General features: G+C 35.6%; 6 protein-coding genes and 1 long non-coding RNA gene across 16 annotated transcripts in view; 2 read left to right on the forward strand and 5 right to left on the reverse strand.

Annotated features, from left to right (window-relative positions):
- Positions 1-953, reverse strand: part of LOC127852151 (probable ATP-dependent RNA helicase DDX10) — a 29,934-nt gene extending 28,981 nt beyond the window's left edge. For both annotated transcript variants that reach the window (XM_052385984.1, XM_052385983.1), the window contains exon 1: positions 781-953. In XM_052385984.1, coding sequence (XP_052241944.1) covers positions 781-921 — 141 coding nt within the window. In that variant the 5' untranslated portion in view covers positions 922-953. The remainder of the gene's footprint in view (positions 1-780) is intronic.
- A 4,458-nt stretch (positions 954-5,411) lies between these two features.
- Positions 5,412-9,260, forward strand: LOC127852155 (uncharacterized). Its single transcript, XM_052385995.1, has 2 exons — positions 5,412-5,606; positions 7,176-9,260. Exon 2 carries the CDS (start codon positions 7,301-7,303, stop codon positions 8,462-8,464), a length of 1,164 nt encoding a protein of 387 aa, XP_052241955.1. The 5' UTR covers positions 5,412-5,606; positions 7,176-7,300; the 3' UTR covers positions 8,465-9,260.
- Positions 9,261-14,846: 5,586 nt separating this feature from the next.
- On the reverse strand, positions 14,847-15,695 carry LOC127852529 (putative ankyrin repeat protein RF_0381). The gene has a single exon (XM_052386485.1). The coding sequence runs from the start codon at positions 15,693-15,695 to the stop codon at positions 14,847-14,849; it is 849 nt and encodes a 282-aa protein (XP_052242445.1).
- A 2,177-nt stretch (positions 15,696-17,872) lies between these two features.
- LOC127852530 (uncharacterized) lies at positions 17,873-23,124 on the reverse strand. Its single transcript, XM_052386486.1, has 7 exons — positions 22,842-23,124; positions 20,342-20,482; positions 19,616-19,711; positions 19,293-19,364; positions 19,072-19,119; positions 18,165-18,499; positions 17,873-17,878 (listed from the first exon to the last, which is right to left on the reverse strand). Exons 1-7 carry the CDS (start codon positions 23,122-23,124, stop codon positions 17,873-17,875), a joined length of 981 nt encoding a protein of 326 aa, XP_052242446.1.
- A 956-nt stretch (positions 23,125-24,080) lies between these two features.
- LOC127852154 (protein FAM228B-like) lies at positions 24,081-57,652 on the forward strand. Of its 5 annotated transcripts, none has more exons than XM_052385990.1 (9): positions 24,081-24,325; positions 31,430-31,591; positions 32,235-32,312; positions 37,326-37,403; positions 38,000-38,197; positions 38,906-38,986; positions 43,009-43,152; positions 47,394-47,626; positions 55,588-57,652. In XM_052385990.1, the coding sequence occupies exons 1-9, from the start codon at positions 24,218-24,220 to the stop codon at positions 55,883-55,885; spliced, it is 1,380 nt and encodes a 459-aa protein (XP_052241950.1). In that variant the 5' UTR covers positions 24,081-24,217; the 3' UTR covers positions 55,886-57,652. The 5 variants fall into 5 exon arrangements, with proteins under 5 accessions (XP_052241950.1, XP_052241951.1, XP_052241953.1 ...); XM_052385991.1 differs by lacking the exon at positions 32,235-32,312 and adding an exon at positions 32,753-32,788; XM_052385993.1 differs by lacking the exon at positions 43,009-43,152.
- Positions 57,653-59,032: 1,380 nt separating this feature from the next.
- On the reverse strand, positions 59,033-209,187 carry LOC127852152 (transmembrane protein 135-like). 5 transcript variants are annotated; one of them, XM_052385985.1, is made up of 14 exons: positions 209,021-209,187; positions 202,824-202,951; positions 195,020-195,142; positions 194,388-194,486; positions 193,328-193,361; positions 190,479-190,544; positions 115,218-115,264; positions 77,772-77,813; positions 70,852-71,053; positions 69,387-69,554; positions 65,022-65,162; positions 63,200-63,298; positions 61,720-61,787; positions 59,033-61,340 (listed from the first exon to the last, which is right to left on the reverse strand). In XM_052385985.1, exons 1-14 carry the CDS (start codon positions 209,165-209,167, stop codon positions 61,220-61,222), a joined length of 1,485 nt encoding a protein of 494 aa, XP_052241945.1. In that variant the 5' UTR covers positions 209,168-209,187; the 3' UTR covers positions 59,033-61,219. The 5 variants fall into 5 exon arrangements, with proteins under 5 accessions (XP_052241945.1, XP_052241947.1, XP_052241946.1 ...); XM_052385987.1 differs by lacking the exon at positions 195,020-195,142; XM_052385986.1 differs by lacking the exon at positions 194,388-194,486.
- Positions 153,983-184,009, reverse strand: LOC127852156 (uncharacterized). The gene is made up of 3 exons (XR_008036101.1): positions 183,688-184,009; positions 154,364-154,780; positions 153,983-154,218 (listed from the first exon to the last, which is right to left on the reverse strand). It is a non-coding gene; the product is annotated as an uncharacterized LOC127852156 (long non-coding RNA).
- Positions 209,188-229,524: the final 20,337 nt, after the last annotated feature.

A 229,524-nucleotide genomic window follows, 5' to 3' on the forward strand; every position in this document is an offset into this window, starting at 1 on the left:
ACCGCAGACAGGCGTTTTTGTTTAAGTTACATGGTGCCTGTACTGTATGATAGTTTGCATTTCGATACTCTTGAATTTAAAATCAAAGCTAAGTAATATTCTGCTGTTAATGTGTTAAATTTATATGTTATTTCCACAAAGCAGTAAACAAGTATTTGATCTTCATTTGTATGAAATTATGACCATTTTTGTTATCTTAACCATTTTTACACCAATTTTGTCTCCAGATTTCTAATTTGATGTAAACATTAACAATCGTTTCAATACATATTTGGTTTAGTAATTCCATAGGGCAGTCAACAGCAGTTTTTAATTGCTGATGATAAACTGTCAAACTCTGGTAATCTTTTCTTAGAGATTTAGACCATAACTGAACACTGCAAAGCAATAAATAACTAAATCAATTTTTTAGTTTTGTTGTCCAAATGCCTAGTGCCATTGAGTTCTCCCCCTTTTCAGTGTGACGTATTCATACTAGGTTAAACACACTGTAAATAAATAAGTTTGGCATGGGAAATGATGGATTTAAAGAGAATTAAATATATCTTTGAAGGTAAATTATATATTGTTGATATGTTTTCATAAATTCAGAAATTGTGTTACTCGTTTCCTTAATCGATCGATAGGCTGTAACCGGAGGATACTATAAAACAAAAACATAATTATGTTAATTCTGTGTATTTCATACTTTGAAAATACTATACACTTCAATTCTACGATACACACATCCGGATGCATTTATCCGAAATTTAGTTTAATATGAAAAACACGCCAGCGTACCTCGGATTTTGCTTGATCCAATTTCTTTATTTCTTCATCAATAACTTCATGGTTACTCTTTTTGGATCCATACAACTGTTTCCTTAATATTTTTCCCTTTCGACCCTTAAATTGGTCGCGTTTCTTTAACTTAAAATTCATTCTATCCTCGTGTTTTGATAGTTATCTCCCGTTTTTTAGGCTACATTACAGTATAGTTATCCACGTTTGGAGTATTCTACCAAGCGACAACCACTCAACCGCGTGTTTGAAAACACATAAAGTGAAATGGTATGTGTGGTATATTTTTTGTTCAATCAACAAAAACATTGATTATAATATTGTCGAGGGTTTAAAAAATAGGGCGGATATTGTTATTCTTCATAGATAAGCTACTTACATTGTATGTTTGTGCAAATACATCTAATTCGGAGTGTGTGTATATAAATGTTATACTGCTATGTGTGGGACACATTTTTTAAATGCTATGTGTGGTATACAAGAATTTGCCCGTCAGTTCTGCATTTAATCTGAACACAGTTTTGTAAGAATCTAGAACATAAACTTTAGCCTGTCCTGAAAATATATCAAATTAACCAAATGTTACATTATTGAATACTGAAGTAATCGTGTAATGATTAAACAATTTATGTTTAACTGAACATAATTCTTATAAAAGCATACATGTTATGTTGAAATATAATATTTCTTTGTTTTACTTATTGTCTTTAAATAAATATAATGATTGACATTTCTGCCTGATTATTGAATTTGGTCCATTTTTTTATGAATGACAAAGAAAATAAGAGCACATGTTTAAAAATGGGTTTTACTTCTATTGTTTTTCAGACTTGAAAAGGATTAGTCGAAAGATCTGTAACGCTTTTAAGGTTCGAAGCTGTGTAAGAACTACATGAACACCATCAAACCACACGGAAGGTGATATGTGGCAAGTTAATGATCAAAACCACAGTGACAGAGACAGGGACCTCGCTTCATTCTGTGATGTTTATGGAAAGCTATTTCAACTAACTATGCAAACATATCATTTAACACTGATGTTAACAATATTTGATATCTGATTTAATGACATTTTTTTCAAGTAAATAAAAAACAGTGAAATTTTGTACTAAATGGTTGTTGTATACTGCATTGATCATTCAATAAATACGCCAAATCACTAGAAACTGTAGCAACCATTAAATTTTAATATTAGCCAAAGTACTACTTATTTACAAATACTGTGTGAATTATCGTTTTATCTGGCGGCCTTCCGTTAACCGTTCGATTCCAGATACATGTTTTGATCATTTTGCAGTCAAATAAGTGTGAACCGTGTGCGATCATAAGCAGAGTGTCTTCACATCTAGAGTTTCGGTACATATCATGCTTTGCATAAACCTGTATTATTTTATTGTTCATTATATATGTTTGACTCTATCATGTAAAGGCAAAAACATGTGTCCAGTAGATATTCATATGCGAAACGTTGTAAGATTTTAGACTGAAGCAGAAATGTACATGTACATACCATGTTTTAGTTATAGACATTTGCCCTAACTCTCATGCGTTTACTTCGTCAGATAGTAGTGCTGTGACACACTCAGGGTCCTGATATAATGTAGCCTAAGGCGCGAAGGAAGGACCATATAAACCTCAAAAAGGCAAGCAGAAATGGCCCTGGCTCGACATGAAAGAAACCATATATTCACTTATTAAAAGAGGATGTTCGTTTACCCAGCATCTGTGCTTCTTATTACAGAAGCCTATTAAGTTCATTGCCTATGCATGGGGTTGTTTTAAATGTCGATACTCCACATTACAATGACGATAACCCGAAAACGCAAATGTGATAACACGAAATCACTAGCATATTGATTCATCGTTCTATAGTAGTATTGTGTCATCGTCATCGCACTTCCGAGCAGTAATCGCCTTCGTACCAACATCGTTCTTTCGTGTTGTCGCGTACGTTATTGCCATCGAGCTGTCGTGTTGTCGTGTAGTCATCATAATGTCGCGTTATCGCCAATGTACTGTCAAGTATCATGTTAAAAATCAACCCAAGCATAGGCGATGGTCTTTACGAGCTACCGAATGTTCTGGTCTAGTATATCGACACTTAAGTATAATTGCCTGTTGCAGGGTGAGATTCGCATGATTCGCGGGAAAGTGATCAATCCGACTGATGACGCAAATTAGTTTCTTTACCGAAACCAGGTCTTAAAGAATTGACACTTTGAAAGCTGGATCGAACAATTTTGCCAGTGAAGGACATTTTGGAGTTCATCGTTGTATGATGTTTTCGTTATGACCTCTCTAAGGAGATGTCTTGTACCGGTATATATTACAAGTAATTCCGGTGTAATTGACATGGTATATACGTTAAGAATAAGGTAACGCCAGGTTTCAGAAATTCGCCGAGAGCCTGTGGGTGTATTTAGGGAGCCGGTAAAGATGCGGCCGAAAGATTTAAGACCATTGGTACAGGACAGAAGTATATGTGGTTGGTGGTGGACGCCAGAAGTCACTTGCGATTGGCTGAGTTGAAACCATCTGGAACGACCTCTTGGATTCCGACAAAAGACGCTTTTATTAAGGCATAGATTTTAAAATTGACATTGTAGTGGTCAAATTCACACAATAGACGATAGAGTGGGAATTAAAGAAATCAAGTGGTACGGAATCAAGATAGTGTTTCCCAGGGATGAATTTTTCGAGTTAGTTTATTTGAAAGTGTTAAAGAGTTTGGTACCACAGTAGCGCTTCTAAGCCATAACTTACTTCTAACCGTAAAGACATGGTCTTTATATAGATTGGGCATAATACTGCGGTAGATGATGCTTGCCCTGCAAGTTACAGATTATATACAGATGATCTGTTGCCTTCGTTGGAAACGGTTTAAACAGCGGCTGATGTTCAGGCAAATGTGATTTAACTTGTATTGGAGTTTGAAGCGGGAAGCGGGTTTGGTCGTTTAAGTCCATGCATAAGGTCAAGTTTTAGTTTTTAATTCGGTGTCATTTAATGGATATCGATCTCTATGCGGTTTTATGTTAGTCACGATCTTTTTGACACGCATTAAACTCGTTTGCATCAGACTGATACAAGGGAATCGCTTGGCCGATGTTCAGGTTGGTTGGTTACGTGTTCCTTAATGAAGACTGAGTATAATTTGTCATTGAATACGGCGTCGTTCTTTTAAAGGGGCCTTTTCACGTTTGGGTCAATTGATAAAATTGAAAAAAGTTGTTTCACATTCGCCAATTTTCGTTTTAGTTATGATATTTGTGAGGAAATAGTAATACTGAACATTTACCATGCTCTAAAATAGCCGTTATATGCATCTTTTGACGATTTAAAAACCCGAAAATTATAAAGCGTTGCAACGCGAAACGAATTAATAATTTTGAGAGTTCTGTTATTGTCGTTATATTTTGTGAAACAACGAGGATTGGTTATATGAAGTATAAAATACACCTGGCATTGTATCCGGAAGGATGGCCGAGTGGTCTAAGTGGGAGACTTGTTACTCCAGGACTCCAGGGGTCAGTGGTTCGAGCCCTTTTTTTCTTTTTTTAATTTTATTCTTGATTTTTTTACTGGAGCTTTTTATATCCAATATCAACATTTATCAATATAAAGCATTTAATGACAAACTTCAAAACATGCCAAAATCTGTGAAAAGGCCCCTTTAAGGCCACAATACTGGTATGCTGTACGCCGTCTTTGCCGAAGGGTGTTTGCGGTACATGATGTACTTATAACTAGGCTTAATATTGCGGTGATATTGCGACGATGATCTAAATGAAAAAGAATGTGAGTCGCGAAAATGGTTCGTATGCCACATGCTGCAAGAGTAGCTCAAGCCCAGTCTACGCATCCGTACAGTTTGTCAGGAGCTAACTCTCCGCTAACAAGTCACGAACGATTTCGTGGTCTCATTAGCGGAGAGGGCAGCTCTTTACCAGACTGCGCGGATATGGCAAAGGACATAAGACCCATTTTCGCATGAAGCGGGTCATGTTATGCTATATATTTGTGTTTTTTTAGAAAGTTGCTTCAGAAAGTTACGGTTATTATTCTCTGTTTTATATAACCCTTGAGTAGTTGAATAGTAATTAAATTGAAATGTATTATTTTTTTAACGCTATTTAATTCGAATGTCCATGCGATGAACTAACCAATGTTTAAGGACTAATTACGGGCCAAGAGTGTGAGGTTTGGAGCTGCTTAAAATAGGTTTATATCCCTAGTGCTTTTGCATTGAGAGTTCAACCGCGGTTACCGAAGTTTGTGCATGTTTTTATATGCGTATGCGTTTCTTGATTGGTATATGCGCATGTTTTACTTGTTTAGTGTATTTGTTTTGTGTCTCACTCGTTTTCAGGGGTAGTGTCTTGTCATAAATAAAGGACCGTATAGTATAATATGGGTTTTCTGGTCTGCTGGTCTGAAGCTTCACTTTTTATGTATTTGTGGTTTTGAAAATGCATGAAAGAGTTTATATAAACTTGAAGCTCGCTTTTTCTTATCACCATAACACTTGATACGATTTATAGCGAAATAAAACCTGAATCTTCATACTTGAGTTAGGTTTAAGATAGGCCACTTCAAACGCATTAATACTGTAAACAAAACATTGCTCATGTGACATTGAACAGTAGCAGGTATACGCCAAGTCCGTTACTATGTTAAAACAATTAATTTAACTCTGTGCGAGATGGGTTTAGTTAGAACTTGTATATATATTATGACAGACATTCACTTGCCGATTTACATAAACTGTTTGTGGAAATTACGGTAGCAACTGTTCCTTCGTAACCGATTAATAACGGAATTTCAAGGTAATATTAAAATGCGGTTTCATAGTATGTATACATGTACATATAAAAAGGGATACCATAAAGAACAAGTAAATTGTAAACAAACATTACACAGTTATAAATTATTAACTATTTTTAAATGAAAAAGAAATTATTCACAATTTTATAAACGAGGCCAAATTTTTTCAACATATCTGTAAAACCCATGGCAGTTTTAAGGGGCTATACATATGGGTTTCACGTTGAACAGAACTTTTCATGTAATGTACATTGATTTTGGACATTTATCAAAACTAAGTTTACGTTTTGAACACTTTGTTGTATACATGCTTAAGTTTGACGCGTTTTATTTACGACTCAACGAATGAAAAGTGAAAAAACGGATTAAGTCCGCATGTACCTGTTTTGCAATAAAAAACACACCATAAAAACCGAACGCTCATGCGGTTATATATTTTAATGTAAACACAAGATAAGAAAATCCTTTTATGGGGGAATCTGAATCTGGAGCGTCTTAACACTAATCTTTGTAAAAGAACTTGGTCAAATCATTTTTTTTTCAAAGTTACCAAAATGAAATCAAAATAATGAAATCCGATACCAGATGTGCAAGCGACTATGGTATAAAGTATATTACAGCGACATATGACAGTGTTTCCATAAATGAATAGAAGCTTTGTAATCCAATCGTAGCCGCCAATCAATCGGTCAATAGTTCGCTATTTAGTGAAAAGTGAAAAAAGAAAAATTAATCGAATGACCAGACAATCAAGGTATTAATTACACCAATTGCACCAAATCTGATATTAACCTTAAATATTGTATAGCCATATTGTCGGATTAACAGACGCAGTGTATATGCTGCTAATTTGTACGTGCATTTGTGCATATGTGCATATATAATAAATACACATGTATGCTACGTTACGTATTATGTGAACCGCCGTCATTGTGTAAGAATTAGGATGTATGCTACATGACAATAACATTCTGTTTTCATCTCGGTTAGTAGATGGATGCATATAATAAAGCAATACTAGTGATGCATTATGCTGGTAATGGTAAAATGCATATGTGGATATATAGCAATATTATCACTCGTACAAACACATCTGTGCACATATATGGCGGATTATACTGTACATTTATAAAGATTTCATTCACAAATCAGTGTGCATTAAAAGAGCACTTCATTATTTAAATATACGTATTTATGTATATTATATACATTGGTCTTAATAAATAATGTTGTTGACGTGAGGAAAATCACTCCCATTATTTAAATAATGATGCACAATGATTTATGAATCGCATCTTTATAAATGTGCATTGTCATCCGTCATATATGTGCAAAAATGTGGGGCAAATGTGGGGCAAATGAAAGACATGTACTTGACAAATGCGTGCATGAACGTAAAATGATTTATTCATGATAATCGGGTAACTTCTTATTTGAGGGTTTTGATCGCTAATCGCTTAATCCAGATACTGAATCGAAACGATTTATATTTCATTACATTTGCGGAGTGGCGACCCGTTTGCGCTCTGAGCTCTATTGATTAAAGCACTTTCTCTTAACTTCGCTTTCAGTTTTGGCAAACAGGGGCGTGCTGTATTGATAAACAGCTCTACAGGACGTATTGAACAAACAGGGCTGACATTCGGTGTTTGTGTCACTCGGGGCGTACAAACTAAGATTTTCTTGATTTGTAAATATGCAAACAGACGGGCCTTTCAAAGGCAGACACGTTGTTCCCAAGAGACGGGTACGGAATAACAGTGGCAGCGGTGAACGCGATATCCAGCAGGTCTTTAAAGATGTGATCGGAGACGTACATTGTAACATTGAGAGTGATGGAGCTACGGCGAATTTTCTAAATATTCACACTGTGAGGAACGGAGCGCGTCCGAGGAAGAAACAAAATAAGGACTTAGCTGCAAAGAATTCACTTGCAAATCAAGGTGTGCTTAGGATAAGTCCGATTGCAAAAGTGCAGATTAAGCCGATTAAGGTTGTTGTTACCCTTCACGATACAGAACTGAACACAGTTGACAAGGATCATGACGCAAATGAGTTAGATAAAAGTAAACAAGAACACGATAACTATAAGCAAAACGGTCTTCTCGGTAGACGTATCTTTAGGCACCAGTTTCAACGCAAGTCTAAACGGAAATATCACCGGGTTGAAGGTTTTCACACGGATGATGATGGTGATACTTCTGACAACTGCGGTTCCTCGGTGTTCAGTGATCATGCATATAGCGATGGCGAGGAAATATATGCCGTAGGAGAGGCCAATTCTGTTAAGGAGGTGAAGAAAACCCGGTCATTGTCCATCTGTTCGGAGGATTACGTACCGTCGTGGTTATCGAAAGATATTCATCAAATGAATAAGTCCAAGATTAAGCACGAGTTGACAATTAGTGCAAACGATTTGCTAGGAAACGGTGCAAGTTGGTCATTAAATGAGTCGAGAAGGTTCAAGCAAGTGTCACCACAGAGAGGTTCTCAAGCAAGTAAAACGGACCCAAAACAAAGCCAAAAGGCACACGAGGATATAGAAAAGGAGTATTTAGATTTGAGAAAACATTTAAACACTAATACCAACGAAAACGAAAGGCAGTTTGTGGCTCACCAACACGCTGTTCGCCAAGTTCATAGCGAGAGCCCCACCTTGCCGCGATATATAACGTCACAATCAGAGGATCGCCGAAGTCAGTTTGAATCGGATGCTCTGGGTATAAATCACTTTAAAAAGCATATCTTGAACGTTAAACAGTCCAGCAAGAAATTTAGGCGACGTTTAAGGAATCATGATGATAGTCAAAAGCAGACCAAACGAAAACCGTTGCGTTTTATCACAATTTATGAAGGATGACTGAAAAATCAATTTACAAAAAACACACAATTTAAACAGGTTTCCAGCAACTGCATAATAGAAGAAATGTTATCAAAATGTGTTCGTCCTATGTTAATTTCTTTGTGTATTGTATATACATTCTGCACATATAGTAAATGTATATTATTAGTTACTTATAAAGCGTTGAACTGTTTAGCATACGTTTAGCCGTATTTACAATTATTATTGCTGTTGTTTGCAAATGTGTTTATGTTATGAACATTTGTCGCGCTTTCGTTTATTCTTTTCACAAAACTGATCTGATTTGTCCTGTAGAGACACCAGTATTAATATTTCAGGCGATTATCTTTAAGTTATAAATTGGCAATATGTATACGCTAACATTCTTCGCCGTGTGTATATCTCTGTGGATATATGCATATTATCAGATATCTATATATTATCGTTGAACGTATGGTGATACGCCATTTTTTTAAACATTTGTTTTATATTTTAGTTTGTAATTGCACATCAGTAACATTACACGTTAATGCTGTCTAAACAATTGACAAATATGTGTACCAGAAATGTCATTTTCTGATAGTGTGCCATCTCAGGCTAGTTTGCGTTGTATTTATTGTATTATTTGAAATAAAGTTTTGCCTGTCGAAAATGGATTACTAATAATAACTTACTCTATGCAAACGGAATTTTCAGAGGAACAAATGAAGGTGTGACAATTGAATTGTCATTTGATGGTGGTTCGATGAAAGGCATTTTTAGAATATAAAAGTAAGTTTAAATATTCTGATAAATAAAAGTTTATAATGAAAGAGCTATATACGTTTATGAACGATAGTCTTGGTTTTCCTCCTCTTGATCCTTGCGATTTGGCATAAAAAGTGATCCATTCACTTCAAAAGCCGGGCTTAATGCATGTACATTTCGCACAGACTTACCAAGAACGACACCTTCCACCTTAATGGAATTTTTCGTTATAAGAAAGTTTTTTGGAAACGAAAACGAAAATCCTCTGTAAGTGTAACGTGTTGCTATAGATTAGCCTGTAGGGTCGACACTTCATGCACGGGCATTAAGCCTGGTATTCCCAGAGCGGCTCAAATGTATCTTGGTGCATTCTATACACACGATTCGGAACAGCGTGCCTGTTAGTTGACGACACAAACATTTATGACTTGCCATCACTTCGATATCCACATATCTTTTTCTCAGTTCTTTTAAGAAGTGTATGACGTATATTACAGCTTATGTGCAAATCTATGAACTAAGGTACATTTACGTAGCCGTACAGTCCTTTAATAGATTGCACTTATTCAACCTCCAAAGGTTCATTATATCTCAATAAAATAGCATTCATGTTCGTACATCGTGTTTCTTTCAATGTTTTGAAATATATTTATTGATTTTAATACATGCATTTTTCTATTGCAACATCTTTTACACTAATCTGACGGCACGCCATGCCCATATTGCTCTGGTCATGATCATATACATAAAAAAGAATATACAAATCGACTTTCTTTACAATTTTATTAAATTATACGTATTTATTAATTAACTTAATTACGTGTTTACATTTAAAGCAAATGAATGTGCGTTGATATATCTTCACAAAAACTTTATATGTGAATGATCGGACAATGACTACCGTATTTGATCTTACATACAAACATTTGTCTATAAACAATAAGTAAGTACAAACTTGCGAAGGTAAAGGAAACACATTCACAGAATAATACAAATACATACTACCTATAGAATATTAAAAGAACATGCAGGTAATATATGCGATTTCAAAGTTTTCACTTGATACTTTTTTAACGGCAATTTATGGTAGGTTCATGTATCCAATAAATCCAGTGAATTTCAATAGTTGTTTATCACACGTGAAATACAGTAAACATTATTTTATTGCTAGTGTATATATCATAGACACGATCTTTCTAGTTATATTGAATTATAGCATATTTTCTAAATAAAAAATGTTATATGTCACTAAATTTTCTCTATAGTTTGAGCAATTAGGTGCATGTAAGTTAATTAGGATAAAACAACAATCAAATAAAGTCATTGAATGGAAAGCAAACACAACAAATTATATGTTACAAAACATATGGGCCGCGCTCTGTGAAAAGGGGGTTTAATGCATGTGCATAAAGTGTCGTCCCAGATTAGCATGTGCAGTCCGCACAGGCTAATCAGGGACGACACTTTCTGCCTGAACTGGATTTTTGCTTAGAATATACTCTCTTTAAACGAAAAACATCACAAACGCGAAAAGTGTCGTCATTGATTAGCCTGTGCGGACTGCACTTTACGCAAATGCATTAAAACCCCTTTTCACGGAGCACGGCTCATATTTTAATTGGCCATTTGTCCGTGCGACATAAGTTATATTACGCCTTATTACGCTTTATTTAAAGCACATCGTCATTATCCATTAAAATTAACAATCAATTATATATTTACACATGTTTTCATATTAAAAGTTCAGTAGGTAAAACACATCAGTATTGAACAAGCTGAAATGCCGGTACCGAGATTAAATGGGATAAGCTAATTATGGAGCGATATGCTTTAAGATCAAATAAAACTCCATATTCTGATATATTATAAAATATGAATCAGCCTTCTTCAAATGCCTCGGACAATATTTTTAGAACTCATTTTGTTACGTAGCTATTCTATACCTTTTATACTTGGGTGTAAATAAAGAGTTGTTCTGTTCTGTTCAAATGTGCCCTTAAACAAACATTTATGTCCGTCAAATTAAACAATTACGGTTATATGATTATGACATTGAAAATAAGCGTGAAACATGTTTCGCATCCACTTTACGTTAAGCATCTAATCTCTACGTACATGTACATGTTCATACACCGAGCGTTTGGTTATTGGCGAAGAGTTCAAATAAAACGTGTTGATTTGGAGGTTTCGATTTGTTTAAAAGTCATTTATAAGCGCACAATTAAAGTGCGCGAAAAATAAACATTGCTGACGACAAGCTTTATTGACATACGGCTAAGTAATTCGTGATCAATGCCAAACAATTTGCAAAAGAGAAAATAACTCTTTCATATTTGCAGTCCTAATATTGATCTTTGGGTAATAACTGTCATTTCTTAATGATAATGGCTGACTGGGTCTAATCGGACCGGAATGCTATCGGATTTGGACGATGCAAATTGGAAAATGGATTGTTCACTTAAAATCGAAGCAATAAATGGCACTCAACAATAGTGTGTGACATACAATCTCTGAGCATCAAGTGTTGCATTTCTGGTACCAAACATAACATTTATTAAATGGGGACAAGTTCATGTATACAAACAGTTCTCTTTTAGGTAAATAAAAAACTATGAGTCGCGTTCTGAGAAAACTGGGCTTAATGCATGTTCGTAAAGTGTCATCCCAAAGTAGCATGTGCAGTCCGCACAGGCTAATCAGGGACGACACTTTCCGCTGTAATGGTATTTTTTGTTTTAAGGAAGTCCCTCCTTACCGAAAATCAAGTTTAGGCGGAAAGTGTCGTCCCTGATTAGCCTGTGCGGACTGCTTCCAGTTTTCTTAGAGCAAGGCTTACATATAAATGTACTGTAGGTGCGTATATCATACTAAATATTAGCGTCTGTTTAACGTATATCTGTAAGAAAGGTATACGTATATTTTGTTATAATAAGCTCACAGAAAATTATTATGTAAGAATATACATAAGCATGAATTCTAAACGAATTTTGTGGGTGGAAATATATAGTGCATAATAACATCGAACAAGTCATCATATAACTAGGGATGGCAACGAATACCGATTTCGGTATTCGAATATTCGGTCACCCTTCCGAACGAATATTCGGATATTCGGTCAACATATGTTGGAAAAAAAGTCAACTTTGTTTACCGTTCCATTACTCCATGAATTCTACTTTCGTTTTTACCGGAAGTTCACCGGAAGTGACTAAATATTGACACAGCCTTGCCCTCGCTAATTCGAAGCTGATTTTGTTGATTACTTTTTATTGTTAAAATTGAATGACAAAAACTGTTTTTAAACTATTAATATCGTACATCAACAATAGAACGAGAAACATAATATTACATGACGACAAAATAATAAAATGACAAAACAGTTAGATCTACATAAAATTAAAGCTGAACTTAAACGAATTATGTACATAGCCACAACACACTTTGAACCTGTTTAACATACTAAACAGTCAGTCTTTAAAAATTTCCACGTTTAAAAGACACTTGGATCGGCGACTTCTTATCGGATGATGTCGTGAAATACTTCCAAGCAGCGGAAGGCGTAGGTGGCATTTTGCTTGGACAGATATTAACTTTATGCGTGTAGCAATTATAATATTTTCAATTAAATGAGGGTGCAATACCAAAAACATTTCTTTAAGTATAATACCTGATTGAATATTGAGTAATTAATTAATGTTTGGACCATAGGATACGCAAATACTCATTAGAGGTTGAGTAAATTATTTTCTAAAAGTTTTTTTGATTGGACAACGTGATTATAACCATACGATCTGTTTTGTTTTTCACACCAAGTCGGCTCTTTCTTTACTCATTTAATCTTTGATCATGTTAAATGTAATTCGAGTTATTAGATCAAGGTGGTTTAATTGCCATACGGTCTTATTTGTTTTTTACACAAAGTCGGCTTTTCCTTTACTAATTTAATCTTTGATAATTTTAAATGTAATTCGAGTCATTGGATCAAGTGCAGGTCGGAGTTTTGATTGCCGACGCGATTTGCACCTATCATAATTTTGACACAAAGTGTCTGGCTTTGTTAGCGGGATTTATGACCGGTATACTGTCATCACCATAGCGACGCATTATCGCGTCAACCGGAATAAACATTATGACACGAGGAACAACTTTTTTGACAATATTTGAAGCAAATTTTACGAATACAAAGTCTTTGAAATAACTCGATTTTTTATTTTTTCTTCCGAATATTCGATTCGGAAAACAGTATCCGAATATTCGGTCCGGGACCGAATATTCGGATATTCGGATATTCGTTGACATCCCTACATATAACACATGGTATAAAATGTGTGTACTTTTCATAACAAACATTCAAACACGCATCTTATAAAACAACACTGTCAATACACACGTGATTACCGTAAGCTTTCGGACACTTAAAATATAATTTAGATACGAAAAATATTTATAAAAAAGCGTGTCTGAAAATTTACAGACAAATATGTTATGTTTGTTTGTCATTTATCATATTGTAAAAAAAAAACAATTAGAAATGTGCGATAATTGTTTGGTGTTGTCTTCTTTCTCTACTTAAAAAAATACAACTTCACTTATTTGCAATCTCTTACCTGAAATTGTATATAAAAACCTTATAAATACAACTTCACTTATTTGCAATCTCTTACCTGAAATTGTATATAAAAACCTTATAAATACAACTTCACTTATTTGCAATCTCTTACCTGAAATTGTATATAAAAACCTTATAAATACAACTTCACTTATTTGCAATCTCTTACCTGAAATGGTATATAAAAACCTTATAAATACAACTTCACTTATTTGCAATCTCTTACCTGAAATTTTATATAAACCTTATAAATACAACTTCACTTATTTGCAATCTCTTACCTGAAATGGTATATAAAAACCTTATAAAACAACAACAATACTGCTTCCTGAATACGATATCATTTCAAATGCTGTTGAGTGAAACCATTGTTTATTACCGGATTACATGGTAACCTACCCAATAACGAAATTATTAAGGTCCATTGCCCTTAGGGCATTCATATACCAGGTTGCATGACCTTAATCCGGTTGTAAAGACCATGATAGAAGGGTCCACAGATAAGCGAAAACAAGGAAGAAATCTGGTAAAATAGCACTGTAAAATTGTCCGAAAAATTAGAGTCAGCAATTATGAACGAAAATCGGTAAGTCCAAAAATATAGAGTCACGAAAAATAATTATTTTGGCTAAAAAGGGGGTGTCTGAAAAAATAGTGTCCGAAAACTTAGAGTTATTTCGGATAATATTTATAAACTTGTCACGTTTTACGTTTCGTACATGTATACGTGAGCTATACAAGCTCCATCCGCTTAAGGATGCATAGTATGCAACTGTTACACCAATTTAACATGATAAAATCAGAGATAATGCATTTGTAATGAATCAGTAAGATGTGTTAAAAGATGTTATCTCACTTTAAAACATTAGTAAAAATAAATAGTTTCAATAAGGATCTAAACCGCGCTAAATAGTTATCGGTACTTCAACGAACATCCACGGAAAACACCACCGGACCTCTTTGTAAAGAGCTGACCGTTGAGTCTCCAATTATATTGTTACGATGTGCACAAAACTAAGCATAAGGGTATTCATCTAAACACCATCAATTCCTTCGGCAAAAACAGAGAACAGCGCTGCAACCTTGGGCCAAAGCACCAATCCACGATTGACTTTTACAACAGCCCAGTTCACTCCTATTGACATTGCTTCCACGTCTCAGCGACTTCAGATATCTCACAATTTCTGCATTTTCCGACAACTTAGCGTACTCTCCGGAATACGCCCCGCCATTGTCGGCCATCGATATCAAATCCGGATAAGACTCGCACAGGAATTTGACAATCTTTAGATGCCCATTATACGCCGCCATGTGCAACACCGTGTGGCCGTCATTAGTCTTAGCCATAACATTCATTCCTTGTTTAATCAAGTATTTGAGAGCCTTTATATGGCCGCCACTGGTAGTGTAATGCAATGCCGTGCAACCGAACTCATCCTTTGATGAAACTGTGGACGGAAATGAAGTACAAATGTATTGTATTATGTCCAATTTGCCGCTATACGCGGCTTTGAGAAGAAGAGTGCTTCCGTTTGTGGTCAATGCCAGAGGATCTATTCCCTTAGATAGGAATAGTTTTAGAAGTACGAGATTCCCGCTTCCGGCGCTGTAATGGGCAACATTATGACCAGTGCCGTCCAGAGCGTTTAGAAGACTCGGGTACTTATCGCAAATATAGTTTGCCATCTCAAGATGGCCATCGAATGCTGCCAAATGGAGAATTGTGCTCGCTGCATTTGTTGTCGACATAGGGTCGGATCCACGCGATATCAAGTACTCTAGGGCATCTATATGACCGCCCCTGGCTGCGTAATGAATGCAATGGGCGCCGTTGACGTCCTGATTTGATAACAACTCTGGATATTCCGTGCACAGGTGCCTCACTACGTCCATTTGTCCATTAAACGACGCAATGTGCAAGTATGTTTGATTTTCGGCTGTTTTCGGAAAGCGGTCATCGAACATTTCAGTCAACAATTTTCTCAAAACATCCAATCGTCCTTCTTGAGCAGCGAAGTGGCTAGCAACGTACGAGCGTTCATTTTTGACGTACAATAAACCATGGTCAATTGATAATATGTACTCAACCATTTTTAAATGACCAGCAAAGGCAGCTTCGTGTAAAATTGTGCTTCCATCGTCCGACACAGCCCTTATGTTTGCTCCCGAATTTAGGAGAAACGTCAGGATGTCGTCAAACCCTCCCAACGCTGACGCATGCCATGCGGTGTAACCATTAGCACTAGGCATTGTTAAAAGTTTCTTAAAATTTTGACAAATGTATTTAACCGTATCCAAGTGACCGTAGTAACATGCTTCGTGCAGCAACGTACATCCATCTTTGCTAACAACGTATGGATCGATGTAATTTTCAACGAGAAAGGAAAGAACCTGGACCGAACCACTAGCGGAAGCGTCATGTGCGGGAGTGTTCCCATCACGATCAATCGTCTCGGTTATTTGAGGGTATTTCACGGTAAGGTACTTTACGAGGTCGATTTGTGCATCAAAAGCGGCAAGGTGGAGGAAACCTCTACCGTCTAACGTTCGTTCATTGGGATCTACTTCATTTTTAAGAAAAAATTCCATAGCTTGAACGCGTCCATTCTTGGCTGCAATTTGTTGAGGCGTAAATGATTCATCGTTTGGTAAACCTTTGACTGCTGCAGATTTATTCCAGATGTAACGTAGCACTGAGGTATGACCATTGGCGGCCGCCAGATGGAATACGGTATTTCCGCCATGAACTCGCAGAGATGGGTCCACTCCAAGGCTAACGAGGAGCGCCAGTGTATCGACGTGTCCTTCTCTTGCTGCGTAATGCGCGCTGGTAAAGCCACTGTCATCGGTGGAAGTAATCAAGTTCGAGAACCTAGAACAAATACTTTTCGCTAATGCTGTCCTTCCATACATTCCAGCTATGTGCAATATCGTTAGTCCGTTTTTGAAATTTGGAGTAAGGGAGAATCCAGCTTTTTCCAAGAGATTCAAAATGTCATATTCACCTCCAATGACGGCACTACGGATGAGCTGACTGCCATCGCTGTCTTTAGTGCTCTTCAGTATTGAAATTGAATTCTGATCCATTGATTGCAGTAAAAATTTAACAACAACAATCTTTCCCTTTTTACAAGCGATGCGCAGGGCATCGCCAAGCGACGGTTGCAGTGGAAAATTTGGCGAGCATACTAGTTCTAACGTTCGTATATTGCCACAAGATACTGCTGCTTTTACAACATTCTGGTCATTTGGATTGCACATCCTCAGAAGAGGTTGAAAATCAATGTGCATCCCTGTCTCTATTATTGCGGCAACCGTCTTTCCAATGGACGTGCGAATCTCCGGACTTACTACACTGCGTATGTGTTCGCAGGCTTGTATTAAATGGGACGTAACTAATATCTTATTCGCCTTTACTAGAAAGGAACTCAGCGGTAGGCCATTTTCTCGAAATGTTAAACATAACTGCCAGTCATGTTGGAGGAAGAAAGGTTTCACAAATTCTTCCATGTCCCACAATTCAAGCGAAGCGATATCTCTGAGAGAATTGTTTTCGTTGTCCAGTGCATTGCGAACGATCTGAAGCAAAGTGGTGCATTGCTCCATTGAAATCCGTTTTGTGATCTTCATTCCTTGTTTAGATGCAACTTCGTCCTCAATGTTTTCACCGATTCTAAACGATATAGCTTGTAAAGCTGAAAATGGCAACACACCTATTGCTCCTTGAAAATCACACTGCATAAACACTTCCAGGACGGCTAAGAAGACAATTCTACTTGACAGTGCCAGATATTCGTTCTCATTTTCAACAACTAGATTGCAACTTTTCAGCTTGTTTACACAATTTGTTACATCAACATATGCGCATTTTCTTGGAGTGTAAAGTTCTAATAAATGCATGAAGTGTGTTTTATCTTTGTTACTCAGTCCCGAAACTGGGTATTTCCCATCCATAATTAATAGCAACACTAACAAAATAAGCGAAGCAAAGTCTTCTTCTTTGCATTTGTTGACATAGCCAACAACGTAGGGCAGTGGGTTTTCAAACAATAACGGAATGTCTATTGTTGCTATGACTGAAAGCGAACAAAGCAAAGAAAACCCACACATAGAACTGTTAATATCCAACTGAGAAACATCGCTGATGATCGTACTTGGAATTTTAAGCTTTTTCAATTGTAAAGACAACAAATCATATTTTTCCTGGATAGTCAACTTGTTTTCATTCGATTCCATATCGAATCGGCATGCTTCTTTGCTAAAGAAAGATAGAAGTTCTTGGTGTTCATTCAGCTGTGACATTACATCGTTCTCCGATGTCAAGATCAGTATCAGTCTGTTTTTGCCCAACAAAAACTGTACTGTCTCCGTTAACCGCTGAAACTCGCTTACTTTAGCAGTATCCAACTTACCAGTACCAAAACAATCTGGAATAACTACCACAGCGTTAATCGAATTGTTCAGCAAAAGATTTAAATCACTGGGCACTTTAAAATGCAAGGGCAAAACGTCGTCTTTGACTGTTGTGAGAGCAAGTTGCAGCTCTGTAGCGATTCGCGTTCTTCCACCACCAACTTTGCCAGTAATTAGTAAAATCTTTCGCTGTTTTAAAAAGGCCGCTGCGACCTCACATTGGCGTTGAAGACTTTTGTTCGATGTCTGAGAGCGGTCGTGTTGAACTTTCTGTCTAGTTCGTTCTACAATATAACAAGAATCATGTCTACGCGTTTGTCAGTTTGACTAGGAACAGGCAATGGATTCTAATTTAAGTTAAACGTATATTTTTAAAAGGGGCATATCGACGAATAACGTTATACTTTTTTTTATTTAATACGTTTGTATTTAATATTTGATTGAAACCCTTTTCTCGTTTTTGTTAAACCTTATTGTAATATGTTTTAAATAATTTCCGGGCGTGGAAATCAGTACCTAAATTGTTATGAATAAAATGAACACGAGGCACTGCGATACGGATGCACATTTCCGATAACGGGACCTTAGCGTAGTAAAATTAACATTGAAGAAGAGTATGTTCGTAGGTTTGAGTTTCACACAACTAGAGGTTTGTATTGAAAAAATATAACTATTAAATATCCAATTAAAGGGCATGTTCAATTTTAAAACTTGTATTTTAAGCGCAATATTGTCAATATGCACCTTAAAGTCGAGAAATAAAAATGACAATAACCCATTTATAAATAGCGTTTATGGAAATATGCTGAAACAAATCAGATGTATCTGAAGTAAAAAGCATTTTACGGTTGCTTACCAGAGATGGACAAAACTTTTCTCACACTGTCCTCATCTTGCGTAACACCTACAAACAAGAACATGTATCAACAGTGGAGATTCTGATGTTCTTAATAAGGTTAATACAAATAATTGTTATAGATGTTTCAATCGTGCACGTATCAGAAAATAGTAGTTAATCAAGTTAATTAAATTTTTAAATCGACTTTCATTTAATATTTTGGAAAGTACAAATCTTACTTGCTAGAACGCCTTTCGATTTGTCGTCCTCGACAATATCCATACGCGAACCTTGCTGAATTCTTGAAGAAGCTAAAACATTGAACAAAACTGTAAGATTGGCGTTTTCGAAAATAAAAACACAATCTTCTGAACTGATTCTCTCTACAGTCCAGTTTTGGTCACATTTTCGACGCCATACAAAATAATATACCACACACTTAATAAGTGTACAACTGCCTATCTTGGGGCTTAACAAAAAATATATAATGTTACTGGTTATGGTTGACTCATAAAGTTATGTGTTATTATTGTTTTGTTATTGTTTTGTTAATAGTACATACCTCTAGATACGGAGCGTCTAGTAGCATGGACGTCGCCAACCGGGCTCGCTATCCGAAGCGGGGTACTTGCTGGACGTGTGGTTAGCTTTGCATTGCCTAAACAAGCAGCATATACGTAACACGTGACCAAATGAATTGTGTGGAGAGCAATTGAATTCGATACAATAAAACGTATCTTAAGTTCTGTTTGCTTTATTCAGTATGTTGCTCGTTTGTTGGTTTATCCATTTAATCAAAGCTCCTTCATTTGTCTACATAATAATAATAACCAACTAAACGGTTGTCAGACATTTACATGCAAGCTATCCTCAGAGCCAACCATCTATGACGCGAAGCCGTTGTTGTGATTTTGTTGTACCTAATACCTAGGCCATCCCGGTTCAATCACCGTTACCGGAAGCATGTGAGTTTGGGTGTTGGTCGTCATAACGGACAGGCGGGGTTCTTCCGGTTATTCTGCCCCGAACCCAACACACAATAAAATACTACACGAACATTTAAACTTTTTTAGTAATAACTTAATGTCTAAAAATAACCGCTAAAATTCAAAATTCGTCCCAACTCTCCTGAGTATAGTAGCAAATAAGGTAGGAATGATGTAACACTCTCCGGAGCCTGACATAGCGCAGCCTCAGCCGCGGAAAGACCTCAGAATCTTCGAAATACATATACGTGTCATTTGTTATAATCGGAACGATCGTACGAGTAACGTTAATTAGTACTTACCTCTGCCCACAAGGATGTTGCGCTTGGCCCCTCGGTTGGGTTGAGGAGGTGGCGTCTTACTTTGGGTGAGCCTCTCGGCGATGTCAGCCATAGAGGACGGCGGCGTGTGGACCAAACCATTTAGTTCGGTTACTATGTCGTCTTTGGTAACACAAATCAATTTATTATTTTTGTATCATTTTGCTGAAATATTTGAGAGCACGAAAAGACAGACGCTACGCCGACAAGCCGAATAATTATACACTTAGTCTCGTCGTATCTTTTATCATTTAAAATATAATTCAAAATAAGTATGATATTCAGCGCGTGTGGCTTCGTTATTTTTATGATATCAATTTAATGTTAGCTGGTTGAAACTTTTCATGGAAGTTTTTACTACCATTATCCTTGTCAGTTTTGAAAGTAGCTTTGAATAAAAGGCAATTAGAGAACAATATGTCATCGTTTCTATTTTGGACACACACACAAATAGATACAATAAGCGCCGACAACTTGATAATACGTCCTAACCATTAAACGTTTTCAGTAGCATACACACTTTCGTATCACAAACTATTTTCGAAAATATTAAAGAATACAATTTACAATCCAATGTTATTACATGGGCATATTAGGTATATATCGCAGTACATATTCAAAGACGCATAAAGTGAAACTTCAGCTGCACCAGCAGGAGAGGAACCTCCTTGTACAATGCGGTATTTTGTTGATGGCACAGAACCTATTGGCAAGCATGAGGAATTAAACAAATGTACTAGACAACCCCAACCTTCAGGACCATGAATAAAACTTGCGTCAAAGCCTTAGAAAGGTAAATGCCAAAGTACTGAGGGTCTTAAGCCCGAATTACGAACAAATCATGTTACGTGTGAACATATAAAATCTACTTTGAAATATCTTAATAGCTTTAAATAATACACTGCAAATTAATTGTTAATCGATAAGTTGATAATTTCATATCAAATTATAAAATGGCCAATGATGCCATACCTTCCTCCTCTTCTGTGACCTCTTTCGGCGAAGGGTGTGTCCCGTTTTCTGACATTGCGTTGAATTACAATCCCTTTATCCGTAAATAAATGGTCTCGCCTCTTACGCCGTTATCCATGTACAACTGCTGTATCTACTCTTTTATTTAAATCTACTACTTATAGTTTTTAACACACAAGAATCAACTCATCTCGATTCGTCGACCTGACGTGAAATTTTAGGTGCTTTAGTGACCTAAGATTCGATGTCTCTGTTTTGTTAACCATACTAAATAAGAAGTATTGAGCTTAATTTCGATTGTCTTCTCAGACAAGTGCCTAATATCTGAAACAAAAGAGCTGATCAAAGAACGCATCAGACCGTGCAACCCGAATAAGTTGGAGGTTTGTTTTCATTAATCGAACCATACTCTGGGTGGAAACATATGTATTTAAATGCGTTTATTCTCCTTGTACATGTATTAGGTTTCTTATATAATACTCAGATAAGATCAGCATTGTTTGAATTTGGTTTAAGGGCAGGTCTGCATGTATGTAGGTCAAAAATGTTGATTCCAAATGCACCACATGTTAGTTACCAGTAATATTGAATGAAAGAATAATAATAATAATAAAAAAATAATAATAATAATAATAATTATAATAATAATAATAATAATAATAATAATAATAATTATTATTATTATTATAATATTATTATTATTATTATTATTATTATTATTATCATTAATGATATTGATGCTGCTGCTGATGATGATGATGATTAGTAGTAGTAGTAGTAGTAGTAGTACTAACTAATAATAATTATTATTATTATTATCATAAGTATACATAAAATTACATTATTATTATTATGGTTGTTGTTGCTGTTAGTTATATAAAATTGTCAGAAAACGCACTGATAAATTTTTTAAATTCACGAAATCAGATCGGCAAAAATTATAAGTCTTAACAATATTATATCCAATATTTTCATTATAAATTACTAGTATATCGATACGTACTACATGTCTGGAAACCAAAATCCAAACTATCCTGTTAAAGTATGCTCATGACGCAAGGTAAAACCAAATGCACACAATACGATCCAAAGTAGGTATGGCAATTCATACTTTACTTCGCAAATTGATTTTAAAAAGAAACACATAATAGCGTAAAGCAATCAAACTACGACACTTTGACATTTATCAACATATCCTTAGTGCCCATGATGAAGGAAAATGCCCATAGTGCCCATGGTCAATGAATGCCTAGCAAACACAAAGTTAGTTGTCTATAATACAAGCTCAAAACCAGGGGGGGGGGGGGGGGGGGGGGGACACCCGTTATTTTGTTAACTCAGCTATTTACACGATACCTTTTGAAAACGACAATTCACCATATAGAGTCATAAGATTACAAGAAGATCATACCATTTCAATCGGATCTACACAAATCGGTCGATAAAGTTTAACCTGGCCAATGAAATATTATGTCAACCAATGTTTGATCAATAGAACCAACTTACTTACCGGTACTGCCTTTCACGCCGGGTGGCGTGCCATCTGGGGTCCATCGGAGTGCCACTTTCGGAATGGAATCGTTGTTCATCCTCAGTACATGACCAATCCATCTCCATCTTCTCTTGGTTATGAGCGTTTCCATGTCTTCCATGTTGCATCGCTGGAGAAGTTCGTTGTTGGAGATCTTTCTGGGCCAGAAGATTCGCAAAATCTTTCTGAGGCAGGTGGTGTGGAATGACGACAGTTTTGCAGTATCCGGCTTCGTCATGCGCCAGCATTCCGACCCATACATGAGAGTAGACAGCACACAACTTCTGTATAGTTTCAGCTTTGAGTGGGTGCTGTACTGAGCCGATTTCCAGATGTTGTTCATGTGTGCAAGGCATTTCTGGCTTTGTTCAGTCTGCTTTTGATGTCCTCCTTAGCGCCTCCGTCCTTTCGGATGATGCTGCCCAGGTAGATGAATTGATATGTTTGTGGTAAGTCGGCACCATGGGCCTTCACTGGGGTGGGTCTTTCGGCGTTGAGTAGCATAGTCTCTGTTTTCTTTTGGCTGACACTTTGTCCACTTTGTCCTCCAAACATACATAATCGATCGGTCTTCTCTTGAATGTGTTTATGTGTATGCGATAGCAGTGCCAGGTCGTCTACAAAATCCAGGTCGTCTAGGGAGGTGAAGAGAGTCCAGCGTATGCCTTTCTGAGCATCTTTCGTGGTGTTCTTCATCACCTAGTCGATGGCAATGTTGAACAGAATCGATGACATTACACAACCCTGTGTGACCCCTGACAATAGAACCAACAGACAGGCTAATGATACTGCTTTTGTAATAAAACTAAGACTCAACTTACCGGTACATCGTACTATCGCGTCATCACTACATTGGTACTACAATACAAGAAAATACTAAAATGCAGGAAAATATGTGCATTACATCGACGATTAAAGAATAGCATGCGTATGGACAGGCTCTCGAACCCAGCCCTTTGCCGTCCCAAGGATCATGAGATTCCTTCGCGTCAGAAAATGTAACATAACTTCTTTTAAATTATAAAACATTCGTTAATGTGGGCATGATTGTTTCATTTACTGATAAACAGGTTTTGTTAAACAAACTTTGTATAAACATACAAGCCGTAGTATCGGTCCAAGTTTACAAGACGATAATACCCCATAAAGTCATCCCGACAATTTCGCTGTCGTTACATCGTGTTGTGTAACCTTCGCTACAGGTGCTCGTCTAGTTTCTATGTGACGTCACATTGTTTAAACATGGCTGCTTAACTGTTTTTAATCTGTCAAACATTTAAACTTTGTCGGTAAATAGTTGTATAGCTATAAAATATATGTTTAATCCGCCAACGGGCGGAAATTTCATTTAAAAAATGACGTCCATGTTATGTCGTAAGGAATTCGGTGGCCAGGTTCGCGTCCACGATGGAAGTCTTGTGGAAGAACTCACTGTTGATGATAACGATCAGATAAGAACATTGGTAAGTAGCCTCTTAAAGATTCGTTGTTTTTCAGCTTCCGTTTTATAATAATATTTATGTTCAATAAACACGATTAAAAATGTAGAATAACATAAGGTGAAAGCCAATAACTCCTTATTACACAATTATTTCAGGTATTGAAGCCAACATAGCTATGGGGAAAAAAACAAAGCAATTTGTTATTGTTAACCATTATTTGACAGTTGATCGAAAATCACCATAAAACTCACCAACAGTGCGTTTAAATGCATAACTCTAAACAAATAAACAGTGTAATTTGATAGATTGATAATTTTTACGAACACAAAATCAAAATCATTTGTGCAAGTATACTCTTGTGACATTGTAGGGTCTTGTGAATTTAAACACTATTTTTAGTTACAAAACACTTGCTCTTTCTATTTTAAAAGAAAACAGAATTGATGAACACTCTATACTTTGTATTCATAGAAAATGAACACTAAAAAAAAACATCACAGCAGACAACAGGTGATTAGCGTGTGGCTATGATATTAATTAGTGAAAACATCATTTTGAATGATAAATAATCATATTATAATGAAAAATCAACTTTTCTGGAAAAAAAATCACTATCAAGTATATATATATATATAACAAGGTATTCAACTCAAAATCAGCCAAAAACAGGGTGCATCGCTTTGAATAGCCATTACTTCATCAATTTTGCAGCGATTTTCACGATCTCGGTCTTATTCAAAGCAGAAATAAATTTCCTTTCTGGAAATGTACATGTCTTGCAATATTTTTACAAATACTGGGTCAACTTTTAAGAAATAACACGATACACAACTCGCGTGACCCACTTGATATCGATCAGACAGGATTTCCGACTGAAATCTTCACGGAGTAAAGGGCATTTTCCCTGCAAAGTTCACGGACCTCCATACCATAATTCAATAAAACGTATGAAAAAATATTCTTGCTTGCCACTGCATTATGCATCAAAACTAACTGTCCAGCGCCATTTGAAACCTTTGTTACCATACATTTCAACTAACTGACATTTTAAACACCCCTTGTCAAAAAATAACCCACTTTCATACCAAAACACACTTAAACCAACATAAAACTGTGTTTTTTCTGAGTTTTTCTTAGGGGAAGTTGGTTTTTGCTAATAAAAGTGAGTTTTATGTGCGCTAAACTGTGCTTAACTGAGTTTAAAGTTGGTTATTTTAAGAAGATGTGTGTTTAAGCGAGTTTTTTTCTGTAAGAAGTCGGTTTTTTGTGTGTCAAAAGTGAGCCTTTTTATTTATGAGTTGGTTTATGTGTGTTTAAGTGTGTCTTTTTGTTTTATAAGCGAGTCTTTTACAACAGAAGTTGGTCTTTTTATAAACAGAAGTGGGTTTAAGCGAGTTTAACTTGGTCTTTTTGTAAATAAGTTGAGAGCTGCAACGAGGCTTAAAGACTCACTTTAACACACTTTTCAACAAGTTGGTCTTTTGTTTATTAATATAACTCATCAATGAAACAATAATTCTTCAACTGGGTCTTTGTTTGATGTTTTTAGCCATAAATAAAACAAGTCAATTGTAAAGGGGCTTTTTTTACAGCTTGTTTGCCATTGTCCCTATTGTACATTTGTGTGCTCCCCATAATTTTTAGGGAATATTGGATGAAAATGGCTCTTTCAGAACATCACAGGTTCACAGATGGACAACAAGTTTCACTGACAAAAACTATAACAATGGTCAAGCTTAGTTTTATACATGAAAATGAAAGAGTTTGTGTTTCACTTTGAATTTTTATCTTTATGTTTGTTTTTATTATTAACAATATCTTATGATTGTTTTATGTCTTAATTTTTTATTTAAAAAAAAATCTCATATGATTGTTTATATTTGTTTAAAACAGTATTTACTTGTTAAATCTGCATATTTAAATAATTATGGTATTGGAAACATTATTTTGGAAATAATCTATTTATTTTTGTACATAAGTTATGCAAGATTTTGAAATTTGCATATCATACCATCATATCCATTTTCTTAATTTGCAATAAAATAATAAAATGCCAAACATGACCTGTGTTACATAAACTGTCAACAAAATAACAAGACAATACCTAAAAAAAAAACCTTATTTCACACCACTAACAATAAACAGATAACAATCTGTCAGGCATTCAGAGCTAAACAGGGTACTGATTAAGGGGCAGATAAGGCTACTGATGGGGTTTGCCTAGAGATAAGGCTGTGTGGAATAAGATATAAGGCTTTTGATTGGCTATTGCACTGAGGAAGTTATCTTTTTGAAAAAAACAACTTTTGAAAAACAAGCTGGTGTCAGCAATTGAATATTGAGCTAAATTTAATTCAGCAACATTAATATAAAGAAGTGAAAGACTTATAATGGTAGTGTAAAATGTCTTGAAATTCTGTCAGCATGAAGTATTGTGTGATGAAAACAATGTGTTTTTTACTGCAATGTGGAAATCAATAATAAGTTGGTTGGAAAGGGGGTTGAACTGCCTGTTGTTGTGTTTGGAATACTGAAGAACAGTTTTAACAGGTTTGTATTGTCATTTCTTCACCCCTTTTTTATTTAGTTTATTGAATTAATTATGATCATTATCATATTTATGTATTGTCACTGGGAAATGTAAATGGATAAGTTATTGTATTGCAATTTAAAGGATAAACAACACATTTTGAAGCAAAAATAGATAAACTTACACATGAAATAGCTGTGTGTAAATGTTGTGTACAGTGAATAATTATGGTTGTGTTTCATGGTTATTGTCATCTAAAATTTTATTTATATCTATTTCTGGTTATTACTGAACGGATTTCTTTCCCTCATACTTAATTAGAACTTATATATTTTAATTTTGAAGGTTAAACTCTTGCCACAAGGCAAAATTGACATCGATGGGAAGATCCTTTGGAAAGAATGTGCATCATCGCCTGCCTGATGTATGGACTTTTAAACCTGGTTTTTACCCTGCACAAGCTGGCAAACTTGAGGGGAACAAGAGTGGGAAAACCTCGCCCTGTCCTTGACCAAGAAAGCTTGATTTGTTGAGAGGTAAACTATACAGGTTATTGCATTTACAATGCCACCAGACCACACAGCCAAATGAGACCACGCATCTTGGTACATTTTCAAACTGCATTTTCTACCAAACGCAATTTCTTTTAATAATTGATGAAAAGTGCTAAGTCACATGTGATCACGGGATTAAAATTTCAAAAATAAACAAACAAAAACAACAAGCAAATAACTTAAATTTATTATTATTAAAGCAACAAGATTACCATAACAGCAATATTTCATAGTTAAGTGGAACGAAAACATAACCAATCAACATGTTTGAAGAATGCCTTGCCCTTTTGAAAGTGATATGGTATTAATCCTTTGCAGATCAACTGGCATAAGAGATGCTCAAGAGGAGAAGGACACAAGCAGCATCAATGGTACAACTACATGTCGCTCCAGCGCCCGCTTTCCAGGTCTCTACCAGCTGCTTTCCAGGTCCCTCCACCCGCCAAGATCAGGTCTAGGTCCCTGCACTGGCTGCTTTCCAGGTCCCCTAGCGGTCAAGGTCTCTCCAGTCACTGCTGTGCAGGTCCCAACACAGTATGCCGTCAAGGTCCCTCCATAAGCTGAAATCCAGGTTCCTCATTCCACTGCGGTTCAGGTACCTCCAACAGCTGAGATCCAGGTCTCTGCAGCAGCTGCGGTCTAAATACTCCACCCGCAGTGGTCCATTGCGGTCAACCTTTTGCTTCAAAATCTTCCATAAATGTCTATTATTGTATAATGTATTGTAAAAATAATCTGTTTTTATTAATTTGCGGTGTACTATTTTTGTCATATAAACATAATTTTCGTACACATTGTGTTTTTTTCCCTTTTAACCACATGGGGCTTATAATGAACTGTTGTAATTGCTTCACAAAAACCACTTTTTCTAGAACATATCAGTCCAAAATTATTTTTTTTCACACTGCAAAATCCCACAAAAGGCTCACAAAAAACCTACTTTCTTAAAAAAACTCACTAAAACACTGTTAAAACCCACAAAAATCAACTTACCCAAACCCACAAATTGCTTTTGTTTTTTTCACAGATAAAATACTGTTAATAACTAGGTTTAAAGCGAGTTAAAAGCATGTTTTCACTGTGAAAAAAACTAACAAAGGCGTGCTTTCAGCTCACTTTTCGCTCACTTAAAAACCGTGTTTAGCCTGCTTATAGCTCACATAAAAAACACACTTTTTACCCACTTAAAACCAACTCCACAGACAGATGTTGGTCTAAGCATGTTTAAAAAACCTCAAAAAACCAACTTGTAGAAAATCATACTCAATTTAAACCCACTTAAGATGGTTAAAAAACCCACTATGTTGGTTTAAAGCGAGTTAAACCAAGATTTAACTCAGAAAAAACCAAGTCGGTAAGCTAAAAAACCCAGTCGGTAAGCTAAAAGCGTGTCTGAAAAACCCGCTTTTAGCACAGTGCAAATACCGCAGAGTTAAACACAGATGCCTGAAAAAAACTCACTTTAAACCCACTTAAGACGGTTAAAAAAACCACTATGTTGGCTTTAAGCGAGTTAAACCAAGATTCAACTCAGATAAAACCAAGTCGGTAAGCAAAAAGTGTGTTTAAAAGACTCGCTTTTAGCTCGGTGCCAATACCGCAGGGTTAAACCCAGTTTAAAACTGGGTTATAACCGGATTTTGCTCACTTTTTTGACAAGGGACACAAGTGATTTCATTGGTCCAATGCGAAGGTGTGTCTTTACAACTGGAGATTTCATTCATGAATCCTGTCTGAGCGCCTTCAATTAGGTCACGTGAATTGTGTATCATTTTATTTCTTAAAATTTGACCCAGCATGTGTAGAAATATAACAAGATATATACATTTCCTGAAAGGAAATTCATTTCTGCATTGAATAAGACTGGGTTTGTGAACATCGCTGCAAAATTGATGTAGTAATAGCTGATCAAATCGATGCACCCTGTTTTCGGCTGATTTCGAATTGGATACCTTGATATATATATTTGATAATGAAAATATTTTTTTCCAGAAAAGTTTATTTTTCGTTATAATATGATTATTTATCATTCAAAATGATGTTTTCACTGATTAATATCTTAGCCACACGCTAACCACCTGTGCAGCAGACAATGCTGATCAGGCCTGAGTTATTGAACAAAAAATGCAAAACGGAAGTATTAAGTTGTGTTGACAATTCGAATTATGTGGTTAAGGTCTATTAAACAATATTCAAATGAAAACCTCTTCAAGTGGTCACACAACAATGTTGGCCTAATTTTACATTGTGTGTCTATTAGAGACATTTTAGAGCTAATAATAAGATGCATTTAACTATTTTAATTTTCTAAACATGATGCATGGCAAGAAGCTTTATCGACACCACATTCTTGTTGATACATTGATTTTCTTCTTAAAGTTGAAAACTATTAATATAAAGCATGACCTAAATATATCACAATTCTTGTAGACTTTTAATACTAAGTTGTCTTTAGGTAACAGGTCTAGTCAGGACTATAAAACCTCCTTTCTTAAGTTCCTTTTGCTAAAGGCAACCCATTATTAAGGGTCCCCATTTACCCCCAGTAAATAAATGCTTTCAATGTCATTTGTCAATTTTATATAGACTTATACACAACTTTGTAAGTTGTGAGTCTTATCAATTGTGTGTTCTTTCAGCATTTAGAATAGGTTTTATAGAATAAGACCTTAGTCGTGAAAAAATGGTCAGGAGCTTAGCTGTCCACTATAAAGTCACACATACTTCTGTGGTCTCATTAGCCGACATTGTAGCTCCTGACCAGACTTTTAGGATGGGAGAGATGGTCTGGAGTTCAAATAATGCAGACTGCACACAGGTATTACGTAAGACCTGTTTACGCATGATGTGGCTCACAAGTCTTTGAGCACACCATGACTGTGTAATGGTAAACAAACTTTACAGTTAATAAAACAATAATTTGTAGTGTACAGAACTAGTCGCCCATTTAGACCAGTTGGTAGAGCACCACTCTAGTGTTCTGGCAGTCATGGGTCAAGCCCAGCACATGGAGCGCTTTTTTCCTCCCAGCATAACTGAAGTCTATGTACGGACATTATCCTATGAAAAATAAAATGAAAAGTAAGACACTGTTTATGGGTGACTGGTTCCACATAACATGTATTAAACAACATGTCATAAAATAAGTTAGTTTTTTATGCCCCGGAAGGAGGGCATATAGTGATCGGACTGTCCCTCCGTCCGTCTGTCTCTCAGTCACACTTTGCGTTTAGGTATCGAAAAATGCTCATAACTTCTATGTTGCTTCAGATGTAATCTTCATATTTGGTATGCATGTGTATATGGACAAGGCCTTTCCATACGCACACACATTTTGACCCCTTTATCCTTGACCTTGAACTAAGGATCCGCATAAAGGTTTCGAAATCTGCGTTTAGGTTTCGAAAAATGCTCATAACTTCTATCAAAGCGTTTTTCGGGGGGCATATGTCATCCTATGGAGACAGCTCTTGTTTTTATGCTCCCCCCAAAAATTTTGGGGGGAGCATATAGTTGCCGCTTCGTCTGTCTGTCCGTCGGTGTGTCCGTCCGTGCACAATTTTTGTCCGGGCTATTTCTCAGCAACTAATGACCGGAATTCAATGAAACTTTATGGGAAGCTTCACTACCAAGAGGAGATGTGCATATTATCAGTGAGTTCTGGTCGGATGATTTTTCACATAGTTATGGCCCTTTTAAATTTTCCATTAACTGTTCATATAGTGCAATTCTTGTCCGGGCTATTTCTCAGCAACTAATGACCGGAATTCAATGAAACTGTATGGGAAGCTTTACTACCAAGAGGAGATGTGCATATTATCAGCAGTATCTGGTCGGATGATTTTTCACAGAGTTATGGCCCTTTTAAATTTTATATAAAAAAATTATTGTCCCCCCAACTACTGTGCCCTCAAGACGTTTCCTTTTATCTGAATATATAGTGCAATATTGTGACATAAAAAAACTTTGGGGAGCATCACCAGTCTCCGACGGTTTCTTGTTAATTATATTTTTATTTATAGATCTATTTAATACTTGTAGATGAAATCCAAGAGAAGGTCAGCAAACAGAAGAATAAACCGACCAAATACAACCCCCAGTCCAGCCAGGAGTCTGTCAAGAAACATGGACTCACAGAGCTTGATTGGACAGACCATGAAAGTTCAAGATTGGCTCAATGAGAAAACAGTGAAAACACTACAGGTATGTGCACACATAAACTATAGTTTCTGTTTTAGTGTGACTGAGGAAGTTTGCTGTGTTAATTGGTATTTGTTTTAAAGATATTGCAACATTTTAATTAAAACTTTTTGGTACAAACATGATTTTTAGTTTCAGTGCCCTATAAATTGAAAAATTAAAGTTCTAGCAACAACTTTTATAGCTCTATAGGGCTGGTGAAACACGGGCACAAAACAATTCTGCTTAAACGGAAAACCCATAAAAATATAACCCCAAGAGGAAATTAAAGTTTATAAAAAATTATCAAGAAATCTGTATTAAAGTGTGAAGGTTTCTATTCATGATTGTGCTTTTTATCACATGCTATACCCTGTTTCCCATGTTATACAACCATTACATATTTTTTTATAGTACACATGTGTAATACAACATTTTTAAGCATTTTCATTGGCTTAGTTTTCGTTTATTGACCAATTGCATTTTGTTATTTTGCTGAAATGACGTTGCAACGTCAAATGACATCACGAAATATAAACAACTCGTTTAATAAAATATGATATGATATGAAAACTCGTGCCAGATCCTATATATTAGTATAGTATGATGTAAAATGCTTGCTCAATATTCTTAATATATTATTGACATGAGTATATTCTACTGCCAGTCAGCCGTAGCGTCTGCAAGTGGCACTAGTCAATGTTCTAGTGCTAGTAAGAGGTCTGGCATGCCATTGACCGAACAAGTAAGACGCTTGGAGGCTGTTGTGTTCCCTTGTTCAGTTTTGATTTTAGATGGCTTAGATCATATTGAATTTGTTTTACAGTTTTGCTTATGTTTCAGCATTTTCTATTTTGGGTTGGAGTAATTTTCTTGTTATGCCTAAAACACTTGTAATACAACATGTATACACGCGTGAATTCTTCTTGCATGCTTGGTTGTATTTGTTTTAGCTTTGGTGAATATAATGTGATATTTTCAACACTTTTATTATCTGTTTTTGTTGTAGAAAGCTCGTGTTTGTTGCATATTGGACGTATTGGTTAATGCATGCTGGGTATTAAATTTGAGATAGCTCTATATTAGTTATAAGATGTTTTTTGTTTTCTTGTTAAATCTTATGACTTATTTTGTTATAAGAATTTGCAGCTGGTATGGGTTTAAGTTGAGGTATTTGCATTTCAGATAGTGATTCCATTTACAATATCCAATAGGGCCGAGGTACCGTAACTAAATATAGAATAAACCTAATATTTCTTCAGTACAGATTGATTTAATTTTTCTATAAGAACAACACAACTGCTATTATATAAGCGTTTTTAGAGTCAATTTTGTATTGGAACTAAAGGATTGATTGATATTCAAAATGTTATAATTATTGATGCATTTACCTATATGTAGGTTTACCTAGTTATCTAGTTATAAGCCAAGGATAAATTAATTTATCACTTACTGGAATCAGTAAGTAAGGCCCATTGTAAATACAACCATATATAATTATTTTAAAAAGTCATGAAAAAATTATTCAAAGGCATGTAAAATATTTTTTAAAGTTGCATGAAAACACCTGTGAAGAATTCAATTATTTCTTTGACGTTTGTAAAGCAGTACTTGAAATTATTCACCATACTTTACTAGGTAAACGATGTATTGTGTTGCACACAGATGTGTTGTACTTACTCTTTGAAATCTGAACTAGTGTTTTATTATGAAGCTCTTTTCACTTCTGATATTCTAAAAAAGGGATTGGTGGCACAATTTCATGATAATCAGAAGAGTATTGATTTAGTGTACGCCCCCAGCATCTACTCAGATGCCAGGAGGCTCGCAGTGATTGGCCCTACCTTCTGTTAGTTTGTTCTCAGTCCGTATGAGGTTAACCCTTTACCACTCAGATAGGTATTTTAACGCATTTATAGTCCCTTGTAATATAAAATTTAATTAAAGAACTTTCTTACTAGATTCAAGTTTTAAAGGCTTCATTTCAAACCCTTAGAATACTGATGAGCAGTAAACAGCATAAAACCTGAACAGACTGCGAGTTATAACTCGCAGGTTGTTCTAGTTTTATGCTGTTTGCACATGGCCATTTTCACTTTGCTTCTGAATTCTGAATCTAAAATGACACATTTTGTAAACCATAAATAAAACTTCCTTCAATTTTTTATACTTGCATGGATGTTGTATTATTAACACATCCACACTATCTCATTTTGACCTTGACATTGACCTACATTTGGACTTGGACTTATCAAGCATGTCCAAATGCTTGGTTCACCCAAAATATTGTGTTTCCATAATGCTTCCCACAAAGCTATCTCTTTCAAGATCTGCAAAACACCCACATCATCTTACATTATTTTGACCTTGACATTGACCTACTGTGGACTAAGACAAATTCAGAAGGTCAAATAAATTTATCTACCCGAATTGTCTGTTATGTTAACGTCAGTATTACTTCCTTAAAAGCTTTTATAATTCCATTTAACACTCAGCACACTCATGTCACCTGACCTCATTTTGACCTTGACCTTATTGTGGACTAAGACTTATTCAAATGGGCCAATCAATAGATACTGACAAGGCTTCCACTGTCGAACGCATCATCTCGTCTTGCAATCTGTTGCTTAGCTTTCCCTGCAAGCATCTCATGATTGTTCTGTTTAAAAGTCACATCCACTGCTACAAACAAATACCTATTGAACTGGCAATTAACCTTTCTTCCATTCTATGCTTAAAGGATAATTTCTGCTTTAGATTTGTTGGAGTATTGTACAGCGCAAACCATCTACTTTGATATTTCTTTTTTTTACTTCAAGTTAACAAATAATAAATCATGTTTTGAGTATATCATTATGCTGCCAGTATCTTGTGATGCTAATAGGCATATAGAGATTAGCCTGTGGTTTATTTGCCCATCTGTCCATCCATCCTTCAGTAAAAGATTAAACCCAAAATGACACGTTTTGTTTTTTATTTGTACAGTCTGCAAAATTAACCCATCGCCTGATCGCCAATGCGAAAAAACCTTGGCTCTGGCGATAGAAACATTGAATATAGATCGCCTGAATTGCGATGAAAAAAAATCAGAGAAAATAAACTAATAAATAATCAATTTACGCATTTCAGGTGTAAATTCTTACAGTGACATCGCTTGGTTACTTCCCTTAGTTTTCTATCATAAACAGGGATTTCAGTAGATTTTGAAAACAAGGAGTCAAAATGACCCAAGGTCTCAAAATGATGAGGGGTCAAAATAAAAAATAATAATGGTCAAAATACTGAGGTAACTTGAATGTTCCTTAATGAATGTTAAGTTTTTGTAATAGCTTACTTATCATAATAATGAATAAAACATCTTAACAAAAGCTTTATTATTTCCATAAAAGACCATTTCTCTTCCTTTTTCAAGTTGGATTGTGGAAAACAAATGTGTCAAAATGATGCAAGGTTAATTTTTTGCAGGAGTCAACAATGAGAAAATTGCAACTTTCATGCATCAAAATGCAGGATTCTGCTCCAATTGAAATCACTGGTTAGTGATCTCCCTTAGATGTTATAGAGAGTGTAAAGTCTGGTTCGCGTATTTAAAATGTTGTAATACTTTTGGTAAACTGAACTTGCATTCTACGCCGATAAATGAAATAATAGTGCGAGAGTTTGTATAAATTAAGTAAAAGGATTGAATGTTTGTTATTAACAGCTTTGAAATCACGATATAACCGTAACAGTGTTAATCATTCATATGATTAAGATCGATACCCGTGAGCACCGGCTCCGAATTTCATGAGAAAGAAGCCAAAGGCATCAGCAACCGTTGACGAGGTGTCAACTGATGTGGTCGTACCTCATAATGGAGCTAGATCTATTGACACTGACAGTCTATCCGATGATGAGAGTGACGATGATGAGGATGATGATGTTGGTGATGATGAAAACTTCGAAAATAATGAAAATAACATTGCAAAATATTGTAAAGAACTCTCAGAGTCAGATGTGATCGAATAAAGGTTTGAAACCTGGAATACTGATTTGTTTACAATCTTACCCCCCCCCCCCCCCCCCCCCCCCTCCAAATTGCAATCTCTATATAACGACCGTTGTCGTCCTTTCATGATAATGTCACTGTAAATTAATTCTTTTTTTTCTGGCTTTGAAAATTTTCCTCTGGCTATGACATTTTCAACGTTTCATAGCCACATTGGCTATTAAGACAAAAAAGTTAGTTTTGCAGACTGTTTGTATTATCCCTACAAAGCTTTGATATTTGCATGGTTGATGTTTCTGAACACTACCAAATCCCCCATGACCTCATTGTGACCTTGATATTATTGACATTAGTTTAGACATAAACTTATTCAGAAGTTCCAAAATCTTGATTAACTCAAAATGTTTGGTCTAACATCGATACTGCTTGCTATAAAGCTTTGATACTTGGATGGATGTTAATTATGTACACATTACCATCATCTGACCTCATGTTTAACTTGAATTTGAACTTGTTTTAGACTTAGATTTAGTCAAATTTGCAAATGAAACAACAATCACATGGCTTCCACCAAGGGCATATGCTGTTATTGAATTCGGCATCTTGTTTTTGTTAATAGCATGCAGTGCTCGCTTATGAAAAGAGGTATTTCATTGTGCCAATGTTGTATTGGTGTTACATGTACTAAGAATTTATCTTGAATTCACTTGCACCAAGGAGATATGACTGATGATCCACATAATGTGAGTAAAGGGTGTTAATATTATAAAGAATTAATAAGTAATTCCTAACAGGAAATGTGATATTGCTTCGGTTATTGACAGCCTTCAATTTATGCATGCTCAAGTTTCAAACGTGTGACTGTATTTGTATATCAACACTTTGAGTGTGTCGGTAAAGTCACAAGGTTTTCTTGCAGATTCTTAGAAAGGTAAGATGCGTGGCTATTATAGTATGAAGCGTAGGAATGGTCGAAATGGTCGTACCATGGTCGAAATTAATCAAACATTTTATTAACAGCCTAAATTCAATTAACTGCTTACCAAATATATTATAGATTTATGTTTTAAATAAAGACTGCATTGATATTCACTTTCTAAACACTGCTAATTGCAATTAATGTGTTCAGGCATCTCCTTACTTCAGCTTGAATATATTGAGATATTCCCGGAAATTGTAACCACAAAACAACACATTTTTGATAAAATTTGTTATGTTTTGGACAAAAAAAGAAATTATATAATAACATGTTATAATAAATGTTAGAATGATTATTATTAGGAAAACAAGTGCCAAAGATATTATCATGGTTGATTGCATGTACATTTTGTACTCGTTTTGTTTCGCAATTTCAAGTTGTATGAGCATGCAGATTTGTATATGCAACAATAATGATGATGATGCTTTTGATAATGACTATACAACCTCAACATGTTTCTGCTTCCATTTTTCTATTTATTTTTGGCATTACTTAATGGAATAATTTCAGAGAATTTACACTAACGTTATTGTAGACTATTAACACCTTAATAAACTAAATAATAAAAAGTATGATACTTGCATGTACTTACTTAAGGTACCAACATGCAATACGTATATCTTATTCACATCATTTAAAGACTACATTAAACGCAAAATAAATGTCTTTACCAAAAATTGATCGTGTTTTAAATAATGTGACTTATTGAAAGCGTTCTAAGTCTTATTTAATGAAACATAAATATTTGACAATGAAGTTGTAGTTGTAGTAAAACTAATATTACCTTTCAGGAGAAATCTGACCTTGAATCGAAAGCAGCCCGACAACTGTACAGCCCTCTGCTGCAGACAGAGAACACCTTTGTGAAGGTACTTTAAAATACGGCTCACAATGAATATCAGCTGTGCTGTGGGAAAAAGTGGCTTAATGCATGTGCGTAAAGTGTTGTTTCAGATTAGTCTGTGCAGTCTGGGACAACACTTTCCACCAACACTGGATAGACTTACTTTAATGAAAATTTTGGTAAAAGCGAAAAGAGTCGTCCCTTAAAAACCTGTACAGACTGCATGGGCTTTTTATCGGGGACAACAACTAACACACATGCATTAAGCCCCATTTTCCCAGAGCAAGACAATTATATGCAATTTCTTACTTTTTGCCAAGAATCATGAAAAGTATTAAAAAAATAGCTCATTTTAGAAGTTTGAGTTTTCTAGTTACCACTCAGCTAGTATTGAGAATGTTACAAAGACAGCCCAATCTCAAATCTTAGCTACAAGAATGTACACACTTTCCTCCTTAACTCCAGAATCAAATTAAAAACTAAATAAACTTCTCTGAACACTAAATTGGGCATGATAATCAAACGCATCTTAAAAGGAGACAAAACTCAAAGTTGAGCCAGAATATTTTAAACAACAACAACAAAACATTTTCAACATTTGCCGTTTTATTCCATCACCAGGATGTTGAAGATTTCATCAGTCATAGAGAGCTGACAAATCTCAGAAAGAAAGAAGTTCTCCACAAGAACTGGAACGAGCGGGTATACAAACCCCTGCGGAAGAAAATCATAGAGGCAATGGACAGCAATGATTGGCCGGAAGTTGACCGCCGGAAAAGAGAATTGCATCGGCAGTACCTGGAATTCACTAATGAAAAGGTGTGACAGGTTTTTGTGGCTGTACTTGCCTGTACTTTTGATTATTTATGCTTGTAATAGCCTTTTCTGTTAATGAAATTGAGGGCTAAACAATATCAGGTTTAACACAAGAATTGTCCTTGGCAAAGTAAGACTTCAGTAAATTGGCAACATTTTAGCATGCACAATAAGGTAGGTGGCCTGTCACATTCAGTCTTTTCTGTCTGTCTTTCACTTGCTTTTATTTTGCCACTAATTTTGGGATATATTGAAAAGGCATGCTTATATGTAGACTAAGATTGAAATATCTTAGCATAAAATTATATTTACAAATGGGTATATATTTTTATGATATATGTTTCCATGTGCCTTATCTGGTCTACAGCTTTTGGATTTTTGTATTAACATCACAAGTACACTTGCAAAATTTTTCTCAATATAAGCCTTGCTCCAGGAAAAGGGGGCTTAAAGCATGCGATTAAAGTGTCATCCAAGATTAGCCTGTACAGTCCACATTGGCTTATCAGGGAAGTCACTTTCGGCTCATATTGTATTTTTCGTTTAATAGAAATCTCTTCTTAGGGAAAATCAAGTGTAGGCAGAAAGTGTTGTCTCTGAGTTATATATAGCCTACACAGACTGCACAGGCTAATCTGTGAAAGCACTTTACACACATGCATTAAGCCCTGTGTTCCCAGATTGAGTCTCATGTTGTTTCTATGGTTATAGGGTCATGTGTTCCTGGATACAATGGACCCAGAGGAGTATTACGCCATGGCTCTGAATGGGCACAGACCGGCACCTATCAAGGTAAGGAGCTCCATCAATCTGGGATAAATAAGTTCACCTTTATCCAAGTAGGATAATAAACTTGACCTTTATCTATGTCTTACAATAAAGTTTACGGTTATCTATGTAAGATAATAAAGTGGACCTTTGTGGATGTTGTACAATGAAGTTGAAATTTGTTCATTATAGTTTACTTATGTTTAAGGATAAAGTGTACCTTTACCAATGTGGGATAAAAAAATTGACCTGTATAAATGTGGGTTGATAATGATGCCCTTTATCAATTTGGGATTGTAAAGTTGACCTTTTATCAATTTGGGATAGTATAGTTGAGCTTTAACAATGTCCGATTATAAAGTTGACCTAAATAAATAACATTGACCTTTGTCAAATTTGGATAAGGTAGTTGCCCTTTATTGATATTATAAGATAATTAAGTTCACCTTTATAAATTGTTTGTTTTTGGTAAATATGGAAGTGATCACTTGCAAACATGTCAAGCTAGAACCTCCATCAAAGAGTTGGATAATACAGTTGACCTTTTAACTGATATGATTTGGATTTGCCAAATGTCTCCAGCTTCCTATTTATAATCGTTGGTAATTATATATACAGTTGACCATAATAGACCCTTTTCCCAATAAGCCAAAATTGATATGAGCACGAAGTCACGTGACCCGCACAAGTCCAGAACAAGGCTGAACGCCTTTCCATTTCTTATAATGCCACACAACGCCACATCTGATTTCTGTCCTTCAATCTTTTGAATAATTGGCAACGTAATGATGTTGTCAATACAAGATGACATAGTCAGAATTAACAGTAATATACACTTCCCATTTTAAGTAATATTATATTAAATAAATGATCTTGATTAAAGTACTTGTTGTTGCTTTTTCAATTATTTGCACACTTTTTGACACTCTTCGTTTAAGCATTTTTAGTGCTGTATTTAATCAAAGATCTATCAATTAATAATGTTGCTTTTTGATAGATCTGTGGTTTTATTGCCCTTGTGTTCACCACAAACCTTGTTATGATCAGATACTGTGCAGACAATTACTCAAATTGAATGTTATTTATCCAGAAAGATTGTTTTAAACTTAATACTGTATAGATATTAGCCACTTGAATCATACTAATAAAGTGAATGTTGGACATTGGTTCCCACAAACAATTGTTCCCACCCTAATTTTGACATAGGTGGACATTCATGCCTTCCTTGTTTAAACAAACCGGACATTTGTTCTTAGACCTAGACAATAGTTCCTACATAATTTTGACAGATCGGACATTCGTTCCTACGTTATCTTGACAGCTTGGAGATTGATTCCTATATAAATTATTGACACGCCAGACATTGGTTCCTACATTATTGCGATCCTGGTCATTATTATCACATTTTACCCAAACGAATATAACTCTCAGGGTAATGTTTAACAGGTATAATGTGTCATTATTAAAAGAGTGTGTTTTTTTCATATTTTTATCATATTTTAATTAATTTTTAAAAAGATCATCGATATTCTCCGCCAAAGAAATTTACACGTTCAGCCATGTTCTAAAATTTGATATATCACGTGATATCTCAAATTGTCAACAGTGGTAGTACTGTGTTACGTCTATTGTGTCATGGGAATGAAATTGTTATAGAAAAACTTTTTAATGAAGCATAACAATTTTCTAGTTATAGTGCTTCTTGTTTAATAATATACAATTGTACTATGATAATAAGCTTTGATTGTGATTTGAATGCATTTACTTATTTGTATTCTTGTTTTCATGAAATTGTTCTCACAGGTTCTACCAACGAAAACAGGAACAGCATTGCTGTTGATAATTTTGCTTAAGTTTTTAACGTTTTTATAAAACCCCAGGAAAACTGTTGTTTTAATGTAATTTTGCAAGTCAAGTCAAGTCAAAAATCTTTTATTTCAACTCAATTCATGTTTGACATGAATACACAAGCAAACAAGAGTGCCAAACTGTCATAAGATACACTCGTTCGAAGGTTTTGGACACCATGCTCAATGCTTGAAATGCACTAAGTGACCTCGAGACCTAGTTATTGACCCGGCATGACCCATATTTAAACTTGACCCAAATATCATTTAGACGTAACATCTGACTAAATTCGGTGAAGATCAGATGAAAACTACTTCAATTAGAGAGCGGACACCATGCTAAATGCTTGAAATGCACTCAGTGACATCCTGACCTCGTTTTTGACCCGGCATGACCCATATTTGAACTTGACCTACATATCATCTAGACACAACTTCTGACCAAATTAGGTGAAGATCAGATGAAAACTACTTCAATTAGAGAGCGGACACCATGCTAAATGCTTGAAATGCACTAAGTAATCTCCTGACCTCATTTTTGACCCGGCATGACCCATATTCAAACTTGACCTACATATCATCTAGACACAACTTCTGACCAAATTAGGTGAAGATCGGATGAAAACTACTTCAATTAGAGAGCGGACACCATGCTTAATGCTTGAAATGCACTAAGTGACCTCATGACCTGGTTTTTGACCCTGCATGACCCATAGTTGAACTTGACCTACATATCATCTAGACACAACTTCTGACCAAATTAGGTGAAGATCGTATGAAAACTACTTCAATTAGAGAGCGGACACCATGCTAAATGCTTGAAATGCACTAAGTAACCTTGTGACCTTGTTTTTGACCCGGCATGACCCATATTCGAACTTGACTTACATATCATCTAGACACAACTTCTGACCAATTTAGGTGAAGATCGGATGAAAACTACTTCAATTACAGAGCGGACACCATGCTAAATGCTTGAAATGCACTAAGTGACCTCGTGACCTAGTTTTTGACCTGGCATGACCAATATTTGAACTTGACCTACATATCATCTAGACACAACTTCTGACCAACTTTGGTGAAGATCGGGTGAAAACTACTTCAATTAGAGAGCGGACACCATGCTTAATCCTTGAAATGCACTAAGTGACCCCGTGACCTTGTTTTTGACCCAGCATGACTTATATTCAAACTTGACCTAGATATTGTCTAGACACAACTTCTGACCAAGTTTGGTGAAGATCAGATGAAAATTATTTGAATTAGAGAGCGGACACTGCTGTGGACACCACCCGCCCGCCCGACAAGGGTGAAACTATAACAGTCCCGTTTTTAAAAACGGGCGTATAAAAAGTGCGTACATGTATATAGACGAGGCATGCAATATTATATAAAACTGATGGATTACATTACATATGGAATTGATATGCATAATTTGGGTAATTGTATATAATTACTGGTTCTTCCTAGTATAATACGTAATTAATGACATGCTGCTTATATACCAAAGTATTTCACCATGAAAGTCAATCTGCACTTGTTATCTCCCTGTTTGGACAGCTTTATTATTATGTTCATTCATTAACAACTCAAATGTGATATTGCAAGAGTTGATGTTTTGGATCACACAACGTCATTTGAGTCATGTTCTGAGAAAACTGGGCATAATGCATGTGCGTAAAGTGTCTTCCCAGATTAGCCTGTGCAGTCCGCACAGGCTAATCTGGGACGGCACTTTCCGCTTTTATGACATTTTTCGTTTAAATGAGGTAAGTCTTCTTAGCAAAAAACCAATTTAGGCGGAAAGTGTCGTCCCTGATTAGCCTGTGTGCACATGCATTATGCCCAGTTTTCTCAGAACACAACTCATTTAATGATGACATACATGTATAAATAAAACACAAATTGTTATTGAACAGTAAGTTTGGTTCAAACCTATTTATTTTAATTTATGACTGAAGGAAAGAAAAAGAAGCTTTTTAGGATATTGGGAAGAGCCAGTATTTGGCGTCCCTTTATTAAGGTCACTCAAATTCACACCAGTTAGGGATCAGACTTTACAAATGCAATTCAATAGGACAAGATATTGGTCACATCTCAGTTACCATATAATCATCTCAGTAACCTTATACTATTCCATACACATTTAATGTTTATAAAAAAAACAAATAATGTTATATTGTATCCTTACTTGTGAAGGAAACTAAGGGCATCAAGAAATCCCTGAAAACGAAGGAGTCAACTATTTATAATCCAAGACCTATTGATAAACCCAGCCCCACTCATGAAAGACCAGGTGACTTGTCCGACAGAAAGTGTGGTTCTAAAATAAGTACTGCAAAAGTATGTTTGTTCAACTGGTGTTGCAATTTAGCTGCAGTTTATAGTTGGCCAGAAGAGTTTATGAAGTTTTGGATTTGTTCATTTGTTAAATATATTTAGATTGTTTAGAGCTAAGTTTATTTTTTCAAAGTTGTTGTTGTTTTTATGTTGTAAAAGCTTCCGATTCTCTAGCATTCCTTGAGCTAATTATGGAGCCGTACACTTATATTATTTCATAGTCGGTGGATGTTTTTTTTCTCGCCATAAATGATTATAATGATTATATATTTTATTAATAAATTATGTTGTATTTCATTATGTTGGCTATCAGGTGATGGGTAAATTTTGCAGAATGAGCAAATGGGCAACACTTTAAACTTTCAGGGTGACTCCAGGTGATCGTATATATGTTTGTTTTAAAATTCTTAGATAAATACAAAGCATGTATGATAAGATACAGTATTTCTCTCTCAGCGTTGTGTAAGATGTGCCAAACAGAAGCAAATGGCCAATCGAAGGCTACCAGCTGCCACTGATTTGTATCCAATAGAAATTCCGGGCCTTAATGATAAAAAGGTTCATATTGTACACCTGGTGTGCAGCAAGGGGATTGCTTGGGCTGACTGCTTTTCAGTTGTTTCATTTCATGCACTGTGACAGCAATAAAACATTGATAACATCAGTCCTCTTGCACATATAAATCTGTTGATGCTTTTGTTTTTTGTGAATAAAAGTTATGTTACTTTGCAGTACAAGCTCAAGTTGGTTTTACAAGGTTGCACTTTTTCTTTTACTTTGTCTCAATTCTCAATAACAAAGAACCTGATGTTGCCAATTTTAAGATTTTGTGTATCAAATTTGTGGGAAAGTCTCATTGATATATGCTGAACTAATATAATTCACAAAGCTCACAAGGGAAATCTTTACTTTAGTGGACATTTTAGATAAAATTGTGTATGCAAAACCGAATTGATCTTAAGTGGAGAAAAAGTTATCATTTTGTATGTACATGTAATCACTAGTTTTAAGATATTTATTGTACAGAGATCAATACATGAGACGACCTGATACATACGAAGTTTTAAAATTGTATAATGTTATTTTGTATAGTGAACAATTTCTTGTTTTTGCTCTGATGGAAACTGTTTTTTTTATGGAAGCTTAGTAGTAAATGAATATTCTATATAAATCAATGTTAATGCACATTTTTTTCTGTTTGATTTTGTAGTTGGTAAGTATGGTTGTATGGCTACTAATACTTAGAAATAGAAACATCTTAATTTTGTATTTGTTATTATTGACAAGAAAATAAATATGTTCAGTAATTAGAAACCATTATCTGAACCATGTTTGTAGTTGAAATGAATAAAACTGACATACAATTTATGTCTTTTACTACATTTTGATACATTTTACTTATATATTACTTTTAATGCAGGTAATGATTGGTCGTTGGTTTATTTTTTCCAAAATATTGTATGCAGGGTTCGACACTAAGGCACGTCCGACAGACATTGTCTAGTAAGATCAGTGGTCGGGCTAGTAAAACTGTGGGCTAGCTTGTCCGACTGGTCGTACATACAAAATCTATACTGATTCATATAACTATAACTTACCGAAAACCTTTTTCTCTTAATGTGTAAAATAACTATTGTATCCATTATTTACATCAGAACAAAACTAGCGTACATAAATAAACGCGGAGCATTCACATGATTCATAGCTATTTTTAGACGCGAAGGAGAGCTTTCCGCAGAAATAGCTTGTTTCCATTGGTAAAGTTGTCATGAATATTAACCCTTTGCATGCTGGGAAATTTGTAGTCTGCTAAAATATTGTCTGCTGAATTTCTAAAATTAGCATTTTCTTCAATTTTTTTCAAAGAATGCTATCAGAATATCAAACAGTTTGGATCCAGATGAGACGCCACGTTCTGTGGCGTCTCATCTGGATCCAAACTGTTTGCAAAGACCTTCAAAATTCGGTTCCAGCACTGAATTAGTTAATGATTTTCTGCAGTGTCGTAGAACTTTACATCATGTTTTGACGACTTCTATCGAAAATCGGTATCGTCAATGTAAACATTTTGGCGTAGCAGACGAGAGAATGTAATTTAAAGAGTGACTTTGTTCAAGATTGGATTTTCATCCGACAAAAAAGTTAATAAAGAAGAATCCGACGGTAAAACTGACACAGATTATGATGGAAAAGGGAGCTGTGTTAGCATGGAGCACAGCGGTCAAGGAGGCCAGAATTTGATAACGTTTAATAAATGTCACCTGCGGTACAGACATCATTTGTTTAGCTGGTGATAAACAGTAAAATTACAACAAACAATGTATGTTGTTAAATAGTTTTATTTTATTTTTTACTCTGTGCATCAAAATAACTTTCTTGTGTTCACTAATCATTTTCTGATAAAACCTGATTAAACAGTTACACGACACAATTCTGTTTATTTGCTATGTCATTTATGGTCTAGTAGACATCAGATTCGGGCTAGTACATTTTAAGAGGAGCTGGTCCGATGGTCTGGCTGTAAAAAAGGTAAATGTCGAACCCTGGTATGTAACAAAAGTACAATCATGGTTCACTTGCTTTGGTGGAAACATTTCAGTTTCCTTTTGTGATAGATAGACATGTTTGGCTAACAATATTTTTGGCATTAGAATCTGTTAGTTTAGATTTTATTAAAACATATACAATGTTGATGAATATATAAAATAAGTGAGTAAAAGATTTTTTAAAAAGTGGCAACATAAAATAAGCAAAAAAAAACTCGGTTTTATTAAATTGCAATTTATTTTCTGCTGTACATCATCCATCATGTTTGTATGACATGTACACTGTTGGAAAATACCCATTTGCCTGTTTATATTTGTTCTTCCCATACACAATTTTGCTTCTCCAACAAAAACAAGCAAATGACGGTATTGGCGTAAACTAGTTTGTTATACATGAAGGTACCTTGCAAAGTTTGGTAATCAGTTTTAAATGTCATTCTTTGTTCATATTCATATGTTGGTTAAAGATTGCTTGAATAAAATGAAAAAAAATATGTCACAGAAAAAGAAACCGAGACTTGAAGTAAAATAATCCCCTACCCCACCCCAAATGGTCCGTTACCGGTAGTCATGTACATGCATAAAGTTAAAAGATGATTATGTTGTTACTGAATTGCCACAGTTTTTTTTACTTGTTTTGCAGATTTTCATAAGGTTTGATGGTTCACAACTAGAACCTCAGGTATTTTGTTGCTTTAAGTCTCCGTTATAATGTCCTGTGGCTACTTAATTAAAAAAAAAAACACACATGTGCAAATTTGTGAGTTTGGGATTGGAGTTTTTATTTTAGGTCTTACGTAATGTTGTTTTCTGCAAGTTAACATAGATGTTTAATACTGCTTATTGTTCCTTACCCCATTTATGCTTAGTGGACTCTCCCATCCATCTAAATTGGATCAATTTATTTCCAAAATTAGGGATGTCAAGTATACTTATTTCTATATTAAGAATATTTTTTACAGAAATTCCTTTAAGCAAACAGCGCAGACCCTGATGAGACGCCGCATCATGCAGCGTCTCATCTGGGTCTACGCTGTTTGCCAAGGCCTTTTTTCTAGACGCTAGGCATAAATGGGTTAAGTAAAACAAAAATTAATAAAAAGAAAAAAAACAATTTGTATATTGTTATTATAGTTAGCCAAATACTATTTTATTTATTGCAGAGCATTTTGTGCACATTTGTATAGCTTATGGTTGTTTAGTGAAAATATAATGTATTGTTTAGTATACTACTAATGCTCTAAAAGGTAACTATATGCATATTACAATCAACATTCATTTTGCGGAATTTTATTTTATATGATAATAATGTGTACATATATATTATGTTGTTTGCTTGTAATTCAACTTCAAACAAGTCTTTTCATGTTACATACAAATGTAGAAGTGATGATGACAATTTATACTAAATGATTCTTTCAGATGGTACACAGGACTTTTTTATAGGCTAGCAAATGCTGCCACAGACAAGTATTATTCTTTAAAAAAAAATTGCAATAACATTTATTAAATCAAACAAAAATTCCATTTGTAAAATAAAATTTTGGGGCAAAACTGCTTTTGAACGAAATTTTGTTTTGAAAATAGCCTTATTTCCCCATGATAAATATAATTTAAAAAATTCCTGGAATAATTAATATTTAACACTATTTTACCTAAAAACTGCAAAGAAAAAAACAACAAATGTATAAATTTCAGATTGAAACCCGCCCCCTGCACGATCCCTTGATCTCCCAGAGTCGTCAGCGCAACGAAGAGGATCGCACGATACTCCGCTGCCTGACAGGGTACCGATACTCAGACCAGGACATTGAGCAGGTCAAGATGCCCGCCATGCCATTGGTTCCTCTCGGTCGTCACGGTACCGACAGCATACGCTGGCTGCAGATGCCGCTCTCGAACATAGAAAGTACACCCCGTATGGCAAGCAGGTGAAGTTTGCTTCTTTTAATAGGCGTTACTTAATCTTCAAGCAGAAATTATTGAATACAATAATGTATTGTCAGTTATTCAATGGTTTTTATCTTAAGATTATTTTTTTTTTATTAATGTATTGTAGTCATTTTAATTCTTAAAGCGAGATTATACGATTTTGTCAAATATTTATTAATTTATATAAAATGAGTAAAAAACTTATTAATCAAATATTTCAATATAAATTAAAATAAAAGTTAAGAACATGTGTCAAAAAATGTGAAATAAGCCAGATATTTAATTATGAAATCGAAAATGTCTGTACAGTCAAATTCGCCAGCATGTAAATCATGCATGTACGATGTGAATATAAATTTAGTTTAACGGTTAATTTTAAATTCCTGCAACAATATCTATTCATACAACACACAAACACTAACTAAAAAGACAAATGCTTTTTGTTATTGTAGGAAAATATGTACGAAATATCTTCGTCACAATCGGCTTGGGGCGCTAATTTGTCTTTGCGGCAATTTATGAAATTTGTCTTCAATGTATAATTTTTCTTGCCTATTTTGTGTTATTGTAACATATTTTATCAATTATATTACAATTTAACACATATACAAAATTGTATAATCCCGCTTTAAATGTTAACTCTCTTCCCCAATTTTTGATTGTTTATTAGTAGTTTATTTTTCTCCATGCACTTTTGTTTTAAACAACAGATTTGTGTTCACCATTGTGTTCTGCTTATATAGTATTCATACTATCATTTGTTAAAGTAAATATTTTACATTTTTGTAATATTGAATAATTGTGTTAGCATATAGATTTTGGAGAGGGCTTATACATATTAAGTTAATTTTCATATATATTGCCATTTTTCAAGGCATCTTGAAGTATTTTTTATCCCCGCCGAAAAAAATTCTGAGGGGATATAGTAATTGGTCCCATCTGTCTGTCCGTCCGTCCTAAACTTTGTCCAGAGCATAACTCCAAATCTATTCAATGGATTAACTTTAAACTTAAAATAAAAACAGATTGCAACTTAGAGAAGTGCAGTGACCAAGAACCATAACTCTATCAACCTTAGTTATTGAATTATCTCCCTTTATATAATTTCAAACTTAAATTTTTGTCTGGAGCATAACTCTAAATCTACTGAAGGGATTTACTTGAAACTTGAAATATAAACAGATGGCAACTAGGAGAAGTGCAAGAACCATAACTCTATATACCTTGGTTTTTTAATTATCTCCCCTTTTATATAATTTCAAAGTAAATTTTTGTCCGGAGCATAACTCTTAATCTACAGAAGGGATTTACGTGAAACTTAAAATATAAACAGATGGTAAGTAGGAGAAGTGCAGTGCCTAAGAACCATAACTCTATCTACCTTATTTTATGAATTATCTCCCTTTATTTAATTTCAAAGTAAGTTTTTGTCCGGAGCATAATTCTTAATCTACTGAAGGGATTTACTTGAAACTTGAAATATAAACAGATGGCAACTAGGAGAAGTGCAGTGAGCATGAACCATAACTCTTTTGGGCGTAGTTTTTAGCTCGGCTGTTTTCGGAGAAAACCCGAGGTATTGTCATAGCCAGCTCGTCGTGTCGTGTCGTCCGCCGTCGTGCTAAAACCTTAACATTGTCTCTAAAATCAAAGTGCTTCCACCTACAACTTTGAAACTTCATATGTAGATGCACCTTGATGAGTTCTATACCCCACATCCATTTTCGGATCACTAGGTCAAAGGTAAAGGTCACTGTGACCTCTAAAACAAACTTGAAATATAGACAGATGGCAACTAGGAGAATTGCAGTGACCAAGAACCTTAACTCTATTTACCTTAGTTTTTTAATTATCACCCATTTTATATAATTTCAAAGTAAATTTTTGTCTGGAGCATAACTCTAAATCTACTGAAAGGATTTACTTGAAACTTGAAATATAAACAGATGGCAACAAGGAGAAGAGCAGTGACCAAGAACCATAACTCTATATACCTTAGTTTTTTAATTATCTCCCCTTTTATATAATTTCAAAGTTAATTTTTGTCCTGAGCATAACTCTAAATCTACTTAAGGGATTTACTTGAAACTTGAAATATAAACAGATGGCAAGTAGGAGAAGTGCAGTGACTAAGAACCATAACTCTATCTACCTTAGTTTTTGAATTATCTCTCTTTATTTAATTTCAAAGTAAGTTTTTGTCCAGAGCATAATTCTTAATCTACTGAAGGGATTTACTTGAAACTTGAAATATAAACAGATGGCAAGTAGGAGAAGTGCAGTGACTAAGAACCATAACTCTTTCGGGCGTAGTTTTTAGCTCGGCTGTTTTCGGAGAAAACCCGAGGTATTGTCATAGCCAGCTTGTCGTGTCGTCCGCGTTGTGATCAAACCTTAACTTTGCCTCTAAAATCAAAGTGCTTCCACCTACAACTTTGAAACTTTATATGTAGATGCACCTTGATGAGTTCTACATGCCACACCAATTTTGGGTCACTAGGTCAAAGGTCAAGATCACTGTGACCTATATAAAAAAAACATAAAAAAAATTCTGACAAGCTTTCGCAGCCAAGTGTAGCACCCGTTATGCGGTGCTCTTGTTGAATTATCTCCCTTTATTTATTTATTTTATTTTTTTTATTTTTAATTATATTTAATTTAATTTCATAGTAAATATTTTAGCCTTTCAATTTTTAATATCTCCCTTTTATCTAATTTTACAATAATATTTTAATTTGAACACTGCAGTATTCCCTGTAAAATAAATAGATGAGTTTAAGGAAAAGTACAGTGATCAAGAATAGTAACTGTTTATAGTCTTCTTTTTTAATTACCTTCCTTTTTTTCATTTCCATATACTTAATTCTCTACAGCATAACTCCAACGCTATATAACTAATTGATCCTTGAAATATAAATAGATGACACAGGTGCCATGTTTTATAAATATTATTCTACTCTCTAAAACAAATGTTGTCATACAAGCAAACACATTTCGGCGGGGATTTGGCACTTCTGTGACAAGCTCTTGTTTTATACATATAGCTTTTGACCACTGTTTGAACAAATACTGCAAGTTTGAACATTTGATTTAGGATTTTCATGCAAAATCAATCAAATTGTGTAAGTATTATACTAACTTTGATTCATCTTAGTTAGAAAATTGGGTTTGGAAACAAATTCCTTCCTTAAAAATTAAACTCGGATCTTTTATCTTTTATAATAATGTGTATAAGTATATTTGTTTCATTTATCCCTCTCTCATAACATTATAATTTATTGGTATTTTAATTTGTATAAATATTTTTAGGTCGCAGTTCATATTTTATTGTGCTCCCCCAAAAAATTTGGGGGGGAGCATATAGACGCCACTTCGTCTGTCCGTCCGTGTGTCCTTGTGTCCATCTGTGCACAATTTTTGTCCATGCTATTTCTCAGCAACTAATGACCGGAATTCAATGAAACTTTATGGGAAGCTTCACTACCAAGAAGAGATGTGCATATTAACAGCAGGTTCTGGTCGGATGATTTTCACAGAGTGATGGCCCTTTGAAATTTTCCATTAACTGTACATATAGTGCAATTCTTGTCCGGGCTATTTCTCAGCAACTTATGACCGGAATTCAATGAAACTTTATGGGAAGCTTCACTACCAAGAGGAGATGTGCATATTATCAGCGGGTTCTGGTCGGATGATTTTTCACAGAGTTATGGCCCTTTGAAATTTTCCATTAACTGTACATATAGTGCAATTCTTGTCCGGGCTATTTCTCAGCAACTAATGACCGGAATTCAATGAAACCTTATGGGAAGCTTCACTACCAAGAGGAGATGTGCATATTATCAACGGGTTCTGGTTGGATGATTTTTTACAGAGTTATGGCCCTTTGAAATTTTTTATAAAAAAATTATTGTCCTCCCAACTACTGTGCCCTCAAGACGTTTCCTTTTATCTGAATATATAGTGCAATATTGTGACAAAAAAAAACTTTGGGGAGAATCGCCCGTCTCCGACGGTTTCTTGTTGTTTTGGTTTAATCTTTAAAATTGAATGCTTTATTTTCTATTAATGTTAAAACTGTATTATATGTAACAGATGATAAAATGCTGGGTAACAATTCAACATTAATAGTCTTATAAAGAAAAAGAGAGACAGAACATAACCATAAAGTTGACATTTTTACTTGTAGGTAACTTATGTCATGAAATTTGATATTTTCTTGTGGGAAATAAAACATTCAATTATTCACATTTTGCATATAATAATATTTAGGTCCTTTGTAGAATTTAATTAAGGATGTGCAGAGGTTGAAGTTAGTAAAAATAACAATACAATCACTTTTAAAAATGTAGTTATACCATATTAATAACATTTTCTTCAAAAATTAACCCATTTATGCCTAGCATCTAGAAAAAAGGCCTTGGCAAACAGCGTAGACCCAGATGAGACGCTACATCCCTAATGGAAATAAATTGATCCAATTTAGAAGGATGGGAGAGTTCACTCGGCTTAAAAGTGTTAATAATGCCAAGTTATATGTATTGCATATGCATATATTTACACAAAGTAAAATGCCTGTCTGAATAAGAAGAGACAGCTTGTTACATCCATTCGCTTCTGTCTAACATCACTTTCTGACTTAATTTAGGTCCTTAAAGAATTCTAAGATAGTGTTTAGTGTAAATTAGTGGTAAGTAACCCCCATCTCACCTGCATTCACAGCACTTTTGTATACATGGTAATTTTGTTGTAACTCCCTTCATTTGGGTATTGGGTTTGCTAAAGAAAAAAACTTACTTTAGAAATATATCTGTGTCTGCAGTTTTGGTACGGTTCATTTTTCTACCTCAGCTACGAAGTAGAGGGGGAATCTCTGCCTGTAACAACCGACCGTTTGTCCGTCTTTCTGTGTATATAGACAACACATTGTCCTATAAAGTACTTTAATTATTGTCAATCTATAACATTCAAACTTGCATGTATTCTTCCTTATGTACAATATTGTATTATCCTATGATAAAAATTCCTCAAGTATAAATGTCCCTTTTTCAAGTTATACTTTCTATTTCATAACTATACAAACTTGCTTCATAATTATTCATGCAACATGGGAGGAAATCTTACTCTACTGTGACAAGCTCTAGTCATGTCAGCATTTATAAAAATGGGTTACTTTAAGTTTGTACATGGTCTTCTTATTTTAGCACATATTTACAAAAAGCAAGACAATGTTACTTTTTAATGTAAGCACTGATAATGTCGCATCTGACACATGTTTTTAATTTTATACCATATGCAGTTAGAAAAGTTCAGGAATTTAAGCAGTGAGCTAATGTTTGGTGAGCTAATAGATTTCTGCCTTTGATGATTTTTTCCATAACTTTAAATGACAAAAAAACAAATTTTACGAAAACATGCAGTTCAAAATAAATAACTTAAGTTGTTCACTGATATAATTACATCATTTGATTTTGAAGACATTTTTTCTCCAAAAAGCATTATGATCGGTCAAAGAAATGTAGGCAAATAATTGGCTACAACGTTGTCTTGAATAAAAAATCATATGGAGAACAAGGTATTATTAGTTTCACCGTTAGTATATCCCCATACACTGTCAGTTACTAAAGGTGTAACGATTATATCTCCACCGACTACTCGATTACTCGGTGGGTATGGAAATTACTCAGGGGTGTATGGAAAATACTCCATGGGTACGTGACCACTCTAAGCCAATCGGATTAGGTCATTTTTGTTGGAGGAGAGATATGCGATGATGTTACAAAGTTATTATAAATCTTTTTGAATGCACACTGGGTATTTAGAGATCTTAACTATATAATACTGTGCTCATCAGTGCTTCTGAAACCAATTTCTGTATTGCTGAATACCAGTATTTTTGCAGCACAATTGATTTGGTATTTGGTTTGTTATAATAACATTTACATATTTTGCTATGCAATACATTACTTATATGCTTTCCTTTATAAATAAACATGCATAGTGGCAGGATACTGAATTTTGCTGTTGTGTTTCATCATCATAATCTGTAAATCAATGATTGTCATTGACATTATTATTATCATGATTATCGAAATTGTTTCATCATCATCATCATCATCACCACCACCATTATTATCATCATCATAATCTGTATCATCATCTTACTCAACCTCAATGTCATTTTCAATTTCATGACAATAAATAACATCATCATCACTGTCATCAGAATCATCATCGTCACTAACATCTTCTATTCCTGCCATGTCTTCTATGCAGTCAATATCATGAATATGGTTTCAGTCAGTCATGCCTGTCTGATGAATGTTTGGGTCAGTACAGTAGTAAGTCCACGCATTAACTGTTGTGTTGTCATTTAGCATCAGGAATGTCCCATATGCAACTGTGTGTTTGTGTACAACCATTGTGTTCCCACAGCATGGGCCGGACTTACTTGAGAAAACACTTACTGGAAAATAATTTGTAATATATGCAGAGGAACAATCTCATATTGTTCATGTGCTGCATAAGTTGCTGTGGTCATGAAAACTAGAAAACTGGTCCAAGAGCATATTGTTTTGAGATTTTGCATGATCTATTTTTGAAGCTAACAAACAGCAACTTGTTTTGTTAGTTGGATATTGTACCTTAACCCATTTATGCCTAGCCTCTAGAAAAAAGGCCTTGGCAAACAGTGTAGACTCAGATGAGACACCACATCATGCGGCGTCTCATCAGGGTCTGCACTGTTTGCTTAAAGGAATTTCTGTAAGAAATATTCTAAATATAGAAATAAATATACTAGACATCCCTAATTTTGGAAATAAATTGGTCCAATTTACAAGGATGGGAGAGTCCACTAGGCATAAATGGGTTAAGCATGACTCCTTTGATCCATTAGAAAAATTACATTTTCAGCACGCATGCTTACTAATACCTATGGCAAAATGTTGGTGGTTCTTTCAAAAATTCATGTTGTAAAACAGGATTAATAGCGCAACTAACATTCTGACTTTCTAACATTGATTGGGATCCAAGGTTCACTTTGTTGTGGTTTATTGTCGTATCAGCATAGTAGATCTGTTATAACATTTATGAGTAAATTCTGGTTCACTCCGAGTGCTCATAATATTTATGCTTAATTTAATTTTTATAAATCAATTGCTTTGGCTAACTAGTTATTTACACTGATTAATTGCTGTAGGAACTGGGGACATTTTTGCTTTATGCACATTTTCATGGATTTTATGTATGCATATCGTAAATCATGATTTATGTCAGTCAATTTTTCTGTTGGCCACTTATAAAAGCCACATACATGTAAAAACTCGAAATCAACAAACATTTTGTAATATCTTTTGTAAGTTAACCCATAAACGATCAGTGTTCCTCAAAGCAATAGCCAAAATCTCAACGCTAGATGTGGTCTGGTTTTTATGGGTATACTTTATTTTACAAAATATTTAATGAAATATTTAATAGTTGATTTTAATTTTTTATGTGGCTTAAATGATTGTGAAATCAAACTACTAGTCTTCACATTTTATATTTTCATATTTTATTTTGATCTGGGACAACCCAGGGCTTGATGCATGCGTGTTAACTATCAACCTAGATTTGCGTGTAGCTTTTCTGGGAGTTTACTTTCTGCCTTGACTGGATTTTCGCTAAGAAGAGATTTTCTTTAAATGAAAAATTCCATGACAGCGCAAAGTATCATTCCAGATTAGCCTGCGCAGTCCAGTTATTAAAATATGACCCGTTTGTGAAGCAATACTAGGATAAAGTTGTCAGTTTGAGAAGCATGGCCCTTTGCAAAAACAAGAACTTCTAATAGCATAATTATAATCCATGGAACTGTGTGCTGCTTATACAACATTTTGGTTTTGCTGCTAATAAGTAAAGGTTCCTTGATCATTGTTTAGAAAAGAACCTCTTTCAGATAACCTTATGGATTTTTCAGAAAACGGATGATAGGAAAATTCAACAACACCGACATCAATTTCGAGCAATGGTCCAGAACTCCCTACAATCATGAGGCAGTCGATAAGGAGTTGCAAATACAGAAAAAGAGACAATATTCAGAGGATCAGAAACCCCCGTTCCGATATCCTTTGATACGTCTGCCGCCGAAATTGTACCCGCGTTACCCGCGTTCGGTCTCGTTTCAAGATCCTCTCGTGCAAGAAATACCAATTATGACAATGGAGCCTTTGGACCAGTCTGTTCAACATATGAGCTTGGATGCAGGTGGTGAATAAATGCTTGTGATTATTTTTTATTTATATTTTACAATTAAGAATTATGTATGCTTTATATAGATATATGTAATTATGATTTTTACTGAATATATTTTGTAATTTATTTATACATTTTTCTTTTGGTGCCTTTGAAAAAAAAATAGCAGTATAATGTGATGTCCCTCTAGTATATTTTGACAACCATGAAGTTTAAACAAATAGTTTTTATTTTTTGACTGACAGTTTGGAAAACATAAACTTTTTTTAAAATCAAACAGAAATTATTCTTGTTTTTCTACTGTGTATGGAGAGCATTTTGCATGTAAATTGTGCCTGTTGTTGATACTGTTGCTCATAGAAGTAGTGCATATTATTAAATGCATACACATTTTTATTTTTGATAGACAATTAATGCTTCAAACCAAAGTTTCTACCTGAGTGCCTTAGTAGCTTAGCTTTGTTGACTGATGAAGTATAGTACATGATAGATTTAATTCCAGACTATTTAGATAGTTTGAAAACTGGCATTCGCAAAGCCAAAATCAAATGTAATGATGACATTAAATTATCAATTTATTGTTAATTAATATATTGGAATAATTTTTATTACACCAGCATATTTGTGTATTTCTTTAAAATTTGTATTAGTGTTATTGCCACTAAATTTAAAACAGATTTGATTCGGAACCTCTTCATCGGAATGCATTGATTATATTTGCCTTTTTATAAATTTTACAACTACATGAATTGCTGGGACAAATCAAATAATTCTTATGTTCTTTGCACTTTAATGTGAATTGTTTACTGATTTGTTATTGTTACTTGTTCCATTGTTAAGGTTCTTTCAAAACCAAAAAAGTCCAGTAGTTTTAATATATACAAAATGTCATAGGGCATAATATCACTAGATATTATAACCAATTTGTGATAACTTTGATAGTGAGTTAAGAAATATTTAAAGCAAAACCAATCAATTATCTGTCAAATTGAAACTTCAGCATTTGTATTAAATCAGGTCACATAATTTTAAGTCTCAGAAATTGAAAATGTTACTATAAATGCTATTGATGACTCTAACCTTTTGTGTTGTTTTTATAAAAATGTGATAAGTTAAAGTTAAATGAGCTACTGCGGTGCAACTGCCATCAGCTGTTCTAATAATTTGATTGTTTTTGTTATTATTTCCACTTTTTGTTGTGTTTTGTCAGCACCAGTATTTGCTAGTCATGTTGGAGGAAATATTTGTCTCCCATCTTTATGTGATCATTTAAAACATTCAGCAATCACTCGACCATTTAGCATATACGACAACTGATACAGTTTGACCATATAAAGAAAAGAAACATGAATTTGATAACCTTATTAAGATTGGTCTTTATATATATATGCCGTAGGCAGTACAGCCTGGTTTTTGTGCAGTCTGGGCAGGAGCTATGCTGTAGGATAGTCACTCAAGGTTTTGCCGTCACATAAGTGGACAGTGTAGTTCTTTACCAGATTGCATGAATGCAGCTGGATTGAGCTACATATGGACCCATTTTAGTGACACCGCTCATGTTTTATTGCACATATTACACTTAAGCACTTAACTAAATTAAATGTTAAGTTTTTGTCTGTTTCTTCTAAATCAAAAAGCACATTTCATGCCAACTTCATTTTACTGTGTTTTTTTTAAATGTTGTTTCTCAACGTCCGATTTACTGTGTACTTTTTATTGTGCTGCCTTCAGCCCTTCTCTTGTTGATATATTCCTGAAAAGTGTGCAAAATAAAATTACAGTTAATTATTTATATTAGTATTTTTGTCCAAACACCCAGTTTGAATGTGTAAGACTTGTAGTTCTGAATGAAGTACTTAATATGCCAAAACAAGAAGCTAGTCATAATGGCCTAAAGTGCTCAACCTAGTAGGTCATAGAGGATATGGTGTCCGCCTGGTGGCCAATCATTGGTTCAATTTTCACTGTGAAAGCGTTCTTTAGATCTCCCCAAAGACACCAAGTACTGGTTCTATCCATATTCAATAAGCGTTTCAAAAAGACTTTGGCTTTTGATGCAAGTACAGGCAAAACCCGATGGCTTGAACTTGCTTGGCTCGAATACAGGTTTGCTCAAACTTTTCTTGAGGTACTGATTTTGCCATATATTCCTATCAATTTCTGTCTAATGGCTTGAATTTGCAAGGTCTGATTTATCAGATGGTTGGAACTGTTGTCCCATTCCTGGTCACAATTTTCTCATGTACTTTTGTCCGTTAGGCTCCAACTCACCACGGGTTGCTGTTAAGCAATTGGGATCGCTTGATAAAAGGTAAACCATAAAGAAGTGAATAAATGAGTCACGTTCTGAGAAAACTGGGCTTAATGCATGTGCGTAAAGTGTCGTCCCAGATTAGCCTGTGCAGTCCCCAGGTTTTTTCAGAACGCGGCTCAAATAAATACATGCAGTGCTGTTTAATATTTCAGTATGTGTGTATAGTGCCTATGCATGTTTTGTTTCTACGTGCTGTTTCTTACATGTACCCGTAAATGTGCTAGGTACAAACGTGCTGATATAATATAAATTTATTATTCAAAGATCAACTCCTTGAAAAATAATGTAATAGTGATCTCTTCACAATAGCCACTATAGCACTTTGAGATAATTGCTCTTTTTAGGTTTTATGAAACTTTGTGCAAAATGAAAGAGGTTTTGCACAAAAGAGAGTGTGACAGACGGCTGCATAAACTAACAGAATAATGCCTACAATATCTATATATCTACACCTAATGGCATGAAGGTGTAAAAAGACACAAGCCACTCTGTTCCCTTGCTCAACGATGACATCATTGTGAATTGTAATGATTTATGGATGTCACTGAAACATAGAACATCCAAAAAATCTTTTGACACATTAATCTGATATAGTTCATGGAAAACTTTTTTAAATACACTTATTAATAGAGTAATGATCAATAGATTTTAGAAAAGAATAGATCAATAGTTATTTTGAAGTGTGTTATTTAGTTATAATGCAGATAACTATAATTCCAAACTGCAGTAACCAATGCTTGCACATCAATGTATTGTTAATATTTGTTATAAATTAAAACACAAAAGCGAACACTTACTGAGTGAAAGAAAAGATAACGAGTAAAAGAAATGAAAGTGACTCAAAACAAAGTCAACATACTTTCACTTAAATTTATCCAAATTTATATAAATAATCAAGTACTATAAAAACATGATCATAATTATGAACAAATTTTAAATCAATTTCAATAAAATGACAAACATATACAAAATCATTATTGTTTACAAAATGCATGTAATTTGGGTATAACGCAAAATATCGTACAATCTTTAACCAACTGTATGTTAGGGGGCAGAACCCCAACAGTCCCTTTGGTACTTAAATGTTAATACCCTGTATTATACTTGCAGTTTGAATCAATGTTTTTTTATCAAGTTAATTTGACTACTAAAATGAGATCATATTGAATCAAATATTGAAGAATTGCTGCATGTCGTATGAGAAAAATTAGTTGAGGTAATAGAATATTGACAGATCAATATCAAAATTTCATGTAAAACAATGAAAAAATGCATATTTACTAGGTCTGTCATTTATGCTCTGTGAAAAAAGGGGGTTTAATGCATGTGTATAAAGTGTCGTCCCAGATTAGTCTCATCAGGGACGACACTTTGCGCTTTTAGGATATTTTTAGTTTCAAGAAAGTCTCTTCTTAGCAAACATCAAGTGTAGTAGGCGAACAGTGTTGTCCATGATTATCCTGTGTGGACTGCATGGGCTAATCTAGGACGACACTTTACGCACATGCATCAAACCCCCTTTTGGCTGAGTAAGGCCCCTTTACCTGAAACTCAAGACCTCTTATTGGCATCAATCATTCACAAGTATGGTAACACACTGTTCAAAGATATTAAAACAGCATTTACTGTCATATATTTCTTTTTGTTTTAAATTAGGTCCACTATGGAAATGACATACGTACAATGCAGCATTCATAAATAAAGATCAGTGACAATTTTTGTGATATATGTCAAACATGATATTATTTGCAGAAATTTACTAACTCTTATTTCACAAACCTATCAACTTATAGTGCATACTAAATGTATTGTATTACAATCAAACATCTGCAAACAGTATATATTATGTTAAAGTATAAATAAATTTCAAGCAGATATTTAACATTATAGCACAGGAAGACAATATACAAATATCAATAATGGCTAAAACACTTACAAAATCATGTAGTAAATTTACAAAATTTAATGCAAATGTTTTAAGTCAACAATATCATTTGAACAGCTTTTGTTCTACTGTTTCATGTAATTCTCATGGAGCATATTAATCAATTTTTTATTAAAAAATACATTTCCTTAAAAAATAAAATTACATGACATGTGTCCATGCACAGATGCACCCCAACTGTCTAATTTTGTCACAAAATTCTACTTATGTAAAAAAACAACAAGCCATTTAATGATTAAATGTGACCTCTCCTCTAAGTTTGCCTTGACCTTTAAGGGAAAGGAGATGGGATTTACACATGACACCTGCCTTGGGATGGTGGTCATTTGTGGTAATTTATTTTATATGGAATGTTCAATATGTTTATGGCTAAATTTAACCTTTGACCTTTAAGTGTGGCCTTGACCTTTGAAGTAGTTAAACCAACATATCCTCTTATGATAGTTGACGTTTGTGATAAGTAATTTAAAATGCATCAGATTATGGCAAAATTCTGATTGGTTTAAACATATTATTCCAAAAATAAAGTTCTGGTTGATACAAGAAGCTTTACACAGACGGACAGTGCAACTGCCTTATGCTGCCTTTTTTTCAAAGGATAGCATAAACATAAATACATACCCTATCATAGCAAATGTATGTATGGCAATGCCTTATAAATGATTACATAATTTAAATACTTTAACTTACTAACATCTAACTGATTGTAGCTACACAGCAGTGATGGACTTATGATGTTTATGAAATAAATATAAATTATTTCATGAACATTTTATCAAATATCCAAAACTGTATTATAAAACTGATGTTAGCTAGTCATAATACTGAAATACAATAATGAAGCCTCATTGGTAAAAATGCTGAAAATTACATCGTTCATTAAATGATTCATAAATCAAATCAAACTCATTTTTTTTACCAATTATGCTCATATTATTAAAATCAATCAAATTCATCATGATTGTTGTTTTTATCACAAAATTGAAAGCCATCAGTCAATGTAATTATTTTCATAACAATTTCATAGATGCAGCCCTGCCGTTTAATCAAAATGTAAATATTCCATCACAGATTGCATGAACCCAAGCTGTCACCCTCTCAAGACGTTGGCTTCACGAGTTTTGTGAAGCGCATGTCATAATTTGGCCAGAAGTTTGGATTGATGTGTGAGCAATTGTGGACCCATGGGTCTAAAAGCTTACGATTCATCTCAGCAAACCTGCAACAAAATACAAACCAATCAAATACTTTCTTTAATTTTATTTCAAGAGTTGTTGAATGGGTTGTGCCAATATCAAAGCAAACATACCAACTAGTTTTGTGTCCTACCATATAATCAACCGGCAGTTTCATTAGTCCAGAAGACAAATAAATCAGCCAGCTATTTTGACCGACATTTTATAAAAAACACCTGATCGATTATTGAAGTTTAAGTAAAAATAAACAAATTCCTAAATCAGCCAGCTATTTTGACCAACATTTTTAAAAACACCTGACTGATAATTGAACTTTAAATAAAAATAAACAAATTCCTCTTTTACTTAGGGATATGATACACCTACTTTAAAACTTAATGACTACACTACACTAGGTTGTACCTGTTGCCTGTAACCCTGAGTAGAAAGTTCCAGTAGGCAGGGCGGAGGTTGTGGGGTTCTAGGACGGCCTGGAAAAGGAAACATTATGAACAGAATGTGGAAGCCTTGACAGAACTGTACAGAAATGACAACTAGGGTCCTGTCAAAGGAATTTGAACAGGCCCGATTGACAACATGTTTGAAGACATAGGTGGATAAATAATTTTGAGTATTAGACCAGGGTGTGTTAGTGCCCAGTTGAAATTTGCTTTTTCAAGACAGAATTGATACACCCACCATATATGGAATCTCAAGCCTGGTCTCTTGAGAAGATTATAATTAATACTGTATAAGAAATGTTTTACAAATGCAATAATATTAATAAAACATGGTAATGAAATAGGCTTTTTGGAATTCAACAGAAGACAGGCAAATATATCTGACCTTAGGTAAACAGTTAATTTTTTGTGCAATGAGAACTTGACACTTTAGGGCAAATGTTTTGTATCTTATTTAGAAATGTGACGCAGACACAACAGTTTAACTAGAGAAATAACAAATCATTTTTAATTTGACCTGGGAACAGTTTGCAGACGCATCTAACCCAGATTCAAACTTGGCTTACATATGGTCAAGAGAACAATATTTCCAAGTTTAATCAAGATTGAATTGTAAATATGGCCTGTAGAGTGGTAACACAATTTTTTAAGATTAGACCCGATGAGCTAGTTTTTCGACACACACCTGACCTACTGTAGATTTTAAATTTGAGCTTACAACATGTCCAGATACATATTCTGCTAAAGTTTCATCAAGATGAAGTTATAAATGTATTTTCAACTGTGGAATTATGTTTTTTCTGAGATTTGACCTGTTGACCTAGTTTTTAAACGCACATGATCCAGATTCCAACCTGGCCTAGATATTGTCAAGATAAACATCCTGACTGAGTTTCATCAAGATCGATTAATAAATTACTTTTTAGAGTGGTAGCAAGTTATCTAAGATTTAATGTGGTGAACTAGTTTTTGAACACAAATAAAGAAGAATCGAATGTGGCCTAGTTATTTTCAAGATAAAGATTCTGACCAAATTTAATAAAGAATGAGTCCTAAATGTGGCTTCTACAGTGGAAACAAGTTTTTTTTAAGCATAGAAAAGGTCTATATAAACAAAATGACCAAATATCATCAAGATTAGATGAAAAATGTGGCCTCTAAAGTGTCGACGACCAGAAAGTTGACAACTCACACTGCACATCAGACACCGCATGATGGAGATAAGGTGATCACAGTAGCTCAACTTCAGCATTTCAAGCTAAAAATGGAGTCTTGCACTTCTTAACTTTATGATGAAAATATTTAATTCCTTATGAAATATGGAAGTAGTTCAGCAAAACTTAGGTTGACTGATTGACCAACCAACAAACTGATTGACAGAAAGACTCAACTATACCACCATAAAACTTTGTATGGTTATCAAACGTTGCAAGGAGACTTACTGCATGAAAGACAATGGAGGTAGAGATACTGTAGAGGATGATGTCCGCACAGCGGATGTACGGCAGTCTGCCCAGCTCAATACCCTTGAAATACAGCATCTGAAATACACACCCCACAATAGAGCTGCAGCAAATATGTCAAAATAGTATAGGACCATTGAAACATGGCATCTGAACTATACAACCCACAATAGAGCTGCAGCAAATATGTCAAATAGTATAGGACCGTTGAAACATAGAATCTAAAATATACAACCCACAATAGAGCTGCAGCAAATATGTCAACAATATTGAAACAAGAATCTATAATATAAGATACATATATGCTGCCAATATTTTAGTGTTAGGGCAGCAGAAAATTAATCAAATACATTTTTTGGTCATATGCCACTCTGTAGAGTTGTCTCTACTTGCCTTCATCTCAAGGCCAACACACTCTATTTTGCTATACCTTAGTTTATGGTAATAGTGGAGCTCTTGTAGAAAACAGTGGACAAACAATCAAACAACTACTGTATTAACTCATTTAAGAAATATGGTTCTCAAAAATATGGGCCAATACACTGGATTTCATCATACATCTGCCACTTTGAGTGCAGACTATATGGTTATATGGGAGCTCTTGTGGAAAGTAATTCACTAACAAGCCTAAAACTAAAATACTTACCAAGTAGGGAAATACTAAATAATTTAGGCCCATACACTGGCTTTATTATGTTTACGTTGGGTAGCAGATTTGTTGTCCTCTTAATGACCAGGAGCTTATGAATTTTATCCCTGCTGTCACTTGTGTGAACTTTCTTCAGATCTCCCCTAAAGACACCAATTACCAGTTCAACCAAGGAAAGGGACTATAGCATTTCATAAGCCTTCGGCTTTTGATGCAATCTTTTCTAAACAAGGGCTGTTTGTAAAACATGCATGCCCACCATATGGGCTGTCAGTTGTAGTGGCAGCCATTGTGTGAATACGTTTTTTGTCACTGTGACCTTGACCTTTGACCTAGTGACCTGAAAATCAATAGGGGTCATCTTCCAATCATGATCAATGTACCTATGAAGTTTCATGATCCTAGGCCTAATTATTCTTGAGTTCTCATCAGGAAACCATTTTACTGTTTCGCGTCACTGTGACCTTGACCTTTGACCTAGTGACCTGAAAATTAATAGCGGTCATCTGCCAGTCATGATCAATGTACCTACATTTGTGTATGAATTTTCATGATCCTAGGCGTAAGCATTCCAGAGTTATCATCAGGAAACCATTTTACTATATCGAGTCACTGTGACCTTGACCTTTGACCTAGTGACCTGAAAATCAATAGGGGTCATCTACCAGTCATGATCAATGTACCTATGAAGTTTCATGATCCTAGGCGTAAGCATTCTTGAGTTATCATCCGGAAACCATTTTACTGTTTCGAGTCACTGTGACCTTGACCTTTGACCTAGTGACCTAAAAATCAATAGGGGTCATCTGCCAGTCATGATCAATGTACCTATGAAGTTTCATGATCCTAGGCCTAAGCATTTTTGAGTTATCATCCGGAAACTATTTTACTATTTCGAGTCCCTGTGACCTTGACCTTTGACTTGTACCCTGAAAATCAATAGGATTCATCTGCCAGTCATGACCAATGTACCTATGAAGTTTCATGATCCTAGGCCTAAGCGTTCTCGAGTTATCATCCGGAAACCATCTGGTGGACGGACCGACGGACGGACGGACGGACGGACCGACATGAGCAAAACAATATAGCCCCTCTATTTCAAAGGGGGGCATAATAAATAGGTTTAAATGAATACACTGGATTTCCCTATACCTCAGCCACTCTTAGTGCAGAGTAAATGGCTATGGTGGAGCTCTTGTAGAACATCATGGACCAGCCAGCAACGAAGCCTGCCACCAGACCATGCATGCTGTCATCCTTGTCCCTACACCAGCGCAGCACGCAGTTCAAACCCTGCAGAAGTCATGTTTCAATGAGAGCTAACCCTTTCCCCCATCAGAAGCAAAGTAAAAATGGCCATGTGCAAACTGCATAAAACCAGAACAGCCTGCGAGTAACTCACAGTCTGTTCAAGTTTTATGGCTGCTATTTGCTGCCTATCAGTATTTAAGTGTTGGAAATGAAGCCTTTGAAATTTAAATCCAGTAAGAAAGGTTATTGTACTTTCAAACTAACAACGCGTAAAAATACGTATCTCAGTGGTAAAGGGATGATTGTTTACAACCAAGTCTGTCAAAGTCATACAACTACAAACACAACTGATATTGTATGTACAATTTTAGAAGAGATTTTCAATCCTGTTCTTAAAATTAAGCATTTCAATTAAATCTTATCGTCCATTCACAATGAAGCTTTAGTGGTCAAAAATTATAATATTTTTTTCCTCATCTTGCTCCCTTAAAGGGACTTGTTCACAGATTGTTGAAATTACAATCTTCCAATATTTTATCACAGATTCCAAAACAAAAGAAAACTATTAATCAGGGAGCAAAATTCCAGTAACATGTATTTTGCAGATTCATACAAAAAAAAACTTGTTAATCAATAATCATTTAAAATGGATAAAATTATAAAGCATCAACAAACTCAGAAAACCCTTTTTTCCTATCTAAAATGTTATTCTTTCCATAATAATGAAAATCTACAGTTCCGTGGTTAGAAATAGCAATTTAATGCATTTACTGACACTTGACATTTTCTAGGCTGATTTCAATACAAAACAAGAGGCCCCAAAGGGCCCTGGGTTGCTCACATGAGAGACTTAGATGGAAAGAAACAAAGATTAAAACTCTTCAGCAAATATTTCAAATTATTAGTATGACAAGACTGACTTCAAAATAAGGTGTTCCAAAGTATTCACAATAGGCCTATACAGAAAATTACCCCACCCACCCTGGCGGCCATGTTTTTAATACCCAGATGTTTTTTAAATATATATATATATATATATATATAAGGAAAATGCATCTTACAAACATATAGAGAAAACTGCCCCATCCCTTGGCGGCAATGTTTTTCCACTGATCCGGACCATTTTCGAACTCGTCCGAGATATCAATGAAACCAATGTTTTGATCAAGTTTCATGATGATTGGGCAAAAATTATGACTTCTAGAGTGTTTACAAGGTTTCTCTATAGCCATATAAGGAATACTGCCCCGCCCCCTGCCGGCCATGTTTTTCAATGGACCAAAACCATTTTTTAACTCAACCAACATCATTAAGACAAACATTTTGACAAAGTTACATGAAGATTGGGCATCAAATGTGACTTCTACAGTGTTCACAAGTTTTTTCTTTTTTTTGACCTAGTGACCTAGTTTTTGACCCAGCATGACCCAGTTTCGACCTTGGTCGGGGTACCATTGGGAAAAATGTTCTGACCAAGTTTCATGAAGATCGGACAATAAATGTGGCCTCTAGAGTGTTCACAAGGCAAATGTTGACGACGGGCGCACGACACATGACGGACAAAAGGCGATCACAATAGCTCACCATGAGCACATTGTGCTCAGGTGAGCTAAAAAAGCCCGATCTATAAATAAGTCTCTTTAAAAACAACAACCCTTCTGTATGAAATTTTATAACAAGAGGGCCTAAAAGGCCCAAAGTCGCTCACCTAAGATAACAAGATATTATTGGAATAAATCTTCTAACCAAGTTTCACGAAGATCGGAAAACAAATGTGGCCTCTAGAATGTTAACAAGGTTTAACTATAGCCATATAAGGAAAAATGCCCCGCCCCCTGGCAGCCATGTTATTCAACCAACCGGCATCATTTTTTAACTCTTCCAAGATATTATTTGGATGAATCTTCTGACCGAGTTTCATGAAGATCGGACTATAAATGTGGCCTCTAGAGTGTTAACAAGATTTTACTATAGCCTTATATAGCCATATAAGGAAAAATGCCCTGCCCCTTGGCGGCCATGTTTTTTCAAGCAAACGTAACCATTTTCGAACTCATCCAAGATATCATTAAGACAAATCTTCTGACCAAATTTCATCAAGATTGGCAATAAATGTGGCCTCTAGAGTGTTAACAAGGTTTTACTATAGCCATATAAGGAAAAATGCCCGGCCCCCTGGCGGCCATGTTTTTCAACCAACCGGCATCATTTTCCAACTCGTCCAAGATTTTATTGGGATGAATCTTCTGACCAAGTTTCATGAAGATTGGACAATAAATGTGGCCTCTAGAATGTTAACAAGATTTTACTATACACTGCAACTCCAATATATCGCGGTTGAAGGGGTCCAAAGATCGCGACCGTGATATATCCGGCGCGCGATATAAATTGTAAGGTTATGTACGCATGTATATGTATGCATTAGCATCGTGATGCAATCTCAAAACACGCTATTTACCTACCTTATTCAATTATGTGTTATATCCATATGTTATTCATTGGTATAACACAAAACATTATTCCTTGTGAGTATTTACAAATGCATATAATTAAATTTGTAATCCGAAAAACATTGCCGAGTTGTATTGTTCAAGAAAGCATGCACAAATTAGACCCATGTACAAAATGACGTCATTCATTCTCATGAAAAGCATGGGTTTTAATAGTAGTGCATTGTGACAAACTGAGGGATCTTAACCTCTAAATTAAAAGCAAGTACTTTAAACTGTATCTAACACACACAGATTGTTGAGATAGGTCAGTATTGACTTGCGACATTTACAGTTATAATTGTGTACACCTTCATGTGTGCACTTGTGCATTTCTGCAGTTCAAAGCAAATTCAATACAGAATGGTAACACCCGAAATGACCTGTGATGTTTGACAAGAGGGGCTATTGTTTATGGCAGTACACAGGTGTTAAAGTGATATACAATGTAAGCAAACAATCTGGTCAAAACTGGATTATGAATGTTGGATTAAAGTTGATGAAAAAAGGGAAAAATACTAGCTTGAAACGGATTTTAATTCATCAAATTCTCAGATTAAAACATTTTATTTGGGGATTATGCTCGCCAGATTTTTGGGAGCCATAGCCGATTCGCGATATATTGGACAACACGATATAACGGACCATGATATATTGGAGTTTCAGTGTAGTCATATATAGCCATATAAGGAAAAATGCCCCGCCCCTTGGCAGCCATGTTTTTCAAGCAAAGGTTACCATTTCTGAACTCATCCAAGATATCAGTGGGACAAATTTTCTGAGGGAGTTTCATGAAGATCGTTAAATAAATGTGGCCTCTAGAGTGTAAACAAGGTTTTACTATAGCCATATAAGGAAAAATGTCCAGCCCCCTGGCTGCCATGTTTTTCAACCAACCGACATCATTTTCGAACTCGTCCAAGATATAAATGGGATGAATCTTCTGACCAAGTTTTATGAGGATCGGACAATAAATGTGGCCTCTAGAGTGTTAACAAGATTTTGCTATAGCCATATAAGGAAAAATGCCCCGCCCCTTGGCAGCCATGTTTTTCAAGCAAACGTCACCATTTTCGAACTCATCCAAGATATCATTAAAACCAATCTTCTGACCAAATTTCATGAAGATTGGACAATAAATGTGGCCTCTAGAGAGTGAACAAGGCAAATGTTGACGTCGCACGACGGGCGACGGACAAAAGGCGATCACAAAAGCTCACCATGAGCAAGTTGTGCTCAGGTGAGCTTAAAATGTGATAGTCGAACTTCATAATAACACAAAAACAGTGTGTTTATAAGTAATAAGATTATTTCTTGTTTTCTGATAGCCTAACATAATATTTCATGTACTTGAATTATCAATTTTGATACAAGAATGAATAAAGAATGGCAATACTTAACGTTACAAGTAAGATTAGCCTGTGCAGTTTGCACAGGCTAATTATGGTCATCATTTTTTGCCTTAAGAAGATTTTCGGTAAGAAGAGACTTAATTTCAAAACAAATAGCAATAAAGCAGACAGTGTCCTCCATGCCTATGCAGAATGTACTGGCTAATCTAAGACAACACTTTAGGCACATGAATTAAGCCCAGTTTTCCCAACCCAAATGAGTCTGGTTCTGAGAAAATCTGGCATAATGCATGTGCATAAAGTGTCGTCCCAGATTAGCCTGTGCAGTCTGCACAGGCTAATCAGGGACGACACTTTCCGCCCAGTTTTCTCAGAACAAGGCTCATTGCATGGACAAATTCCTTCAAACCCATGGTCAGTCTTACTCTATATATTCCAACAAAGCCTGCGAGGAAGGCTCCAAGCTGCAGGTTGGTGGTGTTGAACAGAGCAGATATCACAGTCTTAGGTCGTCTGAACACTTTGGTGATGGTACTCAACAGTTTTATCACAGCCTGAATCACATAGCCGATGCCAAACATCTTAAGGCTACCCTGTAAATAGAAAAAAAAAAAAATCATATGAGCTGCTTTCTGAGAAAACTGGGCTTAAGGCATGAGCGTAAAGTGTCGTCCCAGATTAGCCTGTGCAGTCTGCACAGGCTAATCAGGGACGACACTTTCCGCTTTTATGGTATTTTTAGTTTCAAGGAAGTCCCTCCTTACAGAAAATCAAGTTCAGGCGGAAAGTGTCGTCCCTGATTAGCCTGTGCGGATTGCACAGGCTAATCTGGGACGACACTTTACGCACATGCATTAAGCCCAGTTTTCTCAGAACACGGCTCATATTGTTAACACAACAATCTTGTCACATCCAGATATACCATGTAAAACTTGTCACGTAATTTTAAGCTACCATATAAATATAAAGAGACTTGTGCAAACTTTAAGACATCAAAAATTGAATGTTCTATCACAATCCAAACAATTGAATTTTTTTTACTTTATCTTTACAATAAAGCACTTTGGAGGTAGCCATTTCTAAAAAAAAAAGTCGCTTCTATAAATTTGCTAAAAGTAAATGATTTGTTATTATAAAAAAACAAGGGCATGAAGAATAGTCTACTTGATAAACCTACAGTTATGTCCCTTATATCAACAATAAGCCTGTACCACAATCCCAACAAAGTTTATAAACCCTTACGTGGTTCAAAACATTTAGGCAGGAGAGATGGTATGACTTTGTCTTACAATAAATGTGTTTATGTTTAGGTTTGGTTGTGGCAATATCTGTCATGATTGATCTCACATGTATTTGCATTTACAAATTTGATGTAACAGCAAACAAAAATGTTCCTGTAACATGGTATACTCAGGAACTTGGCCAAACATTCGGTGAAAATATTAAACCCATTTATGCCTAGCGTCTAGAAAAAAGGCCTTGGCAAACAGCGTAGACCCAGATGAGACGCCGCAAGATGCTGCGTCTAATCAGGGTCTGCGCTGTTTACTCAAAGGAATTTCTGTAAGAAATATTCTCAATATAGAAATAAGTATACTAGACATCCCTAATTTTGGAAATAAATTGATCCAATTTCGAAGGATGGGAGAGTCCACTAGGCATTAAAGGGTTAACATAAGGGTCAGGAGTGCCCTCAATCACTCACCTGAGTTCACTGACACCAATCACTAAAAATACTTGTCCAGGTGAACTTGTTTTTGACCACACTTGACCCAGAGTCAAACATGGCATTGATAATATAAAGATTAACCCATTTATGCCTAGTAGACTTTCCCATCCTTCTAAATTCAGAAAAAGGCTCAAATACACACTACACATTATGTTCCTTACCTCAAGCACATAATACACACATGCATGCTGGTGCCTGCATAGTCTGTGCCTAGGACAGCTCTGCAACAATCGCAACACATTGGCCCATATGTGCTGCACTGTATTGTGTCTGGAACTTGACCTTGACCTAGAAACATCTTCAGTAACCATGGAAACCACATGTTCCCCTGAAGGTTGTGTCTCACTTGCCCCGAACACTTTTCTGTAAAATACAATTGTTTCATTATTTCATTTTCATCTGGAATGTCATATTAAATCTGACCTCTTAGCATCTTGAATGTAATATTTAATCTGACCTATTTTCATCTGGAATGTGATATTGAATCTGACCTATTTTCATCTTGAAAGTGACCTTGACCCTGACCCTAAACACTTTTATGCGGAAAAAAGAAATATGTGTTTTATTAATTCATTTTATCTGACATGTAACCTTTACCTTCTGTCATAAACATACTCCATTAGTAAAGGTATCATGTCAAACATTAACTTTTTCTATCAAACCAAAACATACTATGTAAACTTATTGGCAAATTTAACATTGTTACTTTTATTTGAGAATATCTAATATTTCTACCTACGGTATATCAAAATTGCCTATCTAACAAATAGAAATCAATTGTGTTAACATAAGTAAATTGATTATTGATCATGTTACATTTGAGACTCGTGTTACTCATTTTTATCACCTTCACAAGATCAAATTGCAAAATTGACAGAAAAGTTAACCATGAATTCCTAATGCAGTACCTATAAGTACCTAAGGCCATAAACAATTTTTATGTAATCTCAGATAACCAATTCATGACAGACCTTATTTTTAGCAATTAATGGCTGAATTTGCTGAGAACATTTCTGACAGATTCATTACTGGCTGACATGTTAATTGCCAAACACTGCAGGAGATTTCTGCAGTGTCAAAAATAATTACGAAGCTTCCAGATGAAGTGGAACCAATTATCAAGCACCTAGCACACATAGACTGGCAATTATCAAGCACCCAGAGGATTGGAGCTGAATAAACAAGCTTCTCCATGACAAGATAAGCAGACTACTGAGCAGGCACCATTGGGTCATTGGTTCCCAGCCAAGCACAACAGAAAAGCCTTGCCATGTGCTGGTACCTGCTGTTAGGGCCTGCACTTGCATCTGCGATGGAAGTTTTCTGGAGCCTAAAGAAGCAAAGCAGACCCACTCTACCCTGACTCCGCCATGAACACCACCAAGTGTTCAGCCAATTGTTTTTCATGCTAGTTTTTTTCTGTGTTTTAGGGTGTATGAAACATGTACTTGAAACATGATTTCGATTAGAGATTATTTTGAAGCATTCTTTTATGAAGACATTAAACATTTAACAAAGACAATTTTAGAAATATTCAATTGAGAAGATATGATTGATCGTTTATAAAGCTTGTGTTTTATATTATGTACTTCTTACATGTTATAATTCCAAGATGTTTTAATAGGACTTATCTTTATGAAGGCAATATAATTACAACAAACTTCATAGCCTAACATATTTTAAAGCAGTCTAGTATATAGTACCAAAACGTGTTCAAAACTGAAATCTGTGTAAATTTCTTTAGCACTTCAATATCATAACCAAAAGTTTCACCCTTAACAGATTCACAAATTGCCATTGAATCTTTCACAACTTCTCAAGCCAAATTTTAAATGTTGAAACCAAAAAACAAACAAACACAATATTACTTGACAATCTTTTAAAATGCTTTTGTTCAGAAATCAAAGTTCACGAGAAAAAAACACTTGCACAGAATAAAAAAATGTTCACCGAAATGCAAGACAAAAACACAGGCAGATACTTCTGCACAGGAACTGATGCATCCAACATATTCCAGACAATTACTGGGTATTGGAATCTGCAAAACATTCTGCAATTACCAATGATTTATTCATTATTTAATTCAGAAGATGGTTACTAATGGAATTTTCCAGCATATTTTCACACCTCATGAACTAATCTTTTAGTTCAAACCTATTTATTTTAGCTCTAAGCCTAAGGCTTATTTGAAACGCTCTCGAGTCTGTTTCCTGGGCCTAGAACCAGTACTTGGTGGCTATGGGGGAGCTCCAAAGAAGGCTCCTGCAGTGGGGATCAAACCAGTGACCTCACAGTCACTAAGCAGACACCATATCCATTATTCCACAGGGACTTTAAATCAATCTTTTGTTGAAAGAAGTAGCAACATATGCATTTTTGAACAATTTCTATAAAAATTGATTGGTCACTCTAATAAATAATAATGATGATATAAAAAGTATTCTTGAAAGCAATCACACATTTATCTGCTCCTTTTATTTTCCCTTTAATGCTTATCTTTGAATTAAACAAGGAAGATTTGCATGTTACATGCAGATGAGTGGAGCCAACATCTACTATTGACGGATGAAACACAAAGAAGTTTAATGGAATTGCAATGTACACAATATTTTTAAATGATTTTATTCATTACATTGGAACACAAGAGACCACGTTATCCATGGAACCCATGTAATTAACAAGATGTGTTTGTGAAACACAATGTCCCCCTATATGATGCTTGACCTTGTAGGATGACCTTGACCTTGACCCTTCACCACTCAAAATGTGCAGCTCCTTGAGATACACACGCATTTCAAATATAAAATTGCTAGCTTCAATATTGCAGAAGTGACATTACATGCGCAATTTTGACCCATATATTTGACCTTGAAGGATGACCTTGACCTTTCACCACTCAAAATGTGCAGCTCCATGAGATACACATGCATGCCAAATATCAAGTTGCTATCTTCAATATTGCAAAAGTATTCATAAAATAAGCGATTTGGGCCACATATATTTGACCTCTGACCTTGAAGGATGACCTTGACCTTGACCTTTCACCACTCAAAATGTGCAGCTCCATGAGATACACATGCATGCCAAATATCATGTTGCTATCTTCAATATTGCAAAAGTATTCATAAAATAAGCGATTTGGGCCACATATATTTGACCTCTGACCTTGAAGGATGACCTTGACCTTGACCTTCCACCACTCAAAATGTGCAGCTCCATGAGATACACATGCATGCCAAATATCAAGTTGCTATCTTCAATATTGCAAAAGTATTCATAAAATGAGCGATTTTGTCCATATATATTTGACCTCTGACCTTGAAGGATGACCTTGACCTTACACCACTCAAAATGTGCAGCTTCATGAGATACACATGCATGCCAAATATGAAGTTGCTATCTTCAATATAGCAAAAGTTATTGCAAAATGTTAAAGTTGGCGCAAACCAACCAACCAATAGACCAACAGACCAACGGACCAACAGACGGCAAAAACAATATGTCCCCCACTACTATAGTGGGGGACATAAAAATTGGCTTTAATGTCACATAGGCTGGGCCTTGGTGTCCTCTTGTGGTTACCTATCACATGGTCTGATCTTTGCTTTTTAAGTGTGACTACTTATAACACAGTCCAGGCTTTGTTTAAACCATGCAATTACATGTAACAAGTCTGGGTTTTGTTTTAACTTAACTCTTTCAGTGCTGGAACCGAATTTTGAAGGCCTTTGCAAACAGTTTGGATCCAGATGAGATGCCACAGAACGTAGCATCTCATCAGGATCCAAACTGTTTGCTATTCTGATAGTATTCTTTAAAAAAATCTAAGAAAATGCTAATTTTAGAAATACAGCAGACAACATTTTAGCAGACAACAAATTTCCCAGCATGCAAAGGGTTAATAATTGATTAGTTATATGGTCCAAGCTGTGGTTTTTCCTTGTGATTACACATAAAATAGTCCAGGCATTGTTTTAACCTTTTGACTATATGGAACAGAGCTTTACTTTGTTTAAACCTTTTGATTAGTCTGGGCTTTGTTTTAACCATGTGGTAACAGTTAACATAGTTTTGACTATGTTTACACCTTGTGGTTTCATGTAGTGTAATATAATTTAAGTTTAATTTTACCTTGTTGGCAAATGTAACATCATTTGGGTTTTGTTTTTATCTTGTGGCCAGATGTAACATAGTCAGAGCTTTGTTTAAATTTTGTGGTTAAATGTAACATAGGCCACACTGGCGTTGTCTTTGGTAATGTCTAATATAGTCTGAGGGTTTTATCATGTGGTAAATGTAAATGTAACATAGTCAGGGCCTTGCTTTTACATTTTTTACATGTAACATACTCTAGGCTATGTTTTAAACTCAAGGTAAAATGTAAAATAGTCTAGGAATTGCAGCAACCATGCGGTTAAATGTTATTTTACATTTTCTGAACTTTGTTTTAACCATGTGGTTACATGTTATGCAACCTGTTGTTGTGCTTTTGTTCAAGCTTTTGGTGTCACACGTATCATATCATTGTCTTGGCTTTCTTTTTACTTTGTGGCAATATGGTAAACATCTTGAGTTGTGGTCAAATGAACCGTAAATCTACGAGTATAATACGCACTTTTTTACCTGTCGATTTTTTCTTCAAGTAGGGGGTGCGTATAATATACGAGTTTCGAGCAGAACAAAATTTTTCCTGTGCAAATTTTCAACTTAATCGCTGTTATTCGCTTCGCGGCAGCCATTTTGAACTACACCATTACATCAAAGGGGTGCAACAGGACTTGCGCTGTCATTCGCCATTTGAGTCATTCGCGAAAATATTGAGAATTTGGCTCAATAAAAATCTTATTTGTGAAAATGCGAAAATCTAGTAAAATTTCATTGAAAACATCCACAATTTATATCGGACATAGTTTTTTATATTTGTCTCTTTGTTTTAATGAAAGAGTTCGTAATTCGAACAGTAAACGAAACCTGGTCTGTACCCGATTATGAGACATCGCTTAACCTTATTGTTATTGAAGTGCGCATGGTAGCTGGCCAATCAACATTGAGCTCGCTTACACATGAAATGACGTTGTCGAATGAAACGTGAGAACGGGAGGAGCTATCGGATAATATTGGGTCATTCATGTGCAGACACTGTATACTTCGAAAACACAGTTAGTCTGCCTACAAAATAGCGACTGGACGCTTAGTCGTATAAAGAGATTAGCAAATGAAAAAAAACAACTGACAATACCCGTAAATAAATACATCTTAGCTGACCACTATTTATCTTTCTACTGCATATTTACCATATCTGAAGTAAAGAGTGGTAATTAAATAATTAGTTTTATGATGCTAATAGAGTCTATTACACCTGTCTGCCGATTGCCGAATTTAATTGAAAAGTGATAATTAATTAATTTGTTTTTTACTCCCAAAATAGCCTTAATGACAGCAGCGTATTTTAAGTTAAGAGATCATGAAAAACACGAGCGGTTTAATTGTATTTTAAGTTATATTAAAGTATCGAGTTTGTAACTCGAAAAATGAAAAAGTAATTCATCTAGACAACTATAAAAACGGAAGTAACCATTTTGTCTTCTTATTACTTTATTATTATTATAATTATTATCGTCCCGAATATTGTCAAATTGAATTAAATGTGAAAACAAAAAACAGCATCTCTGCTTCTTTCTTTTGTAATTATTACTGCTTGACCCGGATGTCAGCAAGGGGCCCGTGTGTTATCGGTAACAATCAATGGTAATATAAACAATAGACAGAGATATTTATTATGCAACTGTCATAACAACAGCACTATAACACATCCCTATCAATAAACCGGGGTAACAGATAGTTGACAACACCAAATTGATTTGCTATTTTCACAACACAAAAATATATTGACACATTTTTTCGGAAATGGCCGATTTCGGACACTGATTTTTTTAGTGCGTATTTTACTCGGATTTTCAATTTATACCGATAAGTTTTGACCAAACTCGGGGGTGCGTTTTATGCACGAGGGTGTATTATATTCGTGGATTTACAGTAAACACATAACTGGGAATAGTTTGAACCATGTAGTCATGAGCACATATGTGTCTTGGCATGTGCTTTGTTAGACTGTTTACAGCCCTGCATTGTCCTTTTTATAAAGACAACTCTCCCCTACTTCTTGTACTGTACTTATACTAAACAGAGTTACGTTTTCTTATCTGCTTAAAATGCATGATAATTCAGCCAAAAGAGAAAAGGAGCTTTGATATTGTATAGCAATACATCTCAATAAGTAATTGTGAGCTTTGATATTGTATTGCAATACATCTCAATAAGTAATTGTGAGCTTTGATATTGTATTGCAATACATCTCAATAAGTAATTGTGAGCTTTGATATTGTATTGCAATACATCTCAATAAGTAATTGTGAGCTTTGATATTGTATTGCTATACATCTCAATAAGTAATTGTGAGCTTTGATATTGTATTGCAATACATCTCAATAAGTAATTGTGAGCTTTGATAGTGTATTGCAATACATCTCAATAAGTAAATGTCAAAATAGAAAAGAAAAGAAAATTATCAGTCTGTTGACAGACTAGTGCTTTGTTTAAACCTTGTGAATTGTGAATTATTTGTAAATCTTGTATCTGTTTCATGGACCCATTGCTGTTACATGCATCATTTTCCCCTTTGTTTTACCCTTGTGGTTACAAGTATCATAGCTTGGGCTTTGTTGAAGCCATGAGGTTATATGTTACATAGTCTGGGATTTGTTTGAGCAACGTATCTTTGCTTTACCTTGGTATTACATTTATATCACATTATATTTTGCTTTAAGCTTTTTGATTACAGGTAATATATTTAAACATTTTGAGTATATGTCTCACGTACTTAATCTAATGTTTAATTTAACCAAGTGGTTGCATACATCATAGTCAGCATAATTGCATAGCTCATTTAGTTAATAATACTTATTTCACATTGCAGCTTAAATTGTGTGGTTGTAGGTCTACTTTAGTCCCTCTTCTGTCATATGTTATGTTTTAAGTATTATAATTTTGGCAAAAGATTGTAGCAAATAATTACACTTACTTGAACATTGACAAAGTTCCTGCTGGCAATCCATTGTCCTTTCTGGAAATATAAAATAAAGAAAGACATCAATACACATTATATTACAAAAGCAATAACGGAAGAACATTTACCACTTTAATGTGTTTGAACGAGGAGTTTGAGCATGTTTAAATGTGATGGGAATGCAAACATGTCATGCATGTGTATAATTGTCATGATGATGCAAACATGTCTTTTATGTGTATAAATGTGATGGGAATGGAAAAATGTCTTACATGTGATAAATAAGATTGAAATGCAAACATGTCATGATGTTGCAAACATGTCTTATACATGTGTATAACAGTAATGGGAATGCAAACATGTCTTGCAGGTACATACATATTATGATGATGCATTTATAATGTGCATGCGTATACATGTATATGTCATGATGGTTCAAACATATCTTACAAGTGTATAAATATCATGATGATGCAAACAGATTTTACATTAAAATTGATGCAAATTTCCTTTCTTTGATTTTTTTTTCGTCTGCAATTGGGAATATTTTAATGTTTCCCTGATTGGAAAAGTGCCTTTAATGGGTACTTTATACAGGATTTAAATTGCTTCCCTAGAAAAGTCTGTTAATGAATGATCAGAAATGTTATTTTCAAATCCATATTTATATCAGTAATTGCTACGTTAAAGTTGGAAAGTACTAATTAGCGATCATTTAATTAGCAATAATTATTTTTAACAAGAGGGCCTGAAAGGCCAATAGTCGCTCACCTGAGATAACAAGATATTATTGGGACAAATCTTCTGACCAAGTTTCACGAAGATCGGAAAATAAATGTGGCCTCTAGAGTGTTAACAAGGTTTTACTATAGCCATATAAGGAAAAATACCCCGCCCCCTGGCAGCCATGTTTTTCAACCAACCGGCATCATTTGTGAACTCTTCCAAGATATTATTGGGATGAATCTTCTGACCAAGTTTCATGAAGATCGGACTATAAATGTGGCCTCTAGAGTGTTAAGATTTTACTATAGCCATATAAGGAAAAATGCCCCGCCCCTTGGAAGCCATTTTTTCAAGCAAACATAATTATTTTAGAACTCATCCAAGATATCATTGAGACCAATCTTCTGACCAAAAAGCAAACATAATTATTTTCGAACTCATCCAAGATATCATTGAGACCAATCTTCTGACCAAATTTCATGAAAATTTGATGATAAATGTGGCCTCTAGAGTGTTAACAAGGTTTTACTATAGCCATATATAGCCATATAAGGAAAAAAATACCCCGCCCCTGGTGGCCATGTTTTTCAAGCAACCAAAACCATTTTCTAACTCATCCAAGATATCATTTGGACAAATCTTCTGACCAAGTTTCATGATGATCGGAAAATAAATGTGACCTCTAGAGTGTTAACAAGGTTTTACTATAGCAATATAAGGAAAATAGCCCCACCCCCCGTGGTGGCCATGTTTTTCAACCAATCAACATCATTTTTGAACTCGTCCAAGATATTATTGGGATGAATCTTCTGACCGAGTTTCATGAAGATCGGACTATAAATGTGGCCTCTAGAGTGTTAACAAGATTTTACTATAGCCTTATTTAGCCATATAAGGAAAAATGCCCCGCCCCTTGGCGGCCATGTTTTTCAAGCAAACGTAACCATTTTCGAACTCATCCAAGATATCATTAAGACAAATCTTCTGACCATATTTCATCAAGATTGGACAATAAAAAATGTGGCCTCTATAGTGTTAACAAGGTTTTACTATAGCCATATAAGAAAAAATGCCCCGCCCCCTGGCTGCCATGTTTTTCATCAAACCTTGACCTTGACCCCAGTGATCTCAAACCTCATCAAAAGGTACAGGTCCATGCAAGGTACCTACATGCCAAATATGTAAGAGATCAGTAAAGTATTGAAGGTGCTATGAGAAACTATAACAAAAGCATGACGGAAAAATCTATTATTAGCCTCAGTGACCTTGACCCCATTGACCTCATACCTCATCAAAAGGTAGTGGTCCATGCAAGGTACCTACATGCCAAATATGAAAGAGATCGGTAAAGTATTGAAGGTGCTACGAGAAACTGTAACAAAAGCATGACGGAAAAATCTATTATTAGCCTCGTTGACCTTGACCCCAGTGACCTCAAACCTCATCAAAAGGTACAGGTCCATGCAAGGTACCTACATGCCAAATATGAAAGAGATCTGTAAAGTATTGAAGGTGATAAGAGAAACTGTAACAAAAGTGTGACGAAAAAATCTATTATTAGCCTCAGTGACCTTGACCCCAGTGACCTCAAACCTCATCAGAAGGTAGAGGTCCATGCAAGGTACCTACATGCCAAAAATGAAAGAGATTGGTAAAGTATTGAAGGTGGTATGAGAAACTGTAACAAAAGTGTGAAGGAAAAATCTATTATTAGCCTCGGTGACCTTGATCCCAGTGACCTCAAACCTCATCAAAAGGTAGAAGTCCATGCAAGGTACCTACATGCCAAATATGAAAGAGAATGGTTAAGTATTGAAGGTGCTATGAGAAACTGTAACAAAAGTGTGACGGAAGGAAGTAAGGAAGGAAGGACTAACTGGCAACTATATGCTCCCCGAAAATTTTCGGGGAACTTAAAAATTAAATAAAAAGACAAAATACTCGCACATGATGAAATATAGCATTAAACAAGATGTGTTTGTGAAACACTATGTCCACCCCCCCTCATATATTTGACCTTTGACCTTGAAGGATGACCTTGACATTGACCTTTCACCACTCAAAATGTGCAGCTCAATGAGATACACATACATGCCAAATAACAAGTTGCTATCTTCAATATTGCAAAAGTTATGGCCAATTTTAAAGTTTGACGCAAACAAAAAACAACAACAAAAACAGACAGGGCAAAAACAATATGTCCCCCAGTATAGACTTGGGGACATATAAAAAGAAGTTGAACTGAAAAACCTGCACACACAAAAACAGTAACAAAACCTGGAATACTGTCTTATCCTTGCAGTGTGACAGCTGACAATGAAAAATGAGGACACTGAAGCGTTGAGGTGGCTTAATTCTGATATGCCACCAAGAAATTAATGGATTTATTTATCACAAGACTAATTACATGTATGCAAGTTTTTTGGACTTGAACAATGCAAGGCTCATGTTTCATTCTGAAATAGTGTTTTCTTACAGTGTGGCAGAAGTTGAAAAATAAATTGTGATTATATGATGTTTCATGACTTAAGATGATAAAACAGATGTCTTATTTGAATGTTAGATGTAAATAGTTAATGCAAAGTTTCACAGTATATTCATGCAGTTAATTGATTTCAGTGTTATGAAACTACACGTAGTATGAAATTTAAGCGTGTTTTTTTGTTCAAATTTGGGTCCGGTAGGGCGACCCTTTCCCAATGGAAAGTATATATTTTTTTCAAATGGGACCTAAAAATTTCCAAACGTCTTAAGTATCAAATGAATCTCGGCATACGTTTGTATTGAAAGATTTGATAAAATAAGCTCCAGATCAGGACAGAGGTATTCCAACATGCATCACCTGACACGCATTGTGTATAGTTCATGCTCTGTTTTTTTAGGCAACAAATACATAGTGAACATAATTAATTCCTTTGTGCTGATAAAAAGCAGGCTAAAATTGGCGTAGGTGTATTTATTTGTAAATAAAAAATTTGTAGTGCGGACATTTTAATCACATTATTTTCTATTAAAAGTTTCGTTGTGAATTTCAATTAAAGTACCAAGGTATCTCGCGAATTATTAGGCACTGACAGATCCTCTGAATAAAATTCAAACACGCTGTATCGTTATCATTACGCTCTTTTAGTGTGTTCATTATTAAAACAATCATTGTACTGTATACTGATTGCACAAAGCGTCCTGTACAGTACATTTCTTTTGCAACGACCAATAAACAACTTAATTTATATTTAGATTTCATGCAACATGTTCAAGTCATTTTCTGGAAATCGGGGAACTAGTCAAAGTCAAGTCTGTGAATAAAAACAAAAAACATAAATGAAACAAAATGCAGACAAATCAAAAGACTCACCGCCTAATGTTTTAGTGCAAAAATTCATATTTCCATTGCATTTCTTATTGCATTCGCATACGATTGTATTAGCTAACATGGGTGTGGGGCATGTCATGTCCGGACTCTCCGACAAGAGGAGGACATTAAAGTACCACACCGGATATCTGAAGCAGCAGCAGGAGACGAAGCATGTGTGTGCTACTTGCAGTGTCCACCTGTGTAGGGATGGATGTTTTTAGAGGTATTACAGCCTGTGATGACTTATGACTCCGTGCTATGACACGTTTTATTTCGTTTTTTGTAAAAGCTTCATGCAATCAAGTAAATGTTAGCATGGACATTTGGTTTTGGAATTTCATTACCACATTGCTATGACTTTAAGTCTCTATAGAGTACCTGATTATTCTGTATTATCATGACTTCCATTTTTAAAAGCAAATTCTGTTCAATATTGCTCAAGAATTTGTTAAGACAAATGTTTGCCATTTTTCCATGATCAAAAAATAAGCGCAATGGCGCAATATTAATTTTGAAGGCAAGGCACTGCAGGGCCACTGTGCTCAATCTGCCTGGGGGAAAGTCTGGTATTATTTTATATGAGGAAGAAAGCAGTATTTCTTTATAAAAATGTCACTTTTACTCAAGCAAATCTATATAATCTGCTTTGGGATAGTAAGATTGTCTTGTAACAAAAGTGCTTTTTTCTTCGTGTGTTTTTTCATTTTTGTCAAGCCTTTTCCACCAAAGCCAAGAAAAACATAAAAAACTCAAAAGTTAAGAATAATCTGTCTCAAATTGACGTCATTTATGTATGGTATATGTCATGTCAAATGTTTTTATATTAATCTTATAAACTATAAAACCCATTCAAAACATTTCCCAATCCTTTTGATTAAGCATTTATGCATCCTTAATTATTTGTAAATAGACACTTCAAATGAATTACATATTCCTTAATTAATTTCAGGTATGACACGACATCAGTCTCCAATGGAGAACATGGCTCATGTTTTTTTTTACCTGGATAACATTTGATATTTATATATATTTATCAAGCTGTGCATAGATAGACATTGATAAAGTTGTGGAAACATACACCCATGACATGGTGTAGATCATATCATTTCAAAATGCCCTTAACAGAAGAAACTAAGTACAAACAAAAGGGCCTAAGGTGCTCACCTGAGACCCCAAGGAAAAAAGTTCTGAGCAGGTAACGTTTGAAAAGTTTCACAATACACTTATAAAGAAAAATAAGTAGTCGCAGAAGTGTAGTGGATATGGTGTCCTCCTAGCCATTGGGAGGTCACGGGTTCGATCCCACTGTGGGAAAGTTCTTTAGATTTCCTCCAAAGACACCAAGTACTGGTTCTAGTCCCAGGAAACGGACTCGAGAGCGTTTCAAATAAGCCTTCATCTTTCTATGCAATCAAGCTAAAATAAATAGGTTTAAACTAAGGAAAAATACCCCAACATCTGGTTACAATGCTTTCAAACAACCAAGAGTTGTCAAACACTTTTATTAATTTTGACCTAATATATGACCCCATGGGACCCGGTTTCTAACTTAGGCAAGGTTTCATTGAGACAAAAGTTGTTATTAAGTTTCATGAAGATTGGACTAAATGTGGCCTTAGTGTTCACATGGTTTTTCTTTAATTTGACTTAGTGACTACATCGCTGATCCCACATGAACTGACCGAGATACCATTGGGACAAAATTAATAATCTGACCAAGTTTCTTGAAAATCAGCCTACAAATGTGGCCAGTAGAACTAAACAAGGCTATTGTCAAGCAGTATGGTCCCTTACCGGTGTAACTCCACCATTGTCAGATTTTTTTAATATTATTCATTTTTATTTTTGTATTTGTTACCATAGCAACCAGAATTTTTGAAGTAGGAACAAAATGATATGACGTGCATAATCTCCATATTGCCATCTATCCATGTTTCAAGTTTCATGAACAAATATGAAGAACTTTTAAAGTTGTGGCAGGATCCAGAAAAGTGTGACAGACTGACTGACTGACTGACGGACACACAGAGCGCAAACCAGTATAAGTCCTCTCCGGTTTCACCCGTAGGGGACAATTATGCCCTTGAAAAATTTTGACATAATATTAACTCGGCAAAATAAAAGGTTCAGATTATTGTATTTACTAATAATTATACATTCAGCACATGCTTTTATGAACTGATGGATAGAAAGTGTCTATTTATCAAGCAGTGCTTTTTTTCGTTTAAATTTTGGTCCGGTAGGGGGACCCATCCCCAATGGAAAAAAGTATATATTTTTCCCAAATGGGACCTTAAAATTCCCAAATTGAAGATTCCCAAAAAAATAATATATCTTTAACAGCTCTAAGCATGTCATTCATCTCTAAAGTTGAACCTTAGAAAATATTATATTGAAATCACTTCCATTATCATTTTTAAAGCATTAATTAGCATAAAACCAACAACATTAATTTCCCAAATATTAGTCAAAATGAAACGATTTTTCCCAATCCAAAGGGACCCTGCCCCAGCCCCAAAATGTTGGATAAAACACTGTCAAGCAAATACAAAGTTCAAATAAAATAATATCTTCAAGAGTTTTCTCCCTTTGACTCTACTTTTTTTGCTGTGATATGCACAATTCAAACAAAGTGCTCTTTTCCCTCATTTTTCAATGTTGAAAGTTCACAGAAGCAACAACAAAAAACTTTTGACACTGATGAATGACTGACACTGACCGTGAAAACCATGAAAATCATTTTTTATGTCAAACTTCCATAAAGAAGGTAGTACTGGAAATATGATTGATATTTCCTATGTAATGGTGGCCATGGGAGGTCTGCTTGTGAACAAACATTAATAAAAATCGCTCATGTCTAAAACAATTACGGATACAAAAATCTTGACATTTCAAAATAACCATTTAGTCTAAGGCGTTTTTCTTTTTCCCATCATGAAGTTACAACATGCACACACAATCCTATTTTTATGTTTAATTAATTTTGAAGTTGATGACAGTTAATGCTTTACCGGATATTCAGACAAGTTGAGGTTTTCCTTTTCAAATGTTTTTTTTTCCCTGTTAAATTAACCCGTTATCACTTAGATACATATTTTCACGCATTTGTAGTCCCTTAGAAAGTTATATTTAATTTAAGGCCTTTCTTACAAGATTCAAGTTGTTAAGACTTCATCTCCAAACCTTAGATACTGATGAGCAGCAAACAGCATTAAACCTGAACAGTCATTTCAGGTCATTTTCTTCGTCTTTAATTATAATAAAAAAATCTATTCAATAAGTTTAATACACTCAATACATACACTGTTATAATTCAAATATTTTTTTTTTGTGAATTTCAATACTAATTTATTCCTGTAAACTAAGTTTAATCTTTTTTGTCGGTGAAACAAAAAGAGTGCCAATGTGTTGTATGACAGTTGCGTAGAATATTGCGGATTTACAAAATTTGTACATGACTGACTCTATTGTCCATGAACAAGTTGTGTTTTTTTTCATTTGATTTACCTCATTTCAAACTGTATTCTCTAACGGACAACGTTAAAATGGCGTTTCAATTCTGAACATGTTGCAAAGGCAGCTCTGTCGTAGTTACAAAGCAAATTATACATAACAAAATACACAATTTTATTAAGTAATGCTTAGTATACTATGTTATATAATAAAATATCAATATTTGCAAATAATATACAACAAGAACATTTGTTGAATTTTTATCAGCCACATAATTCATTTTGTTTATGGATAGGTGCAAATCCCTTAATATACACTAAGTTATAAAAATCATTAAGTGTAGGGTTATTGTTTTTATGCATAAAATTTCTTCTCATTGATATTTACACATCCATGAAGTTATATGTTGAAATTGTGTAGCGTATTTGATAAAAAGCCCTAAAGCCCTGAAAAGTTACAAAAATAAAAAATTGCAATAACTCTTATTAAATAAGTGTAGTGTTAATGTTCTTGTACAAGGCAAATCTATTTATTGATATATATACACCCATGAAGTATCATGTTGAAATCATGATATAGCCCTCAATTGTTTTGCGACAGATGTACTGACAGTTGGACAACACCAATTCTATACCTCCTCGCCTTTGGCAGGGGATAAAAAATGAATTTGACGCCAATCGAGAAACCTTATTGCGTTACATCAGATTAAAATAATGACTTGTAATATGGTATATAACCCATAGTAACATAAAAATATTATGAACATCAGTTCCTTCTGTTTTGATTTATGTATTTTGTTAAAAACACAACTAAGCTATCTTTTAAAATATTGTACTAATAATTTATCAACAAGAGGGCGTGATAGGCCTAAAGTAGCTCACCTGAGATAACAAGATATTATTGGGACAAATCTTCTGACCAAGTTTCACGAAGATCGGAAAATAAATGTGGCCTGTAGAGTGTTAACAAGGTTTTACTATAGCCATATAAGGAAAAATGCCCCGCCCCCTGGCAGCCATGTTTTTCAACCAACCGGAATCATTTTTGAACACGTCCAAGATATTATCAGGATTAATCTTCTGACCAAGTTTCATGAAGATCGGAAGTAAATGTGGCCTCTAGAGTGTTAACAAGATTTTACTATAGCCATATAAGGAAAAATGCCCCGCCCCTTGAAAGCCATTTTTTTTCAAGCAAACATAATTATTTTCGAACTCATCCAAGATATCATTGAGACCAATCTTCTGACCAAATTTCATTAGGATTGGACAATAAATGTTGCCTCTAGAGTGTTAACAAGGTTTTACTATAGCCATATATAGCCATATAAGGAAAAATGCCCCGCCCCAGACGGCCATGTTTTTAAAGCAACCAAAACCATTTTCGAACTCATCCAAGATATCATTGGGACAAATCTTCTGACCAAGTTTCATAATGATCGGAAAATAAATGTTACCTCTAGAGTGTTAACAAGGTTTTACTATAGCCACATAAGGAAAATAGCCCCGCCCCCATGGTGGCCATGTTTTTCAACCAACCGGCATCATTTTTTAACTATTCCAAGATATTATTGGGATGAATCTTCTGACCAAGTTTCATGAAGATCGGACTATAAATGTGGCCTCTAGAGTGTTAACAAGATTTTACTATAGCCTTATACAGCCATGTAAGGAAAAATGCCCCGCCCCTTGGCGGCCATGTTTTTCAAGCAAAAGTAACCATTTTCAAACTCATCCAAGATATCATTAAGACAAATCTTCTGACCATATTTCATCAAGATTGGACAATAAATGTGGCCTCTAGAGTGTTAACAAGGTTTTACTATAAATAGCCATATAAGGAAAAATGCCCCGCCCCCTGGCGGCCATGTTTTTAAACCAACCGGCATCATTTAAGAACTCGTCCAAGATATTATTGGGATGAATCTTCTGACCAAGTTTCATGAAGATTGGACAATAAATGTGGCCTCTAGAGTGTTAACAAGTCAAATGTTGACGGCACACCATGCATAACACACGACGGACAAAAGGCGATCACAAAAGCTCACCATGAGCACGTTGTGCTCAGGTGAGCTAAAAAGTCACAACTATAATCATAACTGGCCATCAGTTTAAGTCATAAATTATAAATATTTGTCTAAAGTGTTAACAAGATTTTACTATAGCCATATATAGCCATAAGGAAAAATACCCCGCCCCTTGGCAGCCATGTTTTCAAGCAAAGGCTACCATTTTTGAACTCATCCAAGATATCAGTGGGACAAATCTTCCGAGTTTTATGAAGATTGGAAAATAAATGTGGCCTCTAGAGTGTTAACAAGGTTTTACTATAGCCATATAAGGAAAAATGCCCCACCCCCTGGCGGCCATGTTTTTCAACCAACCGGCATCATTTTCGAACTCAACCAAGATATTATTGGGATGAATCTTCTGACTAAGTTTTGTGAAGATCAGACAATAAATGTGGCCTCTAGAGTGTTAACAAGATTTTACTATAGCCATATAAAGCCATATAAGGAAAAATGCCCCGCCCCTTGGCAGCCATGTTTTTCAAGCAACCGGAACCATTTTCGAACTCATCCAAGATATCATTGAAACCAATCTTCTGACCAAATTTCATGAAGATTGGACAATAAATGTGGCCTCTAGAGAGTTAACAAGTCAAATGTTGACGGCACACCATGCAATACACACGACGGACAAAAGGTGATCACAAAAGCTCGCCATGAGCACTTTGTGCTCAGGTGAGCTAAAAAGTCACAACTATAATCATAATTGGCCATCAGTTTAAGTCATAAATTATAAATATTTGTCTTAAAAAACAAAAATCCATGGATCATGCCCTCTATCACAAACCAAATCTGACTGGTAGGTATTTTCAGTTCCACCGAATGACAGCCTCTTATCTCATAACTGAAAACCAGTCACACATTGCTGGGATTTCAGTAGATATCCTAGAGATGCAGGGAAAAGATAATTGGCCCAAAAAACTGGCACTGGAAACTGTTAACCAAAGATTCCTTCTGACACTGACAAGGCATGGATGGCTGTATGAAAGATAAGTCATAAGACTTTAGCAGCACTCAGGGTGAGCTCAGATAGTAATGTATGGACAAAAAACTATTCTGGCAATCACCAGGCACACTAATCAGTGTTTTCTGACATGACTCATAAAGATCCTGATTTATGGCCTATGTTGCATCCACAGGCCTTTAGGAAAATACCAGTAAGACATTTTGCTTGTCTTTTTCTGGCTCTTCAGTAAGCATGGAGAGTGATTCTGATTTCATACACAAACACATCCTGTCCATTGGCAAAAATATGTCAGCCTAGGGTTCCTTAAACATTTTAACGATTATTTTGTCCCAATATTCCACAAACCTTCAAACACCCCTTGATTCACTTGGCAAAACATTGACATGGTGAATGTCTTTAAAGAAAAACTGGACCAATTTTGTCCATTCACTGAATGCACATGTAAACTAGAGCTTTTTCACAGACGTGACGAATTGTAACCCCCACATGCTGCATTGACACAGAATATTTTGCATGTTGTCTTCACAAAAAAACAGGGGACACCATGCTCAATGTTTAAAATGCACCACGTGACCTAGTTTTTGACCCGGCATGACCCATATTTGAACTTGACCTAGACATCATCTAGATACAACATCTGACCAAGTTTGGTGAAGATCGGATGAAAACTACTTGAATTAGAGAGCAGACACTTAATACGGACCGACCAACAGACTGACAGACAGACAGACAGACCAACAGACAGACCGACAAGTTCACTCCTATATACCCCCCTAAACTTCGTTTGTGGGGGTATAAAAAGACCATTAACTGTAAAGATGAATGATAAGTTACAAAAAACTGTTTTGAAATAATCTAGAAAGTCCAGAAACTAATGTGCAGTTCCAATTATCACACATTCTATATTACAAATGTCGCTATTGGCCATAAGTTACTAAATGTGCTATTTCTCTGAGAGTTCAAGCTTATTATGTTATGATCCGCTACTTTGAGTCTGGTCGCAAACTTGTCACAATTTTAAATAACATCAAGATTTGAAATTAAATCTGACGTCAATAACAAAATAACAGATTCAAATACCATCCATTGAAAGTATTTCGATGATTACACAATTGGGTCTCAATCCGACATGGTCGTCATAATAGGATTTCCTGAATAAGTATGTTTTTTGAAGAAATTGATATGTTCCATTATGTTTATAACAAATCAATGCCGTCAGTTACAATACGGTATGATTGCGGTTACAATGTTTACACGGTTTGATCGATGGTGTTCACTGTTTCAGCTATGAGGAGATCAAATTTATATAAATAAAGCCTGATAGCCAATCAACTTCATTTATTCTTGAGACAGCAGCACATGTTAACAGAACCAGACAATTTTTTAGGCAATCTGCTGCAATCAACACAAGGTGAAGAACCTTTAGATATGTGTTGAAAAACAATAACATGATTTGGTATGCTCTCTTCTGATTCAAAACGCTGATTTTACAATTTATTCTGATGTTTATTTTATTTATAAACATTTTGTAATTGTTCAAAAAACGGTCCATGAGTAAAAACAAGAGCACCGCATAGTGGGTGCCAAGGCTCTGCTGCGGGTGCAGTTTTGAATAAATGAAAGCTTGTCAGAAGATTTTTTTTTATATTATTATTCTCGGTGACCTTGACCTTTGACCTAGTGACCCAAAAATGGGTGTGGCATGTATTCATCGAGGTGCAGCTACATATGAAGTTTCAAAGTTGTAGGTGGAAGCACGTTGATTTTAGTGCCAATGTTGAGGGTTTAGAACGACACGGACGGCGGACGAGCTGGCTATGAAAATACCTCAGGTTTTCTCAGAAAACAGCTGAGCTAAAAATTACAGAGCTTAACTGCATAAGATCTCGTAGTACCACCACAATAAGTTTAGGAGTATCAGTCCCTATTTCAAGTGTTGGCCATATAAGCATATTGGGAACAAAGCATGAGCTTGCAATTAAATAAGAGCGTTTTATTAAAATGAATGTTTCAGAGCACTAATCAACTAACGAGGAAAGATCTGTAAAGCTGATAGTTGTTTTTGACTTTTATGCAACAAACTGTTCACATTGAAATATAAGTTAAAAATGTTTCTCCCGGGCAATGTGGACAGAGAAATTACCACATAATATTCTCCCTGGGCAATGTGGACAGAGAAATTACCACATAAATATTAATAAAAATCTCCACAATCTAGCTGCCAGTTAACCAGTGGAAACAATTAATGACTGTTCTCATGTAATCTAAGCAATTAATGGCAATTTATATCATTTTTCAGGTAAATGAAGTTATGGCAGCCAAAATGAATGTATGTGTACTTTATTCCAGTGTCATTAATGTGTTCTCCATATAGCCTTGCTGGGCCGCAGACATGTCATTAATTTAAAATGGGTAACATAATCCTTGTGTGTCATGCAGTAATTAATTATCCCAACAAACATGAATAAAATGTCTTTTATTTGATTTATTTACATCGTTTTACACCAGGTATGTTTTCCTGAAGCTCTAAGCTATGTTTACAAGTGTTTTATATTTTTGTCACATTTAAGGTGGAATTTTGGCGCCAATCCCAATCTCAACAAGAATATATTGTCCAAGATATGGCTACCGAAACACAAAAAAAGTATTGTTTCAAGTGAAAAGGGGCCATAACTCCATTATTAACAGATGGTGTGCAATGTCATTTGGCATGCATCATCCTCTTATCCATATTTATATACTCATACCAAGTTTCAATGAAATACGCCAAAGCACTTCCAAGATATGGCTCGGGACAGACGGAAAGACGGAGGGATGGAAAGACGGAAGGACGGACGGACAATGCCAAAACAATATCCCTCCGCCTATGCCACAGGATAAAAAACAATATAAGTCATTTGAATTTTGACTTCAATATTTTTGCTCCCCTGTTAATAGTCGTACCAGGTTTTCTTCTTGAATGAACAGATAAAAGACAGAAGAGGTACAAATTGCTTAATTTTCAGCACACATTATTTCACAGTTTGGTATTTATTAATTGTCAGAAGCTTAACTGGAATTGTTACTAAGTGTCATAACTAGCACTGCTGCTTGTATTACAATCACTCAAAACAAGATAGGTACCACTCAAAGGAATGTTTGTTGAATTACTGGCAAATTGCATTTTCCAATTATCCATCTGGCAAATTGGATGTTATAGTAGGGTTTATAGACACAATGTTATCACAATATTAAGACATTAGAAATCCAACGAAATCCAATGCTGTGGATAAATAACACATTGTTTAAGCGACCATATGTTAATTGAGTGTAAGGGATAGTATAATAGACAAGAGGGCCAGTGGCCCTTAGTCGCTCACCTATGATGTCAGGGTACTGAACTGCTCTCAGCAACTTTTTAGATGTTTCTGAAACCATTTTCAAACTTGGCCAATATAAGGAAATTGCCCAGGCCTTGGCAGCCAAGTTTCATGAAGATTGGACATAAAATGTGACTTATAAAGTGCTAACAAGGTTTTACTATAACAGCCAAATAAGACAAAATGCACCGCCCCCTTGTGGCAATGTTTTTCAACAGACAGGAACCATTTTAGAAGTCATCCAAGCTATCATAAGAACAAATGTTCCAACCAAGATTTATGAAGATTGGACTAAGAATGTGACTTTTAGAGTGTAAACAAGATTTTACTACAGCAATATAAGGAAAAATGCCCCATCCCCTTGTGGCCATGTTTTCAAACCAACCATATTTGAACTTGTCCAAGATATCATTTGGACAAATCTTCTGACCAAGTTTCAAGAAGACAGGACAAAAAATGTGGCCTCTAGGGTGTTAACAAGGCAAATGTTGACGACCCACGATGGACAACGCACAACAAACAAAGGGCTATCAGAAAAGCTCACCATAAGCATATTGTGCTCTGGTGAGCTAAAAAAAAACCATAGAAAATGGATTTTTTTCATGTTTTGGGCAAAAAATGAGAAATCCTAGAATTTAAGACCCAGTGATTTAACCAATCCATACAAAATGTAATGTTTACAAAAAGAAATGATACTGCAGTTAACATTCTGTCCAAAGTTGTATGAAGATTGAGTCCTTAATGTGGCATTAAGAAAGGTAACTAGATTTTTCTAATATTTGACCAGGTGACCTAGTTTTTGGTTAACATGATCCAGATTCAACTTGGCTTTGAAGTTGTCAGGGGAAAGTTTCTGACAAAGTTTCGAGAAGATTGAGTTTCATCAGGATTGGATAACAAAACAATGTGGCTTCCAGTACAATATCAAGCTAACAGTTGATGACATTCAAAGTATGACGAATGGCGCTTAAAGACATAGGTCGACATCAATAGCCCAGCATGAACAATTCATGCTCAGGTTAGCTTAAAACACTTTTAATACTCAAATATTATTTTTTAAGCTTAAACAAGCGATGTGTTTGTGAAACACTATGTCCCCATATATATGACCTTTGACCTTGAAGGATGACCTTGACCTTTTACCACTCAAAATGTGCAGCTCCATGAGATGCACATGCATGTCAAATATCAAGTTGCTAGCTTCAATATTGCAAAAGTGACATTAAATGAGCGATTTTGACCCATATATTTGACCTTTGACCTTGAAGGATGACCTTGACCTTTCACCACTCAAAATGTGCAGCTCCATGAGATACACATGCATGCCAAATATCAAGTTGCTATCTTCAATATTGCAAAAGTTATGGCAAATGTTAAAGTTGGGGCAAACAAACAAACCACAAACAAACCAACAAACAACAAACAGACACGGGCAAAAACAATATGTCCCCCACTATAGTGGTGGGGGACATAAAAAGTAAATGTCCCATGCATGATTTTTCCAAATCCGAAGGGCACCAGCCCCATTCACCAAATCATAGAAAAACCTGTTTTCCTGAATGCCCACCCACCCTGTCTATAATTTAAATAGCACCAAAAACTACGGTCAAATTAAGGCTTTCAGTGTGCTTTCATTCAGACGTAAGTAAGGATTATACAGTTGAATTATAGTCTTAAGTATTTGATCTTTAAATAAGGAATACATTGGTCCTATGCACATAAATGGCACTTAATGTAGTGTTTTATCCAGGCCGTTTAAGAGTGGCGCCATGCCCTTTTTTGTTCACCCCTTTTCAAAGCCATTTAGCGCCACGCTGCCCTTTCCAAAGGCCGCCACCCTGCCTTTTCATGAGTATACCAATATACATGACATACAAATGGCTTCCATGCGCCCTTATTGATAACATCTAAATTGCCGCTTGACCAAACTTCTAAGCCGACTGTATCTGAGTATGGCCCCAATGCAGCGAAGATTCCCGCGGTTGTGAATTAGTCATGCATGAATAACCCTGTCAATATCAATTGATGTCAGTGGCTTTGTTGTAACAAGCACACTAATTGGCCTGTAATGTGTACTCCTCAACGATAAAATTGTGGACAGTTAATCCGGAGACTTGTAATGAAAACCTGGATGTTATCCTCGTGGAATTTGTGCATTTCATGCATAATTCAGTTATATCAAAACATTTATATTTACGCGTAATTAAATTTTTGAAAAAAAAAGTTGTATCTTGATCATAATCGTCTTTAAGATAATTTATTATTGAAACAATTACTGTAACGTAATACTAATTAAACAAAAGCGAATCGAGAATAAGGCGGACATATATACGATTTCACGTTGCTATGCACACCTGTGGCTTACATCATTTTAACAAGATTACGGACTATCCAGAAAACAAGGGCTGTTTGTAAAACATGCATGCCCCCCATATGGGCTGTCAGTTGCAGTGGCAGCCATTGTGTTAATATGTTTTTGTCACTGTGACCTTGACCTTTGACCTAGTGACTTGAAAATCAATAGGGGTCATCTGCCAGTCATGATCAATGTACCTATGAAGTTTCATGATCCTAGGCCTAATTATTCTTGAGTTATCATCAGGAAACCATTTTACTGTTTCGAGTCACTGTGACCTTGACCTTTGACCTAGTGACCTGAAAATTAATAGGAGTCATCTGCCAGTCATGATCACTGTACCTATGAAGTTTCATGATCCTTGGTGTAAGCATTCTTGAGTTATCATCTGGAAACCATTTTACTATTTTGAGTCACTGTGACCTTGACCTTTGACCTAGTGACCTGAAAATCAATATGGGTCATCTGCCAGTCATGATCAATATTCCTATAAGTTTCATCATCCTAGGCGTAAGCATTCTTGAGTTATCATCCGGAAACCATTTTACTGTTTCGAGTCACTGTGACCTTGACCTTTGACCTAGTGACCTGAAAATCAATAGGGGTCATCTTCCAGTCATGATCAATGTTCCTATGAAGTTTCATGATCCTAGGCCTAAGCATTCTTGAGTTATCATCCGGAAACCATTTTACTATTTCGAGTCACTGTGACCTTGACCTTTGACCTAGTGACCTGAAAATCGATAGGGGTCATCTGCCAGTCATGATCAATGTACCTATGAAGTTTCATGATCCTAGGCCTAAGCATTCTTGAGTTATCATCCGGAAACCATTTTACTATTTCGAGTCACTGTCACCTTGACCTTTGACCTAGTGACCTGAAAATCAATAGGGGTCATCTGACAGTCATGATCAATGTACCAATGAAGTTTCATGATCCTAGGCCTAAGCATTCTTGAGTTATCATCCGCAAACCATCTGGTGGACGGACCGACCGACCGACTGACCGACAGACCGACCCGACCGACATGTGCAAAACAATATACCCCCTCTTCTTCGAAGGGGGGCATAAAAATGTGACTATCGGCCAAAATGGCAAATAACGATTAAATTTAACGATTTAGATCATACATTTAGAAGGAATTAATGAAATGCCTGTGATAATCAATGATGCACAAAATGTTTTAGATACCAACATTTATTAGAAATCTTCTCAGTGGATGTATGTCACGGAAACGAGTGTTTACAAATCGTTAGCGTTCAGTTTACTTGCAAAGTTAAAAATCTGACAATACAGGGATCAACAAATTGTTTTTAAGCAACTTGCCCTGCAGGCAAGTAGCTAAGAATTCCACTTGCCCTGCTGAAATATGTACTTGACCTGCAATTTATTGAAAAAAATCAGTAACTAATATGTTTTATTGTGATTTTCTATTGGTTATAAATAGAACTGTTAGTGTTAACTCATGAACTTCAATAAAGTTAATAAACTGTTTTAACACACTTTTAACTCTTTTTTTTCATTTAGCGCAGTGTTCAATAATCAACATCCGGTAAATTTTTTAATCGTCGATTAAACGCTGTTTTGTTTGGGAAAAATGTTTTAAAACTAAAATTTTCATCTTTTCGGCCAGAAATGCCACTCGCTCTGCAGGACGAGCGCTGCCAGAAAATTCACTCGTCCGGAGCCAATTCCTACTCGTAATTGCGAGTGGATTTGTCGATCCCTGCAATATTATCGTAGAAAATGGGATAAGACAAACATGGTTTCATTTATTTGTTAGTGGATCTGTTTATATTCAGATTCATATGCATATTTATATTGCTTTATTATGTTTGTTGTGCTCTACAGTTTACTGCAACAGGATGGAACTTGCAAGGTAAATATATAAATATTAATTAAAGTAAGTTAAATACATCCATTACCATTAAATGTGCTTGTTTATTCTTTGTTTTTCCCACACCTGCCTCTGATTACATGTTTCTCCTAAAACCAGGTATTAACAAAACTTGTTTGCCCTTTTTTGCCAAAAATGCGCGTTAAAATGCCCTTTTGAAAGGAATGCGCCATGCCCCTTTGCCTTCCTGGAAATAATACTATTAATGTATTATCTTTTTTTGTGTGGGGGAAGGCTTGTTATGTACTTATGTATTAGCCTTTTATGCATGTATGCAGATAGACACTTCTGACTTTCTTGTGACAATCATTTGTTGAGAGTCAGTACGGCTTATCAGCCTTCTTTGTACATATAATGATAGGACACTCTGGCTTACATTGGACAATCATCTGTTGAGAGACAGCCAGTAGGACTTATCAGCCTTCTTTATACATATGCTGATAGGACACTCTGGCTTTCATGGGTCAATTTTCTGTTGATAGCCAACCAGTAGGACTTATCAGCCTTTTTTGTACATATGCTGATAGGACACTCTGGCTTTCATGGGACAATCATCTGTTGAGAGACAGCCAGAAGACCTTATCAGCCTTCTTTGTACATATGGTTATAGGACACTCTGGCTTTCATGGGTCAATTATCTGCTGAGAGCCAGGAGGGCATATCAACCTTCTTTGTACATATTATGATGATAGGTCCTTTTGACTTTTCTTTCTTGCTGCGCTCAAAAAGCTCCAGCTCTTCTTAACCAATAAGATTTTAGTGCATATGTTCTTATACTTACATCATTCACATAATTCTCATACAGGTGATTTTACTTACTTTCTTAATTCGAAGGCTAAAAAGCACCAGACAGTAAAATTTTAATAAAAATGTGATACTATTAATTTTGGTCACTTGATGCATGTTCCAGGATATTTGTACATATTTCATACTTGTTATTAATTGTGTTTACCTTTTTCTTCATTAAAACTAGCATTAAGGTATTTCATTAATTATCAAGAAAACAGAGGTTATGATACACAAACACTTATCATGGATGCAACATAAATTTTGTGCCAAACAGCACATGATTTGATAATGACAAAATGGTATACACACAAAACTGAGCTCATTAAAAAGATAAATGTTAAGAATGATTGAAAGCATCAATCAAGAATTTAGTGTCATTATAAGAATGTGTGGCTGAATTCATAATATTTTTACTAAAACTTTTTTCAAACATTTTTACCAAAAGACTTGACTTAACCCATAAAAACTGTTAGTAAAAAAAATACCCAATACTTAATTAAGCTAGTGTACTTCAGCAAACATTTTCCTTTAGAACACTTTTTTAGTTGATAAGTTATCATTTAGTATAGATTTTAGGTACTATGTATGCAAAATTCTAACAATGCACCAGTTTTTTACACAAATACATCCGTTGATTAAACCTGTTTTCCACAACAATAGACCAGTTGATTCACATAAATAACCTGTTGTCTACATCAATACACCAATTGTTGACACCAATACACCAGTTGTTTACACCAACACACCAGTTGTTTATACCAACACACCAGTTGTTTACACCAATACACCAGTTGTTTCCCTCAATCAACAAGTTGTTTACACCAACATATTAGTTGTTTACATCAATCCACCAGTTGTCTACACAAACACACCAGTTGTCTACACCAATACAACAGCTGTCTTCATCAATACACCAGTTATTTACATCAACATAAAGTTATTTACACCAATACACCATTTGTCCACACCAACACACCAGTTGTCTACGCCAAAACATCATTTTTTTACATAAATGCACCAGTTGTCTACACCAACACACCAGTTGTTTACACCAATACACCAGTTGTAAATGCCAACACACCAGTTGTTAACACCAAAACACCTTTTTACACCAATACACAAGTTGTTTACACCAATACACCAGTTGTCTACACCAATACATCAGTTGTCTACATCAAAACACCAATTGTTTACAGAAATACATCACTTTTTTACCCTCATACACCAGTTGTCTACATCAATACACCAGTTGTCTACATCAAGACGCCAGTTGTTTACACCAATTCACCGGTTTTTTACCCCAATACACCAGTTGGTTACACCAGTGGTTTACACCAATTGGTTACACCTATACACCAGCTGCTGCCACCTATACATCGGTTGGTTTCACCAACACACTAGTTCTTTACACCTATACAACAGTTGTTTGCACCATTATACACAAATACATCAGTTGCTAACATCAATACACAAGGTGTTTACACCAATACACCAATTGTCTACACCAAAAAATTAAAACTATTGCCTGCAAGAAGATGACATTTGGTATGGGGGTGGCGGAAGAACAGAAACAAGCTTAGGAATCCAAATATGGCTAGCTGTGCATGCATCTGTTAGTGGCAATATGTGCCCCCAGAGTAACCCATATTTTATCTCCTACAACAATTATTTAAATTTTAAGTCCACACCTGCTAGAATATAATGAATGATCATGTGGCCACCAAATTGTGGTTTTGGATCCATGCAAAAACGCAATATCTGTATAATGTTTTATAATCAAATACTTTACTCTAACAGCAAATCCTTAACCATGATGTACCACTAATTGCAATGCTTTTACTAACCAGTACGTGGCAAGACCATCTTCTCACTAGAAGCAAGTTCTTTAGTTACCAATTTACCAATTAGCACAGGCCAGTACAGAGTCCCGCTAATTGACAGGTGCCCTCTTCCCCACCCTGTCTCGACCCCAACAAGTGATGGGTAGGCAATTACTGGCATGACATTTTTTCCTGCCCAAAAAATGCATCCACACATAAGCAATCATCCTGAAGACCTGTCATTCTCTGTTAACAATCTGTTACCAAAGGGAGGCTTTTAGCCTACTTGTCAGCTTATTAGTGCTCTCTTCAAGGAGGCTGGAAAGGTGCTTTGTTCTATCAGTTGATTGGGGCGTGCTGAAACAGTGGGTATGGTAGTTGCTGATAAAGCACGGTAACTTGAAATAGCCTTTTGTTTTCTTTGAGTTGTTTTTCTAATAAAATAATGCAAGAAATAGCATCTGAAATGGATTTGGGCGGGCAGTTTTTCTGAATTATTTACATAAATAATTACAAAGTCCTTGGGTAAAAAGATACAATTGTGGTATTAAATTTCAACTTTATCTAGTTATTTGTATAATCTTTAACTAATATCATTCCTATATCCTCTGCTGTTACTCAGAAAAAAACATCAAATTTGGTGGGCATCCTAACTATAATAGTCTGAATTGCTAAAATTACCAATTTTAAATAAATCAGGATCTGTCATTCTTCAGAATAATAGTAATTATCATTGTTTTGGGATTGCCAAAATGATCTATTCTTATCCCAAATTACACGATGAACCCTACACTAGAATCAATAGAACAGAACGGATAGTTTATAAAGACTTAAATATAAGATGTGCACTACTTTTAATAACAACATATTTAACAAGATGTGTTTGTGAAACACAATGTCTCCCTATATGATGTTTGACCTTGTAGGATGACTTTAACCTTGACCCTTTACCACTCAAAATGTGCAGCTCCATGAGATACACATGCATTTCAAATATAAAATTGCTAGCTTCAATATTGCAGAAGTGACATTACATGAGCAATTTTGACCCATATATTTAACCTTGAAGGATGACCTTGACCTTGACCTTTGACCACTCAAAATGTGCAGCTCCATGAGATACACATGCATGCCAAATATCAAGTTGCTATCTTCAATATTGCAAAAGTATTCATAAAATTTGCGATTTGGGCTACATATATTTGACCTCTGACCTTGAAGGATGACCTTGACCTTGACCTTTCACGACTCAAAATGTGCAGCTCCATGAGATACACATGCATGCCAAATATCAAGTTGCTATCTTCAATATTGCAAAAGTACTCATAAAATGAGCGATTTTGGCCACATATATTTGACATCTGACCTTGAAGGATGACCTTGACCTTGACCTTTTACCACTCAAAATGTGCAGCTCCATGAGATTCACATGCATGCCAAATAGCAAGTTGCTATCTTGAATATTGAAATACTGCACAAGTGTACATTAAATGAGCGATTTTTACCCATATATTTGACCTTTGACCTTGAAGGATGACCTTGACCTTTCACCACTCAAAATGTGCAGCTCCATGAGATACATATGCATGCCAAATATCAAGTTCCTATCTTCAATATTGCAAAAGTTATTGCAAATGTTAAAGTTGGCGCAAACCAACCAACCAACAGACCAACCAACAGACCAACAGACAGGGCAAAAACAATATGTCCCCCACTACTATAGTGGGGGACATAAAAATCAAAGCGCTGAAGGCATTGAAGTTGTTCACTATTGCATAATCTTAGACGCACTTCAGTTTTCAAAATTATGTTAAAGCTTTTTATATCGCAAGTTTGAAATGACCACAACCCATTCAAATTTATAAAGAGTGTGTCTTAAAGCAGACGTCGAGATGTGTTGTTTTTTTCAAATCATTGATACAGCTAATCATGCAGTGCGCACAGGCTAATCTTATTTGACATGCATTAAGCCCCGTTTTCCCTGAGCAGCCAAAATATACAGATTTCAATGATAAACACTAGACTAGCCAACAATGTCTTACAAGCTGTTAAATACTTTTGACAACATACACACTATGTAGTGTACCAGTGGGAACTATAAACAGGCAGATGCGGTGGTTAGAGCAGACGCATTTAGCATTCGTCGTCTGCTTCATTTTACTGCAGTTATCCACACAGGCAGTCACTGGTAACGGTTCCTAGCGTAGTTCAGCCCATACTGATTTGCAAAATTGCCTCTTCATTATTTGTGAGCTAATTCTCACAAATAATAATAGATGTCAACAAGTAAACCAAGAATCATACACAGGGGTTGAAGAATCCACTCGACCGCTCGCATATGCCAGTGAAGTTGACGGTCGGGCGAGTAAAATTTGTTAAATACTCGACCGACCGGGCGAGTGCTGTTTTTCAAGTTGAGAAATATAAATTCAGTTCCAGAACTTCTTCCACATCGATACAAATTGCGAACAATTTTTCGAACGACAAAAAATACGTTAAGTACACAAAGAAACTGCACTTTCATTTTGACAATGAAAAATGACATCACGGGCACAGTAAAAATAATTCTCTAAATCGGCTGCGCTCTTTTCGTCGTTGTCAGTGCTCTTAGCTAATCGATTAAAAGTGAATAAAACTGTTAAATATATTGGTCATTCCGTGAATTTTAATGTAAATATCAATAAAACAATAATACATCACTGGTTAATTATAATACTTCTTATATTTAATTAAAAACAAGGGCTGTTTGTAAAACATGCATGCCCCCCATATGGGCTGTCCATTGTAGTGGCAGCCATTGTGTGAATACGATTTTTGTCACTGTGACCTTAACTTTTGACCTAGTGACCTGAAAATCAATAGGGGTCATCTGCCGGTCACGATCAATGTACCTATGAAGTGTCATGATCCTAGGCAAAAGCGTTCTTGAGTTATCATCCGAAAATCATTTTACTATTTCGGGTCACCATGACCTTGACCTTTGACCTTGTGACCTCAAAATCAATAGGGGTCATCTGCAAGTCATGATCAATCTACCTATGAAGTTTCATGATCCTAGGCGTATGCGTTCTTGAGTTATCATCCAAAAACCATTTTACTATTTCGGGTCACCGTGACCTTGACCTTTGACCTAATGACCTCAAAATCAATAGGGGTCATCTGCGAGTCATGATCAATCTACCCATGAAGTTTCATGATCCTAGGCGTATGCGTTCTTGAGTTATCATCCGGAAACCATCTTACTATTTCGGGTCACCGTGACCTTGACCTTTGACCTAGTGACCTCAAAATGAATAGGGGTCATCTGCAAGTCGTGATCAATCTACCCATGAAGTTTCATGATCCTAGGCGTATGCGTTCTTGAGTTATCATTCAAAAACCATTTTACTATTTCTGGTCACCGTGACCTTGACCTTTGACCTAGTGACCTCAAAATCAATAGGGGTCATCTGTGAGTCATGATCAATGTACCTATGAAGTTTCATGATCCTAGGCCCAAGCGTTCTTGAGTTATCGTCTGACAACCACCTGGTGGACGGACCGACAGACCGACATGAGCAAAGCAAAATACCCCCTCTTCTTCGAAGGGGGGCATAATAAACCGAAAAATTAATTATTAATAAACAGAAAAATTTTGTGATCAGAAGCCTTAGGCAAAATTTACCATATTGTAACCATTTGTCAATCAAGTGTGTCTTTCAGTAAAAGTTCGTCTGAAATATTAAAATGGAAAAGGGTTCTATTTTAAAATATCTGCAAGGTGGTGGCGACAGGGAACAGAAAGAATTAAAAAGGTCGTCAAAACGAGAAGCGGAAAGAATTGAGAAAATGAAAGAGTTGCAGAAAACGTAAGGAAAGCAAATATAATCCATCAGATAATGTAGTTAATTTGTTTGCATTTAGTGTCACTATGTTAAGTAGGTTTAAAAGGTTCTGGTTGATCATAACTATAAATATAGATATCTATTTTTTTTAATGCAGGGCGAGTAGATTAAAGTGAAGGGCGAGTGGATTGTCAGGCCTACTCGCCCTGAAGGGCAATGGCTCTGGAAAAATTCTTCATACGTGATACATTTGGGCCACACAGGCTAATCAGGGACTACAGTTTCCGCCTTAACTGGTTTTTTGCTAAGAAGAGACTATCTTGAAAAGAAAAAAAAGCGGAGGGTGTCACCCCCGATTAGCCTGTGCCAACTGCACATGCTAATCGGATGATACTTTAGGAATATGCATTAAACCCCCTTTTCACAGAGCGCAGCTCATTTATAAATCCCTAATATAATTAACAATCTATGTCTTGCAATAATGCCTGAGAGTTGACCTGTCAATGCGAATGACAGGGGGACATGGCCTTATTAAAGATAACGCAGTTAATATAGCTTATGACACATTATCCTGTGATAACAAACACCACTGCACACCTTCCCATGGTACCTTTTTGTATAACTGGACCAAAATCACAGCCACCACAATGCCAGATGTTCCAGCATGTTTGAACAGAATTACAAGTTTTAGGGCAACAAATTCCGTTCCTTGACAGCGTCAGGATTTTAATCTGCTACTTCCCGACTTCATGTCGCCTTCATAACTGGTTAAATAATTTACCTATGATTAATCAATAGCCACAAGGCCCAGGTGACAAATTTATCAATAAACAAATTTTGATTTCATTGGCGGTGACATTTGAAAAATTGTCGGAAAAGGTGACATTCTAACTTTAATTTGCTGATAACACAAAACTAATGGTTGGGAGAGGTCAATGTAGGCATATTATGGAAAGTTAGGTGGTCTATTTTATGAGGTTAATGTACGTCATAAAGTAAGTAAATACCATAATTGACCCATGTTCCGCACAGTACCCTTTTGCAATTCTCACCTCTTTTTACAGTACTGGCTTTGGTTGTCATGAATGGTAAATGAACGGTTCCTATGATATTAAAAAAAAACTCTGCACCAATTTATATGCATTTATTTTGTTTTTGCAACAACAAATTGAAGTTTGAATAACGGTCATCAAAAAGTGTTAGAGAGTTTCTTCTGACAAGTCAGTGTTTATGTTAACAAGGGCTGTTTGTAAAACATGCATGCCCCCCATATGGGCTGTCAGCTGTAGTGGCAGCCATTGTATGAATGTTTAATTTGTCACTGTGACCTTGAGCTTGACCTAGTGACCTGAAAATCAATAGGGGACATCTGCCAGTTATGATCAATGTACCTATGAAGTTTCATGATCATAGGCGTAAGCATTCTTGAGTTATCATCAGGAAACCATTTTAATGTTTCGAGTCACTGTGACCTTGACCTTTGACCTAGTGACCTGAAAATTAATAGGGGTCATCTGCCAGTCATGATCAATGTACCTATGAAGTTTCATGATCATAGGCGTAAGCATTCTTGAGTTATCATCCGGAAACCATTTTACTATATCGAGTCACTGGGAAATTGACCTTTGACCTAATGACCTGAAAATCAATAGGGGTCATCTGCCAGTCATGATCAAAGTACCTATGAAGTTTCATGATCCTAGGCTTAAGCATTCTTGAGTTATCATCCGGAAACCATTTTACTATTTCGAGTCACTGTGACCTTGAACTTTGACCTAGTGACCTGAAAATTAATATGGGTCATCTGCCAGTCATGATCAATGTACCTATGAAGTTTCATGATCCTAGGCCTAAGCATTCTTGAGTTATCATCCGGAAACCATTTTACTATTTCGAGTCACTGTGACCTTGACCTTTGACCTAGCGACCTGAAAATCATAGGGGTCATCTGCCAGTCATGATCAATGTACCTATGAAGTTTAATGATCCTAGGCCTAAGTGTTCTTGAGTTATCATCCGGAAACCATCTGGTGGACGGACCGACGGACAGACCGACGGACGGACCAACATGTGCAAAACAATATACCCCCTCTTCTTCGAAGGGGGGCATAACAAGCATGCGTCCACCATGAAAATCTCCGACCCACCCACAATTTATATTTGAGAACGGGACTATAATTGGTCTACAATTGCTCAATCAATCATGTTTATCAATTTCTCATTTGACTGCAAAATGGATTAAAACTGTTCCTAAACTAAGTTTATTATCATATTAACCCATTTATGCCTAGCGTCTAGAAAAAAGGCCTTGGCAAACAGCGTAGACCCAGATGAGATGCCGCTCATGCGGTGTCTCATCTGGGTCTATGCTGTTTGCTTAATAGAATTTCTGTAAGAAATATTCTAAATATAAAAATAACAAGGGCTGTTTGTAAAACATGCATGCCCCCCATATGGGCTGTCAGTTGTAGTGGCAGCAATTGTGTGATTACGTTTTTTGTCACTGTGACCTTGACCTTTGACCTAGTGACCAAAAAAAAACAATAGGGGTCATCTGCCAGTCATGATCAATGTACCTATGAAGTTTCATGATCCTAGGCGTAAGCATTCTTGAGTTATCATTCAGAAACCAGTTTACTCTTTCAGATCACTGTGACCTTGACCTTTGACCTAGTGACCAAAAAAAAACAATAGGGGTCATCTGCCAGTCATGATCAATGTACCTATGAAGTTTCATGATCCTAGGCGTAAGCATTCTTGAGTTATCATTCAGAAACCAGTTTACTCTTTCAAGTCCCTGTGACCTTGACCTTTGACCTAGTGACCTGAAAATCAATAGGGGTCATCTGCCAGTCATGATCAATGTCCCTATGAATTTTCATGATCCTAGGCGTAAGTATTGTTGAGTTATCATCCGGAAACCATTTTACTATTTCGAGTCACTGTAACCTTGATCTTTGACCTAGTGACCTAAAAATCAATAGGGGTCATCTGCCAGTCATGATCAATGTACAGTACAGCCAACGCGGCACAAACATAATCTGAGGCTACGCCACGGCCAGATTATTAGTATGCGGCGGCCAAATCGTGTGTTTACGCGGCGTATCGCCGTGGCACTCGGCATCAATCCGCGCAACGACGCCGAGTCTGTATTAACCTCACATACTTTCGCGGAGAAAATCCGCCGCATACGTACGCGGCGGATCGAGTGAAAAGATATCCACCTACATGAACATACATGTATGTGTAGCGTAGAATTAATTACGCGCAACTGTTAATGTTTCGTTTGATTATCATTATTAAATTTGTAATCCGAAACACACTTCCGAATTTTAATGCTAACGCGACCTTTGGCAAATTCTCGCGTCAAATAAACAGTGCTAAAATATCCTTTGTTTCATAAAAAGCGCGCGAAAATTATGCAGACATGTAGAACGTCGTTTGGAAAGTTTGGGTGTATTTTGTGTTGTATAAATACATGAACATCATGTCAGGCGTAAATTGCGTGTTCAGTGGAAAAAAAAAACGCCCCAATTAGACGTTATTTCATCATCTCTATAAATAGTAACAAATGCCAAAATGTATTTGAACACTGTATTATGTGAATTGGAAATAAGACATCAATTTGGGAATAAATTGTGTTTTATCAAAAGGGCATAATATGCAGTTTTATCTGTTGTATATATCTAGTTTTACAAATTTTAATTAAAACATATACTTGCATATATAATAGCATCATTTAAATTGATTTTACTTCAAAACTGAATTTTTTAATAATTTAAAAAAAAAATCCTCATGAAATGAAACTGTGTCCATGCCGCGCATGGACACGGTTTAAAAATACACTTTAAATGATAAAAATTCAATCACTGTTAATAAAAAAGTCATGCAAAATTTCTTATTAAGCTTAAATTATAGATAATATATTACAAAAATATATGTAGATCATGAAATGAATAGTTTTGTTTGAGAAAATCACCGAAATGATGCCCATTCCCAGTTTGATGTCTTATTCCCAATTCACATAATACAGTGTTATTTGATACTTAAGGAAATATCGAGAATGTTTGTGTATCGTAAATATTTACCAGCATTTGCGTTAAAACTGGAATATACGGGATTATCGGGTAATTAGTAGCTATATTTACTGTATAATATGAACAAAATAAAACGTGTTTATATACGCATATTCAAACAATATTTATAATAAACTGATAATTAACAAAACAACAAATAGGTCTTCACCGTATGATTATTGATGTGGCTTCGAACTGCTAATTTCTCAGCTTAAATGTAATAGCAAAATCAACATGCAATTAATTTATAAATCCACCATATGCTGGAGCCTTGACCACTTGTATGTGCGAAAACATAATTACGTGACCTTGTTTATTAGTGAATAACACACTACGGGCGGGAAACAAACTTAATTGGCCAGACACATTAACTATGCTTACATGTATATGCTAATACAATCAGCGCACAATAAATTTATTATGATTTTAATTATTATTATAATTGTTCTTTCGAAATTTGTTAACTACATGTAAATAATAATTTGAAAAAGATTTTTTATTTCATGATGCGCATCGACTCGGCATCATGTCGCGGACCGCCGCATGCCTCGGCGGACAGATGCGAAGTTTCGAGGCGAAATGCTACTTGCTGCCGCATACTGACACGGCTTCAACGACTGACGCGACATCAACTCGTTTCGCCTTGCCGCCGCGGATCGCGAAATACGTTTGTTTCGCTTTGGCTGTACTGTACCTATGAAGTTTCATGAACCTAGGCGTAAGCATTCTTGAGTTATCATCCGGAAACCGTTTCACTGTTTCGAGTCACTGTGGCCTTGACCTTTGACCTAGCGACCTGAAAATCAATAGGGGTCACCTGCCATTCATGAGCAATGCACCTATGAAGTTTCATTATCCTTGGTTCAGGCGTTCTTGAGTTATCATTCGGAAACCATCTGGTGGACGGACCGACCGACAGACCAACGGACCGACATGTGCAAAACAATATACCCCCTCTTCTTCGAAGGGGGGCATAACAAGTTGATATTACATGTATATATAATTATTTCCAAACCAGTTTTCGTGCACAGAAAAACAAAAAACTGGTTGGCTCAAAAAAAAATTGGGACAGCGCTAGCCCTGGTAGATGGACCCCACGACACCAGTACATAATATAATCTGCAAATGTGGTCCTAAACTGCATCCAAGAGCGAGTCACTGTGACCTTGACCTTTGACCTAGTGACCTCAAAAACAATAGGGGTCATCTGCCAGTCATGATCAATGAACCTATGACGTTTCATGATCCTAGGCTTAAGCGTTCTTGAGTAATCATCCGGAAACCATCTGGTGGATGGACGGAGACCCCACGACACCAGTACATAATATAATCTGCAAATGTGGTCCTAAACTGCATCCAAGAACGAGTCACTGTGACCTTGACCTTTGACCTAGTGACCTCAAAATCGATAGGGGTCATCTGCCAGTCATTATCAATGTACCTATGAAGTTTCATGATCCTAGGCGTAAGCGTTCTTGAGTTTATCATCCGGAAACTATCTCGTGGACGGACGGACGGACCTACCAACGGACAGATGTGCAAAACAATATACCCCCTCTTCTTCGAAGGGGGGCATAAATATACTAGACGTCCCTAATTTTTGAAATAAATTGATCCAATTTAGAAGGATGTGAGAGTCCACTAGGCATAAATGGGTTAAGTTCTTATACAGTGCTTAAGGTAGGCCTTAGCGGCAGCGTGAAGCCACCTGCTGTCAAAGATTCAAACATACCACCTTGCCCTTTTTGTGGCTGAATAGGAAAAAAATAATCCAAAATACAGTCAGAAAATTCCCATTTGATGGTGAGATATTCGTATGCTTGTCAATAGAGATGTTCAAGTTTTATCAATTCGACAATTATATTTTCCCCAATTTAATGTAAATTGACACATAAATCCATATGTATGCTGTTTGCTGCCCATGAGTATCTGAGGGTTGGAAATGAAGCCTTTAAGTCTTGAATACAGTAAGAAAGGTCTTTAATTCAATTTAACTTTCTTAAGGACTACACTTGTGGTCCCTTACACAGTTAAATTTAATTAAAGACCTTTCTTATTAGATTCAAGTTTTAAAGGCATCGTTTCCAACCCTTAGATACTGATGAGTAGCAAACAGCACAAAACCTGAACAAACTGCGACTAACTCGCAGGCTGTTCTTGTTTTATGCTGCTTGCACATAGCAATTTTAACTTGGCTTTTAAGTGGGAAAGGAATAAGCAGTCCTTCAGCTTGTATTTGCCAAGGGCAGGGTGCTCTTTTGTCATAGGGCATTTACTTTGCTCCTGAGTGGGAAAGGGTTAAATTGCTCTGCAAATTTCAAAGATAAACATTATTATAGCATTGCATTCAAAAATAAACCAGACATATTGATTAAAGAATTTAATATAATTTTGGTCTTCTTTTCGAGGGATTTACAGTGTTTCCATCAAATCCAACTCCAAGGCACCATGCAGGGCTCATTGCCAGCTTTATCACCTATTTTGACGCAGTATTGAACAGGCCCTAATCCGAAGGATTCAAAAATACTTGCGACGGTTGGCAGACAAACAGTGGGGCCTGATAACGCCACTGTATGTTTGTGTGTGAGTGATTTCCTTACAATGTGTGAATAGTTATTGAATTCGAAGTTTTGATAAATACTTTGGTAAAAATGACTACGTGTCATGATTTATAGCATGTTTTTATCAATACCCCCAGTTCTAATATTTCATCAACGTGTGGTGACGAGATTAATGCAATCGTCAAAATTGCAAACTCTTTTTGCAGAGAAACAAACATTGAAGTTAAGTTGTACTAAAAATTAAATTAAATTGCAGCCTTAAAAAAAATTCCTGAAAACTTAAATGTTGATAACTGAAAAAACACACATTATAATCATGTTAGGTAAATTGTATGATGATATATTATTGCATGTAAGCCATAATTGGCTTATCAGCAGATACTACAATGATCTTGTGAGTTCTGCTGCCCATCCAGAAATTATCAGCTGCCTACAGTCACTTTCAACCATGATTTCTTGCCATATTTTATCCAATCCAATTGCAAAAATTGTGTTGCTTATTTTCCATGCAAACTAATGGTGACTTTGTAATTATATTTACATCACACATTTTTTTAAACTTAAAATGCAAACCTTTTTTTTTAACAAGATAATGATAATGCTGTTAAAGTGTAAAATTTTCATAACTGCTAAGAAAAAATACAAACCCATTTATTTTGTTTAAAGTTTGATAAATAATGTCAATAAATGTTGAACAAAGCTGAAACATCATAAATAATGATTATGCTTTTTTTAACTGCTGGCTTGCACGCAAATTGCTGTGCAACACAATCTGTTCAAATAAAAACAAATTCAGTCATAGAATCATCATTCCAAAACAAGAGTAACCTCCCTTTGACAAGAGTTATCTCTCTTTGTCAAAGCCTGGCATTCTTTCACAATGATTAATATGACATTAATTTCATGTCATTGTTTGAAACAACCTGCTAATCAATTACCTGATACACTGCAGTTTTTGCCAGTTTAATAATTAACCAGCAAAAAAACACTATGTTACGTAGTTCTTTTCAATTAGCGAGTCATTCGAGAGAAATTTTAAAAAGCTTTTAAACTAATGGCATGTCACAGCAGCTAAACTCTACACCTATACACGCTTGTTCACATTATTTGCGTTCATTTCATAATGAACTATTATGAAAATCGTGTAAATTAAATTAATGGCAAAAATAAATCACTCTCTGACAGGAGCGTTTTTAGCACCACAATAAATCATCTATCAAGGACGGCAACAGTCCACTTAGACCAGTTGGTTTTGATTATAAATACCGTAATCTCCATTTTGCCATTCTGACGTTTCACAACCATGGACTATTGAAATTGTTTCGCCAAATTCTTCCATAAAAAAAATCATAAATGCTTTCATGAAATCTAGAGTCTGTTTATTTTGTTTTGACATTTTCAATGACTGTTTATACATGGCTAAGTCAGGGTATGTGTTTGCCACTGACACTTCAGGTCCATATCTCCCCATACTTGAATAATATTCGACAGTAAATTCCACATCAATTTTCGGTCACTGATAAACTTTCCCATCTAAATGATCAATTTTAGACGACCGTAAGCTCACTTCAAAAGCCCCAGTAATCGTGTTTGCCCTATTTGGTATGTCTTAGCTCTCCTGAAGAATTAAGTCATCAATTTCCTATCTCAACATGTCATCTTGGACTCGACTTTCAAAAACGAACATGATTTTCTCATAACACTCGGGATATGTGGCTAGGGGGACAAGTGATCTTCATGGAACATCTTCCGCTGACAGGATTAGCATAAAATACTACCCCACCATGTCACAGACAACCGGAGGCGTCAAAATATTGAAGATATCGATCTCAAAACTAAAATAATATTGTCTCCGTAACAACAGCATGCATTTGAGATCAACTTTTGAACCCAAATCTGTTTTACTTAGGCAACACAGCAGGCAGTTAACGTCGTTAACAGTGTGGCCAATTCATTTATAAAAGGAGGCTTTTAAAATATTTATTCAATAAAAGGTTTATGTTTAAGGTCATGTTTGCCAGGATCCAAATAAAACTTCCTGGAGAGTGTTTTCCCCTTTACCACTTAGATACGTATTTTAACCCATTTGTAGTCCTTTAGAAAGTTACATTTAATTAAATACCTTTCTTGCTAAATGCAAGATTTAAAGGTTTCATTTCCAACCCTTACTTAATAACGAGCAGCAAACAGCATAAAACATGAACAGCGTGCCAGTTACTTGCAGGCTGTTCTGGTTTTATGCTGCTTGCACATTGCCTTTTTCACTTTGCTTCTTATGAGGGAAAGGGTTCAAAAAGTTTTCATCAGACATGGTTCTTTTTTAAGTGTATTGAATGTACAATAAAAGCAATCCACTGTGACCTGGGCATTGTACCACAAAAATACTAAACTCAATTTTCTGACTCTAAAGAACTTAATAGTTTTTCCTCAATTTTAAGATGAGTTTGTTCATCATGCTCAACTTGGTTTTTGACAGATATTTTTATGAGTCTGACTCAGACCGAAGTTGATGAACATATGCATATTCTTATAGCTGTCATTTGAGTTTTTTGGCGGGCTGACTGACCATATCAATACTCAGTATTAAACCATCTGCACCAATGATTGCAAAGGATTAGTTGATGAGGTGTGTACCTTACAGGAAATCACGAGTTCTATACACAGTCAGGATTATTTTTTCAAGATCTCCCCAAAAAACACCCAGACCTGGTTCCAACCAGAAAACAGACTCAAGAGTCTGAATAAGCAATGGGCTGTTATAATGCAATTAAGCTAACAATTGAGCTAAAACAATTTGGTTTTAACTAACGTGAGCTTTAAGTGTTTTTGTCAACGGTGATTGTTTGTAGACAATTTAAAATTTAAAATGAGTGAACAAAAAAAATTGCAGAATTTCAAGAAGTAGCATTGTTTGATGGTTTCTAGTTGTACATCATACCATAACTGTGAAAAAAAGTTCCTTTGTTTGGCAACTTTAACTAACAAAAGCATTCGCACACAACAATGTAAAACATAAAATCACCAAAAACCATTGTGATGCTGACGTTAAGTTGTTGTATTTTTTTTAACTCTTTCAGTGCTGGAACCGAATTTTAAAGGCCTTTGCAAACAGTTTGGATCCAGATGAAACGCCACAGAACATGGCGTCTCATCAGGATCCAAACTGTTTGCTATTCTGATAGTATTCTTTGAAAAAAAATCGAAGAAATGCTAATTTTATAAATTCAGCAGACAACATTTTAGCAGATGACAAATTTCTCAGCATGCAAAGGGTTAAATATAAATTTGGGAGCAAAAACTACCATTTTCACACCCTCACAACTGAGATATTTGTTACAGATCCCTAGCAATATTCAGATGAGAAAGTAGCAAGCAGGTCAACAGTCAAGAGTGCTGGGTCTGCACGGTTTTTTACTTTCTACTTAATTTCCAAGCACCAATGTGATTTTGAATAAATTACGTATATTCATAAACACTGGTGGGAAAAATCACAAACAAGTTGACAATCGCCAACGCATTTTAATTCAAACTGATAAATGACAAAAACCTAAATCTCTCAGGATAACATCAATGATTCTAAATGAAACTAGTTACAATTAATCATTCTGAATTAACCCATTGTATGAAATTAAAATGCAAATTCGACTGCAGAGATTTATTGAAACTTGGGTGGGACCATTTATCAACGACGCTTACCCGAATGCTGCTGTATCTATGACAATGAAGCAGGCCACCAAAAATGCAAAAATGTGAGTAAAGGGGCATCTTGCCTTACATGACTAGTAGTGAGGTGAATTCGATAAAAAGAAAGGAATAAAGAACACAGTGAACAAATGGCTGCATCATCTATTGAGAAAAGCAAATTGTTCAACACATACAATTTAAGGGCTTATTTGATCTGGAAAGGTTTTTTAAATTTAATTTTAAGCTTATAAAAGTAATTATACTATTGCAATACTCATATTTGTACAAAAAAGCTTACATAAATAGATTGCTTCACAAAAAATATGGTTTTATATTCAAGTCAATTATTTTGTATTCATCGCTTTTATTGAGTATAAATTATTGAATTGCATTGTGTACTTGTAACACATGGTTGTAAACGTTTGTTTTTAGACATTTAACCCTTTTCCCCGTTAGAAGCAAAGTGAAAATGGCTTTTGCAACCAGCATAAAACCAGAACAGTCTGCGAATGACTTGCAGTCTGTTCAGGTTTAATGCTGTTTGCTGCATCAGTATATAAGGGTTGGAAATGAAGCCTTTAAAATTTAGTAATAAAGGTATTTAATTAAATTTAACTTTCTATGGGACTACAAATGCTTCAAAATACGTATCTAAGTGGTCCACCAAATCATGACACGTTATTAAGTCTATTACACAGCACATTTCAGTCATGTACCTAAAAGAAAAGAGCAACAAATAATTTGTTAAATTATGAATATCAATGTTATTTCACAATTTCTACGTTAAACCTTTACCACTTAGATACGCATTGTTAAGCATTTGTTGTCCCTTACAAAGTTAAATTTAATTTAAGACCTTTCTAACTAGTTAAGTTTTAAAGGCTTCATTTCCAACTCTTAGATACTGATGAGCAGCAAACTGCATGCAACCTGAACAGACTGAGAGTTACTCGCAGGCTGTTCTGGTTTTATGCTGTTTGCACACAGTCATTTTCACTTTGCATCTGAGTGGGAAAGAGTTAAGGCAGCGTTTGGAACTGATGTATCTAGATAATATTTTGATATCAGAAATGTTAGTTTTATCATCAGCAGTTGATTTATGGAAACCATGAATAACTCTAATGATAAATATTTTTTTTTAAATACTTCATAATACTTAATAATAAACCCCTTGGTGTTAAAGACTCTAGAAAGAGTAATTATGTTACAGTCAGTTTGGCAACAGTGTAAAAGGTTTTCTCTGGTTGAACTACAGGAACACATGACCGTATCAATTATTTTTGGAAAATAAGAATGCAGGCATTCATTTAATCATCAAAGACAATTCTAAAATAAGCAACTGCAGTCAACAAAACATGACAACAATGTCAAAAGCCGATTTTTCTTCAAAGAGTCCATTCCCCAAACCATTTTCCATAAAAAAATAAAATGTACTTCCCCCTCTACATGTAACATGTTACCGCCTTTGGAAGCTAAAGAACAAATTTTATCAACACACGGAAAACATTTTACGACCAGCTACTCTCCAATCCTTACAATCGTATTTATTTTAGAAGGAATGAACAAATGGAAAATTCTTGTATATCTACACTAGACAAAATGGCTATCTTCAACTCTCGAAGACTAATTCGAAATTAATGAATTTATATTAAAGAGTTTGATAAATGGATAACTGTTAAAGGATTTATCACAAGTGGGTACCTGTTCAACATATGAATCTATCACAACAGCTATCAGTTTGTGGGCTAAAATAAAGGCAAAATCAAAGTCTAGTTGTACCTTCACTTTTAAAGGGTAATTTGTATAATGTCCTATTAGTTATCCAAATTTTATTTTTGTTGATTTATTTAATGCATAATAAATATAGGGCAGTCATTTTTAAATTGGGCCAAATATAATTATCGGACAATATTAAAATTGTAAACAAAATCTGAAAATGACAAAAATAGCAGTTTAAGACTTCCAGTTCATAATGCCATTTTTTCGCACAAGCATTCTTACATCTTTTATTTATTTTATACATCAATTATATTACAAGTACTTCGGTTAACGAATAGCCTATACCTAAACTCCCACACTTCAACAGCAATAGGTATAGAACAACCCAAAATATATGATGGACGATGAGCCGAAAATAACCCGTACTTCCATATAATTATTTTAGCCACCCAAAATTCTTTTATGAAAATAAATTGGACAAGAATGTGTTTAGGCCTTAGAATGCCTGTTATACCCAGAACACACACATCTGTCAAATATTTGTTTGTATTTACACATTTTACATGACAAGTTAACCACATGCTTTTCTATTTTCATCTTCAGGATTAGTTACATTAGTGAGCAAAAAGTTTAAATTACTTTAAGTGAGTTTGTTTCTCCCCTGTAATGCACAGATGAATGGGATGCTATTTTCTGCAGAGAGCCCGCCAATAAAGACAGGAGAACAGTGATAAAAAGTAACATATTCAATTCCATTCTATAAATGGCAATTTAACAACAGTTTACCAAAGACAGAGAGAGCTTACTTGAAGTAGTACAGGTATATTGCAGCTGCCACACTGAACAATAGAACCTGAAAATATAAAAGAAATTAAACATACATTAGAAATAAAGAGCAATTCAAAGCAGAATTATGCAACAGTATTCGCGAAACATTGGTAGTCTGGTTCCCAGACTAAAACATTGGATGCATACAGTATCATTTGAACTGAAATATGAATATTGTAAATTACATGTAAATTACAATAAATTAAAAACTGTCATGATACAAAACATCCTCTAAACATTACATCGAAACTTTTCTCCTTAGTTTACGAAGAAGTATAGCATTAATCACATGTCTGTACAATTTAAAGAATCTATTGTTTACATGCCTTAGCGGCCACACTAAATACTACAAAACAGGCTAGATTGCACTTTACCGGTACGCAGCTGTTTACCACTATCGACAGAGCGGGGGTTTGGGGGCGGTAGCCCGCGATACTAAGGAAATATATAGGCGTTCAAGGAAATACATCTGTCTTTGATTTATTGTTATCCATATTTGCGTTTATTAGTGTAAATATGTTTCTTTGTACTTTGTTTTGTTCAGTTTTTATATAAAATTCTGTTTTTCTGCAAAAACTTCATATCACTATGATGCTTGCAATATTGAGTCTTTTATGTTTACATTCTACTAACATCTGTACACATTATAACACATTATCTTTTATTTCATTCCAACATTATGTTCATAGTTTTTCAGTAGCGAACATGTTTTCTTTTTCTATTGAAACTAATGTATTACTCGTTCAATTACGAAAACCTTAGGTCATAACAATACTTATTGACAATAAAACATACAATTTCACCTCTTCTTGTTCTTCATTTTTATTTGTTAATACATTAAAATATATTATCTTATTATCACTCACTACCTTCATTAAAATACATGGTAGCTTCATTCCATCTCATTTCACTGGTCGCAAACATTACAACATCAACGCCGTATATCTTTTTCAAGATATTTCTTGTTTTGTATGCTCAATTTAGCAAATGCATAATTTGTTTATCATGTTGAACTACTTATATGTTATGAAAATAGTTGATGAAGAGACAATTATCACATTTGGCTTTTCAGCGCTTTCCACAGGAGTTTTTTCAGGCGCCCCGGGGCTGGTACGGGTCGCTTCAGGAGGGGCGTTGCCTCCTGACGTTTTTTTTTTTTAATTTAACGTGTCAATTGACGTTCTGTGCTGCTTTATAACTCAAAGAAAAACAGCATCAAAATAGGTCATTTGGTGTGCTATGTCCCTTCAAGAAAATCCCCCAGCTATAAAGTCATTTATAAAGATATATTTTTTAATTGTTTTTAAACTTTCCCGCAAAGAAAGTAAAATCCCGTCTCGAACGATTCCCCAATACATCCGTATCAACCTGACTACACTGTAACTCCAATATAGCGCGGTCAATGGGGTCCAAGCCACGAAACAGCGTTATAACGGATCCGCGTTATAGGTTTTGAGCTCATTTACTGCAGGGCGCTATAAAAAAAACACAGGTATAGAATAGCCTATAATATAGGTCATGTATATTGCACTGCTGTGTTGACGCAAATACATGTATATAAACCGAATCGTATCGATAACAGTATACATACCGCTTCTCTTATGTGCACATTTATCCGATAATCCAATGAAATTACAACATCACTTGAAAAATAATAATCTTGAACATTAATAACGATATATGTTTAAGAAATTCGTAAACACAACCGTTCGCATATATGCCATTTTCAGAAGTGTTAAGAGTACAGTGCATTATGGGGCAGAGCTTTCATTGGACGAGCGACTTTAAATTTAGATTGAATGCAATACAACTCATGTACAAAAAATTGTTTTATTGCGTCATACGCATGCAAAAAACGTGTTTCCTGGGGACTTTCTGATACCGCGCGAAAATGAAAGTGAAACTCTGTTAACAATTGCCGGTACACTGCGTTCGCATGTAAATAAATTGTCTGCATTATTTAATTTCTTATACACGAACTGAAAGATTAAATGACATAATACTAGAATGATAATGAAATGACAGAAAAAGTTGTTTTATACAGTAGGCAGTATATTTCACAGCCGCTCATTTAATATAGTCGAACTGCAACCATATCAAAGTAAGAATGTTTCAATCGTTTTGAATTACTTGAATTGTATAACTATCCAGCTTGCACTTAACTTATGGAAATTATCGCACTGAACCGCTCTGATGAGGAATACATGTACATGTAATAAACACTGACACGCGAGTTTTTCACACCTTTATTGACATTACACAACAGATTAACACCAATTAGCTGTTGGTGTTGTTGAACCTCGAGGCGATTATAATCGGTTCAACGGACGGTTGAAAAAAGCAATCAACATGACTGTGATTGCCGCCATCTTTGAATTGTCTGAAAATACATGAAGTTGCATAATACGGATTTGAATCAGAAATCAAATGGAAGGTTGGAGAAAAAATGAGATCCAAGCACCCACCGCGTTATATTGGATTCAGCGTTATAACGGAGCGCTTTATATTGGAGTAACAGTGTATATTACTGCATACTTACTACTTTTCAAGTTTCTCATTTCATCACCCGATACTCCCGTTTATTCCATTTTCAAAAAGCACTTTCTGGTAAATATTGACGATAAAAGTTCTCATTAATTTCTGTAACACAAACGTTGCTATTTTTTTAAAGTATCAAATAAATTTCGACGTAAGTGACTATTTATAGATTTGAAGAAATATTGCCACTGAACATGCGTAAATCCCATGACGTGATGTGTGCTTCTTTATAAAACGCTCAATACACCCACACTTTCTATGCAAATGACGCGATGCAAATGACTGCATACTTTTCGCACCGGTCAACACGAAATAAATTATCACTGTTATTTGAAGCAAGAATCTGTTAACGTCGAGTTAACATTAACCTTCGGAAATGTGTTTCGGATTACAAACGTGTTGACATTAACATTCGGGAGTGGGTTTCGGATTACATATTTAATTATGCTCGTTTGAGATTTCAACAAAACATTAATGGTTGCTTAATGAATTCAAAGATAATTTGTTAAAACGCTGTACGAGTCGAGTAAATGTTTTGACAGTATTAGGCATGAAATGCACAACTTCAACGAGGATTACCGCCGGTTGCCATTATCAGTCTTTTAAGAAACTGGCAACGACTTCTGTGGCAGTTACATATACGCCACGAGTCGTCTGCATAATTTAACTGCAGGTAGTGCCTGCCTACGAGTGCCTTCGCTCATACGAAGTGTGCGCTCTCATTGGCCAATATTGTTTGTCCAATACAGCGATGCTCTGCCATTAGGCACTTTAGTTAGGTAAAGAGATACATGACATAATTGACAGAGGGTCGTAAATCGGCGCTCACAATTTTTCGGCTAAGTCGATATCGCTTTGATCTTAAGAATGGCTAGTTGCAGTAACTGAAAAATATACACTGATCGGAAAATTTTCAGGCAACCCACGGACTCTGATTTCGAAATTCAAGCGCTCCGGTCAGGGATCGTTACATGGCCTGTGGAAAGCACTGCTTTTATAAACAACTTGTATCCATCATTAGTTACTCAATAAAGTATTTTCTAATAACCAATTTTAACTCAACCCTTTCCCACTCAGAAGTGCAAACAGCATAAAACCAGGACAGCCTGTGTGTTACTCGCAGTCTGTTCAGGTTTATGCTGCTTGCTGCTCATCAGTAACTAAGGGTTGTAAATGAAGCCTTTTAAACTTGAATTTAGTAAGAAAGGTCTTTAATGAAATTAAACTTTCTAAGGGACTATACGTCAAAATACCTATCTAAGTGGTAACGGGTTAACAAACTGACTGTTTTAAAAAACTTGCCTGTGACAATGCGTGTGGGCTTGTAAATGCATTTCTAAATCCCTCAGAAAAACATAAACATTTTTTCCCCCAGTTTCAAGACGTGTCAATGAATCCTATTTAGCACATCTCGATGGTTAAACAACACTAATTGCCCACCAGTGTTGCTTCTTTTAAGCAAGAAAGAAAAACAAACGCACTGAAATGGGATTTGGCACATTGTGTAAATACAATTTCTTTGCAGACAGCAATTTGAGAATTATTGAGAAAACATTTTGTTGACTTATAGGCTTTTGCTTTCAAGAAATGTAAATGATCGAACTGAAAATAGGTAGTTATGTCAACAACTGTAAATTGAGGACAAACAATGCACTTCATATAGTTTACATTGGCAAATCAAATTTCATGTCATAAGTACCAACTAAAAATATTGATTTCTCTCATTAACCATTTGTTGAGAGATACAATAAAATTGCATGGACATCGTGCCTCAATATGGCTTGAACCAAGTTATGTCAAATTTGGGGCTATGTCTTAGCGCAAAATTGGACCAAAAAGTCCAAAAAGTGGGTAATTAGCTTTTTCAGCAAATGGGGTTAAATGTTGTCACTTCATGCTTGCAAAAACAAAAACTGGTTCATTAAATACAGTTAATTTTTGCCAAAACTGGTTCATTAAATACACTAAACCACTGTGCAACCTGCAAAATATAATAGTATCTGAATCAAGTAAAATAGTTTTCAAGTCAACCTCACGATTTGCATGTCTTTTTTAGTTCACAAAAAGAAAACTTGAAGTACATAGTTTAAGCATGCTTGCAAACGCAAAACACCACCTCCTGACCTTTATTTATCACTGAGAAATTCAATACTGACAGTGCTGAGTTCAGGTTGTCTCCCTTATACTACAAGCAAATTGCAAGGTAACATTGTTAAAAGCTTCCCTGTGGAACTAACATTGCAAAATCATGGATGACTATATCTGGACCATGGTCAGCAATTAAAAGGAGATGTCTGGTCATTGTAAAAATGTAAAGCAATCAAATAGAAACTGTTTTGTTATGGTGTTTTGCAATGTACAAATCATTGATAAAAAACATTGATAATTGAGAGCCCAATCATCAAGAAATTATACAATTTTAATTGTTTTATTATAAGCCTTAATTTTCACAGAAAATTTTTTTGGATAGTTTTTGCATACTTAATGATAAGGGACGTAACTAACACGAGCAAAAAGAGTTGTCATTTCCATTCCCTAATACTCCATAAGCATAAACCTTGTTTTCTATATATTTGTCATCTGTCTTTTCTACTCACAGCAGTCATAAATTACTGAAACAATTTTATTCTGAAATTAAATCAGAAACAAAGAAGGTTTTAAAAACCTGTAATTGCAAAAACTAGAAATGCCTCCAGAGAACACAAAATTTAATAATATTACAGCACTAATGGGGGGCACCACCAGAATTTTTTTTGATTGACAGACATTTGCATGCATTGACATAAAAGTTTTTTTGGGCAGCAAGATGACAAGGAAACTGCCCATTCACTTTTCATGCAAAATGTACAAGCCAAAGTAGAGGGATAGGGACTCCCATCTGACTCATCCACTGGGATGCCCTGAGTTAGTTGCAGCAGTCCCTGCCCTTCAATAGTAGAGGGATAGGGACTCCCATCTGATTCATCCACTGGGATGCCCTGAGTTAGTTGCAGCAGTCCCTGCACTTCAATCGTAGAGGGATAGGGACTCCCATCTGATTCATCCACTGGGATGCCCTGAGTTAGTTGCAGCAGTCCCTGCCCTTCAATAGTAGAGGGATAGGGACTCCCATCTGACTCATCCACTGGGATGCCCTGAGTTAGTTGCAGCAGTCCCTGCCCTTCAATAGTAGAGGGATAGGGACTCCCATCTGACTCATCCACTGGGATGCCCTGAGTTAGTTGCAGCAGCCCCTGCCCTTCAATAGTAGAGGGATAGGGACTCCCATCTGATTCATCCACTGGGATGCCCTGAGTTAGTTGCAGCAGTCCCTGCCCTTCAATAGTAGAGGGATAGGGACTCCCATCTGATTCATCCACTGGGATGCCCTGAGTTAGTTGCAGCAGACCCTGCCCTTCTATAGTAGAGGGATAGGGACTCCCATCTGATTCATCCACTGGGATGCCCTGAGTTAGTTGCAGCAGACCCTGCCCTTCAATCGCAGAGGGATAGGTACTCCCATCTGATTCATCCACTGGGATGCCCTGAGTTAGTTGCAGCAGTCCTTGCCCTTCAATCGTAGAGGGATAGGGACTCCCATCAGATTCATACACTGGAATGCCCTGAGTTAATTGCAGCAGTCCCTGCCCTTCAATCGCAGAGGGATAGGTACTCCCATCTGATTCATCCACTGGGATGCCCTGAGTTAGTTGCAGCAGTCCCTGCCCTTCAATCGCAGAGGGATAGGGACTCCCATCTGATTCATCCACTGGGATGCCCTGAGTTAGTTGCAGCAGCCCCTGCCCTTCAATAGTAGAGGGATAGGGACTCCCATCTGACTCATCAACTGGGATGCCCTGAGTTAGTTGCAGCAGCCCCTGCCCTTCAATAGTAGAGGGATAGGGACTCCCATCTGATTCATCCACTGGGATGCCCTGAGTTAGTTGCAACAGTCCCTGCCTTCAATATGAGCCTCGCTCTGGGAAAACAGGGCTTAATACGTGTGCGTAAAGTATCGCTCTAGATAGCCTGTGCAGTTCTCACAGGCTTATCAGGGACAACACTTAACGCTTTAATCGTATTTCCTTTTAAAGGAAGCCTCTTCTAAGCAAGAATCCAGTTTAAGCTAAAAAAAGGTTGTCCCAAATTAGCCAGAGTGGACTGCACAGGCTAATCTGGTACAACACATTACCCACATGCATTAAGCCCCATTTTCCCAGTGCTAGGCTCATATAGATACTGTGTCCTCTTTACATCTTCCCAAGAACGTATTAACCCTTTCCTCCATAAGAAGCAAAGTGAAAATGGCTTTTGAAACCAGCATATAAAACCAGAACAGCCTGCAAGTAACTCGCAGTCTGTTCAGGTTTTATGCTGTTTGCTGCTCATTAGTATCTAAGGTTTGGAGATAAAGCCTTAAAAACTTGAATCTAGTTAGAAAGGTCTTAAAATAATTAAATATAACTTTCTAAGGGACAACAAATGTGTGATAATATGTATCTTAGTGGTAAAGGATTAATAGCAGCTTTATACTCAAAGATACTGTTCACTGAAAGCTTTAACGTTCAGTGACTGCTTCAATGCTACAAACAGTAGGTCGCCGTGGTGTAATGGATATATTGTCCGCCTAGCGATCGGGAGGGCATGGGTTTGATCCCCACTGTGGGAGCGTTCTTTAGATCTCCCCCAAAGACACCAAGTACTAGGCCCAGGAAACGGACTCGAAAGCGTTTCAATAAGCCTGAGGCTTTCGATGCAATCGAGCTAAAATAAATAGGTTTAAACTAAACTAATGCTACAAACAGGGGCTGGGGCCATTACTCATAAGGGTGCTCCCGGGTGCTCCCTTAAAGGTAATAAACCGCATATTTTTTACATTTCTTTACATGTTGTTACCGACAACGGCTGCAATACAAAGATGTGTTAAATTGTTAAACCTAGAAACAGCCATTGCTAGGGAAAGCCCCTGATACAAAGTTACACTTTACAGTAAGTTTGTAGCAGGGAGATCACCAGGGGACACTTGACTCATTCATTCAGGTGCTCCAAAATAATTCACCTGCCTCTATTTCCCAGCAAACCACAGGCAGCAATAAATATCCCTTGTTTCAAGCACTTCTCTTAAGAATAAGCAGACTGCTGGCATGATCAGGTATCACTGTGGATTCCTAGACAGCTAGGCTTACTTATAGTGGAGGGTTAAGCTCTCACTGCAGCTTTTTTTTGTGCTGTTTGACACCTGTCAATCAAGGTGGAGAAAAAATCCAAGCAAAGTTGCATTAAATGGCAAATAGGCTTAACACATTCTCATGATACTGCTGCACCTATTGTGCGGCATAATTGCTAGCTCTTTTCTACATTGTTTATATTTGTTGATTTGTACTGGGTGTTTGTGCCATTTGTTTCAGCAGTACAACTGATTGTAAAAGGTTCATGAATATTTTATTTTAAACTGTCATGTACATTTTTATATATATTTGTGAGCAGGTGTGTGCTGGCCAGTTTAGACAATGCACACTGTGACAGAGGGGGTAATCACGTGATTATCAAGATGGCAACATCCATGCCGAGGCAGGTATTTTTCACTGTTTTATACCCTTTAATAACTTGTATTATTTGTTAAATTCCGCCCACTTTCCAGCCATATTAGCAAGAAAGTTAGTGGCGTTTATTTCATAGTTATATTCACTCTATATCTCGACTTAACACGGTGCAAAATTTCTTAGCAGGATGACCTAATTATGGCTCCACTAAGAAAATTTGCGGGGAGTAAAGTTGAGATACAAAGCGAATTTAAATACGAAATAAATGCTCATCACTTTTTTACTTATATGGCTGGAAAGTGAGCATCGTTTAAAAATTAAACAAAAGTAATTAAGGGTATAAAACGGTGAAAAGTAACTGTCTTGGCATGGACGTCACCATCTTGACTATCACGTGTTTACCCCCTCTGTGTGAGAGGTTTTAATGATGGTCCTTTTAAGGCAAACAAAAATTATTGTTTGTTAAAAAAACAAACGTCTCAGCAAAGTAGGATAGGGTATGAATTGAGATTTTGTTTTACTCTTTTTTTTTGCGTGAAGCTAAAAAAGCATTTAGCACATTGCAAACACAGAAAAGGCAATACTCTCAAGATATTTATCCAAAATACATTGCCTTTTCTAGACCTTTTTGGAAACAAGAGCTGTCACAAGACAGATCGCTCTACTATGCTTCCACTCTGTATCATGTAATTTTCTGTAAGTCACCCTTATTTAGACCAAAAAGACTAGTTGAAACTTAAATATATGTATTTGCTTTTTAGAACATGCAAACTAAAAGCAGGATTTTTTTTTTTAAGAAAACAAGTCATGTGAGCATGACGAGAAAAGTCTTCCTTTTTTATCAATACATTTAGTAGAATTTTTTTAAGCAAGGTCTGCATGTTATAGCAACCTTCACACAAAGTTCCAGCAAAATACCTACATCCCTATTTAGCTGAAACCATTTTCTACTATAAGAAACAATTACTTTGACCGAACTGTTTCTGAATGCCATCTCACGTTAGATCAGATCGGCATGTTAGCTAGCTACACACAAAACTACAGCACAATGCCTCCATCAAAACTCCAGTTATTGAGTGGAATCTCTTTTTTCTATTTTTAGTAACAATTACCTTGACCCTAGTGTTCCCAAACGCAATCACACAATTGATTAGAATGTAACCTACCTACACTTACAATTTCAAAACAATATCTCCATCCAAACTAAAGTTATGTAGCACAAACTTTGTTTCTATTTTTAGCAACAGTGACCTATACATTGACCAACTCGCTCCAACTGCAATCCAGTGCTATTAATAGGATTTTTTGCACTAACAATTTTAATGGAACTACAAAAACTGCAATAAGGGGAATAATTCTGCTAAATTGCAGCTCAGAGTTATGGCCCTTGGTCAGTGACCTTGCATGATGATCCCAAAGGCATGTGTGAAGTTTCAAATGAATAACAGCACTGCATGTAGTAGTTACAGATATTTATTTATTGCATGCAAACTTTTAAAGACCCTGAACGCATATTTGAAGTTTTATTTCTATATTTATAGCAGACATAGACATATAGACAAAAGACAGAGATTAACCTAAATGTTTAAAGTACAACAAATGAAATAAATCTGATGAAATCACAATTCAGAGTTGTGGGCCTTGGTCAGAGACATAAACATAATTATGATGCTACAGACATGTTTGAAGTTTCAATTCAATATCTGTAGTTCTTACAGAAATATGAACTTTTTACACTCAAACTAAAAACTATATATCAGCTGGCACACAAGCCTTAAACAGACATTTATACGTACAAAAGTGTCCTTAACCCTTTGCATACTGGGAAATTTGTCCTCTGCTAAAATGTTGTCTGCTGAATTTCTAAAATTAGCATTTTCTTCTTTTTTTTCAAACAATACTATTAGAATAGCAAACAGTTTGGATCCTGATGAGACGCCACAATTTGTGGCGTCTCATCTGGATCCACACTGTTTGCAAAGTCCTTTAAAATTTGGTTCCAGCGCTCAAAGGGTTAATCCTCCTCAGACACATGAAACTCCTTTCTTAACAATAATTTTCTGAGCCCTTTAAATAAGGGCTAGCATAGAAAGCTGAGCTTAATTATCAAGCTGATTAGATTAGCTCACTAAACATTTAATCTCTGGATTTGAGGTACCATGGAAAGCAACTGCTTCTTAACCACTAGAATGTTGAACCTTTGTTATGCATTAGTTGTATGTGATGATTGGGCTGTCATAATTTTAATCAATCTGCCAAAAGATGGTTTTATTTCAGATTATCAGCTGAGGTCACATACTAAAACCATAAATATTTTACTAAAATCCTGTCATTATAAAAGCAATTGGTGTGTTTTACAATTTATTACATAAAAATTCATATTAAGTACCTATTGGGAATTTTCTAAGCCAATAACCAATAATTCTAGCTCAGAAATTCTGTTCATTGCTGTGGAATATCACGATAAGCAAAAACAATCAAATCAATTAAGCTGTTATCAAATTAAATCATAGTGTGACATTTCTAATATAACAAACACAAAAAACCTGCATACCAATAATATCATTACCTTCTCTATTGTTTCATGAATCAGTATGGTATTTTATATGAGTTTTGAGACATTTCTAAGACATCAATTTGATTTCAGGTCATTGTTGCTCCAATGCAATAATATGTAATTTCATCATGCGTTATAATCTTAAGAAAAATCACAGACTTTAATTAATTTTTTATGGATTTGTTGATGATGCAAGGTACTTAATGGTTTTACGCATGGCACAAAACAATTATTAAATTATTCACAAAGGAAACTGATGGCTTGCCAGCAGGGCATTGTGACCAATACAAATGATGGAAAATGTGGTGTAAGATTCTTCACAAAAACACAGTCTTAAACCCTAACCACTTAAGTATTTTGATGAATTTGTAGTCACTAAGAACGTTTAATTTAATAAAAGACCTTTTTAACTATTCGATTCGAATTTTAAAGGCTTCATTGCCAACCCTGAGATACTGACTCGCAGCAAAGAGCATAAAACCTGAACAGATTACAAGTTACTCGCAGGCTGTTCTGGTTTTATGCTGTTTGCACATAGCCATTGTCACTTTGATTCTATGTGGAAAAGGGTTAATATATACTGTAAATCCAGTTATATTAGTCAGCAATAAATTTTAAAGTTTCCTAAAAAAAGGGACAATTTTGGGGACACTAACATGTGTGGATTTTCTTTTTTGTTTATGAAATGCGCTGCATATTGCAGTTGTTTGTCAAGCATTATGCTTTAATAAATGTGCCCAATTATCAACCTGTAAATTAAGCAATTAGAAAACAGTCATGCGATTTGTTGCAATTACTTCCAGTCAAAGACAAAGTTTCATAAAGCAATACTCAGTACCATATAGAAGAGATGCCATTAAAAGGTTAATTGAACAAAACTATAGAGTGTTATTGCATAGGCATCTTAATTGTACATGTAAATTGTCAATCAACTATTCTATGAATTAACTAGATAACAATCAATTACAATGGATATTGCAGATTCAAATTCAAATCAAAGTAAAGGTAATGTTATTATCATAAGCAAACACACACTCTTCATTTTAGCCCTTTGCATGCTAAGAAATTTGTAGTCTGCTAAAATGTCGTCTGCTGAATTTTTAAAATGAGCATTTTATTCGATTTTTTTCAAAGAATACTATCAGAATAGCAAACAGTTTGGATCCTGATAAGACGCCACGTTCCGTGGCGTCTCATCTAGATCAAAACTGTTTGCAAAGGCCTTCAAAATTCGGTTAGTGCGCTAAAAACCATTTATTCTGTGTTTGTGTAGGTATAACATCCTCCACAACTTCACCTGAGAATGCAGATTCAGCTGCAGTTAAAGTGCCAGCCAAACTATTTGACACTTAAAATGTGTTGTTCTGTCCAACAATGAAATCCTCAAAACTTTTTGTCCCACAAATAATAATAATGGTTTTACAGCAAGAAATGTGTGTCTGTCACACTAAGCAATAATGCATATGGATATATATATACCAGTATTACTAAACTTTATTTTTGTTATTTTTATTGTTATTTATTTATTTTTAATCATCATCATCATCATCATCACTTCTTGAACTTGCGTTTTGATGAAGTTCATACGAAATTACTTGCCCTAAAAAGTTTTCTAGACAATCTGTAAATTTAAATACTGATGAACGCCATTCAAACAGGGTATCAAACATTTTTTTGAAATATTCAGATTAAAATAGAACAACATAGCCAGTGCTGTCCATTTCTCCGATTTTTGTGGAATACCATGAAATTGTGTGATAAAAGCTCATTTTGGAGATGAGCAATGTTGTTTATGTCGTGATTTCCTGGCTGGTAACAAAGGCAAATGCCTCCCCGGTGTGGACCAGAAAATAAGCCTTAATGAGCGTTGTTCATTACTTTAAATGAAGCGGAATGGCAGCAGTGGCAGGGGCACATGTTACGCTATTTCAAGACATTTTATTAACGCCAAGCTATAATTTCATCCCCAGTGATTGGCTTTCTTGTTTTTTTTTGCAATTGCTAACAAGAGTTGAGGTTTTGCAACATTTCTAATGCTTTTCCCTGGAAACTGCTTTTACATAATGTTGATTTACTGCCAATATTTAATCTGCATGAAAACATGAAGTTCTGGTGATAAATCATTCATTTGAATGCATGAAGAAGATCCCCCTACAAAAAACACAGGCTGTCTTTAATAACCTTTAATGAAAGCCCATCTAAAAGGAAGTTTCTGTTGACATTATTATCATATATCAAGTTTAAGAATTCAAGTGATTTGTAACCTTGAAAAACAATTCAATAACCTCCCCTGATTACTATTTGGCCATTCTCAATAATTGAAGTTATGGATCTAGAAAACATTTTTATTAGTTTTTCAATGTTATTATAAAATAATAAATAATATCAGCAATAATGAAATAAGATGCATTGATTTATGGAAATACAGAAATTTAAATTAATTTGTTGGACACAATCTCAATATAACTATGAAAAGTATTTTAAAACATTTACATTTTTGGTTGCCAGCAATTCAACTGATGTACAGCTAAATTAGTCATTATTTTCTCCCCAAAAATGAGGTTACACTTTAGAGCAAAGAATGGTTCAGTGACTGAAAAGGAAAACAAAGCTCATAGAAAACACAAAATAATTAGAAGGAAGGTCACAATATAATTATCTAAATGTGGCAACCTTCTACAACGTACATTTTCTGTCTGTAACCAGATCTAATAACCACAAACCATAATTTAAGTTAAATATCTATCTTTGGAATTCACATCATAAACTAAAAGCTACAAATTTACACAATTAAATCAAGAAATTGACCAAGCAAAGAAACTAGATTTTCAACTATTTGCCAATTTTATACAATTGAATTTAATTCATTTTTATCGTATTAATTCATGAATCAAGCCCCTGTAACCTTGACCTTAACCCTTGACTTCAAAATCAATCACTGTTTTTGTTTCCAGCCAAATAGCAATTAAACCTAATTCTATGATGGTTTCACCAATATGTTCTGCATGTATCTTTAGGACCTAAACCATTAAAGGGGCCTTTTCACAGATTTTGGCATTTTTTTAACTTATTCATTAAATGCTTTATATTGATAAATGTAAACATTGGATCGTAAAAGCTCCAGTAAAAAATCAAGAACAAAATTGAAAAAAGGAAAAGAACATTGCCCGGAACAGGTTTCGAACCAGTGACCCCTGGAGTCCTGCCAGAGTCCTGAAGTAAAAACGCTTTAGCCTACTGAGCTATTCCGCCGAGTACACATATGTGACGTATTTTATACCTTATATAAGCAATCTTCGTAGTTCCACAAAATTTAACGACAAAAACAGAACTCTCCAAATTATCCAATCGTTTCGCGTTGCAACGCTTTATAATTTTTAGGTTTTAAAATCGTCAAAAGATGCATATAATGGCTATATTAGAGCATGGTTAATGTTCAGTATAACTGTTTCCTCACAAATATCATAACTAAAACGAAAACTTACGAATCTGAAACAACTTTTTTCAATTTTGTCAATTTACCAAAGCGTGAAAAGATCCCTTTAAGGGACCCTTCATCAAGGTAACCGATGGTCAAGGCAAAGCAATATTTATTCAAATGGAAGCATACCGTAAAAACGCAGTCATAAGTCTACCCGGCTCATAAGTCGGGGGGTATACTTTGGTACCAAAATTGAAGATTTTGAGTATGTTAGCTTCATAAGTCGAGTCAGAAATTTTCTGTTTACGAATTTCATAAACTCACGTTCAGCAGCACTGTTGTTATTTAAATTCTCCGCAAACTCTATCACACGTATTTTAATGCATTGTCATAAGCCTGGCGTTTGCGTTTGCCAGGCATTTTCAAAGATTTATTGTAAGTCCAGTTGTGTTTTTGTTTATCTAATTAATAAATGGTTGCACTCAATAATCCACGCTAGTAATTATCCACAAACTATTTTCCGCTTTTAATCCGATGAAACAATATTATCACTGTAATCCAATCTTTGTACTTTTAATCTGACTGTCAAAACAATTGATTAGTGTCTCGGTAAAACGTGTTTTTATAACAATGATTGACATACCCAAGAGACCGCTAACTCCACCTTTTTCTCTAAAACAGTTTCAAAGGCGGAGCTATACACGTGCTCAAGCATAATGGGACGATTTCAAGCGAGTTACAAACACGCGATTGGTTAAGCATATCGCTTCTCTAAACAAAGGAATCCAATTTTGTCGGCGAGAAAGGTGTTCTTTATGGCTTCTTGACAGGAAACGGCTTTCCTTTGATGACGTCAAACTGTCGATTCACACATATTGCGAATTTTCGCGAGACTTTAAATGATGTCCTTGATTCTTTGTTTACATGAACAGTAAAAAAACAACACCTGCTTACATGAAGACTTTGGATTAAATTATCAAAATAAAAAAAAGAGTAATTGCAAACTGATTATATTAATTGGTAAGTATCAGTAAAAAAACGACGTTTTGTTAGTCGTAAATCAACGATTTTTTTATACAACAACAACAACTATTGCCGCGGTGATCAATCTTCGTCGAATTTCATTATTTTTTTCATAGAATTTCATTATTTTTTTCATGGACCACCTCATAAGTCGATACCGGCTTTTTAATCAAATTTTGGAGGTAAAAAATCTTGACTTATGACTGCGTTTTTACGGTAATCACAATTGTACACCATGGTCAAAAAGAAGTTAAAACTGCATTTCAAGACCTTTTAAACTACTAGACATATTTATGTCTCGAGTTTCCATATGGCCACGTACTGACGTATAAACAGTCACCATTGCTAATTCACCATTCACAACAGTTGAAGGCTGGAATTAAAAACGCTTCTGGTCTCCATTATCTCACCAGTCTATAACGCAAAAACTTTGCACCAACCAAGAGGGCAAACACAGTGTGTGGCCACCATGAGTACAATAATGCATTTAGAGGTGAAGAAACAAGGCACTGCAATACACCAAAAACACACCAAAGTCATCCAATGTTCCATCATCGCTTAGAGGGGGAAAAACAAGGCACTGCAAAACACCAAAAACACACCAAAGTCATCCAATGTTCCATCATCATGGAGGTATCAGGCCCCAGAAATCTTTCAACCCTGATAAAGAAACTTTCCACATCATCCTTCCTTCTAGCATCAATTGATGGCATTTCCATGTTCTCATTTTTCTGAAGCAGAACCATTTTTTGTTTAGGACGGTAAGTTCTGTCAGCATGAATTATAAACAAAGAAATCCAAAATGCATTGTTCGTAATTGTTATGACTTTTCATGCAGCACTGGCACGTTTCGATGTCCAACTGTGCTCGAGAAAACAAACAGCGTCTCGAAACTTTACGCTACCACACAGTTACATAATCTGCCAATTAACCTAATGATGAAATTTGCAGAAAAGATTATGTTCAGCATGGAAGTGCACTCAGTTTTCTCAGAGAAGCTAAACAGTTCAGCATTTACGTTTGTCTACCATTAAAATTGTTCATAGAACACTAATGTGTTTATGTTCATCAAAATAATCCAAGGGTTATCAGATTATCTATAGTATGTTGTGAAAATTATAAAGTTGTAAAGGACAGATATAAATTCAAAATCCTGGAATTTCCATAATCCCCTATATTAACTACTACTGAAAGTACAAAGAGACCAGGCTTGACTATAATTTGTTTATCAAGTTTATTATAGTGAGCTATTGACGTGCACATGGACAGTGTTTTTTCACCATTTTGTTATTGGAGCTCTTAGTGTGCCCTTTGAATTTGGTATTATCAAGTTTTGTTTTACTAAAATTGCTAAATTAACATGTTTTTTTGGTTTTATTTTGCAAAAGCCAAACTTATATAAGAAAATTTAAAGTATAATTATTATGATTAATTATAATTAAAATACTATAAACTTGAAAATAAAAGTAAGTTTTTGTTATAATTATTATATATGCTAAGGTTCAGCTCAAAGAGCTAGATAGATTAATGGAATGACAGAAAAAAAAATTCAACTGGTAATTTTAGGCTGTCATTTGGGAAAAAAATATGAGTCGCGTTTTGAGAAAACTGGGCATAATGCATGTGCGTAAAGTGTCGTCCCAGATTAGCCTGTGCAGACTGCACAGGCTAATCAGGGACGACACTTTCCGCTTGTATGATATATTTAGTTTCAAGGAAGTCCCTCCTTACCGAAAATCAAGTTTAGGCAGAAAGTGCCATCCCTGATTAGCCTATGTGGACTGCACAGGCTAATCTGGGATGACACTGCGCACATGCATTAAGCCCAGTTTTCTCAGAAAAAGGCTCATATATACTTATTAAGTTCAGCAATCGGACCGAATTTCAGCCCAAAATTTGACACACTAAAAACAATTATTGTAGGAAACATTTTATACAAACATTCATATGCACTTCAACCTAGGGTATAGGCATGGTCATAAAGCTTATTATTTGTTATAGGGTTATACATAATGTCCTGTAACAATAACTTTTGCAGAACATAATTCAAGCAAAACTCTGACACAGATTTACCAAACACTCATGCCCAACCTTAGTCGATTAACACTGACAAAAAAGCCCCCCATCATGTATGCTTCTTGGCTGGGTTCAACAGAAGGTGGCACAAAAAATACAACACAAATACATATTGTAGCACTGAAATGTGGCTTGAGCCATTAAAATAAAAATTTGGGACGACATAATCCAAACTTCCAATGTTTCCAGTTTTTCTAACTTGTATACGACCTGTACCATATGCTCTTGTAAAGTGGTATCAACCAGGCCCCTCACCATTGAAGATTCTTAAAGCCACACACCTAGCTTGCCTCTGACTTTGAAATGAAATACATGTTAATAATACATATAGATGCAATTTGAAAGTGTGCAAAATTGTCATTAAATCTATAGCCTAGTTAGCAAGTAATATATTATTTTTCAAACGGTACAGCTTTTTAAACCAAAAGTAGGATTTCTATATGTATACGTCCATTCAATTCGACAATCGCAATTATTTTTAAGTTTTAAAGCGAAAAAAAGGACGGATTTCTACCTTGTAACCACTAGATATATTCTTATTGGCATCGATAAAATTAAATCAAAAGCCTAGTTAGCAAGTAATTTATTATTTTTCAAACGGTACCGTTTTTAAAACCAAAAGTAGGATTTCTAGACGTATACATCCATTTCAACAAACACGATTATTTTTAAGTTTTTAGCGCAAAAAAGACGGATTTATACCTTGTAACCACCAGATATATTCTAATTGGCATAATTAAAATATGTTTCTTATTTATACTTAAATTTACTATGCCAAATAAGGCGTGTGGCTTTAAGATATTTCATAGTCGTTATAATTATAGGTTATTAGACGTTTCACTGTACAATTCGGAGATATATTTGGACGAGCACACAGTTTGAAGTCATATTGGACGAGCCGTTAGGCGAGTCCAATATGACTTCAAACTGTGTGCGAGTCCAAATATATCACGTATTGTACAGTTTAAACGTCTGATAAACTTTTTATTCTATATCCTCATTACCAAACCAGCTGTCCGTATTTTTATTTTCATTCATTGATTACGCACTTTATGACGTATCTCGTGTGACGTCATTTCTCTGACGAAACATACCAGTATAAGCAAGACTCTGCATTTTAGGGACAACAATATGGAGGTGGTAGTGTTTAATAAATCTAGTAGCAAATTATACCATTTTGATAGCATTGAACGAATCCAAAAGGCAAAACGTATTTCGGATTGTAACTTCGATAGGAATAAAACAACTCGCTCCGACAGGATTACGAATTCGTAAATTGTATTTTGGCCTTTGGGTCAGAATGGTGAGCATGTGTACAAACGCTATCAACAAATACTGTGGTTTAAAATACATTTCGATAAATGGATGGAAGAACAGAAAATGGAAAATGGAAATGCATATCATTGTAACTTAGTTGTTATTAGGCTAGCATTGGATTAAAGTTATCATTGAGGTTAATAAAATTGATTTTTTGTTTTGCTGTTGCATATTTGTTTTCAATTTCTAGTAATAACAATATCACTTGCTTTTGCATTTTTTTTTAATTTCTAACAATAAAAATTATTTAAATATCACATTCTCGATTCGTTTTTTTATTTCCTCTCATATTTTCAATAGGAAAGTATTAAAAAGAAACATACAAGCAAAATATCGCCTGTGTGAATCGATTAAAGTACATTCGGATACTTTTTCTCGGTAACGGCTTTTATCGTTATAAAACAATTGCTTAGTGCACTTGTACTCAACTGTCCAATATGGAAAAAAATACAGACTTTTTGGATCCAATACCGGAATATATTGGACGGTCACGTGGTACATATGAAGAATGCCGATTGGATGAATTTATTGGATATAGAATAATACTTAATATTACATTTATGGTTGATTAAGCTCAAATTAATGTCAAATGAATTCCTTTTGCCTCATACTTGGGAGTTTAGATTCATCAATGTTTCATATTTAAACATTTATGTAGACAATAACTATTGCATCAATGTTTTTGACGTCAATTTAGAATGTAAACAAAACATTAAAAAAGCACTTATGGATTTATCAATGTACCAGCACGAACTGAAAATATTTACCCATATCTTTCTAATTTTCAATGATTTTAGCACCTATGCAATAGCATCTCAAGCCTACTTGCATCGTGCTTATTGTCAAATGTTGTGCAGAAATGGTAAACACAGCATCTGACGAGTTCCCATAAGGATTGGCTGCTAATTAGACCCAAGATATTCAGGAAGTTTGATTATCTGCAAGTACAAAAGCAAGCATTTGCTATTATCATTATATATATTTATTTTATTGTCAGTGGATAGATACCTAAGAAACATACAGCTTCGGTTTAATTAAAGTACACCTTATAAAGTACACCTATATTTCCTAATATAAGCATCCCCGCCGTTTTTGATAATACACTAACCTTCAGCCTAATAACTTCATTAATTTGCTTAAGCACTCAAAGCAGAAATATGTCTAAAGTAATTCTTTGAATGGCGTGCTATATTGCATAGTGAGCTGTACATTAAAAACAAGAAGAAATCCTGATATATAAAAGAATATAAAACTCCTTACAAAGGAACCTTTCTAGACACACTAACAACTAGCATATTTACATATTAACATATTTACAGTCCTGGGGGCATATATTATAAAATACAAATTAGTAAAGATGAGTTCTATATAGGACTTCAACTACTAGAACAGACTACACCTTTAACCCTTTACCACTTACGTATGCAGAGCTCTAGATAAGGATTTGTGAAATTAGTAAAGGTACTGCCACTGACAGAAAGAAAAAGAGTAACGCTTAAAATCAATTAGTACCCGTACTACCATATCCAAAAATACAGGTAGTACTGTACTACCCGTGTTCTTGGATATTGAAGGGTGTATAACTGACTTTACAGAAAAATTTGCAGCAATTATAATAAATATATGTAGCTCCTAAAACAGTTACTGTATTAGGTTTTCCACTCTGAATCATGATGCTAATACAACTACACATTAAAACTCATGACTACTACTATTTCTTCATTTTTCTTGACAAGAAAACACAAGCCAACTATTAAGCTAAGTAAATGAACACTTATTTCACTGTCTCATCCGTTTCCCATCGTGTTTTCTAACGTTTTACGCCACCGATGCAATCAAATCGTTTAATATCAGGGCGACAATGTCATTTTCTGGGTTTACAGATTTAATGTCAGGATGGTTAGAAGACACCGTATGTAGTCATTACATGACAACAAAGTGTTGTTTTGAGCCTCTTTCGGTTAAGCCGGCATTCAATTGCGCGCAGACATATCGTTTTTGACGGATTTACAAGTTACAGGAAATCACGCGACAGAATAGACAATAATATATGAACCCAGTCTAAAACTTTTCGGTAATTTAAATTAACGAAAAGCGCCGTTAGGTTAGAGACCAACAAATCCCGCCGCGCTGACGCAGACGTATCGGTAAGGCCAGATTTTTTTCGTAAATGCGTAAAATGATTGTGTTATTTATTCAAATCCTTAAAAGTGATTGTCTAGGACACATCCAGTTGTGGAAATAGAAACATATTTATTCTGATTGATTTGTAATATATTCATGCATAAGGTCCATATTCTTTATGCTGAATTAATTAATGATTATAGTCTGTGGGTTTGTTTCTGATCACTTGATAATTTTTTTAATTTTTTTTACTCAGAATTTAACCAACAAATTTCGATGTGATCTGGCTGAATGGATGTTTCCTAATGTTTATCCTATAACCAGGAGCTCGTTATGAAAATAATAAAACCAATTTTCATACAACATTAATGTCATATAATAAGACCCATCATGAGAATAATATGATAAGTGGGAAAATTACTCCAACTGAAAGCTATCACAGCAATTTTCAATGAAAACAATGGGCCGCAATTTTCACAAACATGAGAAAAAGCATGGGAAATTTTTGTTACACATTGCCTGTCAACAATTCCAAAAAGTTGGAAATGTGAGAAATAGCTTATAATTTATTAAGTCTGAAAAGCAACTGTCAGAACTCCCCAACTGGGTTGCTGATAAACGGCCCTGGCTAATGTATTTTGACACATGTATATATAAACTAGTCCTGATTAATGGATAGACTGACATACCTTGATCTGAGCACAAACAAAAAACAGTTTCTCAAGTGTCTGTGAGGTGAGGCTCAGAGGCTCGAGTCACCTTTGTGGTGTAACACCTGCATTGGTTACTTTGCATCAGGACATCACAGGTATGGTCACATCTTAACCCATTTATGCCTAGTGGACTCTCCCATCCGTCTAAATTGGATCAATTTATTTCCAAAATTAGGGATGTCTAGTATATTTATTTCTATATTTAAAATATTTCTTTAAGAAATTCCTTTAAGCAAACAGCGCAGACCCTGATGAGACGCCGCATCATGCGGCGTCTCATCTGGGTCTACGCTGTTTGCCAAGGCCTTTTTTCTAGACGCTAGGCATAAATGGGTTTAAGCATTTAAAGGGAAATGTTCACTGTTTGGTTACTTTACAGAATTTCAGAATGGCATGTTTCCGCTGAAGTTATGATATTTGCAAGAAAACAGTTAAACTGAACATTAATCATGCTCTAAAATATCCATTATATGCATCTTTTGATGATTTAAAAACCTGAAAATTATAAAATGTTGCAAACGTGAAACAATTGAATAATTTGGAGAGTTCTGTTGTTACAGATATATTTTGTGATATTACAAACATTGCGTATATAAAGTATAAAATATGTCAGTTGTTATACCAGCACGGATGGCCCAGTGGTTTGAGTGCTAGACTTTTACTCCAGCGGTCAGTGGTTGGAGCCCAGTTTAGGATTACTTTTGTTTTGTTCCTTTAATTTATTCTTGTTTTGTACTGAAGCTATTTTGGTTCCAATGTTTACAATTATCAATTTAAATTATTTAATGACAAACTTCAATACATGACAAAATCTGTGAACAAGTCCCTTTAATAGGGGCATCAGTAAATAATGGGGGTTTTCAGTGACAACTAGTTGGTTAAGAACTGCAGTTAGTTATGTATATACTGAAAAGCTTTGGTGTGAAAGGAATACATTCTTTGCTGCATGCTTGGTGCTCACATATCACTTATTTGTATGATTCCACAGGCATCACAAGCTGTAGCTTCTATTAAAACAAGTCATTATCATACAATTATTTAACCAAATCATTATTTCAATGCCTTTCAATTCATATTTTGGTCAGTAAGATCACCATTAGGTAAGATTTCTTCAAAGTTGAACTTCTTTAAAGTAATTAAGGAGTTGGGCTGTAAAGAAACAAGGGACTATTGGGAAATTTTCTCAGCGCAGATTAGGTTTCAAAACATTCAATTAAAAGAATAAAAAGACTGAAATTCAATAAAATTCATGTGAAGTTGAAACATTTAATTTAAACATTTCATAAAAGAGGATCATCAATTTATTAAGTTCATTATTTGTAACAATTATTATAATCAATAGTATCCTACATGGAATATTGCAAAATAGGGAATATTATCAACCAGAGCTTTTTTAAATGTTGCAAAAAGCATTTTTGATGATCAGAAAATGTTGATGATAAATTGTCAAACTAAAATATTGTAAGATTGTAAAGAAATATATGCTGATATGAAATCTCTAATATTAACCGTATGTTTCAAACCAGTATTCACCGTAGGTGGGCTATATGTTGATTTTTAACTGAAACACTATCATATAAATTCATAGGTTCCTGTCATTTATAAATGAAACATAACCGACTGTATATGTAGCCTAGCATCAATAGACATCTTGTCCAAATAAATACCAGGAATCTGGGATCATTGGATAAGCAAAATATTTGACATAAGGAGCACAAAAATACATATTAAGATAAACCCCTTCTTGATTTGTTCTCCGATTTATTCCATGAATCATTTTTAGCACAGGTCTGGTAAATTTCTAGTTAATGTTGTTTTACATAAATGTATTGCATCTGTCAAGATATATAGATGAATGGATTGTGTGCATAGGTGTGTGAGTACAATGTCATTTTGTGGTCAAAATCTCAACATCACTGAAATAAATATTTAATTAGCTTGACACTGAAATCTCCATATCAGTACAACAATAAGGTAGCTAGAATGTAAATACGTAGCATTACAACAGTTTTGCACTGTGTGACTGATAAAAACATTATTTTGTTCAACACTGAAATTAATACAGAAGGTGTGACTGAATGATAGCACATTTTGTGGAGCGGCTTTTAAGTTAAATTAAGAGTCTGCAGTAAAAATTGTTAATTATGAGCATTTTCAACTTTGAATTGTATCTATTGGAGTTCTGTTTTTACAAAATATGCCAAAGCCTGAGAGAAACACATGGAATACCACATAAGTGACTTTTAAGTAGGATGGAAGTATGCCAATATTTGACAGAAACACATGTAAGATAACTTTTGAGTGGAATATTAAGGACACTACCAATGGCTGACAAACACACAAGGAAAGTCACTTTTGGATGGATGCACCTATGCCAATGACTCACAGATACTCAGGGGAGCTAACTTTTTTATGAATGAATCCATGCAAATGGCTTAAAGACATACAGGGAAAATCACTTTATGGTGGATGAAAGTATGCCTATTGCATAGAACACCACTTTTGGGTGTATTGAACCATATAGTATTACCAATGAAGCTATAATTGACAATACAGTTTTCCACATATGACCAATGTGTCAGTCATCTGTAATTCTTCAGAAATTACATCCAATAAAGCCTGTTGGATTAGACTGACTAAAGTTGTGTTTCATGCATATTTATCATAAATTACTAGCAGAATACTTTGTACCTGCATAAAGTGCTTCATATTTATCACATTTCTCAATGCATTTATAGAAAACAAATCTTGGTATAAGATGAAAACAAGAATTTTGAGTTGCTTAACATTTCCAAGGGGCTAGAGCATAATTATGTTGGCTGAATGCATATAAGCAAGGTCAATTGTAATGGACTGACAAATTGACGTCTTTTTTCTGGACTTTTGGTAGAAGACAGATGTTTTTACCAGATAACCCACTGTATATTTACCATACTTAAAAATTAAATAAATAGGCCCTTTTGGATCTAAGTTGTTCCTCCTGAAGAACATTTTCCAAAGAACTTGTGATATTCTATCAATTTTGCAGATTCTTCCTTTATTTTACACTTCCCATCAAACTGGGTGGAAACAATTTTTAAGATTTCTCGTAAAATGTGAATTTTTATTTTTATTTTCATATTAACAGCAAGCATTTCCTGCTCATTTACAAACACCAGCATTATTTTATTGTATCAATCTTAAAACACATAGTGACATTCCTTTGTATAGCGCACAGTTTTTTACCTCCAAATTTCAAATTAAAACATTGGTGCGCCTAATACATTGATACAACGCTTTCCTTGCTGTTAAAGAGCAAATAATTTATTTCGTAATCGTACATAATCATAATAGCCGCCATTTTTGTATTCCAGAAAACTACACCCTATAATCTGACAAACTGAAGGGGCCGTTGTCGAAACAGCAAAAAGTCGGTAACAGCAGATATGAATGGGGTAGAATTAGTTATTTACAATAAAATAAAATGTGTGAATAAAGTATGTGCGCGAACATTTATTTGTCTGTGTTTGTGCACTTCTAAATTGGCAGCTTACGTTGGACTGGTAAATGTATTTGGTCTTTTTTGCAGGTAACCGTAGCAGGGACATCTTAAGTGTTTTCCAGTTTGGTCCAGGTTTTTGGCGCATTAATTGTTCATCACATTCACGCCTGTGCAACGCGACAAACAATAACCCAACTTGTCCAACATAATAGATTAACAGTTTTACGTCAATACTGACATATCTCCACATCTGTCTCCCATGCGCCACAAAGTTTTATTCAGCATTCAAATTAAAAGCCATGCTTTCCCAGAGGAAGAATGACATGATGTACATGAATTCTTATTTTGTCATGTTTTACACGAAATGCACGTGGACTGTTAATCTGTTGCTAGAAAATTACAAAATTGTCAGAAAAGTATAGTGTTATGCAACCCATGCTCCTAATCATAATGACGCTTACTATTTAAAATGCTTACTGGAAATTAAGCTTTTCAATGCCCCGGATTATTGGATTGTGCAATAGTAAAATGGTGGCCATTTTCTGTCCGATATTGTCTTTAAATATTTTTTTATCCATTTTTGCATTAATAAAACAGCCTGCGCGCTATACATGGGCGCGCGCTATATGAAGGAAAATTCAGTATGTAACAAGAGCACCACCTTCTATTTTTCTTTTTAAAGGTGTAGGGACCTATCTCAATTTCAATCACAAAGCATAGAGGGGTGGAGTGGAGAGGGGTGTATAGTGTGGGGGTGTGGTCATTAATTACATTATCTTCCAAAAATGCAAAAAAATATTTATTTTTTTTTTTGGGGGGGGGGGGTTCTTGGGTGGGATGGTTGGACGGTATTTCAAAAATAAAATAATAAAAATTAATATTTGTGTTTTTTAACCATGTTTGAAAAAAACAAGAGATGTGTTTGTAAGAAACACAATGCCCCCTATTGTGCCGCTTTGAAATTATTATAAAAAATTTTACCTTTGACCTTGAAGGATGACCTTGACCTTGAACTTCCACCACTCAAAATGTGCAGCTTTATGAGAAGGCCGCTTTTAAATATTATTTGTTTGACCTTTGACCTTGAAGGATGACCTTGACCTTGAAGGATGACCTTGAACTTCCACCACTCAAAATGTGCAGCTTCATGATAACGCCGCTTTGAAATTTATTTTTGACCTTTGACCTTGAAGGATGACCTTGACCTCGAAGAATGACCTTGACCTTGAACTTCCACCACTCAAAATGTGCAGCTTCATGAGAACGCCGCTTTGAATTTTTTAATAATTTTGTTGACCTTTGACCTTGAAGGATGACCTTGACCTTGAAAGTTGACCTTGAAATTGAACTTCAACCACTCAAAATGTGCAGCTTCACGAGAACGCCACTTTGAATTTTTTTATTTTAGTTTTTACCTTGAAGGATGACCTTGACCTTGAACTCTCACCACTCAAAATGTGCAGCTTCATGATAACGCCGCTTTGATTTTTTAAAATTTTGTTTTACCTTTGACCTTGAAGGATGACCTTGATCTTGAAGGATGACCTTGACCTTGAACCTACACCACTCAAAATGTGCAGCTTCATGATAACGCCGCTTTGAATTATTTTTTTTACCTTTGGCCTTGAAGGATGACCTTGACCTTGAAGAATGACCTTAACCTTGAACTTCCACCACTCAAAATGTGCAGCTTCATGATAATGCCGCTTTGAAATTTTTAAATTGTTTTTTTACCTTTGACCTTGAAGGATGACCTTGACCTTGAATGATGACCTTGAACTTCCACCACTCAAAATGTGCAGCTTCATGAGAACGCCGCTTTGAATTATTTATTTTTTTTGATCTTGATTGATGACCTTGACCTTGAAATTCCACCACTCAAAATGTGCAGCTTCATTAGATACACACGCATGCCAACTATCAAGTTGCTATCTTCAATATTAAAAAAGTTATGGCCAATGTTAAAGTTTTCGGACGGACAGACGCCATATATTTGACATTTGACCTTGAAGGATGACCTTAACCTTCACCTTTCACCACTCAAAATGTTCAGCTCCATGAGATACACATGCATGCCAAATATCAAGTTGCTATCTTCAATATTAAAAAAAGTTATGGCCAATGTAAAAGTTTTCGGACGAACAGACACCATAAATTTGACATTTGACCTTGAAGGATGACCTTGACCTTGCACCACTCAAAATGTGCAGCTCCATGAGATGGTTTGGACAGAGTCAATTGTGGTATGTCAGGTAAGAGTTGTTTTGTCAAAGTATCAATCGAATCAAATCATAAATAAAGAAGTTATGGCAATTTTAGCAAAATTTAATAATTTGACCTTGAGAGTCAAGGTCATTCAAAGGTCAAGATAAAATTCAACTTGCCAGGTACAGTATCCTCATGATAGCATGAAAGTATTTAAAGTTTAAAAACAATAGCCTTGTTACTTTAGAAGAAAAGTGAATCTAAACACAAAATGTAACCATATATTCAAAGTTACTAAGTCAAAAAAGGGCCATAATTCCGTAAAAATGACAACCAGAGTTATGCAACTTGTCCTTTACTGTCCCCTTATGATAGTTTGCGAGTGTTCCAAGTATGAAAGCAATATCTATGATACTTTAGGGGTAAAGTGGACCAAAACACAAAACTTAACCAAATTTTCAAGTCTAAAGGGCCCATAATTCCGTCAAAATGCCAGTCAGAGTTACATAACTTTGCCTGCACAGTCCCCTTACCATAGTTAGTAAGTGTTGCAAGTATGAAAGCAATGGCTTTGATACTTAAAGAAAAAAGTGGACCTAAACACAAAACTTAACCAAATTTTCAATTTTCTAAGTATAAAAAGGGCACATAATTCTGTCAAAATGCCAGTCAGAGTTACATATCTTTGCCTGCACAGTCCCCTTACAATAGTTAGTAAGTGTTGCAAGTATGAAAGCAATGGCTTTGATACTTTAGGAAAAAAGTGGACTTAACACAAAACTTAACCAAATTTTCAATTTTCTAAGTATAAAAAGGGCACATAATTCCGTCAAAATGCCAGTCAGAGTTATATAACTTTGCCTGTACAGTCCCCTTACGATAGTTAGTACATGTTGCAAGTATGAAAGCAATGGCTTTGATACTTTAGGAAAAAAGACGACCTAAACACAAAACTTAACCAAATTTTCAATTTTCTAAGTATAAAAAGGGCACATGATTCTGTCAAAATGCCAGTCAGAGTTACATAACTTTGCCTGCACAGTCCCCTTATGATAGTAAGTAAGTGTTGCAAGTATGAAAGCAATAGCTTTGATACTTAAGGAATAAAATGGACCTAAACACAAAACTTAACCAAAATTTTCAATTTTCTAAGTATAAAAAGGGCACATTATTCTGTCAAAATGCAAGCAAGAATTATCTCACTTTGCCTGCCCAGTCCCCTCATGATAGTAAGTAAGTGTACCAAGTTTGAATGCAATAGCATTGATACTTTATGAGGAAAGTGTACCTAAACGCAAAACTTAACCAGATGCCGACGCCGACGCCAAGGTGATGACAATAGCTCATAATTTTTTTTCAAAAAATAGATGAGCTAAAAATTGTATAATAAATGTATGTTCTCTTAACACCATAGTGTTATGGAAAGCACTTTTTATGTATTTATTTTTTTTATTCAACATTCTTCATTGCCTTGCATGATTTAAATTGATTTATTACTCCACACTATCTCATACACAGTGCACAAACCAGAACAATAAGTGAATAAGCATGCTGAAGCACTGTAATTAACAATACACCTCTTCTGTTTAGAATTGTCATAACAAACTTAAACTGCATGATAAATGACAGACGAAATTAATTATTTAACAACACCTTTCACTGCTGCTACATGTTTCAGGAAATGAAGCATTTATTGCACCGTATTCACCTGGAGCTTTAGTTTGGAGCCAGAAGGTTTTATCACCCAAGCATAAAGAGAGCAAATAAGCCCTCCTGCTTCTCCATAGCAAGTGAGCTCTTTCAAATAAAAAACATTCGGAATTCCTTTGCTGTCAGCTAATCTGAGCAGGCCAAAATTGTGTCCCAAAATCAATTAATTATCTAAGGTGGACACCAGTTTTATGGCATATTTATCGCAGAAATTACTGTCTATTTTCCACACTGCTCTTTAATCACATTTATTACTGCATATGCCTGACTCCAGGAATCTTAATTAAATGAGAATGTAACACAATGTTAATTTAAAGGCACACAATAGAAAAAAATCCAGTGGATGACAAGCATAACTTTTTGATTGTAGTAAAACAATGTTGTTGTTGTTGTTTATAGTCTTTTTGTCTTTGTTGTAAAAAATTTATAACAATTTTATGTCATTAAAGCGTATATTAAATTATATCTGCTAGCAAGTCCTTAGTACAGGCGGAACTTAGAATCAGAGCAATGTATATGTTATGTTTCAAGAGGTAATGAAACTCTGGAAGAACCAATCAAACCCTATTGGACTCCTTAACCCTTTCCCACTCAGAAGCAAAGTGAAAATGGCTATTTGCAAACAGCATAAAACCAGAACAGCCTGCGAAGTAACTCGCAGTCTGTTCAGGTTTTATGCTGTTTGCTGCTCATCAGTATGTGAGTGTTGGAAATGGAGCCTTTAAAACTTAAGTCTAGTGAGAAAGGCCTTTAATAAAAATTAACTTTCTAAGGGTCCACAAATGGGTTAAAATGGGTATCTAGGTGGTTAAGGGTTAAATGAGGCAATTAAAGGGGAACCTTGAACAAAAAAGAAACAGGCCCCAAGTTTTCATCCATTATTTTCAGAAAACTTACCAGTACTATATAGGAGGCATTGATACAATTGGAGATACGTGGGTTGCTGTCCCTCCATGGAGGGGACATAAATATAAATTAAATATGAAGATGTTTTTTATTTAATGGGAAGAAATCCATTAACAAAAGCTGGGGTGACAGTTTTTTAAAAGAGCATAGTGCTGGGACAACAAGGTTAAATGCATGTGCATAAAGTGTTGTACAAGATTAACCTGTGCAGTCTGCACACACTAATCAGGGATGACATTTTCTGCTTTCATTGCTATTTTGGTTTAAAGGAAGTGTCTTCTAAGCGAAAATCCAGTTTTGGGGGAAAGCGGGTTGCTGATAAGCCAGCTGAGTGGACTGCACAGGCTGATCTGGGAAGACACTTTACCCACATGGATTAAACCCCATTATCCCAAAGGGAGCAGTATACGGTGCATTCAGCTGTGATAACCAGGATTGAAGTAAGGTACTTTACCACTCAGATAGCCATTTTAAGGCGCCTGTCCCATACAATTTTTTTATATTTTATTTCTGTTCTTCCTTACCATGTTAAAGTTTTAAATGCTTGATTCCAACCCTAAGGTAGTGATGAGTGGCAAAGAACATACAACCAGAACAGACGGCAAGTGCAAGCTGTTCTGGTTTTATGCTGTTTGCATATAGCCATTTTATCTTGTCTTCTGAGCTTGAGAAAGGGTTAAGAGCCCCAAGCATGGCCTCAGTGAAAGGTAGCACCTATCAAACCCAGTTATCTCCAAAGGTGCCAGAGATAGTATCAGAACGAGATGCCAGCACATTTCAACACCAATCAACTGTACAGGATGGCAGCCCAGTAATTGTAACTGACTCCAGAAAATATTTCTTTGCCCTACACTTCTCTGGAAACAAAATAAAACTGTCAAATACCTTTTGCCAGCTTCCCATATTTACGAGCAGAGAAATATGGTTTTTGTTGCTTGAGGGAAAGGTATTTCTTGTTGCATGATATTTATGGCTATGCTAGTGCCAATCACACTCAACTGTGTTTTTGCATGTTTATTCCAACAAAGATTTAGTTTAAACCTATTTATTTTAGCTTGATTGCATCGAAAACCTAAGGCTTATTTGAAATGCTCTCGAGTCCGTTTCCTGGGACTAGAACCAGTACTTGGTGTCTATGGGGGAGATCTAAAGAACGCTCCCACAGTGGGGATCAAACCCGTGAACTCCCTATCGTTAGGCAGACACCATATCCCCTACCGACGGGATAGATTTGAAAGATTTGAATTTGTTAATGTTTGAAGCCTTGTATAAGAGAGAAAAATCATATAGATTGGACATCATGTCTTAATGATTCTATCCGTAATGATTCTAATGATTCTATCTTAATCTTTTCATTCATTTTCTTTGATAACAAATTCATCCAATATGCAAAAGTGTAGTTTGAAGGCATTTATTGTAACACACTTTCGCCAAAAATATAACAAACAAGAATATGGCCTCAACAGATGAAAATACCCCTGATGTCATTTTGACTCCCAAGTGTGACCTTGACCTTAAACAAATTAAGGACCTGATTCACATGATTCATTCAGGCTATCAGGCTATTTTGAATGCCTTTTACCAACAAATAAGTAACCTGCATGAGCCAAATGCAATATTTGACTTGATTTCTTCATTTGACCTTGACCTACTTAACAAACTTGATCTCTTCATTATGACCTTGACCTTTGAGCTACATAACAACCATAATGATCATTGTCCACATATTAAAGTGTTCTTTATCCTCTTTCTTACTTACATTAGACACTGCCAAGGAACAGAAAAAAAGTTATAAGCTTCTTGTGTACAAAAGAACAAAACAGATCTAAAAAAAAAAAGCAATTTAAAAAACAACTTGGAGTTATGAGTCAGTTATTTAATATTCCGAAATTACAACTACTGAATGTCTTTGACTAGACCAAAGTTCTAGAGAACAATTTCAGGAACAGCGCAGTAAAAGATTTAGCCTGACATCTGGATCACAAATGGCCATGCATTCCCGATGGAAAAGCCCTCCTGGAGACATCGTGGAGACAAAGAAATTAGAAAAAGTTCATCCAATCTTCCAAGTAATACCAAAATTGGGGAAAACGGCTCATAAATGATGAATGATAGCAATAAAACAAAGCTCCATAGCCAATAATTATCTGTCATGGCTAGGACTTTGATTCATTTCTGTTTGTGTGCGTGTGCTTATCTATAACATCATAATGAATTCAGTTCGAAGGTTGTTGTTGTTGATGCTGATGTTACATAAAACTGAACATTCAATATTTATCGAACTACAAAGGTTATAATCATCAAACTCACATGATAAAAAATAATTTCTGTATTCACCATAATTTTTAATCATAATTTTAGGATTTTGATTCATTTCTCTTTTTTGTGTGTGTGCTAATGTAAAACATCAATGAATTCAGTTCTATGGTTGTTGTTGTTGTTGATGTTACATGAAATTGAACATTCAATATATGTATTAAACTACAAGGGTTATCATCAAACTCACATGATACAAAAAATTCTGTATTCACCATATTTTTTAAGATGCTTATGACAACCAGAACGTTCCCAACTCACACCTTTAGTGAAATTATATATAAATTTAACATTAACTTTCAAATACAATTTCAAATTTTAACTTTATGATATCAGCTAGCCATGACATTAAGATTTTCTGAAATTGACACTATTACAAACAAGATATGTGTTTGTCAGAAACACTATGTCCCCTTTTGCTTTGAAGCTATATATTTGACCTTTGACCTGGAAGGATGACCTTGACCTTTCACCACTAAAAATGTGCAGCTCCATGAGATACACATGCAAGCTAAATATCAAGTTGCTATCTCCAATATTGCAAAAGTATTCATTAAATAAGCATGGCTAAAAGTGAGGAAGGTTGAAAAAGCCTGAAAAAAACTGGGGGCCAGGGGGCTGGAAGGCCCCCGGTCAGCTCCAGGGCGATGCCTTGGTCGGAGGCCCAGGGGGCCAAAGGCCCCCCCCGGAAGCTCATGGAAAATAGCATTTTAGATGGCCAAGAAATGCACTATCCTGGCTTTAAATTTGGAACAAAAATTAAGTCCAGAAATTAATATTAGAATTTAGAATGAGTGAGAAAAAATCATATCTTATACACCATATTGCATTTTTATACAGCTGCAGACCATTTCTTGTTTCTTGTCTTCATAAGCTTCAAAGCTTACATTTTACCAAAAACAAATATTTAAAGGTACAAATTTAAAGAATTCAAATCAAAACCAATTGATGGAAACTTTACACATATCACTATATCTATTTATAATAACGCAACGGTATTGCTTGGTGAAGACACACATCACTTTATGGATTGTTGGAACACATTTCACTATACAGTAAAAACACACCCTGATGATAGAAACTTGATTGATAATTAATTATGGAAAACAAATATCACTACAATTACACTTAATAGCAGCGCTTCCGTTAGCTTTTATAAGTTGGAAGTCCTGACTTCCAAGCCTAAAATTTTGGACGTCCCAGACATAAATTTTGAAGTCCTACTTTTATTTCAGAAGTTTAATATAGGTACATGTTCCAACTCTATCCATTACCCGATAATCCAGTATAATTGCGATTTCTATTTTCAAAACCAAAATACGTCCGCCATTTTACGCAAGTTAATATAAAAATTTAATAGTGGGATGGGGGAAATCAAATTGAACATGCGTTAATCACGTGACGCAATTTGAGCGCATAGAGCACTGTTCATATTTAGTAATGACGACAAATCAACGACTGAATTTAAAATGTTACATGTACCTCCTTTCAGAAAAGTTTGCCTAAGTGAAAGCGAATTTCGGAGAATAAAAACGCGTCTTTCTTTAAATTTTACGGAGTACACTTCATGCCGAATCGCGATATATTTTTTCAGGTCATTCATGCACGTAGACCAATATATATGCATAGTTTGGCAATCTCAAAACACGTTATTAAACTATTTATTGCATTATGTGTTACAGCCGTTGATATAACAAAATACATTTTTCAATTTTAGTATTTTCAAATGCGTAAAATTAAACGTGTTATCCGAAATCATTTTCAGATTTTATTATTCACGGAAAGTTAAGAAAATTCTAGCAACAAATAAACATTTCTCGTGAATTTCGTGTACAAATCGAAATCATGCAAACATTAGACTTCATGTAAACATCGCATCATTCTTCCTCGGGGAAAGCGTGGACTTAAATATTTTATTGCTGAATAAAAACTTCGTAGCGCAGAGGTCGCTAATATTATTGTATACAGCTTCACGTGGGGTCGGCGTGTATTCGGCTGCCTGAGCCCTGATTGGCTGATGCGCTTACCAAGTAGAATTTGATTGACAGCTGGACAAATCAATATTGGCCACTCGCTGAGAATTTCATTGAAAACAGTACCTCTTAGACGGAGTTAATGGTCTGAATAACCCGATTTACTGTTGACATTTGTACGTGCTGTGTATTAGTAAATAGAGTACATGCGGATTATCGGACATCCATGGGACTTCCACCATTTGCATAATGGACGTACGGGTGCAAGTGAAGGAGTTTATTATCACTTATCTGTTAAACTGGCCCCTTTAGTGGCCATGGCTATCTATTCCAGTTCGCACACGTGTTATACATATCGATACGCATCTTTTTAAAGATTCTTTAGGTCTCGGTTTCTATTGGAAATATTCGCGGACAACCTACCCCTACCCCCCCCCCCCCCCCCACACACACACACACAATTTCTCATCGATTCTGGACGAATTGAGAGATCGACCTCCGGGGCTTAAAAAAGCCTGAACTTCCTGAAAAAAACTGAACACTTTTAGCCATGAATGAGCGATTTTGACCCATATATTTGACCTTTGACCTTGAAGGATGACCTTGACCTTTCACCACGCAAAATGTGCAGCTCCATGAGATACACATGCATGCCAAATATCAAGTTGCTATCTTCAATATTGCAAAAGTTATTGCAAATGTTAAAGTTGGGGCAAACAAACACACAAACCAACAGACAGGGAAAAAACAATATGTCCCCCACTATAGTGGTGGTGGACATAAAAAATGATGTCTATTATCAAGGATAAACATGAATCTATGACAAAACTTCAGCTTTTGGGAACAGCATGCAGTGGTCACACAACAGACCACATTAGAAAATACAACCACCATGTTTTATGTAAATCTTTTCAAACTATGTGACAAGTTTTCCTGTGACTGATAAAACAACAAAATTTTCATATAACCTAAGGGGAATGAATAAACTTTAAGATACGTTTTGAAAAACAAACAACACCACACACTGATGGCATCTGCAGTGTGGCAGCCTAAACCATTTAAACTCTAATGAATTACACATTTGTGCTCTTACATTTTCCAGGGGAAACTTCTACCAGTGCAATAAATTATGTTGTAATTCAGTAGATTCTGGAGGTTTTCACCATTTTCTGGCATTCCAACACTTTCCAAGACATTATGACATGACGAATGGCCTGTCTGGGACAGAAGTGTTATTTGGTAATGCCAATTCATTCTAAATAGCAAACCATTCTGCAAAATCCTGCATGCTCATCTTGCAAAGTCATCCTACAATAAAATATGCCTTTTGTTTCAACATATTCATATACAATTATCACTAATTCAGTATATGTCATTCTAAATTCTGAATCTCCCATACTGAATCCTTAATGTATCACTGCATTGGATACTGGATATGTTGTGTGTTGGCATCCCAAAATACGTGTAAATGTATCCTTAATGCAGTATTTGACAGCACATCTTATTCACTCTAAATATAACAGTTTTACTATTAAAGCTATACAATTAAACATAAAATAAAGTGATTCCTGTCTTTGTCACATACAGCAAGCTCAAGGTCTTTTGCATTCACTTTTCTAAGAATTCTTGTATTGCTGGGATTTGTATTGTATTGTATTGGAAAAAAACACATATTTGGTCATCAGTGAATCTTTTACAATCCCATAGCTTACATAATATATGCATTATAAAATTTATAAGAAATGCATAAATATGAATACTGTTTCAGACACCAACTTCAAGCTCTAGACCATGCTAGAGTACAGTGTACTGGGTATACCTACCCAATTTGCTAGTAGAAAAGAATAAATCATCAATGTAGAAGTATTGCAATTAGTTTGTCAATTTAAGGGCCATTTATTTACAATGTCTGTCATTATAAATCAACCAACGATATCCAGACCACATTTGCTTTATTTCTGCTTTCCTTCAAATCCTGTGCTTTCCTAAACAACACTTCAGTTTCACTTGTTTTTCCCACTAAATCAATTGCCACTTTGCCTTCTTATTCCTGCAAAATCAACAATACAAGCTAATTGCCCAGACACTTCGTAAGAAGTCAGTTTTTTAATTGCATAAGCTTAAAAATTATTTTATTAGTAATCAAGTGTTAACCCTTTACCACTTAGATACGTATTTTTACGCATGTGTAGTCCCTTAGAAAGTTATATTTCATTAAAGACTTGTCTTACTAGATTCACGTTTTAGAGGTCTCATTTTCAACCCTTAGATACTGATGAGCAGCAAACAGCATAGCTTCCCCCCCCCGACCTTGAATGATGACCTTGACCTTTCACCACTCACCATGTGCAGCTCCATGAGATACACATGCATGCCAAATATCAATACTGCAAGTGTACATTAAATTTGCGATTTTGACCCATATATTTGACCTTTGACCTTGAAGGATGACCTTGACCTTTCACTACTCAAAATGTGCAGCTCTATGAGATACACATGCATGCCAAATATAAAGTTGCTATCTTCAAATTAAAGTTTGCACAAACAAACACACAAACCAACTAACAAACCAACCAACAGACATGGCAAAAACAATATAGTGGTGGGGGACATAAAAATGAAGGCTAAAGACCTTGACCTTGTTGTATGTGACAAAGACATGAAATCGCTTTATTTAACGATAAATTTTGTAGCTTTAATAGTAAAAGTTCTAGCAGTGTTTTTCTCTCATCCTTTTGAGTATTGGACTAGGACCAATTGAGTTGGGAAAAACACATATTTTGACTTTAAATTTGGGAAATTATGTTGTTGTTGTGTAGTTTTTCTTACAAATAGAATCAAATTAAGAATAAACATGTTTTTACCATGGTTCGACTTGTAGGTTAATAGGGACATGAACTGAACATGTGGATTTATTTAAATTGGAGGAAAACTTTCAATTGACAATTTTAGGCGGTCTATTCAGAAAAATTTATTGTTAGTGTGATTGGGAATAGGGCCAAGCTTCGGCACTAAATCTGACCAAAGTAAAAACACTGAAAACTGTTCTTTTAAGGAGGAAAATACAATATGTGTCAAATTTATATTGTATGATTGCAATGATTGAAAAGTTTTAATTTTAAAAGATGCTATTTTGTGTTGAGATTTTTTATGGACTCTACATTTGGAACTGCATAACATGACTCGCAAAATATTCACTTGTCATACTCCAGCAGGCTACCCATGCTTTATCATATGGCATAGACATTTTGACAAGTTATCAGATCTGTTGTGGAGTGAGATCTTCCAGACTCACAAAATATGGCACTCTGAAACAAAACCGATTTCAGAGGAAGGATTTTCCAGTAAATCAAATGGTCACCCATATTTAAAAAAAATCCTAATATGCCAGGCTGAATTAGCAATAATTGGCCAGATAAAGAACTTTCAGCCATTCAGTCCCTTGATGGGCTGCAATTACAGAACACTGTCTCTCCCAGTGTTGGGTGAAAGCTCTCGAATGACAGGGGCCATTAACGTAGATATTATCATAGGAAATGATGTTTTAATGCCATTAAAGTCTCCCTGGCGCTGACAATGTCTCCATATAAAGCAGTGATGGCTGCCAGAATGGCTCCATCGTTTCCCCAAGTGGCTTTGCTTTCCAAATGTTTGCTAGTCCAACATGGATATCAAAGCCGGTGGGATTCCGGGAACTTATCACCAACAAACAGACATTATCTGATATTTATACTGGGTGCCAATAGCTTTTCAATACTTAAAAACTTGGAAATATTCCTGTGGTGTTGCGTCAGATTCACTGAAATACATTCCAATGTTTCTCTCTTAAAGTGTGAAATCCAATTACCCAGCAAGTTTACAATTTCTCAAATGCATGCCTTCCATTAACAAATGAAGATCACTTTGATTTTTATAAAACAAGTTACAAATAGCAAATCAGATGATTAAGTACCTCATTACTGAAAAATTTACAAGTTTGTACAGAGGCCATATGTGGCCCCCAAAAAGATGACTTTACTACAAACATTTAAAAGCCATGTTAAAAGGCAACAACATTAAACTGCTTAATGTAATTGCTCTTTGAAGCAATTTTTCAATGTCCAAAACTATGGTTACTTGGTCTAAAATGTTAAAATGTCCAAAGCCATGTTTAGAGGGTAAATATTTAAAAACTGCCCATTTAGACAAATGTTTAAATGTTAACGCTATGTTTAGCTGGTCAATACTTGACCACAGCCCTTCTGAAAAATGTTTCCATGTATTAAGCCATGTTTAGCTGGTCAATATTTGACCATTTCCCATTCAGAGATATGTTTCAATGTCTAAAGCTATATTTTACTTGTCAATATTTGACCATTGCCATTCTTGGAAATGTTTCAATGTCAAAGGCTATGTTTAACTGGTAAATATTTTATCACTGCCATTCTGAGAAATTTTTCAATGTCAAAGACTATGTTTAGCTGCCTGGTAAACATTTTATCAATGTCATTCTGAGAAATGTTTCAATGTCAAAGGCTATGTTTAACTGTTAAATATTTTATCACTGCCATTCTGAGAAATGTTTCACTGTCAAAGGCTATTTTTAACTGGTAAATATTTTTATCACTGCCATTCTGAGAAATGTTTTAATGTCAAAGGCTATTTTTAACTGGTAAATATTTTATCACTGCCATTCTGAGAAATGTTTAAATGTCTTAAACCATGCTAAGCTGCTAAATAATGCAAAACCCTATGAACAGACCTGAGTTTCCAACAATTTTCATTGAAAGAAATCATTTTCAGAACAGAATTGTCCCAACCACAAAGTAACATGCTAATTTTGCTAATAAACTCATTATAACAAAGGCTGTTTGTAAAACATGCATGCCCCCCATATGGGCTGTCCATTGTAGTGGCAGCCATTGTGCGAGTACGATTTTTGTCACTGTGACCTTGACCTTTGACCTAGTGACCTGAAAATCAATAGGGGTCATCTGCGAGTCACGATCAATGTACCTATGAAGTGTCATGATCCTAGGCAAAAGCGTTCTTGAGTTATCATCTGAAAATCATTTTACTTTTTCGGGTCACTGTGACCTTGACCTTTGACCTTGTGACCTCAAAATCAATAGGGGTCATCTGCGAGTCATGATCAATCTACCTATGAAGTTTCATGATCCTAGGCGTATGCGTTCTTGAGTTATCATCCGAAAACCATTTTACTATTTCAGGTCACCGTGACCTTGACCTTTGACCTAATGACCTCAAAATCAATAGGGGTCATCTGCAAGTCATGATCAATCTACCCATGAAGTTTCATGATCCTAGTAGGCGTAAGCGTTCTTGAGTTATCATCCGGAAACCATTTTACTATTTCGGGTCACCGTGACCTTGACCTTTGACCTAGTGACCTCAAAATTGATAGGGGTCATCTGCGAGTCATGATCAATCTACCCATGAAGTTTCATGATCCTAGGCGTATGCGTTCTTGAGTTATCATCCGGAAACCATTTTACTATTTCGGGTCACCGTGACCTTGACCTTTGACCTAGTGACCTCAAAATCAATAGGGGTCATCTGCGAGTCATGATCAATCTACCCATGAAGTTTCATGATCCTAAGCGTATGCGTTCTTGAGTTATCATCCGGAAACCATTTTACTATTTCGGGTCACCGTGACCTTGACCTTTGACCTAGTGACCTCAAAATCAATAGGGGTCATCTGCGAGTCATGATCAATGTACCTATGAAGTTTCATGATCCTAGCCCCAAGCGTTCTTGAGTTATCATACGACAACCACCTGGTGGACGGACCGACCGACGGACCGACCGACCGACCTACCGACCGACATGAGCAAAGCAATATACCCCCTCTTCTTCGAAGGGGGGCATAAAAATGAGCTATGTGCATTACTGAGTAATTGAAGCAATGAGGAACCAAATAGTTTACTTAATAACAAATTATTGTGTTGTCCTAAGAAATGTTTTGTGACAAATTGTGTGCTGGCCAGTGTTCTACAATGTGTGTCAACACCCATAGTTAGTTTTTACCAACGTTGTTTTTTTATGAACTAACAGCTGTTGCTAAACAATGTTTCAGAGGTCATTGTTATACTTGTTTGATCCTAAAATCACTGTTCAAGTAACTGTTTGATACCGACCAATCTTGTTATTAAAGTAATGGTGAACAGACAACAAAAATGCCTTGGTCAAATTACTTAAGCAATGTGTCCTCTCTGTGCTAACAAAATTAGGGCTAATAAAGACAAATATGGTGGAAAACAACACTAAGAGAACTCTGTGATGGCACTGTGGTGAAAATGTCGGGACACATTTTGGGACAATTTTGGGATGCAATAGGGACATTGTCAATCATTAAACAAAAACAACAGAATGTCAAGTCCTTAATCTCAGATTTTATTCCAACTTTTGAGGACAATATTGTCACAAGAATGGAAGCTAACACCAGGAATGTGTGACTAAAGTTTTACTGTACCATAAATTACAAGTGGTTTTGAAACCCTTTTTAACAAGAAACCATCGGAGACGGATGATCCTCCACAAAGGTTTTTTTTTTGTCACAATATTGCACTATAAATTCAGATAAAAGGAAACGTCTTGAGGGGCATAACTTTGGACAAAATAATACAATGGATGGTTTAGCAACTTAAAAATTTAAAAGGGCCATAACTCTCTAAATAAATCATCTAACCAGAACCCACCAATAACATGCGCATCTCCTCAAGGTAGTTAAGCTTCCCATAAAGCTTCATTGAATTCCATTCAGTAGTTGGGGAGAAATAGCCCAAACAAGAATTGCACTATATGTACAGTTTATAAAAAATTTCAAAGGGCCATAATTCTGTGAAAAATCATCCGACCATAACAGGCTGATAATATGCACATCTCCTGTTGGTAGTGAAGCTTCCCATAAAGTTTCATTGAATTCCCGTTATAAGTTGCTGAGAAATAGCTCGGACAAGAATTGCACTATATGTACAATGGAAAATTTCAAAGGGCCATAAGTCCGTGAAAAATCATCCGACGAAAACCGGCTGATAATATGCACATCTCCTCTTGGTAGTGAAGCTTCCCATAAAGTTTCATTGAATTCCAGTCATTAGTTGCTGAGAAATAGCCCGGACAAGAATTGCACTATATGTAAATGGAAAATTTCAAAGGGCCATAACTCTGTGAACAAGAAACCGTCGGAGACGGGTGATGCTCCCCAACAGTTTTGTTTTGTCACAATATTGCACTATATATTCAGATAAAAGGAAATGTCTTGAGGGCACAGTAGTTGGGGGGACAAGAATTTTTTATAGAAAATTTCAAAGGGCCATAACTCTGCGAAAAATCATCCGACCAGAACCCGCTGATAATATGCACATCTCCTCTTGGTAGTGAAGCTTTTCATAAAGTTTCATTGAATTCCGGTCATTAGTTGCTGAGAGATAGCCCGGACAAGAATTGAACTATATGTACAGTTAATGGAAAATTTCAAAAAGCCATAACTCTGTGAAAAATCATCCGACCAGAACCGGCTGATAATATGCACATCTCCTCTTGGTAGTGAAGCTTCCCATAAAGTTTCATTGAATTCCAGTCATTAGTTGCAGAGAAATAGCCCGGACAAGAATTGCACTATATGTAAATGGAAAATTTCAAAGGGCCATAACTCTGTGAACAAGAAACCGTCGGAGACGGGTGATGCTCCCCAACAGTTTTGTTTTGTCACAATATTGCACTATATATTCAGATAAAAGGAAATGTCTTGAGGGCACAGTAGTTGGGGGGACAAGAATTTTTTATAGAAAATTTCAAAGGGCCATAACTCTGTGAAAAATCATCCGACCAGAACCCGCTGATAATATGCACATCTCCTCTTGGTAGTGAAGCTTTTCATAAAGTTTCATTGAATTCCGGTCATTAGTTGCTGAGAGATAGCCCGGACAAGAATTGAACTATATGTACAGTTAATGGAAAATTTCAAAAAGCCATAACTCTGTGAAAAATCATCCGACCAGAACCGGCTGATAATATGCACATCTCCTCTTGGTAGTGAAGCTTCCCATTAAGTTTCATTGAATTCCAGTCATTAGTTGCTGAGAAATCGCCCGGACAAGAATTGCACTATATGTACAGTTAATGGAAAATTTCAAAGGGCCATAAGTCTGTGAAAAATCATCGGACCATAAATGGCTGTTAATATGCACATCTCTTTTTGGTAGTGAAGCTTCCCATAAAGTTTCATTGAATTCCGGTCATTAGTTGCTGAGAAATAGCCCGGACAAGAATTGCACTATATGTACAGTTAATGTAAAATGTCAAAGGGTCATAACTCTGTGAAAAATCATCTGACTAGAACCCGCTGATAATATGCACATGTCCTCTTGGTAGTGAAGCTTCCCATAAAGTTTCATTGAATTCTGGTCATTAGTTGCTGAGAAATAGCCTGGACAAGAATTGCACTATATGTACAGTTAATGGAAATTTTCAAAGGGCCATAACTCTGTGAAAAATCATCCGACCAGAACCGGCTGATAATATGCACATCTCTTGGTAGTGAAGCTTCCCATAAAGTTTAATTGAATTCCGGTCATTAATTGCTGAGAAATAGCCCGGACAAAAATTGTGCACGGACGGACACACGCACAGACAGACGAAGCGGCGACTATATGCTCCCCCCAAATATTTAGGGGGAGCATAAAAATAAATGTCATGCATATTTTTATCAAACAGTATCTTTAAGAAACATCAACTACATTATATTTAAATCATCAATGATGAATAAGCTATCAACACCAATAAATTGCATTTCTTAATGATTATATAATGGATTTATAATACTTTAGTTTTCTTTCCTTTTTTTCCACCATCACAATCATATTACTATGAACAAACCATACAAAATTCATAATTATTTCTAATTTCAATGAGCAATACATTCAATTTGATAGAATAAATGATTATTGCAATGACTAGTTAATACATGAATGTAATTAGCATCAATCATGATTTGAGAGAAAGCAAATCAATACATAATTTCTCTAAGGCCACAATTCACAATCAATTATTCAACTCTCAGCAGTAAATGTCAAGTTGACAGCTGCAAAAATGGAGAAAAAAAACCTGCCGACCCTAAACTGGAAAAAAGGAACTCATTCCTTGTAAGAAATACTTCAAGACCATAAACCCACATTCTTAGTTACTTTCAAGACAAGTGTTTCTTTAAATAAATTAGCCTTCATAACACTTCTGATTAAAATGAAAGGGTTACACAGAATCTAACATTAATGAGTTGCAATTAACAACAGTGATTTCCAGTTGATCAATTTAACACAATGGTGACCCATTCCCCATCCAAGAATGTCCAATACTGCCAATGGAAAAGGAAGATTTTAATCATCATAAATCTTAACCAAACAATTTTCCCGGTTTCGGAAGAAACTCTACATACGAAAGGAAAATGCCATCAAACGTGTTTTATTTCTTCCACTATGAATACATTGAAAATGGCTGGAACCAACTTCATGGCAGTGTTATTGTCAAAAACAGAGTAAGATCTAAGAAAATGTCATGAAGTTGGGCAAAACATTTGCCACCTAATAAAGAATTAGAATGTCATTCTATGGGTTTCAGGATCTAAAATGAATGCAGTTCTTTTGAATTTGTTCCTGCAAGCAGTGATAGATTTTTTTTGTTTTGCTCATTCAATTCATTTTCAGAAGAATTGTATCCACATTTGACATGAACTGTTCTGAATTCAGGTGACCGATTTCCAAGAAGCATTTACATCATTAAATGTGTAGGGTCCAAAGTAATTACATTGTACAATCCCTTATACATTTTTAACTCTTTCAGTGCTGGAACTGAATTTTGAAGGCTTTTGCAGAAAGTGTGGATCCAGATGAGACGCCACAGAATGTGGCGTCTCATCAGGATCCAAACTGTTTACTATTCTGATAGTATTCTTTGAAAACAAGAGGGCCAAGATGGCCCTAGTTCGCTCACCTGAGAGGAGTCGATTCATTCAATCTTTACCAAACGTCATACTTGACCTAGATATTGTCCAGACAAACATCCTGGTCAATTTTCATCATTATTGAACCAAAACTCTGGCATATGGAGTGATTTTGTTTTTGTAAGATTTGACCTAGTGACCTATATTTTGAGTTGATCCCCCTTACCAAAAATCAAACTTTGCTTACAAAAATAAATATTATGACCAAGATTTATAAAATCTGAAACAAAATTTTGACCTCTAGAGTGTTTACAAGGATTTTGTATAATTTAATGAAAATTTGGACAATCTAAAGGCAATAGTTATGGCATTAATTATGTGATATATATAAAACCAATGTTTTCACCAAGTTTCATGATGATTGGGCAAAACATGTGACTTCTAGAGTGTTTACAAGCTTTTTTTATTATATAAATATGAGAAAACTGCCCCCCCCCCCCCCCGGGCAGCCATGTTATTCATCTGACCGGAACCATTTTCAAACTCAACTCTCATATCAAGGTAAAAAATGTTCTGACCAAATTTCATGAAAATTGGGCCAAAAATGTGACTTCTAGAGTGTTCACATGTTTTCACTATATACATATAGAGAAAAATGCCCCGCCCACTGGCAGCCATGTTTTTTCACCGATCCGAACCATTGTCGAACTCGTCCAAGATATTAATAAAACCAATGTTTTTGACCAAATTTCGTGATGATTGGCCAAAAATTGTGACTTCTAGAGTGTTTACAAGGTTTCTCTATAGCCAAATAGGGAAAACTGCCACTATATACATATTAAGAAAAATGCCCCGCCCACTGGCGGCCATGTTTTTTCACCGATCTGAAACATTTTCGAACTCGTCCGAGATATCAATAAAACCAATGTTTTGACCAACTTTCATGATGATTGGACAAAAATTGTGACTTCTAGAGTGTTTAGCAGGTTTCTCTTTAGCCAAATAAGGAAAACTGCCACCCCCCGGCAGCCATGTTATTCAACTGACCGGAACCATTTTCAAACTCAACTCTCATATCAAGGAAACAAATGTTCTGACCAAATTTCATGAAAATTGGGCCAAAAACGTGACTTCTAGAGTGTTCACATGTTTTCACTATATACATATAGAGAAAAACTGCCCCGCCCACTGGCGGCCATGTTTTTTCACCGATCTGGACCATTTTCAAACTCGTCCGAGTAATCAAGAAAACCAATGTTTTGACCAACTTTCATGATGATTGGGCAAAAATTGTGACTTCTAGAGTGTTTACAAGGTTTCTCTATAGGCAAATAAGGAAAACTGCCCCATTTTTTTCAATGGACCGGAACCACTTTTAAACTCAACCAATATATCATTAAGACAAACATTTTGACAAAGTTACATGAAGATTGGACATGAAATGTGACTTCTACAGTGTTTACAAGTTTTTTCTTTTTTCTGACCTAGTGACCTAGTTTTTGCCCGGCATGACCCAGTTTCGAACTCGACCGAGATTTCATTGGGACAAAGCTTCTGACCAAGTTTCATGAAGATCGGACAATAAATGTGGCCTCTAGAGTGTTTACGAACAAATGCGGAGGGACGGACAGACAACGGACAAAGACCGGTCACAGAAGCTCACCTGAGCAATCAGGTGAGCTAAAAAAATGAAAAAAAAGTCAATTATAGAAATTCAGCAGACAACATTTTAGCAAATGACAAATTTCCCAGCATGCAAAGGATTAACAAATTAATTGTAAAATACTTGCCTGTCTCTGACATCATATTCTAAATACATTTATAGAATTTGAAGTTTATGGTTTAGATAATGGTATCACACTTAAATCATGACCTTGAGGCTGTCACGCAATACACATGAAGGCCGCGCTCTGAGAGAACCTGGATTAATGCATGCACGGAAAGTGTCATTCCAGATTAGCCTGTGCAATCTGCACATGCTAATCAGTCAGGCACAACAATTTCCACATAATCTGGATTTTTGCTTTAAATAGAGTTCCTTTTTTAACAAAAAAAACAACAAGGGTGGAAAGTGTTGTTCTTTATTAGTCTGTGTGGACGGCCAATTTGGGATTACAATTTCAGCACATGCATTGAGCATGTTTTTTTGCAGAGCAAGGCATATATCAAAGTAGGATCTGATAGGAAGCCATGAAGGATGGATGAATCACCTTTAATCTCCATCCAATTTCTCCCCATCTTATCAACTCCTCACTCCATCCAGCCTTAAAGTCCTCATAACTCCTGCAATCCAAAGGATGGATGAATCAACTTTAATCTCCATCCAATTTCTCCCCATCTTATCAACTCCTCACTCCATCCAGCCTTAAAGTCCTCATAACTCCTGCAATCCAAAGGATGGATGAATCACGTTAAATCTCCATCCTATTTCTCCCCATCTTATCAACTCCTCACTCCATCCAGCCTTCAAAGTCCTCATAACTCCTGCAATCCAAAGGATGGATGAATCACCTTAAATCTCCATCCTATTTCTCCCCATCTTATCAACTCCTCACTCCATCCAACCTTCAAAGTCCTCATAACTCCTGCAATTCAGCCATCAGTGTCTGTCAGCCATATTTCACCTGGCCAGGCCTGCTCCCAATATTCATCCAGGAAATGTCAGTCATATCTCATCAGGTCAGGCCTGCTCCCAATATTCATCCAGGAAATGTCAGCCATATCTCACCTGGCCAGGCCTTCTCCCAATATTCATACAGGAAATGTCAGCCATATCTCACCTGGCCAGGCCTGCTCCCAATTTCATCCAGGAAATGTCAGCCATATCTCAACAGGCCAGGCCTGCTCCCAATATTCATCCAGGAACTGTCAGCCATATCTCAACAGGCCAGGCCTGCTCCCAATATTCATCCAGGAAATGTCAGCCATATCTCAACAGGCCAGGCCTGCTCCCAATATTCATCCAGGAAATGTCAGCCATATCTCAACAGGCCAGGCCTGCTCCCAATATTCATCCAGGAAATGTGAGCCATATCTCAACAGGCCAGGCCTGCTCCCAATATTCATCCAGGAAATGTCAGCCATATCTCAACAGGCCAGGCCTGCTCCCAATATTCATCCAGGAAATGTCAGCCATATCTCAACTGGCCAGGCCTGCTCCCAATATTCATCCAGGAAATGTGAGCCATATCTCAACAGGCCAGGCCTGCTCCCAATATTCATCCAGGAAATATCAGCCATATCTCACCTGGTAAGGCCTGCTCCCAATATTCATCCAGGCAATGTCAGCCATATCTCACCAGGCCAGGCCTGCTCCCAATATTCATCCAGGAAATGTCAGCCATATCTCACCAGGCCAGGCCGGCTCCCAATATTCATCCAGGAAATGTCAGCCATATCTCACCTGGCCAGGCCTGCTCCCAATATTCATCCAGGAAATGTCAGCCATATCTCACCTGGCCTCCTCCCAATATTCATCCAGGAAATGTCAGCCATATCTCACCTGGCCAGGCCTGCTCCCAATATTCATCCAGGAAATGTCAGCCATATCTCACCTGGCCAGGCCTGCTCCCGATATTCATCCAGGAAATGTCATCCATATCTTACCAGGCCAGGCCTGCTCCCAATATTCATCCAGGAAATGTTAGCCATATCTCACCTGGCAAGGCCTGCTCCCAATATTCATCCAGGAAATGTCAGCCATATCTCACCTGGCCAGGTCTGCTCCCAATATTCATCTAGGAAATGTCAGCCATATCTCACCTGGCCAGGCCTGCTCCCAATATTCATCCAGGAAAAGTCAGGCCAGTTGCCTGCCTGCTATGTCAGCAATCCATCAAGAACATATGTCTGCCACTGATAGGGGGCACCAAGATGGTTCCCTGGCCCACAGCATAATGCAGCAAAAAATATTTTCCAGACACACTTGATTGCAATCTCAATCTTAGATTGTACTTAAATGTAAATTTTAAACTCATTCATAAATAACAATTCTATGAAGAAAGATGCCAAAACATGATGTGTTTGTGAAACACTTTGCACTTATATATTTGACTTTTGACCTTGAAAGATGATCTTGACCTTGACCTTTCACCACTCAAAATGTGCAGCCCCATGAGATACACATGCATGCCAAATATCAAGTTGCTATCTTCAATATTGCAAAAGTTATGGCCAATGATAAAGTTTGACACAAACAAACCAACAAACCAATAAACAAAAACCGACACACCAATAAACAAAGAGGGCAAAAACAATATGTCCCCCCCCCCCCGGTATAGACTGGGGGACATAATAAAAGCTAACTAGAACAAACAAATGTGTTGACTTGATATCCCCTGCCAATAAATGTTATTTAAGAAATTGTTTGTGTATGGTTCTTGAGCATGGCACTTTTCCTTATTGATATCTATACACCTATGAAGTTTCATGCCGAAATCTTGTATATTATCAGAGATATGGTCTTCAAAAGTTACATCATTCAAAAAACAAAGGGTGATAACTCTTGTTAAAGAAAGTGTACAATCATGGTTCTTGTACAAAACACTTTTCCTCATTGATATCTATATAACCATGAAGCTTCATGCTGAAATCGTACTTCTGAGACCCTGCAAAGTTTGTGACAGACGGTGCATTCTTAGCCAATTAGGTTTACCAAAACTATAAATACTATTTCCAGTTTGTCGACATTTCAAACAGCAAAAACTTGCAGACCCATTGTTTAAACAAGCATTTTAGATAAATATCAGCTTATAAAACAGCTATTAAGCAAGCACTTAAAAGTAATTTAAATCATTTACAGAGTCATGACAAATTAAAAAAAATATACCTTAATAACTGCAAATAATGAAAAATGGTAATTGTAGAGCAAGACGATTAAGTAAAGAATGCAAGCCAACCCCAATATGCACTGACAAATGGTATCAATCAAAATAACCAATGACTGCTCGCTGAGCCAGAAATATTGTTTACAGGCGGAGCGATTTTATGAAAGAGGAGATTTTAATCTGGAGATTTCCACGGGAGATTAGACTGTGTCACCTACCACAGTTTAGGAAGAGTAACATGGATCCCCATCGAGACTGCCTGGCGTTTGCCACAGTAGACTGGTATCTTAGAAGACTTGGGTGGTAAACATCATAAAGTTTCGAACTTAAAATACGTTTTAGTTTGATTGTTTTGTGTTAAATGCCAGAATTGTTCAGTCAGACACTTTGGAGTCCATTTCATGGGTAAAACCCGGAATCTCTATAGTCTCTCTGTAGTCTGCTAGGAAAGTGGTTTTGATAAGAAATTTGACGGCAATATCAAATTAAAACTTATTGATCCTAAATTGATTGTTATTATGTTGGGTTCAGAGAGGAAGTTTTGAGTCCATTTTTTGTGAAAATAAAGTATAATGTCCAATATAGTGACAGAAGGGTCATCAAACAACCCTGCTTTATTGTACACTCTTTTCCAACAAAATTTAATACAGTCCACAAATGTTCTGTTCAATAAGTTTTGTTAAGACCAAGTAAATAGTTGGTAAACATGACTGTGTGTGATTTAACAACTGGACAAAAAGGTTATTGACAAAACGATTTTGTTTAGCCTTGACTCTGTATCCTATAAGAGAAAGCCGTATTTTAGGTGATATGTTAGTAGGTTCTTTTTATAGTACGGTACCACTTTCACTAATTAATCAAGAGCCTTATAAAAACTCTAACTGGTCATTATTAATCAACAAAGTCAGTTCTATTTTGATATTGGACATAGTGTTCAAATGGCATAACATGGAGAGTAATGAGTCAGTCTGAACAGCACCTCCATAACCTGCCGACCCTAAACTGGAAAAAAGGAACTCATTCCTTGTAAGAAATACTTCAAGACCATAAACCCACATTCTTAGTTACTTTCAAGACAAGTGTTTCTTTAAATAAATTAGCCTTCATAACACTTCTGATTAAAATGAAAGGGTTACACAGAATCTAACATTAATGAGTTGCAATTAACAACAGTGATTTCCAGTTGATCAATTTAACACAATGGTGACCCATTCCCCATCCAAGAATGTCCAATACTGCCAATGGAAAAGGAAGATTTTAATCATCATAAATCTTAACCAAACAATTTTCCCGGTTTCGGAAGAAACTCTACATACGAAAGGAAAATGCCATCAAACGTGTTTTATTTCTTCCACTATGAATACATTGAAAATGGCTGGAACCAACTTCATGGCAGTGTTATTGTCAAAAACAGAGTAAGATCTAAGAAAATGTCATGAAGTTGGGCAAAACATTTGCCACCTAATAAAGAATTAGAATGTCATTCTATGGGTTTCAGGATCTAAAATGAATGCAGTTCTTTTGAATTTGTTCCTGCAAGCAGTGATAGATTTTTTTTGTTTTGCTCATTCAATTCATTTTCAGAAGAATTGTATCCACATTTGACATGAACTGTTCTGAATTCAGGTGACCGATTTCCAAGAAGCATTTACATCATTAAATGTGTAGGGTCCAAAGTAATTACATTGTACAATCCCTTATACATTTTTAACTCTTTCAGTGCTGGAACTGAATTTTGAAGGCTTTTGCAGAAAGTGTGGATCCAGATGAGACGCCACAGAATGTGGCGTCTCATCAGGATCCAAACTGTTTACTATTCTGATAGTATTCTTTGAAAACAAGAGGGCCAAGATGGCCCTAGTTCGCTCACCTGAGAGGAGTCGATTCATTCAATCTTTACCAAACGTCATACTTGACCTAGATATTGTCCAGACAAACATCCTGGTCAATTTTCATCATTATTGAACCAAAACTCTGGCATATGGAGTGATTTTGTTTTTGTAAGATTTGACCTAGTGACCTATATTTTGAGTTGATCCCCCTTACCAAAAATCAAACTTTGCTTACAAAAATAAATATTATGACCAAGATTTATAAAATCTGAAACAAAATTTTGACCTCTAGAGTGTTTACAAGGATTTTGTATAATTTAATGAAAATTTGGACAATCTAAAGGCAATAGTTATGGCATTAATTATGTGATATATATAAAACCAATGTTTTCACCAAGTTTCATGATGATTGGGCAAAACATGTGACTTCTAGAGTGTTTACAAGCTTTTTTTATTATATAAATATGAGAAAACTGCCCCCCCCCCCCCGGGCAGCCATGTTATTCATCTGACCGGAACCATTTTCAAACTCAACTCTCATATCAAGGTAAAAAATGTTCTGACCAAATTTCATGAAAATTGGGCCAAAAATGTGACTTCTAGAGTGTTCACATGTTTTCACTATATACATATAGAGAAAAATGCCCCGCCCACTGGCAGCCATGTTTTTTCACCGATCCGAACCATTGTCGAACTCGTCCAAGATATTAATAAAACCAATGTTTTTGACCAAATTTCGTGATGATTGGCCAAAAATTGTGACTTCTAGAGTGTTTACAAGGTTTCTCTATAGCCAAATAGGGAAAACTGCCACTATATACATATTAAGAAAAATGCCCCGCCCACTGGCGGCCATGTTTTTTCACCGATCTGAAACATTTTCGAACTCGTCCGAGATATCAATAAAACCAATGTTTTGACCAACTTTCATGATGATTGGACAAAAATTGTGACTTCTAGAGTGTTTAGCAGGTTTCTCTTTAGCCAAATAAGGAAAACTGCCACCCCCCGGCAGCCATGTTATTCAACTGACCGGAACCATTTTCAAACTCAACTCTCATATCAAGGAAACAAATGTTCTGACCAAATTTCATGAAAATTGGGCCAAAAACGTGACTTCTAGAGTGTTCACATGTTTTCACTATATACATATAGAGAAAAACTGCCCCGCCCACTGGCGGCCATGTTTTTTCACCGATCTGGACCATTTTCAAACTCGTCCGAGTAATCAAGAAAACCAATGTTTTGACCAACTTTCATGATGATTGGGCAAAAATTGTGACTTCTAGAGTGTTTACAAGGTTTCTCTATAGGCAAATAAGGAAAACTGCCCCATTTTTTTCAATGGACCGGAACCACTTTTAAACTCAACCAATATATCATTAAGACAAACATTTTGACAAAGTTACATGAAGATTGGACATGAAATGTGACTTCTACAGTGTTTACAAGTTTTTTCTTTTTTCTGACCTAGTGACCTAGTTTTTGCCCGGCATGACCCAGTTTCGAACTCGACCGAGATTTCATTGGGACAAAGCTTCTGACCAAGTTTCATGAAGATCGGACAATAAATGTGGCCTCTAGAGTGTTTACGAACAAATGCGGAGGGACGGACAGACAACGGACAAAGACCGGTCACAGAAGCTCACCTGAGCAATCAGGTGAGCTAAAAAAATGAAAAAAAAGTCAATTATAGAAATTCAGCAGACAACATTTTAGCAAATGACAAATTTCCCAGCATGCAAAGGATTAACAAATTAATTGTAAAATACTTGCCTGTCTCTGACATCATATTCTAAATACATTTATAGAATTTGAAGTTTATGGTTTAGATAATGGTATCACACTTAAATCATGACCTTGAGGCTGTCACGCAATACACATGAAGGCCGCGCTCTGAGAGAACCTGGATTAATGCATGCACGGAAAGTGTCATTCCAGATTAGCCTGTGCAATCTGCACATGCTAATCAGTCAGGCACAACAATTTCCACATAATCTGGATTTTTGCTTTAAATAGAGTTCCTTTTTTAACAAAAAAAACAACAAGGGTGGAAAGTGTTGTTCTTTATTAGTCTGTGTGGACGGCCAATTTGGGATTACAATTTCAGCACATGCATTGAGCATGTTTTTTTGCAGAGCAAGGCATATATCAAAGTAGGATCTGATAGGAAGCCATGAAGGATGGATGAATCACCTTTAATCTCCATCCAATTTCTCCCCATCTTATCAACTCCTCACTCCATCCAGCCTTAAAGTCCTCATAACTCCTGCAATCCAAAGGATGGATGAATCAACTTTAATCTCCATCCAATTTCTCCCCATCTTATCAACTCCTCACTCCATCCAGCCTTAAAGTCCTCATAACTCCTGCAATCCAAAGGATGGATGAATCACGTTAAATCTCCATCCTATTTCTCCCCATCTTATCAACTCCTCACTCCATCCAGCCTTCAAAGTCCTCATAACTCCTGCAATCCAAAGGATGGATGAATCACCTTAAATCTCCATCCTATTTCTCCCCATCTTATCAACTCCTCACTCCATCCAACCTTCAAAGTCCTCATAACTCCTGCAATTCAGCCATCAGTGTCTGTCAGCCATATTTCACCTGGCCAGGCCTGCTCCCAATATTCATCCAGGAAATGTCAGTCATATCTCATCAGGTCAGGCCTGCTCCCAATATTCATCCAGGAAATGTCAGCCATATCTCACCTGGCCAGGCCTTCTCCCAATATTCATACAGGAAATGTCAGCCATATCTCACCTGGCCAGGCCTGCTCCCAATTTCATCCAGGAAATGTCAGCCATATCTCAACAGGCCAGGCCTGCTCCCAATATTCATCCAGGAACTGTCAGCCATATCTCAACAGGCCAGGCCTGCTCCCAATATTCATCCAGGAAATGTCAGCCATATCTCAACAGGCCAGGCCTGCTCCCAATATTCATCCAGGAAATGTCAGCCATATCTCAACAGGCCAGGCCTGCTCCCAATATTCATCCAGGAAATGTGAGCCATATCTCAACAGGCCAGGCCTGCTCCCAATATTCATCCAGGAAATGTCAGCCATATCTCAACAGGCCAGGCCTGCTCCCAATATTCATCCAGGAAATGTCAGCCATATCTCAACTGGCCAGGCCTGCTCCCAATATTCATCCAGGAAATGTGAGCCATATCTCAACAGGCCAGGCCTGCTCCCAATATTCATCCAGGAAATATCAGCCATATCTCACCTGGTAAGGCCTGCTCCCAATATTCATCCAGGCAATGTCAGCCATATCTCACCAGGCCAGGCCTGCTCCCAATATTCATCCAGGAAATGTCAGCCATATCTCACCAGGCCAGGCCGGCTCCCAATATTCATCCAGGAAATGTCAGCCATATCTCACCTGGCCAGGCCTGCTCCCAATATTCATCCAGGAAATGTCAGCCATATCTCACCTGGCCTCCTCCCAATATTCATCCAGGAAATGTCAGCCATATCTCACCTGGCCAGGCCTGCTCCCAATATTCATCCAGGAAATGTCAGCCATATCTCACCTGGCCAGGCCTGCTCCCGATATTCATCCAGGAAATGTCATCCATATCTTACCAGGCCAGGCCTGCTCCCAATATTCATCCAGGAAATGTTAGCCATATCTCACCTGGCAAGGCCTGCTCCCAATATTCATCCAGGAAATGTCAGCCATATCTCACCTGGCCAGGTCTGCTCCCAATATTCATCTAGGAAATGTCAGCCATATCTCACCTGGCCAGGCCTGCTCCCAATATTCATCCAGGAAAAGTCAGGCCAGTTGCCTGCCTGCTATGTCAGCAATCCATCAAGAACATATGTCTGCCACTGATAGGGGGCACCAAGATGGTTCCCTGGCCCACAGCATAATGCAGCAAAAAATATTTTCCAGACACACTTGATTGCAATCTCAATCTTAGATTGTACTTAAATGTAAATTTTAAACTCATTCATAAATAACAATTCTATGAAGAAAGATGCCAAAACATGATGTGTTTGTGAAACACTTTGCACTTATATATTTGACTTTTGACCTTGAAAGATGATCTTGACCTTGACCTTTCACCACTCAAAATGTGCAGCCCCATGAGATACACATGCATGCCAAATATCAAGTTGCTATCTTCAATATTGCAAAAGTTATGGCCAATGATAAAGTTTGACACAAACAAACCAACAAACCAATAAACAAAAACCGACACACCAATAAACAAAGAGGGCAAAAACAATATGTCCCCCCCCCCCCCGGTATAGACTGGGGGACATAATAAAAGCTAACTAGAACAAACAAATGTGTTGACTTGATATCCCCTGCCAATAAATGTTATTTAAGAAATTGTTTGTGTATGGTTCTTGAGCATGGCACTTTTCCTTATTGATATCTATACACCTATGAAGTTTCATGCCGAAATCTTGTATATTATCAGAGATATGGTCTTCAAAAGTTACATCATTCAAAAAACAAAGGGTGATAACTCTTGTTAAAGAAAGTGTACAATCATGGTTCTTGTACAAAACACTTTTCCTCATTGATATCTATATAACCATGAAGCTTCATGCTGAAATCGTACTTCTGAGACCCTGCAAAGTTTGTGACAGACGGTGCATTCTTAGCCAATTAGGTTTACCAAAACTATAAATACTATTTCCAGTTTGTCGACATTTCAAACAGCAAAAACTTGCAGACCCATTGTTTAAACAAGCATTTTAGATAAATATCAGCTTATAAAACAGCTATTAAGCAAGCACTTAAAAGTAATTTAAATCATTTACAGAGTCATGACAAATTAAAAAAAATATACCTTAATAACTGCAAATAATGAAAAATGGTAATTGTAGAGCAAGACGATTAAGTAAAGAATGCAAGCCAACCCCAATATGCACTGACAAATGGTATCAATCAAAATAACCAATGACTGCTCGCTGAGCCAGAAATATTGTTTACAGGCGGAGCGATTTTATGAAAGAGGAGATTTTAATCTGGAGATTTCCACGGGAGATTAGACTGTGTCACCTACCACAGTTTAGGAAGAGTAACATGGATCCCCATCGAGACTGCCTGGCGTTTGCCACAGTAGACTGGTATCTTAGAAGACTTGGGTGGTAAACATCATAAAGTTTCGAACTTAAAATACGTTTTAGTTTGATTGTTTTGTGTTAAATGCCAGAATTGTTCAGTCAGACACTTTGGAGTCCATTTCATGGGTAAAACCCGGAATCTCTATAGTCTCTCTGTAGTCTGCTAGGAAAGTGGTTTTGATAAGAAATTTGACGGCAATATCAAATTAAAACTTATTGATCCTAAATTGATTGTTATTATGTTGGGTTCAGAGAGGAAGTTTTGAGTCCATTTTTTGTGAAAATAAAGTATAATGTCCAATATAGTGACAGAAGGGTCATCAAACAACCCTGCTTTATTGTACACTCTTTTCCAACAAAATTTAATACAGTCCACAAATGTTCTGTTCAATAAGTTTTGTTAAGACCAAGTAAATAGTTGGTAAACATGACTGTGTGTGATTTAACAACTGGACAAAAAGGTTATTGACAAAACGATTTTGTTTAGCCTTGACTCTGTATCCTATAAGAGAAAGCCGTATTTTAGGTGATATGTTAGTAGGTTCTTTTTATAGTACGGTACCACTTTCACTAATTAATCAAGAGCCTTATAAAAACTCTAACTGGTCATTATTAATCAACAAAGTCAGTTCTATTTTGATATTGGACATAGTGTTCAAATGGCATAACATGGAGAGTAATGAGTCAGTCTGAACAGCACCTCCATAACGTGGAGAGTAATGAGTCAGTCTGAAAAGCACCTTGCATAACATGGAGAGTAATGAGTCAGTCTGAACAGCACCTCGCATAACGTGGAGAGTAATGAGTCAGTCTGAACAGCACCTCGCATAACATGGAGAGTAATGAGTCAGTCTGAACAGCACCTCGCATAACATGGAGAGTAATGAGTCAGTCTGAACAGCACCTCGCATAACATGGAGAGTAATGAGTCAGTCTGAACAGCACCTCCATTAACCCCTTACCACTCAGAAGCGCACTTTGATACATTTGAAGTCCCTTAGAATTTTTTTTTTTTTTAATCCTTTCTTAATAGATTCAAGTTTTTAGACTTCATTTCCAATCCTAAGATACTAATGAGTAGCAAACAGCATAAGACCTTAACAGACTGCGAGTTACGCGCTAGCTGTTCTAATTTTATGCTGGTTTCAAAAGCCGTTTTCATTTTACTTTTGAGTGGGGAAGGATTAACCTGCACACAAATAAGACTCTCTCCATCTATTTGTTTATAAGAAGTTTTTAGTCCAAATTTTTTAAGAAAGTCAATTGGATTATGCAACCATTCTCTATTATGTTACACAATGCACGTTTTATGTGGAAAAAAGGAAAACATTAATATCTTAATATTTGCATGGAAACCGGTGAAACCGGTCGGGGACAATAAGAATATGACATTATGTCAAATTTACATTTTCCATTGTCTGCTTAAATTAAGTGAATAATACTATTTTGTCAGTAGCCAATACCCACTCTGGCCTTGTTTTCTTCTAATAAACTGACAAACCTTATTTCCATCCTTAATGTTATTGGAAAGCCATTTTCTCCCACTGAGGGAGTCCCTTGAGGCAAAATAAAATCACTTCTCAATCAATATTGCAGAGACCAATGCTTCCCAGTTCCTCAACCTTTAATTGCTGATTATAAGAAAGTTATCATGAATATTAAACTTCATTTGTGTAATAACCATATGATTTAGTCTTCCCCCACAGAGTCCATTAAGATCTCACTGTGTAATTTAGCAAGCTTTAAAAGCCTAATCAGTGCATCTTTAATAAGGCCACAATTAAAATATTGTTGGTTTGCCCTTTACCGACCCTAAATTTTACAGGTGGGTAGGTAGGTAGGAAAATTATTTTATTTTATTTGAGAAATTATATTTTTTATACACTTATAGTCTATAAATATTTAAACACTGTTATTAAAGCACTGTTGCAGTGTACGAAGCCCTATATAGCTTAACATTATCTTGTTTGCTGTTTCTTGCATATATTAATATCAAATGCATGTTTGTGTGTTATGACATTAAATATTTGTTCATAATATGATGTTAATTGCTCAAATGCATTTGCAATTATTTAACAGCCAGACAGCTTTTATTTTTAACTTAAACCTTTCCCTTAAATTGCGCTTAATTAGCATGCAACAAGCATTGAAGGAGTGTAGAAAGACAGCCCTAAGCCTTTAATGGAAAAATTCAGACATGGCGAAAGACCGTCACATTTTACAGGCCACACTTGCCTACCAGGAGAAACAATTCACAGGCCAGTTGAAATTTTTACAGGCCTCAATTTTAAGTGTTTGACCGGTTAGTGCATAGTCTCGGCATGGCAAAGTAAATTCATAAAAGGGCAAACTGAACATTATTATAAAGCATGATTTCTTCTTGAATGCTCTGAGCTTTTATGAGTACATACGTACAGCTCAGAGGGTCAATAGCTGGGAGTTGTATAATTGCAACTAACATAAGCATGAAAACTTGATCTAGGGAAATAAATTAAGGGTGTTTGTGGATATATTAACGCTTTAAAACATATATACTTGAGTGTTGTCGATGTATTTAGCTAAGAGACATTAATATATTAAATAAGTTTACCTTTACATATCCATTTCACTAACATGCCATTACAGTAAACTGTTTAGTGTGGCAAACATAATAAAGCAGAATATGCACATGAATCTGATTAAACACAGATCCACTTGCATGTAAATCAAATCATGTTTGTCTTTTATTTTGCATTTTCGAACGATAATCCTGTAACTGTTAAATGTATTTTTCCTTGCGAGTAGACTGCATTCCAATTTTCAAACACTTGTGCTGTGACATTCAGTTCATACATTAAAAAAAAAAAGAGTTTTATTTGTATCTAAAACGTATGCTCCATCGTAGAATGACACGCTCTTTTCATTAATCCATACTAATTATATGATGTCCGTCGTAAATTCGATAGTCATTTGTTCTCGCTGAGAATCGTTATTTCTTTTAATTGTCCGCCGTCTTGGATCACGTTAACAGCATGTGTACAACAAACGTAAACTCGTATATGTCCGACTACTTTCGCGAACCAATAGTTAAGTATGATGTCATTCGGCCATTTTCACGGAACACCGCCGATCGCGATGCTGGTTATAGACGCTTGCATTAATGTCTATATTGGGGCGTATGAAATTCCAACCATCGGAGCGACCTTGATCGGTCAGGGGCGATAATAATAGACAGGGATATAAATACGCGTATGAATAAATATTGCTGTCGGCTCTTTTATGATGGTCGAAAAAAAACGAAAATAAAAAAAATACGTTTTCAGAAATCGCAATAAAAATTTTTGGGTCGGGGGTTAAAAAGTGGGTCGGTCGGTAAAAGGCAAACAAACTCAATTTTAATTTAGACCTAACAAGAGCACAGCATAACGGGTGCCACGCTCGGCTGCGGGTGCAGTTTTGAATAAATGAAAGCTTGACAGAATTTTTTAATTTTTTTTACAGGTCACAGTGACCTTTGACCTAGTGACCCTAAAAAGGGTGTGGCGTGTAGAACTCATCAAGGTGCATCTACATATGAAGTTTCAAAGTTGTAGGTTGAAGCACTTTCATTTTACAGCCAATGTTCAAAACCTTAACAAACCTTGACACGGATTGCGGACACGACGAGCTGGCTATGACAATACCTCGGGTTTTCTCCGAAAACAGCTGAGCTAAAAATAGGATTTTGAAACTGTGAACTATAAATAGCCTTTTTGGTGCAAAAAGGTACCATGTGACATTGAAATTTCATGTCACATGATACATTTTTTCACGAATGGGGCAAAATGTTGTTTCATGTTTGTAGGCATATTAATAAAAAAACAAGATGTGTTTGTGAAACACTGTGTCCCCATATATTTGACCTTTGACCTTGAAGGATGACCTTGACCTTTCACCACTCAAAATGTGCAGCTCAATGAGATACAAATGCATGCCAAATATCAAGTTGCTATCTTCAATATTTCAAAAGTTATGGCCAATGTTAAAGTTGAAAGCAAACAAACAAACCAACTAACAGACAGGGCAAAAACAATATGTCCCCCAGTATAGCCTGGGGGACATAAAAATCTCATTTATCACTGGATTCATTTTCATCAATTCTCAGGCTGTAAGCAAAAACTAAATAATATTCTTGAGAATGTTTTTTTAATTGCACAATACAATTCAATATGACATAAAATTTCATACCTGTAACTACACAATTTTTCATTTAGAACAATTTAATAATGACATAGTAAAAGCATATATTTAACACTGAACGTATTTACTGGGCTCGAAGTCAATTTTTTAATCTTTACTCTAAGATTGAGTTGGTTAATACGGGCCCTAGTTGAGAACTCCTAGACTAAATTGAGCAGAGGACTCCATGACTAAAATAAGTCCTTGAAAATCTCAGAGCTAGGTCACAAAATCTCAGAGTTAGGTCACAAAATCTCAGATCTGGGTCACAAAATTTCAGAGCTAGGTCACAAAATCTCAGATCTGGGTCACAAAATCTCAGAGCTAGGTCACAAAATCTCAGATCTGGGTCACAAAATCTCAATCTGGTCACAAAATCTCAGAGCTAGGTCACAAAATCTCAGACTTGGGTAACAAAATCTCAGAGCTAGGTCACAAATCTCAGATCTTATAGGTCACAAAATCTTATCTTAGAGCTAAGTCACAAAATCTCAGAGCTAGGTCACCAGTACGCCTAGTACTGCTTTGTCACAAGCATAACATGAATTGCCATTGCATACTTTCAAGGGCACATTACTAAGGGATAACTGGATCACTGATGATATTTGTGAAGTTTCAATAGAATCACCTGAAAAATGTAGAAGTAATTTCTACAAAAACAACAATGTGACTCCGATATACCATCTCTCAAACTTCATTTGCAAGGGCATAAACAGTTGTTCACTTACATGTCTCCAACCTTTCCCACTTTGAAGCAAAGTAAAATGGCTACACTGCAACGCTGATATATCGCGGTTGATGGGGATCAAATATCGCGAGCGCGATATATCCGGCGCACGATATAACTCGAGAAATGTCTAACTTAATTGTATTGCAGTTAATTTGTCGAATTTTCCCAATGTTTTCATTTTATATACGGCGCTGCTACATATTTGTATAGTAATAATTGCAAACCAATTCTACAATAAACATTTTCATAACTACATACGTATCTGTATTTATCATAAAAACCAAAATGTAAATTATATTTTTTATTTTCATGTACGTTCGCTCGCGAATCAGCTAAAAAGAAAAATGTAAAAAAATGTATTGTGCATAGCTTCGAATTTACCCTTATAAATAGTCCTAATGAAGGAAATGAAACAACGTAACTGCAACGATACAGCGTGTTTGAATTATATTTTATTAGGAGGAAATGTCAATGCCACATAATTCGCAAGATACCGCGGTACTTGAGTTGAAATTTACAACGAACCTTTTAATGGAAATTAAATTATCTCAATGTCGTACCCGCTACGAAATTTGTATTTACAAATAAATACACCCACGCCAATTTTCGCGCGCTTTTTATCAGAACAAAGAAATTCATAACCAGTACAGAAATGTAATGATTTATATACCAGTAAACTGCCATTATTAATTTGCAATTACACTAATTGGTTATTTCTTAACTGTTAAAAACAACTCCAGCTGTGTGTAAACAACACTGTCACCAATAGATTGTTTTTCACGCTTCACTGCATGCCAAAGTAAGCCGCTAAAAATAGGGTGTAAATACTAGCTAGAATCGTTTTTTTGCTTAAGTTCTCAGATTAAAACATGTCATTTAGTGATCATGCTCATCAGATTTTTGGGAGCCATAGCCAAAGCGCGATATATTGGACAGCGCGATATACCGGTCCGCGATATATCGGCATTGCAGTGTTTTTGCAAACAGCGTAAAACCAGAACAGCCTGCGAGTAACTTGCAGTCTGTTCAGGTTTTATACTATTTGCTGCTCTAAGGGTTGGAAATGAAGTCTTTAAAACTTGAATCTAGTAAGAAAGGTCTTTAATTAAATATAACTTTCTAAGGGACTACAAACACATCAAAAATAGGCATTTCAGTGGTAAAGGATTAAAGTAGCTGAAGAACAAGAGCTGTGTCTGTGAAACACTATGCCCCCTACTGCGCTTTGAAGCCATATATTTTACCTTTGACCTTGAAGGATGACCTTGACCTTTCACCACTAAAAATGTGCAGCTCCATGAGATACACATGCATGCCAAATATCAAGTTGCTATCTTCAATAATGCAAAAGTTATTGAAAAACTTTAACCAAGGTTAAAGTTTTGGGACACACAATAAATGACAGACAGGCCAAAGATAAGCCTGCAGGCTGGGCATGCAATATGTCACCTGCTAAGTCTATCAACTCAATACTAGTAAATATCTTTCAGGACAAGCAAATTTACAACTTCATAGTCTGATCAGTACAAAGATAGTGAGAGTCACTTTGTGTTTCCAGGAACAAATCCAATCACAGCAGAATATTACAACTATTAGTTTCAGAAAAAAATGCTTTTCAACATCAGTAAATGCAGGGCAAGCAGATTAAACTGCAGGGCAAGTGGATTGTCAGGCCTTCTTGCCCTGCAAGGTGAGTGGCCTGGCAAAATTCTTCATGTTGGACAAAATGCCAACAGAGAGTCAATATCAACTTCATGTTAAACATCTTCCAACCCAAAACTTAGCTCCAGTCACTTTGTTTGAAGTCATGGGCGTCCGCACATAGGGGCAAATGGGGTCTGCTGACCCCCCTGAAAAATCGGTGAGCGAAAAAGATAGTTGAATATGGAAAAATCTAAACGTGTACACTTATGATTCCTGAATTGAACAATTTGGGTCAGAATGACCCCAATAGTTAGTTTCACACGAACATCAATTTACATGTAAACAAGTCATGGATGCGGTTATTGCACAATTTATTTACTCTCAAAACATTGTTTTAAACATGATTCATTCGTGCGAAATCGAGGGGAGAAGTAAATCAATTAACATTTATTCAGTCCCTGAATAGGAAGTGAAGGCGACGTGGGTCTCTGCCGAATTTCTCGATGATTTTTTGAATAAACATATTCTTGTTGGTGTTGATCCGATCCCTGTGAACGCTTTTCATGCATAATCCTGTCAGAGCCTGTTGTCGTACATGGTTGATCTTAGCCATGTCTTGACTCGTCTCAGTGTGCTAAATGATCGTAATCCACCGTACAAGTGGTGGCGGGCAGGGTCAGTAATTTGATCATTGCCTCACGCAAGGCCGGAAACAAATCTGTTTTTACCAAGTCAACAAAATCTTACTCATTATGTTTGATGGATTCCTTCTTGTTCATGCTGTACCATGACATTGCGTCTTGTTCAAAATTATCGATTTGATAAAATTTGTCGATGGTTCGAACTGTATCTGATCGATCGAAATGTTTGATGTGGTTCGGATGGAGTTGATATAACATGAATGCAGGCATATTAGATTCTGAAAATCGGCTTCCTAGAGACTGGATCAGTGAGTCCATGTACGGAATATAAATGGTGCGTCGATAGTATTCTTCACTGGTTCCACCAACATTTGCTTGGTGTACTTGGTGTTGCCGTGGTATTGTCGTTGTAACACCAATATCTTCGGCTGTTTTAATGCGGAACCGAATATATCCTCCACGAAAATTGAATCCGCATTTTCTAGATGATTGGTGAACATCGATGTCAGATTATCAACGTGTTTTTTGACACTGATCATTTCTAATTGAACAACCTGAAATGCTTGCGTGATAGGCTCTAAAATGGCTGAATATTTGGCTATTATGTGGAGCGTTATCAAAAATGTTGCCGTTCCACTTGCCGTCCATAGCTGATGTGCGATCTGTTGTCCTTTCGTATTCTGTTCGTTTTGCTTTAAATATTCTGAATGACGGCGTATTTCGATGAAATGGTTAGCGAAGATTCGTCTGCTTTTTTGCTTTGCAGTCCACCTTGTTTTGCTTTACAATCGTGTGTTCGAAACTAGCCGTCTTCTCTTAAGGCTCTCTCTGAAATACTTAATGATTGCTTTCACAGTTCCTAAGGTATTACGTTCGTCAGAAACTGTATTTAGATTCTATATGAGAAAAGTCACTATGATCAAAGGTGAGAACAATAGGAATAACCCACTCCAATACTGCCAATTTATCCATTCTAAATCCTAACACGTAACCTTCCAGATATACTTCATGATGCACCATTATCTGGTCTTATTCTCAAAATTGTCTACGCCTCCAGCGGCAAAGGGGGAGAAGCCCCCTTGACCCCCACTAGGATCATTTCTGCGGACGCCCATGTTTGAAGTCCCTGACCCAAATTGCGACTACTGTATTCTTTTTCAGCTCAATAACAATGAGATGTTTCAATTTTGGGGGGAAAAACATGTTTTTGTGAAACCTTATACTTGATCCCACAGGACTTCAAGTGAAAGTAGGGCCCACCATGTATTCAGGGCCGATAATGTCTGTAACCATATCCGACCTCTGTCATAAATCCCCCATATCTGACACCAGCCATTGCTCAAACCCACCCACTTAGTGACTCTCAATCTATTCTGAGGTTGAGACATAACTAATTTTTCATTTGGCTCAAGTTTGTTTTGAAAATCATGAAGAAGTCAATTTAAGTAACAAAAAAGATTCCAACAGTAAATCTGACACTAACTTTCCGAGGAACTTGCACACAAATTGTATGACTTTTTTTAATAATTATTATTAATACTATTTTATTATTATTATATTTTTTTATTTTTTTTATTAATGTATTAATTAATTTATATATTATTTATGACCGTATTATAGTGTTGCTGTCATTGTTATTGTTGTTCTCGCTGCTGTTTTATTTTTAGTAAATAAATAATTGATTGTAATGTAGCACTTGTAATTTAAATATATTATTTCCAGCCGAACTAGAGCTACCTTCAAAATGGTTTAACCTTAAGTGACCTTGCTTTCAAGTATGTTAAGCAAGACAAGCAAGTAGAATGCCCTCTTATGGTAAACTGGACAACAATTTCCAACTGGGATAATTGCAAAATTATCTGCAATAAACTTGTCCATTAATCATTATAATGTATGGGGCAGGCTATTCTATATAAATTTGATATTTATTAAATGTCATCCATGGACAAATTTGCCATGAAAGGTATTGTTTAAACTCAGTTGTTATTTTGATAGAATTTGCTTAACATGTTTGCTTTATTTAATTGCATGTTTAAACTGTTTTCAAAAGTTTTCAAGTTTATTGTTGTCATAATGTGGGTACAATTATTATATAAAATGGTAAAACAAAACATTTTTCTAAATGTCAGTTATTCCATTATAATACGCTTTTTTAAGTTTAAAATAACTATAAATACATTTCACTTTGTTTAAGCAATAAACTCCAGCCATCTTTAAAATTATTAAGATGACAGATAAATCACAAAAATGTGAAAAATATTTGTATCACACGTTCTTATTACAACCTACAACCAAATTACAGCAATTCAATTAAACACTTATCTATGCCCTACTGCCAATAACCAAATCTAGATGTATATGCACGGCCGACTCATTTTGTAAATGAAATAACGCTGATTGCGAAAAGCAAAAGATATAATTTATGATATGTCACTCTTAATACAATAGCTAACTACCAGTCCATTTATGCGAGATCCGAGCCAGTCCACCGGTTGCATTGTACCAGCGATTTGACACACGTCAATTAGGTCCTGTCATCAACATTTTTGCATGCCACATTGAAATTGGACACGAGTTTGACAATCAAGAAATTTGAGTCCATGTCGACTTGGTCAATAAATTACTGAAGCGTATGTAAACATACATAATATATCATGTGGGAGCAAACAAAAGTTATTTTTGCCTACTTGGTGCGACCGGAAAGGCCAAACAAAAAATACTTGCGTTATGATTTGGTGTGTGACAAAAATTGTGTCCTCAATTGTGAAGGCAATATGGGCTAAGCCTTGCCATATGAATCACAATACTATTTGTTAAGTGGTTAATAACACTTCTGGGGCATGTAATAATATTATAGTCCATAGAAATACTCATAGAATGGCAGATACTTTGAAATCACGCTCAATATTGAAAAAACATGTGTGAGAATAAAATACTGTGAACATGTTAATTTGATCTTGTTTTTTAAGTGAACTTTAACTATTGGACAAGCATTGTTTTTATTGTTTTACTTAATCACTGCTGAGCAAAACCTCAACAGGAGATGTTTTCCTGAAAGTCTAAAACAGCAGCTATGCTACAGACAGATTGACAATCAAATAAAAATTATATCTTAAACAAATGTCATCAGCAATTAGACATCACCAAATTAAATTACCAAAGATAATTGCTATGCAAGTGGCTATATTTAAAACAATGCATACAATCAACCCAAGGCAAGTTTTAAATCAAGCGCACAGATGGCATGCCAGATGACACGCCCGTGATCGTGCCACAGCACACATTCAGCAATGTATTAGAGTTCAATAAATTATTCAAGGACATGCTGGGACAAAAATGTTGTACTTTGTTCAGTAAAGGTAATGCTAAGCATAAGACGCTTGTTCTTGTTTGTGCCCCAGTTATATTATAAGCAACTAAGCATTTTGTCTACACATAAAGCATAATAACTTCTTGTCAGACAATAGTCCAATTTATTCACTTTTGATAATCCCCAAAGACAACAAGTACTAGTTCGACCCAGGAATCAGACTTGAGTCTTTCAACAAGCCTTAAGCTTTTGATATAATCAAGCTTAATAAATAGCTTATAAAATATATACTTAATAATGTGTCAATTACAGTCAATTCCATAGCTATAAAATGCCAGTGAAAAACGTGTCAAGGCTCTACACAATATGTCCAACTTAACCCATTTATGCTTAGCGTCTAGAAAAAAGGCCTGGCAAACAGCATAGGCCCAGATGAGACGCCGCATGATGCGGCGTCTCATCTGGGTCTGCGCTGTTTGTTTAAAGGAATTTCTGTAAGAAGTATTCTAAATATAGAAATAACAAGGGCTGTTTGTAAAACATGCATGCCCCCCATATGGGCTTTCAGTTGTAGTGGCAGCCATTGTGTGAATATGTTTTTTGTCACTGTGACCTTGACCTTTGACCTAGTGACCTGAAAATTAATTGGGGTCATCTGCCAGGCATGATCAATGTACCTATGAAGTGTCATGATCCTAGGTGTAAGCATTCTTGAGTTATCATCCGGAAACTTTTACTATTTTGAGTCACTGTGACCTTGGCCTTTGACATAGTGACCTGAAAATCAATAGGGGTCATCTGCCAGTCATGATCAATGTGCCTATGAAGTTTCATGATCCTAGGCGTAAGCATTTTTGAGCTATCCTCTGGAAACCATTTTACTGTTTTGAGTCACTGTGACCTTGACCTTTGACCTAGTGACCTGAAAATCAATGAGGTCATCTGCCAGTCATGATCAATGTACCTATGAAGTTTCATGATCCTAGGCGTAAGCATTCTTAAGTTATCATCCGGAAACCATTTTACTGATTCGAGTCACTGTGACCTTGACCTTTGACCTAGTGACCTGAAAATCAATAGGGGTTATCTGCTAGTCATGATTTATGTTCCTATATTTCATGATCCTAGGCGTAAGCATTCTTGAGTTATCATCAGGAAACCATTTTACTGTTTCGAGTCACTGTGACCTTGACCTTTGACCTAGTGACCTTAAAATCAATAGGGGTCATCTGCCAGTCATGATCAATGAACCTATCAAGTTTCATGATCCTAGGCCTAAGCGTTCTTGAGTTATCATCCGGAAAACATTTTACTATTTCGAGTCACTGTGACCTTGACCTTTGACCTTGTGAACTGAAAATCAATAGGGGTCATCTGACAGTCATGATCAATGTACCTATGAAGATTCATGATCCTAAGCCTTAGCCTTCTTGAGTTATCATCCGGAAACCATCTGGTGGACTGACGGACCGACCAACATGTGCAAAACAATATACCCCCTCTTCTTCGAAGGGGGGCATAAATATAATAGAAATCCCTAATTTTGGAAATAAATTAATCCAATTTAGAAGGATAGGAGAGTCCACTATGCATAAATGGGTTAATGACTGTCACAGTGTTCAGTTTTATCACCTTTTTGTGTGTGACATTTGTTACATTATGTCCATTAGCTTTTTGTCGGTGACATGATCGGTCATAGGCTTATATAATATAATAATATAATAATATAATCTGTAAAACTGTTAAAGTATTTGTTTGTGACAAATAATGTATCACTGCTATGTGCCTAAAACATTTTATGTCATCATTTAATATCAAAAGTAACAAGGGCTGTTTGTAAAACATGCATGCCCCCCATATGGGCTGTCCGTTGTAGTGGCAGCCATTGTGTGAATACGTTTTTTTGTCACTGTGACCTTGACCTTTGACCTAGTGACCTGAAAATCAATAGGGGTCATCTGTGAGTCACGATCAATGTACCTATGAAGTGTCATGATCCTAGGCAAAAGCGTTCTTGAGTTATCATCCGAAAATCATTTTACTATTTCGGGTCACCGTGACCTTGACCTTTGACCTTGTGACCTCAAAATCAATAGGGGTTATCTGCGGGTCATGATCAATCTACCTGTGAAGTTTCATGATCCTAGGCATATGCGTTCTTGAGTTATCATCTGAAAACCATTTTACTATTTCGGGTAACCGTGACCTTGACCTTTGACCTAGTGACCTCAAAATCAATAGGGGTCATCTGCGAGTCATGATCAATCTACCCATGAAGTTTCATGATCCTAGGCGTATGCATTCTTAAATTATCATCCGGAAACAATTTTACTATTTCGGGTCACCGTGACCTTGACCTTTGACCTAGTGACCTCAAAATCAATAGGGGTCATCTGCAAGTCATGATCAATCTACCCATGAAGTTTCATGATCCTAGGCGTATGCGTTCTTGAGTTATCATTCAAAAACCATTTTACTATTTCGGGTCACCGTGACCTTGACCTTTGACCTAGTGACCTCAAAATCAATAGGGGTCATCTGCGAGTCATGATCAATGTACCTATGAAGTTTCATGATCCTAGGCCCAAGCGTTCTTGAGTTATCGTCTGACAACCACCTGGTGGACGGACCGACCGACCGACATACCGACAGACCGACATGAGCAAAGCAATATACCCCCCTCTTCTTCGAAGGGGGGCATAATAAAAGGGTCAGAACTTTGGAATGTAGTAATGTAATATGATCCAATTTTATGATACACTGTAACTCCAATATAGCGCTCTCCGTTATAACGCTGAATCCAATATAACGCGGGTGGGTCTTGGATCCCTATTTTCTTCCAACCTTCCATTTCTGATTCAAATCCATGTTATGCAACTTCATGTATTTTCAGACAATTCAAGGATGGCGGCGATCACATCTTGATTGCTTTATTCAACCGTCCGTTGAACCGATTTTAATCGCTTGGAGGTTAAACAACACCGACGGCTAATTGGTGTTAATCTGTTGTGTAATGTCAATAAAGGTGTGAAAAACTCGCGTGTCAGTGTTTATTACATGTATTCCCTATCAGAGCGGTTCGGTGCGCTAATTTCAATAAGATAAGTGCAAGCGGGATAATTATAAAATTAAAGTTATTCAAAACGATAAAAACATTCTTACTTTGATATGATTGCAGTTTGACTATATTAAAGGAGCGGCTATGAAATATACTGCGCACAGTATAAAACAAGTTTTTCTGTCATTTCATTATCATTTTAGTATTTAGTCATTTAATCTTTCAGTTCGTGTACGAGAAATTAATTTAATAATCCAGACGATTTATATACATGCTAACACAGTGTAATTGTTAACAGAGATTCACTTTCATTTTTTTCCGGTATCAGAAAGTCCCCGGAGAGCACGTTTTTTGCATGACAGTGTATGACGCAATAAAAAATTTCTTTGTACATGTATCGTATTGCATTCAATCTTAATATAAATTCGCTCATCCAATTAAAGCTCTGCCCCATGATGCACTGTTCTTTTCACACTTCTGAAAATGGCGTATACATATAGTTGTGTTTGTGAAATTCATAAACATAGTTATCCTCATAAATGTTCAAGATTATTATTTTTTTAAGTGATGTTGTAACTTGATTGGATTAACGGATAAATGTGCACATTAGAAAAGCGGTATGTATACTGTTAAATATCGTTCGGTTTATATGCATGTATTTGCGGATGACAACACAGCATGGCAATACACAGGACCTATATTATAGGCTATACTATACCTGTTTTTATAGCCCCCCTGCAATAAATGAGCTCAAAACTTATAACGCGGATCCGTTAATAACGCTGTTGCGTGGCTTGGACCCCATCATCCGCGTTATATTGGAGTTACAGTGTAGTACAATGTTATGAGGCATGGGAAAAAACCAATGTCAATGTTAGTATACGAGATAATAATCCGAGACAATACATGCAATAGCCATCTTTCAAGGGCGAAAACATTCATAGTTTTCTTATCTACAATGCATGAATGACAAAGCTAGCTACAGCTAGCTCTAAATGACAAATATTTTCATATCTGAAATAATGATATTAAATTTTAAAAGATCAATTACTTTTGATCAATGACTGTCAATTTCTTAGTTTGTCTGGTAAAACATGTATTACAACAATAGATAAGTAGCATAATACACTCAACAAGACCAGGGCTCGCGCTAGGGGGCGACGTGAACGACTAAGTCGCTTTCTTACGCCAAACGTCGCCTAAAATTTAAGAACTTGTATATAAAAAGCAACTTCCAGTCTCCCTCTTATCGGAATTTGTTTACATCCGGTTTTCTCAATGTCAAGGTCTGACTCAATTTTACAATACACACTGTCGCAGCCCGGAGCGTGTCGCAATTGAGCGACAGGTAATTTGAGGTAAACCCCGCCCTGATTCTCCCAACCTCCGAACTTATCTAATCGGCGATCGATATTGGTCAAGTCAGCATTCAAGTCACATGGTAGCTGGCCAATAAACATTGAGTTCGCTCAAGCATAATATTGGGTCATTCATGCGCAGACACTGTATACTTGGAAATACACAGTTGATATTGTCGTCTGCCAACACTATAGAGGCAGATAGCAAACGTCGTATATAAAGATAAACAAATAAAAAGGAGTCTTACAATAAATAAATTATTTCTAAGCTGATCACTTTACACCTTTCTACCGACTATCGATCAGAATTAACAAAAGGATGATAACTAAATAATTAGATCTATGTCGATGATGTTACACCTTTCTGCCAATTATCGTTTGAAATTAAAAGGTGATAATTAAGTTGTTTTTTTACCCACAAACAATGCTATTGTAAAGCAATATGTCAATTAAATTGTATATTAATTACATATTTGCTAGGTTACCGGTTTTCATTTTTTTGCTGTCAAACGATATGCACAATTTGTTTCATGTGCGTAACGCGTATAATTTTTCGGACTGTCATTTTCGGATACATTATTTTTCGTCAATTATAATTTAATTTCGAAGTTCTTTAAAGAAAATAGAATGAAGAATACAGATGGGGTGATGCAGACGATGTGGTTTATCATACTTCGAACTGTATTCACATGAAATTGCAATTGGAAAGACTATACAAAATAACAAATAATTATTAAGAAAGCATATGTTAAATGTCATATTTCAAACATAAATATTTAACTGGTCTGACAGTTTTATTAAGCTTATGTTATCTGCTGCTACATAAACATATCATCTTTGAAATACTTTAGTCAGTTCAATATGATATTTACATCAAAATGGATTGAATAAGGAGCTAGTAAAATTTTAGTTATTTATCTGTTGTGTCTATTATTACTTGGTTAATTAGAACTGCTGGAAAAATTAAGATACACAAAAGAAATATAATTATGTGTACTACAGTGGTATACTTCAATAATGTGATACACATATATGTGTGTTGTAACGCCCTACATGTATGGAAACCCTTGTGTCCGAGTCTCTCCACTTCTCCCTAAAGTCTCCTCACTTCTCCCTAAAGTCTCCTCACTTCTCCCTAAATCAGTGTCCAGGGAGAAGTCACTTCTCCGTAAAATTTGAGCCCAGCGTGAGCCCTGAAGACAAGAAATGGCTTATTAACTCTTTCAGTGCTCAGGAACCGAATTTTGAAGGTCTTTGCAAACAGTTTGGATGCAGATGAGGCGCCACAGAACGTGGCATCTCATCAGGATCCAAACTGTTTGCTTTTCTGATAGTATTCTTTGAAAAAAATCTAAGAAAATGCTAATTTTAGAAATTCTGCAGACAACATTATAGCAGACGACAAATTTCCCAGCATGCAAAGGGTTAAGTAACAATGTCCCTGACAACAAGTGCTACAGCCATTATTAGCAAATGATAATTATTTATATCATATGTAATTAGATGTGACAATGTTATAGTACAAATTGTCTAGCTTTTACAAAAAGCAAATATGATACAATCAAGATGTTGCCAGATATGTTAGGCATATTGTAACAACTGGAACACATAATTGTCATCAGATCAAATTAACATTCCAGGGCAAATCATTTTGTCATGAGGAATGTGATGTATATAATAATAATAATAATAAAGATAATAATAATTCATCAATCAATATACCAACACAATCAGAAGTTACCAACATAATTCATCAAAATATAACTTGATGTGTGGTGGATGTTCAAATGACATTTTTGACACAGAGGAATGTATTATGGCTATACCTGATCTTCGACCTTGAATCAAACCTTGACCTTTGAAAATGGGAGATGTATATGAACTTGAATCAAACCTTGACCTTTGAGAATGGGAAATATTTTGAGCAAAAAAGGTTATCTTGTTACAAAGATGACTTGTGCATAGTTACTCAAAATATTGCATGATAAATACTAAATTTACACATACTGTCTTAAGAAGCTGAATTATACTGATCTTGAAAGATTGACCTTAAAGTGTGACCTTGGCCTTGAGCTGTCAGGAAACATGCGAATGGTGTATTTTCATTATCCATGTGGCAGGTATTAATTGTAAGTACACAATTTCATTAAGTTTTTTTCCACTGGTTTTACTAGGGTGAAAACCTATTTGGATGCATGTCTGTCCAATGGTGAATAATGTTTGTCACAAACAAGCTGCACAATGCACATATTTGGCATTAATAACCTTGTCAGACCTGTGCCCAAGCAGTTACATGCCGTCTCCCTTAGGTGAACATTTTTGGTAAAATATTTGTTAAATTGCACAATGAATTATGAAGTTATAGTTCAATAAAGCTGTTTTACAGCCATTTTCAACCTTTGACCTCTAAGTGTGACCTTGATTTTGAGGTACTGAGACAGGTGATATATCCAACGCATTGATATAGTGGTCATTTGTGGTAAGTATATAATTTCACAATGAATGACCAAATTACAGTCCTCAAGAGCTGTTTTATTGACAAATTTGACCTCTGAGCAATATGACCTTGACCTTTCTGGTAAGGAGAAGGGTGTTAAACGCAACACATGGTGATGACCTGTGATGAGCTTATTTAAATTTGCATGATGAATGACAAAGTTATATTTCGCACAAGGGATATATGCCAAAATTTAACCTCTCACCTCTTGTCAAGTGTGACCTTGACCTTTGAGGAAGAGACAGTAATTACATGCAACACGTTATTTAACAATTGCACATTGAATGACAATGATACTGTCTGGACAAGCATAGATGTGGTCATGCACCCTCACACACATACATACATTTGATCATTTAAACTGCTATATCATGCTTTTCACAATCCGGCTCAAAAAATATGGTGTTATTTTTTTATAAATAAGGAACTCAATGAAATGCCAATTATAAGTATCTTATTATGACCCCACCTAAACTCAAACCTCCCTAATATGGCTCATAATGCTCCACCTGCAATTCTGCACTTGTACAAACAAACAAACATATAATTACATATTTTCCTGAGTAAACCTCCTTCTTTTAAAATTCATAACAATATTTGCAGATTGAAGTAAGTTATTCTAAAGCAGACCTATTCCATAAACAACTGTACTTGTTGACTGACATTTGACATTGTTAAAAAAAAATCCAATCAATGAATGATTTAAACAAACTATTTAATCTGCATCTCTATAAAAGTTAGATTAATTGAAAATTTAATCTTGCCGCCCCTTTTTACAGCAGGGGTACATTTTCACTAAGCAATCTATTATCGACAATTGTGACACATAGCGTGGTAGTTAAAACATAAAATTACACTAGATACTTGAGCCAGTGTCATTTCTTTGCAGTCAATCCTTTTTTAAAGCTACAGAGTTACATACTTCATCCAATTATTAAACATACGCAGACAATTACAGTTCGGCTTTTATTGTTACACAATGCGTGATAAAGCTACTGTCCAACATTTTGTGCTTTTCTATAAAGTTACCATAGGTTTGTTTAAACTGGAATCGGTCTAAATAGTGACAATAAATACCCCCCATCAATTTAATAGTGTACCATGTAGCATGATGTTATAGAATGTTTAAGTTAAAAAATGAGAATACTTTTGGCAATATTTTAAAGAAGGTTAAACAAAATTTGAACAACTTTATATCATAACAAAGAATGCCAGTAGGTGACAATGCTTCAAATGTGTACAAAATAACTTGTACTATTATGCATCTTGAGCTTTCCTGCGATTACATCGAAAATGGAATAAAAATATATATCTTTTTTTATTGCACTCACTTAAAGCATAGTTGGAGAAAAAATTCTGTTTAACAAAATATGAATTTGTTGTAGCTACACCCTCATTTCTATACCATGATCACTGTCCATAAAACTTAACTCACTGAACAAGAACTAGATGGCCTGAATTTTACAAGAGATTTGCAATCACCAACTCAATTTGTACCAGACCCTACCACAATGTAATATAATATGTGGCTACCATAATATTTACTCCACATTTATACGAATGATGGCAAACTTCACATTCAACGTCTGTCCTACCTCCCTTACTGAGGAATATTGAGTTTCAGGCTACCCGATATCAAAATTCCAAAAGGAAACACTCAAAGTGTCAGCTTAACTTACAAACTTAATATAGTTACGTGTCATTCCGCTTACTGATAAAAAAGTCAGACATAGAAATGCCTTTTATGACATATCCACAGGTATCATAAAAGAATGGAAACAAATTGCAGATTAATGTCCTGCAACAATATTACATACAGCTTTTATTGGCTTTCACAGGGATTTTGGTGATGAAATTTCAACTTTAGACTTTAAAACTTGTCAAAGGTAATATCAGATGGTGGTAGATTCACAATTAATCTGTGTGCACATGCGAAGAAGCCATGTATATAATACCCTATGCACTTAAACGCTGCCTAAAAATCCCATTAAGGGGTTGAAATGGATGTTGCTGACACCACCATTAAATAATCAAGTTAAACCTTACAGTTATTCCTGTTGGACAGTTTCTTGTAAAGTTTATCCTTGTAAATAATGTGTCCAGCGACAATCTATTAACAGATTTCAATCTGTTTTTGCATTAAATGCAGAAAAGCATTACCTGAACTATGATTTCTAACACTCAACTATGAAAATAATATCTAATGGACACAAAATCCTATTAACTGACCTCTCCATTAGGCAATGATCTCACCAGCCCTCGAGCCTTCAGCATCCTCCATATCGTTTCTATTGCCTGAAAAGCAAAAAGACATGTAATATACAATTGCTCAAGAGTTTTAAATCAAATAAAAATGCAATTTATTGTTGCAAAACACTATTGTTCCATGGCTGCAATACAAAAGGTCATAATTCCATGGCTGCAAAACAAATTGACGATTATGAAATGGTTTAAAAAAAACATACCATTATAATATAATTGCAAACAATGACCAGAATTCCATGGCTGCAAAATAAATATACCATTATGCCATGGCTGAAAAACAAATTGACCATTATGAAATAGCTGCAAAACAAACTGACCATAAAAACAAAGCTTCAATATATGGCCTCAAAACAAAATAAAAATAATTCATCATTGAATTATTTATTTAAAAAAAATTAAATAAATTCACATGTAAAAAATAGAGCATAATTCAACTGTTGCAAAACTGAGTAAAATTCCACAGGCAAAAAAACAACAACAAATAAACACGTTATTAAAGAGCACAGATTGATTGAGAAATACTACATTAATGATCACATTTGTTTTCATACATTTGATTAAGTTTAATATTGTTCAGCCAAATCATACAAATGTTATATGATATTTGGTAGTGTGTGGTGGTTTGCATACCTATAAGTCTTAAACTATACAAAAAGTATTCAAGACATCATAATTGTGATTTTTTCTTTTAAACATTTGTAATAGTAATAATAGTTCTGGAGGCTTATATAGAGCACTGCAGAAAAAAAATATCAACCTTTCCAGCTGTTGCCTTAAGCTGCATAAACCACTTCACAAAAGTGATAATTATTTTGTGTCAATTTAAACATGACCTAGTAAAAAGAAGTCCATCTCAAAAGCGCTATTACTAATTTATAGAAAGATGGAAACAGCACGAAAATCATTTTTCTCAATTCATGTTTATTAATTGAAGCATCTTCATCTCATTCATGATCATTCTAAGGCTATACATTATGCTCCATTGCCTCCGTATGAGTTGTAGAGTGCAAAGTTTCAAACATCTACGGAAAAATAGATACACAACAAAAATCCTATTACTCGCAGACCATTAAACTAAAATAATTCCTCTTTAATAAGCATGAATTTTGTATAACTTAAGAGACCTTAATGCACTAAAATAGGCATCACAGTATGGATAATAATTTAGTAATTCAATTTGTTTATTTTGCTTTAAGATTTAACATACGCAATGGCCATTTAAAAAGTTGAACGCTTCATTGACGCGAAAAAGTCCGCACATTTTTTTATAGAGATTCACCCAGAAATCTATTTCCAATTACGCCTCTTGGTGGTAGATCATTGGTGTATTTGTTCATACATTAATTACGACATGCCAAGTGTATCCGCCTCACAAAAGCCCCCTAGAAAGGCATTCTCAGCCTTCAATACGTGTGCCTTTCAACGGGCATGGGCCCATGGCAGTGTATTCGAAGTCCCGTCGAGTGTGAATATTATCATATTTATTCATCCCTAAGACGAAATGCTGTCAACTTATTCAGCAACACACCTACATTTTCTCCCATACAATGCTTTCATTCATAATTCGCTGTTATTATATTGTATACATGAATGAAATTCAATTAAAAATATATAAAGTTACATAAAGCTAGTTATAAAGTCAACTGATTTCATAATGCCTATCAAGTTGCAGTTAAAGCAACAGAATTGCTGAAGAGAAATGCCAAAAAAAAATTCTACTAAAATCTGAGTGGTGGTGTATTCAACATTGATGAATACAGCAAACACAGGCAGTATGATGACATCATTTGTTTATTGTTTTATGAGATTATTTTATGTTTTTGTGCAGTTTTGAGCAATTTTCTTTCATTAGTTTTTGTAATCAAAACAGAAAAATATTATTATAAATATACCTAGCCCTATTTTAGTTTAGTGGCAATTAAGCTTTTTTTAGCATGGCTAAACAAACCAATCTGTATTCAATATTAAACCAGTGTTCTCTACATCGGGATCAATAAACAAAGTCCTTCAGAAGCTCACATGATGCATTAAACAATCTAAATATTTATTTATATAATAACTAATAAAAGGATTTGTTTGGATCAAAGGTCTATCATACTTTTCATGCCTTTTATTCATCAAATATAAAGGACCTTTGCTTTTCTAGACAGAAATATACTAAGTATGGATTATCTAGATTAAAGATGATGAATCTGTAAAATTTAAAGCTTTTTTCCTCCGAATGTATATTACTTTTTTAAACTTGCAAATATGTCAAGTAGGGATTTATACATTCTTTGAATATTGTACACATAACTTTTTTTCTAAAGAGAGATTATCAACACATTTTGAAAAAGACACAGATACAGTATTGGGAAAATATGAGTTCCGTTACCACCCCAATTGGAAAAATTGTGCGGGAAAAACCCTGAAACTGGGAATTTCACACCGTGAAGTCTTCATATTGAGAAATCTGTGTATTTAATTTTTTGCTCCCAAATACTTTAAAATTGAAAACTAAATGTTGTAAAGTTTTCAATATTATATTTACTTTGGTTCCAGCCATAGAGCTGCATAGGGAAACTATCTAAATGTTGCATTTTTTTATATTAAAAAAAAAGAAAAAAATATCTATTTATTTTTAATCCTTCAATTGGGAATTTTTTTGGAAAATTTGTAGTTTTACCTCATTGGGAAAGTGCCTTTTCCCGTTACTTTATAAAGAGGGAAAACAAATCGTTGTGAATTAATACTTAATAAGGATAAAATTTTGTGTGATGATTCAGACTGTAAATGAAAGATTGAATGAAGATATTTTGGTAAAGGTTACTTACCAGGTTTCCTGTATACATTGCAAGCAGGCCCCGTCTGAAAGAGAACAGAAACCATCATAGTCATAATAATAAACAAGTTGTTGCAAGTTATTATTGGTTTATTTTTTAATGTAATAAAACCACAATGATAATTACATTGCAATAAAATATATTGCTTGCTTGGTAAATTATATGGTATGTAAATGATGCGTTAGTATTTTCTTTGAAAATGTTTTATAACAATACTGTTGATCTGCAATCATCAAAACATAAAATTATTCTCTGCACTATATTTGTAATAGTCAAGCAGAGGTAATGACAGACATTATCAAATATATAATTATATATTACCACATTGTTGTCATTTTTGAAAATAATTCATTACCAAATAAACCAAATAATACTTAATCACAATAAAAGTATGTCGTTATTATATTAAGAAGCTGAGTATAATTTCATGTTGGGAGAACAATCATTTTAATGGTTAACAATTAAGTGGGCAATTAATCCAAATCAGGGAGACTGTGTTACAGACATTGAAAGTAAACAACTCAATAATATTTCGGGGGTGGGGGGGTCCAAAAACAAATGTCAGATTCAGTTGAGATTCAAATTATAAAGTATGTCTTGTTGTCTACTTGCAATCTACATGAAATGCTAAATTGTTACTAAAACATTAATAGAAACGAGACATTATAAAGAAACTAGAAACATTAAACATAAAGAAAAAATTCTTCAATATTGTAAGTGGACAGCAGTGGCGAAGGAGTGGAAATAACAAATTTCTACAGCAACATGGAAAGCACAAGTGCAAAGTGCTCTGTGTGTTACACATTGAAAACTAGTTTGTTTTTTTCTGATACCATACATATATTTTACATTGGCTTCAAAATTAATTTAAGGTCAATTATTATGTTCTAATGCAATAAATATTAATCTTTTTAGAGACAAATGTTTATACTATTCTTTTAAGAGCAAAAGTAATGAATAACATTATAAATTAAGAGCTATTTTAATTGAAGTACAGACACACAGAGTCAGTTAAATCCTCCCCCCCCCCCCCAAAAAAAAATGGTAGTACCTTGATTTTCTTTCTAGAGGACTTGCAATAAGACATGCCATCATAGAAGGAAGAAATGCAAGAGTGTTCACTAGGTACATGTGTCTGCCATTAATCTTCCTAAAATTTACAAGAAAATATTTTAGTCTGTGTGATTGTTTCGAATTAATGTGTAACACTACACTATTGGATCCAAGTTGCCTTTGTTGATTCCATGATATTATTGTCAAAGACAGTTTTCTGAAAGCTTCTGAAATGCAATAGTTGTGGGTTTCCAGGGTATAATATAACATTTGAGAATGCATTTCACATAGGTTGAAACACGTTAATTGGTGCTTTTTTATTACATAAATATGGCAAACAAATCAAAAGACATCAGCCATTCTTATTCAAGAGTCATGAACTCAGACTTCAAATACAAAAGCGCTGTTTTTTAATTCAGCAAAAACTGGATTAGTAAATGTTTGGTTGTGAAATGTAGTCTCAAGAGTCAAATGTCATATTTCTATCCCAGAATGCAGCTGTCCCCCATGTCACTCATAATGCATCATCATGTCCTCCCAAAATGCAGTATTCCAAGTTTCCTGCAATTTCCCCAGAAAGCAAAGTTGTCAGTTTCCCAAAATGCCTCACTGACTACCCAGAATTCCTACCTGGACTTCCTCTCCAGAATAATAGCCACGTAAGCAGCCATCAAACAGGGGACAAAACCTATTGTGTGCCTATATGAGAAACTGCTAACTAGATTCCTGCGATAGACAGTCCCAAGTAGCTTCCTGCCAAGAAAAAGAAACACAGAATTATTCTTGTGATTATTTTTTTTAGTTTTACAGAAACTTAATTCTGGTTAGCATTCTGCATACAGCCCTTTATGACAAAAGGTTGTGTCCCAATGTTCATCAGGCCTGAAAATAAACTCAGCCTTAGTTGATCTATCCGAGGGTTGAAATATTGATGTGGATATGTAGGTATGATTTAAAGCAAAGCAGAGAGTTAACCAACTGAAAAAAGTAACACTCAGTTTAGTGCAAAGAGAGAAATCAAAACACATCTACAAAATACTAGGGGATCAAACATTGCTTTGAATAACTGAGTTACTGACAAAAGGGCAATTAAAATTATATGAATCTCCAGTATATAAAATTGACCAATTACTTTGTATCAATGTTCTATGGGTATGCTTTGAATCTGCAAATACTTGGTAGAATTTAGGTATCGATATTAACTCCATACCACTTACATGTAGTAAGATTTAAAATAGCTTAAATTTCCAAAGATTTCTATATTTTGCGATCTCAAAAACACTAATATTAATTTTGCATCAGCGGAATTGCAGACCACTTTTGTGTGTGTTTCTCACATGTTTTACACCTACATAATATCCTTCTGATGTCTGTCTCCATGTCTGATTTCAACTCTTTTTGTTCCCTAAGAATGTTGGAATATCATAAATATATCTGTACATTTTAGTTTCATCAGAAACACATGTGCATCCCTTGCAGTAACTTTAATATCAAATATCTGTTGCTGTTTTTCTAAATGTATGTATGTCTGATATTCTGTGCATCTACAAGCCAAACATATGTCTTATATTTATTCCACAAATGCATCTACTGCGCTATGAATTTCAGGCACATTTGTTCAAATAACTGTTACCCGCTATACAATTACCTTTTCCCCACACTTTTATCACTAAGGTATTCTTTAAGAAAATATATTGTTTGCATATTGTACTAATAACTTGAAACATTTTTCATTTTCTTTTTTTATGTTTTTTAATTGTACATTTTCTCATGTTTTGAAATGGTACTTCCTTTTTGACTTTTTCTTTTCTATTCTTTTAATTGATAATTGTTTGTGTATGTCTCACTGTCAGGCGGTTCCTTGCTTTAAATGATGAACTTCATATTATAATAAGTTTTATCTTTTGCTGTTGCAGACTAAGTTTCACTTTGTGCATAATTGTAAATATTTGTATATATATGGCATAACATTTTGAAGTCATGCATTTTTCTTTTGCAAACCTTGCTCTGTATTAATCCGTGTATTTGAAAACTATGGCAGAAATTCTGACCATATAAGACAGACAACCAAAGGCGTCCGCAGGAATTTTCCTAGGGGGGGGGGTCAAGGAGTGTTTCTCCCCCTTTGCCGCCTTAGGCATGGACAATATTGAGAATAAGGCCAGATAATGGTGCATCATGAAGTATATCTGGAAGGTTACGAGTTAGGATTTGGAATTGATCAATTGACTGTATTGGAGAATGTTATACCTATTTTTCTCTCTTAAGATCATAGTGACTTTTCTCATACAGAATCTAAATACAATTTCTGACGCACATAGGGACTGTGAAAGCAAACATTAAGTATTTCAGAGAGAGCCCTAAGAGAAAACGGCTAGTTCCTTACACACCATTGTAAAGCGAAACAAGGTGGACTGCAAAGTAAAAAAGCATACGAATCTTTGCTAACCATTTCATCGAAATACGCCGTCAGTTAAAATATATAGCGCAAAACAAACAGAATACGAAAGGACGACAGACTGCACATCAGCTATGGACAGACATTTGTGATAACGCTCCACATAATAGCCAAATATTCGTCCATTTTAGAGCCCGTCACGCAAGCACTTCAGGCTGTTCAATTAAACATAATCAGTGTCAAAAACACTTGATAATCTGACATCGATGTTAACCGATCATCTAGAAAATGCGGATTCGATTTTCGCTGAGGATATATTCAGTCCGGCATTAAAAACAGCCAAAGATATTGGTGTTACAATGACAATAACACTGCAATGTGGCCGGCAAGTACACCGAGCAAATGTTGGTGGAACCAGTGAAGAATACTATCGACGCACGATTTATATTACGTACATGGACTCACTGATCCAGTCTCTAGGAAGCTGATTTTCATAATCTAATATGCCTGCGTTCATGTTATATCAACTCCATCCAAACCACATCAAAATTTCAATCGATCAGACTATAAAGGTACATTCCTAACCATCGACAAATTTTATCAAATCGATAATTTTGAACAAGACACAATGTCATGGTACAACATGAACAAGAAGGAATCCATCAAACAGAATGAGTTAGATTTTGTTGACCTGGTCAAATAACGGATTTGTTTCCGGCCGTGCGTTAGGTGATGATCATATTATTAACCCTGCCCCTACCACTTGTACGGTGGAACGATCATTTAGCACGCTGAGACAAGTCAAGACATGGCTAACATCCACCATGTCCGATGACAGGCTCTCAGGATTATGCATGATGAGGTTAACAGGGATCGGATCAACACTGACAGGAATATTTTTATTCAAAACATCATCGAGAAATTCGGCAGATGCCCACATTACCTTCACTTCCTCTTTAGGGACTGAATAAATGTTAATTGTTAATAAATTGACTTCTCCGGGCGAATGAATCATGTTTAAAACAATGTTTTGAGAGTTAATAAATTGTGCAATAACCACATCCATGACTTGTTTACATGTAAATGGGAGTTGATGTTCGTGTGAAACTAACTATGAGGGGTCATTCTGACCCAAATTGTTCAATTCAGGAATCATAATTGTACACGTATAGATTGTTCAATATTCAACTATCTTTTTCGCTGATCGATTTTCCATGGGGGGGGGATCAGCTGACCCCATTTGCCCCTATGTGCGGACGCCCATGACCATGCAGACAACTTTTTTCTTTCAAGGCAGTATCTCTTTCATGTGTTAGTTACATATTATTTATTACTTTTTGTGTCATTCTCACATTTATTTTGCTCAGTGGATGCTTGATTTAAAATGTTGATATTGTTTTACTAGTGAATTATTTTACAGATTTGCATCTTAATCAATTTAACTGTTTGTTTGCCCATGAATGCTATGAAAACAATTAAAACACCACTAAAACAGATATTGCCCAGCTACAAAAAGCAATGTCTATGTATTAGTAATAGTGCATTTCTACTAAAACAAATGGAAACAAAGGAAAGAAGGCCCAATACATCAAACTAATAAATTAAAGAAACACAAAACATGCTGGAATATATGGGTACGTTTAATTTATGATAAACACTGTTGTTTACTTTTTCCAATAACAACTCCAGAATTTTTATAAATGCACAATGAATTTACATTTAATTAAAATATACATGCACTACCCTTGGCCCTTCAGCATTTTCCAGCACCTTTATGTAATACAATTGCAAACGAAAAGGAAAGAGAGTTAAGGCCCAAATAAGCATGTTTTGTTCTAAAATGATAGCTGTTCTAACTTCTTTAAAAAGTCTGTATTTAATCAAATGCAAGAAATAGGAAATGAAATTTGCATCTATTTGTTTTTTTGTAATCTTTTTGGATCGATTAAATATTTAAGATAAATGCAAAAAACAGCTGACAGAAAAGATTTTTATATAGGCTTTACAATCAATTATTTGACCAAACAATCACACACAAAAAAACAAGAAAAATCAAACACTGCGGATTATTTGGTCCTTCAAGAGCGTGGCAAGAGTACAGTAGGAGTCACATGTATAATGGTACGAGCCTCCTTCTGGGGAAACTTGGCTGAATGCATGTGTGTAAAGTGTTGCCCCCAATATAAGCCTCAGCTAGCTGTGCAGTGAAACTTGGCTGAATGCACGTGTGTAAAGTGTTGCCCCCAATATAAGCCTCAGCTAGCTGTGCAGTGAAACTTGGCTGAATGCATGTGTGTAAAGTGTTGCCCCCAATATAAGCCTCAGCTAGCTGTGCAGTGAAACTTGGCTGAATGCATGTGTGTAAAGTGTTGCCCCCAATATAAGCCTCAGCTAGCTGTGCAGTGAAACTTGGCTGAATGCATGTGTGTAAAGTGTTGCCCCCAATATAAGCCTCAGCTAGCTGTGCAGTGAAACTTGGCTGAATGCATGTGTGTAAAGTGTTGCCCCCAATATAAGCCTCAGCTAGCTGTGCAGTGAAACTTGGCTGCATGCATGTGTGTAAAGTGTTGCCCCCAATATAAGCCTCAGCTAGCTGTGCAGTGAAACTTGGCTGAATGCATGTGTGTAAAGTGTAGCCCCCAATATAAGCCTCAGCTAGCTGTGCAGTGAAACTTGGCTGCATGCATGTGTGTAAAGTGTTGTCCCCAATATAAGCCTCAGCTAGCTGTGCAGTGAAACTTGGCTGAATGCATGTGTGTAAAGTGTTGCCCCCAATATAAGCCTCAGCTAGCTGTGCAGTGAAACTTGGCTGAATGCATGTGTGTAAAGTGTTGCCCCCAATATAAGCCTCAGCTAGCTGTGCAGTGAAACTTGGCTGAATGCATGTGTGTAAAGTGTTGCCCCCAATATAAGCCTCAGCTAGCTGTGCAGTGAAACTTGGCTGAATGCATGTGTGGAAAGTGTTGCCCCCAATATAAGCCTCAGCTAGCTGTGCAGTGAAACTTGGCTGAATTCATGTGTGTAAAGTGTTGCCCCCAATATAAGCCTCAGCTAGCTGTGCAGTGAAACTTGGCTGAATGCATGTGTGGAAAGTGTTGCCCCCAATATAAGCCTCAGCTAGCTGTGCAGTGAAACTTGGCTGAATGCATGTGTGTAAAGTGTTGCCCCCAATATAAGCCTCAGCTAGCTGTGCAGTGAAACTTGGCTGAATGCATGTGTGTAAAGTGTTGCCCCCAATATAAGCCTCAGCTAGCTGTGCAGTGAAACTTGGCTGAATGCATGTGTGTAAAGTGTTGTCCCCAATATAAGCCTCAGCTAGCTGTGCAGTGAAACTTGGCTGAATGCATGTGTGTAAAGTGTTGCCCCCAATATAAGCCTCAGCTAACTGTGCAGTCAGCAAATTCAAATCATGGATGCCACTTTCCAACTAACCTAGGTTTTTGTTTTTATTTAGAACAAAAAACTCCATAAAAAAGGAAAGAGTTGTCCTTGTTTAGCTTGTTCAAACTGCAGAAGCTTATCTGGGATGACACTTTACGCATTTGCATTAAGACCAGTTTTCCCAGATGGCAGTTCATAAAGACAGTGGGGCTACCTCTCTTTTCTCTCAATTGAGAGAGACAGTCCACAGGCCGGAATGCCAAGTAGTATTGCACATGGGTAAAAATAAAACCCAAAGAGCTTCCTGAAAGGTGAAAAAACACTGAAAACATGCTTAAACAAACAACAAGACTCTACGTGGAAATAAAATCATGCATTGTTGAACTTCGTATGTTTGTACTTTTCAATTATTAATACTCAAGCAGCTCTCTGTTAAATTCAGGCTTGTGTGTATAGACTTTAGTCTCGTTTCAAATTTTTCGTCAAAAGGAAGTGTCTTCTTAATGAAAATCAAGACTTGGAGAAAAGTGAAGTCGTTGATAAGCCTGTGCAGAATGCAAAGGCTAACCAAGGACGACACTGTACACTTATGCATGAAGCCCATTTTAATAAAGCGCAGCTCATTTTAAATTCTAGATTGCAAAACAAACGGTGCAATAAATCTGATTATCATGTTGCTAATAAATTGGAGGTCTCCAGTCGTTTTTCATTGTTCAATACAACAATATTTTAAATCACAACACAATATAACAATAAATACAACTAAAACATGCATTGCTAACAATTCAAGATGAGCAATGGGGACAAAAAAGGACTTTATTCATACTGGAAAAGGCCAGAAATAATAGATTATTACACCTCATGTTCTTAAAAAGATTTCAAATATCTGCACACATAAACTAAACTCTGCAGCTCTGGTAAATTTGCAATTGACATGACTTTATTTATGCCAAGGCATTTTTAAGTGCCCAAATCCAAAGCCCAAAGAAGAGCTTGTAACATCAAAGGTGATTACCCCCTCCCCTTCAATGCCACAATGATATTGTAATTATGTACCGGGTAGCTTATTGTTAAAATCATGTTATAATAAATTCACAGTTCAAAAAAAAAAATTCACTATCAAATATACCGGTATATACAACAAGGTATCCAACTCAAAATCATAGAAAACGGGTTGCATCGCTTTGAACAGCCATTACTTCATCAATTTTGCAGCGATTTTCATGATCTTGGTCTTATTCAACGCAGAAATGAATTTCCTTTCTGGAAATGTATTGTCTTGCAATATTTTTACAAATACTGGGTCAACTTTTAAGAAATAACACGATACACAACTCGCGTGACCCAGTTAACATCGATCAGACCGTATTTATGACTGAAATCTTCACGGAGTAAAGGGCATTTTCCCTGCAAACTTCACGGACCTCGATACCATAATTCAATAAAACGTATGAAAAAACATTCTTACCGTGCTTGCGGTGCATTATGCATCAAAACTAACTGTCCAGCCCATTTTGAAACCTTTGTTTACATACATTTCAACTAACTGACATTTTAAACACACGAGTGATTCCATTAGTCCAATGCGAAGATGTGTCTTTACAACTGGAGATTTCATTTATAAATATGGTCTGATTACATGTTAACTCAGTCAAGCGAATTGTGTATCACGTTATTTCTTAAAATTTGACCCAGCATGTGTAGAAATATTGCAAGACAATACATTTCCAGAAAGGAAATTCATTTCTGCGTTGAATAAGACCAAGATCATGGAAATCGCTGCAAAATTGTTGAAGTAATGGCTGTTTAAAACGATGCAACCCGATTTCGGGTGAGTTCGAGTTGGATACCTTGTTATATATATATATTTGAATAGTGAAATTTTCTTTTCGGGAAAGTAGATTTTTCGTTATAATATGATAATTTATCATTCAAAATTATGTTTTCACTAATTAATATCATAGCCACATGCTAACCACCTGTGATTAAACACATTATAATACAAATTGCACATGCCAAACTTCAAATCCTAAGAAGCAATGCAAGAAAGTGTGAATGTTACCTATCGAAAAAGTGTTGGTCCTATTATGTTTCCCCTTTAGTTATAATAAAACATCAACATTAGCACATTGGTCTATAGCTTTTCTTGAACATACAAAAATGTGAGTTTGCTATAATAAGCATTTTTCCATGACTCATTAAAAGTGATGTGTTTTATTTTACCATTTTAACTGTATTTTCAAACTGTGTTTAAGCAAACATTTTGGGTATTTTTTAAATTCATACAAGAAAAACAGTTTTTTCATAAAATCAATTTTCAAGACCAGGAAAATCGGTACTGAGCACAAATTTTCGCAGAGGAAGCTATAACAAGATTTGTTCTCAAATGTCCACGCACTCTAATAAATTTGTCCCACGCCCCTCTCCACCTTAAACAAAAATCTAATCTGATTTACACTGATCTGAAAATCAACCCTGGACAGCTCAAATCCGGATTTCCGCTATAATCCAGACAGTTGACACCCCTGCACAAACCACTTAGAACAACAAAAATAAATAGACATAGACTTGAAAAAATGTAAAGCCATGTGTTCCCCATTCCCTAAAATTTTGGCATAAAAAAACGAAAACAGTTTTCACTAGATACATACTTACCTCCATATACAAAAACATGTGATGAACAGCGTTCCATTCGTGGTCAAGAACAATGTGGACTGGGCCAACTCTCTCAAAAACTTGTCTCGATAGTACTTTTTACCCTTACGTCTTACAAGGCCTGCTATCTGAAACCACAAGAAAAATTTTTTGAAAATGATTAAAGACAAACTAAGTCTTGTTACTAATTCATGGACTTGAGTATAAATAATGTAAGCATTACCAGTACCAGTTGCAAAAAAAATGAGTTGGCTATTGAAAATTACTGATTCTTTTTTATAACCGCTTTGTTATAATTTACTTTGAAGAAAAAAATCAATATAACGTTTTGTTTGCAAAACAATTAAGGAAACCTCATGGAGTTAACATTGAGTAGCATATTCAAGTTATCCTAAAACCAAAAACACTTTCCGTTTTTGTTGAGATATAACAACAAAAAATATAAAATCAAGAGCTGTCACCATAGGATGACATATGCCCCCTATAAACGCTTTGATAAAAGTTAAAGCATTTTTCGAAACCTAAACGCAGATTTCGAAACCTAAACGCGGACCCTAGGTTCAAGGTCACAGGGGTCAAAATTTGTGTGCGTATGGAAAGGCATCGTCCATATACACATGCATACCAAATATGAAGGTTATATCTCAAGGGACATAGAAGTTATGAGCATTTTTCGAAACCTAAACGCAAAGTGTGACGGAAAGACAGACAGACGGACAGACAGACAGACGGACAGTCTGATCACTATATGCCCCCTTGTCTTCGAAAGGGGGCATAAAAATAGATCAGTTCAATGGTAAGAAATGTTGAGGTATAAAATAATTTTTACTGAAAAAAATCCCTAAAATATCCATGAAGAACAACAATTTTAGTTATAATTTTTTTTAAATATTAAACCTATGGAGATCCAATGAAGATTTAATCTTTATTGTAAGAAGCATTCTTATAGGAGAGTATTATACATATACACATGAAGTTTGAGATAGAAATCGTACATAATTATACAGCCATCAGAAGGTGCTATCAGCTTATGCTTTAAGAAGGCTGATGTATTGTTCCGGCGTACAACAGTCAATATTTATCCAATACAACTGATGACAAAGTCACCTTTTCTAGTGAGTCAAAGACTTTCGAAGTACTGGTACTATTTCCGCTGGTTTGAATTACTTCACCAATACAAAGAAAGTCGCATGCAAGCTTACATTATTTCAAGCAGATGTATCAAATTGAAGCTGCTTTCTTCAATAAACAAGAAACCATACCTTTGATCTTTGACAAAAACTTTAACATCTAAGGATTTGCACAAGGCTACTTTAAGCAGAAACAGGGAAATGGTAAAAGCCAGTATTGACATGCTATTAAAATATTAAAAGAGTTTAAGAAGATACTGATAGAAGTCATTTATTGCAGTTTCTAGCATGAAAATAATGTCAGCAATACTCATGCCCACACAAAAAGAAGAAATGATCTAACATGTCTTTTTTTTTTTAAAGGCCAAAAGGCACTCACCTGAGACCCCATGGAACAAAACTGTTCTAAAAAGGTCGTGTTGACAAGGTTTCACAATAGACTTAAAAGTACAACTGTCCCATAACCTGGCAGCCATGTTTTTAAGCAAACCTCAATCATTTTTTTAACGCAGCCTTGCCATTAAAATAATGAATTGTTAAATATTCTCAGTAAGTTCCATGATGAGTAATTAAAAAATACAACTAGAGTGTCCTAGTTGTTTTTCTACTGCCAAAAAATAAAAATTGCCCTACTTATGGTAGAGAGATATCATTAGATCAAATGTTCAGAGCAAGCTTCATAAAAATTGAACAAACAGATGTGACTTCTAGGGCTTAACAACAGACTTTGAACATACCATAAGGATATCTCAAAAGCTGAGAAGTTTAGAAATCTCCCTTTTAAAGCTTATTACTTCCCATGGACTTGTTTTCTTGACCGTTGACCTTCAAGGATGACCTTGACCTTTCACCACTCAAAATGTGCAGCTCCATGAGATACACATGCATGCCAAATATCAAGTTGCTATCTTCAATATTGCAAAAGTTATGGCCAATGTTAAAGTTTTCGGACAGACGGACGGACAGACAGTTCAAATGCTATATGCCACCCTACCAGGGGCATAATAACAAGAGAATGATGTGTTTGTCAGAAACACAATGCCCCCTACTGCGCTGCTTTATTGATTTATTTTTGTTTTTAATCATATCCCTTTAAAAATATTACTTCCCTTGTAAAAATAATCTGTACCTGCCAAATGATAAACAGAAATTATCTTCCTTTAAAGCTTGTTACTTCCCTTGGATTTGTTTGTTTGACCTTTGACCTTGAAGGATTACCTTGACCTTTCACCACTCACAATGTGCAGCTCCATGAGATACAAATGCATGCCAAATATCAAGTTGCTATCTTCAATATTGCAAAAGCTAAGGCCAATGTTAAAGTTTTCGGACAGACGGACAGACAGACAGTTAAAATGCTATATGCCACCCTACCGGGGACATAAAAACACGATACTTTGTTGACTGAACAGCATGTTCCCCTGAGTAAAATTTAGCTTGCACTCATATTAAGAATTTAACTATATATTAACTAATTATTGGTATATAACGGAATTTACCAATCTTAGTTTAGAGAATTGTATGTATTCAGAGAAGCATTCAGATTTGCCACTTATTACTCTCTTCATTTGGTTTTTTAGCTGTGTTTTAGAATATTTATAAGGCATACTTGTTGCTCTGACCATAAGCAATAAGATAATGTTGTAGCAAAAAGTGTTTGCGGCCAAGGAAACAGTAAAATCTAATTAACATAACTCTAGCCCATTTTGACTAAGGCCAAGGTTAATGTGAACTTATTGGGTCATATGGTTGTTTACTTCTAGTAACTATTACGAGACTGCACAATTTCAATAGTAAAACTCATAACAATTTCTAAGGTAATGTATGTATAATAGTAAAGAGATATTTTAAAGCTGCATGCCTCTCAGGGGAAAAATGGTGTATTTGCGTCGCAGATCACAGTTTATGTACATTATGCTTTAAATGAGGAATTACATGTGACATTTGCATCAAAGATGTTATATATATTGATATTTGCTTTAAACGATTACTGGTAATAGCATGTTTCATAATAACAAATCAAACCTTCTTTAGCCTTCTCAGACTTCAAGAAACTCAACAGCCTTCAGTCAGACATTTGGTCTGACTGGTCAGAATTTTCTGTCAGACCTTGGGTTATTCTGACAAACCAAAAAACATACATGAAATTTCAAACAAAACTGAGAAAAATGTAAATAATTAGAAATACGTAAATATTGCTTTATCATTTTATTTGTTGTCATATTACTTTGAGTAACAAAGTAAAGTAACAAAGTTTTTTAACATCCACTTCCTCATTATTAAAGTCACTTATAAAATCACCATCTGTATCGTATCTATTTAAAAGCTAAATGTCATCTTCACTGTTGTCTTGTTCCCAGTCTTCTTCATCGTTCTGCGAGTGTCCAGGCTCGGGCTCCTTGGGGGCAATTACTCTGGAAAGAAACAACATCAGTTTATTCTTAAGTTAATCACATTGTTTTGCGTAACAAAGTAATTTGTTTAAATTCATGGTTGCCTTTCTTCCAAGACTCAACTAATTTACGATGGGGGGCATATCCTCGTATTTTTTCCACCAGCTCACAGGGGTTTGCATCTGCAACCCGTTTTGGATTTTCAGGCTTTGATTCATTCAAAAACTTCCACATTATGTATATTTACTTATTTACTACAAATTTACTTAATTCAAAAGAAGGAAAATAAAAACAAAATCACCTGGTTATAAATCCCCGTTAAACTCCATGCGTGTTCCTCGATATCGTTGATAACTGCAAGCTGTTGCTTTGTTTAACTTTCACTTTTGTTTAAACTTAAAGTCGATCGAATGATGGTCAAATGTACCGATCTCGGCTTGAAGCATGCATTTATTTACTCGTCGACAATAAGCAGGGAACCAAATGTATTTCTAGAACATTTTTTACCGAACACGAACAGATTATTTCCGATTTTTGACAAGACAACTTTGGACCAATCAACAGCAGGTTAACTGACCGACGAATACATTGGAATTCCACAAAATCTCGTTTTGCACAAAATCGGCAAAGTGCGTATTCCGCCGTATTTCGCCGATGTTTTATAAATGCTTTTAATTTCTTGGGAAAACCGGAAAATATTTAAGTCAGACATTTTGGGCCAACGAGTTAAGAATTTCGATCGGCCCTTGACTGTTTGTGTTGAACATGTCCGTAGGTCCGACGGAGTTTCGGGAAGTCTGCGGCTTCTGACATTTTATTTTCTGCATACGGAAGTCATGAAAAGGAACTTCAATAAAATTTGTATAGTCCTGATGTCGAGCTACATGTATGTCAGAAAATATTGATAGCAACATTTATAGTTATGGAAGCAAAAAATGAACATTTATAGTCATGGAATCCAGAAATGAACATTCAAATGTCATTCATAGTTATGGAAGCATGAATTGAACATTTATTGTTATGGAAGCCAGAAATTTTCATATACATATACAGGGGTTGAAGAATCCACTCGACCGCTCGCATATGCGAGTGAAGTTGACGATCGGGCGAGTAAAATTTGTTAATTACTCGACCGACCGGGCGAGTGCTGTTTTTCAAGTTGAGAAATATAAATTCAGTTCCAGAACTCCTTCCATATGGATACAAATTGCGAACAATTTTTCGAACGAACAAAAAATACGTTTAGTACACAAAGAAACTGCACTTTCGTTTTGACACTGAAAAATGACGTCACGGGCACAGTAAAAATAATTCTAGAAATCAGCTGGGCTCTTTTTGTCGTTGTCAGTGCCCTTAGCTTATCGATTAAAAGTGATAAACAGAAAAAATAATTATTAATAAACAGAATAATTCCAAATTTCGTGATCAGAAGCCTTAGGCAAAATTTACCATATTGTAAACTTTTGTCAATCAAGCGTGTCTTTCAGTAAAGTTCATCTGAAATATTATAATGGAAAAAGGTTCTATTTTAAAATATCTGCAAGGTGGTGGCGACGGGGAACAGAAAGAATTAGAAAGGTTGTCAAAACGAGAAGCGGAAAGAATTGAGAAAAGGAAAGAGGTGCAGAAAACTTAAGAAAAGCAAATAAAATCCATCAGATAATGTAGTTAATTTGTTTGAAGTTTAGTGTCACTATGTTAAGTAGGTTTAAAAGGTTCTGGTTGATTATAACTATAAATATAGATATCTATTTTTTTTAAATGCAGGGCGAGTAGATTAAAGTGAAGGGTGAGTGAATTGTCAGGCCTACTCGCCCTGCAGGGCGAGTGGCTCTGGAAAAATTCTTCAACCCCTGATATACATTAACAACACACTATATATACAGTAAAGTGCTACCGCGTGTTTGAACAGTAAGAAAAAAGTCGGATCAGTGTGGGCCGTGGGGACTACATATTACAAACCCGCGGTTGCACTTTACGGAAAAAATACTCATTTGTTTAAAAAGATCATGATACCTATAGAAAACTCTCATGAATGAGCGGGCTCTCCACTTCATCCAATTAAAAATAATGAAATATTTATAAAGACATCATTAAAAATGTTAACTGTGTTGCGCTATATATTCTCCCAACACAGATCTTAAAAAGTCACGTGGTATAGGCACCATGAAAATATCCAAAAATTATATGCAATATAAAAATATATATAGCCTTTGTAGTTTAAACCTTTTCCCGCTCACAAGGAACGTAAAATGCCTTTCCAGCATACAACCATAACAGACTGTGGTTTACTAGCATCAGTTCAGGTTTGATTCTTATTGATGCATCAGTATCTTATGGTTCGAAATGAAGCCTTTAAAACTTGAATTTAGTAAGACAGGTCTTATGTTTCATTTATTTTTTTCTAATGGACTACAAGCGTGTCATTGGCTCAAAAGAGCATTTCTGAGTGGTACAGTGTTAACTAAATTATTATAGTAACACAGATGCATTTGTTCCCAGGACTGGTGAAATATTGTGATAAAGTAGCCCCAAGTATTTGTAAACTGTCATGTTTTCTGAACGCAGAAAATAAGGCTAAAACAGGCAAAATGAAAGCATCATAACTACATTGCTCCACCCACTTGTTCAAGCATGGACAAAACAAACACAGGTAATTTTCAAAGGATCTTACAAAATATAACGATCCATATATTTTCAAGGCCTCGACAAATACGCTTTTTGCAACATCTAGTGATGCTTTTGTGCATGACGGCGTCCAAGTGTGTCCTAATTCGTAGCAAGAGTAGTTCAGCAAAGTGGGTTTACTGAGGGCGACCATTTTGTCAGGTGCTCAGTATGACAACCAATCCAAATCGGCGTTACATCGAACATTATTATTTATGAACCGGAAGCGCAACTAATGTAAACAAATACATGTGTTGTAGATTCAAGCACATCCGAGTTTAATAAATTTATAGCGAGTAAAGAGGCTGTTATATAAAATATTTTAAAAGGAACATTTTTTAAATATCTGAATTTCACAAAAATAATAATAGCATACAGTCATGGATATAAATGTATAATAGCGGGCCTGCATATTTGTCCATTTTATGTTTGTACTTTGACGTCATAATTAAGATTTACTTATCTACACATGTATGTTGACAACGCCTTTTTACCAAGTTTATGGCATTTTCAAGCGACGTCATGTCTTCATATGGGTCCTGAGTTATGAGTTTGATACTAACTTTTTTTCCGACTTTTTGCTTATTTGTTCTGTCTATTTCTCTTGTTTTATTGTACAATAAAACACGAAAAATAGACAGAATGTAGTATATTTGATTGACGGTATTAATTTGTTTTAGCAATTTGTATTTTTCAAAAGAAATAATATCCAATTAATTAAGAATCAGTTTTCTTTGTCATAATCAATGATAAAAATAAGTCATTGTCCCTTGTCCTGTGGCGAGTAGGTTTTTGCCCGAAAAAAATTATTTCAGAAGTTGTTTGTCCTGCTGTGCAACTAGTTTTTAGGCTTGACAAGAAACGGTTCTATGTAATTAATCATAAAACAAAAAAAATGTGACTGAGGCCTCATAATAAATTGAATCATTTTCATTTGTTAAGGCCAATCAAATTATTCAAATAAGGCTCACAAACTGGACGTAATGAAATGAAATTACTTCATGTCAGCAGCTAGTGTTCTTGTTCTATTGTCTACTATTTTATTTCCCAAAAATGATTACATACACATGATATGTACATAGTTCATTGTTTGTTCTCTTTGGCTGGGCAACTGAATACTTATGTTTCTATCACTGATAGCCCCTATAATAAACTATATACCAAACTCAATTTTGTTTCAAAGAAGATTGACAAACACACCACATTTACGTTGAAACGTTCGATTTTATTTATTAAATACCGGTTAGCAATGTGTTTCAATCCTTTTCTGCTTATATTGTGTAACATCTTTATATATTGTACATGCCATAAGAAATAAATATGTTTAAACTAATGTGTTACAAAATACTTTAAGTTGTAAAATTAACGGTTAACGTAATAGTTTTTCGATGGTCATATTTAAATTTAACGAAAGTATTTTACTCCAAGACTATCAAACACCCCGAAAAGATAATATTTTTATTCAGACAAATTAGCTTTATTTAACTTCGATTTTTATGCACTTGTAGCATTGAGTTGTTTCACTTATAATGTCCCGTTGTTAATATGATCCTAACAAGTATTTAACATGCAAATATGGACCCCATAATTATATAATTATTTAGGAACCATGTCTATAAGGGTCTCCGATGGGTAATATATATTACAATACTAGAATGGTGAATGCAAATGTATCAATTTACAAGGAATATGGTTGTATCAATAATATGTAACTATATTGACCACAGCAACTGTAATTTCAACCAAACACATGCACATGCCATTTATGGTTACAATATTTCTGAGAAAACTGGGCTTAATGCATGTGCGTAAAGTGTCGTCCCAAATTAGCCTGTGCAGTCCGCACAGGCTAATCAGTGACGACACTTTCCGCTTTTAAGGTATTTTTAGTTTCAATGAAGTCCCTGCTTACCGAAAATCAAGTTTAGGCGGAAAGGGTCGTCCCTGATTAGCCTATGCGGACTGCACAGGCTAATCTGGAATGACCCTTTACGCACATGCATTAAGCCCAGTTTTCTCAGAACAAGGCTTATATATTGTATTCAACAGCTATGTCTACGTATGACAATATGCTACGCCTCTTCCATGAACATACATCGATACTTGTAAAGTTTAACGCCAAAAGTATTTCTGATGTTCACTGCAGGATTATCTGCGACCACCTCAGACCTTTCCTCAATTGGTTTCAACGCCGCTTCAAAACTTCGAGGATTTCCAATGATTTAGTGTTATTGATACTTTAACAAAACTTTGTAAACACGCGAGTGGGTCGGTACCTCTTGACAGTGGCCATTTGTAACTGTAGATTTACAACCGCCGCTGATAAAAAGCCACTTTACCTATCAGTAATAGTCAGGCTGTACGCCGCTTGTAGATTTTGACACGTTTATTGTTTTGGTAATAAAATTTAAGCCAAGTAGGTGCACTTATACCATGCGTACACAATTTTGGGATACTATAAATATAAACTCAAGCTCGTATCGCCAACAGGTCTTTTTCTAAGTCTGCTATTGTCAACGTGTTCGGCGAATTTGGATCGTTTGACACATAATTGGGATTACCGGTACTACAAAATTGATTTTTTCAGATTTTATTTACTTTGTATAATTAAGATAATTTCGCTGTGGTATTTTCTGTGTTTAAAATACCATGTACTTGCATTTTCGGATAATAAAATAATTATAATAATAATGTTTATTAAGCTAATTTAATCAAATGTAGCAAAAAATCTCCACCTCGAATATCGAAAAAGTTAACGGTCGAAACAAACAATAAGAGCAATCAGGTTAGTAGAGACAATTAACTTTTTCGTCTCATTTTCTGTTTGTATACAGCAACCGAACTGTCTTGATGGGACACTACGTTTGTTCGTATTCAACTTTTCAAAAATTGTATTACATACACATTAATTATTGTCAGCATTACATTTAAATAGTCTGAGTATTTAATCGCCGTTGATTTATTTGTGAAATATTATTGTAATGGTAGCAACAATGCCCAGTGGAATTTAAAAAAAATCCCAATAAAATAAAGAGCCCCTAATTATGTAACAAAGAATGCCACATTTCACATTTGTGCGTTCCAAACAACACTACTTTAAAAAAAATATGTCAGTAGGTTCCGTGAAAATGTCTGATAGCATCCGATAGATTCTGGACGCAAACAGGAACACGATTGTTATCCCCACGCTTTTTGAAAAGCGTGGGGATATTGTGGTTATCTCCGCCGTCCGTCCGTATGTCCGTCCGTCTGTCCGTCCGTCCTGGCCACTATCTCCCCCTACACTATTAGCACTAAAACCTTGAAACTTACACACATGGTAGCTATGAGCATATGAGCGACCCTGCACTATTTAGAATTTTGATCTGACCCCTGGGTCAAAAGTTATGGGGGTTGGGGTGGGGCCGGGTCAGAGATTTTTACTCATTTTTTATGGGTTTTTTTACTATAATTTCTTCATTTCTACACCAATTGTCTTAAAATTGATACTGAACCTCTCTTATGACAATACGGTCAATCTCAACTATGCATGGCCCCATTACCAACCCTGGGGAGCCCCGCCCACATAGGCCACGCCCACCCAAAATTGCATTTTACTATAATTTCTTCATTTCTACACCGATTCACTTGAAATTGATAATGAACCTCTCTTTTGACAATACGGTTATTCAAAACTATGCATGGCCCCATTACCAACCCAGGGGCGCCCCGCCCACATAGGCCACGCCCACCCAAAAATGCCTTTTACTATAATTTCTTCATTTCTACACCGATTCACTTCAAATTGATACTGAACCTCTCTTATGACAATACAGTCAATCTCAACTATGCATGGCCCTATTACAAACCCTGGGGCGCCCCGCCCACATAGGCCACGCCCACCCCAAATTGCCTTTTACTATAATTTCTTCATTTCTACACTGATTCACTTCTAATTGATACTGAACTTCTCTTGTGACAATACGGTTAATCTCAACTTTGCATGGTCCCATTACCAACCCTGGGGCGCCCCTGGGTGAAACATGGGGCGTGGGGATACGCGTCGGCCTCTGCCGCGCCATTTTTAGTTTTATTTAATGAAAAACAATGGAGATCGAGCCCTGTTATGCTCTTTAAATGGGCAGAGTATTTATTTTATAGTTTAAAGGGGTCTTTTCACGGTTTGGTAAATTGGCAGAGTAAAAAAAAGTTGTTTCAGATTCGCAAATTTTCGTTTAAGTTATGATATTTGTGGGTAAATAGTAATACTGAACATTAACCATGCTCTAAAATATCCATTATATGCATATTTTGACGATTTTAAAAACTGAAAATTATAAAGCGTTGCAACGCGTAACGATTGAATAATTTCGCAAGTTCTGTTGTCGTTATATTTTGTGAAACTACGAGGATTGCTTATATAGCTAAAAAATACATTCCCTTATAGCATGAGCACGGATGGTCGAGTGGTCTAAGTGGGAAACTTTTTACTCCAGGACGCTAGGGCCAGGGGTCAGTGGTTCGAGCCCAGTTGAGGGTTACTTTTGTTTCTTGTTTTTAATTGTATTCTTGATTTTTACTTGAGATTTTTAGGTCAAATGTTTAAATTTATCAATATAAAGCATTTAATGACAAGCTTCAATACATTCCAAAATCTGTGAAAAGGCACTTTTAAAATAAAAACTACAACAACCTTTGTTTAGAGGCAGGTCAACGTGCAGTATAGAAATCTCATTAACAACATGTAAAAAAGACACCGTTTTCGTGCACTTCTTTAATGATTAACGTGCAAAAAACCAAGCACTTAAGCACATGATTTACGGCTCATTACTGTAACGAGCAGTTCATCTTAGCTAACAAGTTTCTAATTGACATAAAAGAAGAGAGGCGGGAATATATGCTTTATACCCGCAATAATTTGAGAATAAGATGCGTGGAGATAAAAAGCAAATTCATCGCTTATCAGACGTGAAATGGTATAGGTGAAAACATTAAAATGCGTATTGAATCGTTATAGGGATTAAGGGATGGTGGATGCGGTGGGATTAAGTGGTGTTCTGTAATAATTCTTGTATCAGTTGGAAATTATTCTTTAACAACTCTCATAATAGCAGGTATTAATATTCTCTATTATATCGAAATCATAAATTAGGCCCACTGAGACGTTTTTGATGTGGGAAATGAGCATTTCATTTAGTTCCTGTTTATCATGTGTAAATATAGGTCATTAAAATACTGACATCCTAATCTAATAAAAGGTGAGCTTGGGTTTTGGTTTGTAATCATTTCAATGTACATTCAGGTAGTTTGTTATTATTGAAATAAAACTTGTTTACAATAAATGACTGAACACTTTTATATCACTATATAATTTTGGATTCTTGGATATTTTCTTTTTGGGCAATTTGTAAAACTATCACACGTTGGGACGTACGCCGAATGAGTTACCCTTTCCTGCAGTTAATTAAATAATTCTTCTTTGGTTACAAACAAATAAAGTATATTTAGAATAATGATACAAACAATCGTTTTAAAATTATTACATAGCAACGAACGACCAATAACCAAACGTTATCATATTCGTCTTGTTGGCGTCTTTCAGGTGTCATCAATTGTTCCAATAAGAGAGACTTACACTGCGCTCATTCACCCAGTGCAAGAAAACGGACGCTTCGCCGATCTGGTTGAACTCTTTAAATTACTGTACAACCAGTGTCAGCCAACACACAATGCGTACACTAAATTAATGTTTATTAATTTGCCATACATACACTTGTGTTACATACTTGTGTATATTTAAGAAAAAAAAAACATATCGCACGGAAAACTTGTCTTCATTTAACGTGTTTTTATGTTTCTTTTTAAAACAACTCTCGCAGTAAACTTGTGTCTTCTCCGTTAAGTTTCGCTTATTTAAAATCGCTCACATAAATATTGCCTACATTTAGTTTCAAATACAGACAAACATACACCACACGTAAGTGCAAAACATATGGTGTCATACGCAAGCTTAGGAGGTGGTACTTTTTAACGAAAGTACACTGTAGACGCGTTCGTCTAATTGCCAATCGCGTCAGCGGGCACAGCACGCTCTGTCGGCCTCGACAAAGCCACTAATGGTTTCTGCAAGTGGCCTGCTGCGAGAGTGCCAAACATTTGCTTAACCCGCACCGCTGCCGATGGTTTATACATGTTTATAGCAGCATTTTCGTATAGCTGGTTAAGCTGCTGAAAATTTCGCAACCGTACATACGTTGTTGTTATTTACCTTCATAGTATTTCATTTTAATGCGTGCTTTTGTTTACTGATATACCTTCATAGTATTTCATTTTAATGCGTGTGTACGTATGACTCCGCGGGCGAGCCTTCTTACATTTTGAACGCCAGATTGTATAGGAATAGGTACGTTTTGACGCCAGATTGTATAGGGATAGGTACGTTTTGTAATTAGTTGTAATTAAGTGTTTTCCTGATACTGACCACCATTATATACTCAGTATTGCCATAATCTGTTCTTTAATCATAACACTCGCTGATAGTTTTTTCGACTAAGAACACATTTATAATTGTTTAACTACCGAATAAACAAAACAAAAAAGAGGGCTGATCATGTGAAGCGCGTTGTAAAATATAGTATATTTCATTAAAAAAATAAAACTCTAGATAAATTATCAAAAGAGCGATGCTAGTTCCTCACCGGTTGTCTTTCATTTAAGGCGGCCATTTCCGATACAAAACAGGACGATACAAACAATACAACAGTATACATAAAACACTTCTAAAGTTTGGGCTAACCGCATTGGAACGGTCAATACGAATCATTGTCGATTTAAACCGATTTGAAGAATAGCCTTAACCCCACACTTCGCCCAGAGTAAGTGTCAATAAACATAAACCTCCAAGAACTTAAATTCAAACTGAACACAATAAGTTGCAAACATTTTTTGTATAATTATTTTATATTTTAAATACCGTTCGAGTTGTCGTAGTTAATTGACCAATTAAAAACCGCAGTCTATATGGTTTTATAAAGTTCAAGTACTATATGATATTCAGATGCATATATATAATGGTGTATTAATATGTTTGTGCAAAATCGAACAATATGTGCCATGTTCTGCCGTTGCCAATTAATAGGCGAAAGAAAGAAACAAAACTCACAAAACAAAACAGTAATAGCGCCATTCAATGTCCCCATTGCAACTGAGCTGGTTGGGGCATATCAGATTTATTGTTATGTTCTCCTGTGGAACGGTTATCATCGTGTCTAAAGGCCACGCGAAATTATTCAATTAATTTCACCATTGGGATTTCTGATTAATCGATTAAACCAATTCCAGGGATTCCAGTGTAATACTATTTGAAAGCTCACTGAAATAGCTTTTTAAAAGCTGTCAATATCTGTCAGTACTTATGGAATATCGCTCGATCTGTCACTTTCGCTGGCGTGATAATCGTGTGAGTCCAATTGATCGGATAATTCAGACAATAAAAGCGAAATTGCGAACGGATAGTTTTTGTCAGCGTACCATTGAAAAACAAGTTGGAGCTTAGACGCAATTTTAATACTTAATATACTGTTGACGTATTATTGTACATTGTTTGTGATAAAATGACTGAACTCCAATCAATGGATGTTGCGTTCAAGGCTGCAAAATAAATATCTGAAATATCACAGATCAAAATGGAGAAAATAAGTTTTCTGCTACAGGGGCCACGTAGCTTGACCTCTGACCTCAACGTTGTAAGGCGTCCACCTGTCCTTCTGAGAAAGCAGAATTTTCAATATGTATCATGATCTTAGGTCAAAGCGCTTTTTTGACATCGTTAGAAAACGAATTTCATGTTGTAATACCGTGTAACCTAAGTATTTTTACGTGTCAGAATATCTATATACGTCTTCAAGTTACCAACATACCAATTTAAATAGCCGTATGTCAAAGCGTTCTTCAGATATCTTCCGGAAATAGTCCGACCATAAGACAACCGAAAACGGACAGGTATGAAGCTATACCCCTCACTTTTTCGAAAGGAGGGAGGTGATTAAAAATCACAAGTCGCAGATACGTATGGAAGGTCTGTCAATATTAACGATGCTATAGTGGTATAATAGGTTAAAAATATGATGTGTAAAACTGTTTAATGTCAACTGTACTATCCATAATGGCCGACCAAATCATAAATAAAACAAATGACACAAATTAAACCATTGTTGGCAAAATATATATGTGAAAATTATTGAATACGTAAAGTTGATCTAAATACCTGGACGTGAATGATGCCGTTTGTAGATGATAACGACTGTGCGCACCCTACCCCAAACGAACTGCCTAACAGCTGATTACAGAACGCATTTCAGGGAATACCGATTGTTAACGCGTTGTAGCATACACATTACAAATAAGTTATCGTAGATTTCAACACCAAAATCTAACTATTAAGTCTGACAGCTTTCACCAATGGTCTAAAATACATGTTTGTATGGTTGAAATATTTTAGGCATTTGCAACACTCAACGTGGTCTTTTTGTCCGTTTGTTTTATTTTAACAGGTGAAATGTTGAAATGGAAGTATTGTCTATTATCAAAATAATGTAACTGTGAAAGCTTTAAATGCAGTATCGTCATATGTCGAGACGTTAAAAAGACCTTTTCAAAAATAAAATGACACAATTGAAAACATATATTTCAGATTTGCATATTTTCGCTGGAGTTATGTTTTTTACGAGTAAACAGTAATTCTGAACACTTACCATGCTCTGAAATATCAATTACATGAATCTTTTGACGATTTAAAAAACGAAAATGATAAAGCGTTACAAACGCGAAACGATTTCATAATTTGAAAAGTTCTGTTGTTATCGTCATATTTTGTGACATGACGAGGATTGCTATATAAAGTATAAAATACAATTTTATTATGTCAGAACGGATGTCCGACTTTTACTCCAAGGGTCAGTGGTTCGAGCACAGGTGTGGACTACATTTTGTTTGTTTTATGCTGGACCTTTTTAGTTCAGATGTTGACAAACTAACAAAAATGCCAACGTCTGTGAAAAGGTCCCTTCAAACAACTCATAAATTGTTAGTCCGAAGGCTTGATAAACTATTCTGCGACAAGAATTAATGTTTTACAGCATTAGCAGAGACCTTCAGAGATGAGCTTTGCAATTAATTTATCTTATGATGTTTTTGCATTAAATTATTGTAGTATCATTAAGCCTTCGTTTTAGCAACTACCAGGCACGTTAGTACTGAACGAATGTCTGACTAAATGCGAATATGATTGACATTTACCGACCTACCGTCCGTCTAGCAATTTTAAACTTACGAACTTTAGACAAACGTCGCCGAGGGAGTCTGTTATATTTGCGGTTAATAAAATGCCCGACTTAATATGCTGTCAAACAGAACCTCTTTTATGCGAAGTTTATCAAAGATTACGTCCGCGTTGATTAACAACAAGCCTTAATATCAATACAATAATGTCTACTGAATGTTATCAACAAATCCGACAAACAAACACTTCATTCTTCATTTCACCTGTCTAAACACTATAGCCTCTTCAGTTGCATTTTCGCTAATCATGGGGGCATTCGAAATGTTCGGGACTTTAAGGGACAAGTACGGTCAATTGGGATTTGCTTCCTCTGGTAAGGTCTCTTGAAGATCCAAATGACTTTGGGTTGACCTTTTAAGTTGCCAATAGTTAATAAAATATGTCAATAAGCAATTATGTACATGTGTTCAGTTTACGGTCTCAGAACATCTTGGCTAATCTTAATGGCTTTGCATTAAGTCTGTTATGGATTTATACAGTATTTGAGAGAACTCCCAATGAATATGTTATATATTAAAAAAATATACACGCAACATTCTGGTTTTCGTTTTAAATAAACTTTTCGCAACATTATTTTTATAGGCTCAGTCTTGATTACTGAATGAAATACAAATACAACGTAATGATACTTTGCCTTTACTTGCAAGCGAGACTACCACATACCAAGGCCTGTGTTCGCCTTATTATATTGTGATTTTTAAACATCTGATAAGGAAAAATTCGTTCGGGGATCAGCGATCGCAGTTGTTCCAATGGTTCATCTCCATGGGTAAAAACCGAACTTCACAGTATGCTGCATTTTCACTGATCTGGCTGAAATTAAAAATCTTTAACTTTGGTTGTATTTCGGATTTCCCATAAATGTTAATTGAGTGTTCATCCACTAGGTTTGCTCAGGTGTTTCCGGTCCGTTATAAGAAGCTGATGCATTGGAATAATCATTTTAGCCATGAACATTTAACATTGTTCACCAGACAATAACGAAAAAAAAATCTTGCAAAAATGTTCCTTATGTGGCTTCACACCAAAGTTGGTAAACTATTATGGACCATTGCCTGTAAGGTGGGAGGTTTGGGGGCGATTTCTCTATATGGGGATTTATTTAAAAAACAAACTGATCGGATTGGATTTAAACAAATCAGTTCATATATATTTAGATCTATTTCAGTCCATACAATAGTTTAATTCTAAAAACAAAAACTATGAAGGTATAAATGTAAGAACACAGTACATGTGTGTCTTGTTCTGTAAAAATTGGGAAAAATGCATGTGAGTACAGTGTCGTCCCAGATTAGCCTGTGCAGTCCACACAGGCTAATCAGGGACGACACTTTCCGCACATGCATTTTATTCCCAGTTTTTTCAGAACAAGACACATGTTTTCACGCTCTGGCTAATATACAGATACACCCACACCATCTACTGATTTGGAGGATTGACTGTGGAACTGTTGTCCCCGCTCATTATTTTTTATTTTCTATTTGGCCACTGCAAAAGCAGAACTTTATTTATTCAGGACAACTGACGGGCATTTGCTCCAACAATGGCTGTTGAAAAAGGTAAATAAAGGCAAAAATCCTGGATAAGACTGTAGACACCTGTCCTGTAAAAAATAACGATTCACGGACTGACAAAATGGACCTAACATCTCTCAAGGTCATATTAACAATGTCATTGCGAGCTCTAGTTGTTGTTTAGTAACTTATCAAAATACAAGAAATTGGTTATGCTTGCCTTCTAAAAGGTTGGGTATTGGCTATCACAGGCTTTTGATAAAATTGTATCATTCTGGTGGTTTCATTCGTTTTGTTTTTGCTTGTGAAGCTACTTTGTCTTGGTAATCCTGCCTTTGTTTTTATGTAATTAATGAATATTTTACTGATGATATTCATTTCATTGGCTCTAGTCCTTAAAATCATTAAATGGAACTATATGCCAGCCACTACACCGAATAACAAGTCATAATATGGGGCAAAATTCATCACACAAAGACAAGTACTAGTCACTTCTTGAAACTACAAATCACCACATGATACTACAAGTAACTGCATGAAACTACAAATCGTCACATGGTACTACAAGTAACTGCATGGAACTACAAGTCACAACATAGTATTACAAGTAACGGCATATAACTACAAGTAACTCCATGGAACTACATGTAATTGTATGGGACTACAAATCATAACATGGTGCTACAAGTAACTGCATGGAACTACAAATCACCACATGGTACTACAAGTTACTGCATGGAGCTACAAGTAACTGCATGAAACTACAAATCACTAAATGGTGCTACAAGTAACTGCATTGAACTACTCTTCACCACATGTTAGAACAAGTAACTGCATGGAGCTACAAGTAACTGCATGTAACTACAAATCACCACAAGGTACTACAAGTAAATGCATGGAGCTACAAATCACAACATGGTACTACAAGTAACTGCATGGAACTACAAATCATGGTACTTCAAGAAACTGCATGCAACTACAAGTAACCATATGGAAATACAAGCCAGTACATGGAACTATAACACCAATTGGTATTAAATCGAACAAAAATGTTTTAATTCCAAATGTAAATATATCCCGCGCAGTTGGCGAAAGTGTGTTGGGCGCCGATGCAACCCAGCATTCGAACATAATAACCAACAAGCAAGATAAGCCGAAGTGAAAGAATATCAAGTACCCCTTTTGAAAAGGATCGCTGCTTTTGTCACCAACTCTTTAATCTTTGCCGTCACTGGCAAGCGCTGTCAATCAAGAGCGTTCCGCTGGTTTGTTAAAATAATTAACCAGCATTCTTCGGCTGACGAAATAAATACATTATGTAAATTGCGTCCCATATTATTCGCCTTATTTGCATTTTTAAGACTTGGGTGTTTAGGCGGTTTCGACGCAAAATATGTCGTGTTATGGAGAGCGTATGCAATATAAAATGAGGTATTTTTTTATGCGATTGAAATGTAATTGCAGCTTCTATACTATTGCACGACGTCGTTTGTCATGAACATCGAAGGACGCCGCCTGACGTGTAGAGAAATGAAAGAAAACGTCTAACGTCTAGAAAATTAAAAAAAAACGCTGACATCTAGAAAATTTCTTGGGACAAAAACATCTGATGCCTAGAACATGGTCCGAAAACGTCTTAGATTAACAAAATTATACGCAAACATCTGACGTCTATACCATCGTTATACAACGTTGGATGTACTTATTATTAAAAAAAAACACTTCTGTAATCAATAAAATTGTAAGACAGTATCTGATATAAAATAAATGGGAGGAAAAAACAACGTCCGCCATCAAGAAGTTTGTAAAACAGCGCCGGGTGTATTGGTTATTGTGATGCAACATCTCACGTCTAAAATAAATTCAGACAACGTCTGACGTCGAAAAGATTTGAAGAAAATTATCAGGACGAACTCCATCACCAAGGATAACGCAAACAAAAGTAAAACTCATATTTCCTGTGTGGCCCTTTGTGTTGGTGGTAGAAATGGATAGACGTGCAAAGTTGAATAAGGTCTTCCACTGACTATTTGTGAATTACATGAACTATGTTAAACATAATCGGTGAATTACATGAACTATGTTAAACATAATCGGTGAATTACATGAACTATGTTAAACATAATCGGATTTCATTATTCGTTACATGTGGTATCACAGTTGATGTATGAATTATAGCTTACTTAGTATTGAAATAATAAAACTCCACAGTAAATTTGCCTGTATGAAATATCAGCGTCTCCTACGCATGAACAATATCCTGTACAGCATGGCACAGAATAATTTGATAAATTGGTTTGTTTACTGGTTTCCAGTCCAGTTGTTTGTTGTTTTGTTGGTTTGTTTGTGTTTTTATGCACACACATTTAAAAAGGGGAATTGTTAACAGGTTGGCAATATGAACATTGAAAACAAATATAGACTTAAACAACAATGCATGTATTTTATTCAAATAATCAAGCAACCACTTCTGACTAACAACAATATTTAAAATTAATGTTCGTTTATTGACAATCATCATTCGAAATCATAATAATTGTAAAGTGTTTGTTTTCCTTGATAATTTAGTAAAAACGTTTATTACCGATCTACGTTCAACAACGTAACACATTTAACCCTTTTATGCCTAGTGGACTCTCCAACCCTTCTAAATTGGATCAATTTATTTCCAAAATTAGGGATGTCAAGTATATTTATTTCTATATTTAGAATATTTTTTACAGAAATTCATTTAAGCAAACAGCGCAGAACCAGAGGAGACGCCGCATCTGTTTGCCAAGGCCTACATGCGTGATGTTGTGGGAACAAGTTAGCTTTTGCTTAGTTGTATTGTATCGTGCTTGATCCCGACACATTTAAGACACGTTTTTCCCTGTTTTTATATTTGCTAAAAACTATCAAATTAACTATCCACGTAATAAAAGATTTCCTTGCAAATTAATTTTATGATATATTTTTTAAAATACAAAACTCGGTGAGCAAGTCCCTATTAAACAGACATTGTCCAAAATCACATTGCACAGTGGCCATGCCAACAAGTTCTTTGTGTGTGGGGGCAAGGTAACATTAGTCAATGTTAAACATAGGTCAATGTTTCAAGACCTAATAAGCTAGGCTTCATAAGAAGAATTGAGAACTAGATTAATCGAATGCCTCCTGAAAGTCCATTAAAACTGTACCTTCTAAATAACTTTTCCTAGTCCGAATGAAATTTGAATATGCGGAAAAGCCCGTCTAAACCCGTCTAACCCCGTCTAAATCCGGACTGAAATGGTAAAACTAGCTTGTTATATTTAACATATTGTGCAATTCGCTTATGTAGTACTCTTTCAAAATTCTTGGATAAATTACTTAAAATTATTATTTTTTAATTCTTGTCTATGATTTGAAATTTTCATGAATTGTATCTTTGTATATGTTCATTTTTCTTCGCGTTGCGTGTTTTATATTTACTTTATATTTATTACTTTTAAATACGTCGATTTAACATGCAGATTTTTGTTACTAAGACAGAATAAGCGTGCAACCACATTAAATTGCAGATGTTAAAATGATTAAACATGTGGTATACGTTTACGTTCTAACACCATTTACAGAGGCGGATCCAGGATTTTTGGTGGGGGGGGGGACTATTAAAAGATTTGCTGGAGGTCCAGGCGGCCGCTATGGTCCCTGGTGGGTGCAGGGCAAAGCCCCTGGAAGCTCTACTATTTTAGTGATTTTGAAGGCTTTGACGACCACTTCTCGAGCATGTCACGCCTTATGTACTTTCATCAAAGTACCTTCTTATAATGCCCAAAAGTGCATAGTTTATACGTAAAATGGCAAGTTTTATCGTCTTCCCACAGCTTTGGGATAAAAGCTTGCCAGAGTCTTCTGCCTTTTCGCTCGTTTTGGCGTTGGCGCATCCATCTTTGTTGACATAAAATGCAGCAAAAAGAGAATCAATGTGCATAAAGAGGGATACATCAGAATCGCAAAGTTTGACTTGAAAAACCGGGCGACAGAGAGTCTAAAGTTAAAACATTTAGCGATTGCCTGTGATAAGTGGGAAATGGTGTGTACGAAAAAGAAGAAAACTGACTTTAAACAGGCGATTTAGATCTAGTTAAGCGTGAAAATCAAATGAATCTACTTTATTTTGGAGTGGGGGGGGGGGCGTGCGCCGCGTCCGTCCCCCCTTGGATCCGCCTACGATTTATTCAAATTAAGTGAAACACATTTATTTCCAGTTGGCAATTCTTGACGTGTTTGTGTCAGCGCTGGAGCCGACGGTCTGAACGTGCGGCAGCTGACAACGTCGACGTCCTGAGTTTACGTTAACGTTAATTTAAAGGCCGCATTTCATCCCATATACACTCGTCTGCACCAAGTAATGAATGAAATTTAATCGAGATGGTTGAGCTTCAAGTATGGTAGAAGTTTTATTATTATGGTCTTGCTCGTTAATTGATATGCACACTATACTGCTCGGTAATGTATTTCGATGAATCACGTGTATAGAAAGACGGATTTTTTTTAGCCGGAACTGTCCATTTTAAGGTTACAGTATACTAAATAATCGTGTAGGGCTGTACTCTCTAAAAATATAATAGTTGACTCGAAGGCATGTTTTACACTTTAAACTATTGTTCGGGTTTTATCTGTCGGAAATAATGGTAGGTCATGAATAGGTGTTCACTACTGAATCCCTGAAATATGATAAACTTGGACACTATAGTAAAGCATTGCACTGAAAAAGGTTACATTCCACTAAGAAACGGCCGAAAAATAGTTGCAAAAACAGTCGATTTTGATGCGTGTCAAGTTCTTTCTTGGTTTGCACATGACATATCATTTTTATTGCATAAACCGATTCCGCTTAGAATGGCCTTTAAGAAAAGGTATTGTTATGGGGGTCTCTATGTGCAAAATGTTGCATTTATTTTCGCTTAAAGTTGTCTCTTTTACATTGAAGTATATAGTGAAACTATAATGACCTAAATTGCATGAACAACTTTGCCTTAGGCACGTCGATCGCAATACCGATTATGATATACCGCGGTAAGATATACATGTAATCATGTGTATAGAGAGACGGGTTTTTGCGCCGGAACTGTCCATTTTAATTGCATGAACAACTTAGCCTTAAGCACGTCGATCGTTAGGCACGTCGATCGTAATACCGATTATGATATAAGATATAAATACAATAATAATGTCGTCGTTTATTTAGAAATTCTGAAATAAACGACTTAAAATACAACCAAATATTTAATTTAATACTTATACTAGCTAACATGTATAGCTAAAGAATGTTGGCCAAAAAAGTAATACAGAGTAAATCCTTCTTACACTGTTTGACGATTAATAATGCGTTTTGCAACTTTCATTTGAAATAAGATTGGCGATACGCTCACAACTAATTTAGAGAGTCAGTCTGCTTAATTAAGCTACGCTAGGAACGGTAACTGCAAGTAACTACGCTAGGAACGATGACCACTGCCTGTTCATACTTAACCACTGGTACACTGCAGCAGACAGCTTGTAAACAATAGGTTTAATTTAAGAGCTTGTTCAACGATATTGGCCAGTTAAGTGTTTAAAACAGCTTGTGCGACGACATTTGCCAGTTTATCATTGAAATCTGTACATATTGGCTGCTTTCAGGGAAAACGGGGCTTAACGCTGCATTAAAAGTCTATCATGTGGGCAAAATTGTTGCTCAATAATTTAAAGAAAATAGATAAAAGTATTAGATACACATAACACAACATGTACATGATTATAGGCTTGTAATTTTTTAGCAAGGAAACAAAATTCTAAAGACGGTAGCCAGTGCATCAACCAATTGTGAAAAAAGAGACATATTGTTGTTATTTTGTCTAAGTTATCTCTATAACATAAATATGAGGATAAACAGTGCACACACATCTCGACCTGTGCTTTAAGACACACTCTTTATAAATTTGAATGGGTTGTGTTCATTTCAAACTTGCGATATAAAAAGCTATAACATAATTTTGAAAACTGAGTTGCGTCTAAGATTATGCAATAGCGAACAACTTCAGTGCCTTCAGCGCTTTGATTAGAATTACCAACGAGCGTCATCTAAATATCCTACGTTAGGGCTCGGTCTGGCGTGGTTGACATGACGGCATGAATTATAATTGTTCTATGCAATGTCAGACTTCTTGTTTGTGTGCCTCTGTCGTATAATAAATTATCTGAATAAGTTATTTAAATGAACCGCGTTCTTAGAAAACTGGGCTAATCAGTGACGACACTTTCCGCTTTTATTGTATTTTTAGTTTCAAGGAAGTCCCTCCATGCCGAAAATCAAGTTTAGGCGAAAAGTGGCGTCCCTGATTAGCCTGTGCGAAATGCACAGGCTAATATGGGATGACACTTTACGCACATGCATTAAAGGGGCCTTTTCACGTTTCGGTAAATTGACAAAATTGAAAAAAATGTTTCAGATTCGCAAATTTTCGTTGTAGTTATGATATTTGAGAGGAAACAGTAATACTGAACATTTTCCATGCTCTAAAATATCCATTATATGCATGTTTTGACGATTTAAAAACCTGAAAATTATAAAGCGTTGCAACGCGAAACGATTGAATAATTTGGAGAGTTTTGTTGTTGTCGTTAAATTTTGTGTGGCTACGAAAATTGCTTATATGTAGTATAAAATTCATCTCAAATTGTATAAGCGCCGAAAGTCGAGTGGTTTAGGCAATAGACTTTTAATCCAGGGGTCAGTGGTTCGAATCCAGTTGAGGGTTTCTTTTTTTTTCTTTCTTTAATTGTATTCTTGATGTTTACTGAAGCTTTTTAGATCCAATGTTAACATTTATCAATATTAAGCATTTAATGACTAACTTCAATAAATGCTTAAATCTGTAAAAAGGCCCCTTTAAGCCCAGTTTTCTCAGAACAAGGCTCAAATAAATGTCAAGCTAGCTTCATAACTTGTCTGGTGTTTTGTTTAATGTGTGCTTGCATGTTAACAAACGGTTTTAAATCTTAGTGCCATGAAGTAATTGGTGTTGTTTACTGTATACCGGTATGTTTCATGTGGTCATTTATGCTCATATTTTTGTGGATTACGTAAAACTAGTAGTCATTTGCTTAGAATTTATTTATATAAGTGTTTCTTGTTCATTTCAGTTTCTTCAAATATCTTGTCAGTTGAGCTTTATTGTTAACATATGAGTTATTTTACCAATATGTGCCTGTTCACTTGTACATTACAGTTTATTTACAGTAATTATAACACAAGCGTAGGCAGTCTTGAACATGTTCATTTAAAAATAACTGCGCATTCAAAACCAATCAGTGTAGTTTGTGCTATTAACCCATTTATGTCTAGAGTCTAGAAAAAAGGTCTTTGCAAACAGCGTAGACCCAGATGAGACGCCATCAGGGTCTGCGCTGTTTCCTTAAAGGAATTTCTGTAAGAAATATTCTAAATTTAGAAATAAATATACTAGACATCCCTAATTTTGAAGGATGGGAGAGTCCACTTGTCATAAATGGGTTAAAAACAAATTTTGATTAGAAAAAGAACAGAATACTGGTTTAAACGTTTCATACGTAAACCACGTGTGTTGGTCGTCTTTGAAGTGAAATTGGGAGTGCAGCTTTAATAATTGTAAAAAAGATAGCTTAAGTTCGAGACCCTTTGAAGCCATTTGCTTATCATATAACATGAACGGTATCACAATTAGCAACACCTATAGTCAGCCTTAATGTTTAGAATCCAATCGTAACTCGATTATCTCGTAAATCAATGAAATTCCCTGACTTATTCCGGTTCGTGGAACAAACTTCGCGCCTTGGATATAACAAAGGGCAACAACTCTTGTGCACAGGCCGGTTCGTTCTAAAACCCTACACACTAGCTTCATTTAAGCTTCGAACGAGAACCTTTGCGCCCAAAGCAGTTTTTTACACGATCCATACCCTTAACGAGCGTCAGAGAAGCAAGACACCCATACCCGTAGGCAGGGGGGGGGGGGGTGCGTTGGGTGCGTTCGCACCCAATGTTTTTTGACGAGTAAAAAAAATATTTGAACAATAAGATTCATCCAACTTTATTCGACGCGAAAACGATTATTTATTTTATCTTTCCCCGGAATGCAGTAAGTCTTCGTATTTAAGCGTTACAATAATGTTGAATTCAATATTCGACCGACAGGAAAGAGAGAACATTTTTAGATTATTATTAACGAAATGTTATGCCAGCTTCCGAAAATGATAGAATAAAAAGACACCCGTCGACTATTGCCGAAGACTTATGAGTCACTGGTTAATAATTTTGCATTATACCACGAGTTATAACAATTGACGATTGTACACAGCATTTTCGACAGATTGCGTTGTCTTTTTGTAATATTCCCGTACAACCATATTCGGATCACCTTAAGGGTTTTCAGAAAAAAATATCAGCTATGCTCAAGACAGGATACTTTTTTGTTGTTGCAAGGCAAGAAAACAAATCATTTCTACAAAGCAATATAGCTTTCTTGTAGTTTACCAACACCTTATGGCATCTGTTCTGCTCCACATACAGAACTGCCCACAATGTTTTAATTATGTCAAATTTGACACTAGGAAATATGCCATACTCTGAAACAGTTGTAATAATGAATTTAAAACGTTATAACATATATGATCAGGTGGACGTTAACGTTAAATGTTCATTAACTGAGACGGATCTTGAACATACGGGCAAATAAGTCCATATTTTTTCTTCAACGTCCTGTTATACATTTATAAGGGCTTTGAGACGATAGGACCAGTGGTGTGTGGTTAACGGGTCTTTATGGTGCCTTAAAGGTGCCTTTTCACAGATTTTGGCATTTTTTAACTTATTCATTAAATGCTTTATATCGATAAATGTAAACATTGGATCGTAAAAGCTCCAGTAAAAAATCAAGAATAAAATTAAAAAAAGGAAAAGAACATTGCCCGGAACAGGTTTCGAACCAGTGACCCCTGGAGTCCTGCCAGAGTCCTGAAGTAAAAACGCTCTAGCCTACTGAGCTATTCCGCCGAGTGCACGTACTTGACGTATTTTATACCTTATATAAGCAATCTTCGTAGTTTCACAAAATTTAACGACAAAAACAGAACTCTCCAAATTATTCAATCGTTTCGCGTTGCAACGCTTTATAATTTTTAGGTTTTAAATTCGTCAAAAGATGCATATAATGACTATATTAGACCATGGTAAATGTTCAGTATTACTGTTTCCTCACAATTATCATAACTAAAACGAAAATTTGCGAATCTGAAACAACTTTTTTCAATTTTGTCAATTTACCAAAGCGTGAAAAGATCCCTTTAATAGTTGTATTCTGAAATTCGTTTGGAAAATTATAACTAATTTGTTAAAAATAAAATTTGTTAAAAAATACAAGTAACCAGTTATAACATTTTTATTTCTGTTTAGTATTGATGCAGATAAGAGAAGACCCAGTTTTGTTAATCACTGTTAGTTGTACAAAACACTATTAGAACGTTTAGAGCAATGCTAGGCCTCGGGTACTATCCATAGTAGCAGACAAACAGTTGTTTTGAAAAAAAAAATCCTTTTTACTTGCTTGATTTAGGAATGGTAGAATTTTGGAATGGTAAAATACACCAATGTTATCAAGATTCCAATATATATATATATTGTATATCGTTTTT

The sequence above is a fragment of the Dreissena polymorpha genome, chromosome 12, assembly GCF_020536995.1.
Source record: "Dreissena polymorpha isolate Duluth1 chromosome 12, UMN_Dpol_1.0, whole genome shotgun sequence".
Taxonomy (NCBI): Eukaryota; Metazoa; Mollusca; class Bivalvia; order Myida; family Dreissenidae; genus Dreissena; species Dreissena polymorpha.

Coding starts and splice junctions, on each gene's coding strand:
- LOC127852155 (XM_052385995.1), top strand. CDS start 7,301: ATGCAAACAGACGGGCCTTTCAAAGGCAGACACGTTGTTCCCAAGAGA.
- LOC127852529 (XM_052386485.1), bottom strand. CDS start 15,695: ATGGACGTAGTGAGGCACCTGTGCACGGAATATCCAGAGTTGTTATCA.
- LOC127852530 (XM_052386486.1), bottom strand. CDS start 23,124: ATGTATGGGTCGGAATGCTGGCGCATGACGAAGCCGGATACTGCAAAA. Junction 19,365..19,615: donor TAGACGCTCCGTATCTAGAG/GTATGTACTATT, acceptor TCAATGTTTTAG/CTTCTTCAAGAATTCAGCAA. Junction 19,120..19,292: donor ATCGAAAGGCGTTCTAGCAA/GTAAGATTTGTA, acceptor TCTTGTTTGTAG/GTGTTACGCAAGATGAGGAC.
- LOC127852154 (XM_052385990.1), top strand. CDS start 24,218: ATGACGTCCATGTTATGTCGTAAGGAATTCGGTGGCCAGGTTCGCGTC. Junction 38,198..38,905: donor TGGAATTCACTAATGAAAAG/GTGTGACAGGTT, acceptor CTATGGTTATAG/GGTCATGTGTTCCTGGATAC. Junction 38,987..43,008: donor ACAGACCGGCACCTATCAAG/GTAAGGAGCTCC, acceptor TTACTTGTGAAG/GAAACTAAGGGCATCAAGAA.
- LOC127852152 (XM_052385985.1), bottom strand. CDS start 209,167: ATGGTCGCCCTCAGTAAACCCACTTTGCTGAACTACTCTTGCTACGAA. Junction 193,362..194,387: donor CCTCTAGAAAGAAAATCAAG/GTACTACCATTT, acceptor GTTCTCTTTCAG/ACGGGGCCTGCTTGCAATGT. Junction 77,814..115,217: donor ATATACCTGTACTACTTCAA/GTAAGCTCTCTC, acceptor TTATATTTCCAG/AAAGGACAATGGATTGCCAG.